Source organism: Sarcophilus harrisii, chromosome 2 (assembly GCF_902635505.1).
Source record: "Sarcophilus harrisii chromosome 2, mSarHar1.11, whole genome shotgun sequence".
NCBI lineage: Eukaryota > Metazoa > Chordata > Mammalia > Dasyuromorphia > Dasyuridae > Sarcophilus > Sarcophilus harrisii.
Genome location: NC_045427.1, coordinates 167705133 through 167993490, shown reverse-complemented (window position 1 = coordinate 167993490; position 288358 = coordinate 167705133). Strand labels below are relative to the sequence as shown.

At 34.4% G+C, this 288358-nt stretch overlaps 1 protein-coding gene and 1 pseudogene across 1 annotated transcript; one reads left to right on the top strand and one right to left on the bottom strand.

Annotated features, from left to right (window-relative positions):
- The first annotated feature begins 124280 nt into the window (after positions 1-124280).
- SHLD1 (shieldin complex subunit 1) lies at positions 124281-250362 on the top strand. Its single transcript, XM_012540151.3, has 4 exons — positions 124281-124340; positions 127141-127384; positions 137752-137931; positions 247669-250362. The coding sequence occupies exons 1-4, from the start codon at positions 124281-124283 to the stop codon at positions 248100-248102; spliced, it is 918 nt and encodes a 305-aa protein (XP_012395605.1). The 3' UTR covers positions 248103-250362.
- On the bottom strand, positions 142610-143792 carry LOC100916605 (annotated as a pseudogene).
- Positions 250363-288358: the final 37996 nt, after the last annotated feature.

The following is a 288358-nucleotide window of genomic DNA, read 5'->3' as shown; positions in this document are numbered from 1 at the left end:
ACCAGCAGAATAGATCCCTTCGTGTGAAAGGATGATAACAATACAAGGAGACTGAGAGGCAATTGCATTCTCTGACCTCTCTCCTCTTCCTCCTTTCCTCCAATTTATTTCATTCCCAATTTACAAGCAACATCTGCTCAATAAAGACTGATTTGCAATTCCTTCAAGTGTGTTATGATTCACAGCTGTGGGGGCTTTCAGAGAATCAATGTTCCCTTTCACACTTAGGCATGGTTCTTAACATACACCATTCTTTAGAGTGAATCAGCAGATGCACACAGTTTAATCAGTTGAGGAAAAAATAGACAACATTTAGGAAAAAACAGTGGTAACTCCAAGGTTTCAAGTGTGGGTTACTATGAAAATAGTGGTAACTTTAACACAAATTAGGAAGACTAGAGACTAAAGAATATGGTTTGATTTTGGATATGTTTAGTTTAGAGTATTCAGTAGGTTCGTCTAGATTGGGGAATGACTGGGTCTCTCAATCAACTTGAATTCCCTGCATCAATAGCATACTAGTAGACTTGCATATAAGACATGACGAAAAGCCCTTTTGGTTCTTCCTCTCCTCCCTCCCCCCCCCCCTCCCCAAAATGACCCATACCCTATACTCTCAAATTGATTAGGGAAACCATAGACTTGATCATGGAATCCCCTGAGCAATATCTTTGCCCTGGAAATGTCTGAGTATTGAAGAAGTGAAGACAGTAAACAATGATTGCTTTTTCAAAAAATGTGGTGGTGAAAGAAAAAAGAGCAATTAAAGGCTTGGGGAGAGATTTTTATATTTGTAGACGAAGATCTAAGGACCTACTAGAGACTGGGAAAGATTAAATATACAAAATACCAAAACAAAACAACCCAACAAAATAGATGGTTATTAGCACAAAATGTCAGGAAAGTCTTAGGAGCAAGGTGGGGAGGAGAAGGGGGGGGGGTGATTAAAACTTAAGAGATTTGTCTTTCCTGGGGTAGGAAAGAAGAAAGGATAAATGAAGAGAAAGAGAAATATTGAAGTATAGTGAAGTCAAGGAAGATCATATTATAAAACTCCATTTCAATCAAGTAAGAGATAAAATGAGAGAGGTAGAAATAGAGTGTGAGACTGAAGAAAAGGAGGAAAGATTTAAAATAGAAATTGGAGATTTGATAGGGAGTCAACATGTAATGAATAGAATGATTGTTAGGAAAATTGAGAACCTAAAATCAGAATGAATTTCTATATATTGTATCAACTGAATTTTGTTATTTCCTCCAATAATGCTTCTCATACCAAGGGTTTGGAGTAAAGAAAATTGTTGATTGGAGGAATCCAGGATAAGAGGGTTAGGAACAGGGATAGGAATCAGATTCATGATTTAATTGATCTGGGAACTGAGAGTAAATTCTCTCCACTAAAACTGGTCAATATCATCTCTAAAACTTAAAGCAAAGAGACATTAAGTTACATGACTAGTCACATGGCCAGGATAACATTTTTAGGAAATTATTCATATGCTCATCAATTTTAATGAGACATCTCCACTTCAAATATTTATATGGACTAATTGTGCCCCATCTATATTAAAGTGTTCCAAATTCATAGTCTTCTGATCAGCTATAGTGGGATACATTGTAACTTTATCCCAACATAGTGATGTCATTTTGGTACTTTTCAAGAATGAGGGACCAACTCATAAAAGAATGAACATTAGAGTCATCTAAACATTTTTTAAAAGAAATATAAAAAACAAGCTTTCTTTCCCTCTTTATCTTCATAGGTTGATAATGATGCGGGTGTGGCCCCTTTAAGATTACTTTCTTTCTGATTCCCAACCCCTATTAGTTGATGTAATTATCAGTCAAGCACCTTTTGATTCACAAATCCTGGTCCCTTTGAATTCCAATAGAAGATCCAGACCTGTTTCAGCCCCACGGGATCTGAGCCAACTTGGGGCTACACCCACAGGCCCCTTTAGCTAAATCTCCCATTATAAAAGGGGCCAAGCTGGTACTCCCTCTTTGCAGAGGTCTCAAACATACCAGCTTTATGTCTGGCATGTCAGGACACTCTGTCCAGTGCCCTTCTCATCTCTACCTTCACCTATTTCCTTAACTATACTTTAACCTTACTTCCAAACCCCATAATAAACCTCTTTTATCAATCTAGCTTTTCCGGCCAATAAATGCTTTTATAGGGGACTTGTGCTTCCACTAGACTTATTTAACTCAATATCCTTGTGCCGAATCCAGTGGGGTTGCAGGGGAGCTCTATTTGACTCCCTGTACCCCGAACCTGCCACTAGACCTCAATTAAATCCTTATTTCATTTAGGTATCTCATATCTATCCCTCATCATGTCTTTGTCTGCTTGGAGTCACAATTATGTTTCCATTGGCTTTTTTTTGACCAAAGTTTAACATATAAATATCCATACTTGTCTTTTATGTCTGTTATCTTAAAAGTTATATATAGGGCACTTTCTTCAATTTCTAATGTGTCTCAAAATAATATAACAAGAGAAACATTTGTTTGGATATATACATATATACATATAATTTTGAAAATTCAATTAAATATAAATTCAATTAATTCAATTAAAAACAAAAATAATGTAGCAAATAATTTTTTACTTCATTTCCTAAATTTACTCAATAAAAATGTTTTTAAATTCTTCCCACCCTTTTACCATTAAGAAAGAAAGAAATGCAAATAAATTCCCAAGTTGTCCATGCTATAAAGTATGCATTTCTTTATCTGAATATTTACCAATCTTTACAGAGCAGGAGACATGTTTTTAGTCTCTAATAATGGATCAGACTCCCAGAGATTCTTTTGATGGATATTTTTCCAGCAAAGTGGACACTGCTTATAGGAAATCCAACCTTGCCAAAATAACAAGTTACTTTGCTTTCAAATACAATTTGCACAATGAGAACTTTCAAGTTTCATGCTAAGTTAAAAAGAGGTGCCCTTCCTATCAGAGTATTAAAAGGATACTGAAGCAGAGAACTTACAAAACAAGAACAAGAACAGAATAACAGAGCACAAACTGACAATAACTACAGGTCTTTGTTGTATTATAGTGGCTTCCTGCTTAGGAATTCAAAGCATTCTTCAAACACCATTAACTCTTTCATCTTCTGAGTGCCCTTCTAAGATGGACAAGTGGCCAACTTTCAGAAAAGAAGAAAATGAAATTTGGATAACTGGTTTAAGATTGCACAAACTGCTTCTCATTCTCTGACTTTTCTACTTCTTCCACTCTGCATCAGGCTAAGGAAGAGCCTCCTTGTCTCTCCCCAGCTCTCTCTGATACTAGCTTCCCCCTCATCAAATACTAAATTCTCCTGTAATTATACACAGGGACTTTCACTTCTTTAGTTGAGGATGAGACTTCAGTGGGAACTAGTCCACAAGAAGATGAACATTGTCAGTGTGCTTGTGGTAATTTCATTGCTAGAAGTTCAAGAAGTTGTCATTTCTCCTAAAAAGCCAACAACTGCACAGAAAGTGAAGCAAATATCAATCTCTTCCCAAGAACTGGAGTCCCTGCCTAGGGATATAAGTAACTATTAAGAAGACTCTAAACTTTAGAAAAAAGCCATTGCAGTAGCTATGATTACACGAATTTGTGAAGATTTTTATCTGAATGGGATTATTTACATGGCTGTCATTTTTGTTTTATGATTTCTAAGATCATAGGATCATAGATTCAAGGCTGCCAAATCTCTTTTGCAAATAAGGAAATAGATGTAGTGATGAGTGATAGGCAGGTTAGTTTTGTTATTTTTTTTAAAAGTGTCATTTATCTTGGCAGAAAAATAGAATTGAACTTCTAATAGAGAGGAAGGTTTTTTAAAATTTAGATATTTTATTTTAATTTCATATTGCCTGGTAGCTTAGGAGATATGATGTGCCAATCATATGATCATTCTTTTTTTTTCTGTCTCATAGGTTCCTGCTTTATGAATACAATGATTATGAATACAAAATCTCTTTTCACCCCAGTTTTCCACCATTTTCTCGACAATCATATTTTTCATCTAGTCAAAACCCACCTTGGCCCCCTAGATTAAGATCTGTTACTGACACTGACAAACTAGATGCTTTGGGATGAATTTTCTCTTGAAGGTTTGCAATTAATTTATGTCTCCAGATATCAGCTAATCACTCAATAAACATGTATGAAGTGCCTACTATGTGTCCTTAATACATAGTAGTTAAGGCTACAAATATAAAAAAAGAAAGATAGTTTCTGTCCTCAAAAAGATTAAAATCTAATGAAGAAAGACAAAATAAAAAGGAAGTTAGAAATGTGGGATGGATAGCAAGGATGATGAAGTTCAAAATAGTGCAGCCAAGCGGGGAGATTAAGTGATGGCTGACCTAGGAGGTCCTCTTTAAATAGAGGTTCTCTATCCTCCAGAGAACCCTAGGAGTACTAGGAGGATAATACCATATGACGTACATTAAATTGTGACTAATAAGGTTGATTTGATCTTGAAGGATAATGAAGTTTCTGTTTGCATGATGAAGTCCAAAGTAGTATAACCAGGGAGGAAGAGATATCTCTCCTGGAGGCCCTTCTTAAATAGTTTTCTGATCTTTATTTAGAAGGGTCCCAGAAGTAGAAGGTGACAGCCAAATGATACAAGGGCAGATAGGTGGTGCAGTGGATAAAGTGCTAGACCTGAAGTTGGGAAGACTTGAATTCAAATTAGACCTTACACTTGTACTAGCTTATGATCCTAGGCAAACAGCCTAACTGTTGACTTCAGTTTCTTCATCTGTAAAATAAACTGGAATAGGAAATAACAAACCACTTTAATATCTTTGCCAAGAAAACCCCAAATGAGGTCATGAATAGTAAGATATTATTGAAAACAATTGAATGTGTGGAAAGTATTGATGAGCTATGAGTACTAAAGCTGATTTGACACAAATGTTACATTACCCCATTAAAAAATAAAAAAGATTGGACAAGTCACTGGAAATATCAAGAATTCAATCCTTGTCTTCTAATTGCTGATAGAACTCAATCTGCACTCATTTTCAATGACTGACATATTTATTTCAAAGGATCCAAGATGATTGGCAATATTAATCTCTCTACCACTATACACTGAAACCTACTCCTATCTTTTCATCCTGTATAATCCTTGCCATTTCTAAATTTTGTTATTTTTTTGTCCTTTGTTCTCAAAAATGACCAATGACATCACTGTAATGTCTTAACTCATTTGTGAATTGGATTTAAATGAGTCAGAGTTGCAAAGTTGTCACACTCTCTCTTTCAAGGTCATTGAAGTCCAGGGGCAAAACAAAAGTCAAGATGACTGGAATTGACCTGCGATACAGTGTTTTTAATGTCTGACCAAGCTCTAAATGTTCCACAGTATCTGCTTCAGCAGCTTTTGGGGCTATTGGAACAAATCATTCTTATATGCCCATTCAGGCAGAGGAAGTCTAAAATGCTTGAGTAGACATCCTTCTAAATCACTGGTGGGTTTGAGGTCTGCTGGTTACCCTCAACCTAGTCTTGCTCATCTGCAGAGACTGTTTATTGGAGTATGGCTGCATGCTACAATTTCTTATAGCCACAGGTAAGAATTGAGTGAAAAGTTGACACCAAAGATGGATGAATTATCCTGAAAAGGGCTCAGCAAGTCCTCACACCAAAGGCACTAATCCTCCTGGAATATCCATACACCACCATTTCTAAATGTAAGTCTCCTTTAAAGAATTGACCCAATATAGTGATTCTGTTTATGTATGGGGGTATTAGGAAACAATTTGGGTCACCTATCTATTATCTTTTAGTTTTCCTATTGGATTACCTCAATTCCTTTTCTAGTTAAACTTAGCTATAACTTGTGACTTAGAACCACAGGTTTGGAACTTGTATCACCAGATTTAATTTGGGGGCTAACAGAATTGATTTGATCTATCCTCCCCTTCATAGTTTCTGCTAAGAACATTGGCATTTGATGCATTTTTTTTTTTTTGTCTAAAAAGAAACGTGCAAGCATTCAGTACAAGTACAACAATACAGGAAAAGTTTTATTTAACCTGAAAAAATGCAAAGGACAAATAGTAAAACCCATAAACTATCAAAACAACTCATCTCTCTGTTATTCCACCTCCTGCATGACTTTGGATGATCGTTTAATCTTCTTGCATGTTAGTTTCCTCACCTACAAAATGAGTGAATTGGACCAGATAATTTCTCCAGTTCTTTCTAGCTCTACATTTTGATCCCTCAGCGACCTACACTATGACTCTGATATATAGTTATACTCTATGCCTGGGTAAAGAAAAACAAATCCCTCAAGGGTACTGAGGAGTCAAGAAGCCTTCCCCTATGATGAGCTATTTTCTTCAGGGAGTTTTTCCAGACTTAAGATGCCATTTTGGTCAATGCCCCTTCTTCTACTCAACACTCTGCTTTAAAAAAAAAAAAAAGGGAAGAGGGTTGCAGAAGACTGCATTAATACCTTCTGTACATCCATCAGTTCCTCCAGCTAGTGATATGGGGGTTCTCTGTCACCTCAGAGTACAAACCCTTTTGGTCCTGAGGTGTACCAAGAAGCTGACCCGTGGGTCCTAAGAAGCAAGGAGGGCAACACTGAGCACAATCTACTTGCTTACTTTTTTAACCTGATTCTTCAACTTTGTTATGCAAGATTAAAAATTCTTACCATTTCCAGGTTTTCAGACTACCTAGACATTTAACTTTATCCTCTAATGGTCATGCCTTTCCACCTCTGCTAGGGTCATCTGTACTATACTCAGAATGATATTTTTCTTTCTATAAATAAAACTGTTAAAAACAGCCTTCATCTTAAAAGAACATTTTAGAAACTCTCCTTATTTGTCTTGTTAAATGACAAATAAGTGAGTTGAGGGAATATGAAGTAGCATGGCATTGAGGAAAGAATTTTGGAATTGGAGTCAAAGGATATGTTTTTGAATCTCAGTTTTTCATTTGTCTATCCATGTGACCTTGGACAAGTCACTTTACCTACCTTGGATGCAATGCCCTCACCAGCAAAATGAGGGAATATGATTAGAGAACCCATGAGTTCCCTTCTGACTTTATCTCTATTGTCTTATGAATTGGTTTATCTTGTGGACAAAAGCAAAGAGAAACATTATTTCATGGAACATTTGGCCATGCCTTCTTATAATATTTATAATAATATAATAATAATATAACAGACCACTATGAAACTCATTTTAATGTTTGTACTAACAACTATTCCAAAGAATGAAGAAATAGATATTAGAAGGAAATTGACAAATCCTCTATCAAATCAACAAATTATGATACATGGCCTAAGCAGGGGTCTTCAAACTATGGCCAGTGGGCCAGATGCAGCAGCTGAGGACATTTATCCCACTCACCCAGGGCTATGAAGGTTCTTTATTTAAAGGCCCACAAAACAAAGTTTTTGTTTTTACTATAGTCCGGCCCTCCAACAGTCTGAGGGACAGTGAACTGGCCCCCTATTTAAAAAGTTTGAGGACCCCTGGAAAGTGGTAGCCCTCCTCAAGGGCTCTGAGTTCACATGGATGAGGTTTGGGTCTGGAAGCTCGCTCTAAAGGATCTGTATCTGTTTATTTGTCTCTGTCTCTATGTCTCTATGTCCATTTGTCTCTCTCTCTCCCTGTCTGCCTGTCTCTCTCATTTTTCCCACATGTAACAAGGTCCCTTATTCCCATACCAGATGCAATATATAACATGAGTACTAGGTATGGGAATGCTTTTATTTCATCCCTCATAAAATGCTTTCATCTCAAAGGACTTTCAAGAGTTTTTGAAAAGATAAACCAAGTATTCAAATAATCCATTAACTTTCTCAAAAGAGAAACCTTTTTTCATTCTGGTGAGTCTCCTTTTCTTAGTTTCAGAAGATCTGCTCAAAATGATCTTTGCTAAGCTCTTTTCAGGACTAAGCTCACTATGAGCTCTCTCTCTCTCTCTCTCTCTCTCTCTCTCTCTCTCTCTCTCTCTCCTGTCTCTGTCTGTCTCTCTCTGTGTCTCTGTCTCTGTCTGTCTGTCTCTGTGTCTCTGTCTCTGTCTGTCTGTCTCTCTCTGTGTCTCTGTCTCTGTCTGTCTGTCTGTCTCTGTGTCTCTGTCTCTGTCTGTCTGTCTGTCTCTGTCTCCCTCGTTTGCTCTCGCTCTCATTCTCTTTTTCTCTCTTTCTTCCCCTCTCCCTCTGTCTCTGTCTTCCTCTGTCTCTCTCTTTCCCTTCTTCTCTCCCCCTCGGCTCTGTGTGTCTCTCTCCTCACAGTGCCTTCCCTTTCTTTAATGCTATCTTTCTTAGATAGCTAACTCTGATTAGTCTGCTAAACTCCTCTGTGGATCTAACCTGTCAATCGATGGCATACCCAAGCTCTTGGTATATTCCTTTTGTGCATTCTTCAAATTCCTTTCCTTGGTCCTTTCCCCAGTAGCCATATATGCTGTTCCAAATCTTTCATATTTGCCACTCCTGGTGCTTATTTTACCTCTTATTTTGTCTGTAACGTCTTATTTACCTTTTGGTAGGTAAATAAACCTGCTTTTTGGCAAAGAGAATAACCATTGTGATTGTTACACATTTATTTCAAACTAGGAATTGCTTCCCATACGTCATCAATGGCATCACTTCCCTGATAGCATGATCCTCTTCCAGAATGAAGGGCAAACAACAACTTTATCAGGAAGTCCACAGAGGAATCAGGATTCATTAACAATTAACTACTCCCCATCCCCCTTCAAACTATGTGCAAACATGCACCTGTCCACCTCAGCAATGTGCTTCTTGTTTTCTTCTTCATTCATTATCTTTATTTAGATTTTTGTTTGTTACTTTGAACTTGAGGAAGATCAACATGAGCATTTCTACATATACAGAAAAACATACAGTACACAAAAACACAAATCTACATAAAGTTCTTTTTCAAACTATTTTGCTTATCTATCTTCTTCTGTACTTCATATTTTCTTCTATGCATTTAAAAAGTTGATGACCATTTTTCCTTATTTAATCACTATTCAGTTCATTTCTCATTATTTAACTGCACTTCTGATTTAAAAAAAAAAACCCAAGAAGCTCATACCAAATAAGCAATCACCCAAAATAAATCCAGCCATTCCCATACCAGAAGTTTCTAAATGAGTCTGGACAAATCTCATTATGTGATAAGCTTCTTTAGGAACTCCATCATTTCCCCAGCTGTTAACATATCTTGAGCAGGGAAAATCTATTCTCATGAACTCTAGTCTCTGACCTATGCTTAGAAAAGGAACCAGAAAGATAGGAATTGGAGGTTTATAAACTCCCCTCTCCGGCCACCAAGACAGAATAGAGAAGGAACTTGTTATGTACATTGGTGCCTACTGCCATTTATCTGCTCTTAGAGAAAACTGCACATAGACATCATCTTTTATCCACTTTCCCACCCTTCTTCCTCCCCAGAGCAGTTTCACTCTGCTATATATAGTTAAATGGAGAAAGAATGTATTAAGCTCTAAGTGCTTCATGCTTTGCTAAGCACTGGGAATTCATTCATAAGCAAAAAAAAAAGAAAAAAAAAAGACAAAAGAAAAAAGAAAGAGAGAGAAAACAAAGAAAAACCAAAAAACCAAAGACAGTCTCCACTCACAAAGAACTAATATTCTAATGGAGGAAAACAACATATAAAAAGAAGATACAGAGTGTGAGAGGGGAGAGATAGAAAAATTTATTGGGAAAGAAGGAGAAAATTCTGAAGAATAAAGAAAGAGTGGAGCTGAGAATGAAGTGAGCATGGCCTAAGCACTGAAATGATGATCCAGGAGATGGACTTCAGATTAGAAAAGGCAACCTCAAGCAGAGGTATCTTGAGGATGAGTAGGATACTGATAAGGAGGTGGAAAAGTCTGCAGAGTAAAATCAACCCAGTCTGGAAGCCCAAGGTAAAGGGAACTCCTAAAAAGTTTCAGTTAATAGGGCCCAATGAGAGGAATTTCCTTTGCCTTTCTAGAAAGGTATCAATGTTTGCCCATGAGAAGATACCTTTACGCAAAACTTCCACATCTTTTTGATCAAGTTTATTGAGAAACTCTCAAACTGACCAAGGGCTCACCTAATCAATACCACTTTACAAGAAAAAGACAGAAAAGAAAAATTGAGGATTGAAATCCAAGAAGACAGTCACTTTGAGTAGATTCTTGTGGGAATTATTTTACTATATTTCCTGTTTTTCTGTGGTCTTGCTTTTTCCTGAGAAAGTTGCATTCCATTTAAAGTTTGGAATATTGAAGTGTTTTCTCACAACTATTTTGAATGTTTTTTTTTTTGTTGTTGTTGTTATCTTTTTTCCCCCTAAGGAAGAAAGTCTCATGAGATTTCAGTAACTGAACCAATAAGCTGTGGTATTTGGTGGATGTGAAAGAGAATTAAGAAGTGTATTTAATCTAATTTCTGCTACATCCATAGTATGAATGATTTCAAATTAGACTCTGCTGCTTTAAGGCTTTAAAGATTCCTGAACCATAAGTAAAGTATTAATAGAAGTGAATGAGAATATATATATATATATATATATATATATATATATATATATGCACTTAAGACGCCATTAAAGTAATGTTCTTTGTTTTCATTATATTTTGGAGGTAACTCTAAGCCCTCAAGAGATATGCTGGTAGATTGCAAAATCTGGAAAATCTTACCAGGTTGGAAAAGCTCCCATTTCTGTTGCATTTCTTTTACAAGTTTTACAGGTTTACAGAATTACTTCCCTCAAAACAACTTCAAAGTATTTAACATATTATGCTCCCATTTCACATATGAGAAAACTGAAGGTCAGAGAAGTTAAATGACTTACCAAATTATCAAGGAGTAAATGAAGAAGGCAGAGTCTGAATTTAGGTCTTCTACCTCAAAATCTCTGGTTGTGGACTATGTTGCTTCAGCACCAGCCAAGTTAAGTTTGGAGGGGTTCATTTGCAAAGTTGGATGCTCAGTGATGAACATCTTTGATCTAGGCAGGTGGATGATGCAGTGGATTGAGTGGCAAACCTGGAGTCAGGAAGATGAGTTCAAATCTAACACAGCATAGATACTAGTCTTGGTAAATCATTTAACTTTGGTAAGTGCCTCAGTTTTCTCATCTATAAAAATCAGCATAATAATAACATCACTTCCCAGAGCTATTGTGAAGATCAAATGCATGAAACATTTGTAAACATTGTAAAGTGCTTAGCACAGTGCCTGTCACATAGTGTGAAATGTTAGCTAATTTTAATTTTTGTTATTAACCACAGCAAATGGACTGTCTTTTAGAGCTTACTGTGTATATGTTAAAAATATTCTACATTGGCAAAATCACATTTTTTAAATATACATCAAAATTTTAAAGCTAATTTTCATTTCTTCAACTTGAATTAAAGAATTATTGAAGTATTATTCAATATACGCTAATATTACAACGACTCACTAAATATTAATATGATATTAAAACTGGAACTCTATACATAATTTGGATGGAAACTATAGAATTTATCTAGTTATTTGAATCATGCTCCATCACTCTGAATAATTTATTTTTATTTTTTCAAATAAACTATTATATACTGGAATATGAGGATTTTGGTATAATTTGACTAAATTAACAGAGGAATTAGTTGTTTTATTAATAAAATTATTAACAAAATAAATCAAATAGACTTTATTATTGGGTTTTAAATCCCTAAATTCTAGGCTTTTAAGGTATCCAGAAAAGCCATATACTCCATTTTACTGCAAAGACAGATAGATATGTGTATATAAATATATAGGCACACATGTATTGATATATAAGATTTATCTATATGTAATTATTTTTGCTTAATTGTTTTAGTCATTTTTTACTTTTCTTGACCCCCATTTGGACTTTTCTTGGCAGAGATGCTGGATTGGATTGCCATTTTCTTCTCTGGCTACTTTTACAGATGAGAAAACTGGAACAAACAGGATTAAATGACTTGTCCAGGGACACACAGCTAGTAAATATCTGAGGTCATATTTGAACTCGTTTCCCAAATCCAAGCCCAATACTCTATTCATTGTTCTGCCTTAAAAAAAATGTGTGTATGTATGTGTGTGTATATGTATATATGTGAGCATATATTTGATTAGTCATTAAAATCTATTCAAAAAGAACCTAGAGTGTTTCTAGATCTTTAAAATTAGTAACAAAATACTAAGCTGGTTCTTAGAATTCTTCAGAGAATAAGCATATTTTGCAAGAAAATAGCATGTACTGATCAATGTTCCTTTGAAAATCAAGTATTATTATTATATTATTCCAAGTAGGGTGATCAGATACCAACTCACATAAAAAATCCCAAGCTGATAAGTCTCTATGGAAATTCTCTCAATAAAATCTGCACTGTGACTTGTTATTTTTGTGAGAAGAAAAGATGATGTCAGCTTTGAAAGGACTTTTTACAGTTGTGATTCTATCTTTTCACTAAAATATCAATTATATTCCAAATATAATTAAATGTGAACATGGCAGAAAATAGCTGGAAGAGAAGCTACATAGGTTCCATTCTTTTTTTTTTTCTGTCAATTGAATTATGAAATGTTGTTGATTAATATAAATGTACTGGTCAGGCAAAACATATAATTCAGAATCAAGTAAATATTCCCCCTGGATGATTATATGGAGTATTGCATGGAGTACCTAATCATCTTCCCTGGCCTACCAGCTTCTTTACAGAAAATTATTTCAGTACTATCTCTTACTCAACTTATGTGTTGACTTCCTGGAAGAAATTTTGAAATGTCGTAACCTAGGAGGACACTAAGCCTTTCATTTGTTGCTTAGAAACAAACCCACATTGGGTGTTTCTGCTTTCTATCTGTGTTTAAGTCTAGTATTATCCATCTATATGAAGTAACTTTAACCATTCTGTCATAAAACCATACAATTCTGGAGTAGGAAGGGAGATAGATATAACAGAATCCAACGCTTTCATTTTACATATGAGAAAATTTTTTGAAATGCAATTGAAGAGAATACAATTCTAAGGCATAGAGCTGGATAGGAGCACAGTAGGGCTTGGGATTAGGACTTGGGTCTCCCCACTTTCATCCAAGGGCCTTTTGGTCTTTTTAAACTAATCCCATTTACTGCCCCTCTTTTATTAAAATGGCTAAGTAATAATTATCCATAAATACAGTGTCTCATTAAAATCTGTTCCAGGCTCCATGCTATGGGATCTCTTTACAAGTAAAAAAGATCCTTTTAAGGGCATTTTAATTATTTTGTTTTAAACCACTTGAATGGGGTCTGACTACAAATCTGCCTTTCACTGACCATAGAAAACTTTGTTACAGCCAAATGTCCATGTGGGGTGTGTGTGAGTGTGTGTGTGTGTGTGTGTGTGTGTGTGTGTTTGTGTATATGTAAAATTATTCTATACATCTATTTATCAGTTCTTTCTCTGGATGCAGATGACATCTTGAATCTTCATGTCTTTTAGTAGTTAATTTGGGTATTTATAATAGTCAAAATAACTTATTCGCTCAAAGTAGTTCTTAAAAATATTACCTTTACTGTATACAATCTTTTCCTGGTTCTGTCAACAATACTGGACAGATTAGTTCACCCCAATAAACCTTACTTTTCCTCTCTTTAAAATGGGGAGGTTCAATTCAGAGATGTCAAACATGCTGCCAGAGGGCCCATCATGCTATTCTCCCAAGTGTCTACTGAGAAATGAGATTAAAATTTAATTGGGAAATATTTAACAACATTAATAAAATACAATAGAACACAGATAATATTAACATATGGTTTTCTAAGTCAATATGTGGCCTTCAAAAATCCTTATATATAGTTCACTGGTCCCTTTGCTAATTAGGTTTGATATCACTTAATCATTAAATGAATTCTGAGTAATCTTTCATTACTGACATTCTAAGAGAGGTCTGTACTATACCAAGAGAGAAAGTATATAGATAGATTTCTGGTCTTGAACCAGACCTGAGTTCAAGTGCTACTTATGACTCATGCTGATTGCATGACCCTAGGAAAGTAACTTAACCTCTCATTGTTCTATCTATATAACTCTGTGTCTAGACAACATTTTACAAAACTAGAAGTTGTAATGAAAATTCTGATGTGCTTTTGTAGAGGAAGTTTCCTCACCAATGAGTTCTTAAATCAGTGAAATCATAGACATAGTCCTTGTTCCTAATATACTATAATCCACTTAGAATGACTGCAAGGATTTTTCAGTAACTACTCCACAGGGAATATAAAAGAGAACTGCCTCCATTTTATAGCATATCAAATGGGGAAATATGCAGCTAATAAAGGGAAATATTTAGGTCAGGTCAATTCCTACTTCATTAGCATAATTAAAGAAGGTAGAAATTATCAGTACCTTCCCTAATCACTACAGTAGATGTTTATAGAAATCCCTTTGTTGAGTTCCTTCCATTCATTCTTAGTTTGATGGACACAAACTAATTTCATAGCATTTATATATGTTTTTAATTTTTAAAATTTATTTTGAACTTAAATACAAAAAGACAAAAAAGACACAACATAAAGAGAAGGTTCAATATTAAAAACATAAATTTCCATTTGACAGTTTACTTTAAAAAAAAAGACTCTGTAATATATTACACAGTGTTTTCAAACTTACTCTTCTTTTCTTTTGCTTCCTTCTAACTTTTCTTTTGTTCTCTGCTGTGTACTTTTTAATTTTTTCTTCCTCCCTTCCCATGCTGTCCTAGAGAATTACAATTAAGCATTTTACACTCCATTAAGCAATTCTACAATTAAATGTAAATATTTATGTGTGTATACATACACACACACAAACACACATATATGAAAAACCATACTAGACAATATTTCTATTTATCACTTTTCTCTCGAGGTGGATAACATCTTCCTTCCTAGGTCCTTTTTAGCTGGTTTGAGTATGATAATCAAGATCAATCAGTCATTCACAGTTGTTCTTAGGACAATATTTCAGTTGCTATATATGATGTTCTTTTGGTACTGCTCATTTCACTTTTCATTATTTCATTCACAGCATTTATTTGAAAATAAAAAGCATCAACTGTTTATCACTATATTTTGTGCCCTACTGCAAACCTTGGATTCATTTCCCAAGAATGATCTCATACTAATATTATTTTAGAGAGGGAGAGGAGTTATTCCTCCCATATGAGGATAAGGATAGGAATATGATTTGTGATTTCATTGGTGTAGAATACTCCCAGGTAAAGAAATACTCCCATTATAGTTTTTTTTAGAAAAGCACAAACTTAATATAACTGCAGATCCAACACAAACTAGTTGGGATCAATGACCTGACTTGACCAAATCATCATTGTACCTGCTTAATAGGCTAATTGAATATTAAACATCGCACTCTGTAGAAGGAATTTTCTACTATGTTGGAACATGGGATGTATGCCAAGGAAGAGAGGACATGCATATACATATTTGGGGGGGGAACATATAGTGGACATATCAGTAAGATTGTGACCCAGAAGGGAACAGACCAATCTGTTCTCTGAAGGGAGGGGTTGTGCCCAGCTAACAAGTATAAAGCTTTTCTTGCTTCTGTGCTCAGGACTCCCTCTTCCCAAAGAGAAGCAGAGCCTACTTCTGGCCAGAAACATTAAGATGATTTTTTAAGATTCTTCTGTAATAAATTTTCCTTGATATTTGATTTTTGGTGTCAGAAGTGTGTTTCTAATAAAATGATTGCCATCCGGAGGAAACCATATCTCAAGGAGAGCCAAAAGACTAAAGAAATGAGAAAGGAAGAAGTTCATGGTAAAAGGGAATTTGTCAGTTATGCAGCAGGCATTCCAGAAAGCTTATTGGAAGGGGACATATGTGCAATCCAACATTGGCAGCATAGAATTAAGCATGAAGTAATTGTGAGTTGGGGAGAGGGAATAGAGTTTGTACATAAGCAGCTGCAGATTCAAAATCAACAGGATGGGGTAAGTATAAAAGAATGAGATTATGCTAACTATGGAATAAAAAGTTAGGGCAAAGTACAAATGATGAGAGAAAAGTCCACTGAAAAAAGCATGTGATTAGATATTCATGTTTTAAACGTATGGTAGATGGTGATACTATAACTCTATCTTGTTAAACACCAGAACACCTACCTCACAGCAGAGAGACACAAAATGGGACATGGAAGTCTAGTCAAGAGGCAGAGAAGGCCCTTGGAAAGAAGGATTTAGGAGAAGTCTTGTTCCCAAGGAAAAGGAGGGATAAGATAAGGCTCCACCTTTACTGAATCCCCTAACCTAACTTAAATTCAATTTTGGCATCTATAAAGAAAAAGGATTGGATTCAGTAATGTCTAAATTCCCTTCCTGACCTAGAATCTCATAAAACCCTTTTAAGGGATGACCAGGAATGCAGAAGTTCCTCATATTTCTTCAGTCTCAGTCTTTGCAATTTATACTCTGTACTGAAGAGTCAGATGAAGTAAAGAAACAATAAGAAGGTCTAGTCACACTATTATTTCCAAAGTTCCTCAAAGTTAATTAAGATCAACACTAGCTCAATCTCATATTGTTCATTCTTTCCTCAATCTCACCTAAGAATCAATTCCCTGGAAGTGAACTCTGGTCCTATACTAATTAGTTTTGTGTTTAAAAACTATAGGCTTTTTCAGTTAGGACCAACCCTTGATAAAATTTAGACCCTCCCAAAAATATCTAGACAAAATTTGAACCTAGAGGAAAGGTTTTGATCATACTATTAAGACCTGGTATCCATCTGGGCTCTAGAGAGATGGAACACATATCTAAGTCTCCTAATTCTAAGCTTCTCTTATTTGTATGCAGTGTTTGCTTATACTTTATCTGCTCCTTTCCTCAGCTAACTAACACCCTGCTTTCCTGACCCTTGCTTTTCTGCCAATCCTATCTCATAGCACTGAAGATAGACCTCTGGACTTCTTATTATACCTGCTTCTAGCTCAAAGGTCACTGTATACTGACTTCTTAAGAGTTTTCCTACAAAACACTGACTTAGGGGCCTGAGTAGCCTTTCAGATAGCACAGGAACTTTAAGTCTTCACTTTTAGTGTTATGAACTGAGATAAGGGGACAGGAGCTTCACACAGAGATGGTTACACCCATGATCTTGAAATCAAGTCTTCCAGTTTCTTGTTTTGTCTTGTTTTGTTTCACTGCAGATGACTTAGGAAAATAGTTTGCAAATACCAAAGCAGAACTTGCTTTAGAACCTACCTTGTGACACTGACAAATTGGATCATCTCTTTAATTACCTGGAAAAGGAGCTAGATAATTTCTTGATTACCTGCATTCCAGGGTTTGGACTATAGAGCCTCTAGCAATGGCACATGGGACCATAATTGCCCACAGCCCCATCCCCACTTCATACCCCTGTTTTTACCAACACTCCTCTCCCACAAAGATTTAAATTCTCATTATACCATTATCCATTAACTCTTGGCTAGGTTAGCCCTGGATTGCAGGCCGTTATACTCCCCTCTTCTTTTTCATTTGTGCAATTAGCCTTGGGAAAATTGAGTTTAAAAAGAAAACTTTAAACCTTGAGACTCGGATTTCCCTTCACATACCATTGTGACAAAATGAAAGATAGGAAAGAAAAACTGTATCCGGTGCTTGCCTCTCTGATTTCATCTCTGTCCATTTTTAGTTTTTCATCCCTGTCCAAAAACTACCCTGGGAATAGAATTATTGTCAAGAACAATCTCATCTCCTGCAGTTATGTACTCGTTATAGTCCCTATCTATACAAGAATGGTTCTCCTCTCCTGTCTGTCAGGGCCTGAGCCACAATCTCCAAGCTGTAAATACCAAGTTAACTCCTTTCTCCCAGCTCTCTCTTTGAAGTAAAGATAACAACAACTGCAAGACTAATGGCACTCTCGCGTCTGTATTTTGCTTGCTCAAAAACCTTATATAAACTCTGGGCCTCAGTTGCTCTGGACCAAATGCATTGGACGTATATTCCCATTTCAGTCAGCTAGCTTAAACTCTCCACATTAAAGATTAAAAACATTTTCTTCTTGCCTCAGTTTCTCGGGTATTATAGCTAGACAGTGTTTTTGTGTCTCTGTGTGTTTCCTTATCTCTTGCTGCATCTGGACCAATCCCACAGAAAGTCAGGAGGCACATAGTCTCACTAAGGAACAGGACACAACCTCTCACTGGCTTTGGGACAGGGAAGGGTGTTGTGGACTCCTTCTCCTGGCTCCATTTGAGTAAATGGATTAGTTTCATTTGGCATCATATGGCAGGGCAGATGATAAGCATCCCAGCCTGGCTAAATGAAGATGCTCAGGAAGTTTAAATACTTTGAGTTATTCTCTCAAAATAAGACCATGAGGAATAGCTGAAAGTCTCTTTCACCCTCTCCCTTGTGGAGCATTTGAATATCACCACCATCCTCTCCCTCAACACACACACACACACACACACACACACACACACACATACACACACACCCCTTGATAACACATAAGTCTCTAAGTCCAGGTTCCCACTTTCCTCCCCTCAATGCCTGATACTGCTTGACCCAGATCAGAATCCTATAAAAATCCATCTTACTTCATCAGTTTTAAGTGCCTCATTCTATCAGGATCCCACAGGACTACCCTGTGTCCACCCTCCCTGACAAATCTTCATAATTTTCTTGTCTCTCCTCAATAAAGCTTTTGCTTGCTTGCCATTCTCCTTGTCCATCCCCACCTTGTCTCGAGGTACTTTTTCTCCCAGTAATAGTGGGATCAATGCAGCTGCTTTCCCAAACACTGGCCTAGGGAATATAGAATGCAATGTTTAGATCAAGAGGTCCAATTTGTAGGTGTACTTCTTTCCTGATAGCAGGGCTGTGGACTAGGGGCCCTCCCCCAAACCCTATGATTTCCTCTGTTGTTTTTTTTTTCCCCAGCCAAATAACTGGCAGATTAAAAAAGATTACTAATTTTTCTTGTAGAACCCTTTGAAATCTCAAGTTTCACAAACTCTATAATGATAGAGGGTCAAATTTTGTCTCCTCACTTAAATCACATAAAGAAAGCAGTGACCCATCCTGGCCTTATGATGGCTAGAACTACAGTGGGTAAGTGGATAGGATATAGGATTATTGCTTTCAGAATATCCTCATGCCTATTAAATGGTAAATCACAGAGGGGAATCATGCATTAGCTCAGCTTCCTATTTTTTTTTTTTTTTGTGGTATTCAAATAGGTTTAAATGTTAAAAACAGAAGTCCTCCTGTGGGTAGTTTGATCACTAAGAAATCAAAAGGGAACCATCAATTTGCATTACCACTTACCTTCTGCATATACTGAATGCCTGAATGTTCCCAGAATAGTAATAGTTTCTATCAATATAATGAAGATTCATTAAATAACCTCCTTCTAATTTAGAAATGGCAACAATTCCAACTAAGCTAAAATGAACCTTGCCATTTGTACCATCTAAGTATTCCTAGTCCATCTTTTTGTTAAAGTTGTCCTAAACAAATTAGGATATACAATAATAGGGTAAATTAGCCTGTAAGAACAAATTAAACCTTAATTTTTCACGTTTCTTCAAGTACCGATTTTTCAAGTTCTTTCCATTTGCATGAGAAACAATTAATATGCTAATTGCAAATTGCTATTTCTAACACTAAAGTCATCTATCTAGAATTTTAAGGCTTGCTTGCTTCAAAGTTAAACATCAAGGAGCCTTGTTTAAACTCCATAGATGTTAGTACTTTCTTCATATTCAAGTTATTTCTATTTATCTATGTTTTTATATGTTTTCTCCTCCAGAAGAATGTAAGACTTTTGAGAGAAAGAATTGATTTGACATTTTTTCTGGTTTTATTTCCCCCAGAGCCAGAAAAGAGTCTTAGATATAGTAGGTGCTCATAATGTTTGTTGATTAAAATGATGTTACATGGCTTTATCCATGATAGGTGTTTATAACATTTGTTGACTAAAATTGTGTGATATTTATCTTAACACTTTGGGTTTAACTAGTTTGTACAATGCTATTACATTCCCTCCCCCCTTTTAAGCTGTCATTAATAAGAAAATTATCAACAAACACCAACATTTCTTTCTTTTTTTCTTTTTTTTTATCATAGTAACTTTTTATTGACAGAATCCATGCCAGGGTAATTTTTTTTTTACAACATTATCCCTTGGACTCACCTCTGTTCCGATTTTTCCCTCCCACCCTCCACCCTCTCCCCTAGATGGCAAGCAGTCCTATATATGTTGAATATGTCCTAGTATATCCTAGACACAATGTATGTGTGCAGATCCAAACAGTTTTCTTGTTGCACAGGGAGAATTGGATTCAGAAGGTAAAAATAACCCGGGAAGAAAAACAAGAATGCAAACAGTTTACATTCATTTCCCAGTGTTTTTTCTTTGGCAACATTTCTGTATAGAGACTGAAGACCAGAAGAATAGGATTTGCATATGAAACCATTAATCTCTTACAGAGAGCTTGTTTTTTTTTTTTTTTTTTTTTAAAGTATGTTGTTAAATTTTAAATGTTAGGGCCAGCAATAGTTCCCTACTTGTCTATATACTCTTCTGAACTTCCTTCTACTCTTATTCTGATTTTCTAATAATTAAAAAAAATGTCATTGGTATTATCTTCTGTTGGGTCTTTTTTTTTGCGTCATTCCTAGTACTTAACTACTCTTTACTCCAATTCCTCCTCTCCACCTCCAAAGTACTTCCTTCTAAAAAATAAGCACCGTCAAGCAAAATAAATTTGGGTTGGATTGTCATCTCTGAAAATGTATATCTTATTCTACATTTAAAAGCCATTCTCTCTCCACCAATGGATTGAAGGCATATTTCCTCATCAGTCTTGTGGAGTTGTGATTGATCATTAGTTGATTAGAATTCATAGTGTCTCAAAATTACTTTCCTTTATGACATCATACTCAAATATAAATGGTTCTCTTGGTTCTGATCACTTCACTCTACAATGGTTCATTCAAGTTCTCCATATTTCTCTCTGAATCTGTCCTTTTTGCCATTTCTTATGACATAACATTACATTACATTCATATATCATTTTTTCATCCATTCCTTAATTGCTGAGTATTTATTTTGTTTCCAGTTCTTTGCATCAAGAAAAAAGATTGGTTATTTCCTAGTATAGTTTCCTATTAATGTCATTCAATCAACAAGTATTCGTCAACCATCTAAATTATTTCAAAAGATCATCTACTTCTATTCTACTTCCTCATCCCCACACCATCCTTCAGACAGCCATAAAAATAACTTTTTAAACTAGTGAGCCCAGTCATGTCTGTCACTCCTCTGCTCAAAATACTTGTTACTGCTTCTTGCTTACTAAATTAAATTCAAATTACTCTGCAGAACATTCAAGGTCTCCCATGGTGTCTGGTGTCATTTTATCTGTCTAATAGTTTCTATTATTTTGCACTACTCCTCTTCATTTCCATATGTTTCAAACTAAATCTCTCTGTGTGTCTCTGTCTCTGTCTTTCTCTGTGTCTCTCTGTCTATTTCTGTCTTTCTTTGTCTTTCTGTCTTTGTCCCTCTCTCTTTCTGTCTCTGTCTCTCCCCTCTTATCACAAACAAGATTGGTACTCTCTAATTGATATTCCTTTATTCAAGCTATTGCTTATATCTACAATGATTTTCTCCCTCGATTGTTGAATTACTATTCATCCTTTAAAAATCAACTCAAATGGCACCTTCTTTGTAAAGTTTTCCCTTTTCTAAAGGGGAAAGAAGAAAGGGGAGGGGAGAAACAGAGAGAGAAAGAGAGAGAGAGAGAGAGAGAGAGAGAGAGAGAGAGAGACAGAGAGACAGACAGAGAGAAACAGAGAGAGACAGAGACAGAGACAGACAGAGACAGACAGAGACAGAGAGACAGAGACAGAGAAAGACAGAGGCACAGAGAGACACAGAGGGACAAGGACAGAGACAGAGACAGACAGAGACACAGAGACAGAGACAGAGAAAGACAGAGGCACAGAGAGACACAGAGAGACAAGGACAGAGACAGACAGAGACACAGAGACAGAGACAGAGAAAGAGAGACAAAGAGAAACAGAGAGACAGAGATTTAGCTTAAAACATGGAAATGAAGAGGAGTAGTGCAAAATAATAGAAACACATTAGAAAGGTAAAATGACACTAGATACCATGGGGGACCTTGAAATGCCCTGCAGAGTAATTTGAATTTTATTTAATAAGCCAAAAAGCAGTAACAAGTATTTTTAGTCAAAGAAAGGAATTTCAGAATAAAGATATTAAAAGCAGGGTCATTTATGAATGCATGACTCTATTGTGCAATGCCTATTGTACATCTGCATCCTAAAGCCAATTAAAAGTGTTTGTTTTTATTTCTATAAAATTGCCTGAAATTGGACAGTCCCTAAATATGTTATCCATACATGAATTTAATATCAAGTACCAGCTATTATTCTTCTTGACCACCTACATGTGCCCATGTTCTCTGAAAGTCAAGGAGAAAGCAAAGAATTCCACATTTTTTACCAAAATAAATTCTGTGGCGGTGCAATTTAAATTGGACCTGGAGTCAGGATTCCATTTCTAACCCCTTCTATCTGTATAATACAAGACAAGTCTAAACTTGTATGAGTCTCAGTTTCTTCCTCTATAAAATAATAACTATAGTAGCTACTCCACAGGGAAGTTGTAAGAATCAAATAAGAAAAATCACTAAAACATTTTATAAATTTTAAAGCAAATTGTGAAGGCTAGCTATTATTTTTAAAATAAATTTTATTGATGCCTTTAAAAAAACTCCATAATTTCTGAATATTACCCTATTTCTACCCTCATCTTGAGCCCTCCTTTGCAAAAAAAAAAAAGTAAAACTAATGGACAAAATGACCACATATGACAATGTATGTGCTATTCCATGTCCATATTTATCTACCTTCCTCTCTAGAGAAGATATATTTGGTAATCTTTGTCACCTATGACAATAATGAATATTGACCATATTCTTACCAGAGAATTTTTCAGTACTGTGATCTGTACAAGTGGAATACAGAGAACTTACATATAATATAAAGGGGAAGCCACAAAAATTTTTTTTAAAAAAAGATTAAAGCTTTGGGAACTAGCTTTTATTAGGTAAAACCTAAAAATAGTTGAAGGCAGGGGGCAATAGATCACTGACAGCAAACCTTCAATTCATGCTGCTTTCTATTTCTATTCTATCATTGAAAAGCTGATCTTTTTAAGAGACAGAGAATAGATAGCCTCACTTAACCTTTTGTTGGATGTTTTCTTTAATCCTCAGAGTGAAATTAAACATAAAGGTCAAAAGAAAGGATTTTGGCCATTTTTTAAATTCTCATTTTAATTTTTTTTCAATTGCTAAGTAATTTGCTACCTCAAAACATCAGCTTGTAGAAACTGCATCCAGTAAACCCTTTAATCATGACAAGTTGTCATGGCAACAGCTGCTAGTGCAGACTTCCTGTACAAGAGCTGAATGTGATCAATTCTGTCTCCAAAAAAATGTAGAAATATATCCACCTCTTTGGTTTTTGTAATTTGTTCTCTAACAAGACATTTTGTGATTCCAAGCAGAATTTGGGAAATTTTTACCTCTTCTCTTTTATTAAGTATTTTTCTGCATCATCTTATACTTTTCTTCTAACAAGGAAGCATGACTATTAGCTGATTTCTTCACACTGACTTAAATTAAATCCACCCTGAGAAGGCAGAAGTCTATAAAAGACAGTAAAATGTTTTTAATAAATCCCTAAAGTAAACCCAATAAGTAAATATTTCCAGGCACTTCCTCTTCTGTCTACTCCTTGTCTACCCTTAACTCCCAATTACATCCCTTTTCTTTTGTTTTATGAAGAAATTCCTTTTTTTTTTCTGTTGGAAACAAAGTGAATCATGTTTGTTTTCAAGAATAACACAAATCTCCCAAGTAACACACCAGCTATTTTTAGAAGAACTTGGGAGAGGGAGGATGGTGGAGTCTACTTCATCTCAGATCTAGCATGGTATATATAATCAGAGATTTCCTCAAAGTGTTTACCATTTTGGGGCTTGAGCAGTTGTTCATGAACTAGGAACAGTGTGCTATGTCTTTAGGTCCATCCACCTTTTCCCTTCTTTTCCTTTGAAGATTAGAATCTGTGGTAGAATATTTCTACTCAGTGTCAATTGAGCACACAACTAACCATGCTATTTTAAGAATTTCCTCATGAGATTAAGTGTTTTGAAAACGGAAGAGTGTGTGTGTGTGTGTGTGTGTGTGTGTGTGTGTGTGTGTAGGTTATTTGAAGGCATTTACTTGAATGATTTTTTTTTTTATTGCAGGTCTCCTTGCAGTGGTGATTTTGTGGAAAGGTCCTTGTTTTAAATACACCAGAGGGGTGTGTGTGTGTGTGTGTGTGTGTGTGTGTGTGTGTGTGCACTGTTTATTTGTAGTTTAGATTAGGGAGAGTAAGATTTTTGTGGGCATGGATGCAATCTGTACCACTTGAAAAAAGTACACTAGGCAAAGAGGGAAGGGATGAGAAATCTCAGAATTACAGACCCCATGTTTGGATAGGGGTTCATTTGGGAAAATCAGAAGGACTACTCTGTCCTTGTGGATTATAAACATAATTTGTAAAATAATAATAATTATAATAATGGAGAAGTTGGAAACTAAAGATGTGGAGTGTAGGATACACCATAAGTTATCCTTTTAATATTATAACGGGGTTATGGGGTTCACTCTTCTCACAAAGAATTATTACCCCTTCAATCTGTTTATTGACTTGTTCCAATATTCATTCTTATCTGAGTTCCAAAGTTATCCAGGGGCATATGTGTACAGTTTATTGTTAATTTAAAAATTGTAACATCTCTCATTAATCACTCAATTAACTTTAATCTCTACCCTACTTTATTAAATATTACATATAGAGAGAAATAGGGCAGCTAGGTGGCACACTGAATGGAGTCTGTATCTGCAGACTGGAAGACTCATCTTCCTGAGTTCAAATCTGGCTGAGGCTATATAGAATTTGGAATTTACAAGCTTAAAAAAATATTAAAAACTATTTCTAGATATAAATGCAAAAAATATAATATTAAATAAAAGATTTCCACAATTTTCTGCTTTCCTTCTAATCCTGGCAGCATTTGGCTTTTTTTTTTATGTAAAAACTTTTAAATTTAATATAATCAAAATCATCCATTTCATATTCTGTAATGTTCTCTACCTCCTCTTTCATCATAAATTCTTTCCTTCTCCATAGACCTTGTAGGTAATATTTTCTATGTTCCCCTAAGTTGCTTATAGTATCATCCTTTATGACTCAATCACATACCCAACCATTTTGACCTTATCTTGGTATACAGTGTGAGATACTGGTCTATACAAACTTTTTGCCAAAATGCTTTCCAATTTTCCTAGTAGTTTCCTGTCAAACATTGAGTTCTTGTTTTAAAAACTGGGACTTTTGCATTTATCAAAGACTGGATTATTATGGTCATTAACTATTGTGTATTGTGTACTAATCTATTCCACTGTTTCCAATCTATCTCTTATCTAGTACCAGATTTTGATGAGTACTGTTTTGTATTACAATTTGTGATATGACTAGCTCACCTTTATTCACATTTTTTTTATTAATTCTCTTGATATTCTTGAGTTTTTGTTCTTTCATATGGATTTTGTTATTTTTTCTAGCTCTATAAAATAATTTTTAATAGTTTGATTGCTTTAGCACTGAATAAATTAATTTAGATAGATTTGTCATATTTATTATATTGCCTCATCTTATCCTTAAGCAATTTTCATTTTTTCCAGTTGTACAGATCTGACTTCATTATTATGAAAAGCACTTCATAATTGTTTTTGGATAGTTCTTTGATTTGTCTTAGCAGATGGATTCCCAAGAATTTTATATTATCTTCAGTTATTTTAAATTGAATTTCTCTACTTCCTGCTGGGTTTTGTTGGCAGTATATAGAAATGCTGATGATCTAAAAGGGTTTATTTTATAACCTGTGATTTGTCTGAAGTTGTTCATTATTTCAATTAGTTTTTATTGGATTCTCTAGGATTCTCCAAGTATGTCACCCATCATCTGCAAACAATGATAGTTTTGTTTCTTCATTGCCTATTCCAATTCCTTTGATTTCTTCTACTTCACTTATTTCTATCTGAGAAGCTTTCTAAAACAATATATTGTATTATAGTGGTGATAATGGGTATCTTTGCTTTACCCTTGATTTTATTTGGGAAGGTGTCTAGCTTATCCCCATTACAAATAATACTTGCTTTTGCTTTTCCTAATATAGAACCAGTCCTACCTTCCTGGTATAAATTATATCTGGTCATATTATATTATCCATGTGACATATTGCTATAATCTTGCTAGTATTTTAGTTAAAATGTTTCCATAAATAGTAATTAAATTGGTCTATAATTTTCTTTCTTTTTGCTTCTGTTGGTTTAGATATCAGAATAATACTTATATCATAAAAGGAATTTGGTAGAAATCCTTCTTCCCCTATTTTTCCAAATAGTTTATATACCACTGGAATTAATTGCTCTTTAAATGTTTGATAGAATTAATTTGTGAATCTAAGCCTTCAGTTTTTTTCTTAGAAAGTTCATTGATGGCTTCTTCAATTTCTTTTTCTAAGAGAGGGTTAAGTACTCAATTTTCTCATTTGTTAATCTGGCCAGTTTGTAGTTTTGTAACTATTCATTCATTTTACTTAACTTAGTCAGATTTATTGGCATATGATTGGGCATAATAGCTTTTAATAATTGCTTTAATTCCTCTTCATTGATGGTGAATTCTAGGTCCACTGATTCTTAAGCTATAATTGATCTTATTGTACTACATTAATTAATGTGTTGGTCAATTTAAGAAGATATCCAGAGATCATTGTGATATAAAAACAAAAATCATCAATAAAATCTAAAAACAAAATGAATAAAAAGGAGCTATGAGAGAGGGACAAAACCTCTGATTTCAATAGTATAAAAGGTGGAGAAAGGGTGAGGAAACTTCCTCTGTCATTGTAGTTCTAAATATTCTCTTTAATTTATGATTTTATAGACTATCTCAGGACACCAAAAAATTAAGTCTGCCCAGGGCACAGAGCTAGCATGTGTCAGAAGAAGGACTTGACCCTAAATCTAACTGGCTCTAAGACAGACTCTGTATCCACTATCCCATGTTACCTATATTATAAACACATGAAAATAAATGTACATAGGACTATTTGTAGGAAGCAGAGAGTTGGAAAAAAAGTTTTCCTCAGTTTTCAAGACAGTATTGTTGGCATTTGGGTGTTGAGATTACCTAAGGAAAACAAAGCATCACTATCAACTCTCTACTTCAGGCCAGGGAGCTGTCAGTTTTTCAGAATTAACCTGCCAAATATCCATTTGATCATTTCTTTTGAAGAAGTTGATGGGTGGGTATCTGCCAAGAAATCACTTTTTCCTTTTAGTGTTAAGTAAACTCTGATTTTAGATAGACTAAGTGGGTCATCAGCCAGGGAAAGCTAGAAAAAAGTAGTTAACCCTCTTCCAAAAATAGGAAGAAACAGATGACCAGAAATTTCTTCAAAGAATAAGAGTATATGAATATATGAGTGTCCTGCTGTTTAAAAAAATGCTGACATATACAATGCAAACCTTAAAAGAAAACTTTATAAAAATAGTATAAGAATTTAGATCACAAGTAGATACAAAGCATTTCCAGTCTGCTTCCTTTAAAACATTAGTTTCCTTAGTACATGAAAAATATTCATTTTAATTTGCACTTAACTTTCCAAAGAGACATTAAATGAAACCATGTGAAGTTAGAGGAAGTTAGAATGCATTTAAAATTATCCACAACATCCACTAGCTAGAACTAAGAGCATAGCAAAAAAAAAAAAAAAAAAAAAACGGAGAGAGAGAGAGAATCAAATTGAAGCAATCATCATTTGTGACTCAGTGAAAGGGTAATAAAAGCTGACCTTATCAAGCAGAACCATAAAGGAAAATTCTTTAAATGGAAAAAAAGTGCTTTTTATTTTCCATTTTTATTTTCATCAGAGATGTGTTCACTCTATGCAGTAGGAAAACCCTATGTGTTTGTTCATTATAGTTCTTACAATTTCAAGAAATGTTTTGCCCTTTTTTTTTTTTAACTCTAACGTAACCTAAAATATTAAAAGTAATGGCTGCAATCTGGGCTACAAAAAGTGCTACATGTCCACCTCTCAGTCATTAAACATATTATTCCCCCTTTCCAGAAGAGGGAAAAGAGAATTCTCTTTTTATTCAAATCCTAGTCATTCTCTAAGTCTCAATAAAAATACCACCTCCTTTGTGAAGCATCCTCATGAAATGCAAACCAGTACACCTCAAGTTTGTCCTGTTCTAAACAAATGCTTTTGTAGAATCTATCTCATGCAACTGAACAACCCATGATATTTGTCTGCAATGTTCTATTGGTTTTTGTGTGTTCACAATCAACAGGTATCTATTAAAAATCCACTTTCTACTTGGAATCACTTAAGGACAACTAGATGTTCTGTTATTAATTTTTTAGTAATCTCAGGCATCAAATCTCTGAAAGGCAATATGGAGCAGTGAAAAATTGGCCTCCAAGCCAAGAAAACCTGGGTTCAAATCCTACCTCTGATCCACACATCTGCATGATTTAAGCTAAGTCACTTAACCTTGTGTGCTGGGCATCTTTCTATATAAATAGAGTTCCTTCATCCAGGAGTTCCTTTTAACAATGAAATCACAAGCACAGCCTATCTCTATCAATTCCTGAAGTGTTCAATCATTTTTAGTTATAGCTAACTCTTTTTGATTCTATCTGGGGTTTTCTTAGCAAAAATACTGGAATGGTTTATCATTTCCATCTCCAGTTCATTTTACAGATGAGGAAACTGAGAGAGTTAAATGATTTTCCTTAAGTTAAATGATTTATACCTGTGTACCCAGGGCCACACAATTAGTGTCTCAAGTCAGATTTGAATTTAGGTTCTCCAGACTCCAGGGCCTAGCTGCCCCCAATTATTGATTAGAAAACAAGAAACATAAGAATTAAGTTCTTCCTTCATTATCTTATTTTTTTCTGAGCAGTGATTTTAAGCCTTTTTGGATTATCATTTTTACCTCAGTACAGAATAAGTTAATTAATTTAAAAAATAAATCCATACTCTATTTGTTGTCTTTTGCATTTGTTCTTAGCTCCTGCTCTTTGTGAGCTTTAAAATTTCTTACACTATTCTTATAGGACCCTGTTCTGTTGTATAGTATCATTTTTATCTTTGTAGGCTCAGTATATAATACAGTGAGTTGATTCACATTGTCATAAATATTTGATTGATTTTGTCCGATTCCTAATAATTCTTTCAATTTGCTGAGTGAAAAAAAAATTACCTCCCTTCCACAACTGAGATAATTTTGTTCTTCTATTTCCATTCTTGTTTTTTTAAAGTTCTTTTTTATGTTTATCACCCAGGTACAATTTATTGAGTTCCATAAGCCAAAATGTCATTATTAAATCCCCTTTCCTGACCAAATTGCCAATTATTCTCCCAAATCCCATTTGTTAATAATGAATAGTTTCCCAAGTTTTTATTTTCTATAGGTTTACCAAACATTAAATCTTTATATATATTTGATGGGATGTTTAATGTATCAGTTCTATTCTATTGCTGTTTTGTTTTGTTTTTTTGCCAAGTAATAGTGTTGTTGATTAATGCTTTGTAATACTTTTTGAATTTGGGAAGTACAAGATCACCATCTTCAGCATTTTTAAGGCATATTCCTTGATATTCTTGCCTATTGATTTTTCCATAAAATTGTCATCATGATTTTATAGTTTCATAAAGAAACTGCATGATAAATTCATCAGCATTTTGTTAATTATATATAATTTAGGGTATTTTTATTTTTACTCTTATAATCCAAAACATCTATAAACACTGATTTAAAGAAGACTTTAATAAAGTCATTATTTATAGACTCATAGATCTAGAATTGGAAAGAATTTTAGGGGTCATCTAATCCAACTCCTTTTACAGGCGAGGAAACAATAGTTCAGAGAGGTCACATGATTTTACCAAGGTTATATATGAAATAAATATCAATCCAAATTTGAATATTAATCCTTTTCCTTGAGATGCAGTGTTCTTTCTAATGCACCAGTGTTGGGTTTTTTTTTTTTTTAATAGTCATCTTTAAAGAGGTTCTTGGTATCCCAGGCAGATATTTGGTTTGTTGTTCTGTTGATTGAATAATATTTTAATACATTTATTAATGTGCTAGGCTCTGACACATTAATTGTTAGGATCATAAATGGAAAAAGTAAGAGTCTCTGTTTCAGAGAAAAAACAAATATATATATATATGTGTGTGTGTGTGTGTGTGTGTGTGTGTATACACATATACCTATACAAACACACACACACACACACACATATATATATATATATATGATGTAGTGGATGAAAAGATCTAGGGATCCTAAATGTTTAGTAGGAAATCACATGGCAAAGCACAAGAGTCCTTTGGTTGCATAAGTAGGTAAAAGATCTGTGTGTGAGAGATCATGAGGGCATCTGATAAGGTCTGGTATTCAACTCAAAGAAATGTCCTCCATCTCACTGAAAGGATCTTCATTTCACAAAAATACAGATTCCACGTGACCCAGAAAAGTAAAGAAAGGCAAGAGATGAAAACTGTAGTTTTCAAGCCTGATATTTCTATCAAATATTTTAAATTCATCAGGAAGTCCCATTCTAAATGGCCCTCTGAGACCCATGATATCTAAGATTTTAATATCAAGTTTTCAGGTAAAAAATACTGACTGACTTAGGATATTGAACAGTTAAAATGTAGCTGTAAGTACTTTCTCTGCCCATACCATTTGGGAGTAGATGTAGTAGCCATTCATGGTAACATACCACGTCTGGAAACTTGAGTTTGCACAGATAGCCTCCACCTATCCAATTATGCATGAGTCCTAACAGTGTTGAATCCTCCCCATTAGCTGCTGATAAAAAAAAAAAAATCTCCTTAATTAAAAGGTTAAGCACCTCCCCCTTAGTATTTCTTTTTCATTTCAGTTTGAAACCTTGAAGAACTGCATTGAGGAGAGTTGAGTAAGGCAATGGTTAACTTGAATATATATATATATATATATATATATATATATATATATATATATCTGTCATCTCCCTTTTTTGTATTTCCTTTCAATGAGATAACTGAGCAGAAATTTTGAGACAGATGAGCTCAAAGATAGATGACCTTGGGAATTTCAGAAGGTGATGAGGAAGGCCTGGAAGACAAATCAAAAAGTGGCCATGGCATCCATTGGAGTGGACTGCACTAGAAGCCCCAGAAGCATTTACACACAAGAGAAAAGCGGGCATCAGAAAGTGGGGAAGGCACTGAAAAGGAAGAGCAGATTTGGATCACCTTTGCTGTTTAATCTGATTATATTCACTAGAAGGGAAATGGCTAATTAGAAGAATTATCAAATTGCATTATGTCTTCTTGAACCTTCTAACAGAAAGTAACCTGGCTATAAACAGGTTGTGAAACCTGTTTAAAACATTTTGTTAATGCATAAAGAATAGAATTTTTAAATGCTTATGATTGCTTTGTGTATAAGAATAAAATGATCTGTCCTGTATCTCATTCAATGATTCATTCCGTACTTTTTAATGACTTTCCCCATTCTCCCATCCATTGTTTTTCTAGGAAAATGCAGGACTAGAGCTATAATTAGAGTTATCCCCTGAGAAGGTAGGTGAAAATGATGAACCTATGAGTGTGAGAATTGGAGAGCCCAAACTCTTGAGAATTGGCCAGGTTTTCCTAGCAATGAATTCCTAATCAGCACTTAATAAATTCTGTCTGTCAAAAGAAAAAATGATAGGAAGGAAGGAAGGAAGAAAGAAGGAAGGAAGGAGGTAGGAAGGAAGGAAAACCTTTGAACAAGAATTCAATTCATTTCCAATATTTCTATTAAATATTATTATGCAAGGCCCCAGGTAGGCAATAAGGAACAGTTCTTGCTATTCAAAGAGATTTGAGGAAGAAGGCAGGGAAGGAAAGGGGAATATATCAAATCAAGAGCCTCCTGAAAGGGATGATTTGCAGTTTCATGTGCAATCATCTTTTTAAAAAAATTATATGATGTTATAGAAATGCTTATTTTATTCCATAAATTAAAATTTTAATAAGCAAAAATTTTTTATAAAAGAGTAAGGAGAGACCATCTATGCAAAGGCAAAGAGGCTGGAGATAGAAGGTCATAGAAAATAGCTAGCAAAACAATTTGATTACAAAGTGGATTGCAAAAGGGGTAGATTAAAAAGTTATAATGGAGTAGGTAGAAATCCCAGTGTGGAGGGCTTTAAATGCCAAGCTAAGAATTTTGTAAGGGAAAGGTAAAGCCTTTGATCTTGAAATTAGGTTCCCTCTTTTCATTAAAAATATCAGCTAATTTATAGCTACACATGGATAGCTGATCATCACATAATCTTGTTATTGCTGTCTACAGTAATGTTCTCTTGGTTCTACTTCCTTTACTTAACATCAATTTATGTAAGTCTCTCCAGGCCTTTCTAAAATCATTCTCCTGATTGTTTCTTATGGAAGAATTATATTCCATAACACTCATATACTATAACTTATTCAGCCATTCTCCAATTGATGGATGTTCACTCAGTTTCCAATTCCTTGCCACTACAAAAAGGGCTGCCACAAACATTTTATCCCATGTGAGTTCTTTTACAATACTTAATTATTAAGCATTTAGTATATGGCAGGTATTGTGCTAAATGTTGGTTATACAAATAAGAAAAAGAAAGTCTCTGCCCTCAAAGATCTTGGAAAACAACATGAAAAGAGGAAACTGAAAGTGGTGGGAGGAGATTTGGGGGGTGATGGTGCTCCATATGGGGCATGCTGATGGTGGAGTCAAAACCATGTTGTGCAGCTGATGAGAAATGAAGAATTTTCTGGGCTTCTGATAATGGGGCTTTGGGGTATAAAACATTCCCTCCAAATAGAAAATCAGAGGAAACTGGGGGATACACATACACATATATACACATAGAAACATAGTATAGTGGATAGAATGCTGGGTCTAAAGTCATGAAGACCTCCATTCTAACCCAGCCTCAGACACTTACTAACTACGGAACTTTGGACAAATCATTTAACCTCCATTTACCTCAGTTTTCTCAACTATAAAATGCATTTGCCTTGCAGGATTACTGTGAGCATAAAATGAGATAATATCTATAAAGTGCTTGGCAGATGGTGGGTGCTATATAAATATTAGACACATATTATCACCATCTGTGGGGGGATGTGTGCATGTATGTGTATATATGTGGGCATAAGTATATGTGTTTGTGTGTATGTGTGTATCTCACCTTCTCTGGGGCCACTCCCTCAACTCCCACTCCCATTCATACATTAAGATCCTACTCACTACTGTTTGTGTCAAACTTTTAGGTCATAAACCTGAGGGTCTGGATTTCCAGCATGATTGCTGAAAAGCCATATACTTTCTATGTATAACTAACTATACTATAGTTACATATATACTATATATACATAGATAACTATGTATAACTAACAATATACTTTCCATCAACAATCAATCAGACTGTTTTAATTAGCTGTTAGAAAAGGTGTTTACTAAAATGGTGTAATAAGAACAAGTGGTCAAAATGCTCTCCAAAGAGGTTTGGGGAATATTCTTCTTCGAGTATACAGTGTCTAAGAAAGTATGGATTCAAATCTAAAGTAAGGTGGTAATCATACCTAGCTAGCTGGCTAGAGAACCAGAGTTGACTCAGATTGTTAAGACATGAGTTTGAATTTTGTACCAGAAATTTACTAGTCATATGACCCAGGTTAAGTCACTTCACGCCTCTGGGTCTTACTTTCTTCACCTACCTTACAGTGTTGTCATAATGATCAAAATGAAATTTGTTTTGTTTTTTTTTTAAAGTAAGATGGTAAAATTTAGCAGGCTATATAAATGCGAATCATTATTATTAGTGAAGTACATTATTATTAGAGAACAAGAGACCAAATGAAAAATTAACAATGCTTGGTGCCTGGAATTCCTTTGCTGTAGAGGGTCACAGATAGTGGGGAACCCTGGGCGAGGTATAAGACCCTTTAGATCAGTGAAATTCTGCTGACCTGTCTGGTTTGGCTCCCCATCACCCCTGAAGGGCCTTCCTTAGAAATCAGGGGGAGTGACAAGCTGTGTTGTAATTAAAGCAGAGTTATACTAAAGTAGCAAAGAGATACCTGCACACAATAATAAGCTGTTTATGTGGTCCTTCATGTGGTGTGCTCTAGTTATGTAAGGGTATTAGGATATAGAAGGCTGAGGGAATTTGGAATAAATGGACTCCATATTTGTCCATCCACGTGGTTCTACCCTTTCACTCCTCATCCATGATCAGGATTCAGGCTGGTACCAAAATCCTCCAGTGAATCTGGACACTTTACTTCTTATATAGAGCCTTCATAAAATCTGTTGCCTGGTATAGTGTTGTGATCAATGCATTCTTTCAAAAAATGAGGAGCTGATGCTGAGATAAACTGATCCATTTATTATGATCATGACTATTCTATCTGCTACTGGGCTGGGCTACTTTTCTGCAGCCCAGAGTGAAAGCCATAGCTGTTTTGCTGCTGCTATTACCCCATCCCCAACTTGTACTTTTGATACAAGGGGAGGAGAAGACATCAGTGGTCACTTTACAATATTTCCTAACTATTCAATAATTACAAGATGACTCCTTGAGTTCTGCTACTGACTCCAAACATTGTTGAGAATTCTAAAGGGACAGCAGGATCTCTTAAACTCACAAAGTCGCCTGAGATTTGGGGAGGGGGAAAGAAATACTTTTCTTTTCTCAAGGGATTCTTTTTAAGGACTTAGCTAAAACTCTTCCACTAATAGCCTGGCCTGCAATTAAAATTCCATGACTCCAAACTTACATGCTATTTTATTCACAAGCTCAGAGATATTTCTGATCCTTTTAGCCTGTCATAAGACATCCCTTGTGTAGCATCATCTGCTTTTTCTACAGTGGTCCAAAATTCTATGGGTATTTTATGTTGCTTAAAGGAATATTCTGATGAGGTTACATAAAAATTCATCAGCACTCAGTTTATTCTTTTGATTGATTTCATTAAGTTGTTCATGTCTTCTTAGGTTAATTGGAATGCACATACAAAGTCAATACAAAGTCATTTGATGGTGGGAAAAGGTTGTAGCAATTGGGAGCTGGGATGGGATCAGGCCAGATCTCATGTAGGAGGCCTTCAGTAGGAGATAGTTTTAGAATTGAGCCTTTAAGGAAAACTACAGATTTCATTTCAGTCATGTGAAACAACCTGGGCAAAGGCATAGAGTTGAAGGATAGAATATTTCTCTTTCATGAATAGCAAGTAGACCAGCTTGACTAAAATACAAAATTATGAAAGAGAATAGTATATAAAAAGCCTGGAAACTGGTAGCAAGATTAGGCCTTTAAGTGCCAAATATAGAAATTTATATCTTATCCTACAATTAAGTAAGAGTCAGTGGAGCTACCTGAGCAGGGATATAACATAAGCTTATGTAATATCCTTTTGGCAGTTGAATTGAAGAGAGGAAAGCCTGTATTTAGAGAGGACAACTAGGAGATTATTGCAATAATATTGAAAGAGTATTGGGAAGCTAGGTGGTGAGGTAGATGGTGCACTGAGCATAGAATCAAGAAGACCCATCTTCAGGAGATCAAATCCTATCTCAGATAGCAGCTATGTGATTTGAGCAAATACTTGTTTGCTTTAGTTCCTCATCTGTAAAATGAGATGAAGGAAATGGCAAATCATTCTCTGGTTTCTCAAACCATCTCTGCCAAGAAAAATCCAAATGGAGTCACAGAGAGTCAAATATGACTAAAAAAATGATTTAACAATAACAAATTAGAAAGAGGTTATGAGGGCTTTAATTAAGGTAGAACTTTAGAGTGTAAGAGAAGGATAAAGATGGGAGATATATTACAGAATTAGAATTGACTTCACAATTGATTGGATATGGAGGGTAACAGAGGGAAGAATTGAAGATAACTCCTACATTGCTAACCTAGGTGATAATACCAACCTAAAAGGACTGGTAGAGCTAGCAACAGTAATAAAGACATTAGGAAGAGAGTGAGATTTGTAGGTGAGATAATGAATTTGTTTTGGATCTGTTGACTTTATTGATGCCTATAAGACATCCATTTAGAGATGTCAGATAATGGGAAGCTGGTGATTCAGAACTGAAGATTAGGGAGAGGAATCGAAAGTTTGCTTCAGTGATTCTGTCCCTCCAGATTATAGAATCATAGATTTAGAGTGAAGGAACCTCAGAAATCATCTAGTTCAACTACCTCATTTTATAATTGAAGAAATAAAGGCTCATATTGCTTCACACAACTTCATAAGATTACACAAGTAATAAGTAGTAGGCAGGATTTAAACTCAGACCCTCAACTCCAAATCTGGAGAGGGAGGGGTTTCTAGTAAAAATCATCTTTGTTAACATTACATATATTTTTAAAAAATGTTCATTCCTCTTTAATTCAGCATAACCTATGTCTTAGATATCTAGGCAACCTCACAAAGTTCAGCTAGCAACAAATATCTCAAAAACAATGGAATTTCTATGTTGAGATAGTTTCCTGGCACTTGTAGAAAAACAGTTAATGGGCCCTATGAGAATTTCATGCATAGGCAAAGTTCCAAATCAACAATTCTACCACAAAGCTCTAGTTAGGATAATGGCAAAGCTACAACTTAGAGACACTGATAATAATTATCCATACCATGGAAATACTGGGGAAATCCAAGAGATGACAAGTGAGATGCTCAAGCTAGATAGAAAGAGGAAAGAGCATAGAGAGAAATATAGAGTTACTCTAGACTCCTTTGCCCTTTTGCCCCCCTCACTTCTGAAATAGGAAAGGCCTTCTATCTATCATTCATATATAGATAGATAGATATAGATAGATATTTCTTTTTACACTCTATCCTACCCCATTTTTAAAAGTTAGTAATTTCCAAATGATAACAATAAGAAGATAGCCATATGTAGGGTTGGTGAGCTGATGCAATTGCCCTAAAATCCTAGGATGGGGAACTCAATATAGTAAAGAACTGGTGCTTTAAAAAATCAACTTCTTAAAAGAATCTGAGGTCCATATACAAGCAATTATCCAGTAAAAACAAAAAACAAAAAAACAAAAAACAAAACAAAAAAAAAACCCCAGATCAGTGAAGTAAACCCCTAAGATATGTCCCATATGTACCTAAAGCACTTCAGTGCTTGATTTTCATTTTAGTCTGGTTTTTGTCTGTTTAAGAATGTTGGAAGTGGGAGAATGAACTGACAACAAAAGTTTTTTAAAAAGTCAAAAAGGGTTAGTTTTCTATCAAGGCACCCAGAGAGAGTGACTTTTCTTCTATATGCTTCAATTTTCCATCTATGAAATAGAAAAAAAAATAACTCAGGTCTATTGTTGCAGGTGAAGAGAATGAATCCATTGAGAATAGTATTTCTACAGACAGAATAATTTATATTACCAAGACAGGGTAATTTAGGGTTGGCTGTCTATTCACTATGGCTTAGATTGGTTAGATTGTATATTTATGTCAGTTACAAGAGTTTCATACTTATGAGTTTTGAAGGTATGCTATCGTATAGCCATTCTGATCCCCCATTGCATGTTAGCATTAGATTTGTGATGGTTTAGGTGAGCCTTTAATTAGCAATCCTTCCCATTGAGGGAGCTTCAAAGACAGTTACATAAGCCAGATTTTGCACAGTGGAGTCAAAAGGGGACCCAGAAAATGAAAGTCTGTCTTCTTTTTTGTCCATACAGGTGTAATCAGAAAAAATCATTTAACTTATCTAGCACTCCCCAGTTTTTGTGTGGCCACCTATTTTAAGTTTAGAATTCCTGCCTCCCTAAATCCCATTCTGTGAGTAGGAACTGGGACATTTATAATCAGATACTGACTTTCTGTGTTACACTTCCTGTTTGGTTAGGATGGTGTAGCTAGGAGAGCCACACTTTAACTTCATTCATTTATTCATTTGCTTGTTTATTTAATATTTTATCTATCTGTCTATCAATTGATTCTACATTAAGGAAGTTTGAACTGGGAAGGAACTGCAATAAATACATTTGTCTGTATCTTTGACATTTATTATGCTTTTATGTATCTAACTAAACTGCATTCTCAGTTCTGATCCTGGGAACTGAGTATTTAAATGCTAATTAAGTCTAGCTAGCCAGTGGGATGAAGGTAATAAGATAATGAATGATGAGTAATTTCAGACAATTATTCAGAGAGTAATAAAGATGGAACAGAAAGGGGTGAAGGACTGGATGCTTGTCAGTCACCTACTTTTCCATGTTTCTAACTACACATATGGTAATCTAATTCACATGAATGTTATGGGAAATAAAAAATTATCATGAAAAAAGTTTGGATGTTTTCCCTTAGTAAGAGAATTAAGATTTGTATAGTTCCTAAAACCAACCCATAATGTTTCTATCTCTCTCAGGTCTTATAATCTATGAATCTTTCACACATGCATTAGAACACCTGATGACATTATTTCAATAGAGGAAAACTTGTTGATTCCTTTTAAAAGTAAGTAACTTATTATAATCTTCTTTTTCTTCACTTTCTGGTCACTTTTGAAGAATCCTGTTGATGTGAAAATCACTTTAATGATGGCATATATGATTGATTGTAGTTTTTCTCCAATAGAAGGCTTGTTTTGATAGAAATGAAATTGGTACTTTTTTTGTAAATCATTTTGGGTCGCATTGTTATTAAGTACTATTATTAAACATAGCCAAACACACAAGAAAAGAGGAGATTTTGTAGTTGTGAAACAGAAAATCATTACTTTCAAATTAATTTTTCACCTTCGTCAGAGAGCGTGATGTGCTATAAAAGATACAAGCTGTTCTTTTAGTTGAAGATTCAGTCATGGTGGTGAGCCAGAATAACACTCTGGAAGAGTAGGCCAGACAGCTGTCAAACTATTACAAAACTGCTGAGAAACATTAGCCCTATCCCCATGTGTTTACTTGAGAGAAGTTGCGAAATTCTCATTTCCACCTTGGGAACAGAAAGCAGGGGAAATGAATTACCCTGACTTTCTGATGTATTAAAGCACTGGATGTTACAAAAATATGGAATATCCCTAAGAATAGATTTAGGCCTCTATTCTTTTCATCTCTAAGTTGAATATACCTTAAGTCAAAAAGTCTCTCCTACTTTACTACATGGGAGAAAAGCTCATTATACTGAGAGAGTAACACAGGCATCAAAGAGGTCCCTTTTCACTGGTTTTATTCCTGTTATAATGTGATGTGGCCATTGGCCACTAAAGAAGTAAAATTTTAGGAATAAGACAGATTTCCAAAGCTAAATCCAGGTCGACCACAAGGCAGCCAAATGGGAATCTGTGACTGTGTTTTTAGTAGTGGTGGTAGCAGAGTTATAGTGTGTGTGTGTGTGTGTGTGTGTGTGTGTGTGTGTAGTTTATATTCAAAAGTACTTCCACTGTCTCATTTGTCATCCTGGCATGAAAGTGATACTGTGCTCGTGAAATCTATGCCAAAAGAACGTAAGGTCTGATATGTTACCAAAACATATCAGTGTGATCCTAGCAGCTGATTAAACACTTGTTTCCTGAAAGCAAGCCTAGGTAAGTATTGACAAGTTCATCATTAGTAGACTGATCAATTGATAAGGAACTATTTGACTATGGCAATCCATGAAATCACAACAAAAATATAGAATGGCCTTATGCCCTGTGCAGTCACTTTGCAGTCATGAGGGCAAAACAGAGGGAAATGGGGGAAAAGAAACTAAGCACTGCTCACTTTTTGGATGCTCTGTAAACATTACTTGCTGCCGGTACTCTAAATGCGAGACCTTTACTATCTTCACTTGTTTGTCTATTGTGATTGCACAATTATTCTGGTTCTGATTTTCACTCTTGGCTTCATTACTTACAAGCATGCATTTTGTTGTAATCTCCTCTACTAGACTGGAAACTCTGTAAGGGCAGGAGTCATAACTTATGTTCACTTATGTGACCCTGGGCAAACCTCTTGGTGCCCCAGGCAATAATTTAAGAGGATAAATTGCAGAGCAGGTGCAAGGCTATTCAATTAGAATGGGTTTTTTTCAGCAGAATTTCCCTAAATGAATAAACTAGTTAAACACACAAACACCTCATTCCTCCAAAACATATGGGTATGAATCTCTATCTATCTATGTGTCTATTTATATATCTATGTATGTATGTTTTATGTACATATGTATGTAAGTATCTCTCTGTCTCTGTCTCTCCAATCTCACTAAATAGAAGGGCACGGAATCATAATTTATATGTTTTAATACATCTTATGTTATCTTATATGAATATATCTTATATGAACTAAGGTTCATAATGATCACCCAGTAATTACTTGTTGGCAAAATGATAATTTCCTTGGACAGAAAACCATTAAGTTATTGAAATCTGCTTTCATCATCAGTCATCATTTTCTTGGCAAAGATAGTAGAGTGGATTGCCATCTCTTTCTCTAGCTCATTTTACAGAAAAGGAAACAAGGCAAACAGGGATAAGTGACTTGCCCCAAATCATGTAACTAGTAAGTGTGTGAGGCTGAATTCGCATTCATGAAGAGGAGTGTTCCAGACTCTACACACAGCACTCTATCCACTGCTCCAGCTAACTGTCCAAAATGGTGGTTCATATTCTCCCTAACCCCATTTCATCATTGTACCTAATAAGATTGTCTTTACCTTATAGAGAGATTATTTATTTCTATCTATAAAAGCAGCTCACAGTTTGAATTCATGTCTGGGCAGCATCCAAGGCTGCTGACTTGGTGGGCGATGATAAACTATTTTTTGTCCTAATTTTCTTGAGTTCTTTTATTAATCAGAGTGAGATCTGAGCAAAGATTGTTCTAACAGTCAGTACATTTAATAAACCTGACTGAGGGAAAAAATAACTACCTATGTTTCATTTTTTCCTCATTAAAACTTTTCTTCTAGCTATTACTGCTCCTTCAGTGATATTTCTCATATGATAGGGAGTTATGCTGGATCTTATTTGACTCAATCCCATTTTTACCTAAAAAGAGGCAGTTCAGATCTTCATTCATTAAAAATTAGTCTCCTTTTAAAAAAACTCAACATGAAGCAATTAATAAAACACTAATCATTATGGCACTGAATTTAATGATCTTGATGAGGGAAAAGAAGAGTTACTATCATTGTATTTGAGTACATAAGCATCATTTTTCCAGTTATCCAGATGATATCCTTGTTATGAATACCTTTATCTGAATAGCTTTATAGATAGGGTTTATTTAAAGCAGTAGTAGCATTAAATAAATGTCTATATTGTATTACTACTTTACTTTATATGAATATCAGTTCATATAAATCCAAGATTTTGTATTCATCATATTCCTTTATTCGTTACTCAGTAATATTCCATTAAGTTCATGTACCACAATTTGTTTACCTATTATCCAAGTGTTGGGCATCTTTTTGATAACACAAAAATTTGTAAATGTTTTGCTATCTATGAAACCTTTTTGTCTCTGACCTCTTTGGGATATATATCTGACAGAGGACTCTCTGGGCCAATAGTCACTTTTTTTTGTCTAATTTCAAATTGTTTTCCAGAATAGTTGGATCACAACTCAACCAATAACATATACTCATTCATGCACAACTTCTCCAGCATGAATTATTTCTATCTTTTAACATCTTTGCCAGTTTGTTGGATGTGAACCAAGACATCTGGATTGTATTGATTGTTTTAATTGTATTTTTTGTTTTGTTAGTGATTTGGAACATTCTTTCATATGGCTTTTAAAAATAAATTTTTGTTGCTAAAATAGATAAATAAATAATTGTTTATTTATTATCCCCCATACTTGTATATTTCAATTTATTCATCAGAGTCCTCATCAATGTGAGTGTTATCTTCACTGGTGCTAATTAAAGTATATCCTTGCCTTTCCATCTGGTGATTCTTTCCTATTGTCCCATAGATCTTTACAGAGAATATTCACTCAATGTGCTAAAGAGCTTGTTCTTGGTCATTTAATATCCATTGCATACAAACTCAACACTCAGAATATATATCTACTATCTCTCCCTTTTGTTACATCAATTCAGGGGTTGGTTCAATAAACGTATAATGAGAGGCCCATTCTCCCTCTGATAATTCATTTCATGGATGACATCAGTACCACTTTTTTTAGACACTGCTGTAATCAAGTTATGTTTATGTTTCTTTTCCTATTAGATCATTTATAATTTTGATTCTTTGAAATGGTACTATTTTATGATTCATAATGCTATAGTATCACTTAGAGAACATTGGTGTTGATAAAGGAGGGAATTTTGTGTCAGGAAACAAAAGGAAAAATTGGAAAGATTTTTGCAAAAAGCCTTTTAAAATAATCATTTGCAAAATATTCCATTCATCAAAAAGGTTGTTGTTAATTATGAGAGACTCCTGTGTTAAAATATAAATGTGGGATTTTAAGAATTTTCAAATTCTCAAAAAAAATTAAATCAATCGCATTAACAAACAAAATCATTAGCTTATTGAATTCCAATCCATTAATAAGGGAAATGTAAATTGAAAAAACTCTGATGGTTTACCTCATACCCACCAAACTGTCAAAGATGACAAAAAAGAGAAATAGTTAACACTGAAAGGGCTAGAGAAAGATTGGCACATTAATATATTGTTGATAACGCTATGAATTAGCCCAACCAATCTGGAAATGAATTTAAAATTATGTTTTCAAAATGACTAAAATGTTTATACACTGTGATCCAGAGAGCCTATACATACTCCTGAAGAGATTGGCAGAAAGGATACATATATCAAAATTTTTATTACCTTTTTTTGTGGTAATAAAGAATTGGAAAAGTAAGTGCTCATTATTTTTTTGGAAATGGCAAAACAAATATTGCCACATGAATGTAATGTGCCATTACAGAAAGAAATTACAAATATGAAGAATCAATTAAAGAAACAATAAGCATTTATTAAATGGCTAGTATGTAGCAATCACTATGCTTTCCCTAGACATTGGGGTTACATAGACAAAAATGTGATAAGCCTTGTTCTAGAGTTTAATATCTTATTTAACATCTTAGAGCTTAACATATCAGCAGAGGTAATATATAAGTAAAAATATGCATGTATAAGTAAAATATGAGCAGTTTATATACAAAATAAATACAATGTATTTGAGAAAGAGGGCACTAACTGATGGGCTATCAGGGAAAACTTCATGTAAGTGGTGGTACTTGAGCTGAATGAAATAAATGAATTCTTACAGACAAGGGGAGCAGAAGCACATTCTAGGAATGAGAAATATCCAGTGCAAAGTCTTATCAAGTCAGATTGCCTTGTTCTGCAGATTAGGAAACAGACCCAGAAAGATGAAGTACTAATGCCCAATTTTTCACAGTGAGTTTATAGCTAACCAGGATCCAGAATCCAGGTTTCCAATTCCAGTGTTTTAATTCCCTTTATTTGTCGATAATAAATCAATCAAATTGATAATAAATCAATCAATAAATATTTATTAAGCACCTATTATGAGCCAGGCATTGTGCTAAGCTCTGAGGTTAGAAAAAGAGGCAAAAGACTGTTCCTGACCTCAAGGAGCTTACATGGGGAAGAAAACATAAAAACACATAAAAGTAAGCTATATACAGGAAAAATAGGAAGTCATTAAAGGAGGGAAAGTACTATAATTAAGAAGAGTTAGGAAAGGGGATATTTAGTTAGTGCTTAAAAGAAACCTGGGAGGTCAGTAGTCAGAAGGGAGGAGGGAGAGCATTGCAGGCAAAGGGAGAAGCTAGACAAAAAAAAAATCCCAGAGCAAGATAAGAAAGAGAAAGATTATAGAGGTTAAGCAGGTAACAATACCCAGGAGAACATTTCTTATATGAAGCCCACAAGATATTGTCCCAACAAGATCTCTTTGCAACATGATTATACATTTTTAGTATAACAGTAGCAATATTATTAATAATGATAACATTTATATAAAACTTTGATTTATTAAACCCTTGACTTTATTTTGTTTCATTCTCATGAACATCCTAAAAACTATGTGCAATTATTATCCCCATTTTTTAAAAGGAAGAAACAGGCTCTGAGGTCAAGTGACTTGCCTGCAATCACATAGCTAATACAGATGAGGAAATGGTTGACACAGGTTAAGTGACTGTTCACATCTATTAAGTGCCTGAAACAGGGTTCAAACTCAATTCATCCTGATCAAAAGCTCATAGTTCTATTTATTACATTACTAAGTGATCATACATTAAAGCCCAAAGCCATAGTAAAGTTGAGAAATTATTGATAGTCAATGACTTTTTTTTTAAACTGTAGCCTTTATCTATAAACTCTAGGGTCCTTATTTCAACTTCTATTCTCGCTGGCAAATAAGGTCCCAAAATTCCAGCCAATTCTCCTGCCTCTTCCTTACTCCCTCCCCTGTATTTCATAAGCATCCTTAAGAGGCAGTGGAGGTCCAAAGCCAAAGTTCAATTGCCCCATTTCGGTGTTTGCTTCCCAATATCAATTGCCAGTTGTAATTACCTCCCTTATATAAATACAGTAATTTATGGCCCAGTATCATTCAACCAATTAACTCCAATTAGTTTTTTCAAAGTGCTATTTTTTGAGGCTATATAACAAGAAAAAAAAGGAGATACAGTAAGTCCTGTGAATCAGGGTACATGTTCCTCTCCACCACCTTGGTCTCTAAGAAGAGTGGACTCAAACTTGAAATGTTACAAAGCATTTGCCCCCATTCATTTCTGAATCTGCATTAGCCAATGGAGAAAATTACTCCAGAAATCAGCCTCTAGATTGTTGGGTCTGATTCAGTTGAGTTGGGTCTTGTAGTGATGAAATGAAGGATGGATTGGAATGTGGCAGACCTACCAATAGCTTATTTCAGATGTGATGTGATGGTCTGCACCTGGTGGCAGTGTCTGGGAGAGAAGGGAGAAAAAGTCAAAAGATGTTGCAAAGGTGAAATTGACTGTCCATGTCAAGAAATTGTATATATGAGAATGAGGGAAAGTTAAGACTCAAGGATGACAACTAGATTGCCATTGTGAAGGACTGAGAGGATAGTGTTGTAGTCCACAGTAAGAAGGAAAGTGGGGAGTGTTTAGGGGGAAGATAATGAGTTCCATTCTGAATGTGAGTTTAAGATGTCTACTGGATAGGCAGTTTAAGATATCTGGAAGGGAGTTGCAATGTAAGATTGTGGGTCAGCAGAGAAGTAGGGACAGAATAGGTAGATTTGAGAATTGCTGGCATGGAGATGGTATTTAAATTCATGAGAGCTGATGAAATTAGCTAGTAAAATAATGTAGAGGGAGAAGAGAAAAGAGTTTAGGATAGAACCAAGGGGACACCTAGGACTAGAAGAATGTGACTGGAATGAGTATCTAGCAAAGGAAAATGAGAAGTAGACAGATAGACAGAAAGAGAACCAGGAGAAAGTGGTGTCCCTAAAACTTAAAGAGATGAGTATCAGTGAGGAAAGGGCAATCAATTGTGTTGAATGCTGCAACCTAAACATTACTACTACTGTTCTTATTTGGAGGTTTAAGAGAATCTTCCTTACATCTGCCTTCCAAAGTGAGGGCAACCAGGAGTAAAAAGACAGCCTTTGACCAATTGTTACCTTTTCAACACAATCCTGAGGCAGCAGCCAATCAAAAATCCATCTTTTCACCAGTTGGTTAATATACCAGAAGTAGTCACACCTACTTTTACTTAATTATATATTCCCAGAAGCAAGCTCACCAAACAATCATCATATCCTCCTAAAACTGAGCCCTTATTGGCTAATGCCCCTGCTCAACAGTATTTACTTAAGGCAAATTAGGAGGAGTTCCAGTGATCTATATCTGCATTCAAAAAAAAAAATTAAAGTCATAGAGAAAGGCCCTAGGCAGATCTTTCTCAATGTATCTTGAATTTATGTGTCATTATTTTGTTTTTTTAAGGAGCAAGAGTTTTTAATCATAGTAATGTTTAAATTATTTTGTAATCTACTTACAGTTTTTTTGAAAACTACTTTTGAGATTTATACTTATTTGGAAAAAGTATTTTAAGTTTGCTGTAAGGTATATTCAATTTCTGACCATCTAAAATGTTCCTAAAATATTTATTGTATTTACTTGGAATATATTATCATATATAGTAAACCAACTAATATCTAAATCATTACAATTTTGAAATAAGTCAAAAACCTGAAAAAAATCCTGGTCATGGTAATGACTGATTACTCAAAACCACCCTAAAAGACTTAATATTACCGTTGCCTCAGGCACAAAGAAAGCCCCTGTTTGGAAATTGCTGGTAAATACCCATGACTATCTAGAAAGAAAAAAATAATCTCATACCAAATTTAGTACTTAGGAATGAATGTTTACTGAAAATCTTGGAACTTTTTTTTTTCTTTAGCAAACTGAAAACTCTCTTTGACCTGCAATGTATTGTGAATCTCCAAATAGGGATATTTCTAAGGGAATTGTAATGATTTGGGTGAAGATAGAAAACTTTCACTGGGCCAAGTACTTGATGAAATATAAAGAGTTGTGGAGGGTGGGAGGTGGGGTGGGTATGAGTGATGAAATGAATGGATTCCAGCCAAAAAAATCATGCTGCTAGTAGTATACCAATATCTGAGTGAGCCCCAGTGAGGAACAAAATGACTCTGTAAAATTGTTTTATACTGGCAGAATTATCTTGTACAAATCGAATTATTCTGTATGGATGCCCACAATTATTTTATACAATCTGGTAGTTAAACTGGAAGCTATCTTCTTATATAAACAGGATAAACATGACCACCAGTTGACTTACTGACTCATACAATTAGCATAATTAGCATACCTTGTTCTGGATCCTTTTCCATAGAAGATTTCTCCCCCCTCCTTTATTAATTGTGAGTTCTGCTAGTGAATTTAACCCTTCTTATGGTGTCATAATAAAGCTTTGTCTTTTGATTTGGAGATAGTTTGAGTCTATTTTTCCAAATGACTTTGTTTTATGACTTACACTTTATCAATAGGGAAGGAGACATATGATTAGAAAGGTAATGTTCCCCTTCCCAGGTTATGAAGAGCTTTGAATGATAGTCCATTTTATATTTGATCCTGGAAGAAACAGGGGACCACTGGATAAAGAGCCACTCAATAAAGAGTAAGGTGTTCACATGGTTAGAGATTGTGCTTTAGGGAAAATCACAAGGATGAGTTGGAGTGAAGAGGAACTTAAGGCAAAACATTCAAACAAAAGGCTAAACAGTAATCCCAGGAAGAGATGAGGAATTGTACCAGGTTGGTTGTAGTATGAAGGAAGAGAAAGGTGTTGCAAAGGGGTAATCTAATAGGTTTTGGCAATGGATTACATATTGTCCATGAGGGTGAGAAATCCAGGATGACACCTAGGTTGTAAGTCTAAGGGATTTGAAGGTAGTAATGCCCTAGCAATAAGAGGGAAATTTGAAAGGGAAAAGTGTTTAAGGACAGAAATGATGAGTTCAGTTTAGATATATTGAGTTTAAGATTTTTTTTAAAAAGATTTAAGAGTTCAAGATGGACTGAATATCCAGTTAGAGATAACTAAAAGACAGTTGGAATTGGGAAGAGCAGAAATTGTAAAAAGTTAAAGAAGACTGTTAGAAAAATAAAAACATATAAGAACAAAAGATGGGAGGGGGTACTTTTGGTAGAGGACAGGAACATCCATGATGGTTAATTTAAAATCTCAGATCTAAACACTGCCTCTAAGAGTCCAATCTAAGAGGGCAGAGCCAAAATGGTGGAGACTGAGGAAGTTGACTGAGCTCTCCCCAGTTTCTCTTGGAAACAACACTAAATCAAGCCTTTAAATAGATTTCAGAGTGACAGAACCCACAAAAAAGACAATTTTCTACCTTAAGATAACTTAGAAGAACTTTAGGAAAGGTTTTACTTGGGTAAAAGGGGAGCACCCAGCACAGATGTGATGTGGGCAATCTAGCGGGAAGCTCTTAGCCACAGCACAGATCAACAGCTGAGACCCTTGGGTCCTAACTCAGCATGCCATTGTAAGGCCTCCAGCTCCAGAATAGAAGGCAAATTGGGAGGCCCTGCATACTATACCCAACTATGTCAGGCCAACACAGAGCAGTGAATAAGCCCCTACCATGTCTCGTCCCAGCATAGAAAGCCAGTAACAAGGTTCCTGGCACCCAGCAAAAAGAAGTGTGGGATAATGTTCCCTATGGCTTTAGAGCAGAGCTCAGCTTTTAAAAATGAGCAAAAAACCAACAAGGGCTGTGATCATACGAAGCTATTATGGCAACTGGGAAAATCAGAACAAATTCAGATAACAATATCAAAATGCCTACATGTGAAACCTCAAAGGGAAATATGAATTGCTCTCAAGCTCAAAAGGTTCTCTTGGAAGAGCTGAAAAAGAATTTTAAAAATCAAGTAGGAAAGGTAAAAAAAAAAATTGGGTAAAAAATGAGAATTATGCAGAATTGTGAAAAAAAAGTTAACAAATGGCTCTTTTCAACAATGAAATGATTCAGGTTAGTCCCAATGGTCTTGTGATGAAGAGAGCCACCTGCATCCAGAGAAAGGACAGTAAGAACTGAATGTGGACCACAACATAGTATTTTCTCTTTTTGTAATTGCTTCTTGCATTATGTCTTCTTTCTCATTTTTTCCTTTTTTGATCTGATTTTTCTTGTGCAGCATGATAATTGTGGAAATATGTATAGAAGAATTGCACATGTTTAACATATATTGGATTACTTGCCATCTAGGAGAAGGGGAGGAATGGAAGAAAAAGAATTGGAACACAAGATTTTGCAAGGGCAAATATTGAAAATTATCTATGCATATGTTTTGAAAATAAAAAAGCTTTAATAAAAAAATTTAACAGTTTAGAACAGGAAGCACAAAATTTTACTGAAGAAAATTTTAAAAATAGATTTGACCAAATGGAAAAAATATATTATAGAAAACAACTCCTTAAAAAACAGAATTGGCCATTTGGAAAAGGAGATAAAAAGATAACCAAATAAAATAATTTATTAAAAATTAAAATTGGACAAGTGGAAGTGATTGACTCACTGAAACATCAACAATCAGTATAACAAAATTAAAAAAATGAAAAGATAGAAGAAAATGTAAAACAGTCATTGAAAAAAATAACTGACCTAGAACATAGATCTAGGAGAGATAATTTAAGAATTATTGGACTACCTGAAAGCTTTGATCAGAAAAAGATCCTGGACAACATCTTCCAAGAAAATATTAACTAAAACTGGCCTGATATCCTAAAACCAAAGACTAAAATAGTCATTGAACAAATCCACCAATCACCTCCCTTGAAAGAGACCCCAAAATGAAAACTCTGAGGAATATTATAGCTAAATTCCAGAATTATCTAGTCAAAGAGAAAATACAATAAGCAACCAGAAAGAAATAATTCAAACAGTGAAGAGCCATAGTCAGGATTATTCAGAAATTAGCAGTTTCCATGTTAAAAGCATCAGAGGGACTGGAATATGGTGTTCTAGAAGGCAAAATATTTTAGAATACAACCAGAAATCTATCTCCCAGCAAAATTGAACATTATCCTTTAGGAGAAAAGATGAATAATCAATGAAATATGGGGCTTTCAATCATTTCTGCTGAAAAAACAAGTACTAAACAGAAAATTCAATCTTCAAATACAAGACTTAAGAAAAGAATAAAAACATAAACAGAAAAGAAAAAATATTATTTAATGGTTTAACCATTTACATCCTTATACAGGAAAATTATATTTATAACACTTGAGAACTGTATCTTTCTTAGAGCAGTTAGAAGGGTTATACACAGAAAGAGGTACAGGTATAAAATGATTTTTATGTAATTATATAAAAAAGAAATTAAGGGGTAGAAAAAGGATTGTACTGGAAAAAGAGGAAGGGGGAGGTAAAATGGGGTAATTTATATCAAATGAAGAGGCACAAAAGACCTAATACAGTAAAGAGAAAGAAGAAAGGGGAATGAGCATTGTTTGAACTTTGATTTCATTGATTTGACTGAAAGAGGGAATAGCATATACAGTTCGATACAGAATTTATCTTACCCTTTAAGGAAATAGGAGGGAAAAAGAAAAAAGAAAAGGGAAGAGGAAAGGCTGATAGGAGGGAAGACAGAAGTAGGAAGGAAAAGGGGAAAGAAAAGGAGAAGCCGATAGAAGGAAGGGCAGATTGTTAGAAGCAAAACACTGGTAAGGAGGAAAAGAGTGAAAGGAGAAAGAAAAGTATAAATGGGAAAAAATAGGAGGGAGAGTAATACAATCATAACTGTGAATGGGAATGTTATGAACCTTCCCATAAAACAGAAGCAGGTAACAGAATGGATTAAAAGCCAGAATCCTACAATATGTTGTTTACAGGAAACACATTTGAAGCAAAGAGATATATGCAGAATGAAGGTAAAAAGCTGGAACAAAATATATTATGCTTCTGCTGAAATAAAAAAAAATAATAATCAGGGGTAGAAATCCTGATCTCAGACAAAACAAAAAGTTCTGGAAGAACAAAAACTAAAAAAAAAAAAAATCAAAGGAATTAATGAAAAAATTGCAAAGGAAGGTGGTCTCATCATACCAGACCTAAAACTGTTTTATAAAGTGGCAGATATCAAAACCATTTGATACTAGTGAAGAAATAGAGGGGTAGATCAGTAGAATAGGTTAGGTACACAAGACACAGTTGTCAATTACTATAGTAATTTACTGTTTGATAAAATCAAAGACTCCAACTTCTGGGATGAGAACTCACTATTTGACAAAAATTGCTGAAAAAACTGGAAATTACATGCAGAAACTAGGCATATACCAATATCTCACATCTTGTATGAAGAAAAGGTCAAAATGGAGTTATGATTTAGACATAAAGGATGATATCATAAGCAAATTAGAAGAGCAAGGGATAGTTTATCTGTCAGATCTTTGAAGAAAGGAGGAATTTATGATAAAATAAGAAATAGAGAATATTAGGAAATGCAAAACAGATCATTTTGATTACATAAAATTACACAAACAAAACCAGTGCAGCTAAGATTAAAAGGAAAACAGAAAACTGGGAAACAACTATTTATAGCCAGTGTTTCTGATAAAGGCCTCATTTCTCATTTCTAAAATATATAGAGAACTGAGTCAAATTTATAAGAATACAAGTCATTCTCTTAATGGTCAAAGGATATGAACAAACAATTTTCAAATGAAGAAATTAAAGCCATCTATAGTCATGTAAAAAAAATGCTCTAAATCACTTAAAATAACTCTTAGGTACCACTTCACACCTATCAGATTGGCTACAATGACAGGAGGAGAAAATGATAAATTTTGGAAAAGGCATGGGAAAACTGGGACACAAATGTACTTTGGTGGAATTGTGAACTGATTACAACCATTCTAGAGAGCATTTTGGAATTATGCCCAAAAAGCTGTAAAATTGTATACTTTTTGATCCAACAGTGTCACTATTGTCTCCCAAAGAGATCATAAAAGAGGAAAAAGGACTCACATGTGCAAAAAATGTTAGTAGCAGCTCTTTTTTTGTGGTGACAAGGAAATGGAAATTGAGTGAATCAGTGCTCATCAATTTGGGAATGGTGAATAAATTGTAGTACATGGGTATAATTAAATACTATTGTTCTATTAAAAGTGGTACGCAGACTGATTTCAGGAAATCCTGGAAAAACTTTTATGAACAGATCCAGGAGAACATTGCCTATTATAATAGCAAGATTATATAATGATCAATTATTAAAGATAGCTTTTTTTAAGTAATACAGAAATCTAAAACAATTCTAAGATTAGGATGGGAAATGAGATCTGCATTCAGAGAAAAATCTATGGAGACTGAATGCAGATCAAAGAATACTATTTTCACCTCCCTTGTTTTGTTGGTTTTGTTTCTTGTGATTTTTCTCTTTTGTTATAATTTTTCTTTCACCACACCAGGTAATAAAGAAATATTTAAAATGATTGTACATATATAACCTATACCAGATTTCTTGCTGTCTTTAAGAGAGAGGAGGCAAAAGAAGGAGGGAGAAAAACATTTGGTACTCAAAATCTTACAAAAATGAAGGCTGAAAGCTATCTTTATATATATACTTGGAAAAAAAATATTAAATGAAAAAAAAAGAGTCCAAAATGAGAAAGATAAAATACTCTAGTGAATGTCATGAGAAAATCAGTCACATTGTTCAGAGAAGTAATTTTACTGACAGTTTTTTTTTATCAGTGGCTTAGATTCTAAATAGAAAAGGATCTTATTCCTCTAGAGGGGAAAGATCAGTATCATTAAAAGGGTTAACTCCCTAATATTTTTAGGTAGGCAGGCAGACCTTCTGAAATACCTCAGTATCCCGATTTGCCTGGAACATCTACATAAACCATCCCTAAAAACCTATCTCATTCAGACAAAATACAACAGGAGTTTCCAATTTGGCATAGAGAAGCTTATCAAGTGGATATAAGGAATATTTGACAAACAGTTACATAATCCCAGTGGAATTAATCTATTTTATTTCTTAAGTGTACATTTATGGCAAATTTTAGAATTCATTCCCTTTCCTATAGATCAGAAGTTTGGGAAGGTTTCCTGAAAGACAAAGAATAAAAGACAAGTAGGTAGCAGGATGGATAAAAAGTCAGGAAGACCTGCCTTCAAATCTGGCCTCAGATACTTAATAGCTGTGTGATTCTGGACCAGTCACTTAGACGTGTTTGCCTCATCTTTAAAATGAGATGAAGAAGGAAATGGCAGACCACTCTAATATTATTGCTAAAAAAATGCCAAATGAGGTCATGAAGAGTCACAAGAATCACAAGAGGAACTCATCAATGAGAGTGGGGCAAGCATGGCATAAGGGTATTTTAGGGTGAGAAAAAGTCTGGATGTACCTGATGTAGAAGAACCATATGAGAATAGTCTGTAGCTGCCCAAATAAAAAAAGGCTCTTCAAGAATAAAACAACAGAACAGGTAATACTAATTGTAAACAGGATTATCTTGCTTGAGGAATGAAAATTGAGTCCTGACTAGTTCAAAATTTAAAATTGTTTTCTGGTTGCCTTCCCAAAAAGCATTGGTGCTAACAGCAGGAGTTTGAAAAGAAATTAGGAAGTTAGAAAATGTAAAAAATGAAATTTAGGAAATGAAACTCATAATAATCTTCAGCATGAAGGTCATTTAGATTAGCAGCAGAATGTTCTTCCTACTGTGTCTCATAAAAAAGAGAGCATGAAAAAGTCAATTTCTCCCCAAAAAATCTGGTTAGAAAAACTGACAGGATCTAAAGGATAAACTCCAAAAATTTTCATGTATTTTTGAGGACATCTTTAAAGGAGCTTAGAATATGGACAAAGATATCAGTGGTTGCAACAAATAGAATTCCTTCAATATAGATTTCCACTTATCTATACCCTCTTATCACAATTTCTTATCCATAAATCCTATATGGGGGTATGTAAAATATTGGGTATCTTCCTATGTTTTATATATATCAGTGGAACATGAAGTCTGTCTAGAAAATATGCCTCTTCTTTAAACACAACTGGCCCATTTTTTCTAGTCATATTTTCTCTGATGACATCCTTTACATTATTCTTCTCATGCAATTTTTGGTTAATAATACAGTTCAACCTATTCACATCTCTATGCTTTTCTCTGGTGTTCTCTGGATAATCCTTATTTATGGTGTAACACTGTTGACTCTTTTCCCACTCTCTCAGGACCAGGTCTCATATCTCCTCAAAGTTCTAGGTCACTCTGAATAGTTTGTTATTGACTCAAACACCCCTTGCCTGACTATACCCTCCTCATATCTGTTAAGGTATCAGAGACTAGCATCCTTAGTTCCATTTAATCACATAACATCAGATTAACTTTTACAAAGGGAAATTTACTTCATGGATACAGCAAGAGTAAAAACAAAATTTTCTCCCAATACTAGGGAGACAAGGGAGATTAGGCTCAAAAATTAGCTCAGTTTTTGTATAGTGACAGTCCTACCAGATGTGTCATGACTGCTGAAGGATCCCACATCTTACCTGCATTGACTGAAAAATGAGAGCACTGGAATAATAGGAGGTTGAGGAGACTTCTAGACTTTTTAAGGCTCCACTCATTAAGTTCCTTCAAAGGCACCAAGGCCAAAGTATTGTAACTGAAGATGGTAGGATTCTTTTGAATGTCTCAATGGCCTATCAAAAGATTCTTCTTCATCACATCCTTAGCCGACAAGAAACAGTTATAGAATGTCTATGTAAATTCCACAGTTTGTATGTCGAAGACACATCTTATATGTCATCCTAATTCTCTCATTAGCATCTTCTTTGTGGAGAGATGTCATCTTAAGGGATGATTGTGGTCTGTACTTGCGCCATCACCCCAACAACCTTCCATTACATTGGACAATGTCTTGGATCTAGGATTCAATGGAAGAGGGAAGAGGTATTGATTGCCTTTGGGAACTTGTAGTGTTTTAAACTATGTCAATTATCTCCCTAAAAAGAAAGGCCATGCTTTTTAAAAAAATTCTTCTCATGTCTTTGAGTCCTAGAATATCAGTCTCTGAACAACAATAATTCTACATGTCTTTGAGTCCTAGAATGCCACAATTTCTGAACAACAACAATTCAGAACCAGATAATTGCCACCCAGAAATTACATAGCTATTTTTCCTTTTTTATGACTGGGTATCCCTCTCTGACTCAGACTGGAAATGCAACATTGAGGCTCAATCCCTCTAATGATTGACAAGGAAATTCTAATTTGCTCCTTTTTCAAAGTGGACTAATTTTCCTTTCCTTAGGTAGTTTAGTGACCTTCTAATGCAAACACTTGATCAGCTTAATCTTCTTCAACTCATCATTCCTAAACTCAAGGAATCTACCCTCCTTTTCCAGAACCAGAGGATACAGGTATGGGCCACTATCCTGATAGAAAAACTTTTTAAAAAAAGAAAAATCTTTTAGGAGCTCATACTTAATGACAAATGTAGATTATTAAAGGAAATAATAGAAACTGTTGAAGGGAAACAGTAGAAACATTGCTTCAGAGTGTAAAAATCTGACAATTATTGAATGCCTAACATAAAAAGTTCTGTGTTATATGACAAACAAGATAGAAGACTACACATTTTCTCTGATTCCTTTGTTCTCTGATGCTTTTTTGAAACAGATATTAGGTATTGAAGATAAAGAAACTTCAGCCATCTCCATCATGAATCATGGGCACTCAGAACCCCAAAATAATGTAAAAAACAAAACAATGACCCCCAAAAAACAATAAACCCATAAACCCATAAAGTGACTTCTATACTGAGCTCAGTGAGAATCCCCCACATTCATACTACCAACAGCCAACTGTACTAGCTGACTCATACTAGCTCACAACAAAACTCAGTCCCACACGTGGTCTCCCTTCACTCTTTCCACTGCAATGGAAATCTTAGCTCTGGTCTACAGAAGTCTGTTCAGGTTGGGTCAGATAGCTGACAAGACTTGAAAGGGTTCCAGATTTGGAAATTCTGGGACCACACAACCAAACCCTGGCTTTGGCCAGGGGAGGCAGTATTCTGTGCTATAAAAGATTGCTACAGAAGAGCCAAGAAAGGACAGGGCATTTGTCTAAGCTAGAAATAGGGCTCAACACCACATTCTACCCTTCCTTCTTCCTAGAATCTGTGAGACCTATACTATAAACATCAACACCATAACAGCAGTATGGTAACTCTCTGAATTGCTGGTTCTAGGCCAAAGAACTGAGGAATAATGGGTAGGACAGGATGTTGAAACAAGAGACAGCACTGCATATAGACACTCCATTAAATCTGAGGGGAAGTACTCAGGATCCAGGCTAAATATCAGTTCTATTTATCCAAAAGTCAGTTGGGACAGGGACCTAAGTTGATGTACTTTGGTAGAAGGAAGATGAGATGTTTTCATCAGAGGAAAGAAAGAGAGTAAGAAAGTGAATAATAGGAAAAATTAAAAAAGAAAACTAAAATTACCAAAGATCTAAGGGAAAAAATTTAAAGACCTTGAACATAAGCAGATAAATCAACAGGAAAAACAGAAAGAAATCTAACTTGGTAAATAAGTTCAGGTATCTTTGAATAAATACTGCAAAACAAAAACAAATCATACAAATCTTGATAAAACTGAATACTGGAATTGGAGAACATGGAACTATGTAAGAACACTATCTCTGAATTGTTTAAAAAAATTAGAATTATGGGAACGGAATTTGTGGTCTGCCCATAAAAAATAATATCATGATAATAGAAAAACTGGAATATGCAACATCAGGTTTTACCAAAGAGCTTGAATTTTAATGTTTATTTAATTATAAAAATGATCATTTTATTCAACTGTGTAATAGTCTAAATATGGTAGATAGTATTCTTCCTAACTAAACTTTATTAAAAAAATAAGAAATAAGGTTTATAGAAGCTAATATTTATATGGACAGCCAGCATTATATAGTGGATAAAGAGCTGGCCTTGGAATAATTAAGATCTGTGTTCAAGTTTTGCTCCTCATATGTACTGAATGTTTGGTTCTAGTTAACTCTCTTAAACCACTTAGTTCTCCATCCACCCCATCCCCATACATAGCCCCATCCCAATTTTTATTTCTATTTTTTATTTTTTTAAATTTTTAATAGCTTTTTATTTATAAGTTATATGGATGGGTGATTTTACAGCATTGACAACTGCCAAGCCTTTTGTTCCAATTTTTCCCCTCTTTCCCCCCCACCTCCTCCCCTAAATGGCAGGATGGCCAGTAGCCCATCCCAATTTTTAAACAATATAAATTGCAGAGGAGGTCTTGATCCTCTTTGAAAGACTATATAATTCTCAAGAAGTTCTTACTTACATGAAATCACAGGTATAATAAAAAAAATTCATGTATGTATGTATATATCTATATTTCTCTAATACATATATAGAAATATACTTACACATTTCTATACTCAGAAATAATATTTCATGGTTACAAAGAAGTTGTATATTACATGATCCCAAATGTATAGGTTCTTGATGATTCAGATGCTTCACTCTGATAGTTCCTACCAAAAATAAATAAATAAATAAACTAGTATGAGGTTAGTATCATCCCAATTAGTTATATATGTGAAGCTCATTACTAGATGATTTTAAAAGTTTTTCTTGTATACTTAATTATACAAAGCATTGTTCTAAACCTATCATTATTCCTATAAGTTTTGAGTTAATCTTTGGCTGTAGCATTTAGAAAATATTTAGAAAAACTCATTTTTAGGTAATGAAAAATGTTGGAGGGGATGTGAGAAAACTGGGACACTAATACATTGTTGGTGGAGTTATGAACTGATCCAACCATTCTGGAGAGCAATTTGGAACTATGCCCAAAGGACTATCAAACTATGCATAACTTTGATTCAGGAGTATCTCATTTGGGTCTGTATCCCAAAGAAATCATAAAAAAGGGGAAAGGACTCATATGTGCAAAAATGTTTGTAGCAGCCCTTTTTGTAATGGCAAGAAACTGGAAACTGAGTGGATACTTATCAATTGGGGGAATAACTGAATAAGTTATGGTATAGGAATGTTATAGAATATTGTTGTCCCATAAGAAATCATCAGCAGGCTAATTTTAGAAATGCCTGGAGAGACTTATATGAACTGACGGTAAGTCAAGTGAGTTAACCCAAGAGAACATTGTGCATAGGAAAAAAAACAAAAAACATTATGCAATGAACAATTCTGATGAATGTAGTTTTCTTCAACAATGAGGTGATTAAGGTCAATTCCAATACACTTGTGATAGCAAAAGCCATCTGCATCCAGAAAGAGGGCTATGGAGACTGAATGTGGATCACAACACAGTATTTTTTCCTTTTTTTGTTGCTGTTTGCTTGCTTTTTGTTTTCTTTCTCATTTTTTCCCCTTTTTGATCTGATTTTTCTTGTGCAGCATGATAATTATGAAAATATATATAGAAGAATTGCACGATGTTAGAATCCTAGTGTTAACTCAACTTGAAACAAGGTGATAACTCAAGGGAGATGTTAGAATCCAAACTGGAGGGGAAAAATCTGGAACACAAGGTTTTGCAGGGGTCAATATTAAAACTATCTTTCCATATATTTTGAAAATAAAAAGCCATTATTAATTAAAAACCTTAATTTTAGTTATTCTTTCCAATTTTACTCTGAATATAGCCATTGCTATTATCTAAATTTCACAAATGAACCAACTGAGATATAGAGAAATATTACAATTTGTCAAAGCAAAGTTTCATTTCTTTCAAAAGAATGTAAATATCTTATGGGCAAGGAATGTTGTCTGTCAGTCTGTCTGTTTGTTTCAATCTTTGTTTTATATCCTCAGAATATTTATTTGAATTGAAATGAATTTAATTATCTCCACACCTAAAGGCAACTTTATCTGTGTAATTTAGATTCACTTAAGCCACCTCTCTGCTTCATCCTGAATTGATGTTGAACCCAGGGGTTGATTTGATATTAGGTAGAACAATTAGGCTGATAACATGAACTATGTAGACAAAAACCAAACAGTGTTTTAATTATAGATTTAGTCCCCAGTGGAAATGTCAGTTCCTTCCTAAATTATCTAAGTAGCAAAATTACATTCTTTTGTATTTTCAATCATGGCTTGATTGAATATCAAGAAAGAGTTCAATGAATAATTTATTGTGGAAAAATTACTTTTGAGAAATCAAGGCTTTCTCTTTTCACATATTAATCTAAACACTAAAAAATAATTTGTGGGAAATCTTGGATTAGAATGATCTCCCAATTTTGTTAACCTTATATTAATTTCTCATATGAAAGAGTCCAGAGTGTTCTTTATATACAAAGTCCCAGTTAAAACCAGAGATTTAACCAGAAGATATTTAAGAAAAGTACCAAAATGAAAAAAATCATTCATCAAAGCCTGGGTAAATTAATAACTCACTTCATTATTTTGTGTTATCACAAAAGATAAGGGGCTAAGGGAGGTTGGGGCTTAATGTTAGAAATTTTAAAGTTTTGGTCCTATTGTATCAAGAAAATTCTACATTTTGGACACAATTCTTTTTATATATAATATTGAAATGCTTTCTATTTAATCACAATATCCAAGAATTCTTAGTTGAAGAAAGAAAATAAGTAATATGTTCTGTAAGAAATGACCAACAGGATGATTTCAGAAAGGCCTGGAGAGACTTACACGAACTGATGCTGAGTGAAATGAGCAGGACCAGGAGATCATTATATACTTCAACAACAATACTATATGATGACCAGTTCTGATGGACCAGGCCATCCTCAGCAACGAGATCAACCAAATCATTTCCAATGGAACAGTAATGAACTGAACCAGCTATGCCCAGAAAAAGAACTCTGGGAGATGACTAAAAACCATTACATTGAATTCCCAATCCCTATATTTATGCACACATGCATTTTTGATTTTCTTCACAAGCTAATTGTACAATATTTCAGAGTCTGATTCTTTTTGTTCAGCAAAATAACATTTTGGTCATGTATAGTTATTGTGTATCTAATTTATATTTTAATGTATTTAACATCTACTGGTCATCCTGTCATCTGGGGGAGGGGGTGGGGGGGTAAGAGGTAAAAAATTGGAACAAGAGGTTTGGCAATTGTTAATGCTGTAAAGTTACCCATGCATATATCCTGTAAATAAAAGGCTATTAAATAAAAAAAAATATAAAAAAAGAAAATAAGTAATAATAGCATTTATATAGTGCTTATTAGGCACTAGGCACTGTGCTATTACTCTTATTTGATCCTCAAAATGATCCTGAGAGGTAGGTGCTTTTATAGATGAGGAAATTGAAGCAGACAGTGGTTACATGACTTACCCAGAGTTACTTAACCAATATGTCTGAGTTTGAATTCAGGTCTTCTTTACTGAAAGTTTAAGTATTCTGTCCACAATACCACTTACTTGCCTACTTTACCTAGAATATGTAAAGCCACTATTGAATTGTTTTCTTCATTATTATTTGTCCCCTACAATCCAGGGCCTCCCAAATACTCTGAGATTACATGAACTGGGTTCAATTATGAAGACTGAATTCTACTCTCCCAAAGTCATATTTTTTCCTTGACTTATTGCCCCCACCTACAGTTACTCCAGAAAAATCTTTCAGTCAGGTTCATATCACAGTTTCCCTAAATATGAGTAAAATTGGTTCCCATCTCCTAAACATGAACATTATTTGTAGTAATGAATCGAAATTCATTATGGGACAGTTCTTATTTCATTCTGCAGGAAATGTAAATGATGAAAAGGGCTACAGGAAGCTATAAACCCTAGAAAAATACACAAGACCCTAAAATGGTCCTTAAGCTCTCCTATCTTATGGAAATTAAATTTCCATTTAGTTTGACATTCTGGTTGGAGCTGACTGGTGGCCCAAGAAAGGTACAAATACTCAACTTCTCTGATCCTCTTGAAGATTATCACTCATGACAGAATCATCCCAAGGTATATCCTGCCTTTCCAGAAGAATGGATTTTGATAGAGCCAAGATGAAATGTAAAATGCCCAGTCAACAGCCCTGAAAACTGCTATAAAATCTGCTGAAATTTAAGAATCAGCTTCTTAGAAGAGTATTGTTATTATTATATGTTAAATTACTGTATGTGTTTTAAATCTTTCTGTGAGTACTATTTTGAACAGAGGAGACAAAATATCTGTCCCATATCTGATACATATTGTTTAATGAGTTTTTTTTTTAATTCCCTTTTTTTGGAGTTAGCCTAGACATGATCCATAATGTAAGCTAGAAGTAATTTCTCCTGAAGCTCAAGAGTGAGAGAATATAAAAAGTTGCAGAATATAAGGAAAGGGAGCAAACTCTCTTTAATTACAGGCCAGGTTCTCTCTAATTGAATCTGATGTGGTCCACATGTTTAAGTCAAAAATAGATGGGTCCTTTAGTGGGAAAAGGAGAGGATGCAAAACCATATACTCTTTGGGTCCAGCAGAAGTTTCTTAGTTTTAGATTTGGAGATCTTGAAGTCAGAAACTCTCAAATTTGAGCTTACTCACAAGGCAACTTCTATCTATGATTGAGGATGTTCTCTCAGAATGAGTGGGAACATACATATCTGCTTCTGCTACATGCTCCTGCATGGAATTGCTCAGCATCTCAGATACTATCATCTCTTAAATTGGAGAAGTCCACTTTTGGGTTTTCATCTCTCAAGTGACTTGCAAATACATGCTAATCAATCATGGCTTGAGTGAATATCACTAGCCAATTTCAATTTCTTAGAATAAGGGGGAAGAAAAGAAGAAAGACATGAGCATAGTTTTCACCATATTTCTCCTCTGCCTCTCCTGCCTCCAGAATACGGACCCACTCTGTTATGTGCCAGCCTGGTTTCTTAACAGGACAATGTGAAACAAATTCCAAAAAAGACAAAACTGGATGGTTAGTTCACTTTACGGGTGAAGGAGAAGAAGCTCCTCTGATAAGTCTCCAAACTTTTGAGACCTAACAAGTAAATCATGTTGGAGGTTGCCTTGTTCTCTAGAAGCCAATGAGTAGTTTCAGGAAGGCACCAGTGGACATGCTAACACTCCATAAAGAGATGCTTCTCAGATGCCTCCAAATTACCCATCAAGTTGATTGGGGAATTCACCAAGTCGGGGACTCAGTTATTCCCCAATAGCTAAGTGGTCAAATGATATGAACAAATAATTCTCAAAAGAAGAATTGCAAGGTATCTCTGATTACATGGGGGAAATTACCCTCCAAATTACTAATAATCAGAGAAATGATTATTGTCCTTAATTCACAAAGAGGACCAAAATGACATCACTAAATTGCAGTCAAGGTACAATGTGTCCAGCTGTAGTTGATCAGACTAATACAAACTTGGAAAGTTCTACCACAGGTTGGGCACAAATAATACACAGGAATATTTGGAGAGAAGCTGTTTCTAAATTTGTGTATCTCATGTTTCTTTTGAGCTACTGCAATTCTACTTCACTCATACAGCACAGCACCTTCTTTGAGGTGGACAAACCATGCTGGGAGATCCTTTGCCAGTGTGTTCCACCTCATGTAGTAGATTCCAAAGTCCTTCAAAGAGACCTCAAGAATGTCACTGTACCTCTTCTGACCTCAGTGCTTGCTTTGTATGAGTTCACCATAAAATAGTCTTTTAGTTAAACATACATTTGGCATTGAAACAAAGTGGTCAGCTCATCAGAACTGCACTCTCTGCAACAGAGTTTGACTGCTTAGCAGTTTATGTTGAGAAAGGACCTCATTGTCCAGTACCTTATCTTGCCAGGTGATCTTTAGAATCTTTATAAGACAATTCAAGTGGAAGTAATTCAGTTTCCTGGCATGGTGTGGGTAGCTAGGTTTCATAGACATACAACAATGAAGTGAACACAATGGCTCTGTAGACCTTTGATGGGAATCTAATACCTCTTCTTGCCTCAACATTCCTTTCAAGCTTTCTAAATCCTGAGCTAGCTCTGGCAATGACTGCATCAACCCCATCATCTATGTGTATCACCCTGGAAAGTATACTGTCAAGGTAAGTGAACTTATCTACAGTATTAAAATTTCTCCATTTGCTGTAATATTTGCTGGTTGCATGTATGGATAACATGGTACTGGCTGGTGGAGAACCTATGTTTTCTTGGTATTAATTGTTAGGCCTAAATTAGTAGAGAATTGTTCCATGTTGAATCTCAGCTTCAGAAGCTACATGGAATGCACAATCATTTGTATACCAGAAAAAAGTCATGTAGCAACTCTCCTTCCACTCTAGATATAGCCTTCTCAAGTCAAATAATTTAACATCATTGTGGTAGCTGACTTAATGTTGCTTTTATATACTTTTTTTTTGTTTTGTTTTGTTTTTGCTGAGGCAATTGGGGTTAAGTGACTTGCCCAGGGTCACACAGTTAGGAAGTATTAAGTGTTTGAGACCAGATTTGAATTCAGGTCCTCCTGACTTTCAGTGCTAGGGCTCTATCCTCTGTGCCACCTAGCAACCCTGCTTTTATATATTTCTTGACAGCATCTTACAACATCACTGAAAACATCATGATAAAAAGCATGGGAGCAAGAGCACAGTCTTACTTTATTCCATTGGTATCTGAAAAAGCTTGAGAGAACCATCCATTATCCAGAACCTGGGCAAGCATGCCATCATGAAATTAATGTATAGTACTGATGAACTTCTCAGGCACTAGAATATTGACAAGATTTTCTATAAACTCTCTTGACTGACAGTATCAGAGGCCTTAATTGGATCAACGAATGTTGTATACACACCTCTATTTTGCTCTTGGCATTTCTCCTAGAGTTGTCAAGCAGTAAACATTATGTCAACTGTTCCTTGACCCTTTCTGAAATCACACTGACTCTCGGGTAGATTATTGTCTTCCAAGTCTATGAAGGAGGACTCCAGCAAGAGTTTTGCCAGCAATGAATAGGAGACGGAGCTCTCCTGTGATTGTCACAACCTACAGCTTCTTGGAGAAAAAGAAAAATCAAATTAACCTTGAAGTTTTATTTCTCACCCTGCAAATTAACAAATATGACAAAAATGGCAATAGTCAATGTTGGAGAAGTCATGGAATAATAGACACAGTAATACACTGTTATTGGAACTATGAAGTTCTATAGTTCTGGAAAGCAATTTGCAATTATACAAATAAAGTGACTAACATGTCCATACCCTTAATATAGTAAAAGTGATAGTTCTACTTAAATATCTACTTGTTCGGTGCCGTGCCAATCAAACTGTCAGGAAATTGCTTTACAAAGCTAGAAAAAGTGGTAATAAAGTTTATCTGGCATAGCAGGGAGTCAAGAATTTCAAGGGAATTAATGAAAAGGAATGCAGATGAGGGTGGTCTAGCAGTAGCAGACCTAAATTATATTATAAAACAGTGGTCATCAAAGCCATTTGGTACTGGCTAAGAAATAGAATAATTGATCAGTGGAATAGGTTAGATTCACAAGACAACAACAGACAATGACTATAGTAATCTAATGTTTAATAAACCTCAAGGACTCCAGTTTCTGGGATAAGAACTCACTATTTGACAAAAATTGCTGAAAAAATTGGAAAATACTGTGGCAGGAAGTAGGCATTGACAAAACTCCCTTTGCCAAGATAGAGTCAAAGTGGGTTCATGATTTAGACATAAAGAGTGATACTATATACAAATTGGAAGAACAGGGAATAATCTACCTCTCAGAGGTGTGGGGAGGGAAAGAATTTGTGGTCAAAGAGGAGCTGGAGTACATTATGAAATGCAAAATGGCTGATTATATGAAGTTTAAAAGTCTTTGAACAAACAAAACTAATGCAGATAAAAATAGAAGGAAAGCAGAAAACTAGAAAGAAAATTTTACATCCAAGGGTTCTGATAAAGCCTCATTTCTAAAATATGTAGAGAATTGACTCAAATTTATAAGATTACAAGCCATTCTCCAATTGATAAATGGTCAAAGGATATGAACAGATAAGTTTTAAAGGGAAATTCATGTTTGTGGCAGTCCTCTTCCCTGTCTGGTCAAGACTGTGAATGAGCTGAGTGGGTTTTGTTTACTCTGTATTGATCTTAATCTCTATGAAGTTGCTTCTGGATCATAGAAGCAACCTTGTTGAAGCAACTACTATTCTATATTTCCCCAAGGAAAAAGTGTGTATTATACAAGTCTCATGTCATGTCAAGGGACCCTTTGGCAACGGCAACTCATTTGTCCTTCAGATACAAAAGTTGTGAAATGCTTCCAATTTTTTTTTGGATGGTCACTCATAAAACATAGCTTTCAGAGAAAGAAGGAATTATTTTTACCTTGGTAGGCATGGGCTTCCTTTCCATTGTGGGCGAGTTGGATTCTCACACAAATCAATTCAAGGACCATCCAACTGTTTCCTATCAAAAATGGATACTTTTGCAGTTGTGATCATCAAGTTTTCTTGTCTTGATTAAATGTAATTTGGGGAAAGGAGAATATTTCCTATAAGACTTGATCATTCTGACTTAGACATTTCTAGGCTTACCAAGTTCTGGATTGCATTACAAGGTGACAGAATCGTAGCTTTCAAACCATAAATTTTCTCAGAAATCATTTTACATATAAAGATATGCTCATTTTACAGATAAACTGAGGTGCAGGGAGTGAGTCACATAGTCAGGATTAGAACCCAGGGCCTCAGACTTCCAAACCTGGTGCCTGTTCCATTGCAATACTTCTGCACATGTGTTGTACACAAATAGAGTGAAATAATAGCTCTTCTCTTTTTAATTCATGTCTGTCATGTCAATGCAAAGCAAGCCATGCAAGTTGGGTAATGCACTAGCAAGCTGGACATGGAAACAGGAAGAACTGAGTTCAAATCCAGATTCAGATTTAGTCACTATGTGATCATGGGCAAGTCACTTAACTACTATTTTCCTTAGTTTTCTCAAGTACCAAATGATCATAACAATACAACCTGCCTTTCAAGGTTATTGTGAATATTAAATGAGATGATATTTGCAGTGTTTCAAAGGCCTTTCCAGTTGTAGGAACTGGAACTTAAATATGAAATGGATTCATGATTTAGACATAAGGGGTATTAGTATAAACAAATTAAGAGAACAAGGGATAATCTATCTCTCAGATCTGTGGCAAGGAAGGAATCTTTGACCAAAGAAGAACTAGAGAATATTATGAAATACAAAATGGATAATTTTGATTATATTAAAGTAAAAAAGTTTTATACAAACAAAACCAATGCAACCAAGATTAAAAGGGAAGTAGATAATTGAGGAAAGTTTTTAAATTCAAGGGGTCTAATAAAGGTTCATTTCTAAAATATATAGAGAATTAACTCAAATTTATAAGAATGCAAGCCATTCTCCAATTGATAAATGGTCAAATGAAATGAACAGACAGTTTTCAGATGAAGAAATTAAAGCCATTTACACACATATTAAAAGTGTTTAAAATCCTTATTGATTAGAGAAATGCAAACTAAGACAATTTTGAGGTACCACTACACATCTCTCAGATTGGCTAAGATGAAAGGAAAGGAAATGATAAATGTTGGAGGGCATGTGGGAAAACTGGGACACTAATACATGGTTGGTGGAGTTGTGAACTGATCCAAACATTCTAGAAAGTAATTTGGAACTATGCCTAAAAGGCTATCAAACTGCATATCCTTTGATCCAGCAGTGACTCTACTGGGTCTGTATCACAAAGAGATAATAAAAAGGGAAAAGAACCCACATGTGCAAATGTTTATAGCAGCCCTTTTTTATAGTGGCAAGGAACTGGAAACTGAGTGAATTAGCCTATCAATTGGGGAATGGTTGAATAAGTTATGGTATAGAAATGTTATGGAATATTATTGTTCTATAAGAAATTATCAGCAGATTGATTTCAGAAAAGCCTGGGTAGACTTACATGAACTGATGCTGACTGAAGTAAGTAGAAACAAGAGAACATTGTACACAGCAACAAGATTATGTGAGGATCAACTCTGATTGATTTGGTTCTTTTTCACAATGAAGCGAGTCAGGCAAGTTCCAATAGATTTGTGAGGAAAAGATCCATCTGTAGCCAGAAAGAGAACTATGAGAACTGAATATGGATCACAACATAGTATTTTTACCTTTTTCATTGTTGTTTGCTTGCTCATTTTTTTCCTTTTTGATCTGATTTTTCTTGTGCAGCATGATAAATATGGAAATATATTTAGAAGAATTGCAGATGTTTAACCTATTTTGGATTACTCGATGTCTAGGGAAAAGGGAAGGAAAAATTTTGGAATACAAGGTTTTGTAAAGATGAATGTTGAAAACTATCTTTGTATGTATTTTGAAAATAAAAAAAAGCTATTACCAAAAAATTTATATTCCTGGAAGGTATGGAACTTGACCTAAGCTTTAAAAGAATTCTGATTTATTTCTTGGTTTTTAGTTATGTGGGCATGAACACATCTTAGAATATTATCATGTTTGGGGAGAAAGTCACAAAAGAACCTCAGTAGTCTTCATACTATGCTGAAATTCCTGCAACATGTTCCATGCTAACAGTTTCCTAATGTTACTTTTTCTTGAGAAGGGAATATGCTTTGATAGAAAGAATATTAGATTTAGAGTCAGAAAATCTGGTCTGAATATCTTATGCTTTAAATATTTGATATTTATGAACTATCTAATCCTTAGCCTCTAAGGACCTCAATTTCCTCATCTTTAAAAATGCGTTAATTGCTTTTTTGGTCTATCCACAGCAAGAATGAAGAGCATTCTCAGCAACCAGTCTGTCAACAACCCAGAAGAGGCTGACATCTTTCTGAAGAGACAAACTATATTATGAAAAGCCCCAGAGGAATCATACAAACATATGTCAAGTTGACAAGTTGTGGGGAAGTCAAAAAGAATCTTGCAACAGTTCTCACAATTTCCAGTTACACACAAAAACAAGATCAAAGGCATTGCCCTGGCTTTTCAGGTGTAACCCTTCATCACAAGTTCTCGTTGAACTCACTTCCTCATTAATGTCATTCAAGAGAATGACTCATTTATTGAAATCAGAAACTTGTTGGATGAAAAGTATATGTGAAAAGTGATCATGAGACTAGGCTGCTTGTTCTTTCTCAAGCCCCCAAATATGAGTTAACATTTGAAGGAAATGATTCTGAATTTGTATAAAATCCAAGAAACCCTGATTCAACAAGTTACAACAGTAAAAACAAATCAACAAACAAAATTTTTAAAAAATGATTTTAAGAAAATTTTGGATGATATCTCCATTTCTCAGAAAGACACAAAAGATTAATAAATAAGTTTGAAAAGTTGTATGGATGCTGCTGACGGCAGTATCCTGAGGATTTAACATAATTTAGATGTTAAAATATATTTGAACATTAGAGACTTATTTGTTTTTAAATTGTTACCACTCTGAGAGATTGTGACAAAATTTAAATTTCAGATGTGTTAAAGTCAGTGGTACAAAGAATTAGGCAGTTGATTCTGGGTCCTTGATTTTGAAAAGTCTTTTCATCAACCTAGAAAGACTTTGAATATAGATTTTTTAATAATATGTTCAGAAAATTTTCCTAATAGTAGGCTTGCTATCTATTTCTGCACTATAACAGCAATAAGAAGAAAAGATTGTTTTTAAAAAGATTAAAAAATAAAATGAAGGGGCTGGACAAGATAATATCCAGGCCAGTGGTTCTTTAACTTTTGTTTTCAGTATCTTTATCCTATTAAAAATTATTGAGGATCTCTCCAAAGAGTTTTTGTTTATCTGGATTATATTTATAGACATTTACCATATTGGAAATAAAAACTATTTTTGAATTTGTAGACCCTCTAAAAGGGTTTCAGAGATCCCCAGGATTCTCTAGACCATACTTTGAGAACCAATGAGCAGTAGTATAGTGCTACTCCTTAGCTATGTAAACCTAGATAAGTCACTGTCCTTAGGCCTTAATATCTTAACCTGTAAAATGATAATAATAATACTTTCTAAGTCTATCTCAGTTATGTATAAATGTGAAATATTATTGTCTAAGTAGGAGAGCCTCTACTGGTCTCATAGAGACTGGAGTATTAATTACAATTTTTCTTCTTTACTAAGAGGCCCCTACATGTTACAGCATGTAAATGCTGTAAACCCAAGCATTCATTCTGACCAGGTTCAAAACTGCAAGAGTTTCATCTCTAATGAAAAGAGAGAAGGGTTCCTTTTCCCCTTTCTCATATTTCAATTCCTTTACTGTGATGCCTTGGGAATAAGTTATTTAAAGCTAAAGTTTTGACTCACTTTAATGAATGAATGAAAAATTATTAAGCGCCTACTATGTTTTAAGCATAATCATCTCAGCATCCTAACCAAGGCATCATTTTTGATGATTCATTGACTCTTCACCTAAACAACCAATCAACTGTCAAGTTTTTTCCTTATAATCCCTCTAATATATGTGTTCTTTCATCTGTCACACAGTCACCATGATGATACACACCCTCTTTACCACATTCCAGGATTATTGGAATAGTTTGCTGGTTGATCTTTCTTCTTCAAATATTTTTACTACAGTTCAGCTTTCATCAAATTGATTTTCCTAAGATTCAATAATGTCAAACCTCTATTCATTCATCTCCAGTGACTCCCAATTATCTTCAGGCTCTGTGCTGTCTGAACAACTCTCACTAGATTCCTGTTGGTGAAATGGTAAGACTCAAGCCAGTCCTTTTGTTGGTGGCTAATCTTCTCCAATTAAAAGCTTCTTCCACTAACTGATTCCACTCGTTGGACCAAGGACCTCCCAGTCTCTCAGATCTACAGGGTCATTTCTATGACTGTATACAAATATCTACTAATATTTGTTTGTTTGCTCAGGAAAGGAAACAAAAGTGGGAAAGTTATTCAGGGTGTCAGGTGTAAATTCACCTAGGTGAGTCAGCATTTCACTATCTGTCATGTTGGACCATACCTTCCCTACCTCCAACTAAAAGTCTTAGAGTTATATGATGTCACCTGTAGGATCAAAGGAAAGGAGAACTGTTCCACTTTTTTCTTCAACTGATACAGCACTTTCCTTGTGTTGGTATCTTAGGATGGCAAATGGATCAAGAGATCATGCAGGATTTTCTGGGTGATGCTAAAATCCGAAATACTTTTAGGATGGGTCAGCACATGGCTAGAAGAAACCAGAAAGTGCATCATTTCTAATATGACCAAATGATCAATGCACATACTCCATAGCATATCCCTCTAGGCCAACTCAATCTATGTTACCTTATATATAATATACAGTAGTCAGAATTTGCCCCAATAGTCAAAGAAGTATTTACTGCATGGTAAACACAGGAATATGAGCGAGGAGAACAAAGGGGATGAGTTTTTTTTCTTCTTTTAGCCTTTATTCTTGCTCAGTATAATTTACATCCCCTATTCTCCACTTCTATGGCTATTTACCTAATTCAGGACATCTTCAACACTCCCCTTAGTCATAGACTAGCCTTCACATATTCCCTCCCCCATTCTCTTGCCCCACCCCACCCAGCTGTGCTAGACTGATCTATTTGCTGTTCCTTGTACAAACATTTTATTTCCCTTATCCCACACTTTCCCTTGTGCCTTGTGTGTCTTCCTATCTCACCTATATCTCTTGGAATCCTTTACTCTCTTCAAGGATCATTTCAAAGGCCACTTCCTACTTCCTTTACAAACAAAAGGTCTTTCCTTATCCTTCTCTACCCCAAATCACTTAGTATTCTCCCACTCTCAAAATCACTTCATATTTATTTTGCATTTAATTACATAGTTGTACATTTTTCCTAAGTAGAGTATAATAAGCTCCTTGGGCTTGTTTTTGTCTTCGTATCCCCAGAGCATTGCATAATTAATTAATTCACTTAATAAATGCTTGTTAGATTGAATTATACAGTCCAACTCTCATTTTATAGATGAAGAAAGCAATTTCAAAAAATATGAGTCTCAGTTAATAAGCGACAGAGCCAGGACTTGTACTCAGATCTCTTGAATACCACTATTCCAGAGCTCTGCATGTTTCCTTAGGGGTAGGACTAACTAACTGGTTGTCAAGATCTTGTTGAAAATTTTGCTATTTACCCATCATCTTTTGGCATTCTACTTGTTTATCTAGTACATTTGTGCTGAGTCCTGTGAATACCAGACACATGATTAGCTATAGTATATTCTTCTTGACTCTTAGTCAGAGAAGCTCTGGGAAATACACAAAAATGGGTATAATAAATTAACATTTTTCAAAACATGATTTCATCTGGCAATATATAGAAACATTTTTCTCTGAAAATTGCTGAGCAAAATTGTTAGAGATCCTACTACCTTTTTAATTTGGCTGGTCAATTAGCATTTATTAAGTGCCTCCTATGTATGTGTCTGAGGGCCAGAGGAGAAAGAGACAACCGGATGGTTTAATGGATAGAATCCCAATCTAGGTTAGGAAGTTACTCCTCTTCCTGAGCTCAAATCTTGCCTCAGCCACTTATTTGCTGTGTGACCTTGGGCAAGTTCCTTAATTTTATTTGCTTCAGTTTTCTCTTCTGTAAAATGAGCTGGAGAAGGAAATATTTGGCAAGAAAAACCCAAATGGGGTCTTGAAGAATCAGATATGACTGAAAAATGACTGAACAAAACTATGTGTGAGGCAGTGTGCTAAGTGCTGGAAATACAAATAATGACAAAGGCACTTAAGTCAAATTTTATGTGTGATTTAAAAAAAATTATAGAAATCTCAAGTAATCTATTAGGATATCAAAGTACACTGAAATTCTAGAAACTGTAAAATCTCACGGACAGAAGACTCTGAGGTTAAACTGGGATAAAATTTTACTCTAAGTAGCATTCATTCATTCAGCACATATTTATTGAATATTTGCCATCTACAAAGATTGTAAGAATAAGACATGTTCCCTGAACTCCAGAATCTAATCTTAGAAACTGACTTGAAAGACTTGCTTATCCAAAGCAATCCCAATAGACTTTGGACAGAAAATGCCATCTGCATCCAGAAAAAGAACTATGGAGACTGAATATAAATCAATACATGTTATGCTTATTTCTTTTTTCTGTTTTTTAAAATCTATCCCATGGTTTTTCTTTATTGATCTGATTTTTCTCTCCCAACATGATTCATAAAACAATGCGTATTAAAAAAAATAATGAATATAAAAGAGAAAGAGTTGCTTATAAGTTTGTGTCTATTAATAATGTCATCCCTTATTTCTCCATTTGGAAAGCTGTACACACAAGCCCATTTACTTCCTTCACCTTTTACTTCATACACTGTTTATAATGAGGAAAAAGAGAAAGAAAAAACTCAATAGCACCTTATAAAGTAAATATCCTCACTTCAAATCCCAAGAATAAACCTAGGAATACACCTCTGTTTTTATAGCTATATCCATCTCATGCATATCAGTTTACTCACTGGAGAATTCTATGGTTAATTATCTCTACATATTGGAACTGATGAAGAAGAAAATGTCACTTCTGCAACAAAGGCATTATTTGAATTGAAATCTAAAGTACTTGGGAACAGTAAGACTAGCTTTTGTGCTATTCCAGGAATCTTATATCACTGGAGCCACAGAAAGTACACTCTGAAAATCCATTATTAAAACCATGGAAATCAGATTATATCGTCTAAATAAGGTTCAGTCTTTTTCTGAACAATTAAGAAGCTGTGCTGTGCCAGAATAAACAGAAGTAAGAAAGCAAGCTTACATTTGTAATCAGTAGAGCTTAAAAGGGTCGATGTCCAGTTTTTATTCCAATGCATTCAAACTAAAAGCAGCAGATGAATTAATTCTACTGTTGTCTTTTTAATAAGAATTGTGCCATCCTGCACAATTTGAGTAACTTATTCAATTTAGAAAACTGAATTCATGTAATTAATGTTAAGTTCTCTTTTAGAGTACTATAGGAAAGGAAATGTCATGTGATATAAACTCATGATTATAGATGGCTTCTTATCTGTGTGCACAAAGGTTCGAGGCTCACAGTGTTGATATAATGTCAACACTTTGAAAAAATAGATAACTTGATTTCACCTGTACAGTAAAATATAACCCCTGACCTCCAAGTTCTGATTCTGGGTTGAGAGAAGCTATAATGCTTCCATAAGTATATGAATGTTTATGAATTTTTTTATTTACCTACTAGCCAATATTTTAACCATGAGCCTTTCTAAACTTAGTAAGACTGAAGATAGATGACAATAGACTGCAACAAGCAATTCTAGTTCCTGGGGTAAGGAACTACAAAAAAAAAAACACCCTCAAATCAGCCTTCAAAACGAATTTCACTTGAGTAGAAAAGATCTCCAGGAAAACCTTATCTCTCACAGCACAAAATCTGAGGGAAGAGGGGCAAAGATTGTAAGACACTGTTCAATGGAAGTGAGCAAACATTGTGAGGAAACTGCTGGGAAAGAAAATGGCCAATGGGGGAAAAAGTGTAAAGATTACCTGGACTTTGGAAGTGTGGTAAGGGTGAGAAAGAAGCTGTCATATGGTTATTTCCAATGTTATTCTTGGTAGTTACTAAACATAATTATTTTTACCTTCTAAATGAGAATTACTATTGTCAGTGCCCTTTAAATCTCAGAGACTGAAATTCCAAAGACCTGGTTGCCCAATCCTAGTTATTACTGTGTGAGTTTATTCCAAGATACCAAGCTAAGGAATTTAGCAGGCCATGCCAGTGTTTCTGCTCTGCTGCGTAGCCTTTAAGAACCCAAGATCATTTTTATGTTTAGGATTAAGTATTAGAGTAAGGCTTTAGAGAAAAAAGCTTCATATACTTAGGTTGTTGTTGTTAACCATATCTGAGTCTTCTTTTTTAGGGGATTTTTTGGGCAAAGATATTGAAGTGGTTTGCCATTTCCTTCTCCAGCTCATATTACAGATGAGGAAACTGAGGCAAACAGGAATAAGAAATTTGCCCAGAACCTACACTGCTAGTAACTCTCCAAGGTTAGATTCATGAAGGTGAGTCTTTCTGACTCTAGGCCTGACAATCTATTTAGCTGTCCACATTTAGGTATAGTCTATATAGTATAGACAGTATAGTATACCATAGGATAGCATAGTATGGTATTGTGTAGTATAGTATAGTATGGTATGGTATAGTATGGTTTGGTATAGTGTGGTATGGTATAGAATATAATATGGTGCAGTATGGTATGTTATGGTATAGTATGGTATATTGTAGTATGGTATAGAATATAGTATGGTACAGTATGGTATGGTATAGTATGGTATGTTATGGTATGGTATTATATAGACCGTACTTATTCCCATTATTGTGGCAAAGCTAGTAGGACTTGCCTCAGTGTTTCTTTGTCACAGTTCTTTTCCTCCGAAGCTACCGCTGTTCCACTTAACCAGATTTCACTTGGATAATATTACATATGCATGGCAAGAAGGGTAAATGCATTGCATAATTTTCCTAGGAATTCAACTCTTGCAAAAAAAAATGGTCCAGGCTATAGAAATAATTCTTATGCACTTATCTTCTTTGCATATATCTTTAAAAAAAAACACTGAAAAAAAGTGGAGTGTTTAAAAAAAAGCACTCAGGAAATTGCATGTCTAAATGAGAATGTTTCAAGATCATATTAAGAATGTTATTAAAACTCCCAGTTCACACCTCATGAAGGATATGATACATGTGAGTACCTAGCTTGCCCTTTTGAGTACTGGATGTCATTTTTTTCTAATCGGGACCATCAGTGACTCATTGTGGAACAAGCCAATTAATCTCCCTTGGTCTCAATTTCCTTAGCAGTGAAACAGGATATTATAGATGTCCTGCCATAATCATCCAGAGAAATTAGTGCACAGTGATAAAGTACAGGAGTTTAGCAAGAGACACTTCCTTGTAGGTGTTAAAGTACCAACAAAGTTGGATCATCTGTTCAATCTTCTAGAAATACAAGGCTTGGGTGATAGACCAATTTCATTCTTTTCTTTTTTTCTCTACTGTGTTGAGGAAAATGTTTTCCTGGTTTCTTTAAGGCTGGTATTGTCATTTGCCTTTGGCTCATAACACAGAGGCTGCATGTATTCGCAGTTACTGATTCATTACAGAGAATATTTCTGATGGAACAGAATTTTAGACTCCTTTCTCCATTCCAAATTGCTCCCTGGAGCTATTCTACTTTAGAATACGGGAAGCTTAGATTCTGCATACTATTTTACTGTAATTGAATAGCAACATGATGTTAGAGACAGTGAAAAACACAGCTATCACCAAAACCAACATCATTCTAGCTGCTTGAGCTATCAGCTTATTTTTAATCATATCAAGAAGAATTTTGTCTTAACATGTTTATATAATTATAATAAATTCAATCACAAGATGTTCAATCACAAGGATTATAATGCCTAATTATGTTCTGTTTTTTTTTTAAATTATTTTGAAATATAACTTTAAATATTTGGGTTTCACCAATTGAATTTGGGGATTAGAACATTTTCTTCTCTGAGGAAACTTAAAACCAACAACAGTGGCAAGGCATGAAACAATAGAAATACTGTTGAATTTTAGATGGAACTTTTCCACAAGAAATTCTATTAAAAATCTTCAGTCTTACATTCAGGCCATGGTATCATCAAATGGAACTGACAATGGGATCACATAGGAGAAGGTAGTATGAGGATATATATCAACAGTGTTTCCAAAAAGGTACTTTTTAAGAGAAAGATGTTGGAAAATAGACCTGTCCTTGATGAGTAGATATCATAAACATTTTGACAAAAGCCCTGAAGTATGAATAAAGGATAAATCTATATGTTTAGAGACGATTCCATTTCCCTTTATGTAAGGGCATGCACTGAAGATAATCTCTTCATTCTAGGGGCCAAGCAAAATCCCCAGTAGGCTGTCAATAAGACTTCAAAAAAGTGTATTGAAATATGAAAAATTCAGTAAGTTATTAATTTTAATATTCTCTCAGATACTTCATATTTTAGGATACAAAGGCACTGCAAAATTTGGTACCAAAATCAATTTCCCAATATAGTAGGGTTCTCTCAACTCACACAAAATCATGTAAGTGTCCATATAGCAAACTATTCTTCCCAGGAAGGGGACAAATTTTAAGCAAATTAATTACCTAATTCCATATTAGAAAAAATTTTTGAGTTGCTTTTTTAAAGTTAACCCAAAATAAACACCACTAAAGTAATCCAAACAGTAGGAAACAAAAGCTCTGGGGAGATTTGTATGAAGAGGGGAAGCGGTGTCTGTATCTCTGGCCAACATCCCAATTAAGACTCCCAGTAATGAACAGGATAAAGACAGGAACTAAATGGTTAGGATGTCTTGTATAAGCACCTTAATATATTCAAGATTTTGTCTTTTCAGATTGAAGCACTTGGTATTCCTTTAAATGAGTTGGAGACCAGTGCTTGATTGCTATCCTAAATGAAATAAACACTTGGAATTCTTTCACAAATAAAGCTCAAGAGCAACTTAAAGATAGTGGGTGATTTTCATGAGACACAAAAAGTTGCTCACTTTAAATAATTTTCAAAGATGCATGAAATCTTAAAATAGTATGTTTGAAAATCAAACTAGAATCATCAGGGGATCCAAATGCTTTTACTAGCCAAGTTTCAAAATTAGTCAAGAATACAAGACAAAATTTTCCACTTACTCAAGCATTAAAGATCATCTTGTTCTTTGAGAGGCAATATGATTGATACAGTAGGAAGGATGCTGGAAGTGACATCAGAAATTCTGGATTCCAATCTTCTATGCCATTTAATAACTGTGTGACCTTGGGTAAATCACTACCTCTCTAAGTCTCATTTTCTCATCTATGAGTTAAATGACTCTGACTTCCCTTCTGACTCTAAATTTAGAACCCTATGTTTATTTTTTTAATTTCCTTTAAGAAGTAGAAGAGTAATAAAGGATACAAGAATCTTAGCAAGATACTAAAAAGATAAAAAGAAATAAATACATCTGATGTATATATGATATATTTACCTAATATAGGAAGTTTTAATTTTTCTCCCTTCATAGAATATCACAATAATAAAGAATCAACAGGAGCAGGGAAGTAATATTCTCTATCCTTACTTTCACTTTTTTTTCAGGGATTTTTAAGATCTAGGAAGGTACATCTATAACTGCAGAGAGTTCTTACATATTAACTTTTCAATGTTATCTGGAGCTTTTAATTACCTATGCATACTTTTCCTGTCTTTCACTATTATAACTAGGTTTATATAATTTCATGCCCTTGACTAGAGTTAGAAGGCCTCAGCTTAAATCATAGGTGTAGTATATACCATCTGTGTGATTCTAGATAAGTTATTGAATTTCTCTTGAGTTTTAATTTCCTCATCTGTAAAATGTAGATAATAATACTTCTATTACAATCTCAAAGATATTTAGGTCAGTAGTAAGATCTACAATCAAAGTAAGTTATCAAATAATTTATATGAATATCAAATGAAATCCTATATACATATTATATATGTATGTATATATACACTATATATGTGTACATCTATTTTTGTGTATATTATATATAAGAGAGAGACAGACAGAGAGAGTACTATCTAGAATTATAAAATGCTATATCAATGTAACATTATTTTTCTATCATTAACTTTTAAGTTAGATCCATGCTTTATATGTCTGTGATGAGAGCCCTAAAGTTAGTTCCTTTGATAAAAATTGGTCTCTTATTCATTGTTAAAATACTGGTCTTAAAATATGGTTATTCTTCAGAAAGTCACAGAAGAGTAAGGTGTATAAATGTAAAGTATAATAGGCCTCCTATTCTTATTTTTATAATCCTCTGCACATCATCATTGCATATCAATAGCTGATTTAAGAATGTAAATACTAATAGGAAGAAATTCATACGGAGAATAAAGCATTGTCTCTGGAATCAGAAGACCTGTATTCTAGTGCCACCTGTGAGATTTGTGAAGTTGAACAAATCATTGAATTGTTATGGACCCAAATATGAGGAATTTTGATTAATTGTCTTCTAAGACCCCTTTGAGTTCTAGCTATATCTAAGCTAGATAAGTATCTAAACCTTTTTTGTGTCATATATCTTGGTAGTCTGGTCAAGACTTCTCAGAATGATGTTTTTAGATGCATAAAGTAAAATACAAAAGATTACAAAGGAAATCAATTACATTGAAATTCAGCATACAATCATCAATGTAATAAAAGAAAATCCTTAGACCCCAAGTTAAAAATCCTTGCTGTAGAACTATGATCTTACACTTCTGATTTGGAGTATTTTACTCTAATGTAAAAGGGAGGTGAGATTTGTGATTTATTTGATTGATTTCACAATCATAAGATTCAAATCACAGACTTAACTGAGCAAATAGGAAATAATAACAACAAAATATTTTAAAGTCTTGAAATAAAAAACAAAAATAATTTTTATTCCTTAAGGAGTTCAATGTAAGGATAGAGACAAACCACTTCACCCCATTCCAATCTTGTACCTTAAGTAGATGAGAAAAATGTCTTAATCAATTCACCAATCAATCCAAAGATGTAAGTGCAAAAAAGTATTTGAAAGTCAACTGATAAAGTGAAATTATAAAGGACAGGAAGCATTTTTCATTTGGCTATGGAATTTCATTATATCCTCTGGGTCCTATAGAAAAGTTTTCAGTTAGCTGGAACAGAAATCTTGTCCATAAATTGGAGTGAGCATGAAATTTCAATTGAAACCCACCTGAAAAGAGACTATCTGGGGCTGGGAATGGTATACAGACCTGAGCTCTCCTTATTTCTGGCTTTTTTTTATTGGAAAAACCTTTTGATCTTCAAAGAATGGAGAATTTTCAACTTCCTAACCTGCCATCAGTGTCCTAGAATTATTCTCCTGGGACACGAGGGTTAGAAACTGCTTTCATCTTTAGAAACCAAAGAAAGATGATGTATGTTCATCATCATTAAAGTTAATTATTGGACATCCCATAAATGACAGCAAAGAACTTATAGTAAATAAAAGTAGTGAATTATTGTTTTGCCACTAGTGCTCTCTAAGTTTGAGCCCACTTTCCCTGATAAGTGTATATTTTGTGGGAGAATATCATGGACTTTTGGAGAAATTTCTTATATCATACATTTTTATTCTACTACCTTAATAAATACCTATTTCTGAAAGTTATTAACTGATGACTTTTCACTTGACTACATTCCCCTGGACTTTATTATGCTCTTTTTAACATCATCATTCTGCAAGATCACATCAATCCTGAGGTTCACATCTCCTCACTATCCTTTGTCAACAAAATTATGTAATAACCCAATGAAAGAATAACAATCCAGGTCTCAAAATGGAGGTGGTCAGGCTAGGTCCAGGCTGGAATTTATTCCCTTCTTGGACTTGTTCCTGTCTTTCAAACTTCTAAACTATATTCTCTAGCTTGGAACTCTAGCTGGAATGTCCACCAACACTTCTACAAACTTCTTTTTTTCCTCATTTAATAGTATTTTTTCGAATTATATGTAAAGATAGTTTTCAACATTTGTTTCTGTAAGATTTTGAGTTCCAAATTTTTTTCTTCCTCTTTCCCTTTCCTCTTGCCTCTCGAAGACAGCAAGCAATATGATATAGGTTACATACTTACAATCATTTTAAATATATTTCTATATTAGTCATGTGGTGAAAGAAAAATCAGAACAAAAGGGAAAATCCATGAGAAAGAAAAAACAAAACAAAACAGTAAAAATAGTATGCCTCGATCTGCATTCAGCTTCCATAATTCTTTCTCTCAATGTAGATGGCATTTTCCATCCCAAGTCTAGTGGAATTGTCTTGTATTACTGTATTGCTGAAAAGAACTAAATATATTACTTGATCATCACACAATCTTGCTGTTAGTGTATACAAGTTCTTCTGGATCTGTTCACTTCACTTAGCATCAGTTCATGTAAAGTCTTTTGATGTTTATCTGAAATCAGATTGCTCATCATTTTTTATAGAACAATAGTATTCCATTACAGATACCACAGCTTATTCAGCCATTCCTCAACTGATGAGCATCCACTCAATTTCCAATTCCTTGCCACCACAAAAAGAGCTACCATAAATATTGTTACATATGTGGGTCCTTTCCCCTCTTTTATGATATCTTTGACACTGCTGGATCAAAAGATATGAATAGTTTAATAGCCCTTTGGGAATAGTTCCAAATTGCTCTCCAGAATGATTAGATCAGTTCACAACTCCAACAGTGCATTAGTATCCCAGTTTTCTTCAATCTCCTCCAATATTGATTATTTTCTTTTCCAGTCATTTTAGCTAATCTGATAGGTGTGAGGTGGTAACTTAAAGTTGTTTTAACTTGCATTTCTCTAATCAATAAAGATTTAGAGCATTTTTTCATATGACTATAGATGGCTTTAATTTCTTCCTCTGAAAACTGAAAACTGTTATATTGTTTGACCAATAATGAAATTCTTATAAAATTGACTTGGTTCTCTAAATGTTTTAGAAATGAAACCTTTATCAGAAACATTGACTGTAAAAATTGTTTCTTAGCTTTCTGTTTGCATTGGTTTTGTTTGTGCAAAACCTTTTTAATTTGATGGAATCAAAAGTATCCTTTCTGCATTTCATAATGTTCTCTATTTCTTGTTTGATTATAAATTCCTTGTTTCTCTAGAGATCTGATAGGCTCTATCCCCTGCTCTCCTAATTTTCTTATGGTCTCACCTTCTGTGTCTAAATCATGCACCCATTTTAACCTCATCTTAGTGTAAGATGTGAGATGTTGGTCAATACCTAGTTTCTTCTGTACTACTTTCCAGTTTTTGTCAAATAGTGAGTTTTTATCTCAAAAACTAGAGTCATTGGGTTCATTAAACAGTATGTTACTGGAGTCGTTGGCTGCAATGTCTTGTGTACCCAACCTATCCCACTGAACCACCACTATATTTCTTAGTCAGTATCAAATAGTTTTTATGGATGCCAATTTATAATACACTTTTAGGTCAGGAATGGCCAGGTCATTTTTCTTTGTTTTTTTTTTTCATTAATTCCCTTGATTCTCTAGGATTCTTTAAGAGTACCATCATATCTGGACATGGCCATCTTGGGCAATGAGAGGATCCAATTTAGTTCCAATTGATCAGTGATGAACAGAATCAGCTACATCCAGCGAAAGAACACTGGGAAACAAGTGTGGACTGCTTGCATTTTTGTTTTTCTTCCCAGGTTATTTTTACTTTTCTAAATCTGATTTTTCTTGTGCAACAAGATAACTGTATAATATGTACACATATATTGTATTTAAGATATACTTTAACATATTTTAAAAAACAAAGCTGTCAGAAAAAAATAAATAAAATAGCCATTTAAAAATTAAAAAAAGAGTACCATATAGCATCTACAAAGAGTGATGGTCTTCTTTCTTCATTGCCTAATATCTAATCCCTTCAATTTCTTTTTCTTCTCTTATTGCTAAAAGCATTTCTAGTAGATTACTAAATAATATTGGTGATAATTGGCATCTTTGTCTTACTTCTGATGTAAATGTCTCAATAAGGAATATCTTTCTGTTAAGCCCCACTTTCTTCTCTCATTGATAAATTCTACTTGTAGCCTCCATTTTTGTGGAGGAAACTGGACTGGTCTTAATTCCACTTCCCGAGCTATTCCTGAATCTCAGACTTTTAAACTGTGCTTCCCTCCACATTTCTGGGTTCTTTCATCCCTCCACATTTTCAGCACTCTTTTCTGTGTTTTCTTCTCCCATTAGTATACAAGCCCCTTGAAGGCAGAGGCTGCCTTTCTTTTTGTTGTGAGTCAGATTTAGGTGGGCAGATTAGAAACAATGGAGCAAAAAGCTAGGAAATTAAGTAAATAGTTTATAATCCAATCCAGGCAGCTAATCGAAAATCTATAAGGTTAAGGAAAAGGCCAAGTTGTTTCTTGCTTTTTGCTTTTCCTCTTTCTATAACAAGAGGAACATGGAAAAGACTATAAAGATACATTCTATGAGAAAAGATTAGGACTAGGAGTAAGGACTGGGGTCCTTCCTTTGAGAACAAATGTACAAATCTTTCAGGTACCTGAATATTCCTCTTTTACATTAGCATTATTAACAAGAATGCAGGAGATATGTTAACTAACTTTAAGGCATGTTGGTCTGAACAAGTCTCATCTTAAAAAGTAGTAATATGTCTCCAGAGCACATTAAGACGTAGTAACGGGGTAGAATTTCTATAGGTGGCAATTGTGGAGACAGAGAGCAGTTAGAGCTGATGGCTACATTGGTAAAGCATAGTAGCAGAGTGGCAAGCTTCCAAGACCTATGGTAGCAGTTGCACTGCAGAATGTCAGCAACAAAGGAGTTTCTGGATAATGACAGAGATATGAGAGGTTAAGTCAAGAAGAGGAGTCAAAGGAAGCTTCCAGGAGATGTTGCTATGAGAACTCAAGAAGTAAATGTTTTCTAACTATAAATGGCATTTAAGCAAAAGACTTCCTCTTTAGAGAATGAATTTTCTGAACTTCTGCCTTGGAATCAGGCCCCAAATCCTGTACCATTAGAGAATTAATCTATGGGAGATAATATTCATTTGGATATAGAGGCTGAAAATAATTCTTTTTTTTTTTTTAACTTTTCCTTGTTTCAGGCAAAAATTCAAAATCTTTTCTGAAATAGTTAGTTATTTGGGGTCTTAAGTATACTAACAAGCAATTCCCTTACTTGAGCAGCAGCACAAAAATACATACTAAGCCTGACTCTCTATGACCTTTTATTGTCTGCAAAGACACACATTTAGTAAGAGTGGATTGAGGGGAGACTAAAGGGAAGTAAAAGTTTATTTAATCAGGTCTGAGGAGCCAAGGAGCCAAGAAAGGAAGTCACTAGATAGTATTGAGAGAGACCCCATGATTACACCTCTATCTACCAGGATTTCTCTTCCCTCTAACACAGGTTCTTAGTTTTTCTGAGGGTTTGTTTGTTTCCTTAAAAAGCGACAAAACTGTCCCCACGACTTGACTAGGGATGGGGAAGAGACAAAAGGAGCAGTCAAGCAGGAGAACCAGGAGAATAGGAGTGACATAAGTAATCAAATACAAGTGCCTCATTTGGAGAAAAATGAGACTTAAGATAATATCAAGTCATACAGGCTGTTAAGATTAAACCTAGGTCCTCTAGATCTTTAAATTGATCTTTATTGGACCCAACAAAGCCCATATTACTCCCAGAGAATCTCTTCTCTAAGTGTTAGCCAGGCCTTAACCTGCTTAGCTTCTAAGTCAGGTGAAATTAGGTAGGTCCAGTATGGAATGGCTATTAACTATCTAACTTCAGTTCCTCATAGAGTATTGAATACTACATCTTGAAGTTTAGAAACCATAGAGAATAACATCTGAAATGGAACTTGGAAGTTATCTAGTCCAACATTTTTACATGATAGATCAAGAGAAATCATAAAAGATTTGCCCTGATTTAAGAGCCTTTAGGACTAGAAAACAGATAATTTCCCTATCCTCACTCCCACCCCTACTCTCCAGTCCAATGTTTTTTTCTTTTAAATGAATGTTTTGTTATGGTCTTTAAAAATTGTTTTTGCTTTTTTATATAACTACCATTTTTAAAAAATACTTGTCCCTACTCTCAATCTACACCTTCAGAATCTTCCCTTATGAAAAAAGAGGAATATTTAAGTAAAACAAGCCAGGATCCCAACTATGTAAAATAGCACATGTACCATTCCTTATCCATAGTTAATTAACCAGGAGAGAATTTTGTTTCTTGTTTGCTCCTCTGAAATCAAAAATTGGTTACTGTCAACCTGAATACTGATGTCTTATTCAAACTGTATTTTCATTGTTTTCTTTCTTTTGCATCATTATATATATTTTACAAGGTTCTTATGTGAGGTTTTAATATTAGTCATTTCTTATATCTTGTATCCTGATAGGTACTTTGTTTTCCAGTGATTTTTCCATTGTAACCCATTGCTTAAAAAATAAAATAACTTCTATGTTGCAGCCTAAACTGAGGAAATAGTGCTAACATTACAATAAATAGATTAGAAAATTAAAAAAAAAATTAGAATGAGAGATTGTAAGATTGAGGGAGGAGTACAGAAGGAATACTGGATTAGAAAATAAGAAACAAACTGTTTCCAAGGAAGTAATTTCTTGGTACTCATTTTGTCTAAGGTTGACTTTTTAAATTTTATAATGCTATTCAGACACAACAGTTATCATTTCTAAGAATCCTGCTTAAACATACAAAGACTATTAGCAACATATCCATGTCAAATTCCCTTATCCTCTAAGAAATTTAGGTAAACATAGGGAACCTGGTTGAATGTGCCTAAGAATTATTTCAGATAGCAAGCTTTCACTTTAACTGAAAAGATAGCTCCAGAAGAAAGGAGTCCATGGAGATAGAAATAGCTTGTTTTCAGTTGCTGTAAAACTTTAAAGAATTGATTTCATGAGAACAGATATTCCTTTTCCTCCTGAAACAGATCTCATCAAACCCTTAGTAAATGATTTTCCCCATCTGCTATGGCCAAAGCAGTCATCAACCTGCACCAACCTGGTGAAGTGCCTCTTTAAACTTGGCTAGCTGGTCTTAAGCAGAAAGACTTACTGTCCAGGACAAGTCTTGTGTTTGAATGCATTGTCAGCTTTATAGAACCTTTAAGACCTTACACTTTGCTGAAAAAGTTTTAGAAAACGCAGTGTCACTTTTGTATCATGATGAGGCATGAGAGTCCAACATTGGGAGAGATGGAAAGAAAGATCTGATGGAATTTATGTAAGTTGATCTATTAAAAATCCTGAGCATGTTCTGTGTCTTATGACAAGTCAGTCAGACACAATCCCTTAAGCAGCTAGGCTGCCAATATCACCCTGTGATACAGTTTAGAAGACTGGCAGATAAAAGCCAGTTGACAGCTTCCCTGGAAAATACAGCACAAACCAGAGTCTGTGCCTACTAGTCACAAACAAATACTTTGCAAGAACAAGTTCATGGAAACAATTGGTTCGGAAGCCTTTGGAGCTAAAGTTAAGGAATAAAAAGGAACAGACTGGAATAAATTGTTCCAACCATGGATTTGTGGGCATATGTTGAATAAGGCACCTGGCACAGTGACCAGATCCACCCACTGCTTGGCTCTCTACAAATCTTGGTTTTTTAAAGTGACCTTTAAGGTCTCATGAATTAGATGCTTTGCATTTAGTAAGAGTTATGCATTTAGTAAATATGATATTTGAAGGATAGAATACTATTTATAATTCCACCTACCTCATAAGGAAAATTGGGACAAACTTGACAAGCTGCTTGAAGATTGAAAGGAGGAAGTACTTTACAAGTTGTAGATTTATTTATGTGGTCTCTTTTTAAAATTTTATTCTGTATCATTGTATTTAAACCAAATATTAAAATACCAATTTTTTAAAAAGAAGGGCAGCACAACTAGCTATAGAATCAGGATCATTTGAGTACTATATCCACAGATAATGGCTGTGGGACTCAGGGCATATCATTTATTAACTTCCTAAAAATATCAGTTAAAAAGTATTTGCTAAACATCACTGGTGATAGAAGTTACTTCACTGGGCATTTCCGGTATCATATTCAGTTTTTTTTTTCTTTAAAGTATAATCAAGGTGGACCCTGGAAATCAATTAATTGTTTTCATCAGTCACAACCACAAGAATTGTTCAATAGATAGTTCACATATACATGTATTTATATGTTACTGTTAGGGCTTCACAACCCTGTGAAAAAGACTATGTAAGTAATGTTGTCTCTGTATCTCAGCCTGTTTCTCTTTCTCTCTGATTCTGTATGTGTGTGTGTGTGTGTGTGTGTGTGTGTGTGCGTGCGTGCGCGCTTATGAGGATGCCTGTCTGTCTGTTCACATCTTTCTTAACGATCTCAGATCTCTCCTAATGGGGAAACCCCACCACAAACCTTTTTTGAACCTACTGAATTCTCAAGCTATCATCTTATATTTCCCCCTTCTTTTCACTGTTAATTTCTACAAAGAACAATACACACTCACTGTTTTGACTTTATCACCACTCGTTTACTCTCTAATCTTTTGTAATCTTCTGTCCCCAGCACTTTGTTGACTGTTACTTTCTAAAAGATTAGGGTTGACCTAATAATTGTCAAATGAAATAATCTTTTCTCAAGCTGAATGCTCCTTCACCTTTCTACAGCATTTGGCATTATCAAGTATTATTTTTTCCCCACTATCATCTTGGAAACTTTAAGTTATTATTACTTCCCTGACTTCTGGGACATTTTTCTCTCTTGATTCCCCTTTTAATTGTCTGGTCATTCATCAGTTTCCTTTACTAAGTTGTCTCCTATTCCCTCATTTAGTAGCAATGTCCTTGGCTAGATGGGGCAGTGAATAGAGCACTAGGCATGGAGGCCGGAAGACCTGAATACAAATAGACCACTGATGCTTACTAGCTGTGCAACTTTAATCTCTTTTTACCTCAGATTTATCATCAGTAAAATGGGAAAAAAATAAAAGCACCTACATCTCAGGATTGTTGTGAGGATCAAATGAAATAATTTTAAAACATTTAGCTCACAATGCCTGGCACATAGTAAGCACTATATTAATGTTTGCTATTATATGATTATTTTTAGCTATTATCTCTCCTTGGCAATAGCACATATTTCCATTCCTTTAATTATCTGTCACTCCCATGCAGATGACTCTCAAGTATATATATCTAACCCAGAATGAGCTCTTTGCACTCTAGTCCCATATCTTTTGCTATCATTTGCTTGTTTCCATCTGGATCTCTTAGTGTGCCACAAATTCTACCTCCCCCTCCATCCAAAATGTAAATATCACTTAATGATCCATACAGTTACTCAGGCTCAACAGAACTCCTCATTTTCTCTCTCTGCCCACATCCTATCACTGACTAAATCCTAGTTTTTACTTCTACTTTATTTACTCTAACAGTATCCTAGCTCCAACCTTCATTCGAACTAGAGTTTCTCACCTAAACCATTTTCTTCCTAAGGCATAGGTCTTATTATTGACAATTTTCAAGTTTTCTCCATTGCCTATCAGATAAAATACAAATTTGCTAGCCTGGTTTGGAGGACTCTCCACAAATTGAGAGCCAACCTACTGCAGAGGAAATCCCCTTTTGGTCAGAGGAGCATGTTCTATATGAAAGAATTCATGAACCCAAAGAGTTTTAGGTGGCAAAAATGGAAGTTTATTGTTGGATGAGAAGTCAGCTTTGCTAAGAGACTGACTTCTTTAGTGGCAAAGTCCTATAAGGGAAATGGAGACTGGCACTGAGAAGAGAATGTCTTCTCAGTGGACAGGGTCCTGGCAGCTATACCAAGGGACAAGGCATAGTTCTGCTTTGGATGTTCTGCAAAGAAATGAGTAAACAGAAACCTGTTATATGAGTAGCTCTTGGGATAGGGCTGGGGCATCCTGAGCTGATTAGACCAGAATCTCCCAAATGAAATTGCTTTGAAGGCTTCCTCAGTCTGAGTTTGAATAGAGATCCAGTTTGCCCTAGAAATGGCTCAGTCAGATGAAGCCTCTTAACTTGTTTGGGGAGATATGCCCCAGGAGGTCCTAAGGCTCGAATCTCCCTTCTTTACAGATCAAAGGGTACACAATTTTAGAGTGTTAATATTACAGATTAAAGGGAACATAATTTCACACCCTCAACCTACTCTTCAAATATTATTTCTTTCTATTTACCTTCACATGAGCTATGATTCAGCTAAAGTGGACTGAACATTGCTCTCTAATCTTGTCCTTTCCTCTTTCACCTCTGTATTTTTAAAAATGTCAAGTCTTACCACAACCACCACTATCCTATCCCTGGAATTTAACAACTTTATCTGTCCCTGGTTAAATCTTTTCTTCCTTGAAGAAAGTGTTCAGGTGCCACTTCCTCCACTTAGCCTTTTCAGATGATGCTAGCTGAAAGTGAACACCCTCTTCACAAATGTCTTAAAGCCCTTTGGACTTTTTTTTTTTGCCTTTTATTACATTCTACTTCATCTCATATTTGTTTGTATACATTACCATTGTTTTACTCCTTATTTTTATTGCACATTCTTTAATATCAAAAGCTATGTATTTTTTAATTTTTAAGCTTAATAATACATAATCACATTTTTTTCCTATCTGTATATCAATCCTTTGGGTTACCTCCCCCAGTTCAGTAGTTGCAGGTTACAGTGACTGCTGGATCAGGTTCAAAGATGGTCACTGAGTCCAAGTTCCCTGTGGATCAGAAATCCCCACTAGTACATTTTGAATTAAGAGTCAGTCAATAAATACAAGTAGCTTAAAGAAAAGACATTAATAAGACATTATAGTAAAACCAGTAGCTTTATAATACCCTCTTCCTTCCCTACCACCTACAAATCTGAGGCATCCTGTCATACAAATACATAATATCTTTGAGGATAGTGGGTAAAAACTATAAGAGTGCAAAGTGGGAAGACCCACAATATTGGGAGTACATGTGGCCAAGACAACTCCCAATAGCCATATTATAGAGACCTTAATGTCCTTTCTTTTCTAGGGGTATCCTCATAAATCTCAATTCTCTCTTACCAAAGCTAGCTCTACCTTTGCTGCTAGAAGTCACAAGTTGCTTTCTTTTGGGAATGATTGCTTCTTTGGATCCCTACCAATCTGGAGTGTATGTCTCTGACCCTTTTACTAAGTCTCAACTTCTCTTGAACTAAGTGATGGATAGAATATAGTTCTACTAGATGCCACTTCAGTGGAGAAGGGAAAAATCTCTCCCTCAAGGAAGTGAATACTAATGCTGGCTTTTTTGACTATTCTAATATTTTCAGTTCTAGAACTTTCAAATTGCTTAACATAGTTTCCAACACTTAGTTATATAAAGCTCCTCAAATTTGTAGCTCCTCTTATTTTTTTTCCAGTGACATTAGCAACTAGGTAGCAAGTGGATATAAGGCTGCTACTAGAATCAGGAAGACTCCTCTTGCTAAATTCAAATCCAGCCTCAGATACTTATTACCTATCTGAATGTAGGCAAGACACTTAATCCTGTTAGCCTTAGTTTCCTCATTATAAAATGAGTTGGAGAAGGAAATGGCAAACCTCTCCAGTATCTTTGCCAAGAAAAACCCAAAATGGGGTCACAAAGAGTCAGATGAAATTTAAACAATTCAAAAACAAAAGACATAATCTCCATTTTGATTCTGGAAGGTAGTCATGCTTCATAAAGAAATAATAAGGTGTTAACATCTAGTCAACAATAATAAAACTTTTTCATTGATCATTACATCCTGTGGCTATGTCAACTGACCTGGTAGGAGAAGGAAAAGAGAAAAAAATCAAATTTCAATCTGTTTCTCTCCCCCATCTCCCTTCTTTTTGTCTCTTACTCTCTTCCTTTTCTCATTGACCTCCTTTCTCCCTCTTATTTCTCTCTCTCCTCTTAATCTTCTCTTCCTCTTTGTTTCCCTCTCTCATCTCTTCCCTTATCTGCCTCTGTCTCTCCTCTTCCTTTCTTCTTTCTCCTCTTTTTTTCTCACCTTCTCTCTTCCCCCTTCTTTCTCTCTCTGTTATCCCTCTGTTAGCTAGCAGAACACCTTCCTTGAGAAATGTTTGTTTCAGTTTATATATTTCAGAAAAAGAATCAGAGGCTCATAGAGCTTGTGCTTTGCACATAATCACAGTTTGTAAGCTGCAAAACTAGAACAAAAAATCAGGCCTTCTCATGCCCAGACTTCTTTATACTACAACTCCTACAATAGCAACAACAAGCATTTATATAGTGCTTTAAATTTTTCAAAGCATTTTTACATAAATTCTCTCATTTGGTATCTTCCACTCAACTATCATTGAGTTATTATTAATGTTTCTTGTGTCTCTTCTTTTGCCTGTTTTGCTTGTTTCCACTGGAATCAGAATAAGTTTATGAAAATAAACTGTAATGCTGGAGAAACTGAGGCAAGATAGAGATTAGAGAGATTTTAATATTTTATTGGAGAGCTTGGCTGAATAGGACTAATGTCTCAAAGTATTTAGCACCGAATGTGAGATTCCAAGAATTCTTATAGGGCTTCAGTGATAAGGGACACAAAGACAGGGGTGGGGGAGAGCACTGGTGAGTGGGAACTTTTAGGAACAGACCATAAATTCGGTTCTGACAGGTTGGGATAAGGATGGATCATAAATCCTGATAAATTGGGAGGATCTAGGAGCCAAGGTGTCTGAAATATGCCTACCTATCTCTAAATAAATCATCTGCATTTTATGGCTCTATGGAGTGCTAATGGTCAGGGCTCTCAGCTCTAATTTATTCAGTCCTAATGGTCAGGAAAGGGGGTTTGCCATAGGTAGAACAATTTAAGGAACTAAAGTAGAACAATTCAAGGAAACTGAGGCAGAACAATTCAGGGAAACTGAGGTAGAACAATGAAAGGAAACTGTGCCATAACAAAACCTTTCCTAATTTGTTAATTATTAGAGCAAAAGTTTTATCAAGGAAGAGATGAAAACTGACTAAAATGTAACTTGAAGAATATCAATGAATTAAAATAATTTAAGCTAAACTTGCTGCCATTACCAATATAATCACAATTATGCTTTCACACCAAACACTAAAAGCTCTGTGTTTTGGCAAGTTATTTGGGTCTGCTTTTTTCATTTGAAAAATGAGGAATCTAGACAAGATAATTTCTAAATTCATTTCCAATTTCTAACACTCTACAATTTTATTTATTTTTTTAATTTAATAGCCTTTTATTTACAGGATATATACATGGGTAACTTTACAGCATTAACAATTGCCAAACCTCTTATTCCAATTTTTCACCTCTTACCCCCCCCACCCCCTCCCCTAGATGGCAGGATGACCAGTAGATGTTAAATATATTAAAATATAAATTAGATACACAATAAGTATACATGACCAAAACGTTATTTTGCTGTGCAAAAAGAATCAGACTCTGAAATATTGTACAATTAGCTTGTGAAGGAAATCAAAAATGCAGGTGTGTATAAATATAGGGATTGGGAATTCAATGTAATGGTTTTTAGTCATCTCCCAGAGTTCTTTTTCTGGGCATAGCTAGTTCAGTTCATTACTGCTCCATTAGAAATGATTTGGTTGATCTCGTTGCTGACTCTACAATTTTATAATTTAATAATTCCACATGAGGCAAAATTGCTTGAATCATTGCCAACACTCATTAATTATACTCCAATTTTGTCATTGTGATAACATAACTCTGATATATTTTTTAAAAGTATTTCCTTTTGCGGTAGAAAATGAAGGGGTAATTCTGGTAGCCATTATTTCATTTGGGTAGAGAAATATTGCAATAGAAGACCTCTCCACTAAGGTAGCTTGCTACTTCTCTGTAATTTTTAACTAATGGATTTACTGAAAATACCAGTTAAATGACTTAACCATTTACTTGTATATTACTTGTCAGAGCAGAACTGAATCCAGTTCTTTTATTTTTATTTTTTAATTATTATTATTTTTATTTTATTTTTATTTATTCATTTTTTTGCTGAGGCAATTGGGGTTAAGTAACTTGCCTAGGTTTAAACAGCCAGGAAGTGTTAAGCATCTGAGGTCACATTTGAACTCAGGTCCTCCTGACTTCAGGCCTGGTGCTTTCCACTGCACCAACTAGCTGCCCTTGTATCCAGTTCTTAATTCTAAGGCTGGTTATATATCTAATCTGTTATGCTCCCCCACATTTCATTAGCTAAGAAATTTTAATAATAACTGAGTGATCTCATTAAATTAATGAATTATTTATTGTAAAGGACACCTTAAAAAGTGTGCTTGAATCAGACAACTAAGCACTTAAGGCTAATTACCTATTGGATAATAACTCTATTAGCATATGTTTGGAATTTCTCTCTTTTTTTTTTTTAATTTAATAGCCTTTTATTTACAGGATATATGCATGGGTAACTTTACAGCATTAACAATTGCCAAACCTCTTGTTCCAATTTTTCACCTCTTACCCCCACCCCTCCCCTAGATGGCAGGATGACCAGTAGATGTTAAATATGTTAAAATATAAATTAGATACACAATAAGTATACATGACAAAACGTTATTTTGCTGTACAAAAAGAATCAGACTCTGAAATATTGTACAATTAGCTTGTGAAGGAAATCAAAAATGCAGGTGTGCATAAATATAGGGATTGGGAATTCAATGTAATGGTTTTTAGTCATCTCCCAGAGTTCTTTTTCTGGGCATAGTTAGGTTCAGTTCATTACTGCTCCATTGGAAATGATTTGGTTGATCTCGTTGCTGAGGATGGCCTGGTCCATCAGAACTGGTCATCATCTAGTATTGTTGTTGAAGTATATAATGATCTCCTGGTCCTGCTCATTTCACTCAGCATCAGTTCGTGTAAGTCTCTCCGGGCCTTTCTGAAATTATCCTGTTGGTCCTTTCTTACAGAACAGTAATATTCCATAATATTCATATACCACAATTTATTCAGCCATTCTCCAACTGATGGACATCCATTCAGTTTCCAGTTTTAGCCACTACAAAAGGGCTGCCACAAACATTCGTGCACATACAGGTTCCTTTCCTTCTTTATAATCTCTTTGGGATGTAATCCCAGTAGTAACACTGCTGGATCAAAGGGTATGTACAGTTTGATAACTTTTGAGCATAGTTCCAAACTACTCTCCAAAATGGTTGGATTCGTTCACAACTCCACCAACAATGCATCAATGTCCCAGTTTTCCCGCATCCTCTCCAACAATCATCATTATTTTTTCCTGTCATCTTAGCCAATCTGACAAGTGTGTAGTGGTATCTTAGAGTTTTCTTAATTTGCATTTCTCTGATTAATAATGACTTGGAGCATCTTTTCATATGACTAGAAATAGTTTCAATTTCTTCATCTGAGAATTGTCTGTTCATATCCTTTGACCATTTTTCAATTGGAGAATGGCTTGATTTTTTATAAATTAGAGTTAATTCTCTATATATTTTGGAAATGAGGCCTTTATCAGAACCTTTAACTGTAAAAATATTTTCCCAGTTTATTGCTTCCCTTCTAATCTTGTCTGCATTAGTTTTGTTTGTACAAAAACTTTTCAGTTTGGTATATCCGAAATTTTCTATTTTGTGATCAGTGATGATCTCTAGTTCTGCTTTGGTCATAAAGACCTTCCCCTTCCACAGGTCTGAGAGGTAAACTATCCTGTGTTCCTCTAATTTATTAATAATTTCATTCATCCTAGGCATACTAGGTCATGAACCCATTTTGACCTTATCTTGGTGTACGGCGTTAAGTATGGATCAATGTCTAGTTTCTGCCATATTAGTTTCCAATTTTCCCAGCAATTTTTATCAAACAGTAAGTTCTTATCCCAAAAGCTGGGATCTTTGGGTTTGTCAAAGACTAGGTTGCTATATATGTTGACTGTTTTATCCCTTGAACCTAATCTATTCCACTGATCAACTAATCTGTTCCTTAGCCAATACCAAATAGTTTTGGTAACTGCTGCTCTATAATATAATTTTAGATCTGGTACAGCTAAGCCACCTTCATTTGATTTTTTTTTCATTAATTCCCTTGAAATTCTTGACCTTTTGTTTTTCCATATGAACTTTGTTGTTATTTTTTCTAGGTCATTAAAATAGTATTTTGGGACTCTGATTGGTATAGTGCTAAATAAATTTCTCCTCTCAGTTAATGCTGGCTCTATGCTTGGGGTTAAGGGAATTATAGGTAAGGATTAGGAGGTAGAGTGAGAGAGGGAGAGAACTTCATTTGGCCTCAGGACTAGGAGGGGAAAAGTGTGGAGATTCTGGACTCTAGAATCAAAGAGGGATCCTTGGCAAAACTCTTGGAAGTTTTGTCCATCTCCTTCACTTATACCCCTAAAGACCAAGGACTTTTGCTCTAGCTGATCCTGAGGCTTCCAGGGAGCTAGCCTGGACTTTACAATTTACCTTATGACTTTTTAAACAATTTTATGAGATAAGCAGGATTAGATACAAAAAAAAAAAACAACAACAACAAAAAAAAAACTGAGTAAATTCTCATGGCTCAAATCTTCCCTTTCTCCTGCAAAGAAAAAAAAATGCAAGTTTTATTCCTATTCCATTGGGTAAATAAATGATTACTCTCTTTTAATCCAAACTTGTTCTTAGAACCCAACAAGAAAATGACAAGAAATCTTAGATCTAGGACAAATCAGAACCAGGAAATTATTAATTATGAGTATAGGAGTATAGCATGTTCCCCAACCCTGCTCTAGATTTGGAAATATGATAGTGAAAGGAAATTGGAGAATCCAAATAAAATGGAAAGACATGGAAAGAACCAATCGTAATGCTGGTCCCAGCTACTCATGTATTTTGATCAGAGGGCTAAGAAATATATTCTATTCCCAATATTTTTCCTAGTGTTCATATGGCCTGGTACCTAAAATTATTATTGTCATAATGATTATTTTCACATAAGATATTGTTTCTAAGTTTTCTGATAAAGTTAAAAAAATGTGAATAGGCATTGATTCAATCACTGATACTAAAATTATCAAATTATTCTCTCGAGAAGCAAGGAGATAAGCTAGAAAAATCATAGAACCATAGAATTTAAAAATAGCAAGGAATATAAAACATCAATCAATGTTATAACTATGTTTTATAGATAAGGAAGTTCAGAATGAGAGAAGCTAAATGACATTCCCAATGTCACAAAGATACTAATCAGATATCTTGATTTCAACATATATTGAAAAATCTAAGGGGAGAAATACTTAATAAGCTATGAGTGGGGAAAAGCAAAGAAAAGATCTAAATTAGTGTTGTCAATTCAAAGAGAAATAGGAGTCATCAATTCATAAATAAGGATCCCTGAAGGCTACATTTTTAAAAAATTACCATTTTAAATTTTAACATTATTTTTTTTAAAAATGTCTCAAATTCTTTCTCTCTTCCCCACTCACTGAGAAGATAAGCAATATGGCAATTAAATACTTGTGAAATCATGTAAAACATAATTTCATAATCACAATATCACAAAAAGCAAGAAAAATAAAGTGCTAAAATATACTTCAATTTGCACTCAGAGTTCATCAGTTCTTTCTCTTTAGGATATTTTTCATTATGAGTTCTTTCAAATTTTCTTGGATCATTGTGCTGATCATTGCTAAATCTTTTACAGATGATCATCATCACAATATTGTTGTTATTCTGTACGATGATCTCTTGGTTCTGGCCACTTCATTTATATCAGTTCATATATATCTTCACATGTCATTTTCTAATAACATTGCTCTTATCATTAAGTGATAGCACGATAGTACTTCATCACAATCATAAGCTACAACTTATTTAGCCCCTCTCTAACTGATGAATATCACCACCATTTCCAATTATTTGTCACAAAAAAGAGATGCTATGCATAGTTTTGTATATATAGGTCTTTTTTCTTTTCATTTGATCTCTTTGGGATACTGAACTAGTAGTAGTATTGCTGGGGCAATGGTATGCACAGCTTTACAATCCTTTGGACATAGTTCCAAATTGTCCTCCAGCCTGGTAGGATCAGTTCACAACTCCACTAACAAGGCATTAATGTCCCAGTTTTCCCCCATCCTCTCCAACATTTGTCAATTTTCTTTATGATCATCTTAGCCAATCTGATAGGTGTGAAATGATAGAGTTGTTTTAATTTCCATTTCTCTAACCAATATTGATTCAGAGCATTTTAAAAATGATTGTAGATAGATTTGATGTCTTTTTCAGAAAACTGCTTGTGCAAATCTTTTGATTATCAATTGGGGAAATGACTCTTATTTTTATAAATTTGATTCATTTCTATACTCAATATATGCTTCAGAAATGAGGTCTTTATCAGAGAAATTTGCTGTAAATTTTTTTATATTATTTTACTGTCTTTGATACCTTTTAGTAAGATATAGATTCCCTGATTATTTCTTTTAATTAGGTATATTTTTGTTTTTTTTTTGTCTGAGATTATGATTGCTACATCTGCCTACATTTTAGCCTTCAGCTCCAGTCCTTTTTAACTCTGCATGAGTATGTTTGGTATCAACTGTATCTCTTGTAAATACCATATTGTTGGATTCTGGTTTCTAATTCATTCAACTACCAGCTTCCTTTTTAGGATTAGCTCATTCCATTCATATTAATAAATATGTCTATTAATTATAAATGTCCTTCTATCCCATTATCTTTTATTTCTTTAATTCTCTTAATCTATCTGTCTCTGTCTCCTCTCTCCTTTTCAAAAGTTTATTTTGCTTCTAACCACTAACTCCTTTGATCCACCCTCCCTTTTATCATCCCTTCTCCCATAGCTCTCATGTCCTTCCCCTCCTCTATCCCTGTGGGATGTTACATTTCTACACAACTGAGTATATCTATATAATGTTCTTCTTTGAACTAATTCTAATGATGAAAGTAAGATTGAAGAATTGCCTCCATTATAAAATCTCTTCCTTGTATGCCTCTTTTATGTGAAAATTTCCCCATTCTATTTTCCTTTTCCTTTTCTCCAAGTACATTTCTTTTTCACCCCTTTACTTTTTAAAAAATAATCTCAACATAAATGATTCACACCCATGCCCTCTGTTTATGTCTAATGCATATGTATTATTCTTTATGTATATGTTTCCATTGTATTTCCAATGTATACACACATAGAACCTGTATAAGAGAATCACATGCATGGAGAGAGCAATTTAGGCCTCCAGACACAAAAAGAGAGAGAGAAAGAAAGAGAGAGACAGAGAGAGGTTATTAAGAGTCCACTATGTTCCAGGAACTATGCTTGATACTTCCCATTGAGTTTAAGGAGCCCATATTCTCTGCTAGACGCATAATTATTCTGGATGTAAATATAATGCAAAAATTGTGGATATATAAACTCTGTGAGAATTAAAAGCTTTACTAGGCATTTCTCCTTATTGATCTGTTTTCTGACTGATTGGAATGTCTCTTCCTCTCCAGGTCAACCTCAACTTTTCACTCTCTCACTTTCCATGTCCAATCTCTCACCAAAAGCTGTTAATTCACCTCTGTAACATTCCTCTAATGTGTCCCCTTCTCTCCACACTGAAATTAATCTAGTAAAGGCCCCTATCACTTCACACTTGGACTATTATAATAGCTTGACAGTAGACCTCCCTGTCATCTCTTCCTACTCCAGTCTAGTTTTCATTTAGCTACTAAAGTAATTTTATTAAAGTGCAGGTCCAACCATATTACCTCCCTACTCAGAAAAATTCAATGAGTCCCTATTGACCTCAAGATAAAATATAATCCTCTGTTTTGGTATTTAAAGCTCTTCCAGAAGAATATTCTTTGACTCAGTTTCAATTTCTTTGGCACAAAGCATAATACTAGCTAATTTGGGCCTTCAGCCTTAATTCTATTTTTTAAACTGTATTTCCTGAACAGGTTTGTATCATTCTCAAACACCATCTCCTTAGCTTAGGGCTAGGAAATCTACACAATTCCCAATTTAATTTCCAATAGACAAATTGACAGACATCTAATTATCATCTACAGGCTACATTTCCAACAAATTACCTACTGTATCAATGTTCAATTACAAATTATTTTTTTCTCCCATTAAGGGACTAGTAAAGGGAAAGGAAGTGGGGGAAAAAAACTAGCTAAATGCTAAGGGAAAAAAAGTCATTGTCTCTCTCCAAGTTCATATGTTTAATTGCTAGCTAAGTCTTTCTAGGCTTTAATACTGGGTCAGTATTGACCCATATGCCATTTTTCTCTATTTAGCTGACTCGTGCAGGTTTGTGATGTATATTTAAAGGCCTTCCAACTAGAATGAACTTGTCATTGCTTGTGGTTTGCAGGAATAGACATGAGGAACTTAGGTTCATTTCCATATGACAATGAGGTATTGGAAAAGGACTTACTGTATAAGAGATCAATATTCATAGCACAAAGGCCATTTCCTGATTATTTAAAGGAAAGTGGATGTCTAGTGGATAGATATTAGAGTGAGGAAAACCTCAGTTTAAATCTAGCCTCAGATACTTACTAGCTGTGTGACTCCTGGGCAAATCACTTAACCCTGTTTGTCTTAGTTTCCTCATCTGTAAAATGGGCTGAAGAAGGAAATGGCAAATCACCCCAATATCTTTACCAAAAAATAAAACGAAATAGGTTTCAAAAATTAAATCCCTTAATACCCTTTTGATGGAGTGCAGCTTTTAGGGGAAATATAGCTGTAATCCTGAGGTCCCCTGATCTTAGAGTACTATTATTCTAATAATATGTCTGTCAATGATTCTAAAGTCTCCTGGCCTTAGGAATACTATATTATAGTCTTACAAACTTTGCTGACTGTCAGATAGACAATTTTTTGGTCAATGATGACCAAATTCCTGAGACAATAATGAACAGACCACTCCTCAAACATACCTGTAAACCATAAAATTAGCAAATAAGTAACATGAAGCTCTAGTCTCTCTAACTTTTCCTATAAATTTGTCTTCTTGATCTGATTCTTTGCTAAATTCTTTTGGAGCTTAGCCCACTTCAATTAATGTTAGAATCATGGTGTCTTTCCCTTACCCCACCCCCACCCCCATATCATGGGTGTCTTCCCTAAATCCACTATACTTCCCAACTCCACTTCTCCTCCTTATGGCTAATTATTTTAGAGTACTAAGTCTCTTTCAGGATTTAGCCTGACAGCTTTCTACTAGAATTGTGAGTTCCATTGGAGAACTTGTTTTTATATACTCTCCCACTCTTTCATATTTACCCTTCCTGGTGTCTATTCTATCCCTCCATTTTATCAGTAACTTTTTACCTAAATAATTCTACCTTTTGCTAAAGAGAATGATCATTGTGAATTCTTCATATGATTAAACCCCACTTTTGGGGCCTGCCATCACTTGGTGCCAAACCTCACATCACAGAGCACATCACTTTGAATCTTAGTTCTAAAGGTAAACATGTTTATTTTTACCCATTAGATTATTAGCCTTTTATAATCATATATTGCTCAAATAAATTTATCTTTCTAGATTTCTCAAGACTTTTATGCTTGGATTTAAATTTTTCTAGTCAGATTTTATCTTTTTATTAGAAATGTTTGAAAATTTTCTATTCTAGTAAGTAAACCATTCTTTATTGGTTATACTGTAGAATTATACTCAGATTTCCAGATTAAGATATATTTGTTTCTAAATCTATATCTTTTGCCCTTTAAAATATTCTTTAAGATATCCTGTCATTTTTGATAGATGTTGTCTTTTGTAATCCTAATAGTGAACCCTTGATACTTGAACTGACTGAGTCCAGAATGTTTTCTTAGAGATAGAAGCCATAGATTTTATCTATGACATTCAAATGATTTTTCTCTTTGAGTTCTTTCAGGAAGTGATCAATGATTCTGCCTTTTCACTCTATTCTCTGGTTCTAAATGATTGAGGGTATTTTTCATTTATAATTTATAATGTCCATACTTTTTAATTGTGGTTTTCAAAGAGTCCACTATTTCTGGAATTATCTCTTTTTGACTTGGAACACCTCCAATGGTTTTGAGTTTTGAAGAGTTTTTTTTTTTTTTAATAAAAAAAATCTTACATTCATACATATAAAAACATTGTGGGTTTTTTTGCAATGTTTCGATTTTTCTTGAATTTTTCTTTCTATCTCATGGAGTCATTTATTTCTGTTTGATCCATTCTAATTTTCATGAAATCCATTACTTGGATAATGTTTATTCATTTCTCTCTTAAATTCTTTATTGTCCTATCAGTTGTTCTCCAGAACTTTTTTCATTTTTCTTAATTCTTCCTACATTTATTCTAGGTATTCACATAGTCCTTGTGAAAATTCCTTTTTACCCCTTTGAGATTCAGTATCTTTGAGTTAGCAACACAAAAGGTTTTGTTTGTCTGTTTGTTTTCTGGAGACAATCTGTGAATTCTTTCAAATGGCACTTTGTTTTCTGTATTCACAAATTCTGGGTCAATTTTCTTGCATATTTCTAAGTATTCTGTTGTTTCAGATTTTTTGACTTATCTTGTTCTTTTGAGAAATCTAAAATCCTTGTGTATCCTGTCTTTGAGGTCAGTATGTTTTCCTTGTATAGAGATAATATTTGCATTTAATATTATTACTTATTTGCTTTTCTTCTTTCAGTTTGTCCCTCATTTCCAAACATTTGCATTCCCAACCAGTTGTTCTCTTTTGTTTCTTTTGTGAGACTTGCCACTGTAGATTTAAAATATTATATGCTGCTTTTTATGTCTATTGGAGAAGGAAATGGCAAACCACTCCAGAACCTTTGCCAAGACAATATTGGTAGTCTAGGGTCCATAGGGTCATAAAGAGTTGGACATGACTAAATGATTAAAAAACAATTTATATTTATTGAAGAGGTCATACATTCTGTTTTTGCAATCAATATCTTTTGTGAACCATTCAGGAACATCTGGCTGTGGCATGCTCTCCTGCAGACTGGAACTCAAAGCTATCTCAGCTTCTTCCCACATTTGCAATTCATGTTTCATCAGCCTCATTCTCTGTTCTAAATGATTTCTGGGAGGATGGAATTGATCCCTACTAAATGTCGGGCTTTTTTCATTAGTCTTAGTGAAGTACCACATGTCCCACTGCCCTTTTCCAATATCTTCTCTTCTCCAATGCTCTGAGTTCTGTTGCAAGCAGTATAAAGTGCTGCTGTGCTGCAGTGCTACAATCTAAGCCTAAATGGGCTTCTGCAGTTTGGATTTAAGTAACACTTAAAGGAGGAAGTGGTAGAGTTATGTTCTGTTGCAAGCTGTTGTTGGTAGGCTTGGAGTGTGATGCAGATAGGGGAAGGAGGTGCTGAGTAAGTGTATTAGGAACAAGGTATTAATTATTCTTCTCTATTGTTAGTTCATTGAATTGTTACCTCCTCTGCTTTTTCTTTTTTCCTTTTAAATATCCTAGACCACAGAGATAGTTGAAATTACTTTATCTCTTACACATATTTGAAATTTGGAGAAAATGTCTACTCTTCCCTCTGATTGGGTTTGTAACCTGAAAATACTTAATTATATGTGATTGTATTATCTAATTCCTATCTCTCCATCTTCAGAAGAGTAGAATATTTAGAAGAGAACCATCTACACCCAAGGAGAGGACAGTGGGAACTGAGTGTGGACCACAACATAGCATTTTCACTCTTTCTGGTGTTGTTTGCTTGCATTTTTGTTTTCATTCTCAAGTTTTTTTTTCCTTTTTAGATCCGATTTTTCTTGTGTAGTAAGATAACTGTATGGATAGGTATACACATATTGGATTTAACATATATTTTAACATGTATTGGAATACCTGCCATCTAAGGGAGGGGGTGGAGGGAAAGAGGGGAAAATTTGGAACAGAAGGTTTTTCAAGGGTCAGTGCTGAAAAATTACCCATGCCTATGTAATATGTAAAATATTGTTAATAAAAAGGTAAAAAAAAAAAGAAAAAGCTATTATTATTTTTTTAAGTCCAGCCTTAGGAGAGGTATGATAAAAAATCCTCAAGTATTTGAAGGCTATCCTATGGAAGAGGATAAGACTTGCTTTACTTATCTCTAGGGAATAGTACTAGGAACAATGAGTCAAAATTACAGAGACAGATTTCTTTTTGTTGTTGTTGTTAATAACTTTTTATTGACAGAACCCATGCCAGGGTAATTTTTTACAACATTATCCCTTGCACTCACTTCTATTCCGATTTTTCCCCTCCTTCCAGATGGCAAGCAGTCCTATACATGTTAAATAGGTCACAGTATATCCTAGATACAATATATGTGTGCATAACCGACCAGTTCTCTTGTTGCACAGAGAGAATTGGATTCAGAAGGTAGAAATAACCCAGGAAGAAAAACAAAAATGCAGTTTACATTCATTTCCCAGTGTTATTTCTTTGGGTGTAGCTGCTTCTGTCCATCCTTGATCAATTGAAACTGAGTTAGATCTTCTCTTTGTAGAAGAAATCCACTTCCACCAGAATACATCCTCATACAGTATCATTGTTGAAGTATATAATGATTTCCTGGTTCTGCTCATTTCACTTAGCATCAATTCATGTAAGTCTCTCCAGGCCTTTCTGTATTTATCCTGCTGGTCATTTTTTACAGAATAATAATATTCCATAACATTCATATACCACAATTTACCCATCCATTCTCCAATTGATGGGCATACATTCATTTTCCAGTTTCTAGCCACTACAAACAGGGCTGCCACAAACATTTTGGCACATACAGGTCCCTTTCCCTTCTTTAGTATCTCCTTGGGGTATAAGCCCAATAGTAGCACTGCTAGATCAAAGGGTATGCACAGTTTGATAATTTTTTGCGCATAATTCCAGATTGCTCTCCAGAATGGTTGGATTCGTTCACAACTCCACCAACAATGCATCAGTGTCCCAGTTTTCCAGCATCCCTCAAACATTCATCATTATTTTTTCCTGTCATCTTAGCCAATCTGACAAGTGTGTAGTGGTATCTCAGAGTTGTCTTAATTTGCATTTCTCTGATCAATGGTGATTTGGAACACTCTTTCATATGAGTGGAAATAGTTTCAATTTCATCATCTGAAAATTGTCTGTTCATATCCTTTGACCATTTATCAATTGGAGAATGGCTTGATTTCTTATAAATTAGAGTAAATTCTCTATATATTTTGGAAATGAGGCCTTTATCAGAACCTTTAACTGTGAAGATATTTTCCCAGTTTGTTGCTTCCCTTCTAATCTTGTTTGCGTTAGTTTTGTTTGTACAAAGGCTTTTTAATTTGATGTAATCCAAATTTTCTATTTTGTGATCAATAATGGACAGAGACAGATTTCAATTAAATATAAGGAAAAACTTCCTAACAGTCAGAACTGTCTAAAAATGCAGCGGACTGCTTTAGGAAATATAACGTTCCTCCTCACTGCAAGTCTTCAAGAAAAAGCTAGATGATTCTTTGTCAAATTAGTTGAAGTGGAGTACTTATTCAGGTATTGATTGGACCAGATGGTTTCTGAGCTAATTAATGAAACTGAATTTCTGTGATTTTATTTGCGATATTTCCTCTAAGTTTTCCATAATTCTGCTTCGGCAGAATTCCTTTCCTGTTGGTCAGAAAAAAGGACTAGAATACAATCTTATTTATCTTCTCCTCCATATTTTCAAGAATGAAATTATCATTAAAGCATGAGAAGAATTTAACAGCAACTTTATTTTTTTTTTTAGCAGAGCAAGAACTCTAACAAATGTCTCCATAATTGAAATCTGAAATAACTTTGATGGCATGCTTCCATGCCAAGTATATGACTTGTATCCTAAATTCTATGCCTGTTCTTTCCTTCTGTTCATATGGTTCTACTGTAAATTCCTATGATAAATTACTTCTGTTTCTCCTCCACTGATCATCACCAAAGTTCTCTCCATAATACAAAGCTCCTCTGAGTCCTGGATTTCCCAATATATTTTCACTATATACAACGACTCCTTTTTTTTCCTATTTTCTTTTCTTTTCAATAATATCTGCTTTTCCATTTTCCATTTTAGTCCTGATTTCCATTCTACTATATTTCAGGGGAACTGACTATAGTAGCCCAGTCCTTCAAGACCATAAAATATACTATGCTTGAATAACAATCCATGTGTAGGAGCAATTTTCCTATTTTAAAAAAAATTTGCTCTGTCCTGATGTGCTTTAATTAATATATGAATGATCTTACCTACTAGCAAACCAAGGAAAGACTATTTAATTTCTCCACAGGAAGAAACAGGAAAACAGGAAAAAAAAAACTTCCTTGAACATACTTTCTAGATGATTCCTAAATCATAGAGAACCTGTCAGTTCACTGCTTGGTGATTAAAAAAAAAATTGCCTTTTAGCTGGCTGCTGATCTGAAATTGGCTAGTTGTTATCCTTCATTCTTAAAAAGGATCAAAATAAATTTGCTATCTTATGGCCAACTTGCAGTGTGTTCCACTGTGGCTGATCAGATCAATATGAGCCCAGAATCCTCTACCACAGGTTTGGCACAAATAGTCCATGTAAACATTTTGGATAGATTCTCTTGGGATGAATATAGGAAATTTGATTTTGTTATCTTCTTCTCATTGTGTATTTTGATCTTCCTTGTCACCATCATAACTTTCTATGGTCAGAATCTTTTTCTGTTGTTTGCTCATTTTCCCAGCCTATTACTTGACATTTTACTTTTTGTTAAAGTAGGACTCTGTTTCCAGGGTGAAGAGTGCAATGTCCCAGGCTTCAGGGCTTTTATTTAAATCCCTGTTTTAAGAAATTTTTCTGGGGACTGTACTGTGAACTAGCACTGCAACTCAGATCTTGAGTATGGGCAAAACAATAGAATCCTGCCTCAATGCTAACAGAGAGATCCTTATAATCTCCTTTAGACTAGCTGCTCAGCCATTGAGACCTTGTGGGCTGAGATCTCTAGAAAATACCACATTGTAGCCACTGCTGCTCCTAGTGCCACTGTTGTTGCTGGTACAATGGCTATTATCACTGCTGTTGATTCAGTGGCTCCCAAAGCCTGCTTCTTGTTTGCTAGGGCTCCTCTTACATCCTTTTCTGACAACCTTTCAAGGTGTTCATGGCATCTCTGAGCTGAAAGATCTGGAAACCACCACTACTGCCACTGATTTAGAGAACAAAGACTGCTCCTGGTTTGCTGGGGCAACTATGTAGGCACAGCAAAACATAGTTGTTTTCAGCTAGAAAATTGTTTTACTTCACCTTGTGGTTTCTGATGCTCTGAAATTTGTTTGGAGTCATTATTTAAAGATATTTGGAGAGGTTTGAGAGAAAGCTATCCCTGCCTTTACTCAGTCATCTTGACTCCATCTCTCTTAGGGAGGATTCTCTAAATTTGCACATCTGATTCTTTTGAGTTACTTCAATTCTCCTTTGCTCATAGATTATAATACCTTCTCTGATAGGGACATACTGGATGATTTTGTAATGGTGTCTCCCATGTCATGTAATTAATGCTAAGCTTTTAAGAAAGAACTTGAGAGTATACTTGTATTGCTTTTTCTGACCACCACATGAGCACTTGTCATGTGTGAGTTCACTATAAAATAGTCTTTTTGGCAAGCCTACATACATTTGCGATTCAAACAATATAGTAGAAAGGAGTATTTTCTTAGTTTAAGAGATTTTTTTTTGTATTCTAGGTATGAATATGTTTATTCTTCCCTTTCTCTTTTTATTTTAAATCCCTATGATTAGATTCACTTCAGGGAAACATTTGTACCATCCCTCATTAATTATATTTCATCCCTGACCAAGAGTCAGTTAATTGTATATTATTAGCTGCAGTACAGAAATCCAAATCAACTTTTCAAGTACTGATTTTTTATTGAAGCTTTTTTATTTCAAAGCACATTCAAGGATAATTTTTCACCACTGCCCCTTGCAAAACCTTATGTTCCAATTTCTCCTTTTCTCCCCACCCCTTTTCCTGAGTGGCAAGTAATCCAATATATGTTAAACATGGTAAAAAATATGTGTAAATACAATATAGGCATATGTATTTATATAATTATCTTGCTGCACAAGAAGAATCAGATCAAAAAGAAAAAAATGAGAAAGAAAATAAAATTCAAGCAAACTACAACTAAAGAAGTGAAAATGCTGTTATGATCCACACTCAGTTCCTACAGTTCTCTCTCTGAGCTTTCTTCATCACAAGATCATAGGAACTAGCCTGAATCATCTCATTGTTGGGAAGAATCATATCCGTCAGAATTGATCAGCATATGATCTTGCTATTGCCGTGTACAATGAAGTCCTGGTTCTGCTCATTTCACTTAGCATCAGTTCCCATAACTCTCTCCAGCCTCTCTAAAATTATCCTGCTGATCGTTTCTTATAGAACAATAGTATTCCAGACATTCATATACCATAACTTATTCAGCCATTCTCCAAATGATGGGCATCCAAGAGGGTTTCCACAAATATTTTGGCATATGTGAGTTCTTTTCCCTCCTTTACTATCTCTTGGGTATATAAACCCAGTAGAAACACTACTGGATCAAAGGGTATGCACAGTTTTATAACCTTTTGAGCATAGTTCCAAATTGCTCTTCAGAATGGTTGAATCTGTTCACAATTCCACCAACAATATATTAGTATACCAGTTTTCCTACATCCCCTCCAACATAATCTTTTCCTGTCATTTTAGCCAAGTTGAGAAGTGTGTAGTGGTATCTCAGAGTTGTCTTAATTTACATTTCTCTGATCAATAGTGATTTAGAGCACCTTTTCATATGACTAGAAATGGTTTCAATTTCTTCACCTGAAAATTATCTATTCATATCCTTTGATCAGGTACTACTTTTAAACCAGATGTTTACTTCCCAAATCTGGAGTTTTCATCTGAAACATCTACTTTTAATATGCTGCAATTAAAAAAAACATAACCTGCATCTCTAACATCTTTAGTCTCTATCCCATGACTTTAATTTATAGCTATGATCCTAAATGCTTTTGGGGCAATGTAACTTATTTCCACATGAATCACTCAAAGGGAAATAGTTGTGGGCATTTGACAAAATTTAGGAGGGTCTCCATCAAACCTTGAAGACATATTCCAGAAAGATAGTAATCCTCTCAAATGTTTATGCCATGGCAAAAAAATAGCTACCTTTGTATCTATCCCAGCAAAGAGCTACTGATCATCACTACTTGTCTATTTTTCTTCTGGCTTTTTGTTGGATGGCTCTTTTCCCTAATGAAATCTGTGGATCCACATCATAATTTCTTGGAAGACAAGAAAACCAGGTCCTCTATCTATAAGAAAAGTCTCATTCCCATAATTTAATTCATATATTCAGTGATCTTTCTTTTTCCATTTTTTCTGTATTACATTCTTCTACCTTCTAGCCTCCTGATGCTGATTAGTATTCCCCTCAGTCTCTTTTTAGTTGTATTCTTTGCTTCTTCAAGTATTTCTTCTTTTCTTTCAAAGAACATCTCATTTTTTTTCCCTGATAACCTAAAGAGTAGAAAGGCATTTTTGAGTTCTTTTACTTTCTTCTCTGGAGGATATGTATAAATACATAATCACTACTTGTCAGTGACAAACACACAGAGACACAGACATACCCTACAAGATTACCTTTGCCCATTACACTTTTCAGAATGTAGCTATCTTGAGAATTTTTTGAGGCTACCTACTTATTTGCCAAACCTATTTTCTGTGCCTCAATTGAGAATATTAAAGAGTGGGGGTAGTAATTAGCTATACAAGAATTGATTTATACAGTTTTCTGTCTTTATTGAAATATGATGCTAGCATTCTCTGATTTGCAATGAGCAAATTGTTACCAAGCCCCAATACAAACAGAAGCTGCCCTCAGCTCACCTGTGTGCCAAGACCTCAAACAAAGAAGCAATTAGCAATAAGGCTAAAAATTCCCACTTCCTTTTTCTCTATTCTCATCCTTATGCCCTGTCTCAAGGCATGATAATGCTAATTGCTTCTCATGCCCTCAATCTGATCATTGCCCTATGGGTGCCCTTGCCAGGTCACAAAAGCTATAAATAATGGTTTTTACTACCTAACAAGTAGAAAAGAGAAATTAACATTCTTGCTGCCTGTGGTTAGTAGAAAAAAAGTGATCTTTGCCTGCCAAATTTGAACTTGAAAGTAGTTTTTCCCCATAGAAATATAGTTACAGAAGAAAATTAGATTCTATAACACTATTAGTACCATTAATGATTACAGGTAAGGTTTGGATTAAATGGGCTTTTCTGTACATTTGTTTCTATGTGAAAACACTCTCAAAGTTTTGAAAAATTAATGTACAAATTAATTCCTAAATGGGATTGTTGATTTTTGAACAAACAATTATTATTCATTCATTCAACAAACATTTATTAAATGGTTATTATTTTTAATGATCTGCGGTGTTATTGGAGGTTGTCAAAATAGTTATTTTTCTTGGACCAATCAGGACACAAGTAATTTGTCTTTCAAGTGACTGCCCTTTAAATACTTTAAGATAAAAATTATCTCCCATAAAGATTTATCGTTTCCTGAATAAAAATTTCCAGTTCAATCAGTCCTTTCAAAGCATAGAACTGAATCATTTTGCTATCTTGGTTGCCATTCTAGATAATCTAGAATCTGTCAGTGGTTCAATGAAGATTACATAGAGTTAAGATTTCAAGCATATGAAAGATATATATGGAGATATATATATATATATCTCCATATATATCCATTTATATGGAAGATCTTGACATCTGGGAAGGAGGACTATAACTGGATAAAAACAAGAAAGTATAGACTGTTCAGGGAATCACAATAATTAAATCTGACTGAAGTATATTACATGCTCAGGGTGATAGAGGAAAAAAGGAATGGAAAGTTATTTGGGAATCAAATTAACAAGGGCCTTGAAAGTCATTTTCATTTGCTTTTAGTAAAATGTTTCTAAAAGAACACTAAAAAACAATCTCTAAAAAACTTGTTTCAAGTTGGAAGAGAACTTATCCTTTATACTCTAAAGCTATGTTTAGTAACATTTGGCTCTGTACTTCTGCAGTAGTTCATGTGCTTTGCTGACCAGAAGATCTGTGATCTTTTCTACCTATGGGTTCTCGACTCTCTTAAGAATTCCATTATATTCCACAGTTCCTCAAAACAAGTTTTTATAATCATTTTATATGGAAAACTATATCACATATTAATTCTTGAATTTGTACTTGTATGGCAAGATAGAAATAATTATATCTATTTTTAAAAATTAAAAACTGAATGCAACCAAGAAAGCTGAAACAACTTCTCTTATTCCTAGAGAATTCCTCCTTTGTTTCTCACAAAACTTTCTGTTATAACTTGCCACAAAGAAGGAAGCCAGCTTCTGAGAGTGGATCTAATAAAAAATGGTATATGAATATTTTTATATTTTACATCAAATAGGACTAAGACATTAGGAATAGGTAAAACTCTTTGATTTCTGCTTCCACACAGGCCCTTTGTCAGACAGTCAACAAGCATTTTTTAAATATTTACTTTGTGCTGAACATTTTGCTAAGTGCGGTGGATACAGAAAAACTTACTCTTCCTCCCAAAAAATAATCTAAATAAAAACAAAAATCTGATCGTGCCTCTTAAGGAACTTGTAATCAAGGAACAAGCAATGAGCAAAAATTGAGTTACAAAGAAGATATAGGCAAGAAAAATTGTATATAATCTTAAAAGGAGGGCACTTGTATTTGTTTTGTCTGTGTTTTATTTATGTTTAAATTCATATGTTTTAATGTTATCTCTACTTTCAAAATACAAATTCTTTGAGGTCAGGGATTGTTTTACTTTCTCTAGTACTCAGAATACTCTCTGGAACAATATTAAGTGTGTAATATATTTTTGTTGATTGATTAAAGATTTAAAACAGCATCATACAAGAAATATGAGAAAGGGGATGAATCATTTTCAGTTTGAAAGATCCAAAAAGATTTTGTGGGAGGGATATCTGAAACAAAACTTGAAAATCTGAAAGCAAAATTCTTGAAGAATAGAATTTCAAAAATATGGAAAATGAATAATCCAGATATAAAGCGTGGCCTGCAACAAGTATATAAATGTGGATGATCTTAGATTGATATTGTATTTATTATATTTGACTGGAAACAATATATATAAAAAGGGATTAAGTTGAAATAAGGTTGCATAGATATATTGGATCCATACTGTAGAGTGCCTTAATGTGAAGTTAGCAAGTTTGTTTTTTTATTCTGTAGCCAATGAGGCATCAATGAAGATTTTTGATGAGACAGAAAGTTGAGAATTTATTAGGGATTCAAATACAAGCAAACAAAATAATCAATCATACCTTTAAAGGCCCTATATTCTTATGGTAAGAAGATAACAAAATAACCTAGTGTTTGATGAACCCAAAGATTCTAGCTCTGGGGATGAGAACTTACTATTTGACAAAAACTGCTGGGAAAACTGGAAAACAATAGGACACAAACTGGAATAAAGCAACATCTCACACCATATACCAGGGCAAGGTTTAGATGGGTGCATGATTTAGATATAAAGTAAATTAGAAGAGCAAAGAATAGTCTATCTATCAGACTCTATGGAAAGGGAAAAAATTCTTGACTAAACAAGAGATAGAAAACATTATGAAATGTAAAATAGATAATCTTGATTACATTAAATTAAAAAAAACTTTTTTATAAACAAAACTAATGCAACCAAGATTAGAAGGAAAGCAGAAAGCTGGGAAATAATTTTTATGGAAAATGTCTCTGATAAAGGCTTACTTTCTCAAATATTAGAGAACTGAGCCAGATTTATAAGAACAAAAGCCATTCCCCAACTGATAAATGGTCAAAGGATATAAACAAGCACTTTTCAGATGAAACAATCAAAGCTATCTATAGACATATAAATGATTTAAATCATTTTACATTAGAGAAATGCAAATTAAAACAACTGTGAGATATCATTTCATATTACCAGATTGGTTAATCTGACAAAAAAGAGAAAGTAATAAATGCTGGAGAAGTTATGGGGAAATTGGGAAACTAATGCACTGCTGGTGTACTGTGAAATGGATCCAACCACTCTGGAGAGCAATTTGGAACCATGGCCAAAGGACAACCAAACTTTGACCCACAATACCAGTACTAAGTCTATATCCTGAAGAGATCATAAAAAAGGAAAAAGAACCTATCTGTACAAAAATATTTATAGTAGTCCTTTTCATGTTAGCAATATATTGGAAATTGAGAGGATGCTCATCAATTGGAGAATGGCTAAGTTGTGATATATAATGGAATATTATTGTTCAGTAAGAAATGATGAACAGGAAGATTTCAGAAAAATCTGGAAAGATTTGTACAAACTGATGCAAAGTGAAATGAGCAGAACCAGAAAATCATTATACACAGTATCAGTAATACTGTGTGATGATGACCTATGATTGACTCAGCCTTTCTCAGCAACATAAGTACAAAGGACTAATGAAGGAAAATGCTTTCCATATCCAGATAAAGAACTGATGGACTCTGAATGCAGATAAAAGTATTTTCTTCACTTACTTTACTTCACTTCTATTTTTTCTCCCTTTGTATCTGTTTCTTCTCTGACAACTGTTACTGATATGGAAATATATTTTACATGATAGCACATATATAAACTAGATCAAGCTGTCTACCTTCTTCAGAAAAGGGGGGAAGAGAAGGAGAGAGAAAGAGAAAACTTTAGATCTCAAAATCTTGTAAAAATGAATGCTAAAAATTTTCTTCTCACGTATCTGGGAGGAAAATAACATATATAAAAAAGAAAAAATATAACATAAGGGGGAGTGAAAGGGGAGGGCAATATCTATACAAGAGATATAAATATAAGGTATAAGGTATAAGGTAGATAGCATGTTTCATCATTAATCCTTACCTTGAGCTAAATTCTTCAATCTTTCCAAGTTACTTTTCTTTATACTGTGGTTGGAGTTATATAAAGACAATTGTTATAGAGCCAATTGTTGCCGCAGGGAACTGGAAAAGATTTATAACATTATCTAATGCTCCAATACGATGTTCCCATAACACAGTTGCTTGAGAACTAGACCCTGAAAGTCTAGAGAACTGTGGCATCTTCCAGGCGTGGGAAGCAATAATGGGAGAATTGCCAAAGAAAAACTATGTAGTATAGACTCCCAACAAGGAGCAGCAACCAGAAAGGAGCTGCCAGTAAAAGAACAGTTATAGAAATTATTGTAAAGATTCCTAGGAGGAAGGGAGTGAGAGGAGGCCATAATGAGGGAAAGTTTCTTGACTGATTTTAGGTCAGCTATGGGTCCTTTACCATATAAATGAAACTATTCTATATTTTGAAACTAAATGAACCTGAATGTCTCTATAAGTAGTTTAGAATCTTCAGGGATTAATAGGTTTTCAAGTTCCCATATTCTACTTGGATAGAAGCAATGGTCAAATAGATGTTTCCTAAATGTCACCACACCCTAGTGTCGTTTCTGATACAAGGATAATGTCTAAATAAGAGAGGGAAGAGATGATGAACAAGAAAACTAACCAACAACTTGGAAAGTCAGCAGGAAAGGTTTGTCAGTAGGGTGAGAGGGCCTTGGGAAACCAGCAAATCAAGAATGGGTATGAGTGAATCCCTCAGCTCATAGGAGATCTCTTTATTAGTACTGAGGAAGGACTCTCACTTTAGCTCGTTAAAACTATAATCACAGTGGAGTGGGGACACTCCTCACAGTTCCAGGACAGGAAAAAATGTTTATGGTCAGGTCCCTAGAAATGTCTCTGAATAACCCCTAAAGCTTGAGACATTGTACCCTTTACCCTGGAAACAGAGTTCTACTTTAACGAAAAATTAAAAGCCAAGTAATGAGCTGGAGAAACAATAATAGGGCTCTGTTTCCAGGGATTTTGAAAATTAAGTAAGAGAAGTAGGAGAAAAATTGGGAAGAGAATTGAGAGTGGTACAAAAGGAAATACAAAATGCTAATAAGGAAAAGAATGTCTTAAAAAGCAAAATTGGTGAAATGGGAAAGGAGGTACAAAAGATCACCAAGGAAAATATTTCCTTAAAAATTACATTTAAACAAATGTAAGCTAATGACTTTATGAAATATCAAGAAATAAAATAATAAAAATGTGAAAGATCTCAATAAAAAAAACTGACCTGGAAAATTGATCCAAGAGAAATAATTTTAAAATTATTGGTTTGCCTGAAAACCATTATTAAAAAGGAGGCTAAACATCATTTTTCAAGGAAAATTGTCATGATATTCTAGGACCAGAATGTAAAATAGAAATTGAAAGAATTCACTGATCACCTCCTGAAAGAGATTCCAAGATGAAAACTCCCAGGTATATTCTAGTCAAATTTTGGAACTCCGAGAGGCAGGAAAAAATATTGTAAGCATCCAGGAAGAAACAATTCAAGTACAGTGGAGCCACAGTCAGGATAACACAAGATTTAGCGGCTTCTATATTAAAGATCAAAAAGCTTGGAATATGATCTTCTGGAGAGCAAAGGATTACAACCAAGAATCACCTACCCAGCAAAACTGAGTATAATTTTTTGCGGAAAAGATAGCCACTCAGCTAAATAGAGGTCTTTCAAGCATTCATGATGAAAAGATCAAAGCTGAATAGGAAATTTGATTTTCAAATGCAGGACTCAGGAAAATTATAAGGAGTTAATCAGGGAAAAGATATCATAAAGGACTTAAAAGTTTATCTGATTACATTTCTACATGGGAGGATGATCCTCGTAATTCATAAGAACTTTATTATTAGTATTGCAATTAGAGGGCATAGGAATGAGTTGAATATAAAAGGATAAATATTTTAAAAACATAAAATTAAGGGATGAGAGGGAAATGTATTGGAGAATGGGAAAAATGGTGGAATGGCATAAATTATCTGCCATAAGAGGCAAGAAAAAGCTCTTACAATGGAGGGGAAGAAGGAAAGGGGACACAGATTGAGTGATCTAAATCTCACCAGAATTGGCTCAAAAAGGAAATAACATGCACACTCAATATGGGTATAAAAAAAAATCTATCTTATATTGTAGGAAAGTAATAGGGAAGGAAGCAGGGGTGGTAGAAGAGAGGGCATTTTGAGGGAATGGGTGGTTAGTAGCAAAGCACTTTTGAAGACAGTCAGGGTGAAAGAAGAGATAGAATAGAATAAATGGGGAAGGGGGAGAGACATAATTTTCTATGGTAATTGGGAAAAGAACCTTGAAGAAATTTTCTCTGACAGAGGCCTCATTTCTCAAATGATTAGAGAATTGAATAAAATTTGAGTTTTTAAAAAGAGCTATTTGATAAATGATCAAAAGATATGAACTATGCCAAAGGGGCTATAAAATGATGTATATCCTTTGACCTAACAATAACACTACTAGGCATGAATCAATAGAGATTTTTAAAAAAAGGAAAAGGATCTATATATACAAGAATATTAATATCAGCTCTCTTTGTAGGCCAAAGTGTTGGAAATTGAGGGGACTCCCATCAGTTGGGAAATAGCTAAATAAACTGTAGTATGTGATTATGATGGAATATTATAATTCTATGGAAAATGATGAGTCGGATGCTTTCAGGAAAACCTGGAAAGTCCTTCATGAATTCAAGCAAAGTGAAATGTACTCTGTACAAAGTAATAGCAATGTTGTGGGATGATCAATTGTGAATGACTTTGCTATTCTCATTAATACAGTGATCCACAACTATTCTGAAGGTTTTAGGATAGAAAATGCTATGAAATTCAGAGAAGGAACTTAGTGTGTTTGAAAACAGACTGGAGCATATTCTTTAAAAAAAAACAAAAAACTTTGTTTTTCTTGAAGATTTTTTTGAGGGAATCGGGTAAAGATCTGTGTTTTCTTTTGCAACTTGACTTCTATAGAAATGTTTTGCAGAATTTTACATATACCTTCTCAATGGGGAGAAGATGGTGAGGAAGGGAGTAATTCTGGAACTAAAAAGTAAATGTAAAATTTTATTTAAATGTGACTAGATAAAATGCAAATATTAAATATAAAAATGAATTATTAAATTACCTGAAATTCATGACTTCTTTTTTTTTTTAACGATAGCATCTTTTTTTGAGGGAGAAGAAAGTGAGATATTGAGGTTAAGTGATTTGCTCAGGGTCACACAGCTAAGAAGTATTGTGTCTGAATCTGAATTTGAACTCAGGCAATCGTGACTCCAACATCAGTGCTCTATTCACTATACTATCTAGATGGTCCCTGGACAACTCTCTTTTAAGAAATTATGAAAAAGAAATTGCCCTGATATTCTAGAAACAGAGGGAAAAATAGTTGTGAAAAGAATCCATCTATCACTTCATGAAAGAGATCACACAAGGAAAATTCCAAGAAATATTGTAGTTAAATTCCAAAATTATAAGATCAAGAAGAAAATACTGCTTTCAGAAAGAAACAATTCAAATACCTAGAAGCTTCAGTCAAGATTACACAGGGTGTAGGACCTTCTCCATTAAAGGACTTGGAGTCCTGCAATACAATATTCCAGAGGTCAAAGAAACTTGAATTACAACGAAGAATCAATTACCCAGAAAAACTGAGTATAATTCTCAGAGGAAGAGATAGATTGACCTTAATGAAATAGGGGTCTTTCAATCATTTCTGACAAAAATACCAGAACCAAACAGAAAATTTGATCTTCAAATATGACTCAAGAGAAGGATGAAAAGGTAAACAGGAAAGAAAAAAAAACAACAATGTTATTTAAAGGTTAAACTGTTTCAATGCTTACATGGGAAGATGATACTTGTAATTCTTGAGAACTATATCTTTATTAGGGCAGTTAGAAGAGTTATGTATAGATTGAGATGTGGGTGTGTTGATTTTGATGTGATGATATTAAAAAAGATCTTAAGGTGTAGAAAAAGGATTGTACTGAGAGAAGAGAAAAGGCGAGGTTAAAAAAAAAAGGGAGGTAAATTAAATCACATGAAGAGGGAAAAAAAAGACCTATTAGAGTAGGGGCAAAGAAGGGAAGGAATGAGCATTATCTGAAGTTCAGTCTCATCAGATCTGACTCAAAAGGGGAATAACATACACACTCAGTTGGCATAGAAATTTATCTTACCCTATAAGAAAGTAGAATGAAAAAGGGGGAAAAGGGGGAAGGGACTGGATAGAAGGGACAACAGATTGAAGGAGAAAGTAATCAGAAACAAAACACTAGTGAGGAGGGACACAGTGAAAAGAGAGAAAAAAAGGCATAAACAGGGGAGAAAAGAGTATGGAGGGAAATATATAGGTGGTAACCATCACTGTGAATTTGAATGGGATGAACTATTCCACAAAATGGAAATAGAAAGCAGAAGGGATCAAAAACCAGAATCCCACAAAGTGCTGTTTACAGGGATACAGAGAGATACACACAAAGTAAAGGTAAAAGACTGGAACAGAATATATTATGCTTAAGAAGAAAAGCAGGGGTAGAAATTCTGATCTCAGACAAATAAAAGCAAAAATAAGTCTAATTAAAAGAAAAAAAGGAAGGAAACTACATTTTAATAAAGGGTATATGAAGTATTATCAATACCAAACATATATGTATCAAGTGGTATATTATTCAAATTCTTAAAGGAGAAGTTAAATTACTTACAAAAAAGAGATAAACAGTAAAACTATGCTACCCCTCTCAGAATTAGATAAACCTAACCACAAAATAAACAAGAAAGAAGTTAAGGAGATAAATAATATCTTAGAAAATTTAGATATGATAAACCTCTGAAGAAAATGGAATGGAGATAAAAAGGAATATGCCTTTTTTCAGTGGTGTATAAAACTTATGCAAAATTGACCCTGTAATTAAAAACCTCACAGTCAAATGCAGAAAGACAGAAAAATATTAAATGCATTTTTAGATTATGATGAAATAAAAATTACATGAAATAAAGTGCCATAAAAAGATAAACTAAAAACTATTTGAAATTAAATCTAATCCTAAAGAATCAGGGGATCAAATAACAAATCATAGAAACAATCAATGATGTTATCCAAAAGAATGACAACAATGAGACAACATGCCAAAATTTATGGAATGCAGCCAGAGAAGTTCTTAGGGGAAATTTTATATCTCTAGATGCTTACATGTATAAAATAGAAAAAGAGAAGATCAATGAATTAGATATGCAACTAAAAAAGCTAGAAAAAGAACAAATTAACTCCCTTTCCCAATTAAATACCAAATTAGAAATTCTGAAAATCAAAGGAGAGATTAATAAAACTGAAAATAAGAAAACTATTGAACTAAGGGTTGGTTTTACAAAGAATAAAACCAGTAATATAGATAAACCTTTGGTTAATTGTATTTGAAAAAAGGAAAGAAGAAAACCAAATTCCGAGTATTGAAAATGAAAAAGGTAAACTTACCACTGATGAAGAGGAAATTAAAGCATAAATTAGGAGCTATTTTCCCCAACTGTATGCCAATAAATCTGACAATGTGATTGAAATGGATATTTACAAAAATGTAAATTGCCCAGATTAACAAAAGAGAAAATAAAATATTTAACCCCATTAAAAAAAAAAAAGAAAAATAGAATAAGCCATCAATGACTTCTCTTAAAAAACAAACAAACAAACAAACAAACAAACAAAAAAAAAAAACTTTAGGACCTGATGGATTTAGAAGTGAATTTTACCAAACAGTTAAAGAATAATTCTTTCCAATACTATATAAAGTATTTGGGAAAATAGTCAAAGAAAAAGTCCTGCTAAGTTGTGAACTGATTTAAATTCTGTAGAGCAATTTGGAACTATGCTAAAGAATTATTAAAGGGCATATCCTTTGATCCAGCAGTGCCACTACTGAGTCTGTATCCTAAAAGAAGGAATCTATATGTGCAAAAATGTTTGTAGCAGCATTTTTTTTTTTCTGTCGTGGCAAGGATTTAGAAATTGAGTGAAGGTTCATCAATTGGGGAATGGCTAAAAAAGTGGTGGCATATGAATGTAATTGAATACTATTGCTCTGTAAGAAATAATGAACAGGCTGATTTCAGAACAGCCTAGAAAGACATACATGAACTTATGCTGACTGAAATAAGCAGAACCAGCTGATTATTGTACACAGTAACAAGATTATGTGATGACCAATTATGATAGATTTAGCTCTTCTCAGCAATCAGTGATTGAAGGCAATTCCAATAGACTTGGAATGGAAATTGCCATCTAATTTCAGAGAAAGAACTATGGAGTATGAACACAGGTCAAAGCATCCTATTTTTACCTTTTTATTTTGTTTTGTTTTTCTTTCTTGTGGTTTCCCCCTTTTGTTCTGATTTTTCTTTCCCAGTATGATTAATGTGGAAATATGTTTAAAATGATTATACAGGTATAATCTATCTCAGAATGATTATTGTCTTGGAGATGGTGAAGGTAAGGGAGAGAGGTAGAAAAAAATTTGGAATTCAAAATCTTACAAAAATAAATGTTGAAAACTATTCTTATATATAATCGGAAAAATAAGATACTATTAAAATGGGGGAGGAGGGAGAATGAAGTTGAGAAAACTGAGGCAAACAGAAAGACTTGTTGGGGATTACATAGCTAGTGTCTGAGACTGAATTTGAACTTGTATCTTCCTGACTCCATATCCAATGTCATTTAACTACCCTGTATTTGTTGAATGAAATAGTCCTTTTGTGTAAGCATACTATAGGCTCTACCATTAGATCTCCTCTTTTTATTCATCCTACTTGGATAATCATTAACTTTTATGAATTTATCTATGATCTCAATGCAGACAACTTTAAAAGTTATAAATCTAGCTTTCGTGTCTCTCTTGGACTCTAGTCTTATATCTTCAGTTATTTGCTTGATGTTTCCATGTGGATATCCCAAAGGAATCTCAACCACCGTAGATCCATAACAGAACCAATTACCTTTCCTTTGCCACTCTGGAGACTGGAGAGCTCCAGGATAGAACAAGAATTTAAAAAAAAAAAAAAAAAAACTGAAACAAAACCTCCATTCATGGCTCTTCTCTTTCTCATCAGTGGCATTCCTTAAAATCCATATGCCTTTGGCTTCATATATTTTCCTCTCTGTCCTGCTCTTTTAACTTCCTTTTGTCTTTTCCTACCCAATAGAATGCAAGCTTCTTAAGAGCAAAGCCTGTCTTTAGCACCAGCATTTAGGACAGTGCCTGACATTTAACATAGTTGGCATTTATCAAATTTTTAAAATTAATTGATTTCAATTAAAAAGCTTTTGTACAAACAAAACTAATGTAGACAAGATTAGAAGGGATACAATAACTGGGAAAACATTTTTACAGTCAAAGGTTCTGATAAAGGCCTCATTTCCAAAATATATAGAGAATTGACTTTAATTTATAAGAAGTCAAGCCATTCTTCAGTTGACAAATGGTCAAAGGATATGAACAATTTTCAGATAAAGAAATTGAAACTATTTCTAGCCATATGTAAAGATACTCCAAGTCATTAGTAATCAGAGAAATGCAAATTAAGACAACTCTGAGGTACTGAAGAGGGGACCCAGAAACTCTGAAAATCTCCTTCAAGTCTGCCTCAGTGAGGGACCCTGCCTCAAGGACAAATAGTTTCATCTTTGTTATCTTGGTGGGATCTGCTCAGTCCTGAAACTCATTGAATTCAGTTCAAATTCTAGCCCTCGGTGAAACCCAGCACTTGGTTCTCCACCCACGGGTCCCTTTTAGCTAAATCTCTCATTATAAAAAGAGCCAAACTAAAATCCTCTCTTTGCAAAGGTTCCAAACATGCCAGCTATACCTGCTTGGCATCCCAAGGAACCTCTGTCCACTGGAATACTCTTTCTAGTACTATCCTCTCTTTACCCTTACCTTTTTTCCCTAACCAGACTTTAACCTTACTTCCAATCCCCATAATAAACCTCTTTTATCAATCTAGGTTTTTGGGTCTGTAAATTCCTTTACAGGGAGCCTCTGTGTCGCCAGAAGGGAGTTCCCCAAAACTTCCTACTCTTGAGCAAAATCCTGGGAGGTTGCAGGGGAGCCAAACCCCTCCATTTGATTCCCTGAACCCTGAACCTGCCACTAGATCTCATTTAACTCCCTGACCACCAAAAACCCTAATTTCATTTGGGTTCCTCAAATCTAAACTTCATCAATACCACTACATACCTCTCCGATTGGCTAGGATGATAGGAAAAGATAATGCTGAATGTTGGAAGGGATGTGGGAAAACTGGAACACTAATACATTGTTGGTGGAATTGTGAATGCATCCAGCCGTTGGAGAATGATTTGGAATTATGCTCAAAATTTATCAAAATATGCATACCCTTTGATCCAGGAGTGTTACTACTGGGCTTATATCCCAAAGAGATCATAAAGAAGGGAAAGGGACCTGTATATGCACGAATGTTTGTGGCAGCCCTTTTTGTAGTGGCTAGAAACTGGAAATTGAATGACTCATCAATTGAATGGCTGAATAAGTTGTGGTATATGAATGTTATGGAATATTATTGTTCTGTAAGAAATGACCAGCAGGATGATTTCAGAAAGGCCTGGAGAGACTTTGTGAAATGAGCAGGACCAGGAGATCATTATATACTTCAACAACAATACTATATGATGATCAATTCTGATGGACATGACTCTCTTCAAAATGAGATGAACCAAATCAGTCCCGTTTGTTCAAAAGAACCAGTTATACCCAACGAAAGAACTCTGGGAAATGAATGTGGATGACAATATACCATTTCCAAACCCTCTGTTTTTGTCCGCTTGCATTTTTTATTTCCTTCTCAGGTTAATTTTACCTTATTTCTAAGTCTGATTTTTCTTGTGCAGCAAAATAACTATATAGATATGTATACATATATTTATTGTATTTAACATATACTTTAACATATTTAACATGTCTATCTGCGATCTGGGGGAAGAGGTGAAGGGAAGGAGGGGAAAAGTTGGAACAGAAGCTTTTGCAAGGGTCAGTGCTGAAAAATTACCCATGCATATATCTTGTAAATAAAAAGCTATAATAATAAAAAAAATAAAATTGATTTCTCCCTAAACCTACCTGTTCTCCTACCATTTCTGTTGAAAGCAGTTATTCTTCTAGTCAATTTCACAGAGTAGAAGTCATTTGCAGTTCTTCAATTTCCTTTATCACCTAAATCTAATCAACTATAAGATCTTGTCAGTTTGCAAATACTCTTCTCTTGCATTTACTTCCTTTTCTTATCTCTTATCACAACTACTCCAGTCTACATGTCTGACCATGTCACTTTTCTACTAAATTTTCTAATAAAATTTCATCAGTGGTTGCTTATTTGGGAGGGAGGGGGCAATTATTCTTTGGGCCAAACCCTTTTCTGTGGTATTTAAAGCCCTTCACCTTTGAACTTCAACCTATCTTTCTACAGTTATTATACAATACTCACTTTCATGCACTTGAAATTCTAATCAAAATGGTTTATTTAATATGTCTCCTCTCTGTGAATTTGTACAGCATACCTGGAATATTCCCATACCTAGAATATTCATTGTGTCTATGTCTTCATCTTACTTTTATCCAAGCTCAGTTCCCTTTTCCTCCTCCCAAATCAATGTATGTTTATTTTTTATTTTACCTGTACTTTTAATTTGTAAATATGCTTTATCTTCCAACTACAAGATAAGCTTTTTAAACACAAGCTTCTCATTTCTGTTTTTATATCCCCAATTTGCATCTTATCTGACATATAGTAGGCTTGATAAAGCTTTTTAAATAATTGATGTTTGTTGATTGATTTATATTCTGTAGTAAGTATTCTTAATTTTTTTCATGTATCATGGGCAGTTTTGGCCATTTCATAAAGTCTATGGACACTTTCTCAGAATAATATTTTAAAATGCATAAAATATATAGGGTTACAAAGGAAGCCAAACATATTGAAATGTGGTTGTCAATTTTTTTTAAATTAAAGCTTTTTCAAAATATATACATGCATAATTTTCAACATTTACCCTTACAAAATTTAGTGTTCTAAATTTTTCCTCTCTTTCTCCCCTACCCCCTTTTCTATGTAGCAAGTAATCCAATGTATGCCAAACATGTATAATTCTTCTATACATATTTCCACAAATATCACCAAAAAAATTTTAAGTTACAAGTTTAAATACCCTAGATAAAGATCCCTGATCTATGAGGTCTCTAATCCCAATTTAATTTGAGGTAAAAGGTGAGAAAAAAAATGAAGAGTCAAAATGAGTAATGTTTTAAATATGAGTGGTGCCATCCACAGAAATAGGGAACTTTGGAGGAGAAAATGATTTGGGGGAAAAAGATAAGAGGAGTTGACAGAATTATCTAGGCAGAGATATTTATCAGACTGTTGGAGATGCAGAATGAGAGCTTATGGTACAGGTGGAGCTAAATATATAGATTTGTTAGTCATCTGCATAACGATATTAATTAAAGCCATGAGAGAGGTTGCCAAGACAGAGAATATATACTTACCTTTAGGGGCAGAAGGTAAAAGAACAATTATTAAAGAAGATTCAAAAGGAACTACAAACAGGTAAGAGGACAAATAGGAAGGAGCAATGTTATAGAAGACAAAGGGGAAAACATCCATATAATGATCAATCAAATAAAAATAAGACTAAAGCTGAGCCTCTTTTACTTTTACCTATTGATTTTACTCTTTTCCCCTGGAGACACAAAGCAAAATGATAGTCCTGCAAGACTATATGATATATGATATATCATATCATATCATATATGACATATCTTCATATATGGTATGAAGACATCATATCAACATTTTGTCTTCCTGAATCTCTTATTCAGGCTAAACAATCTCAGTTTCTTTAACCATTATTCTTTTTCCAACCGAATTTCAAGTCCCTTATCATCCAAATTATCATGGTCTGGGAATATTTCAGTCTGTCAATTTAAATATAATGCTCAAAAGTGAACCTAATACTCTAGGCATGAACTGCCAACATTAAATATAGGAGGATATGATTTCACTTGTTTTGGACATTAAAATTCAGTTGATAGATTTTTAAATTGCTTTGTCACATTGCTGACTAGAAAAAAAGAAAAAGATACCTGGAAATTGAATAAATTACTTGACCTTTATATGTACATTTAGCTATTTTTATTTTTACTCTTGCTTACGGTTATCTAGCACCAGGAAGAGGAATTTGATCATGGGTCAAAATATCAAGGCAGGAGATAAGATATTGTCCTCATTGGGAAAACAAAGGATTCAAGGTCTCTAAAATACTTTGATCTTTAACCTAACATGACTCCTGTAAAAGAAATGTAGCTAAGGTTGCTGATTTTAATGTTCTAAAAATTAAATTAAATAGCAAGATACTAAGATTTTTCAAAATAACATTGTATCTCATTTTGAGATGACATACAATTTTTTATAATTATATCTAATAGAAAGGAACATGAAACCTATATAATTTGAAAGCAAAGAAATCCCAAGTTATTTGCCATGATTTTTTAGGAGGAGAGGAAGAAAGTAGTCAAAACAGCTCTACCTTTCTTTCTATTGTCTGTGTATACACAAAGACACACATATATAATATACATATTTTAATACATACTATATATAATTTTAGGTGCTGATAAAATGGTGAATAGATGTATAATTCATGAAAGCAAAGAAACTGGCAAATCATTTATAATAGACTTTAAAAAAATACTCATTTTCACTTCTGTGGAAGGGAGGAAAAAACAGATTTTCTTCTCTCTTTATCATGTACATATATAATTCACACACACACACACACACACACACACATACACACCCCCCCCCCACACACACACACACACATTTCATTCTCTGAACATAAGCCCAATTAATAGGAGTGTGAGGAGCAACTCTGCATGGCAGAGGAAAGGCTTCTATTAAAGGTTCAGAAATCTTTCATAACAGATAATACATTACAATGAAAGTTTTCAAGGATAATCAAAAGGTGACTCTACATACACAGATTGGTTTTGAGGTAGGTAGTATAAATGGTAAAAGGAGTCAGGATTTATGTCACATGAGTTTGTTCCCCATGAGAATTTGTGTAAGGAATTAGGGATGTTTAGCCTAAAGTAGAGACTTATGGAGGCATAGTAGCTGTATTTAAAGAACTAAATTTGTGAGCTTGACCCCAGAGGGCAGAACTAGGAGCAATGTGTGGTAAACCTAAGCATGTCAAATTTTAACTTACCATCATTACAAACTTCCTAACCACTGAAACTAAACAAAAAAGGGATGTGCTTCCTCAGGAAGTAGTAATTCATTTTCTTTTGCCCCATTGGAGGTCTTTAAGCAAAAACTGATTTTTTAAAGCAAAAGCTGTCCAGCCATGACATCATTTCTCTATCCATCACCTCCTCCTCACCAGTACCTCAGATTCCACCGGTATACAGCTTGGATAAAGCCACCTTTGTCTAATCTAACCAGGACCCTGGCCTCTTTTCCCAGCTTGTAATGTTAGGTATGTTAGGAAAACACTCCTTCGCAAAGCCTATTACTATCAGAAATTCCCATAGTGTATAGCCAGCAACCCTAGTGGAGAGGTTAAAGAGCAGGGAAGGATGGTGTGCTGGTGGCTGGGAAGTACCTAAGGAAGGCAGTCAATAGTGGGGAAGGAAAGGCTTTAACAGCTAGTGCTAAAAAAAAAAAAAAAAAAAAAAAAAAAAAAAAAAAAAAAAAAATTAGAGAGGAAAAAAGATAAAACCTTTGCCCCACTACTTTTTACCCTTTGATAGAAAGAGATGAATAGATTAAAGTTAATATTAATAAGACTTAGAGTCAGAATTTGAATCCTGACTCCTGTAACCTATTATCTATGTGACTTCAGACAAATCATATAATGATTCTGAACTTGAATTTCTCCTCTGAAAAATGAAGAATTACACCAACTACTTCACAGGATTATGATGAGGATTAAATGGGGGGAGAAATTCAGGAAAAACGTTATGTAAACCATAAAAGAATCGTGTCTGGACAGGTAACTTCATTGTTATAAAGAACATGCCAGTGAAGAAGCAACCTAAACCAAAGAAGATTGGAACTTTCTCTGCAATTTAGAGTATTAGAACATTACATGGAGTACTGAGAGGGTAAGTGCCCAAAATTACAATCTGATACATGCAGAACTTGAACCTGATATTTCAGGTTTTAAAGCCAAATCTATCTGCTACACCCTACTACTTCTTAAAAAACAAAACAAAACAAAAAAAAAAAAAAAACAATGTTATATAAATGTGATCTAATATATATGAAGTTATAAAATTTTGGAGATATATTGGTAGGGACATTCCATCTCTAAAAATAATGCCTTTTACCATTCTGAGCCCTGTGTAGGAAATATACTCCCTTATTTTTCTCCCCTAGTTGAGTTCAAAAGGTTATCTTCTCTGTCTGCTTCCTTTGGGGAAATTGGTTACATCTTTAAGATTCTGGCAAATTATGAACTTTATTGAATGTAGTATATAAATATACTAAGTTATGAGAATGAGCATTCTATTGTTCATGATAGAATGATATTTATAGATACATTTATCAAAATAATAGAATGATATTTATATACATTTATCAAAATAAAATAGTTAATTGGCCTATTGAACTTTAATATCAGTTTTATCAGGGTTAGCATCAGGCGGAAAACAAGCTAGATTTTCAGAGTATGATGATGATATTTTGTGAGATAATTAGATATAAATAACATCATCTGTACAATTCACTAATATAAATTACACTGTTCAGCATACTATAAGGTGTTGAGTAGACATTATTTTCTAAAGAATGCATATATTCCAAGGGAGATGTATATATGTATGCTTGTGTATATGTCAAAAAAAACAAGGTCATCCATTGTATACCACGCTATTGACAGGTATCTTGACTTTTGTCCTACCACTGGACTTCAGAGACTCAGGAAGAGAGAGAGAGTGAAGCTGATGACTTTGCCAAACTCTGCATGAACTAAATTCAATTCACAAGCAAGTCAAGACATCACCTGTGATGTCACTGGCCTTATTTAAAAATGAAGGATGAACAATAACAATGACCTACATTAAGTCATTCCCACCTTTCCTTCTACTATATAACCCTGTATTTATTTTGCATATTTTAAATGAGAGTAGTATAATAGTATAGTAAATATTATAGTATAGTATAATAACTATAGTAATAATAACTATAGTATATATTAGTATAGTATTAGTATATATACTATATACTATATATACTATATATAGTATATAGTATATATACTAATACTATACTATATATATATACTATACTAATATATACTATATATATATAGCAATTAATAATATAATATTATACTATAATTATATAATAGTATAATGTAATATAATAATAGTATAATAATAAATAATATACTAAATATACTAAATATTATAATATAATGACTTTCAAAATTCTTGGTCTCAGGATCCCTTTATAAACTTGAAAATTATTGAGCACCCCAAAGAGTTTTTTTTTTAATGTAGGTTATATCTATCACTACTTACTATATTGAAAATTAAAGTGGATACATTTAAAAATATTTATTAATCTGTTTTAAAAGTAATAATAACATCTATTATGTTAATGCTCACGAGTAATATTTTAAATGAAAAATAATTATATTTTCTAAAATAAAAATTAGTGAAAAGAGTAGCAGTTTTTACATATTTTTACAAAGCTAGATTCTCATATTTGCTGAATTCAGTCTGGTGTGATATGTACATATATAATGTGATTTGCTCTATACAAAACCACAGCATTAATATCAGTGTGATTTCTCCATCCTTTTTGAAATACAGGAAGAAAATTCATCCTCATACAGATAAGTAATTAGAAAAAGGAGTAATTTTAATTGGAAATGATTCCTTAGTATTATGAAAATAGTTTTGATCCCAGAGACACTGTGAAAAACTCTCCGACTACACTTTAAGAAACAGAAATACAGTGGACAGCAATCTACAATCCCTAATACAGAGCATGTTATTTAATCTCTCGGTGCTTTAGGTATCTGCCCACAACTATGAATTGCCCAGAAATTGCCAACCCAGATTAATAAAGGGAACTTATACCAACGAAATCCTATCCCTCTTGTACATTAGAAACAGAATCAAAATATAACAAAATCTCCATGTCCTGGTTTTTCCCAAGTCAAAGTGATGGGGTTCCTTTCCATAGATCTGCCTTTTCCTTTTCATAGATCCGCCTTGGGCTGCGTGTTATTCTTCTGAGATCTCTCTTCTTATTTAAAGCTGCTCTTAATATTTATTTTAGTTAAAGTACATCTCATGTGATCGTGCTCTACATAAAACTATGTTATTAATCACTATTTAATTCCTCCACCCACTTTCTTGCTCTCCACTAGCAAAGGCTAATTGTTTCACGAAAGTCATCTATAAATTCCTGATAATTCAATATCATATCATTTCTAGGGGTAGTAACATCGGGAACATACAAAGCACGTTTATTTCTTTTAGACCGAAAGCTCCTATTTTGGCATCACAAAATTTTCTTGGTATCTATGTTTTGTTTCACGGTTTCCGAATGTTTTTTTTTTTTTTTTTTTTTTTTTTTAATCTTAAAGAGAGCTAGTCTTGTAAAAATGAGATCATCTATGTGAAAATGCTTTGAAAGCAATAAAATGACCTAGAAACCTAACGTTGTTTTACACTTTGTTAATTCCTAGCTATTTTTTCTGAATTCTGTCATTTTTAAAAGTTTCGTTTAATTCTGGTTCTCTCACAATTCACCTCAGAACTGCCTTGACCTGCTTTTAGACATCATCTTCAGGGAAACCACCCGCATCCTCCTTGCTTTTTCCTCCACAACCCTTGAGCCGCCAAAGCTTCCTTCCAGCAGTAATTGCCCTTATCCAAAATGGCTACCACGGCCTTTCCCTTCTAACGCTGACTGCCAGGATTCAAGATGGTAGCACGACTTCCTGTTGGAGTCAGTTTGCCCTTAACAAAGATGGTGGCTGCATTTCCTGTTCAGCAGTGTGCTTCCGGCTACCTAAGGCTGGTGAGTATTATTTCAGTGTATAAATGCGAAGGTCTTGTTTCTGTTATCGGGAGGAGGCGGTGGGTGAAAGGACAGGCGCAGGGTCAAGTGGGCTGCCAGGGAAGGATGTCGGGGCTGGGCAGTCAGGCTGTAAAACTGACTCCTCTCCCTTCCCAGCCCGCTTTCCTCCTCCCTCTCCGCCGATGGCAGAGCAGCTTCTCCGCTGCAGAGGCGCAGCTTTCTGTGGCTGCAGTCCTGGGAAACGGACTTTATTTATTATTATTTATTATATATTAATTAACATATTAATTATGTTAATATATTAACATAATTAATATATTAATTATTATTTATTCGGAGTTAACGAGAGAAAGATGGACGAAACCAGAGTCAAATCCCAACTTGGAAATTTCTTATCTATGTGATCTTATACCAGTCAGTTAACCTCTCAGAGGAGACTCAGTTTCCTCATCTGTTAAATGGGAGGGGTTCTGGGGGAATCCCCGGGGTTCTTTTCAGTTTTAAATCCAAGGTTGTATTGAACCCAGTTCTTCCTTCAGAACCCAATTCGGGTCCTGTCTTCTCCACAAAGACGTTCCTTATCCCCTACAGAACAGTATTAAAATAGAATCTTAACTATAGCAAAGTATATTGCATTTACTACATAATGCCTCATATTCTTAATTTTCAAATATGAATTGGAAATTTTATATTGGTATCTTCGGGGAGAATAAAAGGTAAATGAAGCTGATGTCCATATATGACTAATCGATAAAAAGAAAACAAAAAACAGCTCCCCCTTCTCTTGATAAATTGGAATTTATATGGGTAAAGGCTAATTTATATGGGTATAATTTATATGGCTATAATTAATATGGGTATGTGCAGTTATAGCATGTACCTTATTTCCCAACATGAGGAAAAAATAGCCAAGTAAAGCATAAAACATAGTTGTAGTTTATTAAAAAAAAAAAACAACTATCTTCCATTTTTATCACCTTAATTTCCTACTATAACCTTCCCTGTTTTCTTATTAGGGATTTTTTTTTTTTAAAGCAATTTAGCAAAATAAATTACCATATTAACCGATGTAATACCATAAAAGGCATACACTGTTAAGAAAAATGAACACTGCTTGAAAAGGTTCCTTTTCAAAGGTGTGGAGGTAGGTCAAACAGGGTAAAGCCAGTTTAAGCTAACATCTGAACTCATTGCAAATCCAGTTTATTACCAAGATTACTAGAAGGGGCTCACAAGCTCTCCTTGTCCTTTTTTTTTTTTTTTCCCGGTAAGAATGCTGTAGGATGAGTTTTCATTCAACATTCAAGTTATTTTGTAAATACAAATGAGAGTCTTATTTTTAAAAGGAGTTCTGCTTTTCAGCAAGTCTTTCTTTGGTATAGTGCCCAGTTCTAGGACATGTTTAGTTTTTAATATATGATGATGTTTAAGTCTTTTTAAATTTTAATTATTTTTATCATGATGAGCCATTCTTTCTGGGAAAAGAAATCTCATCACTGTTCTGATAAAACAGGAAGGTGGGTATTTGGCTGTTGGCTTCAAACTATTTTGCAATCAAAGGTCACAATTTTAGAACACGATTACAGTTGCTAAACACTGATTATGTTTTATCGACCTATTTTTCAGGCCAGGGGGACATAACAGCAAGAGGAATGCCACAAAGTCCTGAAAGAAACAGCCATAAGCACCCACAATTTGGTGCTTTCTGAAATTTGAGGCTTGATTGGGTATTATGGCAGAAGAAAACAACTAGGATGTTTTTGTTTCTTTGAAAACCTTGAACTTTCAGGTGGCTTCTGGATAAATCAACTAAAACCATAACTCATTCCCATAGTCTACTGCTAGGGTCCTGGATTTTGAATCAGAAAGATCTTGATTTGAACTCTGCCTCAAATACTAATGAATTGTGTGACCCTGGGCAAAGCACTTAACCTTTTTCTAACATAGGTGGGATTTTTCGTTTTTGTTTTTTCATTTTCTTTAAAATGTAGAAAATAGCCTCTGCCTAATTTGTCCTCAAGAAGTGGTTCTCAAAGTGTCCAATTGTTCCTGGGGGAAAGGCATGTTCTGGAGCCACCTCTAGTGTCAACATTTCAGAATATACATGTACATTGAAAATGCTACAGTTCAGGGCTTAATTTATTGTTTTGTTGATTATCTAAATTTAAGAAAGTAGTGGAGAAAATATTGATGCATATTAAACTTAAAAGTATGTCATGTATAAGTTTCACCCTAGGGAAAACTGGCCATTAAACATTTATCAGTGTTTTAAGGTTAGTGAGATCTTTCCAAGTGGATTTCCAAAGTCAAAACAGTTCTCAAAAAAAAAAAAAAGAATGCCAAGATATTTTTTGCTTAGTAAAATAGTCTTTTTTTCCCCTCAGCTTCAAAGTCTTTGTGAGTTAGGATTTTCTTTATATACTCCAACCAAAATAACATCATAACAATTGAATACAGAAGCAACTATGAGAATTCAGTTTTTTTTTTTTGTAAGGCAGAATTAAAGAGATTTACAAAACAAAAGCAAATGCTATACTTGCTGACATTTTTTGGGAAAATATGTATTTCATAAAAATATGTTAACATGTAATAAATTTATTTTTAAATGAATATAATATTTTAAAGTTTATTAATTTTCATATTTAATATGATACATATCAATAGATATAACTCACATAAACAAAAGCTTTTTTTGTCCTCAATGATTTTCAAGAATTACCAGTGGGTCCTGAGAGCAGAAAGTTTGAGAACCTGTACTTTAGAGAGCTATTGTGAGAACTAAATGTGATAGTGTATATACAGTGTTTTGTAAAACTTAAATCATTATATAAAGTCAGTAATTATTATCATCATTGTCATCTAATATTATACTCTGATAGCAAAAATTTCTCTGGTTGATGCTTCTCAAGGGAAAATAAGGAGTCTTTTCCAAGCTAAAGGCAGTAATTTAGACTAAAGCAGGGGTAGCTAGTTGACACAGTGGGATTGGAGTCAGGTCTTTGTGAGTTCCAATTTGACCTCAGAAACTTAGTAGCTGTGTGACCATGAGCCAGTCACTTAACCTAGTTTGCCTCAGTTTCCTCTTCTGTAAAATGAGCTGTAGGAGAAAACAACAAACTACTCTATTATCTTTGCCAGGAAAACCCCAAATAGGGTCACAAAAATCAGATGAGACTGAAAATAACTGAACAACAACAATTTACATTTAAGCATAGATGAGTTGGAAAATATAAAAGGAAATAAACTGTATCATAGTATATCATATATATTATTATATATATTATATTTTTTATTATATATAGTATGTAATAGTAATAAATAGTATATAATAGAGCTTTGGCCCTAGAGTTAAGGATTTAAGTTCAAATCCTATGTTTGATGCTAACTTCTGTATGACTGGGCAAATCACTTAACCTTCCTCAGTTTTTTAACCTGCTTAGTAAAATGAGCGGGTTAAATGGCCTCTTAGATTCATTCCAGATCTACAGCTATGTTTCTATGATCCTTGAAAGCCAATTACTTATAGATTATTAGAACTGGAGGAAACTATTAAGGTCATTTAGCCCAACTCTTGCATTTTATAAATGAAACTGAAGCTTTCCAGTACAGTGTGTTTCCTGCTATATCTAACTGCTTGCTTAAGTATCTTAACCTTATCTGTAAAATAAAGAGAAGTCAGGGGAACCAGCTTTCAATTTCAAATGATTATATGAATTGAGCCAATATTTTTTAGCAATGATCTTTTTAGTAGTGGTACAGAACATGGCAGCTTTCAGCTTAGATTTACTTTTAAACATTTAGAAAGATAACTTGTGTGTTTCTAGTACTGCAGAACAGGAAAGCCTCTTTAAGAAGATGAAGTATATTATGTCAAATACAGTAAACTTTTTGTTCTTTATTAGGTACCTCCATAGTTTGCTTCAAAATTAAAGGGCTGACTTTAAATTCATAACAAATGCTTTCTAATCCCAATTTTCCTTTAAAATCATGTATCTTCTTATGTTTAATGGCATTCTGGACCAGTGCTGTAGTCTATAGGGCCTGGATTTTTATTCCCAGCAGAACTTCCCCATGTGCAGAAATGCCAATTCTTTCTCACTGATTAAATATCTGAGTTAGACTTTCATAAAGCTGGTGAAGATTAGTTGGGGAATTATTTGAGGTTGATCTAATTTGTGTGACATGAGATATTATTAATGGATTCCATTTCATGTTAAAATAGTATTTGGTAAATAACCTTATTCCAGAGTGATCTTGCTTATTGGAAATCCACATTTCAAAGGGGTTGAGAGGCTGAGGGTATAGGCCATATAGCATTGTGCCTGAAAAATAGGTTCTTTAAAGGATGTTGCAGATGATTGAATATGTGATCCTATATCAAAAAGATAGAAAGAAATTTCAGAGGGCACCTAGTCCAACCCTCTTTTTACCTTGGAGAAAATAAGGTCCTAGGAGGTTAAATGCATTCCCCAATGTTGAGAGGTGAGATTTGAACCCAAGTCTCTTGGTCCTCCTATACCATAACTCTGCCCATGTCACATTCCTACTCAGGAAATGCCAATGGTTCTCTATTAGCTCTTGGATCAAATATAAAGGCCTCTATTTGCCATTTAAAACTCTACAACCTGGTCCCTTCCAACCATTCCAGTCTTCTTATACTTTATTCCTTTCCATGCTCACAGGCTATACTAGTGAAATAGCCCAGACAATAAAATTCAAGACGGCCATAGTAATTAATAATTTAGAATTAATTTATTTGTAACTGGCCTAGATGGTCTACATGGCCAGGACAGACCTCCACTCCAGTAGGATTCTGGCATGGTTCTGTGCCCAACTGAAGTAGGGACAGCCTTATAAGCATTCTTGCTCACCCTTGCTGGCACATTTTGACATTAAACAGTGACTGGACTTTACAAGATGAAAGATACAATGGCAGATGTTTAACATAGTTTATAGGTCAGGGTTATTGAACTGATACCCCTCATTGTAGAGTAGGCACTTTGAAGTGCAAAATACCTCCTTTATTAATCTAGCTGAGCAGACCTTTCTCTGCAAGCCCAAGGCCCTTTAACCTAAGACTGAGGGAGGGGAGGGGAGTTCAGTCCTTTGCCCATTTCACTAGTTTATTCCTTGTTCCCCAACCAAGACTCTCCCAGTTCTGTGTTTGGAATGCTCTCCCACTTAACTTCCACCTCAGTGTTCCTGTCAAGACTTGTACCTTCTACAAGAGGCCTATCTAGGTACCCCCCCGCCCCCAACTGCTAGTGCCTTCCCTCTGAAATTAATTTTCATCTACTCTGTATATATCTTGTATGTACTTTTTTTATTTACATGTAACATTAGGGTATAAATTCCATGAAGGCAGGGATTTTTTTTGTCTTTGTAATAAGAACAGTGTTTACCTAACACTTGAATTGTAATGTGCTTTGGAAATATTTTATTCTCACAGTTTTGTGCTATTAGTATTTAGTATTTATACATGAGATAACTAAGGCAGATGAGAGCTCTGTTAAGTCACTCAAAAGAGTCATATAGCTTCTAAGTGTCAAAAAACTAAATGTGAATTAAATCACTGACTTCAAGTCCAGTGTTATATCCATCTTACAACTGTAAGAAATATGGAAAAGTTGGATTTCCACAGAGTTGCAAGCTTTGAGCTAGTGTGGGATAGTGGGTACCATTGACTAAGAGGTTTTGGAACATGAGAAGTTAAGAAAGGTTAAGATTCCACAGAACAATTAAGTGATCAATAGAAGCCTTGTGCAAACAAGGAATTGGGAAGCTGGGGGAGGTACAGGTGGATTCAGCCAATCAGAAAGTCTTGTGATTTTGAGAAAACCACAAACTTAAAATAATAGCAAATCCAGCCCAAACTAGTTGGGGTCAATGATCTGACTTGCCCAAATCATTATTGCCCTTAATAGGCTAACTGAATATTAAACACATTCAATGGGAGGAGTTTTCTGCCATTTTTGAACATGAAGTTCATGATGAGGAATTCTGCGATTTTTGAACGTGAAGTTTATGATGAGGAACACATGTTTATACATATTTAGGGGAAACATGTAGTGGGCGTATCAGAAAGATTGTAACCTGGAAGAAATGGACCAATCCATTCTCTGAAGGGAGGGGAGGGAGGGGCTGTGCTGAGCTAACAAATATAAAGGTTCTCCCACTTCTGTGCTCAGGGTTCCCTCTTCCCAAAGAAGAGTGGGTTGCACTTCGGACCAGAAATGTTAAGATAATTCCTAAGATTCTTCTTGAATAAATTTTCCTTGATACCTGATTTTCATTGTCAAGTGTGTATTTCTAACATTATCTACTTGCTATCCCAAGCATTTAACATAAAGCTTGGCCCATGTGTTGTTCCATCATGTCAGATTCTTCAAGACTTCAGTCAGTTTTCTTGGCAAAAATCCTGGTGGCTTGCCATTTCCTTCTCAAGTAAAATTAAGGCGTTCATAGGTTAAGTGATTTCCCCAGATTTCATAGCTGATGAATCTTTGAAGCTAAATTTGAACTTGGGTCTTCCTGGACTCTAGACCCCATGTTCTATGAACTGAGTCACCTATACATCCATGATAAGCCCTTAATAGTTATTGACTGACTGACTCCAGTGCAGTGCTTTTTTCACTGAACCAACTGCCTCTAAACTGGTTATTTTCCTTCAGTCTTTGAGTCAGTTGAACCTACTGTCAATGCTTAATAAATTCCTGTTTGATTGGTATATCTAAGGCAGTGTACCTAGCATTGTGAGGGATGCCAAAAAGCTATGAGTCACAGATACTGCCCAGGATGGTTTGACAGCTCAGTCAGAAAGGAGAAAGCTGTTAAGCAAAAATACAATCCCATATAAAAGTAAGTGTCAATTTGAGCCCTGTGAATAAGGAACACTTTAGCATTACCAGGCACAATGCCAGGCTCTATGAGAAAGAGAGGGAAATTTCTATGAGTTTCCTGTACCAAATGTAAAACACAAATAAATGCAGCTTATATAGTGAGGCATTGTCCTAGTTGTCAATCCATATGTACTTTTTACATTGAACAGCAAAGGGACAATATGATTGATAATTGATGAAATAATAACATTGTTTTGCACGACTGCACATGTAAAATCTATATCAAATTACTTGCCTTCTTTTTGGGGGTAAGAAGGAGATTATAGAGGGGGGAAGAATTTGGAACTCAATTTTTTTAAAAACAATGTTAAAAATTGTTTTTACATATAAGTAGGGAAAAATAAAATATTAAATAATTTTTTAAAAAAAGAAATACTTTTACATCTAGTTTGTGGTCAGTAGAATAGAGTAGAATGGACGGGATTTGTAATTAGAGGAACTGGATTCCATTCACAACTCTTATCACTTCCTATCCATGGGTTTTCTAGGTCTGCGTTTCCAAATTTATATGATGAATGTGTTGTACTGTATAACACTGAAGGAGTTATCTCTAAATTTGTGGTACTAGTTAATATCTGATTGACTGGAACCAAATCATTTGAGCTCTTTGGATCTCAGTTCCTTCATCTGTAAATTGAAGGACTTAATCTCTAAGGTCCAATCTAGCTATACATTGATAAGCCTTTGGTCATTTTATAAAGTGCTGACCATCAGCCCTTTATTCAGAAATGTAACCCTTTATTGTAAATTTTCTTTCTTTATATATTACAAATTCATTTCTCATTTTAGATTTTTCCTTAGATTTTGATGGGTAAATAGGAATGTGAAAGGGAGAAGGGAACATCATTTTAATTGAATTACCAAGACCAACAAAGCCTTGGAATTGGGAAATGGAGAGGCCAAGACTTAAGATAGAAATCTGAGAGGAAAAAATGAAAACTTATATTTAAAAAAAACTTTATAAATTATAGTAATTTCATCATCATCATCATAGTAACCAATTATATAGCACTTAAAGCTTCATAGAGTTCTTTACAAATATTATCTTATTTGAGCTTCCCAACAATCTTGTTAAATAAGTGCTATTATTATCCCCATTTTATAGATGAAGAAACTGAAATAGGCAAGTTAAGTGCCCAGGGTCCCATAGTTATTCATTGTTTGATGTTTGGATTCTTTCTTCTGTTCCTCATCAGAAATCAGCAATGTTTTCCTGACATTTGTCCCATGATCAAATACAAAATGTTCTGTTTGGCATTCAAAGTCTTGTATAGTTTAGTCACTTCCTACCTTTTCAGTCTTCTTATACCTTTCTCCTCACCTCAGTTTTTGCTTCAGAGACACTGACATCCTTAATGTTGCCCAAACAAGACACCCTGTTTCTAGCCTCTGACTTTTTTCTTCCCACCTGGATTGCTCTTCCTCCTCATTAGCTACTTAGTGACCTTCCTGGCTATCTTTAAGTTCCAATTAAATCCCCTTTTTTACCAGAAGTTTTTTCCATCCCCTTTTTATTTCAGTATCTTCCCTTTGTTATTTCCTCTTTATCTTATGTGTAGCTTGCTTTGTATATATTTATTTGCATGTTGTTTCCCCCATTACATTGTAAGTTTCTTGAGGTTAGATACTGTCTTTTGCTTCTTTTTGCATCCTCACTGTTCAGAACACTGCCTCATTGTTGGTGCTTTATAAATATTTATTTTTTTTAATTAATCCAATCCAGTAAGGATTTATTGAGTGCCTACTGTTGTACAAAACACAGAGTATTAGGCTTTGGTGGGACAAAAACAAAACAAAAAATCTAAAGAAAATTTTAAAAAGATTATAAGGGTAATCTAAGTGATGAGGTGGGAGGTATGTTCAAGGAATCAGGAACAGTACATAGGCTATTTTGGGTAGAAAGTAGAATGTGTTAAGGGAAATATTGTGAAAGAAGCTTAGAAAAACGAAGTTGAAACCAGAGGAAAGGTTTAATAAAAGATTTAAATGTTAAATTTTAAGAGTTGAAACCAGAGGAAAGGTTTAATAAAAGATTTAAATGTTAAACTGAAGCATTTGTATTTTTCCTACAGGGCAGAAGAGGGTATATAAGGTTCTAGAACAGGAGTGTAACTTGTTTGGAATTGTATTTTAGGATGATTACTTTTGTAACTGAGTGGAGGATGGATTGGAGAAAAAAGACCAGAAGAAGAGAATTCATTCTGTTAGATGGCTGTTGAAATTGTCATGGTCAGTAGTTTCTGGATTTTTTAGATTTCATCCCATAGTAAAATTTTTTTTGAGTTTTCAGCCCCCGATATGTGTATGTTTACTTATTTTTAAGTTATGTGTATGTGAATTGATAGATATGTGGTGAGAAATAAGGTGTAAGAGGACTAGAAAGATAAAAAGGAGTAACTGGAGAGATGGTGGCACCCTGACTGTAATGGGGAAGTTTGGAATAGGAAGGAAAGATAATATAATAAGATTGTCAATATAAAACACAACATCTCTATCACTGCTCATCCTATATAACTCATTCTGTTTTATCTTCATGAAAAGGGGAGAGATGGAGCTCTTACCACAGAGTACTTAGCATGGCTCTCCAAGATTACCTGCCCCTGCAACAAAGAGATGATGATATGGATGGGCACCAAAATGTTCCCAAAAGCATCTGTGCAGATGCTTGGTACAAAAGTTAAAGTTCCGGGAAGTTGACACCTGGCTCAAAAGAGGAGAGGGAGAGGGCATAGTGAGGAGAGTGCTAGGGTACAAAGATATGTATCATGTTGGAGACAAGCTCCAGGATCGACTATTATGTAGAATGGGATGCGGCCCCTCTTGCTATTCTTGGATGGGTTGCTCATTCTCCCCCACTTTGGAAACCACTGGTCTAGATTAGCTGTGATGAGGACCTGAACTATGCCAATAGCTATGTTAATGGAGAGAAAAGTTTGGGTGGAGGGTATGTTGTGAAAATGAATGTACAAGTCACTGGATGTAGAGAATGAGGATAGCAAGCAGCATGACTCTGAGGTTGAAAGTTGAATTAGTGGAAGGATTGTAGTACTCTCAGTAGAAATCATGAACTTTGAAGGATAGGTTTATGGGGGTAAAATTTGTTTTATAAGTAGCAACATTGTTCAGTAACATTTTTAGATCAAGATGTGAGACTTTCAAGAAAAACTTCTGAAGGCAGTGACAAATGTAATTCTGAGCAAACCTCTTCTCTATAGTTCTCTTTATAGAAATGTGATGTAATCCTGCAGCATTCTATGTTCTATGTGGGACTATAGCTAAGGCCAATTTCTACTTGCTTGCCTTCCTTCTTAATTATTAATGGTTTCTATCTATGGTGAAATGATAGGTTTTCAAACAGATGTTGTGCCAATCCTTTAACAATGTGAGAAAGATAAACGTTTTTAGGCTTGAATGTGGAGCCATTTTTTTCCCCCATGATTTTGATTAGTTTTGTTTTGTTTGTGGCAGGGAAGGATATGGAAGGCCAGAAAGCCACGCCAGATCCTTGCTCAGAAGACAGCAGCAACTTTCTGGACCTGTCTCCAACCTATGACATAGCACAGCAGCTACAACAGAAGCCCAGGCATGAGGCCAGTAGTGAAACTTCTAGTTCTATAGACATTCCTGCTTCATTTTCACTGAATTCAGGTAAGAAGTAGATATTAAAATAGTAACTACAAACAAACAAACCAGAACACAAATCATGTGGGTACATGGTGGTTTTTGCTCTCTAAACATCAGCAAGAGAATTATTTTTTAAACAAAGTTGAAGGAACAAATTTCAAAGGCAAGCCTCTACTTAGAATTTGGACCAATCAATAAAGTGTCTTAAGAGTACTTGATAAAATTGCTTATCCTTAATAACAATATGATACCTTCTGAACTCAATCTAGAGATTTTAAATATTGAGGCTGCTTGACTCAGCAAATAGAGAATAGAGTTTTTTAAACCTCAGGAAGCAATAACTTAGCTGTCTCTCTGATTTATTTGATGTCAATTTTGAAAAATGATTCCAATGCCCCCCCTTGGAAAATAATTCCTTTGAATTTAAGTAGCACTTTTGCTTAATAGAGTTAAATCTCTTAAGTTTAAGATAGTATCATTTATCCTACATAGGAAGAGAAAAGGCTAACACTTTGTCAGACCTAGAGACATAGACAAAATTATGAAGTGTACAAAGTTTAAATTCATTCTTCCACTATCTCTATTATTCTAGCTAGAATTGTGTGCTTTATCCCCTAATTTGCTTCCTACTTCCCCTCACCTTCCAAAGGTATTTGATTTCCTTATGGTTCTTAATGTAAAAAAACAAACAAACAAACAAAAAAAATACTCATCATTGTGTCTGTGTCTTTGTCTGTGATTGTATGTGTGTGTGATGGAGGTATAAATGGAGAGTTCTTCATGCCCCTGAACACTGTGCTATATGAGTGCTATCTCTTTGTCTTAGAATGAGCTTTAATTTTTTCTCCTAAATCTTCCCCTTTCTAGATCCTATCTATTCTTCAAGATCCAACTCCAAAGCATACTTCTTCCAGGTATCCTCCATCAGTCCTGTGACTATTATGTGATCTTGCTTAGAATCCTTGGTAGCATTTATAGTATTGTGGTTACTCCTCATATGCTACTCATCTTACATTTACCCTTCTTGTAATCTCCCCTGCTAGGTTAGTTTTAAGAACTTAGAAAACATAAACTGGGTTATTTCAAAGGTCTTGGCATGTAACAGGTAATCAAACTCATATTTTGAATGTACTCCACTTAATGGTAATATACTCCACATTATGGTAATTCGTCACTGAACATATGTTAGGATTTTTAAAATAATGAGAAGGAAAGCATTCTGTTTTGTTGTTCAGTTGCTTTTTAGTCTTTTGATTCTGTGATTCTATTTGGGGTTTTCTTGACAAAGATACTGAAATGGTTTGCCATTTCCTTCTCTAGTTCATTTTACAGAGGAGGAAACCAAGACAAATAGAATGAAATGATTTGCCCAGAATCACACATTTAATAAGGGGCCTCGGTCATATTTGAACTCAGGATGAGTCTTCCTTAATCCAGGTCCAATACTCTATCCACTGTACCACCTAGTTACCCCTACAGCTATGCTATACTTTCTCACCAAAATCAAATTGCTATATGACAAAAAGATGGCCTACATGGGCCACTATTGAATCAGATATAATTCCTACAAAAAAAAAATGTTTTGGATTCTTTTTTTTTTTGTTTGTTTGCCTATACTATATTTTTATTCCATACTAAGCCCTGGGTAATACATTTCATGCTGAGAAGATGACCTGAAAAATCACCAAGGCTAACTTTTTACAAATTTGTTTATATGTAAAGAAACTGGTGATGAAAGAAGTGAGTTATCAAAATTTGAAAGTATCAAAGTTCAAGGAAGCCTTGGGATTGAGAATAAGTTTTCAAACTCTATCTCCTAAATTCTCTACTCTATCTTGCTTTCTTTCTCCTTGAGAGATGATCTTTATCCCTCAAAGACATAGCCAAGGAGCACAACAAGATGTAGTGCTACAAAGTAGAAATCATGGGCATTTCCCCCTTGACTAAGGACTACCTTCTCTTTTAAAACTCATCAGGTTGGCCACCAGCTGATGACTTTTGCGGACCCTAATCTTTCAGAAAGTTTGTTCATTATAGTCATACTCCCATTTTTTAAGCTAAGCAGGAAATAGACACAATCTAGAAAGTTTTTAACTAAACTGTTGCATTTTATAAAAGGAATTTTACCGCTGATGGGAAAAAATTACTGGAAGTGGCTTTGATATATCCTTAAAGGGGTATTTATTTTTATTCCAAATATCATTCTTCTGGGTCATAGGAAATACCTGCTGCTACAGAGAGAAAATATTTTACATATGTCTGATTTTAAACGGGTTATTGTTTCCAGTATAGCCCTTACCAGGGAAACAGATTTTCAAGTGATTGTTTTAAACACAAGGCAATACTAATCTATATACTGCCCAAGTTGTCTCTACTGTAATCTGCTTATATTTTCAAATTTATAAAATTGTCCTTTGTTCTGAGATTTTTGTTCTAGAATGTGGACTTAAGTCTTTTACAGGTATTCTTAAAGAGGCACAAACAGTATATAAGAGATCAGGGATTCAAAACTAAGAGGAAATGTAATTATCCTCTTGAATTACAAATCTCAGAAAGCTATTCAGTCTTAAAACTCTTATTGTAATTTTTTTTAGAGAATTGGGTGATAGGACATGAAATTATTTAGGGGAAATCTTGAGTTTAGGATAACTACATCATTTTTTCCTAGTTGTTACCTACTTTTAATTCATGGGCAACTTGGTAAGTTAATTTGTCAGTTACATTCATTGGACTTTCAGTGAGTTCATAGCAGGGTATTTGCTGCTACAGAAAACTGTTACAGACAGTGTTCTTGCATTGATAAAATTACAAGGTTGTTTCAGAGACCTAGCACACAGACATGGAAGGCACATAAAGTTCAAGAGCAGTTATTTAGACAGATGGGTTTTGCTTGGTAAAACTATTTAAGCAGATAGGCTAAATCAGTTGAGGGTAACTGAAGGCCTCAAACTTATTAGGAACTTATGGAGGTGTCTATGCCAAACATGTGGATATCTCCCCTGGTGGTATGGATGAATGAGAACAATTTGTTCCAACACTCATGAAGACAACTGAAGCAGATGCTGTGGAATGCTTAGAGCTTAGTCAGATATCAAAGATGCCAAGGTCATCTACAGCATTCTGGACTATCTCCAGTCATTTTCATTTTTGTCTTACCACTGGAAACTTCAATAACTCAGTAAAAGTGAGGTTGATGACTTTGTACAACTCTATCTTGCTAAAATTGAATTCATGTACAAAGTCAAGACATTACTTTGTGATATCATAAGTCCTTTTCAAAAATGAAGACTAAAAAACAATGACAAAAATAATTTACACAGAAAATAACATGAAAAGCTAACAGGTTTCAGACTCTAATCAAATGACAAATCAAAAGGAATTAGGGAATATTTTAAAAGAATCTATGCAAAGGAAAATAAAATATTCATATCCTTTTGATCTAGAAATCCCATTGCTCAGCATTAAATTCAAGGAGGATGACTAGAGTCCAATGTGTAGCAAAATGTTTATATCAATACTTCTTATAATAGCAAAGAATTGAAAGCAAAGTAGACACCTATTGACTGGGTCAAGGCTGAACAATGTCTAACTCTCTCTTACTGAGAATTTTTTAAATTGATGCTTTTTGCAAAACACTATCACTTCTCCATAATTATACCTATCCCACAATAGAGTCCTCCTTTATAGCACAAAAAACCCAAACTCTCATCAATCATTGTTTGACAACATTCTGTACTGATTAATTTTTAATGGGGCAGCGAGGTGGCTCAGTAGATAGAGTGCCAGTCCTAGAGTCAGGGAGACACAAGTTCAAATCTGGTCTCAGATACTAGTAAGTGTGTGACTATAGACAGATCACTTAACTATGTTTACCTCAGTTCTTCTGTCTGTAAAAGGAGCTGGAGAAGGAAATGGCAAACCACTTCAATATCTTTGCCAAGAAAATCCCAAATGGGGCTTTGGACAGTTGGACACAATGAAAACAACTAAACAACAAAACAACAACAAAGCTGTTAACTCTCTGTCCTGAAAGGAGGAAAGTAGGTTTTATCAGCAGTCTTTTGGAATCAAAACTGGAATCAAGTCCAATTAATTTAAACTTTCATGTTTTTTGATGATGTTTTCTTTTAAATTACTGTAAAAAGTATATGTATATAAGCTTCTCTACTTGCCTTTTTCACAATGAATTTGTGCACATAAGTGTTCCCAAATTTCTCTGAATTCTTCATATTCATTATTTTTTATTTTGCTATAACATGCCTTTGCATTTATATCCTAGACTTTCTTTACTTATTCCCATATCTCAGTAAGTGGGGATGCTCCTTGTCTAAAGGTTCTTTACTACCATAAAAGTGCCACTATTAATATTTTTACAAACTTGTAGAATTTAAACTTGGAAAGGGCCTCAGGGGCCTTTTAATTCTACCTATATATGAAAGTAATCTTCACTATAACATAACCAAAAGTCTAGCCCCTTCCTAAAAGGGGTATCTATCTACTACCTACCTCTATAGTCCACTCCACTTGTGAATAGCTCTAAGTTTTGCCTGACTCCAAATGTAGCTCTAAATGACCTCCTTGACATATTTACCTGTATTGCTTCTCATTCTGACCTCTGGGAACATATCAGCTCTTTACATACTTTAAGACTGCCATCATGTAGCCCCATTCTTCTTTCATTATTTTCTTCTCTGTATTCTCTTCAGTTCATTAATGTTTTTCTTAAATAATGGTGCTCAGAAGTGAACATAGTATCCATGACTGCATTGAAAGCAGAAGCAGCAGCAACAGTATGATTACCCATGTTTTCAATAACATCTAATCTGCCACATACTTTTCTGGTAAATTAGAGTATTCAACAATTTGATCAAGACTGTTTGTTATATATGGTTCCCAAGTACTAGAAGAATAATGCTACTCATCTGGTTTGGGTTTCTTTTGTAGAATAGATTTAACATTTTCTTGATCAAAAAACATGCAATTAAATGGTCCATATATTCCATCATTTACATAGTTCATAAATGTTTTATTATTTGCATTATTTTCATCATTAAAACCTGTCTGTTGTTATAATACATTTTTTTTACATCGATATTAACTGCATGGTTCAACTATGAGTCTTACTCCAGAATCAGCAGGAAAATATTTATCCAGTGCTGGATTAATTATGCCTGAGATCTCTTTAAATTTAATCTTTACATCCTCAGAGTCAGGAAAACCACCATCAATATAAAAAAGATACCTGTTGAAACCAAAGTCCACCCCCATGTCAAAGACATATTGGACATCAGAAATTGCTTGAACAAAGATTTTTGGATCAGTACAACCAGTGTCCACATGGAAACGAATTCAGTAACATCAGTATTCAATTCCTTTGCTATTAAAGGAATAGGTTAGTAGTTTTAAGAGTGGCACCAAATTTAACACTTAGACAATTAACAGGTTTGGATTCATCAGAGGAAAATCTCAAAACCAGGTTTGTCTTTGAATAAGGCCTGGCAACTTTCATTAGCTCTATTTTACTCTGAGAAGCCATCATTTGTTGTTAGTATACTTCATTTGTGGTACTTGTTTGCATGGATTTGCATAGATTAGACTCTGTACTGATTGTATTTCAGTATTCTAGCACATTCAAATGCTTCTTCTATAGCAGCAAATATCTTCCCTATAGCTCTGTTGTCCTTATATTTAATATCATAAAAAGTAGTTCCCGGAGGCAGAGTTTTGTACCATCTCACCTGTTTCTTTAAGATGTCACCAAGGTCAGCAACACAGAAGACATCTTTATTATCATTAGAAGAAACTTTCGGATCCAGAATATCCTTAACAATAAATTCTACATCAAGGAAATTGAGGTTAAGTTCATCAATGATAAAGCTGTTCATGATTTTTTGGTGTTCCTATCAAGTACAACAAAATGGAAAACTAAGAGATGGAATTTAAAGACAAGCTATGTCCAGTTTTATTAAATACAAGGCTATAATTATAGCTTCACTGCAGCCATTGCATTGGAAGTTTTCTTAAAGGGAGTGGACAGAGTAGAAAGACCTCTTTGAGATGAACAAGTTGAACAGAATTCAATGGCTACAACACCTTCTATTCAACTGACTCATATCCAGCTGGAGAAGCCATGAAGGACTTCCAGCCCAAGTTAACACAAGAGTTGGTGATTGAGACTGAAAGGGTATGAATCTGTTCTTGATAAAGCCATTTTGATTTTTTATAATCACTACTTTACTTTCTGGATATTTGACAACCATAACTTTAATGATCTTTTTCATAATTTTCCAAGGAAACAAAGTTAAGCTCATTGGCATATAGTTTATAGATTCTGTTCTTTTCCATATTAAAAAAAAAATTAGGAACATCTGCCCTCTTGTACCTGCTCTGTTTTTCATGATCTTAGAAATACACTGGCTCAGCAGTCAAATTAGCCAATTCTTTTTATTTCTTTTTTGCCGGTGGAATTGGGGTTAAGTGACTTCCCCAAGGTCACATAGCCAGGAATTGTTAAATATCTGAGGCCATATTTTAACTCAGATCCTCCTGATTTCAAGGCTCTATCTAACTGGCTGCCTCCAAATTGGCCAGTTCTTTTAGGACTTGACAACATAGTTCATCTAAGCCTAGGGACTTGAATTTAAAGAGCAGCATGGTACTCTCTTGCTATCTCCTTACTTGTTTTGACTATTCACTCCCTATTAGTTTTGTCATTTCCAGTGCAAAAATTATCTTCATTACTTTGGTTATTCATATTTGCATTTCAGGGTAGAGCTGGAATATCCATGTACAGTGCAAACACTCCAAGAGCTAGCATAGGGCACTGCTCTAAGTTTAAACTATCAATTTGGACCTCCCTCAAGAAATCCCATACATGATGACAGCAGAGTGAAGCCAGGAAATTGCCTGAGCTCTCCCCAGTTTCTCTCAGAAACAATGCTTAAATCAAGTCTCTAAAGGAAGGGTGAAGAACCTTTTTTCTTCCAAGTGCTAGTTAGATATTTATAACATAATTCATAGGCCATAAAAAATTATCAATTTTTAGAACTCAAGCAATGGTAGGTTGTTTTACCTAACTTTCAATTTATCATCACCTACAGGTACATTAGAAAATGATTTTTCCCTCAGCCTACATGTTCCCCACCCTGCTCTAATAGATTCTGGAGTGAAAGAACCCATAAAAATCCAGCGTGAAAAAATTTTCCAGCTTAAGATATCTTAGAACAATTTTAGTAAATATCTGTCTCATTTGGGTCAAAGGGAAGTGCAGTCCAGAGTAGGCACAGAATGGGAGTGGTACAGAGTGGGAGGTTCTTAACTACAGCACCAAACAGCAGCAGAAGTGTAAACCTTCTAATCCAAGTGCCAAAGGCAAATTGGAACCTCCCCTCACCCTCCCACTCCCTCTCCAATCCCCTGGCATAATAGGCAGGATTAAGCCAGACAAACCTAGTACACTGGGAAAGCCAGTAGCACCTCCAGTCCCAGTGCAGAATGCCAGTGAGAAGTCTGTATATCCCTGCAAAAGAAGCTTGGGACAGTTTCTCCTGTGCCCTAGTACTCAAACTGAAATTTTAAAAAGAGCAGAAAAGAACCCTGACCATAGAAAGCTACTGTAATAGCTTTATTACCAGACCAGAACACAAATCCAGAAGAAAAGAGCACTGGCAAAATGTTTACATGTGAAGCTTCAAAGGGAAATATCTATTGATCTCAAGATCAAAAGATTCTCTAGGAAGAGCTCAACAAAGAATTTTAGAATTAAGTAAGAGTGATAGAAGAAAAAATGGGAAAAGAAATGAGAGCTGTGCAGAATTCTGAAAAAAAAAAGGAAACAACTTGGAAAAGGGAAGCAAAAAGATTGACTGAAGAAAACAACTCCATTAAAAAAATAGAATTGGCTAAATGAAAAAGGAGGTAAAAAAGATAATCAAAGAAAATAGCTAATTAAAAATTAGAATTAGACAAGTGGAAGCAAGTGACTCAAGGAGACATCAAAGATCAGTCAAACAAAATTTTTAAAAATAGAAGAAAATGTAAAATATTTCATTGGAAAAACAACGGACCTGGAAAGTAGATCCAATAAAGATAATTTAAGAATTATTGGACTATCTGAAAACTATGATCAACAAAAGACCTTGGAAAACTAGAACCAAAATGCAAAATAATCATTGAAAGAATCCACTGGTCATCTCCTGAAAGAGACTCCAAAATGGAAACTCACAGGAATATTGTAGCTAAATTCCAGAATTATAAGGTCAAAGAGAAATTATTGCAAGTAGGTAGAAATAAACAATTCAAATATCAAGGACCCACAGTCAGGATTATATTGGATTTAGCAGCTTCCTGATTAAAGAATTGAAGGCAAAGGAATCTGGACTACAACCAAGAATCAACTACTTAGCAAAATTGGTTATAATATTTCATGGGAAAAGATGGATCATCTATGAAATAGGGGATTTTTAGTCATTCTTGATTAAAAGACCAGAACTGAACAGAAAATTTGATCTTCAAATATAAGACTCAAGAGATGCATAAAAAGGTAAATGGGAAAGAAAAAATATATATGTTATTTAAAGATTAAATACAGTTTATATCCCTACATGGGAAGATGATACTTATATCTCTTGAAAACTATCTTAGTGCTTTTGGAAGGTATATACATAGACAGAGAGTGTGGGTATAAGTTGACTTTGGTGTGATGATTTAAAAAAAAAGAAAGTAAGGGTTAGAAAAGGATTGTTCTGGGATAAGAGGAAAGGGGAAAGGTAAATTGTATCACATGAGGCACAAGAGTCCTGTTACAACAGAAATAAAGAAGGGAGGGAGGGTGAGCATTGTTTGAACATCAATCTCATCTGATTTGACTCAGAGTATAACATACTCAGCTGGGTATAGAAATTCATCTTACTCTATAGAGAAATAGAAGGGGAAAGGGGAAAGAAAAGGGAAGAGGGAAAGCTAATAGAAGAGAAGGCAGAAGTAGAAAGGGGAAAGGTAAGAAAAATGAGGGTGGGGAGACTTACTCTAGAGTCCAACAAGAAGGGAGGATAGATTGAGGGTAGTGGGGATCAGAAGCAAAACACTAGTGAAGAGGGAAAAGATGAAAGGAGAGAGAAAAGTATAAAAGGTAGAAAATAGAATGGAGGAAAATGCAGAATTAGAAATTATAATGTCTAGGTTAGCTCTGTGGAGGGCTTCAGGATCAGTCAAAGTCCTTGATCTTTAGGAGGAGAAGTGAAGGAGGCAGGCAAGCTGCCACATGGCTTGCCAAAGATGAATCCTGGACTCTGGAGTCTGGAGCCTGAAATCTCTCTCCTTCTCGTCCTTTGGCAGAGCAACTCTGACTCTCTTCTTCAACCCTCCATCCTTCCCTACGATTACCTCACCACCACACATTCAGCAAGCACCAATGATGAGGAGAGCCATCACATTACCATCTCATCTAAATATATGTATATAGAACCATTATCTCACATCAAATAGGTAATTAGCCTTAAGTGTTCTCTTGTCTGATTCAAGCACACCTTTTTCAGAGTTTCAGCCCTTTACCTCTCCCACTTTCTTTTGTTTTAGAACACAGGTGCTCATACCCTCCCTGACTTCTCAGGAAGGTGAGAACCCCAAAAAGGATGTGATCATACTCTGACTTCTCAGGAAAGGGGGTAAAAACACCAAAAAGGAGGTGATCACACCCCCTCAACTTCTCAGGAAGGGAGGTGAAAACACCAAAAAGGAGGTGATCACACCCTCCCTGACTTCTCAGGAAGAGAGATGAAAAATACCAAAGGGAAGTGGGGAGTCAAGCCAGATATTGTTAGCGGGTTTTTGGGCTGAAGGGCTAGAAATATGTATACACAAATCTGTCGGCATGGGAGGTATTACACAAGCACATAGCAATAAAGCACAGGCTAGCAGTGATGACTCTCCCCACAGCCAGTGCAGACTCAGTGTGGTGGAACAAACATGAGTCGTACATGCAAGTAGTGATATAACAAACAATATGAATCAACATGGTATTGTAAAAGATTTCTAGAAGTTTTAGAAAGAGGATTATATAAATAGCAATCACACAACGCCTCCTTTAGCAGCCAAGAGATAGTCCCAAACCAATCTATTATCCATTACTGTACATGTCAGGGAATCCAATGATTCCTGCAAGTTTTTGAGTCCTGCAACAGTCTTATCATGTCTCAGGAAATCCAATGATTCCTGAGGGTTTTGAAGTCTTACATCAGTCTCATTAAAAAATTTTAACAATTTTTGATGTCCATGAATCAATTGTATCTGCCCCATTTTTGCCCTTAACAAAGTTTTCTGCTTGTCTATCTTAATACTTGCCGTATTTCCTGGCCACAGGGACTTCTTCACTGAAATTACAATCGAACTTCATCAGGTCCTTAGTCCACATTGAGTGCCAATATATAATGTCAGGTCTAGCTCTCTAAATTAGGGCCTCAGGATCAGTCAGAGTCAAAATCAGTCATAGTCCTTGATCTTTAGGAGGAGAAGTGAAGGAGGCAGGCAAACTGCCATATGGCTTGCCAAAGATGAATCCTGGACTCTGGAGTTCAGAGCCTGAAATCTCTCCTTCTTGTCCTTTGGCAGAGCAACTTTGATTCTCTTCTTCAGCCCTCCATCCTTCCCTACTGTTACCTCACCACCACATATTCAGCAAGCACCAATGGTGAGGAGAGCCATCACATCACCATCTCATCTAAATATATGTATATAGAACCATTATCTCACATCAGATAAGTAATTAGCCTTAAGTGCACTGCAGAAATTCAAGTACATCTTTTCGGAGTTTCAGCCCTCTACAAGAAATCATAACTGAATGTGAATGGCATGAACTCTCAGAAAATGGATACAGATAGCAGAGTGGACTAAAAGTCAGAATCCTACCATATCTTATTTACAAGACACATTTGAAGCAAAGAGTTATACACTGAATAAAGGTAAAAGACTAGAGCAAAATATATTCTGCTTCATCTGAAGAAGGAAAAAAAAAGCAGGAGAAGCAATCCTAATCTTAGACAAAGCAAAAACAAAATTGAATTTAATTAAAAGGATAAGGAAGGGAACTACATCTTGTTAAAGGGTACCCTAGAAAATGAAGTAATATCAATACTAAACATATATGTACCCAAAGGCATAGCATCCAAACTCCTAGAGAAGAAGTTGAATGAGCTGCAGGAAGAAATAGATAGCAGAACTATATACCATTGGGGGATTTCAACCTCCCTCTCAGAATTAGATAAATCTAACCACAAAGTAAATAGGAAAGAAATTAATGAAGTGAATAGAATTTTAGAAAATTTAGATATTATAGACCTCTGCACAAAATAGAATGGTGATATAATAGAACATACCTTTTTCTCATAGCACAAGGCACCTACACAAAAACTGACTATGTATTAGGCCATAAAAACCTCACAATCAAATGCAGAAGGGCAGAAATATTAAGTGGATCTTTTTCAGATCATGATACAATAAAAATTACATGCAATAAAAGGCCATAGACAAAACAGACAAAAAATTGACAACAAAATAATCTTAATACTAAAAAATAGGTAGGTCATACAAAAACAAATAAATAATCAATAATTCCATTCAAGAGAATGATAATAATAAGACAATATACCAAAACTTATGGAATGTAGACAAAGCAGTTCTCATGGGGAAATTTATATCTCTAGATGCTTACATGAATAAAATAAAGAGACAGAGGAGATCAGTGAATTAGACAGGTAACTAAAAAAGCTAGAAATAGAACAAATTAACTCCCTTTCCCCCATTAAATACCAAATTAGAAATTTTGAAAATCAAAGGAGAAATTAACAAAATTGAAAGAAAACTATTGAATTAATAATAAAACTAAGAGTTGGTCTTATGAAAAAACCAATAAAATAGATAGACTTTCAGTTAATTTGATTAGAAAAATGAGAAAGGAAAACCAAATTACCAGTATCAAAAATGAAAAAAAAAAAAAAAAGAACTTACTAATAGTGAAGGGGAAATTAAAGCAACAATTGGGAGGATTTTTTTATCTAATTGTATGCAATAAATCTAATAATCTAAGTAAAGTAGATGAATATTTACTATATGCTCAAAAGTTATTAAATTGTGCATAATCTTTGATACCTGTGATGCCACTACTATCTCTGTATCACAGAGAAATCATAAAAGAGGAAAAAGAAGTACCCACCTGTGCAAAAATGTTTGTAGCAGCTCTTTTTGTGGTGGAATTGAAATTGGGTGATGCCCATCAGTTGGTGAATGGCTGAATAAGTTATGGTATATGAATATAATGTAATATTATTGTTCTAGAAGAACATTATACAGTAATAGTAAGATTACGTGATGACCAACTATGATAAACTTAGCTTTTATTAGTAATATAACGATCCAAGACATTTCCAATAGACTTGGGATGGAAGATGCCATCTACATCCAGAAATATTTGGAGAATGAATGACAATTAAAGCATACTATTTTCATTTTTTGATGTTGTTGCTGTTTATTTTTTCTTTTTTGTTTTTTCCCTTTTGCTCTGATTTTTCTTTCACAACATGACTAATGTGTAAATATTATATTTAAAATGATTGTAAATGTAGAACCTCTATTAGATTGCTTTCTATCTTTGGAGAAGTGAAATATTATTATGAAAAAAAATCTCATACAAGTAGGAAACAAAGTAGCATGAATTCACTATATCATTCACAATTTCTCATTATCTTTTTCTTATCCTATCATTTCATTTTGTGTAGGATTAAAAATGCAAAGCTTATGATGCAGTGTTCTCATATTCATCAAAAATAATTCCATTTCCCATTCTCATTAGGTTTCCAATCTCTTTCATAATTTCTTGTGATCTAGAGGAATATAAATTTTTATTATAGTTTAGAGTACCTTAATTAAGTGAACTTGATGTGATCTATAATGTGAGGTCTCACCAAATGATGGCAGGCACCAGAGGTTTGGTCATATGAAGAATTCATAATGGCCATTCTTTTTTGGAAAAATGTAGGTTTATTTAGGGGAAAAGGTTACAGACAAAATGAAAGGATACAATAGATACCTGGAAAGGTAAATATGAAGTATAATGGGAGAACATATGAAAGACAAGTTCCTCAGTGGAACTCACAATTACCCAGTAGAAAGGGAGCATCCTATGAAGTTGGGTTACGCCCTTTACCTGGCAGGCTAAATCCTGAAAGGTGCTTAGTACCCTAAAAGAGTTAGCTTTAAGGAGGAGAAGTGTGGAGTTTAGGGGAAATACCACTTGTCATGGGGGAAGGGAAAAGATGCCACAAGGCAGAGTTTTGTGGTGGGTTGACTCAAAGGAAAGTAGCAGCCATGAAACGGCCCACAAATAAGTTTTATAGGGAAAAATTAGCTTCAGTCTTGGCATAACTTGGATTTCTAACTGAATTACCTTTAGAAGGTGGGATCTAGGAACTTAACTGATCTCCATTAAGAGCTTTTTTCTTGCTTGCCTAAGGGATTAATTTTTATCAATAACTTTGCTAACTACACCTAACATTGAAGCAATATTTCTTCTATTACCATAGTTAAAGATTCATGTACTGATTATATTCTGTCTTTTGAAGTCTACATATTGTTAAACTGTTTAAGGAAGTAGAGAAGCATTAAATTGTTGTTCATTTTAAACTTCACATAGTTGCCTTCACATAGAAAGTTCTCTTCTACCCTTAAATCATCAAAATACTTATTATGTAATATGATTTTGTGGTTCCTTGACCTTGGGGGACTTCTGTTCTGGTAATAAATCAGTTATTCTAGATTTTCTGGTCAGGAAATTCCCACAGATCAAACTCCTGAAACAATAGTGAATAAGACCACTCCTCAATTCAGTGCTGACTGATAATCTGGTCAGTAATAATCTGGTCGGTGAGAACCAAATTTCTTCCTACCTATGAGCCATAGTATTAGAATATCAATGATAAAAACTCGATAAATATCTCTCCTTGCTTCTGTTTCTCTGATGAATTCCCTTACAATTCAGCCCACTTTGTAATGGCGTTACTGTTGCAATAAAGCTTTGCCCTTTGGCTTAGAAATGTATTCAAATCTGTAAATTCTTTTAAAACACCACATGACACAAGCCTGGGACCCCAAGATTTTGGGGTCCCCCTTCCCAACCTCAACACTTAGACTATACAGTACTGCTTTTAAAATCATTGAGGGAATATCCCACCAACAAGTTTGGAAGTTATCTTAGTCTCAAACTGAGACCTGGACAAAACTTTAATTTAGAAAGGACTAGGGTACCCACTGCATTTTGGACCATTGGCAGATATCTTGCCTTTTGTCTTGCCACTGAATTTTATGATTCTGGAGGAGAGAATGAAGGTGACTACGTTGTATAATTCTGCCTCATTTAAATTTAATTCATATCCAAGCCAATAATTATCCTCATGATATCGCTGGTCTTCAAGAATGGAAGATGAGTAACTGCAATAGTTTTTGATCACTAAAGTTTTTAGATTTTCAAAAAAGTATTTATTTTTCAGAAAGTTGGGATAGTTTCCTTTTGTCCTATGCAGTTTTAACTTATGATTTCTTGAAATATAGCTTTGAACAAACAGACTTATTAAAAGTCCATTGCATTCTAAGTGGAGCTACTTGAATAGTCTTTGAAACCATATTGCTACTTCATTGAATACCTAATAATATTCCCCATCTAAAACCTCTGTGGCTTGTTGTCAAACATTTGATGGCTTAGAATGAGTGTAAATAATAATTCTTTCCTATTCTGGCCAAAAACTTCTGAGAGTCTTCTTCTCACAGAAAGATGTTTTTGTGATGGTAAATTGAGCCTTTTTTTGTCTCAATCTTTGGTCATTGAGCAAATATGTTTGTTGATTCTCCCTTTTGAGTGTAAGCTCTTTAAGGATAGGCTCTGTCTTTTGTATTTTTTTTTAAATCCTAGTGCTTAGTACAGTGCCTATGACGTAGTATTTAAAAAATGATTGATAGAAATTTCAGGCAGCACTAGGCCTTGGTCTGTATTATTAGGAGTTTTATTGCTGTGTTCCACCTAGTATTGTATACTATATTCTTCTTAGATCAAAGTATTGAGGTTCAAAGGAGACCCCAAAAGGTTGGAGTTTCAGACCAACGAAGTGAGGTATCTCAAAAGAATTTGCAGGCTTGAACCCATCCTCAAGTCAAGGGGCAAAGTTTATTATAATTGTAATGCCAATTCAAGTGGGCTAAGTTCCAAAAGAATTTAGCAAAGAACCAGGAACAAGAAGATAAAGTTATAGGAAATATATTGACCAACAGATTATTATCTGACAGCAGATGTCATTTGTGGAACTATAGCACTCCCAGTGTTGTGGTGTGACTAATGAGGGTAAGAGATACCCAGATAGCAATAGGGTCCCCTGGCCAGTGTCACAGGCTTTGTGAAAGAATTCAAATTGGCAATCTTGCAAAGTGAGGTTTGTGGCAAAAATGGGTTTATTGCATTTGAGAAGAACCAACTTCTCAGTGGGCTAAATCCTATTAGGATTTTTAGCAAAGGTCTGGGGTTTTAGCCTTTGATTATGTTGGGTTTTTGTGACTCAGAGCTAGGAAACAATCTCCAGATGAATTTTAGGGACTAATTTTCAACTCAATAAAGGGTGGTGATTATGCTGCAAGCCAAGATCTCCAATTGAATTGTAGGTAGAGATCACGATGAAAGTTTCTCCTATGAACAGCCCCAACCAGAGGCCAGGAGAGGTTGCGTTCTTAGGGTTTCTCTACCCCCCCCCCCCCAAAGATCAAAGGAACACAGTTTTCATCACCAAGGCTAGGTGGCCTGAAAGTTAAAGCCAGATAGCCTTACAGTTACAATCACATCTTTAGAAGCTGCACCCCATCCAAAGGGGCAGCTCAGTCTGGGGGGCATCAGACTTTTAAACTTAGAGGTCTTAAGCAGGGTTCAGTCTGATAGATCAGTGTCCTCCTGGATTTTAAAGGTTCTAGATTCCAGTTTGAGTTTAGGCAGTTCTACAGCAGACTTAGACTTCAGGTGTGTTTCAGTAGACAGTTACTGTTCTCAGCCTGTGTTATGTAAATAGTAGACTCTGGAAGTTTAGAGTAGTAAAGATTAGACTGAGTCCTAATTCTAAAGCCTGTTCATCGATCACTCATCCTGTTGAATAGTCTCTTTAGGAATAGTCATCCTTAGGAATAAGGATATCAGAGGATCAGAGCTGCTTGGCTACCACAGTTCCTGTCCTGGTTATTTGTCTCAGTAAGAGTTTATTATCTTAGGGTGAAAGAAGAATCCACAGTGGTTTTTCCTTAAATTTTGCCATTACTCCTTGTTCTGGGGATCTTCTTAAACTTTTGTTCCAGTGATTAGAAGAAAGCTGGTCTGTTCTTCCTGCTCTGATATAGTTTCCCTCCCTGGGTTTTCAACAGACCTCTGGCTCCGATGCTCTCCAAAGCATTCAAGATTTGCTCAGTTCTCTACACCTCATGAATTTCGCCCCTCTAGTGACATTCCTTTACCCACTCACAGAAAGAGGACTTTTGTTTACCTTTGAATCCACCTTTTTTCTTGATCTTTTGCTTCTTTTTTTCTACTAGAAATCAGAGGAACTAGAAATAGCTACTTATTCTCTAAAGTGACTAACTTCTTTAAAAGCCTCCTTTAAAGAGGTATTTTTCCTTTACTTTAAAAATCCCTGTAAGCCTTTTCCAGTAAAGCTGTTCCTGGTTATATCTGTATTCAGTGACCTTTATCTAATAACCTATTGCTCCTAAATGTTATGGGCCAAAACTCTGAACTTGAAACAAAGGATTCTTACAAGGTACTAAGTCAGTGGAATTGATAGAGACAATAGTTATCTAATTTAGCATGGTTCAGTATGATTGATTTAATCCTATAAGGAGATGTTAAGAACTTGAAACAAGGTACTAAGTGGAACTGAGGAGACAATGGTTAAATCTAGTTCAGCATTGATTTAATCCTACAACAAACAATGATTTCCTAGTAATATAATGATTGGTTTGTACTCAGCGTACAGCATATAAGCAAGACATATATGCTTATATAAGCCCTCCAGGGCCAAGAGGAACAAGCGCACTTGAAGCTCTTGGAGGCTGAGACAGATTCATTCCATCGTCCACCCTTGTGGTGGCTGGAGGCTAAAGTACAAACCTTTGGAGTCGGAGAGATTCAGAAGCCAGAGAAGGCAGGTGGGAGCTCAAGCCCAGGGAACCAAGGAGAGAAATAGGCCTCCATAAAGCTAACCAGGCCCCAAGAAAGGAGACAAGACTTTGAAAGACATAATAAAGGATTTGGATTTTAACCCCTGGCTACTGGTGTGGTAATTACTGAACTGAAACGAAGGCTGCTCCCAGAGACCCCAAGAAAACCTCAGCAGAGAACATAACATTTTAGAGAGAATATTACACCTAGATATAGCAAATTTAAATATATTTCATTACATTTTCAGCCAATTATTTCCTAAAATGCATATAAAAAGAAGTAGGAAAAGAATGAATTCACATAAAATAGAATGGTAGTGTTTGAGGAAAAAAAAACTAAAAGAATGCTCTGTTTTGGAGTATATAAAAAGCAACTTTAGGAATTCATTTAATATAGCTACATGTCTTTGAACATTACTGTACAATCAAATCTCCAAGCACAAATTTGTATTTATATCTGTTTTCTACTGCCCTCTAGTGATTTCATTTAAGTAATTTTTAATATTTTCTTATTTAAAAGAAATGTACTATGCAGTATTGCTGAAAGTTATTTTGCTGTGATAATGCATATCACAGAATGCATAATATTACATAATGTTTCCTAAACAGTCAAAATTAAAAGATTGTTATTGTTAATTTTACTCAATTAATTTTAGCCAAATTTAGCATGTGATAAAATAATATTAGCTATAATTGTTCTTCTGCATGTTTTGCCCATTTCTTAGCCTATTTTAAAAATCTCCTTAGAAGATTAATTGTAGGATTGGATGCAAACAACAGGACTGATATTTGATATATGTCTTTTACATTTGTAAGAAATATTGCTTATTTGGAAATATTTAAGCATGAGATTTAGAAACATGTACACTGCCTTTTAGCAAATACTATTGTTTCTTCCTTCATAATGATTTTTTGCAGATTCATTTTCTCCTCTTCATGCCTTTTCTGCTGTATACTATAAATTGACTTAGAACAAGACTAGGTCTTATATTTCCTATAGCACGTAGCACAGAGTTTAACAACCAGTCAGTATCTCAATCAATACCTATTAAGTGGTGAGGGGTTTTTATTCTTTTGGTTGTAGAACTAGTACTAGCTATGAATCTTCAGATAACCATTTTGATAGCCATATATTGAATCATAGTCTGAATTAAAGTATTTATATGCAATTTTCCTAAAGTTGTGTGGTAGGAAACAATCTTGGAATCCCTGCTAGTTCTGTGTATAATTTTTAGTAAATTTTACTTGTATAATTTCCATACTTGTAGATGATTATATTCATTAGCAGATTATGTTTACAAAATGATAACATTACCTCATTTAAGCAAATATTTATTAAGTATTCGTTATGCCCTCAGCACTAGGGATACAATTGTTCTGGTTCAGAAGGGACCCCAAAAGGTTGAGGGTTTCAGAACGGTGTCTCAAGGTGTCTCAACAGAATGTGCAGGTTTGAACCCATCTCCAAGTCAAAGGGCAAAGTTTATTGTAATTGTAATATCATTTGAAGCAGGCTAAATTCCAAAAGGATTTAGCAAAGAACAAGGAACCAGTTCTTCCTGTCACTGATATACTAATTTTATGGCCCAGAGTTGGAACTGAGGAATGGTGTATTCTCTATTGGCTCAGGAATTTGATTATCACTGACCAGCAGATTATCTATTTGACAGTCTGCAGTGTTTGTAGAACTATACTAATGCCAGAAGACTTTAGAATCAGACAGATTGTTAGAACAAAAGCATCCTAAATTCAGGCGACCCCATCACTGCTCCCCTAGGAGCTGTACCCCATCACAAAAAAATATATTGTATTATCAAGTAGTTTACCTTCTAGGTGTAGAGATGCACATGTACAGAGATTTGTAACAAGATAGTATATACAATGTAATACAAAATGATTAAAAGAAAAGGGAGGATCTTCTGTCAGGAGGCAGTATCTAAACTGTGCTTTAAAGAAAGCTAGGGACTATAGGTAGTGGGTAATCGCGGTGTGACTAGCTAATTGTGTAACCCTAGGCAATTCAACCTCCACTTGGCTCAGTTCTCTCAATTGTAAAATAGAGATACTAACAGTACTTTCTTCACAGGATTGTTGTGATATTTGAATGAGATAATATTTATAAAGTGCTTAGCACAGTGTCTGACACATAATTGCTACATAAATACTTATTCCTTTCCTTTTCCTTCCCTTCTTCTTCCTCCTATGTGGAGGAGAATAATATGAAATAAGACCAGAAATGTAACTAAAAGCTAAATTATTGAAGAGCTGAGAACTTTGTAGATTAATTTATTTTACTTGGGTAGTTTGTAATATAAGAGTAAGGCCCAGGGAAGAGGTTTGAATTGGAAAATATACACACTTATGAGAAACTCCATAAAAGCTGTATTCAATATACAATACAGATAGATAGATTTCAGAGTCTTTTGCTTGAAGATGATGACTGAAGTGATGGGAGCTTAAAAGATCACCAAGAAAGAAGCTAATACAGAGAGAATAGGGTTCAGGACAGTTCCTTAAGGGATGCCTGTATTTTGGGGGACAATAGAGGGTAATGATGGCATAGAGAAAGTAGAAAAGGAGCAGATTGTAGGAGGGCAACCAAGAGTGTAATATCCCAAAAGCTATGGCTGGAAGTAGTATCTAGCTGATACCTTATTTGCAAGTGTACTGAGTAATTTTATAGTGGATAATTCTGTTTAATCCCAGAAAATTTTAAATAGAATCATTCTGTTAAAAGTAATGAAGCTAAGATTTGGGATTTTTTTATGTTACTGTGTTAAAGTTCAAAGGAATCTCCAAAAAGTTGGGGTTTCAGACTCATGTCTTCAGGTGTCTCAAAAGAATTTACAAGCTCAAACCCATCTCCAAGTCAAGGGGTAAAGTTTATTATAATTGTGACACCAATTGAAGCAATCTAAGTGCCAAAAGAATTTAGCAAAGAGGATAAATTTATAAGAAAAAGACATACCAGGAACTTCATGTTTCTTATTTGCTATTTTAAAGCTTATAAGTAGGTTTGAGGGGTGGTCTATTCACTGTTGTCTCAGGAACTTTGTTATCATTTACCAATAGATTGTTTATCTGACCATCAGCCATGTTTGTAGGACTATACTGTAGCATTCTTAAAACCAGAAGATTTTAAGAATTCTGACAAACATTGTAGAACGATAGCACTCATAGAGTCAGGTGGCCTCAGGATTATTGTGACATTTCCTTTAGAAGCTACACCCCATCAACTATACAACATGTTTTATGTTGAGTGTAATTAGTCATTAAGTATAGGTAAAATGTTTTTTCAAATCTTTAAGTGCTGTATAAATGTCAGCTATTGCTATTTTGAAATAGCTCCTAAATACCAGTTACCATGTAAGTCTCAATGGGAAGAAATATAAATAATGATCCCTGCCCTCAAAGAGTTTATCATCTAGTGACGGGGTACACCAATGGCTAGAGTGTTATACGTAGAGTCAAGAACACCTTAGCCATGTTCTAATTAAGTGACTGGGCAAGTAACTTAACCTTTATTTGCTTGAATTTTTCTCATCTGCATAATGAGGAATAATATAATAGCACCCCTCTAACTGCTATTATTAGGATAAGATGAAATTATGTTTTAAAGTATCTTGCAAACTTTAAAGTACTATATAAATGTTAGTAATTATTATGGTTATCTAGTTCAAAAAATAAGACAAATATCTTTTGGAAAAAAAAAAGGAAATAATACCATGTATTACATGAGAGCACAAAACAGAGGAAATTCATTAACAAAGTGAACATTTGCTATACCAGGAAAGACTAAGCAGTATTGAATTTACCATGATAAAGTTCTTTGTGAAAGACTACTTATCAAGTCCATTCAGTTCTATATTACATGAAAATAAATCACTAAGGAGTAGAAACCAGTACATTGTTCTACATTACTAAGGCAGAAAAGCAATGATGTAAAATTCAATCATATCTTAGCAGAAATTTTTCTTAACTGTACTTATTACTAGACTCTAGTGTTTTTATACTAGGAACATCTCTGAAAATTATATCCATTTTAAAATTACCTACTTAAAAAAAGTTTGATGTAAGGTTTAATGGTAATCAAGAGAGTTTAGAGAAATCTTTACCAGTAGTCAGCACTTGGATTTTAGTGAAGTAGTCCTATTAGAATTTTTATGTCCTTACAGCTCTCCCCTGTTCCACCCTACCTCCAGTGATTGTCAGTTCCCCAAATTTAGATCAAGGTAGTTACTTTGAAGATCAGAACTAAGGTTAATTTTCCAAGTCAAAATCATTTCATGATTTCTTACTTCATAGAACAGGTTGAATGAAGGATATTTTTCTTCACTTCTTGGTGCTTAATTAGGCTGGAAGTAGCTGCTAATCTTTTATGGTCATCTGAAGAAAGTGATGAGGTGCAAATGATGAGGCTAGTAGTAGTGAAGAGGTGTGAGATTGGGGTGGGGAATTTCCTCTAGTTGGCACAAGTCCAATGTGAAAGAATTTGCAAACCCAAAAATCTGTGTGTGGCAAAAAAAAAAAACAAAAAAAAAAAAAACAAAAAAAGGGAATTTTATTGTTCACTAAGAAGGAAGCTTTCTTAGCAGGCAACTCCTCATTAGGACTTTGGCAATGAGTAGTCAGCTTTCCTTGGAAGACAGACTTCTTAATGGCAAGGTCCTGTCAGTATGGCAACAAAGATTAACACTTAGAAGAGACTATCTTCACAGGAGGCAAAAGTCCTGGCAGACAGATTTGCTAAGAGGAGAGCTTCCTTAGCATGCATAATCCTGTTTCAAACTTCTGCACCCCTTTTTTGATTTTTTGTTCTGATTTTTCTTTCCCAACATGACTAATGTAGAAATATGCTTAAGATGTTTGTACTGTATAGCCTGCATCAGATTGCTTGATGTCTTGGAGAAGGTGGAGGTAAGGGAGGGAGGAAGAAAAAAAATTGCAACTCAAGGACTTACAAAAGTAGATTTTGAAAACTATCTTTACATGTAGTTGGAGAAATAAAATATTATTGAAATTTTTTAAAAATGAGTGTATTAGGGTAAAGGGGTGACATGTTTACACTTGTGCTTTAAGAAGATCACTTTGGTATTTGAATGCAGGATGAACTATAGTGGAAAGAGGTTTGTGACAGACAGACCAACCCTCAGACTCTCATAATAGTCCAGGCCTGAGGTGATAAGAGTCTACACTAGGATAGTGGCAGTGTCAGAGGAGAAAATGGAATATAATAAGCAAGCAATGTTTTGAAACTAAAATTGACAGACCTTGTCAACAGATTGGATGTGGGGAATAGTGGGAAGAGAGAGGACCTGGCAGAGTAAAATCATTGATAAGAAAAAAGGAACAACACATTAAAGAAGGCTGCACGAGCTGAACTGACTAAGAGGAAAGAAAGAAAGTATAACTAATATAGTGATAATATCCTGGGGAATAACTAAAACAGTTAAAGAATTGAAGGTAATGGTGGAAATGAAGAAAAATATTTAGGATTAACAAACTAGACGCAGAGGTTAAATGACCACAGATTAATATCAGATAATAAAATTTAAGGATTCATAAACATGGAAGTGGAATATTTGTGGGTAATAGCAAGATCAATGATATAAATATCTTTGTGTATCATATATTTAGAATCAGATTTAGATCTGGAACTCTTAGAGATAATGTAGAATACTCATTTTACAAATGAGAAAAGTATGACTTTTCTTACTTTTATAGACATATATATATATATATATATAGTCACTTGATAGATTTTAATTAGCTCTTTTCCTTGGTTCAATTAAGCAAGATAATGTTCACAAGTACTTGGTGAAGTTGGATGTATTTCTAGGATCTGAGAGGAAGAAACCAAGAGAAAAATATATCCTTGAACTGTACTGCCCTTAAATGTAATGCCAAATTTCTTCCACTGTTATAGTAATATGAATGCAGTAAAAGGGAATTGAAAGCAGCCCCTCCTGACTAATGAAGAATGAAAATATGTTAAACATGACAAAAAAAAATTCTACCCACTATTAGTTGTTGTATCCCTACCTATCCTCTAAAACCCACCCCAGCTCCAATATCACCTCTTCAGAAAACTTCCCTGATCCCATAATGACCTATTTCCTTTGGACTTCATGTAGCACTTGTTTTTCAAAGTGAAATGTATTTCTTATGCAGCATTTTGTAGTAATGTTATTTGTGAATATTTTTTATCCTTTTAGTTAACCATATTTATGAGAACAGGCATCATTTCTTTTCTATCTTACTTAACAGTCTAGTAAATACTTAACAGAAATCAAGCATTTAATAAATATTTATTTAATTTAAATGAATTTCTTTTAACCTATGCCTGTCTCTTTTTAGCAAGAATTTCAATGTCAAAACACTATAATTTCCAAAGCTTTTTCATGCTTAACTGTGTACTGGTATGTATCTAATTCAAAAAGAAGGTTTTTGGTTTTAGGTTCTTTTAAATTAAAGTGCAGGTTTGAACTTAACTTGTAAAATACACTTATGGCTTGATAGAACCTATAGAATCTATCTATGGAATGAAGCTGAATAAAGAGACATATCTATCTTAAAGGATTATCATTTTATGTTTGGATGCATTTTACATGTGGTTATATAATTATATATTGTTTTTTCAAGAGGGCATGATTTTACCCACAGCATGTCCAAATTCTTGTAAAACCAAAATATGTTAATGTGAACTTTGGTTTTATGAGCTGAGATGATATTGATGTATATCATTGATTGTTCTTTGAATGGAGGGCTGCAGAGCATTGCCTAATTGTTACAATGGAATTCTATTACATATGCAGCAAACTTTCTGAGCCCTTGTATGTGATTCTATTCAAATAGTTGGGTTACACTGTGGTATGTAAAATATCTCATGGCATGTGTCCTGTTTCAGAACAAATGTTACCTCTTCCTAAAACTGCTTTCTAAGGATTTTTTTTTTATCTTTTTAAGAGTATAGCCAGTAGGATACTTAAAGTTTGGTATAAACATCAGAAGCAAAACTAAACTTGTGGAAATCAATCATGTACCACCACCAGTGAGGCAATTGTGTTACCGTTTAAACCAGGCTTGCTATTACATAATGAGAGTTTTCCTCCGAGCTGTTAAAGAAGAGGTCTTAGCCTAACGAGTGATTTATGAGGTTTCTGCCTTTGTTCTCATATAAAATGAAAAGTCTATTTTTAAATTCAAAAATTGCTTTTACTTTTGGAAAGGACAGCTGATTCTTACAAAAGCACATTACTTTCTGAAAACTGCTATGCCATTTCACAGCTTTGAGTCTCTGAATGGTTTCAGGGAGCCAAGAAAAAGCTTATAGGAGTTGGAGTTAGGGAAAAAAAAAAACAACAATTTAGGGATAATTTAGTCTAGTATTTAATTTTATAAGTGTTTCCAGTATGTGATAGATTGACATAGGAATATACTGGATAGAGTCATGCAAATTCCTTTTAATGGTGCAATACAGTATTATTTATTTATTTTGTGATTGACAAAATAAAAGGATTGGATTATCATATGTTTTATGTAAGTACTAGGGAAAGAATGGAATTACTGATTATAAAGTGCTGTGTACAAATTCATTACTTTAAAGTGAACAGAGAGAGTAGTGACTGCCTATTCTTAAATGTACTTTTATATTTCTCATCCCAATGGTAAGGTTGGATTTGAGCTTCAACATAATTCCATTGTACTAGGACATTGTGTTGTCAATTTTCTTGGGCCTTAAGTCTTCATTGCTTGGATCTTCTACTTGTAACTAACTCTGAAGGCTTAGTCCAGGGGTCCTCAAATTTTTTAAATAGGGGGCCAGTGCACTGTCCCTCAGACTGTTGGAGGGCCGGACTATAGTAAAAACAAAACTTTGTTTTGTGGGCCTTTAAATAAAGAAACTTCATAGCCCTGGGTGAGGGGGATAAATGTCCTCAGCTGCTGCATTTGGTAGGCGGGCTGTAGGACCCTTGGCAGCCCTAGTCAAAGGCCTTGAATTTGTTTTTAAATTCTCTGCAAATAAGCTAAGATTTTTGGAACAAAGATTACTGATGAAGAATTTGCCTTTATTCCTAGGTATTTTAATATTTATGAAAGATACAGTGAAAGTCATAGGGTACAGAGCTATTTTTCTAATTAGTACAATATATTGAACAGTAAGGCATTAAGACATAAATACTGGCTTAAACCTAAAGATGACATAATTCCTTTCTTAGAACTTATGACAAGTTTAATTCTTGTGTTAGGAATTTACATACCACACATGAGAAACTGAAATTTAGGTAATGCAAAATTTTTTTTCAAATCAAGATATAGGAGAAAAATAGGCCACTTGTTAAAGAGAAATGCATACAGGGCTTGGAGTAGGGAAACCTGATTAATACTTGTGACTTTGCTATTTAATTAGTTGTGTTATCTTGGGCAAATCACTTAACCACTGTTTCTCTTAATTTCCTCAATTGTACTGTGAAGATACTATTATTTACAATGTGTATATTACAGAGTGTTATAAGGAATATTTTAAAATGTCATGTAAATATGCTTCAGCTTTCTTATCATTTCACATTTTACACCTTCTGGGGATGTTCAAGTCAAGACAAATCAGTCAGAATTTGTTAAGCATCTACTGTGTGCCAGCCAATATACTAAGTGCTGAAGATACAAAGAGAGGCAAAAAAAGTCCCTTTTCCCAAGAAGCTCACAGACTATTAGGTTAGATAATATGCAAATAACAATGTATAAACAAAATAAAAGTAGGATAAATTAGAGATAATTTTAGAGCAAAAGAACTAAAATTAAGAAAAACTTGGAAAATTTTCTTACAGAAAATAGAACTTTATCTGATACCTGAAGGAAGTCAAGAAAGCCAGAGAGTTAAAATGAGTTTAAAAAAAAAAAAAAAAAAAAAAAAAAAAAAAAAAAAAAAAAGAGTTTCAGGCATACAAGGCAGTCAGTAGTTCTCAGGAACTTTTAGTGCTAACCCAATAAAAGGTGCTACTAGCAGCTGATATAACCTAGATTACTTAATGTTCCTTATCATCTCTTATCTCTCTTCAGTAGGAAGCTCTACTCTAAAGAAATTAACTATGTTTCTTAGATCCACAGCATTATAGGAAAATAAATTCTTTCTCTGACCCAGCAATAATACTTTTAAAAGTGTTTTTTCTAAGAATATCTCAAAGTAATTTTTTTTCATGGGCAAACCTGGGCAGAAAAGTGAGATAAAGTTAATCTTTGACTCTGTCATTCTTTTCTTACTCTTTACTTGTGTTACATTCTCCACAATTTCTTATTTTTATCTGGCAAAATTTTATCTGGCAAAACTTAATATCACCAAGATATATTAATATAATAGAAGCACTCCTAAGGATTAAAAAGCCCTCAAAATTCAAAAGAATAAAAATGTAATGAATGCAGGTGGTATTGTTAATATTTAAGACTAGGGATGCCTAGGCCCCTCTCAAATCATACCATGTAGGTGACTGGTAAAATCATCCCTGTGTGTAAAGTACTTATTTTCTTTATGATTCTGAAGTGTTATTCTTAAACTACTGTGCCTGGAAGAATAATTACTTCATTGTGGATATGGATACTTTTTATATGACTTGTATTTAGTGTTTTCTTATATATTTTTAATATTTTAAGCAATTGTTAAATATGAAAGTGTCATCTGAGACCTAGGGACAATTCTTTTTATTTATTAGGATATCCCCAGACCCTGTAATCTTTATTTCTCAGCTTAATCTCTCTGTACAAGAAAAGCCCACATATGGCCTTAAATCATTAGTACTTAGTATTTTACTGAAAATGCTTACCTTGTTGTAGAGGGCCAATATTGAATAAGTCTATGTACAAGAAGGGTTCAATCCAGGTATTACTTGAGACCTTCTCTTTCTAAGGACAAACAATTTAAAGCATTGGCTCACCATCTCACTTAATAATAAATGAAAGACATACTTGAGATAAACTTGGAATAATTTTCATAGAGAATGCATGTGACAGGAACAAGGCATAACAACTATGCTATTTACAACTCTGTTTTGACAAATACCTTGTTATTAATAGTTACTGTTATTTACCACCCTGTTACTATTATTGCTAATTAAGGTGGAATTGAAATGTCAAATTATGGTTTATGCATTAACCCTGTAAAATGTATAGTGTCACCTGGAGTTAGTTGGTGTTAATGTAACACTAATTTAAAGACTACATAAACCCTGGCTCTAAAATTAATAAAAGGAGATTGCAAAGCATATCTTCTGCCTGGCCTTGGATATTCATTTCAGATTCACACTCTCAGTTTTCACTGGAGCTGGACTCCAACACATTGTAGTGTAGTTTCTTGTTACCTTTGGGGAGGGCTTAGTGAACTCTTTCATAATGGCTAGGCAAAGAAATAGAATTTTGACCTAAAAACAAAACAAAACTAAAAAATCCTGCATAACTAGTCAACTCTATTTTATTCAATTTTTAACCAAATGTTTTCTCTGAGTTTCAAATACTTGGAATGTTTAAAGACAGAAAATAATATAAAATTGACAGTAATTTTATTTACAGAGGAAAGATGCACTTTCTTTGAGGCTAAGTAAAGCTGTTTGCTGATTGCTAGGTTATTTATTTCACAATATCCTGTGGCTGGTACCTCAGCAACATTCCACTGTGATCATCTGGGGAGAGAAGTTCCTGGCACTGACCTTAGATGTCCTTTCCCTGTTCCAGGAGATACTAAGTTCTTAACCTCAAAAAAGCCTATACTGTCTCTGACTAATAGGCTTCAAAGGCACACTTAATTTTGGGGTAAGGTTCTTGTTTGCCCAAAGCTTGTTACTTTTCATGTATCTGTCATTGTCAGAAATTACTTTTCAGGCATTTTGAATCCACATATTGCTGTGACTTAGACCTTTCTGGAAATGATTTATATCAAAATCTCTTAAATAGGGCAAGAATTAAAAATTATTTGGACAGAGCACAAAAACTAAAAATGTAAATTTTAAACAGCTGTCATGTATTAACTGTCTCATCAGCAAATAGCCTGGATCTTTTTTTTAAAGCATCTATTGGTGATTTAGCCCCTGATTAATGTATAGTTTGTCTTAATTTTGTTAAATCCAAAGGCAGACTATTCAGTATTTTTAGGAAAGACAACACATTCTTAGCCTAGCCAATGTAATGTGCATTCTAGAATGTGTGGATCAAAAAGACTCCAGAGCATTAGACATTTTTCTTGTCTAGACTTAGATATTGCAATGGGAATTACCATGATGTCACTAATTCATAAATAGCAAATGGGGACTTAGCAAGATCTAGAAAGGAAGTAGCAATAAATTTGTAAAAACAAGTTCATATCTAGACTTATAACCTCACTAAGTTCACATGCTTAGTAGTATATATTTATAACCTGTGCATAGGGATTTTTTTTGTCCTTTTTCAATTCTAACTAAAATATATTTGTGTTCTATTAATTGGTTTGCCCAATTCTGTAGAAGAGCAGGGTTTTTTGGCATCAAAAGAATTTTTTTTTTTTAAACAAAAGGGCTTGCAGTTGCTAGTAAAAACCCCAAGGACTCATCTGAACCACCATCAACCCCTGTTTTTAAAGGTTGAAATGCCATAGTGAGAGAAGAATAGAGAAATATGCAAGAAAGAAAAACAGGAAATGAAAATCTAGTCTTCCAAGTTGACTGACATCTAATAGAATTTCCTGTTATTTTGATATATAAAAAGCTACTTCAGTAGAAATGCATGGTAATTAACTATCAAAGTCATCTATTCAAAATATTATATAAAGTCCAAAGAAAAAAACTGATGTCGCTTACTTATATAAAGGTGTTTAAAAAAAAGAATCTTAATGTGTTTCCAGGATTTTGTATTGTTTTTTTTCCTACATTGTGATTAACATCTTGCATGAAAGGTGTACTTAATATCAGTTCAATCTAATTTTTAGGGAATCTGTTTTTATTAGTTTCTCATGACTTTTAGGGGTATTAGTTTTGTCCTTATTTACTAGATTGTAGAAGTAGTTTTCCATGTCCCTATAAAATGGACAAATATCTTCTATCCATCAGTTTTCTAAAAGTAACACAGAAGCACATGCAAATAAAACATCCTTTAGGGTATTTCAGTCAAAGCAGTAGATAAAAATGTGATAAAGTAAGATTGAAATTGAGAATCCTCTTATCAGCAGTTTCATATTCTTGGCTTCTAAATGAGATGCAACAATTTAGGAAGCTCTTAAATGGACATTCTACCCAAGGCTGACTATCCATTTGAGTGACTAAAACAAGCCTAGAATTTTTTTTTTAAATCTATAGCCACATATACAATATTTTAGGAAAAGAGAAAGCAAAAAACTCCCACTCTGAGTTTTCATGCAGTTGTCCTTTTTTTTTACATCCATGAAACTTTTCAGGAAAATGTATTATAGAACTGAAGGAAATCTGACAAGTTTATTTAGTTGAGTTCCTTAACACAAACTAAGGTTGATAGGTCATTATTTCTTATAATCTTTAAGATTTTTCTAAAAAGGCTATCTCATATATACATGAGATATATATTATATATATATATATATACATACATATATAGAGAGAGATGTGTAGATATATATGTATACGAAATATACAAATACATGATAATGAATTTTTTGGGTATGGCAATCCATAATTCAAAAACAAAATGCAAAATGGCCATCAGTCCTAGGGGTTTGCCCCTCATTTCTGCAAGGATAGTAGGAGAGTTGAAAGGATAGAGAATGCTAAGAAGCACATTGTAGTTAAACTGTCTGTAAATGCTAACTTAACTGTTAATGTGCAACATCTGAAGTACTTGTCTAATGAACATACTGCTAGAGGAACTGAATCATATCAATTTCAACATTCACATTATAGATAAAACTAGAGGAGAAGAAAAAGTTGTGACTAAGTGGAAGGACATATCATAGGTTCTCCTTAAAAAAAACAAATAAGGAATTAATGTAGATGGTCTTATTGTGTGTACTCTAATGCCGGAGAAACTGAAGCAAGATAGAGATTAGAGAGTTTTTAATATTTTATTTGGATTTCTTAGAGGGAGAGATTTTCTGGGACCAAAGGATCCATTTTGGTCCCAGGGTGATGTCTTAAAGCATTCAGCATCAGTATCGAATATGAGATTCCAATGATTTATATATACCTCTGAGCCATCAGGGGAGACAAAGGCAGTGAGTGGAGTCTGAACATTGAGAGTGGGAATTTCCAAGAGGGACTTTGGTTCTGGTTCTGATAGGTTGGGGGTAGGACCATAAATTCTGATAAACTAGGAGCGAAGGGAGTAATCAGCTAGAGACAGAAAGTTTGGAACTTAGAGATAGAGGATACCAATTAGTTACCTGGAGTCTTATTTTTTGGAATGCCGGAGTGGCCAGGTCTCTACAGCCTTAATATCTCAGCCCTAATGAACAGAAACAGGGGGTTGAAACCAAGGGGATTGAGGCAGAACAATTCAAGGAACTGAGGTAGAACAATTTAGGGAAACTGAGACAGGACAATTTGGGGAAACTGAGGCAGGGCAATAAAGGGAAACTGTGGTACAACAGTACAAAGGTGACAAAGAATATCATTTCCTGACCAGCAGGATGAATACAGAGAGTCTTGGAGAGACATACATGAACTGGTACTAAGTGAAATGAGCAGAACCAGCCACGAGTCAGAGCTGGCTGGAGGCTGAAGAAAGCAGAGGCAGAAGCCAAGGACAAAGCTGCAAGATCTCTTGGAGCCAGGCAGAGAGATAGGCCTCAACTAACCGGGCTAAATTTGGAAGGAGAAATAAATGTTTGCATTTTTACCAGCTGGCTGAGATTTTGGAATAATTATTTATTTCAACTGAGACCAAGGCTGCCTCCAAGAAAAAAAACCACACATTGATCTGTAATGAACAGAACCAGCTACACCCAGAGAAAGAACACTGGGAAATAAGTATGGGCCACAACATAACATTTCCACTCTTTCTGTTAATGTTTGCTTGCATTTTTATTTTTTTCTTCTCAGGTTATTTTTACCTTCTTTCTAAATCCGATCTTTTCTGTTCAACAAGATAACTGTATAAATATGTATACATATATTGTATTTAACATATACTTTAACATTTTTAACATGTATGACACTACTTGCCATTTAGGGGAGAAGGTGGGGGAAGGAGGGGAAAAGTTGGAACAGAAGGTTTTGCAAGGGTCATTGTTGAAAAATTACCTATGCATATGTTTTGTACATAAAAAGCTATAATAAAAAATAAAATTTAATAATAAAAAAGAATATCATTTCCACAGACATGTGGTCAACTTTGAATTGTAAGTACTCATGGTAAATATTTACCAAAAACATAGTCATAAAAATAATTGCAACTTGGATACTTACAGCAATTGTACAAGATGAAGAGTTAAGAGAAATTATATGACATAAAGGAAGAAGGCAAAGAAAATGTGATGGAAAATATGGTTCAGAAGTAAGAAACAAAAGAGGACAAGAACTACAGATTACACAGAAGGCATATTCATATATTACAAATAGTTTCTTTTTTATTTTTAAAGCTTTTTATTTTCAAAAGATATGTAAAGATGGTTTTCAATATTCACTCTTGTAAAACTTTGTGTTCCAAATATATTTCCCTTCTCCATACCTTCCCCTAGATGGCAAGTAATCCAATATATATTAAATGTGCAATTCTTCTAAATATATTTCCACAATTATGCTGCACAAGAAAAGTCAGATCAAAAAGGAAAAAAATGAGAAATAAAACAAAATGCAAGAAAACAAAAACAAAAAGAATGAAAATACTATGTTGTGATCCACTTAGTCTCCATAGTCCTATCTCCTGGTACAGGTGGCTTTCTTCATCACAAGACTCTTAGAACTGGCCTGAATCATCTTGCTGTTGAAAAGAGCCCCGTCCATCAGAATTGATCATCGTGTCATCTTGTTGTTGCTGTATGTGATATTTTCTTGATTCTGTTCACTTTACTCAGCATCAGTTAGTCTCTGCAGGCCTTTCTGAAATCATCCTGCTGTCATTTCTTCCAGAACAATAATATTCCATAATTCATATACCATAACTTATTCAGCCATTCTCCAACTGATGGGCATCCACTCAGTTTCCAGTTCCTTGCCACTACAAAAAGGGCTACTATAAATATTTTTGCACACAAGGGTCCTTTTCCCTTTTTTAAGATCTCTTTGGTATACAGACCCAGTAGAGTCACTGCTGGATCAAAGAGTATGCACAGTTTGATAGCCCTTTGGGCATGCTTCCATTTTGCTCTCCAGAATGATTGGATCAATTCACAATTCCACCAACAATGTATAGTGTCCCAGTTTTCCTACATCCCCTCCAACATTCATCATTATCTTTTTCTGTCATCTTAGCCAGTCTGAGAGGAGTGTAGTAGTACTTCATAGTTGTCTTAGTTTGCATTTCTTTGATCAATGGTGATTTAGAGCATTTGTTCACATGACCAGAAATGGTTTTAATTTCTTTATCTGAAAATTGTCTATTCATATCCTTTAGCCAATTATCAGTTGGAGAATGGCTTGTATTCTTAGAAATTTGGGTCAATTCTCTACATATTTTAGAAATGATGCCTTTATCAGATGTAAACTTTTCTTCCTATTTTTCTATTTCCCTTCTAATTTTGTCTGCATATATAATAATCATATTTAATATAATATTATAATATCATATATTGTGATCATAATCAATCACCTTGCATTCCATAATGTACTCTAATTCTTCTTTGGCCACAAATTCCTTCCTCTTCCACAGATCTGAAAGGTAGACTATTCTTTGTTCTTCTGATTTGCTTATGATATCACTTTTTATGTCTAAATCATGAACTCATTTCAACTTATCTTGGTGTAGGGTGTTAAGTGTGGGTCAATGCCTAGTTTTTGCCATACTAATTTCCAATTTTACCTGCAATTTTTTTTAGATAGAATGTAGGGTCTTTGGGTTTATCAAACATTAGATTACTATTGCTATTGATGATTGTGTTTTGTGAACCTAATGTATTCACTGATCTACTACTTTATTAGCCAGGACCAAATGATTTTGATGACCACTGCTTTATAATACAGTTTTAGGTCTGGTACAGCAAGATCACCTTCATTTGTATGTTTTTTTCATTCATTCCCTTGAAATTCTTGACCTTTTGTTCTTCCAAATGAACTTTGTTATTATTTTTTCTAGCTCTGTAAAATAATTTCTTGATATTTTGATTGGTATGGCACTGAATAAATACATTAATTTAGGTAAAATTGTCTACAAATTTCTTTGAGAAACAATCAGGGGAGGATACTGAGAAGATGGCAGAGTAGATTGGTAAATTTCAAGCTCTCCAGATTTCTCCCACAAATAGAACAAATTTGCAGCTCAGAGTGAAGATTTGAGGTAGAACAGGGGTTCTTCTGGTACCACCCAACAAGATCTAAAGAAAGATTCCAAGCCAGGATTAAGTCATGTGAACTGAAAACACCTCTGGGCTAGCTCTGTGGAAACTAGTGGGAACCCCTCAGGCTAACTAGATTTGCCTGTAGCTTCAACAGGAACCACCACCACAGATCCGTAATATAGGAACAGGGAAGATCCAGGTTCATCTTTAGAGGAGGAAATTTTAGTTAAAAAAAAAAAAAAAAGCTTCTATCCCAAAGAATAATGTAAAATGGCTCCCTGCCCAGAGAGAATTTATAGAAGAACTCAAAAAAAATTTTAAAAATTAAATGAGAGACATTGAGGAAAAACTAAAAAAAAAAAATTAAAATAAAAACCATATAAGAAAACAAGAAGATTATGAAAAACAAGTTAACCAACTAGAAAAAGAGATACAGAGTCTCAAAGATGAAAATAATTCTTTGAAAATTAGAATTGGGGAAAAGGAAGCCAATGAAGCTATGAGAGACTAAGAAATAACAAAACAGATGATAAATAATGAAAAAATAGAACAGAATGTTAAACTTTGTATAAGAGAAACAACAGATCTGGAGTAAAGATCAAGAAGAGAAAATATAAGAATAATTGGACTGCCTGAAAGTTATGACCAAAAAGAGAAGCCTGACACAGTAATGCAGGAAATAATCCAAGAAAATTGTTCTGGAGTGATATAACATGAGGGGAAAGTAGAAGTAAAAAAAAATCCACCGATCACCACCTCAACAAGATCCTTTGTGGAAAACATCTAAGAATATTATTGTGAAATTTTGAAATCCCCAGATCAAAGAGAAAATTCTGCAAGAAAAAAGTCAAGTAGAAAGAGTAGGCACCTAAGTGTAGATCATTTCTAAAATCTTATAGAGGAAGATATTGGAATCTTTTTGCTTTATAAAATAATAAGATTCAAATGAAGGAAAAATAAATTTAAAGAATGGTTGATAAAAATTCAAACTAAAAGTCATTTCAAGAGCATTTAAAGATGAAATTAGATAGAGGGAAAGAATCCAACAAGAAATAGAGATCTGCAAAGATTTTTATAATAAACTCTTAAAACCATTTGGAACAGTGAAGACATTGCATCACTACCATAGTTCCTGATAATATATTTAAGAAGAAGAAATGGCACTGAGGAAATCAAACATGAGAAAAGTAAGAGAAATTGGCCAATACACATAAGATGTCCATACTGGAGTTTTGAGGGCATTGAGGCATTGAAAGAGAAAAGATATTTGAAAAGCATCTTGGACATTATTATTGCTATTATCCCTCCAAAAATGTCTGAGAATAGCAGTAATGAAGAGAGCATGCTGCAGTGGCAAGTTCACTGACTTTGGAAGCAGAAGATCTTTGTTGAGATCCTACCTCTAATGCCTACTCTCCCTGTGATCTTGTAATAATAATAATAATCTTCTAGTGCTCCTTTATCTTAACTGTAAAATGATGAGTCTGGGATAAGTACCCTGCAAAGTCCCTTCTAGATAAAAGATACTATGATCTATGTTCTATATCTTTATTTTTATCATCTTGGTGGTTATTCAGATGTTTCAATCATACCCACCTCTTTGTAACCCCATTTGGGGTTTTCTTGGCAGAGATACTGGAGTGGTTTGCCTTTTCCTTCTTCAGCTTACTTTACAATTGAGGAAACAGATAAACGGGATTAAGTGGTTTTCCCAGAGTCACACAGCTAGAAAATTCTGAAGCTGGATTTGAATTTAAGAAGATGAGTCTTCCTGACTCCAGGCCTGGTACTCTATCCACCAAATCATCTAGCTGCCTCATATTTTAAAATTAGCCGGAGTCAGGAATTCAGGTTAAAGAAAAATCCTCGATCTTTATTCTTTGCGAAGGTGAAGGGGGATGGTGATAGGAAGTGAGAGCAGTCCTGACGGGAACCCAGACTGCAGTCTCTCTGCCTCTCTCCCTGCCTCTCTCTCTCTCTCTACCCACCAAAGTCATCTCTACCTCATTTCCTATACAACACATCAAAACTTTCAGAGAGTGGGTAGGGCCATTCTTTCTCCAAGCATATATTAATAGAGTATCATCTAATTGCTATTCAGTTTTTTTAAAAGAAAAATATATGCATTTATAGAGTTTGATGAAAACATGAGAAGGAAATGGGTAGACTTTCACAAATTATATTCTACATAAAATCACATCTTTATAGTTGTATAAAATTAAGTGAAAATTGCAGAAAATGCCAAATCCCATTATTGTTATTTTAAAGTTAATTATAATTTATAGTTGATGATCGCATCAAGCCCCAGAATATTGCAGAGCCCCCTAAATGAGATTTGTAATTACTCAAAATAGTTTGGCCTAATTATCCACATAGCTAAAAAAAAAAACAAAAACCCCACAAGCAATGAAGAATACCAAGGAGAATACAGCAATGTATATAGAAAATAATTTATTCTAGCCTGATTAGAATCTTAGTAGGTATGCAAAAATGGTTCATTAGGAAAAACAATTATGATAATATAAAAAACAAAGAACAAAAATCCCACATGATTATTTCAATTAATTCAGAAAAAAGCCTTTGATAAAACATAGTACTTGTGCTTTATAATATAATCAAAACTATGTTTTAAAACAAGAATTATTCTTTGTTTTTAAATTTTTATTTATTTTGAATTTAATAAAACAAGCATTTCCACAACAAAATAAAATCAGTAAAAATGATTGTACATGAAAGTGCAAATCTATTATGTACAACTTGTCATTCCTTATATAACTAATGTTTGAGATGCATTACCTGGTGGGCAGTAATCATTTAGACCCTCATTTAGAGCTCTGGAGGTTATAGTCCCTTTTTCTATTCATGTCCCTTTTCCTTACTTTGGAGAAATGAACTCTAACTGGTCTGGAAGCAGTGAATTACATCAGCAACATTGAACAAAGAATAACAGGCAGTCCTAATGACTATGTCATTCCCACTAGCATTTCAGAGAAAGAGAAAAAGGCAGTCTCTGTGGCAATCAGAAAGATATAGAGAGTATCCCAGAGCTTATCTTTCTGAATATCATGATAAGGATTAAATTAGATAAGCAACTAATAGAAGCAATCAAAAATAAGTAATTCCATAGCTGCAAAACCCAAGACTAAATTTCTGATAGGGGAAAATGCCATTTTTTTTTTTTTTTACAAGAATTGCAGGGGAAAAAAGAAAACAATTTGGCAAATATTGATTTGTACCAACATCTTATGATGTGGCTATATATCTACTTACTACCATATCTTATACAATTATAAACTCAAAATTGATAAATGACCTGAATTGTAATTGGAAAACATCATAAGTAATTGGAAGACAAAATCAAGTTCCTTCCAAAGTGTTACTGGAGGAAAGAGCCCTAATTCCAGTGTCATTGCACCTGATTTCAAATCATGGCCTTGACAGTTACTACCTGTGTGACTTGACTTTCCTTAGCCTCAGTTCCTCATCTATAAAATATTGGACTAGATTGTCTCTGAGATTTACTCTAGCTCTAGATTTGTGAACCTATTTCTCTCTGGAGCTGTTGCAAGGGTACAGCTACCCTTCATCTTTCTTCATATCCCTTCATCTTTTTTCTGCAACAATACTCCTCTCCTATTGTATAATCCTAAAACCGCAAAAAAAAAAAAAATAAATAAATAAAACAAAATAAGAAACCTTTTCTGAATCTAGTTAACTGATAGCTAACTCCAGACAGTGTTCATTTCATTCAGTCTTTTCAATTGTAGCTAACTTTCTATAACCTCATTTAGAATTTTCTTGGCAGAGATATTGAAGTAGTTGACCATTTTCTTCTCTATCTTGTTTTACACTTGAGAAAATTGAGGCAAACGGGGTTAAGTGACCTGTCGAGGGTCACAGAGCTAATAAGTGTCTGAGGCCAGATTTGAACTCAGGAAACATGCATCTTTTTGACTCCAGGCCTAGAACTCTATCCACTGTGGCATCTCATGCCCAATATTCACTGCCCCTTCCTTGTTGTGTCTATTGCTACTGAATATTTTTGCAGTAAGTATTCCTGTCTTTGATAAGCCAAGAAATGAATCTTGCAACTGTCATAGCATCATCATCTCTCAGGTCGACCTATTGTATAACTCTCTGAATGAATAGCTTTTCTTTAACTATAACTTCTTTAACTCTAACTTGAGCATTCTCTCATGATTTCAGGTATTTCTATTACAATTATCACATTATTTTTGAAAGTGTTATTTGCTCAGTATAGGGGTAAAAAAATGCTGTATTTAGAGTTAGAGGGCCTGAGCTATGTGGCCTGGAATGAATCCCATTTCTCTGAAGCTCATTTTCCTCATCTGTAAAATTAGCACCCAGAATTAGAATGACCTGTAAGGTTTCCTGCATTTCTAAATTCTATATATTGTCTACCTCTTTTCTTATAATAAAGACTAAATACAACCTTATTGCTTTTAGGTTAGCAATCTGGCATAATACAAAAAAAAGAGAGAGAGAGAAATTGCTAGACTTGGAGATAGTAAATCTGGGTATGAATCCCATGTCAGATATTTTAATAGCTATGTGACTATGGGAAAGTCTTTCAGAGTCTCAGTCTCTTTATCTGTAAAGTGGAAAAAATAATAAATGCACTGTCTGCCTCACAGGGTTGTTTTAAGGAAAGTATATTGTAAATATCAAAACGTTACCTGTTAGTATTAAGTTTTTTTTATACTCGTGTAGAAAGACTTTTCATTTTGTCACATCAATAACAATCATTACTATTTGTGAGTCTTTGTGAATCCATTAATAGCCCATAAAACACCACAAAGGGGAAAACATTCTTCAAAGTTGAAATATTCTAAATCCTTAAATAATTATTTATATTAAAAAGCTTACAAATTTTTATTCTTTTATACATTAAATAGTGGTGATCTTATGTGAGGTTTTACATAAAAAAATAGAAAACAACAAAAAAAGGAATATTGATCATCTGACAGTCTTTAAAAATCACACAATCACTATTTTTTCAATTAAATATCATATTGACACAAATTTGATATATTAATTTAGCAATCATGAAATCTTAAAGGCAGATGGAGACTTTTGAGATTGAATTTAGTCATCATTTTATAGGTAAGGAAATTAAAGCTCAGAAAGGTCAAGAAACATTTCATAATAATAATAATATTTTTTTTAAAAAACAGGACTACATCTCAAATATCTTGATTACTAATGCCTTCTAGTGTCATGTCATTACCTCTGTCACCTCTTTCTTATTCCAAAAAGTATTTTATATTATTTTCTAGATGATACACATGAATAAATCATTTCTGATTTTGATTTTTCCAGATTTAATCTAATTAGTGTTAAGACTATCTAGTGGCTATAGTAATGGCTCAGAGTCAGAAGATCAAGGCTCAAATCTATCTTCTAACATTTAAGGATTGTAGAACACTGATAAATCACTTCATCTGTCTCTGGCAACTCTATGGAATTTATCTCTTAAAGTTCTATAAAATTTTTCCCCTGTCCATCTTTTAGAAGATGAACTTTTTTTAGATGAACTTTTTTAGAAGATCTTTTAGGGAAAAAAAAAGATAAGAAAATAGGCCAGTATTAGGAACTTAATCCAAGAATGTATAGGGCATGTCATGCAGTATATACATTCCTTCCCATCTCTAAAACATCATCTAGCACTATAATATGTGCAGAGATATTTGATGTTAAAAATGATGACCTTGACATAGGAAAAGATCTTCAGTTTGGAAGTTAACTGGAAAATTCAGCTTATACCTTATTCCTTTGCCATTTTAAGTAATTCTAACATTTGTTATTTGGAGTTTTGTTAATCAATTTAAATATCAGTGATAAAATAGATTTTTTTAAAATTATATTAAACACTTTCATAAAAAGTATTTGTTGTGAATGCTAAGCTTTTTTTCAATGATGTGGAAAAAATTTTTTGGTGTTAAAAGCATTTTCAGAGTTAATTTAGTTAGATCCATTGTATAACTTTGTACCTGACAATTCTTGCTACTGGGCATAATTTGGAGTATTGGTCAAATTAAAACATGAAGAGAAACCTAAGTAGCAGAATTTTTTCAAGGTGCTGTGTAAATGGAATAAAGTCATTATATTTAAGTCAGTAGAATACATTTTCTAGACATGGATATGAAGAACATTTTTTTATAATTTAAAGATTGGAGCAGATTTTTTTCTTTCTAAACCTATATTCAGGAGTGATGAGGATAATAGCTTTAAAAATATCTAGATGGCTGTTCTTATACAACAAACATTTATTAAACCCCTACTGAGTAAATAGAGCAGCTAAGTGACATGATGATAGAACAGTGGGCTTGGAATCAGAAAGTCTTATCTTCCTGAATTCAAATCTAGCTTTAGATATCTATATGACCTTGGACAAGTCATTTAATTTTACTTACCTCAGTTACTTCTTCTGCAAAATGAGCTGGAGAAGAAAATGGCAAGCTAATATCTTTGCCATGAAAATCCTAAATAAGGACATGAAGATTTAGACATGACTGGAATGACTGAACAACAACAGCAATGTACATAGACAACCCTAAGCTAGGACCCTGTGAGGCAAAGACAAAGGGAAAATAGTCTCTGCCACCCCCATCCCACTATGGGACTTGTCTTCTACTGAGCATCCTAACTGGTAGGAAGCATTCAGGAGTCATTTTTAAAGGAAGGGTATCTGCAAGTCTTTTGATTCCATGAAGAAATTTTCCAGTATTATTTTAAGTCAGTTGTGTGAACATGATGGAAAAAGTTAGAAAGACTTGAATTTGAATCTTGCCTGAGACATTTAATATCTGTGGGATCCTGGACCATTTACTTAAACATTTTTGAGCCTCAATTTCCACATCTGTAAAATGTGGCTAATAAAATAGCATGTACTTCACAGGGTTCTTGTGAGGATCAAATAAGATAATATATAAAATGATTTGCAAACCTTAAAGTTCTATATAAATGTCATTTATTAGTGTTGTTGTTTGTGGCAAATCTCGGAGATCTACTCAGTTTCTTCTGAAATAGAAATTCCTAAGATTATATTTATTTTCTTACCATAGTCATTTTTAAGCCTATAACTAAAAAGTACATTCTTTTGATCATAGAGTTAATTATTTCCCCTTTAATTGGGGGTGCAACATCCATCATTAGTGCTTTCAATTTTTGTCCAACAGGACTCCAAAGTATCCACAATTCAATTCGTTCTTCACATGGTTACTCATTCAATTTCCCAGGCTGTTCCATGGCTGACAGTGACTGAATATATCTGTAAGCTTAATGTATCTCATTAGAAAGGTCCCTAATTTTAGAGTTACAGGGCCTGAGTTTGAATCACTGCTTTGAATCACTTATGAGTTGTATTAATAGTACAACAGTCAATCTCTGAGGTTCAGTTTCCTCATTTGTAAAATGAAGTAGTAACATTAATTTCCTCTAATGTCCTTCTAGCTCTGAAATCTATGATTTTATAATGGCTTTCTTTACGAGAGCTTTTATCTTTCATCTGTTGTCTAAATGAATTTCCCTTTACCAGTGTAACTCAAGAATTAACTATACCCTCGTGCCTCACTATTATTTCAGTTAGCTGACATGATTAGCCTGGTACATAAAATAAAGTATTATTGTGACCTTTTTATGGATGAATAGGATTAGACAGTGTGAGTAGGCAGAAAGGATACTTCAATGATGTTTTCTTAGGCAAGTTATTTATATCTTGTGAATATGTTTCTTCATATCAAAAAATGAATTCTTTTCAAAGTCCCTTTTAGTTCCATGATGCCTTTCCTAATTTTTATACTACCTTTGTTTTAGAATTCTTTACCAGAAAAATCAATGTTTCTGATTCTAGCAGACTACATGAATATACTAATGTTATTGTTAATTTTTCTCCTATGTATTTTTATAACACTTTATAATTTATAATGCACTTTCTTCACATGCATTATTGTACTTGATCTTCACAACTATCCTGAAAGTTAGAGAGATATTCAAAATTTGACTCCAACAACTAGTCCTCCTTGTTGATGAAGATAGAATTAAAAACAGAATTTCAAGATATTCTTCCTTCCCTTTTAAAGATGAAATTCTCATCAAGACATGTAAAAGAATTATTGGTTCTCCACAGACAGATTGATTATTACAGATGCAACAGATGTCTGGATTAGTGAAATCTCCCATGCAAGAAAGTGGTATTTTATATTTAGTGATGAAACAGGTTCTATAAACTGATATTTCCATATTGAAAAATGTAGGGCTATTTCCTAAAACTGTCATTACCATCAGTCTGAATTTGTGCCAGTGCTTTCAGGTAAAAGGAATTAACCCTAAATTGTATTTTTGGCCAGTACGTTTTGCTTATTTGCTTAGGTGGTGGTTGTTATTGATATTGTTGTTTTTAATAACTAATGCTTAGAGTTGCATAGGTTCAGGTGTTTTTGAACATAAGACTAAATATACGGTTGTTATTTGTTCCCTTTGATGAGAAGCAATTGTCAAAGAATCATAAAAATTTTAGAAGTGCAAAGTCGCTATGCAGTCTATCCTATACCTGATCAAGAATACTGTCTATGACATCCCCAGTTAGTGGAGAATAATCAGTTTCTCTCAGCTTGCCATTATTTCCACTCCAAAAACAATTCTATTTATTGGTGAATATAATATCCAAAACAGAATTTCAAAAGACAAGTTTCTTCACCTTTTGAAAGATGAAATTACCATTAAGTCAGGTTTAAAAAAACAAACTAGTTCTTGTAGTTCTTGGCACAGAAAGAGAGACAAAGAGAGACAGACAGACACAGACAGAGAGAAAAAGAGACAAAGACAGAGACAGAGACAGTCGTAGAAGAGAAGAGAAAGGGAAGGAGGGAGGGAGACAAAGCTGCAGTAGATGTATAGATTAGTGAAGTCTCTCATATTTGCTACATTATAGCTCTGTACAATACTGCGATCCTTTGGAATAGCTAGATTGCTAGATACAGTGGAGCACTGAGCCAATAGTCAGAAAGATCGGAGTTCAAATGTGACTTCAGATTCTAGCTGTGGGACCCTGGACAAGTCACTTAACCTCTGCCTCAATTTCCTCCACTATAATATGGGGATGATAATAGCAGCTACCTCACAGAGTTGTAAGTATCAAGTGAGATATAATATGTGTAAAATGCTTAGCATAGTACCTGGAACATAGTAAGTAGTTAATAAATGCTTCTTTCCTTCCTTCCTTTTCAAATTCCTCATCTACTTCTTCTGTCTTATGTAGTCTAAAATAAGTTCTGTCAACAATATGCCTTCTGCTTCTGCATCTTGATTTCCCTCATTTTCTCTATCATTTCTCCTTCTTCTGGTTCCTGTATTTAGGACATAGAACTATTCCTTTCTATTCTTTACCTGTCCTATTTCTTTTAAATGTAAAATCTTTGTAAGAGTCTTTCTCAGTGAGACCTATCATTTGTCTGGTTTCCTAAGATGGAAAGATTTTGATTAGATTTTGTGAGATTTATTATGAAATGCACACAAAAATTTTTCTTTTCTGCTTTACTGGCATCTAAATCAATTAGGTCCTTATAGTCCAACTCTTTAAACAAAATGTACATGTTCTAGTTCAGACCCTCTAGCATATATATATTAATTTCATCAAGTTTTATGACTTGTCAGTCTATATTCTTCATGTGAGCTGGAATTTGGTCCCTTCTGCTTTTCTCATTGACAGTAGGATTATTAATCTGAGTCCAAATTTTTGGAGACTTTAAAATTTGATGGATGCTGGGTAACTTTAGATGAATGGAGCAACTTAATGAGGTTTTTCTTCTTTTTTCTTCTTAGAGAAAGCAATTCCATAATTAGCTAAATCTTTTATACTTTCTTGTGGACTGACAGAAATGTTTGATGGAGATGCCTACATTAATATTTGTTGTTCCTTATTATTACCCTGCCAATTTATCCCTACTCATCTCTTTTTGAATTCCTTCTTGTTCTCCCCATCTTGTCATTCCCCAAGTAAAGGTGTCTCCTTGTGAATACCTAAAGCAGTCTGTAGTTCTCTTATTGCATTTTCATGGTATACTTTGTGTTACAGTTTGTGACTAACTGCCTGATTGGTTGAAAAGCTCTTCTGGGGTGTTTTGCTTTGTTGTGTTTTACTGAAAACTTTTGACTTAGCACTCAAAACAAATTTAAAACAAACTATTCACTCTGGGAATTCTCTGAAAACATTAAAACAAAAAAACTGTTTTTCTTCATTATTCTCAAAGTACTTGACAGGTAACTTGCACAGAGTAGGTGCACATGTTGAATAAATATCACCAACAATTAGGCAAGTAAAAAAAGGAGTTAAGTTTTTATTTTGAATTTTACTTACCTCTGACAACTAAAAGACTGTTAAGGATGAATTCTTTAGCTTTCTTTTTGTTTTTTTGTTTAAATAATGAACTAGACAAATAATTAAAAAATGTTAATATTTCCACATATGAAGAAGAATAGAAAAAGAGTATTTTATATGCAACTATGAATTACCATTAGGTATAATTTGGTTTTTAAAAATATATACATTAAATTTAACACAGTCCCAAAGTGACCCTGCTTTGTGTATGTCTCCTTCTGAATTTCCTTCTCTCTTCTTTGTATTTTTAAGATGATTCATTGATGCCCTTTTCTGTTTCATCACTTTCACTACTCCCCTTCCCTATAGTCTTCCTCTGTAGAGGGCTGAAACTCTGAATAGGTGCACTGGAATCAGACAACTGAGCATTTAATGCTAATTACCCAATGGACAATAACTCTATTAGCATAAGCTTGGAAAAATGGCCCTCCTCACTATTCTGTGCTGGCTCAATCTTTTGGTGTATACAGATAATTGTAGGAGGAATTAGGGGGTGGAATAAGACAAGATAGAGTCACTTTGAAGGACCAGGAGAAGGGAGGTTGGTTGGTGGAGATCATGTGGCAGTTTGTCAATCCCCTTCACTTCTCCCCCTAAAGACCAAGGACTTTTGCTTATTCTGACTCCCGCTGATTCTGAGGCCTCCGGGGAGCTAACCCAAACGTCACATTCCTCTTTGTAACAAATACATGTACACATCACGTCACACATGGCATATCTAAAAACATATGTCATTAAACTCGTCCAGTCCATTACTTCTCTGTTAAGAGGCAGGAAGCATGATTTCTCATCAATCTTGAGAATTGAGACTGTTCATGACATTGATCTTACCTTTTAAGTTTTCCAAGTTGTTTTCTTTTTGCTATGTTTTAGTTAAGTAAATTATTCTGGTAATGCTCATTTTATTCACTATCTGGTGGTACAAATCTTTGAGGTTTCTCCAAATTTGTTCCTTTTATCTTTTTACAATGGTATCTCATTAATTCCTATGCCATAATTTATTCACTCATTTGATTGGTACTCATGCTCAGTTTATCAAATAACTAATAAAAAGTATTATTATAAATATTTTTATTGATATAGATCCTTTCCTTCTATGTTTGATATTGTTTGAGAATAGTAATATTTTGGGGTCAATCCAGATTACTTTCCAGAATGGAAAGCTCTGACAACAAGGCATTAGTTTTCCTGCTCTCCCACAGCTTCTCCTAATTTATTTTTTAACAGCTTCAGCATTGAGTTATTCCAGGAACTATCTCTAATAGTCTTAGGTATTTATTAACATTTGATGTGGGGAAATATCCCTTTGGGGGATCTTATCTATGTATAGAGGTGTTCAGCAACTTTGTAGAACTTTGTGGAGTAACTTAGTGGTTTGAGAGTCAGAATATCTGCCTTTGATTCTAGTTTTGGCTTTGCTACAAACTTGTGTGGCCTTGAGTACATATTTTGGGGCTTCTAATCATGTGCAATGAGGGATTTAAATTAGTCTTTCTAAAGTTATCCCTTCAGGCTATAAACCTTTTGAGTCCATAATCTAACAGCCATACAGTACTAGTTAGATCATAAATGGTAAAGAATTTCCCAAGTAAATCTGTGGAAAATATTGTATGAAAGTGCAGAGATAGGTTTTTAGTACTAACAGAAAATTGAATAGGTTGGGAAAAAGGAAGGGAATTTTGTGTATAGTCTAGGATTAAGATGGTCCTTGTATCATTTCTTTTCCATGTAAGAGTTTGAAGTATTTTTAGCATTATTTTCTGGAAAAAGTTTTATATATTCCATTGTATAAGCTGAGACTTAGATATTACTGAGTTAATTAAAATTGAATGTTCTCTGTGAAGCTGACCTTGTGGTTTGATTTGATCCAATTTTAACTAAGACTGTGTTTTTCAAACTACTTTTACCTTTCCTCCCACACCAAAGAGAAAAGAAAGATCAGAAACTACCCTAAAGTTGTTTTCCTTCACTAGTATATCATATCTATATCTGGTGCTCTGGAAATCACTAGTAGGCTTAGTGGAGCATTGCACTAATTCTCCTTCCAAGAATGAAGCAACTAGTGAGTGGTCTAGACCCACTAATGAGGTCCCTGGAGACCAGAAGTAAAACCAGCCCAGAAAAATTATAATGCATATCTCAAAGACAAATGTTCTATATTCTTGGTCTACCCCTTTTCTTCTTCTTCTTCATCTTCTTTTTTCTTCTTTTTCTTCTTTTTTGTTTTTATTATTTTTATTTATTTATTTTAAAGAACCTAAAGCAATAATATAAATATCAGTTTGGGGTTTTTTCAAATGTTTTCTTCATAACGTTTCTATGACACAGATAGTGATGACTACTATTGTCCTTATTGTTTAGGAAGTTTGTTTCTTGAAATCTCATACTGTTCAGAAAGGTTCACACTAAACTCTGGATCTTCTTGTCCCATTGGACCAGGGTCAGCATTCTCTTTAATCCTGAGGGCCATTGATGAAGCCAATTAGTACGCATTATGACTGGAAGAATTCCCTGACAATGGAAAGTAGGGGAGAAGAGATCCTGAACTAGATAGTATGGGGAGAAGAAATTCAAATCAACAGAACATCTATTAATTGGAACCTCCTGGAGCACTCATTTGTTTTTATGCTTTTAATTGCCTCTTCTTCTGATTTCTTGCATGAATATTTCTCCCTGGAAACTTTGTTTCTTCTTTCAGTTGTTTCTCATTTACCAAATATAGTAAGTATCCAATGATTACTTGTTTATTAAGTAATAAGATAATAAATAGAACATTCAAAGCACATTTTTGAATCATGTGAAATCTATATATTAAGGATGTTAATGTGTTGAGGGTAGAAACTGCTGGGCATCAGTAAATAAAGATACACTAATTTTTGGCAAATAAGTTTTTTAAAGCTTTTTTAGGACAGGAACCTTGCACTTTATTTTATTTATAACCCAAGAAGAGCATGGTAAAATGGAAAGAGCACAAAGAGTTTGGAGTCAGAGGACCTAAATTTAGATACTCTCCCAGTTACTTAAAAATTGTAATATTAGACAAGTCACTTCACAAGTAATATCAAGGCAGCATGAAAAAAGAAGTCTAAAATGACATGAGTCTAACTGTCTAACTGGACTTCTCTTGGCCTCATGGTTCCAATCTGTAAAATGAGGGTGTTGGACCAGAGAACAACTAAGATTCCTTCCAATTTTAAATCTGGGATCCCATGTTTCTATCCTCAACACCTGGGGCAGTGCTAAACATATAGGTATTCAATAAATACTTAGAATTGATCAGTGATCCATGCAAGGTTAAGAATTAATTGAACCTGTAAAAACTTTGAATAGTCTAGAGAAAAAAATTCTGATATAAAATCTTTCCTTTCATAATTTCAAAGTTCTTTATTATAGACAGACTTTCAGAAATAAAACCGTTACAGAAAAAGGAATAAAGAAGAGTTCTTAAAATCAGGAAGATTAAAAGTGTTACCTCAAGAGTATGACTGTTTGCTGATTGCTAGACTGTCTCAGAGGGAAAAGTTTAATTTATATCTCTTTGGATTTTTCTTTTTTAAATCTCCTGCCTTGATATGTGGCTATTAGCCTGGGCATTTGATTTATATTGTTTTGCAGAAAGAAACTAAAGGCAGTAAAGTCAGTTGGGGCATCACTAACTGAATATTTTATTGTCCCAAGGCCCAGCCCTTTTATATAGTTATACAAAGCAGTCCAGTGAACTAGTCAGTAATAGTTAACAAGTATCTCCTTTAAAGTCCCAAAGAGCCACCTTAATCTTTATTTGAAATACTGTTTAGATATTAAAAGTCATGATAACACTTTGTGTTTCCCTGAAAAATCTTCTGACATTTATAGTCAACCAGATAGAAGAATGAAAAGCTATAGAGCCACATGTCAGGGTATCAGATACAAGTATTTTTGATATAAAACTGGCAAGCCACTATTTTATTTGCCCTTTAAAATAGGTTTCAGAAATGTTTTTTGGCATTTTGGTAGCACAAAGAATACTGTTTGATTAAAAGAAAATTCCATTTAATTAATAGTTAATCCATATAGGTCATGTGGCCTTCCTCTTACTGCTGCCTTTTATTCTTCTTTCATCTAAGATGTGGCAATATGGATCAGAGCTTCGGTTGTATGTATGTGGGCCAATCCCTTTAGTTGCATGACAAAAAGAATATGCAGTTTTGAATTCTGAGAAACAGTTATCTTCTGATATCCCTCCAGTCTGAAGCATGATCACTATAGATGAATATTTGAAGTTTGGATAGAGGAGAAAAATTGCACAGTAACATAAGTGAGTCTACTTCTTTAGAATTGCTCTCAAAAATGTTATATAAATTATTATGTAAATACCAAAAAAGAAGAAAAGTTGTCATCAGTCATCAAGAGAAAATTAAGAACAAAAACAACAAACAAATGGACAAAATGGGGGAAGATGTGGATTAAAGAACATAACATTACCATCATTGTCAGAAACAAATCAGTAAGTCCCTCAACACACACACACACACAAATGGGTAATAAATACTGAAATAATTAAAATTAGCAAAAAAAAAATTTAAAGGAAATGAAACTCTGAATGCAGCTAAAGAGCTTTAGGATAAGATTTTGGAATTTGGGTAGATCAAAAGTTTATAAATTTTATATCTAGAAGTATTATAGTAATCCCTTTATATAGCTAAAATCAGATAAAACTGAGAGTAGAGAAAATAAAGAAAATGTTCCTTCTCTCATTATTCTCATTTTCAGTCTGCAAATGTCCACAATTTGTACGGTGTGTATATGTAACACCTACTAAATCAAAAGTGGTAGAAAGGCATCCTGGATGAGAGAATTGAGCAGAAGGTTTATAATCTGGGGAAAATCTTATCTTATCTTTTTCATTTTTACACAGCTTCTCTCTTTAATTCTTTTGAATGACCATGCTGGCCTATTATTTACTACCTTTGTATTTTTTAAGAAGATGAAAAGTTACAAAACCTCGAAAGTTAGGAATTTGTAAATTTGGCTTTCCAACATCAGTTTTGATAGGGCTCTGAACTGGACCAATCCAAAGCACTTTGCCTCAGGATTCACAATCAGAAATTCTCAAGTATTTCTTTGAGAATGAAGGATAAACAATAACCTCTGTGTGTAAGAGTAGGAGCTGCCCCACTGGGAACCCAATTGAAACTCCCCAGTTGGCCAACACAGCTCTTTTTTTTTTTTTTTTTTTTGCTTTTTTAAAAATAGTATTTTATTTTTATGTCATGTACATGTCAAGAGAATTTTTAGCATTCATTTTTTAAAAAAGATTTTGAGTTCCAATTTTTCCTACCTTCCCTACCTTCTTCTGAAGATACAGGCATTTTGATATAGTTTATACATGTACTATCATGTAAAATACATTTCCCTATTAATCATAGTTATGAAAGAAGAAACAGATCAAAAAAGGGAAAAACACAAGAAAGAATAAAGTAAGTGGTAAAAATATGCTTTAATCTGTATTCAGATTCATCAGTTCTTTGTCTGGTTGCAGATAGCATTTTCCTTCTTGAATCCTTTGTACCTGATTTTAGAACATTGTGTTGCTGAAAAGAGCTGACTCAGTCATAGGTGATTATCACACAATATTGCTGATTCTGTGTACAATATTTTACTGATTTTTCTCATTTTACTTTGCATCAGTTTGTATGTGTCTTTCCAGATTTTCTGGAAATCTGTCTGTACATCATTTCTTATTGCACAAATAGTATTCCATTATATATACTTCCCCAATTGATGGGTATCCCCTCATTTTCCAATATTTTGCCACTATGAAAAGGGCTGTTATGGTATTACTAGACCAAAGGAAAGACCATTTGATTGCTCTTTGGACATAATTCCAAAATGCTCTCCAGAATGGCAAGATCAGTTCATAACTCTACCTACAGGGCATTAGTGTTGCAATTTCTCCACAATCTCTCCAACATTTATCACTTTTCTTTTTTGTCATATTGGCCAATCTGATAAGTGTAAGGTGGCATGTCAGAGTTATTTCAGTTTACATTTCTCTATTCAAAACTAATTTAGAATACAACCATAGAACACAACCCAGTAACCTGATATTTAAATTGTTTCTTTCTATCCACTTCACATGCCTCTAGATAACTTTTATTTCATCTGAAAACTGCCTTCTCATATCCTTTGATCACTTATTAATTGGGGAATGGCTTATATTCTTATATATTTGACTCAGTTCTCTATATATTTGATAAATGAGGCCTTTATGAAAGACACTCGCTATAAAAATTGTTCCCCAGTTTTCTGCTTTTCTTTTAATCTTGGTTGCATTGGGTTTGTTTGTACAAATCTTTTAAATTTAACATAATCAAAATTACCTATGTTTCATTTTTTAATGCTCTCTATTGTCTGGTCATGAATTTTTCCTCTTCCCATAGATCTAATAAGAAAACTATTTTTTGCTCTTCTAATTTGCTTATGGTGTCTAATAGTATATTTGCCTCCTTAGTTTATTTTTTTGATTGGATTTATCAAGTTTTGAGAAGGGATAGTTGAGATCCTCCACTAGTTTAGTCTTGCTGTCTATTTCTTACAATAACTCACCTAACTTCTCCTTTAAGAATTTGGATGCTATACTACTTGGTGCTTCATTGTCTATGATACTTTTTGACAAAAGTAGTTTTGTTCCTTTTTTAATTAGATCTATTTTTGATTTTACTTTGTCTGATTGCTATCTCTGCTTTTTTAAATTTCAGCTAAAGCATAATAGAGTCTGCTCCAGTCCCTTACCCTTATTCTGTGTGTGTGTGTGTCTGTTTCAAGTGCATTTCTTGTAAACAACATATTGTAGCATTCTAGTTTTTGATCCACTCTACTATCCACTTCCATTTATGCTTTTGGTTATAATTACTTACTGGGTATTTCCCTCTATTCTATTTTTCCTCCTCTTTGTTCTCTCCCTCATTTCACTCTTTCCCTGCTCAGCAGTGTTTTGCTTCTGTCTACCACTTTCCCTGATCTGCCCTTTCTTCTGTTAGTCCCCACTTTTACTTACTCTCTTCCTCTCCTGTTTCCATGTTGAATAAGATAGATTTCTATATTCAACTGACTGTGTATACTATTTCCTTTTTGAGCCAATACTGATGAGAGTAAGGTGCTCATTGCCCATCCTCCCATCTTCTCTTCCAAAAGATCTTCCATCGGTCTTTTATGACTCTTCATGTAAAATAATTTACACCATTCTATCTCTTCCTTCCTTCTGCACCCAAAGTACTCTTTCCCATCCTTTATTTTTTTTATGTCATTCCATCAATATCCTTTGTCTATAAAACTTCCTTCTAGCTATACTATTAATGATATTTTTTTTTCATGAATCATTCTCTTATGGATAAATGTAAACATTTTAACTCTTTGGAGCCCCTTATGTTTTTTTTTTCCCTTTTACCTATTTATGCTTCTATTGGATCTTGATTTTGGAGGTAAAATTTTTGATTTAGTTCTGATCTTTTTTTGAAAGCTTGAAATACTATTCTGTTGAATGACCTTTTATCCCCTTGATGTATTATGCTTAATTTTGCTGAGTTAGTGACTTATAGTTTTAGTTCTAGCTTCTGGGAATAGTTCTAGGAATATCCTTTTCTGTGACCTTTAATTCTTTAATGTTGCAGCTTCCAACTCATGTATAATACTAATTGTGACTGATATTTTAATTATTTCTTTTTGGCCACTTGTAATTTTCCTTAACCTGATAGTTCTGAAATTTGGCTATAATGTTCCTTGGAGTTTTTTTTTTATTTTGGGACTGGTGGATTCTTTCAATGCCTAGTTGTCCCTCTGATTCTTGGACATCAGGACAGGTTTTCTTTATAATTTCTTGAAAGATACTATTTAGGTCTTCTTTTGATTATAGCTTTTGTGTAGTCCAATAATTCTAATATTGTCTCTCCTGGATCTATTTTCCGAGTCACTTTTTTTCTCATGAATTATTTTATTGTTTTCCCCATTTTTTCATTGTTTTTAATTTGTCTAATTGACTCTTGAGATGCCATAGAATCACTAGTTTCTATTTGCCCAATTCAACTTTTAAGGTGTTGTTTTCCTCAATTGGCTTTTGGATTTTTTTCATTTGGCAAATTATACTCTTTAAAGAGCTGTTTTTTCCAATGGATTTTTGTATCTCTTTTTCCATTTGGTCAGTTCTACTTTTTAAACAGTTTTCCAGCTGTTGATTCTTTTTTCATAATTGTCTTATATCACTTTCATTCCTTTTCTCAATTTTTCTTCTTCCTCTTTTATATCATTTTTAATCTCCTTTTTAAAAGCTCTTCCATGAGTTCTTTCTGGGCTTAAAGCTATTTCCTATTTTTCCTTGGTGTTTTGCCCATAAGTGTTTTGATATTGCTATTCTCTTTTGAGTTTGTGTCATGACATTCCCTGTCACCATAATAACTCTTTAGTGATGTTCTTTTTCCCCTTGTTTTTTGCTCATGTTCTTGTCCTTTTTCCTTTTTCCTAGAGTTTTGTTCCCAGGGTGGAGGGAATACTATCTCAGGCTTCTTGTGCCAGTGACTAGAGGCCCTGGTTGTTTGTTGCACTTGTTGCTGCAAAGATGTTGCCCTGAGGCTCATGGAGGAGCCTTGTGTCTGCTGTGCTGAGGGAGTGGGGCAAGGTAGATGGTGCCACTGAAAGCCGTAGTGGATCTGGCAGCTTATTTGGTGTTGAGGTAGGACCCTAGTGTTGGTAACTGGCATGTGCTGAGAGCCAGTGGGGTGTTTCTGGATTTCCCTGGGTCTACCCTGAAGCACATGATGATCTGGCAGCTGAAGACCATCTGCCCAGCTTGAATTGTGCTAGTGAACATGATGTTTGGGCCTGAGGAGCAAACCTGCTTATCTGAGTAGAGGCAAGCAGAGGTCCTGCTGTTGGAGGATGCCTGCCCACCCTGGGACTATACCAAAGCACATGTAATACCCAGAATGGAGTCCACCAGCTCTCCTGGCTATGTCAAGGCTTATTGGGAGAGGGGAGATCTTGGTGTTTGCCTATTCTATCACACTGGGGTTCAGGATTTCCTGATGGTTTACTGAGGTGACCCATACTGCCAGCTGGGAAGCTTCCTCTCCTGAACTGTGCCCCAACTTATCCGAGTGAGCTAGACCCTTCCTGCTAATCTTCCATGTTTCTTGTTTTCTGCGAACATTGTTTTACTCTCTTTGCTGGTCCCACTGCTCCAGGAACTGTCTTGTGATGCTATTTTATGGTTCCTCAGAGGTAAACATGGCAGACTTACAGAAATTCACTGTTTACTCTGCCATCTTGGCTTCCCCCCTCCCTATTTTTTTTTTCCTTTTCTTTCCTTCCCCTCCCAGATTGACATTTTTTTTGACTAGGTAAAAGAGGCTATTCTTGGCCTCATTCCCTACCTAGCCTTGATCACTGACTAGGTGTTACCGCAGTCACACTGAAATCTGTTGAATTTGGCTTAAAAAGGCCAGTATCTCTCATTTCCCCCAGGATCATAAACCAGTGTTCTGATCTTTATCTTGTCGTTGGACCCAGAAACTCTGGAGGGGAAAGTGAAGCCGGTGATTTTACACAGCTCTCCCTCATTTAAATCCAATTTGCTTTCATGACATGGTATCACCTCCCTGGTATCATGATCCTCTTCAAGAATGAAGGACAAACAACAATAGTATACATATACATATATAACTTGTTATATATTGTATATTATTCTGTATTATAAAAACTACATTACCATATGGATGGATTCATATATTCTGTAAATATTGTTTTGTAGCATTTTTTCATAGTTATCCTTTTGAAGAATGAATTCTCTTATCTTAATATGCCAGTTTTGTTCAGTCATAATCATTGGCATTTTTTATTCTGCCCACCAAATGGTTTGGAGTAGATTAAAATTTCAGTTTTGTTGGACTTAAACTAAGGGGCAAACCATTTCCATTTCCTTGTTGAGTAGGAAAGGATAAGACCACCTCCTGTCCTGCTCTTTCTCCCCATCTAGTACTAGGAATGAGCAAGGCCCACGCCTCTGACCTTTGCCCAGCAACACCACCTAGTGGAGAAACTCAGCTTTCCTTTCCAATTCATATGTCACAACCCATTGCTATTCCTGCGGGCTAGCAAACTTGTACCCTTGTTCTTTCTATCCTTATTTTACTTGGATACTAAACTACCTCAGAATAAACTATCCTCATTCCCCATCTCCTTTTCTCTTATTCCTATCCTCTTCAACCCTATCCCAACCATGCTCACTCCAACTCTGCTCCTTTCACTGTCCTCTGGAATTCTCACTCCTTAGAAAAACAAGCTTCCCTTCATTTCAGCCTTTTTCCTTTCATACCTTTTCTATCTACCTGCAGGCACTAACTGATTCCCACTTCAATGATATTTCATCCCTGTCTGGCATTGGCTGTACTTTCTCACAAAACCTATGTACATACAATGATCCTAGAGGGAAGGTTGTAATACTCCTAGTTACCAAGAGACACTTACAGACATTCATTGCTGCCATCATTCAGTAATCACCTCTCTTAAAAATTAACTTTACTAAAACTTTTTAACCTTTTACAAATCATGGTGGCTATTATTTACTGATCTTGAGGCTATTCTCATTTTTCAAGGAGTTGAGTATCTGGCTGTCTTCCTTTCCTCCTCAATTTCTGTTTTTATACTAGAGGAACTTCCATATTCTTGTTAATATCTTAGCCCCTCAGTTACTCAATATCCCCAGAATGAATGAACTAAGTCTTTATTCTACATCAGCTATGTGCAGGGATTGCCACACCCAGTATGTCCCCATTATCTATGTATTCTCCTTCCTCAATAGAAACCTGTGGCATTACTTTATCTGACCATAACCACCTATCATTCACTGTACTTATGTCCCATTCCTCCTAAACATATTATATGCCCTATAGTAAGCTTCCATTCTATCCTTCAGTACTTTAATTTGCTTTGGTTTTCCTTTCTTCAGATTTTTGATCCCATAGTTAACTAGTTCAATTTTATACTGTCTTCTACTCTCAAATCCTTTATCCTTTGCTTTTTTTATCCTCACATCTTGCTTTATCCAAATTTTGAATTACTACCATCATATATCTTCTAATCCCACCTAAATATACCTCAGCATTCTTCCCTAAGCTGTCTTTTCCCTCTTTTCCTTCTCTTTTGATAGCCTAATTGCCTATTTTTTTGGCTGAAGGGGTTTGAAGAACAAAAAACAAAAACAAAACGCCTTAGGAATTTCTTCCCTATTTGGTAATAACTGCTAGAAAACCAGAAAGCTATTCAGCAGAAATTGTTTCAACAATATTTTGTGCTATCAGTCACAGCATGCCCTTCAAATCACACTGTTACCCTTACATTTGCCTCAAAAAAAAAAAAAAAAAACCCAGAATGAAGCAGATGTTTTATGCATAGATATGCATATGTATATCTCTATGTCTGTCTATCTATTTATCTACATGAGATAATCTGAGGAAGGAGAGAACACTAAGGGAATCAGGAGATGAGACTAGACTTCCCCTTGAAAAAGACAGATTAGCTGATCTCTGAATGAAGTTGGAGATTCTAAAAAATAGTGATGAGAAAGACGTTCATTCCAGAGAAAGGAAGACCAAGGAGAAAGCCCATATGATGGCACAAAGATAGAGTATTGAGTTTGGGGAACAGTTCTTCAGGGTAATTTAATATATTATTCAAAATATTGTTTCAGTTTATTCATTAAATGTTTAAAATAACTGCAGTGATAAACTATAATTCTTCAAACATGACATGTTTGATGTCACAGAAGAAAAACATTTGTAACATAATTGAGCAACTTAGTACTTAAGGTACCATTAAAAAACTTTTAACATGAATCCCTGGGACCATTATGCTGAATCCCAGTTTACAAACTACTAAATGGTAACCACTGGAATTGGGAGTTATTTCCCAGGTAATTCATACTCATGGGTCTATCAAACATTGTTGATCCCACTCCTTTCATCAAACAACCCTCATTTCCCGTGTGGGATTCTCTCTCCAACTAGGTGGCTTACTGATACAATGAAAATTTTGCTTTATTCTAGGATGATAATAGTTGATGCTGGTTCAATGTGTTATCTTTCCAAAATAATATTTCCAAGCTAATGGGGCAATCATTCCCATTAGCCAAACAAAATTTGAGAGTTTCAGGCACTATGGCAGATTCATTAAGGGATGGGGAACCTTTCTTGGGTGAGGTGGAGAAGATAGTTAGTCCCTTTCTAATTATCAACCCCAAACTAAATAGGCAATTTCTTGCTTCATCAAATAAAGCTATCCCATTTTTCTCTTCTTTATCCTTGAAGAATATGGACAGGTTGGAAGAATTATTCTAGCCCTTGTATCACTCCCTTGATTCTTTTCATTTGTAGTCCCCTAATTTGATTTTAGAAAGTTAATTCTAACTAAAGTATATTTGATTAGCATATTAAATAGAATCAATAATTTGAATTATTTTGTGAATGATTTTAAGTGAATGTAGGCATAGGTAGGTCTTAGGCATTAAGATACATTAGTTACTATCTAACCAAATTTTAGATTTAACAAATGGTTTTAATGAATTAATTTTCAATGAAATACAACTTGAAAATGATTATTTTATGTAAATAGGAAAGCCCACATAATGGCAAAACATTAATATATATAAAAGTCCTTTTTTCAGACCTTTTTCATCTTATTTCTCTTGAAATTAAATATTTTGAGGAGCAAAAAGTTCTAGAAAGGAAATTAAATTTGGGACTTTCAGATAGTAGAGCTTTTTGTGTGGCTTAGTTCAGTTTTCTGCCCCCAAAAAAGATACTGATCAGAAAAAAGCAATTAGATTTAGTTTTCTGCCTGAGCAGAATTGTCAGGAAAAACTAAAAACCTAAGGGCATGAGGGAAATTGTGCAGATGGTCTTCATAAAACTAGGGAAGATTAAATCTGGAGCCATGTTATAACGTTGCTTTGCCTGACACATCTGTTGCAAGCTAATTGCTTCATTTCTGCCTGATAACCTAAGTATAGTTTGGAGTTCTGTACTGCAGACATTTAAAAACTCAACACTGTCATATTTTTTCATAAGTTTACAAATGGGCACTTGTCTTCATATGGATAATTTGATTTGTTTTGAACTTTATTGTAGTCATAAGTGCCTTTTGCTAGATATCTTGTTTTTTATAATATGATTTCCCTTTAACTAAAATGCAATTCCTTTTAATCATCTTAATTTACTCCACAACATTTACTTGAAAAATTCAATAGCTAGCTCTTCCTTGGGAAAAGATAAATAGCCTGTGTTTGTGAAAAGATTATTTTTACAAGTACCTAAAACTTAGACTTGTTTGTAGAAGATGAAAGAAAATATATTGAATTTGCCATAGGCCTTGAGTTTGAAGTTATTAGAGAAGTCTAAAGCAAACAAGGGTAAAATTGGATCTTAGTTTTCAGATAAATATAAGCTAGATTTTGTTAAAATGGTACTTATTTGAAAAAATTGTTATATAATGCAATGTAACTCTTTATATTGATTAAAACCTATATCCATAAATTTGATCTGCAGATAAGTATTTTAACAAATGACCTGGGAATACCATTGAAATTGAGAGAGAAACATTTATGCCAATATATTTTTACATCGGCTGGAAGTAATATAAATGTCAAACTGACTAAAGGTATACACAACAGTGAATCTATTGGAAGGTTCTCTTGAAGTTTTTCAGAATTAAAAATTTTTGTTTAATTTTAAAGTTTCCAAAACATATTCTTACATTATTTTACTTCATCATCACAGACATCCAGAAGGGAGTTGGGCAATTTATAGATGAAGAAACTAAAATTCAGAGATATGAAGTAATTTGTCCTAAGTCACAATGCAAATAAAGAGGGTAGTCAGGACCAGAATTGCAGTGCTAGAAACAATCCACTAAATGATGACTCAGTACAGAACTCTTAACACTACATCTCATTGCTTTGATCAATCAATCAATAAACATTTGTTAAATGCCTTGTGTACCAGTTGCTATACCAGGCACTAGGGATAGAAAAAGAGGCAAATAGTCTTCAAGGTGCTTGCAATCTAATGGGAAGACAACATGCCAATGAATATATACAAAGCAATATAAACACACATACGATAAATAGAAAATAATTAATAGAGGGAAGGCACTAGAATTAAGAGGGGATGCTTTACTTCCTATGGAAAGTGGAATTTTAGTTGAGATTTAAAGAAATCAGTTCAGTAATCAGAGTGGAGCAGGATATACTTGGGGTGGGGGGAGACAGCCAAAGAACAAAACCTGGAGCCAAAAGATGGAGTATTTTATTCCTGGGCCAATCAGGTCAGTGTCACTGGATCAAAAGCTATGTGTTATGGAGTAAGGTATAAGAAAACTGGAAAGGTAGGAGGGGCTTAGGCTATGAAAGGTTTTGAATGACAAACCAAGAATTTTGTATCTGCTCAAGACAATAGGAAGCCATTGGAGTTTATTGAGTAAAAGGGTTATGTGATTAAACCTTCACTTTAGGAAAATCATTTTCGTGGCTAATTTGTAGTGGGGAGAAAGTTGGGGGCAGGCCAACTCACCAGGAGGCTATTGCCTACTCAAAGTATAGGGTGATGAGGGCCTATAGCAGGGTGGCAGTGTCACAGGAAAAAAAAAAAGGGCATATTTGAGAGTGATGATCTTCAGAGCTTCTTGGATAAAGTTCAACATTCCACTTTACCTCTCTGTGCATAACTATCTATGAATAGCCAAATGAATCTATTGCAATCGTAAGCACTGTTGGAGGCCCAACTAGTCGCATTTCTGAAGTTCTGTCATCATGTTTTTATTCATCCCACCTTACTTTAGTTAGAAAACTGAGGCAAACAGTGTTTGCTTCAAAACAGGGATTGTATAGGGTATTCAAAGAGAACTAATACCTCCAGTGTAAGGGCTTGCTGAGCCCTTTTCAGGGCTGCCCACCTGTAACGCAACACATACTTGTAGCTTCAACAAGCTGTAGCATGCTCAGTGGTCAAGTAACACTCTCTCAGCAGATGGGCTAAATTAGATTGAGGGTAACTGACAAGCCTCAAATCCTTCAGTGAGTTAGGAACATATCTACCTCAAGCAGGTGAAAACTTCCTCTGGCAGAAAGGCAAATGAGAACAATTTGTTCCAATAGCCACAAAGGCAGCTGAAGCTGTGGAGCAGCTAGAGCTTGATCAGACATTGAAAATGTCAAGGTCATCTACTACATCCTGGGTTATCACCAGTCAACTTGATTTTTGTCTTGTCGTTGGAATGACTAGAAGAGAAAGGCTGATGACTGAACAACTCTGGCTCACTTAAATCCAATTACTTGCAAATCAAGAAATTACCTTATCATGTCATTAGTCTTCTTTGAAAGGAAGGACAAACAATTCATCCCAGAGTGATTACCACCATCTGCCTTCTCTATTTCTATTCTAAACCACTAAATACTGGGTCCTCAACAAATTCCATTATCTAATTACCTAATCCAGAATTCTATTATCAATTGATTCCATAATGGCTATACCATACTTTTCTCCTCTCTTCTTAATTAATCTACTCCATACTCTTTCTCAGAAGATCTCAGAGATCTGACTTTCTATTTTATTAAGAACATTAAAGACAACCATTGTTAGCTCCCTCATTTCTTTTCCTTCAGATTTAAAAAGTTTTCTCTATCTCCACCTGTCCTTGACTCCTTCACTCAGTTTCAGAAGATACAATGTCTAACCCATTTGCAGGTATTCTTAATTCATCTTCTCCCCTCTGTATCAGGCACTTATCCCATTAATCATTCTCTTTTTTTTCCTGTCTTATTTTTTTAGAGTTGTCTAAGTGGTACAGTAGATTTAATCAAGGGGCCTAGATTAAGAAGACCTGAGTTAAAATTTAGCCCCAGATACTTACGAGCTGTGTGACTAAAAGCTTCTACCTTATAAGGTTGTTGTAAGAATTAAATGAGATATTTGTAAAGCATTTAACATAGTGCCTGATGCATAGTAGTCACTTAAGAAATATTTGTTTTGGAGATGGAGTCAAAGTCAAAGTAAAGGCAGTAACTTACCCAACCTCTCCCTCCAAACTGCACCAAATTCTTTGAAATCATAATTCTAAAAAAAATTTAGTGTTTCAGAATACCCAAAAAGACAGTGTGGATCATTTTCCAGCCAAAGACAACTTAAAAGGCTAGCAGAAAAGGTCTATGGAACCAGGGTGGGAGCCCAGTGTGCAGTTCCAATGTAGAAAGCCCCAGTGCAGCCCCCGTCTGATATTGCCCCAGCCTGAGCATCATACTAATATAGTAGGAATGGGTCAAGGGATCTCTAAATCAATGTCAATACTGGTGATTTCTAGACCTCTCAGTCCAGAAACACCAAAGACAACTTGGAAGAAATATTTGTTTTCTTCCTTCCTCACTACCTACAAATGGGCATAGCTCTCTTCTATATTTAAATTTTTAAAAATAAAAGCAAAAACTACCTTCTCCTTAATATTTATAATAGCTCAATTGCAGAGTGGTTGAATAAATTGTAGTATCTGAATATGATGGAATATTCTTGTACTTTAAGAAATAATGAAGGGAATGATTTGAGAGAAACCTGAACTGATTTGTATGAAGTGATAAAGAATGAAATGAGCAGAACTAGAACAATTTCTATAATAATATTTTAAAGACAGATAACTTTGAAAGATTTAAGAATTCAGATCAATGAAATATCTATCTATGATTCTAGAGGACTCATAATGAAGAATATTATTTTCTGGTTGACAAAGAGGTGACAGACTTAAAGGGATACTTTTTTTAAATGGCCAATTCGGAATTTGTTTTGCTTGACTATGCATATTTGTTACAAGGTTTTGTTTTGTTTTCCTTTCAGTGGTGGGAACCAGGGAGGTAGAAAGAAAAGAAAATATATTTTTATTTAAAAAATTAAGTTTATTTTAAAAATTAAGTTAAGACTAGATGGGGAAAAACAAACTAGAAAAAATATTTGTAACAAGTCTATAAATAAAAAGTCTCATAATGATGATAGCTGATATTTGTTTAGTACTTATTATTTTATTAGCACTATGTATACATATAGTAATATATATTAATACTATGCTAAACACTTTATAATTATTATCTCATTTTATCCTCATAGCAACCTTAGGAGATGGATACTATTATTATCTCCATTTTATAGATGAGGAAACCAAAACATGTAGATTAAGTGACTTGCCCAGTCACATATAGGTTATATGACTTGTCACATAGTAAGTGTATAAGGCTGAATTTGAACTCAGTGTTTCCTAACTCCAGGCCCAATTTTCATAGTCTCAAATTTATAAGAACAGGAGCCCTTTTCCAATTACTAAATGGATAAAATGTAATAATAGACAGTTTTCAAAGGATGCAATCTAAGCTATCAAAAAACATCTGAAAAGGTATTCCAAATCACTAATAATTAGAGAAGTCCAAATCAAATATTTTATTTTTCTTTATTTTTAAGAGAGGAAATCGGAGGGAGAGAAGGTAGATTTTTGTTAATTAAAAAAACCCACCTTACTTTCACTTTATCAGTTCCTCCAGTTAAGATCCAAGATTACCCTTCTTATACTTGCTGGTTCCATTTCCTTCTCCATTCATTTAATCTCCTACCATTTTGGCTCATAATCCCACCTTTCCCCTAAAACTGTTGTCCTTTCATTGTTAAATTCAGTGGCCATTTCTCAGTCTACATCCCTTGTAATCTTTTTGTGTCATCTGACACTGCTACCTATTCCTTCCATTCTTTTCTGGACATTATGACCCTCTTTGAATAAGTCTTCTCCTCCCTGGCTTTCCTTGATCAACTGAATGGGTTGGAAGAGATTCATTCTTGATCAAACACAAGTTGAATTATATTACAATAAACTCTTCTCAGTTCTGAGTTTCTATGATTTTTTATTGGATGATTTCCAAGCTCTCTTTTAGTATATCAGTATAAATGTGTTTCTGTAATGGGCTGAGGTTTGAGCTGATGCACTGAGGTACCAAGTACATGAGGCTAGATAGTAATTGGGCTATACTCTATTAATATACATGATTGGATTAAGAATGGTCCCTGCCCACTCTCCTTGCAAGTCCTGATGTGTTGTATAGGAAATGACGATTTTGGTGGGTGGAGGCAGAGAGGGAAGAAGACAAGCTGGAAGAGATTGGGCTGGGTTCGAGACTCCGAGCTGCTGGTTGTGTGGCTGCTGGTCGAGCTAGCTTCTTGACTCAGCTGCACACATTGCTATCGCCGATTCTCTTCCACCTCCAATCCTTCTTCACTGAGAATAAAGACTGACAATTTTCCCCTAACCTGAATTCCTGTCTCGTGCTGATCTTAAAATACACGATCTTAACATGTTTCATCTAAATTTATCCTGATCTCTGCAAACTAAGCTTTTTTCCTGGTTACTGAGTCCTTCCCTTTCTGATAGAAATTGATATCTGTTGCTCCTTTCTCCTGGGAATAGCAGTGTGGTATGAGTGTCGTACTCAGAACCAGAATAAAATATAATTGGGAAATGGATGGCAAAATGAATAAAAATACAACAATATAGATAATATTCACATAGTGTTAACTATAATATTTATTATTATTCTTGATTTTCTAAGTCAATAAGCAATCTATAGAGATTCATTTCTATTTGAATTGACCTCTCTGGGTCTCCAACTATAAAGTGAGAGGTCTTTTCTAACTCTAAATCCTGTGATTTTATATTTCATCATAGATGAGGTATCATAGGTCTAATCCAGAAAAATAATATTAGTGTTAATAACAAGTCATTTGAATGAACAAATCCTTCTCAATATTTTTTTTTGCTGATTCATTGACCCCTTTCTACTTCCTAAATGTGGACAGCATCTCATGAGAATCTGTTCTGCAGCCTTTTCTGCTTCTACATTTTTTCCCTTTCGCAGTCCTAGTTTCATAGCAAGAAATGACCTCAGAAGGCCAGTCTATTTTACAGATGAGGAAACTAAGGCCCAGTGAAGTGATGTGATTTGCCCTACACCATAAATAGTTCATGGCAGAGATAGTAAATACAGCTTCTCTGACTCCAAATAGCAACTCTTTTTACCATATCACAATGTCTCCAAACTCATGTCTTCCCAAGGGTTCTTAAAGATAATTCTTAAATCCATAGAATCAAGTTTAGCTTCTGCCCTCACCTTTAATCCAAAATGTCCAGCCTTTCATATTTTTTCAGTAACTTTACACTTTGTTCCTCTCCTTACATTGTAAGATACAGTGACACTGACCTTGTTACTCCTTACATAACATATTCTGTTTCTTAACTATGATTGGCTGCCTCCCATACCTGGAATGCTCTTTCCATCTCTCTCCTAGCTTCCCTGGCTTACTTCAAGACTCAGGTCAAATTTCAATGTCTGCAAGAAGTCTTTCTTAATTCTCTTCCACTGCCAGCAGACATTCCCTCCTCAGTTTTTCTTAGAACACTTTCTCTGGGTATTTTGTTTCCAAACAACCTTGTACTATATCTTTTCTGTTGTTATGTACTGTAACCTGTGACACCATATAAATGTTTTCAACTGAGTCATGACCTCATCTTGGGGTTTTGTTGGCAAAGATATTGGGATGGTTTGCCACTTCCTTTTATAGCTCATTTTATAGATAAAGAAATTGAGGCCTCCAAAAAAGCAAATAACTTACCCAGAATCACTTAGGTAGTAATTATCTAAGGCTAGATTTGAACTCAGAAAGATGAGTCTTCCTGACTTCAGGCCCAACACTCTTTCCACTATGACATTTAACATATAAATGCTGGCTATTATTAATTTTTCTTTTTTATTAACCTAACCAATAAATATCAACAAAGATAACTTTTTCTTTGTACAAAGAATTAAAAAATGTAAATATATACAGATATGTATGTATGTATATACACACATATGTGTAAAATTTTAACATGGTAGTTCTAATAATACTTTGCCTATCTGTTCCTTTTGTTCTCTTCTGTGTACACAAGGAAAAGCGACTCCTCCTCCCTCCAAAAAAAAAAAAAAAAAAGCTTATAACCGATAAGTATAGTCAGGCAAAACAAATCTACACATTGACTACATTTAAAAAATGTCTCATTCTACTCATCTAGTCCATCATCTCTCTGCCAAGAAGTAGGAAGGGTGATTCACCAACAGGCTTTTGAAGCCATGATTGAAAAGAGATAGAGAGTTTTTTCAGTTTTTAAAATTCAATTTTTTCCCCACTTATAAAAATGATAAAGTTGTACTAAATGATCTTCAACTCCAAAATTTTATGAAGTGCTATGCTATTTTGTACATCTCAGTAATATTCTTGACTTCTAATAAAAGGCAATATAACCAATATATATGTTTAGTTTATCCCAGAATTCCAGAATTTCAGAGCTGGAGGAAACTTGAAAGACCAACTAATAGGCCAAACTATACCTGAATGCCATCCCGTCTATATCACAGTAAGCAAATGGTCATCCAGTCTTTGTTTAGAGACCTCACATAAAGGGGAGCCAACTTTCTCCCCAAAATAGCTTAGCCCATTTGGAACAGCTCTAGTTATTAGGAAATTTTTCCTTACCGCATGCCTACTTGCTTCTCTATAGATCATAATTTTCAGACCTATAGCCACATAGAATAAGTCCAACTTTTTTTTTTCCATGACATTCCTTCACTTACTTAAATGTCATGAACCCAAGACCCTTCACTCTAATGTCCGGGCTAGCTCCCTGGAAGGCCTCAGGATCAGTCAGAGTCAGGATCAGTCAAAGTCCTTGGTCTTTAAGGATGAGAAGTGAAGGAGGCAGGCAAGCTGCCATGTGGCTTGCCAAAGATGTATCCTGGATTTTGGAGTACAGAATCTCCAGCTTCTCTCCTCCTCAGCCTGCAGCCAAATGACCCTGACCTCCCTTCCTCAGCTTTCCAATCCTTGATTGTGATTATGATTATGATTATGATTATGAATCCTTATCCTATGATTATCTTACCACCAAACATTCAGCAAGCACTAATCATGAGGAGAGCCATCACATTACCATATCATTTAAGTATTTGCTGATAGAGCCATTATCTCACATCAAATAGATAATTAGCCTTAAGTGTTCTGCTGTCTGATTCAAGCACACCTTTTCAGAGTTTCAGTCCTCTACACTTCACCATTTTAGTTGCTCTCCTCTGAATGCCTTCTAGCTTATCAGTCCCCTTTCTAAAACATGGTATACAGAAATGAACATGTTTTCCCTTATGGTCCAGCAGATAGTAGAACTCTATTCTCCCTAGTTTTAGACACTATGCCTCTTTTAATCATCCTAAATTACATTAATTTTTTTGACTGATATGGCACTGTTAACAAATATTGAGTTTATTGTTGTTTAGTCGATTTTCAGTTGTATCTGATTCTTTGTGACCCATCTGAGGTTTTCTTGGCAAGGATGCTGGAGTGGTTTGCTATTTTCTTCTCCAACTCATTGTTACAGATGAGGAAATTAATAGGATTAAATGACTTGCTCAGGGTCTTACAGCTAGTAATATTGTTTGAGGTTGGATTTGAACCCAGGAAGATGAATCTTCTTGATTCCAGGCCTAGCACTCTATTCACTATACCACCTACCTGTCCCAATTATGGAATTTATAATATATCAAAATCAAAATATATCAAAAAAGGAGAACATTTTTGTCTTCTATGTTTTGTGTATCAACATTATATTATATAGAATTTATAGTAATTTTTTCTCCCAAAATAGAATAATGTTCATACCTTCCTGATTGATATCATCTTCTTAGAGCATGTTTCCAAATGGTTTTTGAGAACAGGTTCTATATTATCTCTTTTGTTTTATTTAACATTTAGCATCTTTTTATTTCTTAGTAAAGTCAATCATAATGATATCATATTCCCATTTGTCTAAAATGCCACTGTTATCTGCTGTGTCATAACTCAAAACATCATTCTTCTTCATTTAATCTTTACACTGAACATATTGTACCTGAAATATTCTACTTTAAGTAGAATTCTACTTTAAGATATCTACATAAGAGCAATCTAATTTGTATTAAAGATATTTGTGATCCCATGAGTTAGTGGGAATGTATAGACTTAAAAACAAAATAAAATTTAAAAACTTGTTTATGAGCAACAATTTATACCTGTGCCTTCTCTTTCCAGATAATAAACAACTGAAAGCAGTACACCCTCCAGAGCAGAAAGGTTTATAGTAGATTCTTATTTCAGGGAAAGTAAGTCTCATTTTTGTGGGATTTGTTTTCCATTGTATCTGTCTTGAGTATTCTTTTATACAAAGGAGCACAAAAAATAAGCATTCTGTATCTTAAATTGAGGAAATCATCAACTCTTAGAGTCATAAAATCATTATATTGTGTAGTTATAATACTAAAACTATTATGCAATGCCCCCATGTAATGCTTACTGATATTTAAATTCTTAAAGTAAGTGCTATATTTTCTTATGTAAAGCATCCTTTTTGCTTTTAATCACTTGAAAAAATAATATGATAGAAATTCATTATTTTTAATGTTCATTTAAACCTCCTGGAGTCCTTACTATTTAAATATACATATCTCTGTAAGCTATGCAAAGATTATTATACTTGTTCTATTTATAAGCATGGGTTTCAGTGACTCACCGGCAGAATGAGTGTTGTTAGTCACAAAAATGATGTTTTGTGCCCCTCAAGTAATATTCGCTGCCAAAATTTTGATTGTCAATTTTGTAATCTTATGAAAAACACATAAGGGATCGCCTCCTTCTCTCATCCTACCTCCAGTAGTCTAGAGCAGGAGGCATAAGGTATAAATGCTTTCTTAATAGTTTATCATTTTTATTTATCAAGTTAACAGATTTTTAAAATTATCCTGTCCCTCCTACTTCCCTTACCCCCACCACTTAGAAATTAAAAACAGTAGAAAAACAAAGTATTCAATACATAGCTATATAGTCCTGCAAAACCAATTCCCACATTATCCAGGTCTGAAAATATGCTTCCCTCTGCATTTTAAAAGTTCATTACCCCTGTCAGAAAGTATATGGAGTGTTTCATCTTCATTCTTTTGAATTTGTGATATATCATTTTATTGCTCAGAGTTCTAAAGTGTTTCACAATTATTTTTCTTTATAATGTTATTTTATAAATTGTTCTCTTATTTTTTGTTGCTTCCTTCTGCATAAGTTCATAAAAGTATTTCTAGTTTATTCTGGAATTGTCCATTTTATCATTTCTGTTGCAATTATAGAGAATAACCAATATTTTACATTTCAGTATATACTCTGAGGCAAAACTAATATACTGGGCTTCAGTGCATGTGTTCTTAGTGTTTGAAAATAATATTGAAAATGACATGTCTATGTAAGTTATCACAGTAAGCAAACATTTATTAAATACCTGCTAGGTGGAGAATGTTCTCTGGTCTAGTCTTTTCATGCAACTGTGTTCACATCTGATTTCTTGACTGCTTATATTATACTGTTAACTAATGCTAAGCAAAGAGGAAGGGAGAAACATATGGGAAGATGACAGGGATAGCAGGCATTTGGGGTTTTCAATGCAATTTCCTTATGATATCCCTGTGAGACAGTCAATATTATTAATTCCATTTTATGGAGGAGAAGCTCAGAGAGGTTGTGGTTTGCCAAAAGTCATACAGCTGGTAAGTGTGATGACCCTGTATTTTAAAATCAGCTGGAGTCAGGAAGTCAGGATAAAGGAAAATCCTTGATCTTTATTCTTTGCAGAGGTGAAGGGGAATGGCCATAGGAAGTAAGACAGGACAGGAATCCAGCCAGCAGTGCCTCTGGCTCTCACACTCCACCCACCAAATCCTTTACACAATCTCCTATACAACACATCAAACTTGCATAGAGAGTGGGCAGGGCCATTCTTTCTCCAAGCATATATTAATAGAGTATTGTCCAATTGCTAATTAGCCTCAAGTGCTTGGGACCTCAGTGCAATGAGAGCTTCAGCTCATTACAGGTGAGAGTCTGAGCTAGTTAGTATCTGAGAGTCTATTCTAATTCTATCTATTTCTCTTTCTGTCACACTACACTATCTGCTTGTTGTGCCACAGTTTCCTTAAATTGTTTTACTTCAGTTCCTTGAATTGTTCTGCCTCAGTCCCCCTAGTTGCAACCCCCCTTTTCTGACCATTAGGATGAGATAATTAGGGCTGGGAACCCTGACCATTAGCATTCCATAAGAGCCATAAAAATATAGCTGGATCATTTCAGATCTGGGAAATATTTCTTATTCCAGACTTCCTGTCTCTAGTTTGACTACCCCCTTCACTGCCAATGTGTCACAATTTATGGTCCTACCCCCAACCTATTAGAACTAGATTGATGGTCTGTTCCTAGAAATTCCTGCTCACCAATGTTTAGACTCCACACCTTGCCTTTGCCTCTCCTGATTACTAGAGCCCTTTAAAAACCCTTGGAATCTCACATTCGATTGAGGTGAATGTCCAGTTCGGTCCTGGGGGCAAAATGGATTCTGCTCTGCCTCCAGATGATCTCCCACTCTCAGAAATTCAAATAAAATATTAAAAATTCTCTGATCTCTATCTTGCCTCAGTTTCTCCAGCATTATATTTTCTAAAAGATTATTCATAGGTGAATACATTGAAGGATGCCAAGTGATTTGTGTAATTTAACATATTTTTTGCAATATATTTAAAAGTTCTTTGCAAACCTATCATGAAACTTTTTTTAGACTTCTGTTAAAAAAAAAACTGTTCTTGAAGAAGACCATGATATCAAGGAGGTGATACAAGTGAATTGGATTTAAGTGAGGGAGGATCATGCAAGGTCACCTGCCTCACTTTCCCCTCCAGAGCCATCTGGGTCCAGTGGCCAGATATAAATCAAGAGGACTGGAGATGGCCTTGGAGAAATGGGAGACCTTGGCCTTTTTAAGCTAAGGTTTTCAACAAGTTTTACTGAGGCAATATCTATTCAGTGATTAAGGCTAGGTAGCAATTGAGGCAAAGAATCTCCTCTTTTACCTAGTCCCCCCCCCCAAAAAAAAAGTTTATTCCCATTACATGTGATGATTGCTTATGGTTTTAAATAGATGCTACTGTTATAAAATCTCAAGTCACAATTAAAGTATAGTTTAAGGCCATATTCCCTTGAGAGTTTCTTCACTCAGTTAATTCCACACAGTAGAAAGGCAGGAACACAAGAAGGAAGAAGGCAGGGAGGGAGGGAGGAAAGGGGGGAGGGAGAAAGGGAAGGAGGAAGGATGGAAGGAAGGAAGGATGGAAGGAAGGAAGGACGGATGATCATGACACAAAATAATATGTCTTGTAACATACTAAATTGAAGGTTTCCCAGAAGTGTCTGTGTTCAGTAGAACCGCAGAGAATAGTCAGGAACTCAAATGGCAATGAATATGGAAGGATAATCTTCAAGGCCCAGAGGAGCATGAGCAAAGATTGGCAGCCAGGAAAGCACAAAGTATGCTTAAGATCAGGCATAGTCTCAGGGGCCATCAGTCCACAAAATACTTAAATAAGAGTTCCGTCTGTCAAATAGTTATCCTACCTATCTAATAACCTAACTAGTAGTTATCCCACCTATCTAGGGCAATAATAATTGTTTCCTTGTTCGCAAGAATAAAATTTCTCTCTATTGGTTCTTTTATATTTTTAAAGATAAAATTATCATTAAGGCAAATCTGATAGATGTCTGTATAATTGAAATCTTCCAGTTTGTCTCTTTCATGCCTCTCTGTTAGTCTTGTGCTTTCTTTCTTCCACTCTTTTTATTTCTTCTTTCTGACCAGATCTGTAAAATACTGCCATTATAAGAAAATAATTTTCACAACTTTGGTAAAGGGAAGAATCTTGATAACATAATTAATTTTTTTTTGCATAAGTAAAACCATCTTTTCAGTAAATCTCTGCTACAAATCTCATATCTAAAAATGTAAGAAACTAATTCAAATAAAGAGGAATATGTCATTTCCCTAAAAACAACTGAAAAAAGTATATGAAAAATTATTTTTGAAAAGAAGAAATCTAAGCCATGAAAAAATTCTCCAAAAAACTAATAATATGGAAATATAAATTAAAGCAACTCTGAGGTTTGATTTCACACCATAATGTTGACAAAGATGACAAAAAAGAAAATGAAAGTTGTTAGAATAACACAACTAGCAACAAGTCCATATAGCTTTAAGATTGCAAAAGAAGTCTGTGAGCTAAAATATTGTCTAATAAAATTAACAATTGGTCAAAGATAATTCTATATGAATCAATCATCTGGCCTTGTGTAACTCCTTGTTTTTTCCATTTGTTATCAATATTCCCATTTTTCTTTGTTTACTGTTTTTTGGGGAAGGGGTGGTTAACCCTGTGACGTGAATAATGTCAGTTTCAGATATATAGAAACATTTATTTGGCATAATATAAAAATCTTTCCTGTTTATTTTTGCCAGGAACATTTTCAGTTAGTATAGTCCTTTTTATGATTATTGTAATGGTTTTATTTCTCTTTGTGTATGATTTGCTCGTTTTGGAATCTCTTACAAGATATTATTTTGTTACACTGGGGAAAAAAAAGCTGTTTCAATAGTTCAAGTGGGGAGTTAATTCAAGTTTGCATGAGATAGCAGTTTATCTGAAAAAGATCTGTGAAATTTAGTGGGCTACAAGCTGACTATGACTCAATATTGGTTTGGAAGCTGAAAAAACTAATGCAATCTTTGACTGGATTAGTAAAGACATTATGTCCAGAGCTAGAGAGTGGGATCATATTGCTGCACCAAACCACATCTGGAGTATTGAGTTCATCTCTTAGTACCATATTTTAGGAAAGACATTGATTAAACTAAAGAATGTCCTCAGAAGGTCAGCTAGAATGTTGGAGGGCTGCCCACTCTTAGCCCTATAGATCATATGAAGGAAACTGAGAGATGTCTTAACCTGAAAAGGATGAGGCCTAAAAGAGTATGATTGCTATTTTTCAAAATAATAATAGCAATAACATCTGATTTTACTTAGACCTTTGTTTAGGACTAAAGAAAAGGATTGCTATAGTATGATGTTCTTATAAATAAGCAATACATATAAAGCCAAAGTTTAACAGTTTTCATATCTTAATTATATAAATAGAAAAACATTAAAACATGAATGGGCTCCAGACAAATAGATATAAAAGAAAAAGTCTTAGTAAAAACTTTCATTTCAAATGAATAATAATATCTAAAAGACACAGACAGACCAGTTAGTATTTTAAATACTATAAATATATACCTTCCAAGGATATAAATGAGTAATTACATTTTTTATTACTATTCTTAGAGGCTATCTAAGTACAGAAACACAATATGTGCAAAGAAAAAATAAGTTGTCATTTTATATGATAAAAACAATCATGAAGGTCATTTAAGGTCATTTGACACATTGCATTTCCCCATACACTCTCTCCCCTTTGGAGTTAAGGTGTTTCCCTCTTTGTTAGATAACCAGTACTTCTTTCTCATTTTTCTATTAAAAAAATCTGAAGAAGTAATCTGTTAAAATGATCTGAAGATCATTTTAAGAAAAATAGCAAAGTTATGAGACCTCTTTAAGATCTGTAAAGTTGTTTTTTTTTTGTTTTTTTTTTTGTTTTTTTAGATTTGTAAAGTTCTAATTAACTCCAATACTATATAAACTATTTGAAAAATTAGGGAATGAAGGACTCCTAACAAATTTTTTTTATGACACAGACATGATACTGATACTTAGGTACCAGGTAGGAAGAAAACAGAGAAAGAAAATTATAGACCAATGTCCCTAATGAATATTGATGCAAAAATCTTAAATAAAATATTAGCAAAGAGATTACAAAAAAATATCCCCAGGATAATACACCATGACCCAAATAGGATTTATACCAGGAATGCAGGGCTGGTTCAATATTAGGAAAACTATTAACATAATTGACTATATCAATAACCAAATTAACAAAAACCATATGATTATTTCAATAGATGCAGAAAAAGCATTTGATAAAATCCAACACCCATTTCTATTAAAATAGGGAGCATAGGAATAAATGGAGTTTTCCTTAAAACAGAGAGTAGCATCTATTTAAAACCATCAGCAAGCATCATATGTAATGGGGATAAACTGGAAACGTTCCCAATAAGATCAGGAGTGAAACAAGGTTGCCCACTATGACCATTACTATTCAATATTAGGTAATGAGGAAACCAATTTATCACTCTTTGCAGATGATATGATGGTATACTTAGAGAACCCTAGAGAATTAACTAAAAAACTATTAGAAGTAATCTACAACTTTAGCAGAGTTGTAGGATACAAAATAAATCTACATAAATCCTCACCATTTTTATACATCACTAACAAAATCCAACAGCAAGAGATACAAAGAGAAATTCCATTTAAAATAACTGTCAATAGGATAAAATATTTGGTAACCTATCTGCCAAGGGAGGGTTTAGATTAAAGCTACATAAATTTATGAACTTGATTATAGTTTAAACTTATCTATTTATTTAGTCCTATACCAATCAAACTCCCAAGAAACTATTTTACTGATCTAGAAAAAAATAACAAAATTTATCTGGAAGAACAAATGGTCAAGAATTTCAAGGGAATTTATATATATATATATATAAGACTAGTTAATCAGTGGAATAGGTTAGGTTTACAGGACAAAATAGTCAACAACTACAGAAATCTAGTGTTTGACAAACCTAAAGACCCCAGCTTTTGGGTTAAGAATTCACTATTTGACAAAAACTTCTGGGAAAATTGGTAACTAATATGGCAGAAACTAGGCATGACCCACACCTAATACCATATACCAAGATAAGGTAGAAATGGGTTCATGATCTAGACATAAAGAATGATATTATAAACAAATTAGAGGAACACAGGATAGGTTTACCTCTCTGATCTTTGGAGGAGGAAGGAATTTGTGACCAAAGAAGAACTAGAGATAATTATTAATCACAAAATAGATAATTTTGATTATATTAAGTTACAAAGTTTTTATACAAATAAAACTAATACAGACAAGATTAGAAGGGAAGGAATAAACTGGGAAAACATTTTATATTCAAAGGTTCTGATAAAGGCTTCATTTCTAAACTATATAGAGAATTGACTCAAATTTATAATAGGTCAAGCCATTCTCCAATTGATAAATAGTCAAAGGATATGAACAGACAATTTTCAGATAAAGAAATTAAAACTATTTATAGTCATATGAAAAGGTGCTCTAAATCACTATTGATCAGAGAAATGAAAATTAAAACAACTCTGAGATACCATTACACAGATTGGCCTATCTTGATGACAGGAAATGATTATGACCAATGTTGGTAGGGATTTGGGAAAACTGGGACACTGGTGGAACTGTGAATGGATCCAACCATTCTGGAGAACAATTTGGAACTATGCTCAAAAAGTTATCAAACTGTGCATATCCTTTGATCCAGCAGTGTTTCTACTGGGATATCCCCCAAAAATTTTAAAGACGGGAAAGGGATCCATTGTGCAAAAATGTTTGTGGCAGCCCTTTTTGTAGTGGCAAGAAACTGAAAACTGAGTAGATGTCCATCAATTGGAGAATGGTTAAATAAACTGTGGTATATGAATGTGATGAAATATTATTGTTCTATAAGAAATAATCAGCAGGATGATTTCAAAGAGGCCTGGAGAGACTTACATGAACTGATGCTAAGTGAAATGAACAGAACCAGGAGATTATTATACATGGCAACAAGACTATATGATTATCAATTCTGATGGTCATGGCTGTCTTCAACAATGAGATGATTCAAACCAGTTCCATTTGTTCAGTGATGAAGAGAGCCATCTACACCCAGAGAGAGAACTGTAGGAACTGAGTGTGGACCACAACATAGCATTCTCACTCTCTGTTGTTGTTTGCTTACATTTTGTTTTCTTTCTCAGTTTTTTTCTTCTTTCTTGATCTGATTTTTCTTGTGCAACAAGATAACTATGTACATATGTATACATATATTGGATTTAACATGTATTTTAATATATTTAACATATATTGGACTACCTGCTGGCTAGGGGAGAGGGTGGGAAAAAGGAGGGGGAAATTTGGAACAAAAGATTCTTCAAGGGTCAATGTTGAAAAATTACATATGCATATAGTTTGTAAATTAAAAAAACTTTAATAAAAAAAAGATTTGTAAAGTTCTTTATATATATTAATCCCTCTCAGGGATATTTGCATTTTAACACACTGGCAAAACTTCAAGATAAAAAAAAAAACCAATTTCTGGCATTAACTAGCAAAATATAAGCATACAATTTAGACATCTAGGTTTTCTTCTGAAAACCAGCTATATGGTTCATATTTTTAGGTTTTTCATCCTGATGGAATAAATCACTTCTACCACTAAGAACTGTGTGATCTTGAGTAAGGTATTTATTTCTAGACCTCAGTTTCCTCCTCTGTTAAAGGAAAAGACTCAGTTTTTAAAATATTTTCCAACTCAATCTGCAGGTCTTTGAGCTTTGAAATTCAACTGCACCATATATGAAGAAATATAATTTCTTCTCAGAAGCTCCCTGTTTCAGATGTTCACCTAAGCCAGAACGATAGATGACAGTGGCAAATGATTGACACCATCCTTACGGTTTTTAAATTCAGTAGGTCTATTTGTTTCTTTAATTAATGTGGAAAAGTCACCAATGTAATATATGTTGACTTGCTGAAATACACTGAAAGCCCTATTAGCAGGAATTTATTTGTTGATAGTGTGATACACTAAAGAATTCTTCATTATAAGAAATGAGCATAATCTTTCAGTATCAGTGTAAAGGCTTTATGAAAGGCATTTTGGATCTCACTTAAGCTGGTGGTTTCATTTCTCCAAACAATATTCACATTGGTTACAGAGTCAGGGAAGTCATAGCCTATTGCCAACTTTGTCATTGTGTCATATAATTAAGAGATGTTTTGCATGGTGATCTTACTGTGTGGAAGCATATGGTTGGCAAACTGTGACCCTGTGTGCTTAGTATTTCTAAATTTAGTTGCAGTTGAATGGTTAGAAAATTTGTTAGAAAATTCTACTAGTCATTGAAAATGAACAGATGAGTCCTGACCCTCTCAATCTAAAATATTATGTTATGAGCCTCTTGGGAAGAATACAGCACTTCTCTTAAATTAGTGTAGATAGTAATAGCACTTGAACATGATCAAGAAGTAAGGATATTTAATAGTTAAGAATCATTTGTCTAATTGCTCAGGTATTTTTACAAACTTCATATGTATAATCCACAACAAAATCCCAGTATGTTTGGTTTATTTCTCATATATATGAGGTATGTATTTGACTACATGTGTGAAATATAAGTCTTTGATTATCTTCATAATATCACATTCTTGTATTTAGGTGATTTTAGTTTTTAGAAACAACCTAAACTTATATAGAGACAAGTCTCACAAATTTGGTGGGCAATGAACCTGAACTGGGTCTCTTTTTTGTTAAAAACATAGCTTGATTATTAAATATGAGGTAGAGTTGTACATATGACCTGTAAACACTTTCAAAATAATTCCTAAAAAAAGTTCCAAAAATGTTTTGCTCAATAAACCAATCAAATCAAAAACAAATATTTATTTAGCATTTTAATATGCGCTAGGAAGGCAGCTAGTGGCAAAGTATATATATAGAGTACCAGATCTGAAGTCAAGAAGACAAGAAGACACTTCTTTGTGAGTTCAAATCCAGTCTCAACAACTTACTAGCTATGTAATCTGGGTAAAGCACTTGATCTTGTTTGCCTCAGTTCCTAATTTGTAAAAATGAGCTGGAGAAGAAAATGGTAAACCATTCTACTCTCCTCATTAAGAAAATCTCACAAGGAAAAAACTTTTGCACTAAGTATCTTTAATAAAGACCTTGCTTCTCATTTGGAGAATAACTAAACAAACTGTTGTATATGATTATAATGGACTATTATTGTGCTACAAGAAATGATAAGTAGCAGGATAATTTCATAAATATCTGGAAAGACTTATGTGAACTGATGCATAGTGAAATGAACAGAATCAGGAGAACATTATACATAGTAACATCAACATTGTGTGATGATCAGCTATGATTTTATTAGCTTTACACTGATCTAAAACAATCCCAAAGAACTAATGATGAAGCATATTATTCCATTGTTAGAGAAAGAACTAATATTGACTGAATATAGACTGAAATATGCTATTTTTCACTTTCATTCTTTAATTTTTTCTTCATCTTTTACAAAGTGATTACATTTCATATTAATCACTTTTACAGGTATTAACTATATCTGATTACTTACCATCTCATAGAAATGGTATATTAGTTTTAAATAAAAATGTTTAAAAATTTAAAAAGAAAAACAAAACTCCACAAGAAATCATGAAGAGTTGGACACAACCTAAAAATTGACTCAGCAACAAAATATGCTAGGAGCTAGAAACACAAATGCAATAAAAATAGATTTATCTCTACTTATGAGGAATTCATATTCCAGTGTTTCAGACAAAAAGTGCAGATGTAAATATATTCAGAATAAATAAAAAAGGATTAAGTACTTACTCCCCAAATACAATAATTAAGTAGATTACCACATCAGCATCTTTGGCTAGATGTTCTAATTATGTTTATGTGAAAAATAAAACCAAAAAATGCAACAAAACCTTAAATATTTATCATTATTTAAAGTTGTAATGCAATATATCAAAAAGAAAGTGTATATCAGCCTTGTTTATAGATTATCTTGCTTTGTTTGTTTCTTCCTTCTCTTCTTTTTAGAGTTAGAAAATGACTGTTTCTTTGTTTTTTACTTTCTTCAAATAAAATGAGGGGGAGCTTTTTTGGAGTATTTATCTTTCTCCTAAAATTGTTAACTATTTTCTTGTTGTGCCTCCTAGCATTAGCTTCAGGGATTCACAGATGCACAGCAGATTCCTAGTTTTCACAGTTCCCTGACCATTTCTTTGTTTCCACAAAATCAAGCTTTATAAAGACAGAGCCAAAATGATTTAGACAGAAATTAAGAACTCAAACAAATGAAGGGATAAGTCCTGCTCATGGTTAAGCCAATCACATGTAGTAAAAAGATGAGTATTTCCCAAAGTAATTTACATAATGCCAATCAAAATGGCAATAAGAGAGTGTTGGAAAATTTGGATAAAGCAAAAGAAAAGTGTTCTTCATTCCTTAACTCATACCATACATTACAATAAAAGCTAACTAGATCCTTGACAAATATTTTTAAATCTTGTATTAAAAGAAAAATAATTTTTCTTTAGATCCTTGACAAATATTTTTAAATCTTGTGTTAAAAGAAAAATAATTTTTCTTTACTCTGAAAAGAAAGAATATTTAAATTGATGAGTTCAACTTGATAAAATTTTAGATTTTTCATAAATATAAAAAACCCTCAAGCTGTAAGAAAAGGAACTGAGGGGGACAACTAGGTGGCACAGTAGGCAGAGCACCAGCCCTGAAATCAGGAGGACCTAAGTTCAAATCTGGTCTCAGATAATAAACACTTCCCAGCTGTGTGACCCTGGGCAAGTCACTTAACCCCAATTTCCTCAGCAAAAAGAAGAAGAAAAGAAAAGAAAAGGAGCTGAGGGAGAAAACTTATCAAATAAAGACCAGTCATCCAGAATCTTATTGATGGTTGGAATTCTAGGGTATAAAAACTTGAAAAATTATATGGCAGTATGCAAAAACATGTACAAAATTAATCGTATGACTTCTGATCCAATAGTTTTATTTTCCTAAAAATATAAAAAAAGACCTTTTAAAGGGGTTGGACTCAATAACTTCTAAAGTCCCAAATCTATGATCCTATGATTTAAGCAAAAATACTCCTAGTTGCAGTTTGCAATAATAATAATATTGAATGATGGGAAAGTCATTAAATAAATATTGAGATAGTAATCCGTCATTTGAGTTCCACTTGGATTTGCCAACTATTATGATTAAAAAAGTAAACTGAAGCAATAAAATCTAAATATGATCAATTTATTATCAAGTTAAATTTACTAATAAATTGAATATGTGGCTCCTCAGTAATCAAAGACAAACTAAGGAGTTTACAAAGAACAATTTTTTAGTCAATAAAGAGGAACTGTATTCATGATATAATACATATTCATAATACTAATGCATATTAATGAGTCTCCAAGAATAGGAAAGTATAATAGGAATAAGGAAATACATTGTTTGTAAAATTGCCTTGAGAGCAGATCTGACCCAATGCGACTTATAATAAACCAATGATTAATGGTTCATTATTATAAGACTTACCTAATTGGGAAATCCTTTCTGCAATGACCAGAAATTTCAGCCTTGAGAAATGTACAAAATATTCTGTGATTACTTTCTTCGTCTCATTTCATGAACCTGTTTATCACTCAAATTATGGGGAACTTAGCAATTAGCAAATATCTTGCTCATCTCCACAGGGTCATATACACACTTCTATTTCCAAGAATTGAAGTAACTTAACTATAATATTATCATATGATTTAAGAGCAAAAATTCAAAGTTAATTGAGGTTTGATTTATAGAATCTGATTTAGAATTCTCAGTTAATATTCTGTAATACAATATCATGGCATCTGGTATAGTGAATAGAGAGCTAGCCTAAAATGAGGAAGATCTTGATTCAAGACCCACTCGTGGTATGTATTGGCTCTTTAACCTTGGACAATATAGTTAACTTCCCAGTGCCCCACAGCAAATCTATACCTTGAAGAATAGTTGCTGATCTACATTGGTAAATTGAGTTTCCTTCCTGAAACTTGCCTTTCAAATGAACAGAATGAGGCAGAGAAAGACAGAGACAGAGAAAGGGAAGAAGAGAAAAAGCAAGAAATTATGGTACCATTGAAAGATAAATAATGAAGAAACCAAGGAAATGTGGCAAGAAAATCAGATGAACCAAGATATTAAATATGTTATCTTCCACTGTGTTCATTTTTTTTTTCAAAGAAAACTAAAAAATGCCAGACTTTCACAGGGGACAGAAAGCAAATGCACTTTTTTCTTATTTTAATGTATATCAGTAATTCACATCATTAAAAATTTCAGGGTAATATGTTGATATTTATGTATTATTTCATTCCTTATTTTACATGTTTGTTTAGTTATTGGTTTTGTAGTTTTTGTAGTCTAATCACTGCATTTTATAGATGAGGCCGATAGGTATTTTAACTTGCCTCTATGTCCCCACCTGTTGCAGAGTTTGGACTTTAACTTCTGTTTCCATATTCTGTGCCCAGTTCTCTTCCTATTGCCAGGCTGTCAAATTAATTCTCATTTTTTTTCTTCTTCAATCCCCCTAAAGACCACTACCAAAAATTCAGTCTGTGATTCCCCTTAATCTACCCCATTCTTCATAGTGATGAGGGGTTTATGCATTCCTTTTGAAATAGGAGTACTAATGCTGGGTACCATTAAAGCGGGTTGAGGAAGAGTAGCTCTTTAAGATGACAATCTTTAATTGCTGAGAGTAACTCTGAGCAAACTTTATTTTAAATATTACTACAACTTGAAATTAGAAGAAACAAAAAGGTACCAAAAAGTCTCAACCATTACACCAGGACTCTTCCTAATACCCATAATAATACTCTAATTTGTTTTTCTTGTTTTTATTTTTTATTAAAGATTTTTAATTTTCAACAGATATTTATAGATAATTTTTCAACATTAACCCTTGCAAAAATCTTGTGTTCCAATTTCCCCCCCTCTCTATCCCCTCCCCTAGACAGCAAGTAATCCAATGTATGTTAAATATGGTAAAAATATATGTTAAATCCAATATATTCATGCATATTTATACAATTGCACAAGAGATATCAAATCAAACAGGAAAAAAATGAGAAAGAAAATAAAATGCAAGCAAACAACATCCAAAGGAATGAGAGTGCTATGTTGTGATCCACACTCAGTCCCACAGCCCTCTCTCTGAGTGTAGATGGCTCTCTTCATCATAAGATCATTGGAACTAGTTTAAATTGTCTCATTGTGGAGAAGTGCTTAGTCCATCAGAATTAATCATCGTATAATTGTGCTCTTGCCAAGTACAGTGAAATCCTGGTTCTGCGCATTTCACTTAGCATCAGTTCATGAAAGTCTCTCCAGGCCTTTCTGAAATCATCCTGCTGATCATTTCTTATAGAACAATAATATTCCATAATATTAATATACCACAACTTATTCAGCCATTCTCCAATTGATGGGCATCCACTCAGTTTCCAGTTTCATGCCACTACAAAGAGACCTGCCACAAACATTTTTGCACATGTGGGTCCTTTTCCCTCCTTTAAAGTCTCTTTGGGATATAAGCCCAGTAAGCTAGATCAAGGTTTGATAGCCTTTTGCACATAATTCCAAATTGCTCTCCAGAATGGTTGGATCAGTACACAACAATGCATCAGTGTCCCAGTTTTCCCACATCCCTTCTAACATTCATTGTCGTCTTTTCCTATCATCTTAGCCAATCTGAGAAGTGTGTGGTGGTACCTCAGAGGTGTCTTATCTAATTTTTTTTTTTAACAGAATAGCATCACCTGACATGACTTTTGGCATCTTTGTCTCTCAGGTATTACATGAGGTATTGTTTTGAGCAGTTCTTTCAACCTGATATTGATGACTGTAGCTTTTTGATTACCTGGTTTCTCAGTACCCATGGGGTCTAACTGATATAAAAAGAAAGCACATGGGAAATTAAACATCATCTTGAGTGAAAGTTATTAAATAATAGGCATTTTAAAATAGTTTAAAAATATTTTCCATTTCTAATCTCAATGTCAATCTAAATTAAAGTTTTCCTTCATTATCTGTTAAGACTCTATCTCTTCAATTCCCAAAGGCTATAAAACTATTCATATCCTTTGATCCAGCAATATTGCTACTAGATCTGTATCTCAAAGAAATCATTAAAAAGGGTAAAAGGATCTATATGTGCAAATATATTTATGGCAACTCTTTTTGTGGTGGCAAATAATTAGACATTGAGGAGATACCCATAAATTGGGGAATGTCTGAATAAGATGCCATATAGGAATGTAATAGAATACTATTGTGCTATAAGAAAGGATTGCTGGAAACAAGCTGACTCTGAAAGTACGGTAGGAAAGAAATTTAACTGAGAGAGAAAGTCCAAAGGAATTGGACGTTTCTGGCTAGAGTGAGCTCTGTCTTTCTGATGGGAAAATGGGAGGAGCACTAGGTACAGAAGCAGAAAAGCTTTTTGCTGTTAGTTGATTGCAGTTCCCTCCCCACAAAGAGTGGATTGGTTAGTTCCCCTTAGGGTTACATCATTTTTTACATTCTACTCCTAAACTTGTTCCCTCTCCCTCATCAGAATATCATTACATGTTCTATTGGTGAGGTTCTAATTCTATTCAAGGTATGCCAGCTTATATACATGAGGCTTATTAAGCAAATGGCACTGAGAGCATTGAGAATTGTCTAGAATCACACATGTGTCAGAGTCAAAACTTGAGCTCAATTCTTCCTGATCAACAACAAATTGTCCTATTTCCTATTTTACACAGTCTTTCTAGAGCCAAGAAAGGCCTTAAACTAACTGCTTCTTATTAGAGATGAATAAATTAAGGTCTAAAGTGAAGCAACATATCCATGGTCATACAACTTCTTAGGGTCAGGGTTCTCAGGGTCAGGAACTCAGATCAATTGTTTTCTATTCTGGGCCTTGTTCCTTATTCTGCAAACTAATATAATCATATAATAAAGGAGCAAAATAACTACTCCAGAACTCTCTATCTTATAATATGGTTTTGAGTGTTCATTGCCAAAGATTGGAACTGTATATTATTTCTCCTCATTTTTTCTTGTCTCCTTGGCAACTGGTTGATTTTATTTGAATTTTACCTTTCCATGATAACAAAACATTCTTCCTGTGACTCAGTTCATGCTTATCTGCACAAATTTATATCTTGCTATTATCCACAGAAGGCCTCTGGTTTTTTTGTTGGTAGTTTTTTTTTTTAAAGGGTGGGGGATGGAGTTATGGATTTTTATTTAGGAAAACCTTCCTATGGGGAAACAAAGTGAGATGCTGAATATAATGGTTAGCCTGAGCAGAAGAAAACTGGTTAAAATTGATTTTCTTTGTCTGATTTCAAATACTTTAAAACTGATATTTTGTCACTCAAGTATGGAAAGGCAAACTTTCTTAATGGCTCTTACAGGTAAGAAATAGAGTATCCCTATCTAGCTGGGATTGAGTAATTTTTACAGGTGATTATTTGACTCATTACATAAGTAATATATTTAAACAAACTTGGGTTTTAATCCTGTAAAACAGGTATAAAAATAAAAATGTTGTCAAAAGGACAGTTAGCATGAGAATTGATAAGAGTCATTTAATGGGGTTATTTAGTGATATGGAGAAGCAAGTTCAATAGGCTTGAAGGTAGAGAATAAGGGGAGAGGCGCATAAGGGAGATGAATAAGAGTTATATCCCAAGTAAAGAAAGAAGCTAAATTGGGCAATGCTTCTGTGCAAGAGAACACTGATTGGTATTTCTTTGTTGAGGTAGTAATGAATGGGAACCTTTTTGAATTGGAACTAAAATATGGGGCTAGAGCTCAGCAAGAAACAATTTTACTCCCTCAGTGATATAATGATATTGGCCTCTTTGTTATTCCTTAAAAGAGACACTCCATCTCCTGACTAGGACCTTTCCTTGGTTCTCTCTCATATATTGAATGTTCTCTCTCCTCACCTCCACCTTCTGGCTTCTTTGGCTTTCTTCAAGTCCCATATTAAAATTCCAATTACAACCTTCCCCAATTCCTCTTAATTCTAGTACCTTCACTTTGTTGATTAATTTGGATATCTCCTATGTCTTTAGTTACCCTATTTATCTTGTTTGTACATAATTGTATGTGTTCACCCCAATTAGATGGTGGGCCTTTATTTTGCCTTTCTTTCCTTGGCATAATTCTTGGCATATAGTAGGCACAGTAAAATGTTACTAACTAATCAAAAGAGAGTTCTAAATTAGACTCGAGATAGATATAAAAGAAATTGCCAGTACAGTATAGTGGAAAGAATGATGGACTTGAAGTCAGAAGACCTATGTTCAAATCCTGTCTGAGATCATATACTAGAGCTGTGTGGGGAAAGTGACTTAATCTCTCAACCCTTCAGTTTCCTTATCTTTAGGATGGAGATAATAAAACACCTCCCAGGATTACTATAAGGAAAATTCTTTGTAAATTTTAAATCATGAAAGTGACTGAGTTATTCTCATCAGCTAGATAGGACCAAGATATGAAAATTCAAAAAAAGGAGATGGTCAAATGGAGAAACAACAGATCTACTTCATTACCTTGAACTAGTTTATTGTAGCGTCTCTTAACGCTATCCCAATCTTGTAGCTCCTCTTTGAGCTACTCTTAACGCTCATCTGTTGATGGCACAGCTAGGCCACACTTACCCGTCTTTGGGAACCAACTCGGATAACATAGAGACAGACCACCAGGAGGTAGGGGTGAAGCGAAAGAGAACTTTATTCTTAGATAGCTCGTACTTATACCCCACTGAGGATCTGGGGGAAGGGGTAGGTTCTTTAGGAACCTGGCATAATGGGATTGACCCGAGAAGAGGGAGGGAGGTGTGCTAGGCTTTGAGAGCGCTAAGGAGGGAGACGTGGTATCTGGGGTTAGACACTGCCTCTTGGAGTCCACATAGGACTCAACTACGCCGGGGGTACCTCTCATTCCTCAGGTCCTCCCACATGCCTTGAACTGCATTTCTTGCTCCTAATCTTTTTAACCCTTACAGTTTATTTTGCTACATTTATTTAACTGTGTCTTTTGACAGGTAATTGTCTAATGTTGACTTTTGCTGGACAAATTATCAGTGTCCTTTAATGACAAGATCATTTTGTTGCTCAAAATACTTGATTATAGAACTCAAACCATTTTCCTTTGTGCACTAGATAATTAACCCAGACTATCCTTATCATAATCATTTCTAAGACCACTATTATGGAGAAAGACATGATTATGGCTCATTGTTATTACAGCTCCATAACTAGCATGAATAGAGGAGATGGAAGCTTTGTTAAATAGGATCTTTTAATTCAGTTTTAATCACATATCAATTTTGCCATAAGTCTATAGCCAGTATTTGTTATTACAGATTTTCACATTATAAGTTCTCAAAAAAGAGAATATTTCCTCCTGTCCAGGTAGGATCCCAATCATAAAGAGTACTTTTAGAAGGTTAACAATTCTCCTTTGTTCAAGGTGATGAAAAAAAACACCTTCCACTATTACTCACAAAATTTTTTTCTCTTTGTCCTCTTTAACTAGATATTCACACATAAAATATGTTTATCATGTGCTTAATGTCCTCAATTTATGCCTTTGTTCGATGCTTTTATTCTAGTCTATTTTATATAATACATATTATATATCTATATGTGCATCTATGAATAGATATGTGCATTGTACACATACATTTGTGTATATATATGTATACACACATATACATGCAACTTATTGTCTGAGACACCACATAGACATTAAGGGGTTAAGTGACTTGACCATGGTTACTCAGTGACCATGTGTCATTGGCCTTGAATTAAGTTCTTCCTGATTCTGAGGCCTGCTCTCTCTTTAAAGTAATATGATCCTCCCTCTATCCCAATTGACATATGGTATTCAATAGAATTGGGGTGTAAGAAAAAAAGTTTTAATTTATCAGAAATTTAAAGTAATACATCCTTACCACATATGCCATAATTTAGATGACCAGCATATATCATTAACCTTATACTTTCATAGTAATTAATTTTTGTTAGATGACTCAGAAAGTTTTAGTTAGAAGAGTGCAGCAATTAAGGATAAACATAGATTGTCTTTATATTAAGAATGTGGAAATGTTTGTCCATGGAAATCTCTTGTTTACTGACTGACTCTCCTAAAAACCATAGAGTTAGAGCTCAAAGGGCTCATCAAATTCTTTTAGTCTAACCTTCTCATTTTTCAATTGTAGAAACTAAGACCCAGAGGGGTTGGGTTAAGACACTTGCCCAATGTCACACAAGTTGCAAGTGGTGAGGCCAGGATATGAATCTAGGATCCAGCCCTCTTTCTACTGTACCACATGATCTCTTATGATTTAGTGTAATTCAAAAAATAATTACCAAGCATCTACTATGTATATGTAAAATACTATACAAGTACTAGTCAATTTGTTGGAAAAGAACCTTACAGGTTCCCCCCATTGTTAAATGTTCTTTCATAATCAATATGCATAATAGGATTTTATATTCTCTATACCTTTTAGTCAATTGTGAAATTATAAAGATATAATACATTTTTGAATACTTCCAAAAGCCTGTTAGTTCCATAATACCCTTATTTAGAATGCTTTCAATTATACATTAGTGGCTCTCATAAAGAGTTGTATAGATGGGCAAGTAGGCAGTAGTTGCTGATGTTTTCTTGGTCATCTCTTTTTGAAATCACAAAGATCCACAATTTTTTCCATACCTTTGATATCTTCTATACCTTTAGATATTTTGTAAATTGGCCTTTCAATGTTTGTACAATTATGTTGACTCTAGCACAGACCTCTTCTAAATATACTTAAACAAATTTGGTTATTTTTTCCACATTTTGTGCCATTTCTACTTCCTCTGTAATCAAAATGCTAGGGTCTACTTCATTCTGTGATGAACTTTTGGGAGGACCAAGTCACAGAGGATGGACAGGCATGGATAAATTATATGATCTGCATCTTTGAAGGAAAATCCTTAGTCAACAAGATTACAAATTTATTTACATTTTGGAGATAACATCTTTTATACTGTTTCTTCTACACAATTCCTTGTTCACAGTATGTTGAACCCTCTAAAGAGTGACCTCTCCATTGCCCTTTGGATGAATCCCAACTTCAGTTCAAAGACTGTAGCATTCCATGACTTGTAGCCATATAATGTCACTAGAAGAATGCTGATGCTGAAAAAGCAGGTTTTATTTCAGAGACACTTAAGGACACTAAAGGAGCTGTAAAGTTTCCCAAAGGCAACCTTGCTTTCTCTTTTCTTGTTTAGCTCTGTACTTAGCACATTCTGTATTTGCCATCTGTCCAAGATACATATGTAGTGATAAGTGAGCCATATATATTGTTTCTCCAATTACATATTATAGTCTGAATAATAGATATTATTCATAGCAGGCTCTCTGGCTCATAAATGGTGCTTAACAAATACTTTTTGGTTGTTTGGTTCATTCACTTGTTCTTTTTTCTTTGTTCATAATTAATTTGAATATGCTTTGAGTGATTATGGATTTCATTTAGGGGGCTCTGCAGTAGTCTAGAGTAATATTTAGCCCAGCAAGATGTCTATGAAATCTATGAGAATAAATTTGTTTGACTCTTTGATAATTAATATCAAGTGGGACATAAAACAAAGAGATTTTCGATATTTGCCACTATCAATCAGAAAATAAATCTCAGAGTCCAGAGTGAAGAAGGATTCTGGAGAATTGATGAGGTCTTTCAGATGCTTCTTCTTACAGGTGAAATTGAAAATATTGAAAATTCTTATTAAGAGTTAACTTGAGGATGTTACAATCAAAAATGAAAATCAGTATTTAAAAGTGGAAAAAGTATTAAAATATGGTCAAAAAAGAATTATTTTGATGGTTAAATGAAGGTATGAATTAGTGAAATTCTAGAGCTTTCCTACTCCAACTTAATGATCCCTTCTTCATTTCAACTCCCACTTATTTTCCTTTTTTTTCCTCAAATACACATATTTTTTCCAAATGCACATATAGTTTGCAACATTCATTTTTGTAAGATTTTGTGTTCCACAAATTTTTCTCCCTCCCTCCCTTACTGTCTCTTCCCTAAGACAGCAAGCAATGTGATATAGATTAAACATATTTCCATATTTGTCATGTTATACAAGAAAAATAAAACCAAAGGGAGAAAAACATAAGAAAGAAAAAACAAACAAAGGTAAAAATACTATGTATGTTTCAATACACATTCAGTCTCTATAGTTCTATCTCTGGATGTGGATGGCATTTTCCATTACAAGTCTATTGGAACTGTCCATATTGCTGAAATTGGACACCACCATATTGCTGAGAAGAGCCAATTCAATCACAACTGATCATCACATAATCTTGCTGTTATGATGTATGATGTTCTCTTGTTTTTGTTCACTTCAGATTCTGATCTTTTTCAGCATCAGTTCATGTAAATCTTTTCAGGCTTTTATGAAATCAGCCTGCTTATGATTTCTTATAGAATAATAACATTCCATTGCATTCATATACCATAGTTGATTTAGCCATTTCCCAACTGACAGGCATCCATCCAATTTCCAGTTCTTTGCTGCCTCAAAAAGAGCTGCTACAAATAATTTTGCACATGTGGTTCCTTTTCCCTCTGTAAGGAGACTTATGAAAAATGCTTGTTCTAACTATAGTTCTCTTCTCCATTTGAAAGTTTGCCTCCATGACATCTCACAAGCCTCAATACCTGCTATAGTGCTGTTTGCATTTCCTAGCATGTGAACTCAGATGTCTTAGCATGTGGACTTAGATAACAGGCAATGCATAAACTTACTGACCATGCTGTGGGGGAAAAATAATCACAGTCTCATAAAACAAAAGAGAGGGAATTGTTAAGGACCATGCCTAGGTGAAGGGACTGGTCAGTTCTCCAAAAGCCTCCACAGCTGTGAATCATAACATTGGAAGGAGTTGCAGGGCAGCCTTTGCTGACACAGATTTTCCTTGTGGACTGAGAACGTGACTACCTCTCAGTCTTCTTGTATCTTCCTCATCCTCTCACATGGAAGAGATCCATTCTACAGGTCTGAGTTAGACCTTCAGCAGCCACTGGCAGGTGGCTCCCATATCATACGATTCACTTGGCACTTACTTTTATTTTAGTTTTATTTTGATAATGATATGATCCTTTTCCCCAAGTAGATTTTTTTTAAAAATGAAAACACCATGTCTTAGAGTTCTTCATATCGCTCACTTTACTATATCAAATATCTTCTGTATAGAATACGTCTTTTGCCAATTCACATCACAAGCCTTTTGAGTAAGCCATCGTGGAACATTTGCATGAGTGATTGTGACTGAAAAAAAAAGTCACCTAATAACCAACTAAATCTGCTGTGAAGATCTTCTCTACAATTCATATAGGTTGGTCCTTGTGCAATACACATACAAACTATTGTCAGACTTGGATTGAAAGCCTTTTTGGCTTGGTAGATCTATCAGTTTGCACCTCCTTAATATAGTCTTTGAGAAGCTAAGTTTACTACCACATCATAAAATATCATTCCTCATTAAACTCAAGAAACATCTATTAAATTCTTGTTATATGTAAGTGCTATATTAGTTTCCAGGGGAATAAAGATAAAATTAAACTTGATGATGATGATGATGTTTTTGAAAGAGGGTCTTCTTATCTCATCTAGTCTGGAAGTGCAATAGCCTTTCATAGGTTGGATCCCATTAAAGTTTTGATCTACTCTTTTTTCCAATGCTAGTTTACTCTTTCTTAGGCAGCCTGGTGGCTGTCTATTCCCAAAGGCTCTCACCATATTGCTTATGAACTTAATATAGACTTAATATGAACATCAGATTGGCTTAAAACTCCTGAGAACAAATGAATCACTAGCCTCAGACTTCCAATATCACATTATCCCATGCTCAGTTCAGATTAAATTTTACTAGAGAGATAACTTTACAGAATAGTAAATACAAGAAACCTTGAAAATGAGAATACTAACCAAGTAGATCAAGGAAGGTTTCAAAGAGGAAACAGTACTTGCTATGGGCTCTGGAGGAAAGAAAAGATTCTGAGAGTTAAGATAAAGAGGACAACTTGAGCAATTCCATGAGGTAGAAAATGAGATATCAAATTAAGAAACACATAGGTAGTCCATTTTTGCAGGAAGATGGCATTAATGTAGGTCAGTAATGGGAAATAAAGCTGCAAAGGTAGGTTGGATCTAAATTGTGGAGGGTCTTAAATGTCAGACTAGGGAGTATTTTTTTTCTGGATCAATAAAGAGCAACTGAAGGTTGTTTTTTTTTTTTTTTTTTTTTTTTTTTTTTTTTTAGCAAGAAAATGCTCAAACACATGTTTTAGGAGATTGTTTTGTCAGTTATATAGAGGATGGCTTATACAGTGCCTTGCTTGAAAAGGACACTTAATACATGGTTTTTAGTTATTTAAAAATAGACATGTTTATATATATATATTTTAAATCCAGAGCTAGCTTTAGGTTGGTATTTTTCTAATAGCATTCTTTTTCTTAAGTCCATTTTAGAAATTGAAGTCTTGTCTGAAAGTTGTAGATGAATGAACATTAGTATTCTATAATGTACAAGCTGTGCTGTATGTTTTATTTGTAGATTTTCTCTTGTGAGGGTGAGTTTTCTGGCTAAAATAGTTGAGGACACAAGGTACCATACATTAAAAACTGCATGCAGCAGTATTCCTACATTAATTTCTCTTTTAATGTTTATTCTTTATGATTGAAGGAGTTAAAAAGTTTTCTATAATGTGTATAGAATTTATATTAACATTTATGAAAGAAAAAGAGATGTCTCTGAAAAATATTCTGATAGTTCTTTAAAGGAATAAGGTTACAGATTGTTCTGAATAATGTAATAGAAAGAATCTAAACTTCTTAAGGGAAGGAATGATATCATTTTGGTCTTTGTGATCTCAGAGTTTAACACAGTGGTAAATGCTTAGTAAATGTTTTATTGAAAGGAGACTCGGGGCTTCCTCCAGTATTGTCTTCCATTTTTGAGCTGTATGAACTTAGGAAAAACATGTGACCTCTGAGCTTATTTTCACATCTATACATACCTTAATGCTAGGATTTTTTGGTCTGAAAAATGATGATGATGAAAGCTTTATTTATTGCCTCACTTTACACAGTATCTCTAGTGAACAAATCAGAACATCTTTATGATTCAAAACTTTGAGCTGCCGATCGTCCCCAAAAATCAACCTGGTCTGTTTATGTTCAGGTTTCTAGTATGGAGCCTTCCAGAATTTAGGCATATTAATCTTGGAACAAAAGAAGCATACACATGCATGCACAGGCACATGCACATACACACACATTCACACACAGTCCTATCCTGGACCCGTAATCAAAGGCTTTCCAACTTGTCTCTTGGCTTTCCAGGCCACAATGAAACATCAGATGGAAAGAAATAATACCCATCTTGCTTCCCTCACAAGGTTGTTTTGAGAATACAATGGAAGCAAAAATATGAAGGGCTATACTAATGAAGATATTCTATCATTATTATTGCCTCGTTTTTTTTTTTTTTTACCATAGAGTTCTACTATGTTAATTCTTTTTACATTTACAAGATGTATTTTACCAACAAACACAATTTTCATTATTCCACATTCATCATCTCTCCAGAAGATGCATATACTCATTCAAGGAGAATAACCTTCCTTGACAAAGGAATATTATTCTCTAATATTCTATTCTCTAATAGGTATGTAACTGAATTTCCATTTATATGGAGGGAGTTCCAAAACTGTATTCCATTATTTATTCTTTTTAATATCTTTCTTTGTAAGAAATTCTATCTAAAAATTTTTCCCTCACATCAGATATTTAACTCCTAAGTGGACTTGAATAAGAACAGGTTCCAAATATAATAACTTGAGTATTATTTAGTCACCTTTCAGCTTTCAGTTTTTAGTTTATATAATCCCTATTTATTTAAATTTTATAAATTCTATGGTCAACTTTGTGATTTCCTCAGACTCTTCAATGTCCCCATGAGTTGTACCCCATAGAGTACTATACATGTTTATTTAGATCAGGTCTGAGGAAAATGGAAAGATTGTGGGTTACCTCCTATAATTGTTTGTAAATGATAGCTAGATATCATGGGGATAGAGTGCCAGACTTGGAATCAGGAAAAACTGAATTTACATCAACCTTCAGACAATAATCCTAAGCAAATCATTTAATCTATGTTTGCCTCAGTTTCATCACCTATAAAACAGAAATAGTATTCAAAGTGTTACTGATAGGATCAAATGAGATAATATATTTAAAGTACTTTGCAAACTTTAATGCATTCTACAAATGCTAATTGTTACATTGATGTTTCTTTTTCTTTTGGGATTTGTTTTATTAATGTCTTTGGTTTTTCACATCATCCTAGTTTCCCCCAGTTCCCTTTCCCCTCTTCTCAAAGCATTATCCCACATTTTTTGTTGTTATTTTTCACTTATTTTGGTCATGTCCAATTCTGTATGACTGTATTTGGGGTTTTCTTGGCAAAGATACTGATGGTTATATATCAAATAGCAGCAAAATGTGCTACTATAAATATTTTGGTATATATGAGGGCTTTCTTTTTATCAATGGCTTCCTTGGGATATAAGTCCAATGATGCAATCTCAATCAAAGAGTATGGGCATTTGAGCCACTTTATTTGCATAATTCCAAATTGCTTTCCAAAATATTTATGCTAAAATGTATCAGTGTGTCTATATTCTCTTTTGTCATCTTTGCCAACTTTTAGAGTGTGAGGTTAAATCTCAAAGTTGTTTTGATTTGTAAGCCTCTTATTTTTAGTGATTTGGAGCATTCTTTCATGTGGTTTTTAATACTTTTTCCCATTCTTTTAGAGAACTTTTTGTTCATATCCATTGCCCCCACATGTTTTTAACAGGTCTGCCTTACTGACTAATATTGAACTGGTCATTCACTGGATCATCTAGATTTTTTTCCCAGACTATTTTTCCTCCTAAATGTGCTAACCTGTACTTGTCCCCAAGAAGATTTTTTTTTAATTTATAGAATTAATTAGATTTACAAAAGGAACCAAAAAAAAATCCAGAATCTGTGAATGTTGAGTCACTTGAGTTACACCCACACTATGAAAAATAACAAACTTAGGCTACTTGCCCATTGGAGAATATTCTGGGTGACATCTGGAGGACTCTGCCAGCCCTGTGTTTCTGAGTTTTAAACTCCTACTCTCAAGGAACATTTTGCTTCTATCCATGATATAATTATGTTAGCTTTGTGTACATAACACCTGGATTCTCTGTGTAATTTGTGACATAAATGCTTAGTGCATTCCTAATATTTATTATGATCTCTGTTACCATCCTATCATAACATTGGCTGTGTATAAAGGTGGGGACCCTCCTTTTATGATTCAAAGTTCATGCTAACCTAGACTTCTCTGACAGCATAGAATAATCAGTAAATAATATATCAAATTACAGATCTGTATCAATATACATTTTAGTAATAACAATTTAAAAAATTAGATGGCAAATGTTTTTATGGCTTAGGTCAGACCATGGTTTTCTGTTTACCTCTTCCATAATTTTGCTCAGCAAAGAACTTGTTTCAAGAGAAATTGTAATCACAACAGAAATCACAACAGAAATATGAAGACCTATGAGGTATGACTTTAAAGTAGTGAAACTTATACTTCTAAATGAATAACATCCTCTCAAGGTAGTCCCCTTAAGAGCTCATATTTCAGTCTAGTTGCCATCATTCATATAATTTTTGGAGGACTATCTGTTTAAAAATTGAGGAATCCCTTTTTGAAGGAGTTCAGAAACTTTATAAGTTTAAGATGAGACAGTCTCATTTTTATAGTGAAGTTGTATGGATATATGTGTGTGCTTTTGTCAGAAATGGTGTCATCAGTTTTCACCAATGATTGATTCACCAGAATCAAATCTAAATGACTTTGGGCTGATTCCTATATCTATCCTTACAAAATGAGCCATTTCCTTTTATTGTATTGTTGAACTAGGAGTCTCAGTTTTGACGGGTACAATAATCACTTGAATAGATGAGTCCTGGAATATTTGTGAGATTGGTTATCTGCAAAAAAGCTCTTTATTGAACACCCTTCCATTATGGACAAACACCTTATTGAAAGTTCTATTTGGTTGTTTCATTATAACAGAGAAGAAACTTTGAGTTTTTGAAGATTATTTTCATTGAGCACAGACTCTGGACAATCCCAAGAAATTGGAAGAGAACTTGTGTTAGAACTTAGCAATGCACTGGCTTCTGTCTTCTGTCAAAGGCTCAGATTAACTGAATTTTCAGAGGCTAGATTGGATCTATTAGGTTAGACACAGCACCTTTTAAAAAATTATTCAATCTATTTATTTTTTAAAATCTGATTTAATATTTTATTTTCCACAATTACATGTGAAAACAAATTTAACATTCCTTTTTTCAGATTTTGAGTTACAAATTCTCTTCTTCCCTCCCACCCCCTTTACTAAAAAGGCAAGCAATTTGACATTGGTTATTTATATGTAGTCATGATATAGCACCTTTTGAAGACGTACAAATCATAGAGAGCTTGCAGTCTACATTAGTAGAAGGGGGTATCTAAGTCACCACCATATTAGGTTCTGGTTATATAAAGATGGAGAGAAAAAAAGAATCTTCAAAGACTTTACAATTTAATTAAAAGAGAGTAGGCAGGCTATTTCCTTCCTTACATTGATTGATTTAGGGCAATCAATAGAGTTGGGTAAAGTCTATATCCAAGAGAATTTGAGCTATATATGGGAAAAAGCAGTCTTCAGCCCATCTAACATAGGCATAAAGCATAAATATAGTTCATTTTGAAAAGTCCTCCTCATCCTTTTCATATGGATTTCTTCACTAGAACTTACACTGTCTTGATGGGAATGTTATTCCATCATATTCTTGATCTTATAGCTGCTAAAACGTTACTTGTTGATTTTGAGTATATTTGAATTGAGTATATTGAGCATATTAATATTGAGTATTTTATATATATATTGAGTATATTGAGGAAATGTAGTCCAATGGAAGGAAAATAAATCAGGCTTCTCACATGGAAAATGGAAATTACTCCATACTGAATGAGGTCTTGCTAAAAATGCAGCTAACCTGACTAAATAATTCTTAGCATTGTTTTTACACTCTAAGCTCCAAGTATTATCTTAATTAACTGTTCCTGGTAAACTTAATTCTGCTAAAATAAGCTGTGTTCATCAAAATGCCATGTTGCCATGGCAGCCAGTAATCCAAATCATGCATTAAATATTTTTCCCTCTATTAACAAGTCTTTCTCATTACTATATAAGATATGAAACATCTCTACCGAAATCCAGCCTGAACAATTAATCTGAAATGTTATTCATTAAGTGTCACCAGTGTCTGAGTAATATCCCCTACTTCCAAATGGTATTTCAAGAAAACCATTGTTTTGGGCCTCCACTTTTAATACTTAATCTTGCTCCTCATTTTTTTAAACTATCATTTAGTCATCAACTTGGAAAGTTGAATTGAAATCTTCCTGATTCAAAATTCAGTATTATTATAGTCTATGATAATGATTCTTAATTTTATATTTCCCTATATTCACAAAAAAGAAGAGGAAACCAACCCCAAATCCCCCATTTCCTCTATATATAGGTTGAGTCTAAGTTGACACATTATGTTCCATGGCATTGTAAATACAGCCAGCCACTTGGAGATATTTGAAATTATTAAGGGGCTAAACTATGGCTTAGCTTTAGACTAACCCTTAAGGACTTTATTATTAGCACATCACTACTTTATTATGTGAATCTTGACCAGTCATCTGTGTGTTTTTTCATCTGTGAAATGAAAATGAGAGAATCTTGTGTTTTTTCAAAACATTTTTTGTACTTCATGTAGATATTTAGATAATGATTTTATAACTTTCTTAGGGTTGACACAGTGTTTAATGGTAGTGAGAAATTGATGCTATTAGAATTGGTTTTTCTAAGAAGTTCTTTAACCAGTGAATAAGAATTGTTATTGTTGTTGTCAATTATATGTGGGAAATGATTTATAAGTTTTTACCAGTGATGTACTGGCAAATGATCTTTTGAAATTTTAAAAAGCTCAAACTATTGTTTTTCAAAATACAATAATCTAGTTATGATTTTATTTTTTAAAAAAGACTAAGAAGAACAATTTAAAAACATGGAGATCTAGTACAATGAATCAATATTTCTCTAAATGGCAGACAATAATTGGATCATGACCTAGAAAGAAACATTTAGAAATGGGGTAGTTATTGAAATAGGGAAAAAATGAAATGGGAGTTGCCAATAAAAAAGAATGTGTTTACAAGTGTCAGTGTCAAGACCAATGTGATCCTCAGTTGAAATCCCACCTGTGTCATTGTGGTAAAGTCATTTAATGTCTAGAACTCAGGTCTTGAATCTATAAAATAAGAAGCTTGGACTATCCAATTCCTTCCAAATCAAAATCTATGATCCTCTGGTCATTTTGGTTATAAAATATAAATTGCTATTTTATATTTTTCTTTTCATGTTCCCTCCCTTCTTTAGCCTATTGGCTAAATATTAATTATTTAAATTAAATTAAAATTAAATATTTTTAATATTATATAGATATAGATATAGATATGAAGTTCTGCTCATTGTAATCAAAAATCTGCACTGCATTTGTTATTAAGTGTTTTGCCTGTAGTATTTAATAAATATTTATTGAATTCAAGGGAATTGTCCCCCTATTACCAGTGTTAAAATGTTATTTTCATCATATGTTTTTACTTGAAGAAGATGGTTCTCAAAAATATCCATCTGACTCTTTAACTCTGGCAATGTAGATGGCCTTCCAAAACCTATTCCCATTTTAATCTCCCAGTATTATCGAGGGTATAGTCACTATTTAATCAAACTGGTATGCTCAAATTTTGTGCTTTTCTGCCTCTGCTTATTAGCTCACAGCATTTCCCTAGCCTGAAATGCCTCATTCCTCTTCCTGTTTTTCTAAAGTCTATCTCTTCTTCAAGACTCAACTGAATCCTGTACTATCTATCGGGATAATAATAACCAATACTCCTCATTTATTTACTTATTTATTTTATTGGGTCTTTATCATTATTTATATTTATTACTTTAATTATTTATTCATTAATGTATTTGTTAATATAGTATATTATTAATTTATACATTTTTATTTAAATGTTTTAAGGTATGCAGATTTCTTTAAATATAGTAGCTCATTTGATTTGAGGTATACAATGACCCTGCAGAGTAGGTATTAATATCTCCATTTTATACATGAGGAAACTGAAGCTGAAAAAAGTTACATAACTCACTCAGAGTGACAAAGTTACTATGTGTCTGAGGTAGGAGTAAAGCTTTCATCTTTCTGATTCCCAAGTTCAGCTCTGTTCTCCATGATCATTTAATTTTTAAATCTTCTCTTCTTTCTTGAATAAAAATTATTTGGTACTTATATTGCTTATTTGGAATATGTGATTTAATGCTTTATGTTTTGAGTTTCCTCATTATTCAGTTCAACTTGGAAAATCTTTGTTGGCCTGTATTTTAAACATCATGTATATTATATCTTTAAAAGTTTATATCTTTGCTATAGGTCTGTGCAGCAGACAGTTGTCTGCCTAAAACTAAAAAGTTTAAATTTTTTTTTTAATTATTGAAACTTTAATGATGCCCTCTTTTATTTTTTTGAATCATGTTTTTCCCAGTATACCCACTTTAACCCACCAAATCCTACCTTTTCATCTACTGAGTCTTCCCACAGAAAAAGAACCACCACACCTTCCTTCAAAGAAGGAGGAAGATGTTTTAAATAATCTCTTCTGTGGAGCCAAGATTAAAGTTAATCCAATTATATATTATTAAATTTCATTTTCATGTTTTTTCATTTACTGTATTGTAAGTGTGCATGTTGTTTTCTGGTATAGCTTACTTCATTTTGTGTCAGTTAATAAAAATCTTCTCGTGTTTATCTGAACTTCTCATATCTGTAATTTCTTATCTTAACTGTGATATCCCATGACTTTATACAGCACTTTATTCAACCTTTTCCCAAACATTGGCACTAACTTTGTTTTTTTTTTGTTTTGTTTTGTTTTGTTTTTTGGGGGGTTTTTTGCTACAAAAAAAGTGCCGCAATGAATATTTGATATATGGGAACTTTCTGTCTTTGACTTCTTTGACCACTAAGTCTCTGGATCAAATTGTATAGGCAATTTAAGTGACTTTCTTGAATAATTCAAAATTTTTTACTAGACTAGTTGGACCAATTCATAGTTCTACCAACAGTGTATTAATATTTTTGTTTTTCCACAATCTATTTAATCATAGAAATTAAACTCTCTAACCAGTAGTCTAACACTGACTGTTTCTGTTTTTTTTTTTTCATCTTTGTCCATTCATTGTGAAATCTCAGAGTTGTTTTAACTTATATTTCTCTTATCATGAGTGATTTGAAGCTTTTTTCTTTATAATTTTGTCTTTCTTCCTTTGATAAATGACTATATCCTTTGACCATTTTTTCATTAGTGAATGGCCCTTGGTTTTATACATTTGTTTGATATCCACATGTATCTTCAACATGAGATTATTTTGTCAAATATTTGATGAAAAAGGTTTTTCCTCCAAAATTGAAGCCCTCTTTCTTAAACTAGCTACACATTCTTTTTGTTCATATAGAAATTTTTAAATTTTATGCAATTTATCTCCTTTAAGATCTTATCTCCCTCTTGTTTGACAGAAAATTCTTCCTTAAGCTATATTTATGAATCGTATCTCCTTCCATTGTCTTCTAATTGTTGAATGATACAGCTTTTTATATTTAGATGGCATTTCAATTTTGAATTTATTGCATTATGAGGTATAAGTTCCTGGTCTAAAATTTTATTTTTCTAAACTGCTGTCTGATTTCTAATTCCAATGCTTATCAAATATGTAACAGGGAATTAATATACATACACACCTAAAGCACCACCATTCTGATTTTTAGTTCTCTCAAACTATGCAACAGGAGTCAGATATAACTTTATGTAAACTAAATAAATGGTTTCATGTATAATATGCATTACTCTTTCCTATTGCATATAGATGCCATAGTGATTAATAAAATATAAATTTATTTAAAATTCCACATACATCAAAAATAAAATATACTTAACTCACTGTTCTATGTTAAGGAAAGCTATAATGATATGATGCATTCCCTGAAGGAACATAGTTTAGTAGAAGTGATAGTATATGTCTTATCCTCACTTCAACCCTAACCCCAACTGGAGTGTTAGCTCTTTAAGAATAGTAAAAGTGGGGGGCAGCTAGATGGCACAGTATCCACTCTGTCCAGAGTACTGGCCCTGAAGTCAGGAGGACCTGAGTTCAAATCTGACCTCAGACACTTAATACTTCCTAGCTGCGTGACCCTGAGCAAGTCACTTAACTCCAATTCCCTCAGGAAAAAAAAGAAAAGAAAAGAAAAGAAAAAAAGAATAGTAAAAATGTTTCATAATTCTTTGTTTCCCTAGTTTGTCTAAGTATAGAGGGAGTGTTTTCATTTTTTTAAACCTGTATCACCTTTGTGTCCTACAGAAGCTCAGAAATGGATTGATTGATACATTAATTCTGAAAAGTATAAAGAGCCATGGAAATATTTTAAAATTACCATCACCTCGTTTCTTTATGTGAATGATGATCTGCACCTGTTAATTGGTGCATGAATTGGCAGCAAATTTTTGTGATATATTTTATTACTACCTTATATGTGACATCTTGTAATTATGTGATGTGACATATCTTTATAACTATCAGTGCTATAAGATTCATTTGGAATAAAGGTGACTAAAAGTTATGCTTTTTCCACTGCATTATAATAATAGCGCTTCCCCATATCAGGTGCAGGCTATATCTATGGTTGTTTCCAAAATGTTATTTGATTCTTATGAATGTCAGGAATTATCAAATCCCAGATATAATGCTCAAATTAAAAAATATGACTTTCACAAAAATGGGATTTTTATTATCAGAATAACAAACAAAGCCTAAAGATTATTTGTGTTTCTAATTTATCATACTTAATCCCTGTTCTGCAATTTTTGTGTAAACCTCAAGCAACCTTTCCAACATTGTTTCAATATTTGTACTATATTTCTGTGACTAGGATATGTTGGGAAACAATATGGATTAAATATTCCTCATTTTCTTACTTGTGGGGATATCTGGAAAACCATTTAAGTGTATTATTTTTAAGAACCTTACCTAGGACATTTCTAGGACTATTCCATGAAACTTAGTTATTTAGTGAATATGAGTTCTGTGAGAGTTGATGTTAGTAATATCTTTTTCTTCAATAAATTTAATATAGAATTATGTACCCAAAGTACTTATAATGTACAACATTTTTTGGTTTGAAAATGCCTTTTTTCTGTTTTTCTCTAAATCTTATTTTATCTCAAGAGAATTTTCTATAACAAGATTCTTTCGGCCATGTATGATTCTTTTAATTTATTTCAGTTATCAAAGTGTTCTGTTGACCAAATAAGTACTGGGAAACATTAAGCTAAACTTTCCCCAAACACATAAAATGGTACTAATACTTTTGAGCTGTCAAGATAAAAAAACATTTACTGCTATCAATAGCCATGGTGAAGCTATCAGTTTTTGTCCTGGCCTTAGATAATCCATACACAGAAGATACATGCAAAGAGAGCCAGAACTTACAAGTTTATGTATATTATATTCTAGAATATTAGTATGATTGCAGAACTGATTATCTTTTTTTCTAAATATTATTTTTTCCAATTTACATGTAAAGATAATTTTCAACATTTATTTTTATAAGATTTTGAGTTACAATTTTTTTTACTTATCTTCCTTGCCTCTCCTATCCCTAGGACAGCAAGCAATCTAATATGGGTGATATATGTGCAATCATGTTAAAAACATTTATACATTAGACATATTAGAAAAGAAGAATCAAGATAAAATAAAGAAAATAAAAAAAACAAAAAACAAAATGAAAATAGTAGATTTTGGCCTGCATTCAGAACTTATGGTTCTTTCTCTGTTGGGGATAATATTATCCATCATAAGTCTTTTGGAATTATGTTGGATCATTCATTGCATTGTTGAGAAGAGCTAAGTTTTTCGTAGCTAATTGTCATACAGTGTGGCTGTTACTATGTACAGTGTTCTGATACTGCTCACTTTACTCAGCTTCAGTTCATACAAGTCCAGTTTTTTTTTGAAATCTGCCTACTCATCATTTTTTTAAAGCACAATAGTATTCCATCACATTCATGTACAACTTGTTCACCCATTTCCTAATGATGCACTACTCTGTTTCTTTATCAGTACCAAATATTTATTGTATTACCACTTTATATTATAGTTTTGGTTCAAGTACAGCTAAGCCACCTTTATTTGAATTTTTTACATTAATTCCCTTAATATCCTTGGCATTTTGTTCTTTCAGATAAAATTTGTTATTATTTTCTCTAGTTATATAAAATAAATTTGTTAGTTTTATTGACAACACTACATAAGAATTTAATTTAAGTAGAATTGTTATTTTTATTAGATTACTTTTGCCTACCTATGACCAACTGGATATTTTTCCAGTTGTTTAGATCTGACTTAATTTGTGTGAAAAGTATTTTGTAATTGTGTTCACATATTTCCTAGGTTTATTTTGGTAGGCAGACTCCCAGATATTTTAAGCTGTCTGCAGTTTTTTAAAAATAAATTTTCTCTTTCTATCTCTTGCTGATGGGCTTTGCTAGTAATTTATAGAAATGTTGATGATTTTTTGTGGGTTTATTTTATATCTGCAATGTTGTTAATGTTGTTAATTATGTAGGTTTTTAACTGATTCTCTAGGATTCTCTAATATCATCTGCATCATATCATCTGTAAAGAGTAATCATTTTATTTCCTCATTGCTTATCCTAATCCCTTTAATTCCTTTTTCTTCTCTTATTGCTTTCTAGTACTGTTGAATAATAGTGGGTATAATGGGCATCCTTGTTTTTCCCCTGATCTTATTGGCAAGCCTTCTAGCTTATCCCCATTTCAGATGTTTGCTAATGGTTTTTAGATAGATGCTACTTAACATTTTAAGGAAAGTTCCATTTATTCCTTTGCTTTCATGTGCTTTTAATAATAATGGGTGTTATAGTTTATTAAAATCTTTTTCTGCATCTGTTGATATAATCATATGATTTCTGTTAGTTTTGTTATTGATGTGATCAATCATGCTGATACATTTCCCAAAACTGAACCAGCTCTATATTTCTGGTATAAATCCCACATGGTCATATTATTCTGATGATAAATTACTCTCATATTTTTTAAAATGTTTACATTGGGGCAGCTAGGTGGAGCAGTGAATAGAGCACCAGCCCTGAAGTCAGGAGGACCTGAGTTCAAATCTGGGCTTAGACACTTAACACTTCCTAGCTGTGTGATTGTGGGCAAGTCATTTAACCCCGATTGCCTCAGCAAAAAAAAAAAAGTTTACATCAATATTCATTGGGAAAATTGATCAATAATTTCCCTTCTCTGTTTTGACTCTTCTTGGTTTAATTATCAGCACCATATCTGTGTCATAAAAAGAATTTGCTAGAACTCCTTCTCCTATTTTTCCAAATAATTTGTATAATATTGGAATTGTTCTTTAAATCTTTGATAAAATTCACTTGTAAATACAACTTGACCTGGAGATTTCTTTTTCTTAGAGAGTTCATTGATGGCTTATTCAATACTTTTTCTAAAATGGGGTTAAGTATTTTATTTCTTTTTCAGCTAATCTGGCCAACTTATATTTTTATTAATATTCATCCATTTCACTTAGATTGTAAGATTTATTGGACATACAGTTGGGCAAAATAGCTCCTATTTATTGTTTTAATTTCCTCTTCAATGTGGTAAATTTATTTGGTTTTCTTCTTTTAGGGTTTATTTCATAATATTTTTTCTAAAATCAGCTCTTAATTTTATTCATTAATTTAAGTTTTCTTTCAATTTTATTAATTTCTCCCTTGATTTTCAGAATTTCTAATTTGATACTTCATTGGAGATTTTAAATTTATTCTTTTCTAGCCTTATTTAGTTGCATGCCCAATTCATTGATCTACTCTTTCTCTACTTCATTCTCAGGGGTCCTCAAACTTTTTAAATAGGGGGCCAGTTCACTGTCCCTCAGACTGTTGGAGGGCCAGACTATAGTAAAAACAAAAACTTTGTTTTGTGAGCCTTTAAATAAAGAAACTTCATAGCCCTTGGTGAGGGGGATAAGCATCCTTAAGTGCCGAATCTGGCCCCGCAGGCCATAGTTTGAGGACCCCTGAAAACATTTAGTAACATAAATATCCCCTATGTACTGCTTTGGCTGTGTCCAGAAGTTTTGTATGCTGCCTCATTATTGTCATTATCTTTGATGAAATTTTTTATTATTTCTATAATTTGTTTGGTTCACTCATTCTTTAGGATTATATTTTTAGTTCCAATTTTTTCCAATTAATTTTTAATCAATTTTCCATGGTTCTTTATTACATGTAAGTTTTATTTCATCATTATCTGATATGGATGAATTTAATATTTCTGTCTTTCTTCATTTGATTGTGAAGTTTTTATTTCCTAATAAATGGTTAGTTTTTGTGTAGATGCAATGTATCACTGAGAAAAAGGTATATTTCTTTTTATTTCCATTCAGACTTCTTCAGAGGTCCATCATATCTAATTTTTCTAAAATTCTAATCACCTCTCATTTTTTTATTATTTATTTTGTGTTTAGATTGATCTAATTCTGATAGGAGAAGATTGAAGTTCCCCACCAGAAAGAAACAATTCAAATATTGAGGAGTCATAATCGGGATTATCCAGGATTTAGAATTTCCAAATTAAAGGACTGCAGGGTTCAGAATATAATATTCCAGAAGGCAAAGGAACTTGGATTACAACCAAGGATTATGGCTCCTCAATATCTGAATTTTTTCTTTCTGGCTATTTGCCATATATTCTCCTTAACCTGCTAATTCTGACATTTGGCTACAATATTCCTTGGTATTTTCATTTGGGGAATGTTTTTCTTTTTTTTTTTTTTTTTTTTTTTGTTTTTGTTTTTTGTTTTATTTAATAGCCTTTTATTTACAGGTTATATGCATGGGTAACTTTACAGCATTAACAATTGCCAAACCTCTTGTTCCAATTTTTCACCTCTTACCCCACCCCACCCCCTCCCCTAGATGGCAGGATGACCAGTAGATGTTTAATATATTAAAATATAAATTAGATACACAATAAGTATACATGACCAAAACGTTATTTTGCTGTACAAAAAGAATCAGACTCTGAAATATTGTACAATTAGCTTGTGAAGGAAATCAAAAATGCAGGTGTGCATAAATATAGGGATTGGGAATTCAATGTAATGGTTTTTAGTCATCTCCCAGAGTTCTTTCTCTGGGCATAGCTGGTTCAGTTCATTACTGCTCCATTGGAAATGATTTGGTTAATCTCGTTGCTAAGGACGACTAGGTCCATCAGAACTGGTCATCATATAATATTGTTGTTGAAGTATATAATGATCTCCTGGTCCTGCTCATTTCACTCAGCATCAGTTTGTATAAGTCTCTCCAGGTCTTTCTGAAATCATCCTGTTGGTCATTTCTTACAGAACACTAATATTCCATAATATTCATATACCACAATTTATTCAGCCATTCTCCAACTGATGGACATCCATTCAGTTTCCAGTTTCTAGCCACTACAAAGAGGGCTGCCACAAATATTCGTGCACATACAGGTCCCCTTCCCTTCTTTATAATCTCTTTGGGATATAAGCCCAGCAGCAACACTGCTGGACCAAAGGGCATGCACAGCTCGACAGCCTTTTGAGCATAGTTCCAAACTACTCTCCAAAATGGTTGGATTCGTTCACAACTCCACCAACAATGCATCAATGTCCCAGTTTTCCCACATCCCCTCCAACAATCATCATTATTTTTTCCTGTCATCTTAGCCAATCTGACAAGTGTGTAGTGGTATCTTAGAGTTGTCTTAATTTGCCTTTCTCTGATTAATAATGACTTGGAGCATCTTTTCATATGACTAGAAATAGTTTCAATTTCTTCATCTGAGAATTGTCTGTTCATATCCTTTGACCATTTTTCAATTGGAGAATGGCTTGATTTTTTATAAATTAGAGTTAATTCTCTATATATTTTGGAAATGAGGCCTTTATCAGAACCTTTGACTGTAAAAATATTTTCCCAGTTTATTGCTTCCCTTCTAATCTTGTCTACATTAGTTTTGTTTGTACAAAAACTTTTCAGTTTGGTATAATCGAAATTTTCTATTTTGTGATCAGTAATGATCTCTAGTTCTGCTTTGGTCATAAAGTCCTTCTTGGGGAATGTTTTTCAGGAGGTGATTGGTGGATTCTTTCAAGACTAGTGAAAAAATCCACCAATCACCTCCTGAAAAAGATTCAATGACCATTTTACACTTTGAGTTCTAGGATATCAGGCCAGTTTCTTTGATAATTTCTTGAAAGATGCTGTCCAGGTTCTTTTTTGTCATTTTATCATGGCCTAGTCCAAAAATTCCTAAATTATCTCTCCTGGATCTGTTTTCCAGGTCAGTTGTTTTTCCAGGGAACCCAGCCTTTTTCTCTCTAGTTTTATGATGCTGGGGGTCATACTGATGACAAGTAGTACACCTCATTCTAAACTTCATCTTGCTTATTTACCTCCTTTTTATGACTAAGGCCAAGGGGAGCATGATAGAGATGGGGAAAGGAATTGGAGGATATAATCTAAGTCGCAGGGTGGGTTTAGATGACAGTATCTCTAGCAATTAGCCACATTGTTCTAAGCATGTGGAATAAAATTTAGTCCTTGGGAGGATTCATTCCTTCACTGGATTCTTCTATGAATGAGCATATAATATGGAGCTCTATCAATAATTTTTTTTAGGGCATGAATCCTGGACCTACCAAAACTAGAAGATGACTGTTTTCATAAGTATTGATTAAAACTTAATACTTTTATTAATCATTGAAGGATGTAATTGTCATTAATTCCTTCTTATCCTTTAGTTACATGTGTTATTTATTCTCGCATTACATGAAACCTTATTACTTGTCTGCTTCATTCTGCTTTTCTATCATTATTCTATTCTTCCTATAGGACTATACAGTGGAAGTCATACTTAAGTGGATTTGTGCTTATACAAGGTGTATAACATAATATATAGTGAAAAAGATGTCAAATTTCCATTCACACAACACTTCATAATCCTTAAACTGAAAGATAGGGGAAAAGACTTGCCTTATATGCAATTTAAAGGGGAAAAAAATCTTAGCCATACAACTTTTTAAATCTGATCTGTAATTGTCATTCTATACCATCAAATAGAAAATGGAGCTTCAGCATTATTCCACTACTACTGGATTATTTTTTGATTAAGGAAACTTGTCAAAGTTTTTCATGTTATTTATGTTAACATGTAATTAGCATGTTAACATTTCCTTAAAATGAAGACTAGCATAAAGGGAGAGAGAGACATAAGAAAAAGAGAGGGGAAGAGAATGAAGTGAGTAGATTTAAATAATGAGGTGATGAAAGGGAATAAAGATAGCCTTTCTACCAAGGAGAATAATAACAATCTTGCCTACTTACCCATCTGGGCATCTTTTAGGATCACATCCTGACATCCTTTTAAGATCACATCACAATAAAGATTGCTTTATTGTAACTTCAGGACTGATAACAGAAAATAAACAAGTGAAACTATATGGTCAATAGAAAAAAATTTCCTATAGTACAAACTGAAATTTCTCAACAGACAAATTTCTGCCTTCCTCCTTCCCCCCTCCTCAAAACAGCAAGCAATCTAATACAGGTTAAATTTGTTCAATCATTTTTTACACATATTTCCATATTTATCATGTTGTATAGGAAAAATAGGACCAAAATAGAGAAAAACATGAGAAAGGAAAAAACAAACAAAAGGATGAAAACACTATGCTTCAATCCACAATCGGTCTGCATAGTTCTCTTTCTGGATGTGATTAGCATTTTCCATCCCAGGTCTGTTGGAATTGCCTTGAATCATCAAAAGAGTCAAATCTATCACAGTTGATCATACATAATCTTGTTGATATATACAATGTTCTCTTATTTCTGTTCATTTCATTCAGCATCAGTTCATGCAAGTCTTTCCAGGCTTTTCTAAAATCATATTATTCGTCATTTTTATAGTAATATTACTTTAATATACCATAACTTATTCAGCCACCCTCTAATTGATAGACATTTACCCATTTTCCAATTTTTGCCCCCATGACAAGAGCTGCTAAAAACATTTTTGCACATGTGGGTCCTTTTCCCTCTTTTAGTATTTCTTTAAGATACAGAGCTAGTAGTTGCACTGCTGGATCAAAAGGTATGCACATATTTATAGCTCTTTCCTCTCCATATTAGTTGGATCATTTCACAGTTGTGCCAACAATATGTGTTCCAGTTTTTCCACATCCTCTCCAACATTTATCATTATTTTTTCCTGTCATCTTCACCAATCTGACAGATATGAGGTGATATCTCAGAGTTGTTTTAAAGCATTTTTCTGTAACTAGAAATGGCTTTAATTTCTTCATTTGAAAATTGTCTATTCATCTTCTTTAACATTTGTCAATTGAAGAATGATTGTATTTTTATAAATTTGAATTAGTGAGGATGGAGCCAAGATGGCGGAAAGCAGACACGACTTTCTGTGACCTCTTTTGACCTTCTCTCAAACCAACAATAGATTAGCCTTTAAACTGGTTTTGGAGTCAAAGAGCCCACAAATATTTAGAGTCCAATACATTTCCAAAAGAAGATAGAACAGGACTGCTTCAAATGGGCAAGGGAACAGTCTGCCAAGCCTAGTCTGCAGCACAGGAAGACTGGGGCAAGGAGCTGGGCAGGGAGTCAGAACGTTGCAATAACCTAGGAATCTTCTGTGAGCTTCTTAGTCTACTCTGTCCTGCTTGCAAGTTGATGCTTTGGCAGATTTGCTACAAAAGGAAAATTTTAAACCACTGAGCCACAGAAGGACAAAGGACCTAGCCATGATTACCCAGCACTGGAAATCAATCAGCAGAACTGTCCCAGGGCAAGAGCAGACCTCAAGCCTTTAAAACATGAGCAAAAAAACAAAAAAGAACTTTCACCATAGACAGCTTTTATGGAGAGAGAAAAAAACAGACCTCAAATCCTGAGGTTTCTGAAGGCAAATAAATTCCAGATAAAGCCCCAAAGGGAGATATGAGCTGGTCCCCATTTCACAAGGCTTTCTTGGAAGATTTCATAAATGACCTTAAAAGAAAGTTAGAAGGAAAAACGGGGAAAGGAAATGAGATCTTTTCAAGAAGGGGTGGGAAAAGCATATAACTCCCTACAAAGTAGATTTGATGAAATGGAAAAAGCATATAACTCCTTACAAAATAGATATGAAAAAGATACCAACTCATTGAAAAACAAAATTTGTAAAATGGAAAAAATTGCAATGAACAAAATAATTCAATTGGCTAAATACAAAAGGAGCTAAAAAAAAAGATAACTGAAGAAGATAATACACTAAAATTTAGATTTGAACAAATGGAAGTGAATGACTTAATAAGACTTCAAGAATCAAACAAAAAAAAAAAAGAGAAAAAGAAAAAAATTGAAGAAAATATGAAATGCCTCTTAGGAAGAGCAACTGTCCTGGAAAATAGACCTAGGAGAGATGATCTAAAGATTATTGGACTTCCTGAAAGCCATTATGAAAAAAAAGAACCTAGACATCTTATAGGAAATTATAAAGAAACATTGCCCTGATGTCTTAGATTCAGAAGGTAAAATAGCCATTGAAAGAAGCCACTGATCATTTCCTGAGACCCCAAATTAATATCCCAAGGAATATTGTGGCTAAATTTCAGAACTATCACTCCAAGGAAAAGATATTGCAAGCATCCAGAAAGAAACAATTTAAATACCGAGGAGCCACAATTAGGATTACCCAGGACCTAGCAGCTTTCATTTTAAAGGATCGAAGGGCCTGGAATCTGATATTCTTAAAGGCAAAGAACTTGGATTACAGCCAAGAATAAGCTAATCAGCTAAAATGAGCATCATAAATCTGAATCCGCTCTCTCTATATATTTTAGAAAAGAGGTTTTTATCAGAAACACTGACTGTAAAAAAAATTTTTTACCAGATTTTTGCTTTCCTTCTAATTTTGTCTTTTGCATTTCATAATGCTCTCTAGTTCTTCTTTGACCATAAATTTCTCTCTTCTCCAAAGATCTGACAGGTAGACTCTCACTTGCTCTCCTAATTTGCTTATAGTATCACCCTTTTCTGTCTAAACCATAAACCCATTTTGACCTTATCTTAGTCTAGGGTGTGAGATATTGATCAGTGCCTAGTTTCTGCCACACTGTTTTCCAGGAAATTTTTGTCAACTAGTGAGTTCTTATCCCAAAATCTGGAGTCTTTGGGTTTATCAAACAATAGATTATTTACTGTGTTTGACTACTGTGTCTTGTGAACCTAACCTATTTCACTGATTGATTATTCTCTTTCTTAGGCAGTACCAAGTGGTTTTGATAATTGCTGCTTTATAATATAGTTTTAGGTCTGGTATAATTAGGCCACCTTTTTTTTTTGCATTTTTTTAAAATTACCAATAAAAATGTATGCAATGAGGAAATGGAGTGTTTTGTGAGAGAGAGCAAGGAAAGCCAATGTTACTTTATCTCTTGTGTGAGTGGGTTGGGGAATAAAGTGTAAAACAGGGTCAAATCTGAAAAATTATGAATGCCGGGGAATTGTATGTTTAATCTTACTAGGGAGTCACTGGAGTTTATTTAATTAAGAGGATAAGATGATCAGACTGTAATTCCTACACTACATTGTAGGAAGATCAGTAAGATGCTTGATTTGAGTTGAATGGAGTGTGAATTGAGAGGAGGAGAAATAAAGCAGAGAAACCAACTGGCTATGCTTATGGCAGTGTCACCTTTGCTGTCTTTATTATCTAACAATGAATACTCCAACAACAGTAATCCCTATAACTATACCCACTATTATCAAAGTATCAGCCCTCATTATTACCATTATATGATTTCTTATTGCTACTTAAGTTAATTCTCTCACAGATAAATAAACAATACTACCCCAAATCCATATGCACAATCTCAAATATGTTAGGGTACTTTGCTCACCTTTTCAATTCCAATAAGTCTAGATGTGAGGCGATGAGGATGTGCACTAGGGAGAAAGCAGTGTCAGATGAAAGAAGGGAGCATATTTGAGAAATTGTATGAGAGTAGAAATGTCAGAATTTGAAAACTGATTGGATATGAGTGACAGAGAGAGTGAGGAGTCAATAATAAAAATTATGTTGTGAGCCTTATTCCCTGGGAGAATGGTTGGACTTTAAACAATAATTAGAAAGTTAGGAGAGGAGAAGGAATGAGGAGAAAGATAAATTAAGTGTTAGACATAATGGGTTTAAGTTTTCTGCAGGATATCTTTACCATCTTACCCTGGCAATTCAAAAAGTGATCATGATATCAATCTAGGAATGCAAAGGGAGAGCATTTAAGAATCAGTTACTAGATCATATCAGCAATGTGATATAATGAGGCAAAGAAGGACATGAAAAAGTTTGTAATCAAATAGCATAATATGATTTTTATTTGCTCTCTAATATTTTTTAAATGTGAAATCAATTATTGAAATTTATTTTTCATTTTTTATTTTTTAGAAACCAGCAACTTAAATTTAGGACAGAATGATCCTGGGACCAGTGAGAATTTTTGGCTTGATCACTCCATGGCAAATCAGCCAGAGATCATGGAAGATGATGGACTTAGGAAATCACTGGATCATTTCTATGAAGTATATGGTCAAACCCTACCCTCTCCAAAAGATGCACTCTCAGTGGCAGCGTCTCATCGCCTTTCTCAGAAAATCATAGAACTGACCAACCAAGAAAGTCAAAAGTATGCACTCCGTAGTTTTCAGATGGCTCAGGTGATTTTAAACCGAGATGGATATTCAATCATACAAAGTCATTCTAAAGATGTTCACTTCTATCCACTGGAAGAAGGAAATGCATCTCTGGATAAAGAAAAGCCAACCCCAGGACTTTCAAAAGATGTAATTAGTTTTCTCTTACATGAGAATAAAATGAAATAAATATAATTCATGTAGCTAAAGGAGCTGGACTGGACATATAATTCGTTGTTGATATCTGATAATTTAAATGCCTTTACATAAGACATGAAAGCAGATGTATATATGTAAATTAATCTGTTCATATTAAAGTGTGATATGTCATCTACTGAAATAAAGATGAGATATAATAATTATGAACTAAAATAATACAAATAAAATAATACAAAAATACAATAAAACAAAAGAACTAGATTAAAACTTCAACATATTTCAATTATGTGTACTCTCAAGAGTCAGAGGTAGAAAGTTCAAAGTAGAAAGAATATGTGGGATTTTATCAATTAACAATTAAAATTTTATTTTCTTTCTTCTGTCACATCACAAATTTAAGGAGAAAGAAAAAAGTAAATCCAATTTTTATAATATATTTGTATATGTATATATATATGTATATGCTGACATGATATATTAGTCTCCAGTGTTATCAGCTTGTTAATTTCTAGTTGAAAGGAAAGAGAAACTTTAGTGCTGAAATAGTAGCATTCTCTCCTTTATTTTTGTTTGTATTTGTTTATTGCTAGAAGCTGTATTTTAGATCTAAGCTGATCATTTTGTAAACAATTAGAGAATTATCCAATAATCTCATTGACTCTCCTGAGCTAGCTAGTTTATCTTTTCTCAAGCTGCCATACGCTCTGTATACAAATGGCTGCCCAGTGGGATGTTCCTGTAACCTTTGCAGAGACCAGGTGCTCCTTGTCCATGGTGCCCCTCTCCAGCAGAGCCTTTTTAAACAGATGATCCTTATTTGTGCTTGGCAAGTGCTTCAAGGTGTATCATGAGCTTTAACAAATAAAATACTATTTCAGTAAGCCTTGATATATTTACAGAACATGCCATACAGGTATTTAGAAACTTTTTTTTTTGTTAATATTGAACTTTATGCTCCTCACAAGAAATTATGTTGACAGAAAGTATTATATCACTTATGAGCAGAAAGTCTGTTACTCCTATGTAGTTAGGAAACTAGAGTATGAATTTTAGAAGATCTAGGTCAAAATTAATTGGCCTCATACCAATTTTACTAACCCAAAAGCTCTACAAAAGGCTCATTATGTAAGAATCCAAGAATGATATAAGTGTAGTTCTAAAAGAAGACAGAAAACTAATCAAAGAATTTAAAAAATACCTGCATTGAATGGAATCTCAGAAGACACTTATTCTAGTCCTTGTCCCAAGAAGAATCTCTGCCACAATCTATCTATATAAAATGTCATCCAGCCTTTGTTTGAAGACCTTCAATGAAAGGGAACTTACTAAAGTAACCCATTCACCTTGGGGGTAACTCTATTTGTTAGGAAACTTTATTTTTGCCATCATTCTGTTTCCCTTTTTTCAAATTCCACTCTTTATTCATAGTTCTTACCTTTGGGGAGATAAAACAACACAAATCTAATTCTTTTATCACTTGGCAGCCCTTTACAACTTTGAAAATAACTATCATGTCCATTCAAGTCTGCTCTTTCTATTTAAAATGCCACCAGATCTTTCAGATAATTTTCATATTAGAGAGAATCATTACCATCTTCTCAATATTGTCTAGCCTATCAATATCATTTCCTAAGCAGTGATAATAAGAATTGATTATTAATATTCCAAATATGATTTGATGACAGCAGAGTACATCAGAACCAAAGCCTTAATAATGCCCATTCTTAATGCAACCAAAGATCATATTACATTTTTTGGAGGGTAGCATTGCTATGGTACTTTATTGTTTGCAAAATGTTTAACATATATTTTGATTTGATTCTCCCATTGACCCCAAGCAGTTATGTTCATTTTACAGAAGGGGAAATTGATGCTAAGAGAATCCAAATGATATACATAATATCATACAGTTAAGTGTCTGAAGTAGTATCCAAACTCATGTTTTCCTGCCCCCAGATATAGCACCCTATCTACTCTAGTACCTGCTATTATTGATTGATGGTAAACTTGCAATCCACCAAAAACCCCAGATCATTTTTAGTTAAATGTCTATAAAAGATATCATGATGCTACAGATAAAGAGCAGGACTTGAAGTCAGGAAGCCCAGATTCAGATACTGCTCTCTACCTCTTAATAGTTATGTGACCCTTGATATAACTTACATGAGACTCAGTTTTAGCACTTGTAGATTTTAGATTTCAGAGAAGTTAAGTGGTGCAGTGGATAAAGCACTGGGCCTGAATTCAAATCTGGTCTCAGATATTTACTAGCTCTGTGACCTTGGGCAAATCACTTAATCCTATTTACCTCAGTTTTCTCAACTATAACATGAGCTGGAGGATGGCAAACCACTCAAGTATCTTTGCCAAGAAAACCCCAAAAGGAGATCTCAAAAAGTTGGTCACAACTGAAATTACTGAACAATAAAAATTTTAGATTATGCCTGTAATACCTGTTTTACATAATTGTAAAATCAAATGAACCTAGGTATGGAAGGTATTCTGCAAACTTTAATATACTATGTAAATGTCAGCTTTTGTCATTATTAATGATGTCACCTCTATCTTATTCTTGTGAGATTGATTTTTTGAACCCAAGAATAAGACTTCATTCCTTTTTTAAAATAGTATTTTATTTTTTCCAAATACATGAAAAGACAATTTTCAACATTCACCTAGAATCCTATGTAACCTCTTATCTCTGTATAACCTGCTCTCCCCAAGTATAGGGTGAATATCATAACATGCTATTAATAGGTTACTCAACATTTATTAATCACTTAATATATGCCAGTTTACCTTTCTTCTATCACAAAAGAATAGAACAGATAAGATCCCCATCATTTACAGCCCAAGAGCTATTTCCTCTTGGATGATGACAAACTGATCCAGGATTAAACTTCTCCTTATTGGTTCTTTGACCTTTTGAAGGAGGAAATAATCATTGGGGCAAATGAAGAAATTATCAGTAGTCCTTTGGGCAGAGGGAGTGGGTTCCAGCATATACTGGATAGTTGAACTCTACTCCTCTAAGCAGAAAAGATTACCCAATTGGTATTACTTGGATCAGACAGAGGACTGATTTAAAAGTAGGGAATTATAAATTACAAATTCTCAATTTTGAAATGATAGATGGAAGAACTTCCAAACAATTCAGTTCAACACAACTCAACATTTCTTTCTCATTGCCTGTTGTGAACAAGGTACTGTGCTAACTGCTGAGGTTACATGGGCAAAAATGAGACAAAACTGTTTTCAAAGATCTTACATTCCTCTGATGGCAAGAAAGATGTGACATGTATATAGATAAATCTAAATAGAAAAGAATTTCAAGAGGGAAAGAGCAGAGTTTCAGACAACACTATAGATCTAAATGGGAGAAATTAATATCTTACATGCAAAAGAATAGGGTTAGAAGAGATCAGCCCTGAACCTTTAGTGAGGTACACTTTTAAGCATGTTTGCCACATCCTGGTACAGCCTTGTAGTTACAGATTTCAGAAAGTACTGACACAGTTTCTCGTTTACAATGGGGATATGTCTGGATGGGAGTGAAAACACAAAGGAACCTGTCAACATGTTTTGTAATGTTGTCTAGGGTCTCATGAACCATGGGTTGGGGCCCAGTTTGAACATAAAACTTCCCTTAATTTAGTTTGAGCAACGTCTGCCTATATATAAGCCTGAGGCCCCTTGACCCAGGGATGAGGGGGCCAGTCTTTTGTCCATTTCAATATGAAGAGTGTATTTTTCAGTGGAGCAGTTCGGTTGCTCGATATTTAGAGCACGGGGCTTGAAATCAAGAAGACCAATCTTCATGAATTGAAATTTGGCCTCAGAGATTTAATAACTGTGTGATCCTGGGCAAGTCATTTAACCCTATTAACCTCAGTTTTCTCATCTATAAAATGAACTAAAGAAGGAAATGACAAACCACTTTATTTTTGCCAAGAAAACTCTCAGTGGGATCATTGAGAATCAGACATGACTGAAATGACTAAACAACTTTCCAGTGACTGATTTTTATTTTCTTGTTTTGTAATGAGTAAAACCAATTTGAAGACTTTTAAAATATGATTGTCCTAGGTATTTTAAAAGTGTACAAACTGAATCTATCTAGTGGGCATCTGTTCTCCTGTGAGATTTCATTATTAGTCATGATTTAACCATTATTAATCATGGAGGTGTGAGTGCCTGGTACCTGGTAAAATGTCTTAATGGCCTTAAATCCTGTCCAGATAATTTGGAAATCTAAAAAGCCAAAGTTGCCTCAGGTTAAAGAACTAGTGGAATATGTTTACTTGTGTCTGTGTGCTAGTGATAGGTCAGTAGGAGAGATCTGGCCCTTTGCAATCTTTCTCTTTAATTTAAATTGTAGTGAGGACTGAAGAACACTACCCATTTATCTAAAAAAAGCTTTAATAATAACTTCTGTTATTATTAAGGTCTTGTTCTCCTGGCTTTGGGCACTGTTGCCTGATTCAGCTTTACAGATAGGTTGACCAAGATCTTATCAGCCTACAAAGATTATTACCAATCTGTATTTATTGCTGCCCTAAAGATAATGGCATTGATGGTAGGAGGGGATGTTCTAGCACAAAGAGGAAATTAGGGATTATCTACTCTGACAATTTAATAAGAAACCAAGACATTGAGATGTGACGTGATGGGACAAACACTCCACAGATGATTAGTAACAGAAGCAGGATTCAAATTTAGATCTTCTGATTCTAAGTTGAGTTGAGCTTTCTAATGCACCATGTTCTCTGTTGTCCAACTCTTCATGCGAGTGACACCATTTGGAGTTTTCTTGGCAAAGATACTGGAGTACTTTGCCCTTTCCTTCTCCAGCTCATTTTACAGATGAGGAAACTAAGGTAAACAGGGTAATGTGACTTGTCCAAGGTCATAGAGCTAGTAAGTCTCTGAGGCTGGATTTGATCTCACAAAGTTGAGTCTTCCTGACTTCAAACCCTGCATTTTATCCATTGCCCCACCTAGCTGCCCTGAACCAAATTGGATACTGCCTTACAGATTTCATGACACAGTACAAATCTCTTACCCTTGATCAACCTCAATTTTCTCATCTGCAAAATAGATATGATAGTGAAGGAGCATAGCTTCTAGGGGAAACAGCAATAATTTTAAGGTCCACTGACTTTAGAGTACTTCTGTTCTAACAATCTGTCAATTAAAGTCTTCTGGCTTTAATGATCCCGAGATTCCCCCCCCACAACCTTAGAGTGCTATTGTTCTAACAATCCATCCCTCAATGACTGTGAAATTCTTCTGGCCAAGGAATATAATTAGAATTCTTCCCTTAAACTTTAGGGAAGATATATTACTGATCCTAAGACTTTCTAACCTATTGTTCTGACAATCTGTCTGTGTATGATTCTAAAGTCTTCTGGCTTTAGGATAGCCCTAGATCTACTGGTCAGTGATAACCAAATTCCTGAAAACACTTTTCAGTGCTACCTCTAGGTCACAAAATTATCATACTAATGCCATGATGAACTGGATAAATGTGTCTTCTTACTTCTGGTTCTTTGCTAAATTCTTTTGGAACTTAGCCCATTTCAATTGGCATTATAATTACAATAAACTTTGCCCCTTGACTTGGAGATGGGTTCAAGCCTGCAAATTCTTTTGAAACACTGGTAGGACCCAACCTTTTGGTTCTGAGCCTCAACATTAGCACCTTCTTCACAAGAATCAAATGAGATAACAATAAAACTCTCTGCAAACCTTAAAGTATTCTGTTTATTAGCATTAATATTACAGCCAAAGCTGAAGGATGATTTGTTCCAGGATTTCAATTATAGTCAGATTTGACTTCCTTCCAATTCTGGGATTCTTTGATTTTGCTCTGTAAACAACTTGTCACTATTTTTAGTTTTTTATTAAACAGTTTAATTTCTTAGGGGTCTGATTTCTCTTAGATCTAGTATAATTTCTTTTAGGCTTTGAACTTCTAAACCCCTTCTTTAAGTGGCTTATCAAAAAGTGTTCATTTTAAATTTTATACTCTCCAGAGATAAGTATAAGTCTTAATAAAACAACAATGATATCCTACATTTAAATCTTTTCATCTGGAGATCTCTGTGATGTAGGGGAGACAGCAGTGACTCTGAAGCCCTTTTGAACTAAGAGTGCTCTAGTCAGTCAATAATTGTAAAAGTCCTCTAGCCTTGGAATGGTCCTGCAAACATTGCTGACTATCAGATGGATAATCTGTTGGTCAGTAATAATCAAGTTCCTGAAACAATAGTGAATAAGACCACCCCTCAAATTTATCTGAAAGCCGTATAATTAGCAAATAAATAACATGAAGCTCAGATCGATTCTGTATAAATCTATCCCCTTCTCTCAGGTACCTAGCTAAATACTCTTGGAATTCAGTCCTCCTGTAATGGCATTACTATTACAAATAAACTTTGCCCCTTGACTTGGAAATGGATTCAAGCCTGCAAATTCCCTTGAGACACTCACAACACCAGTCTGGGACTCCAAACTTTGGGAGTCCCCTCTTCCCAACCTCAACATCTGGAGAGCAGAACCATTTGTATAGACATTCCCATTCTGTGGTTGCATTTCATTTGCATGACAATTTTCATAGCTCATTATGTTTTGAGCCTATTGACATCCTTGACATTTCTTTTTCAATCTTTTTCAATTCTTTCCCAACTTTTACTCACTCCCAAAACAATATTCTCTTATCTTCAGTTCTCTTTCTGGTGGTTGGTGTTGCTAACACTACTTCCTCTTTGGGGAAATCTCATTGCTAAAATTGGGCCCTGGAACAACAACTTTAAATTCAAAGCATAATTTAAACTTAGACCTAGCTAAAAAACAGGGTACCTTTGGGAAAGGATATCTACAATATTCAATTCATAGATGTGGTGGCCAAATCACTTTATTTTCTGAAACATTCATCTTAGAGCACTGGATTGAGATTCAGATTATATTCTACTTCCATATCTGGTATCTGAGAATTTATGTTTAAGGAAGACACGGGAAATGGGCTCCTTTGTCTTTTAATTTTTATCTCCTGGAGTTTCTTGTCCTCTAGAGGAGTTTGCTCAGTATTGATTGCTATAACTTTGTTTTGAGTTCTAGCTTATGAAAAAATTCTTTTGAACTGCCTCTTTTTTTAGGCAAGTGACTTGCAAAGGATCACACAACTAGTAAATATCGAGAGCCTGCATTTGAACTCAGCTCCTCCTGCATCCAGAGTCAATGTTCGATCCACAGTACCACCTTCTTTTGATATAGTGAAGAGTTCTTTCCAAAATCTTAAAGGATACTTACCATCTGTGTTTCCTTTCTGAAGGAACTGTGATGTAGGACCTAGACAAATGCTCTATATAGGATTCTTGTTGATAAGAATAGAATTAGAACCCAATCTTTACTTTCTGTTTTTCCCCTTGTTGCTTATCCTCAGCCTTCAAATTTGGACAGTTCATTCAGATGATAAAAACAGCCAAAATAAACAAACAAAAAACTCACTTCTTAGGGCCCAGTTACTTTCATCTACTATGATTCTGTTTCCTTTATCTCATTAGATAGCTTCCTTAAGATGATACTATTCCCATTGTACTTTGCTTTCATCAGGATAAAGCATCCCAAGGATGTTAGGGGTCCCCAGGTCGGTGTCACAGGTATGGCAAAAGAATTCACAAACCCAGTTTGTCTTCAAGTTAAGAGGTGAAGATTTATTATGCTGACAACAGCAGGCTAAATTCCAAAAAGGATTAGCAAAGAACCAAGAGATAGAAAATAAATTTATAGGACAAAGAGAGACCAGAGCTTCATGTTATTTATTTGCTAATTTTATGGCCTACAGGTAGGTCTGAGGGGTGGTTTATTCACTATTGTCTCAGGAACACTGACCAATAGATTATCTGACAGCTAGTAATGTTTGTAGGACTATTCTAAGGCCAGAAGACTAGAATCATTGATAGACAGGTTGTTAGAATGATAGCACTCTAAAGTCAGAGTGATGGGGTTCTAGTGGCAGTCAGAGAGTTGTAGGAATCCCCTTTCGGTCGGTGCAAGTCCTTTGTGAAAGTATTCACACACTCCAAGAGTTTTAGGTGGCAAAAAGGGAAGTTTTTTGTTGAATGAGAAATCAGCTTTGCTAGAAAAATTGACTTCTTAGTGGCAAAGTCCTATTAGGAAAATGGAACCTGGCACTGAGAAGAGAATGTCTTCACAGCAGGTAGGGTCCTGGCAGCTATACCAAACAGTCAAATCCTACTACTTTAGACATTCTGCAAAGAAGTGAGTTTAGAAATATCCTTTATAGAAAATATGAGGCTCAAGTTTCAGGTTAAAAAGAAAGCCAATGTCCCCAGGCCCAGATCTCCAATTGAATGGAAATCACTTCTAAGGCTTCCTGAATGAGGATCCAGCTACCAATGGGGGGGGGGGCAGAGAATAATTTGTCTTAGAAAAAGTCCAGTCAGATGATGCCACTTAACTTGTCTGAGGAGATATGCTTTCCAGGAAGGCCTGAGACTCCAATCTCCCTTCTTTAGACATGAAAGGGTACACAATTTTAGAATGTTAATTTTACAGAGTAAAAGGGAACAGTTTCACACCCCTGTCAACAGGACCTCAGGATCACTGCTATATCTTCCCTGAAATCTAAGGGAAGAAATTTTATTATATTCCTAAAGCCAGAAGACTTTTAGAATCATGACAAACAGATTGTTAAATTACTAATACTCCACAGGGGTTCTCAAACTAGGGCCCTTGGGCCAGATGTAGCAGCTGAGGACATTTATCCCCCTCACCCAGGGCTATGAAGTTTCTTTATTTAAAGGTCCTCAAAACAAAGTTTTTGTTTTTACTATAGTCTGGCCCTCCAACAGTCTGAGGGACAGTGAATTGGCCCCCTATTTAAAAAGTTTGAGGACCCCTGAAAGGTCAGAGGACCTCGGAATCACTGATCCTAAGGCCAGAAGACTTTAGAATCATTGACAAACAGATTGTTAGAACAATAGTGTTGAAGTTCAGAAAGGCATCCCAAAGGTTGGGGGTTGCAGACCAATGTCTTGAGGTATCTCAAAAGAATTTACAGGATCAAATCCATCTCCAAGTCAAGGGGCAAGGTTTATTGTAATTGTAACTCCAATTGAAGCCAGCTAAATTCCAAAAGAATTTAGTAAAGAACCAGAGCAAGGAGACAAATTTATCCAGTTCTTCGAGTCACTGATATGCTAATTTGATGGCCTAGAAGTAGAACTGAGGAGTGATCTATTCACTGTTGCCTCAGTAATTTGGTTATCACTGACCAGCATATTGTCTACTTGACAGTCAGCAATGTTTGTAACTATCCTAAGGCCAGAGGACTTTAGAATCAGACAGTTAAAACAAAAGCACCCTAAATTCAGGGAATCCCATCACTGCTATGTTTCCCCTAGGAACTGTACTCAAGATCATTTCTGGAGTTTTATGTCCAGTTCTGGGTGCCAGAGTTTAGAAACAGATTGATAAATTAGAGAGTGTCAGGAAGGGAAAGATCCCCAATGGGGACTCTAACTAACTCTAAACATCAATTGAAGGAATGGAAGTGTTTTTCCTAGAGTCCTTTCCTTCTCTAGAGTCCTACGGAAGACTCAGAGAGAGAAACAATAACAAATTTCCTGTATTTGAAGAGCTGCAAATGGTAAAAGAGATTAGTATTAATCTGTTTGATTTCAGTCCATAAGAACCAGAAGCAAGGCTGGAAAATGCAGTTACAAACTGAGAAATTTAGGCTTGATGTCAGGAAAAACTTCTAATAAATGAAGCTATACAAAGTTGAATGGACAGCCTTGGGAAGTAATAGGTTCCCCTATACTGAAGGTCTTTGAGCAAAGACATCATAACTTGGCCTTCTGGTTGGATACAATAACTGTGGGGTCTTGGTGATTTTTGTCAGTGCAAGGAATTTAACTAGAAAGTACAAGATAAATCCTGTCAGCTTGCCTAAGGGAGTAGCTATGGGAATTAAACAAGACTGGGGCACCACAACAAAGGCCCACTTAAATTCAAGAAAAGCCTTCTCCTGTCAATGTCCCTCTCTTTGGCCCACTTAGACACTGGGTGGCTAGCAGAAACATGGCCTTTTGCTGGTGTCTTATTCACTCCATCAGAAAAACCATGGGTCTTTTGACAGAAAAAGGGAAGCACATAGGAAAAATAGGCTTGGGAAGGAAACATAATTTTACAGTTGGGAGGGATTTCAGAAGCCAATTAGTTCAAACCTATAGTTCTTTCTTCTCCCTCCCCAAACCCTAGAATAACACTCATTAAGTAGTCCATGTTATGATATCAACTCCCACACCCTAATCCAGGTTATTTTTCTCCCATAAAAGAACCACTTCCTTACTTTAGCTGGCTTACTAAGCATCACAAGGGCTAGTTCGTTAGGAATTTAGCCTGCCTTAATGTAATGTTTGCCCTGATTAATTGTGAGTTCTTTTAGGAAACAGTGCATTTCAAGTCTTTCCCTTTGTTAATTGCTAAACTCCATTTAAATTAGCCACACCCAGAGCATAATAAACATCTTTGCCTCTTGATTTGGAAATGGTCTAAGCCTACACATTCTTTTGAGGCACCTTGCAACACTGACCAAAACCCCAATATATTTGGAGGGTTCAAACCCTGCTCCCCAACATTTGATGGAATGTACAGGGAGAGTTCTGTATCCCATTTTATTTAGTTTTTTTGGGGGGGCCGGGGGTTCACTAGGTGAATGAGGAGATTTACTTCAATTGTTGCCCAGCCTTAATCACTGAATGACAGAAGGAAAGAAAGAAGGAAGGAAGAAAAAAAAGATGAATTGGAGATGGCTGATTGACTCAAATTAAATGTAAATAGCAATCATTTCTGCTTTGGCCAGAAACCCTAAGGGTCTTCCCCTGCTATATTTATTAGTTAGTTTTTTTTCCTTGAGGAAAAAAACTCCAACACATTGTCAATTCACTCAATGAGACCAATGAGAAACATAAATTCAATGGGAAAAAAATGGGAATTTCTAGGTGAAAATGGAGAGTTGAAGAAAGAAATCAAATGTATTCTAAAGAATCTGGAAATTGGTCAGAAGAGGAACCAAGATGGCAGAGTTAAGCCAGGAAGTTCCTCAAACCCTCCCAGTTTTCCTCAAAAACCATATGAAATCAAGCCTAAACAGAATCTGGAACAACAGAGCCTCTGAAGAAATGGAATGAAACAATTTTCCAGCTCATGATAGGTTGAAAGTACTTCATTCAGTCTCACAGAGCCCAGCTCAGACAGTTTCCAGTCAATGGAGGGTCTTAATAACAGCAGATCAGCAATCAAGACCCTCCATCTTGGCTTAATAAAACAGTAGCAAAGCAGACAAATAGTCAACCTTGAGTCCCAGCACAGAAAGCAGATTTGCAGCCAAGAAAACGAAATAATAACAGGTAGAACTAGGTTGGGCTACCCCAGTTCTGTGAGCAAAACACCAAACAAAATGGGCCCCTTTACTCAAAACTACACAAGAAGCTTGGGACAGCACCCCTTATACCCCAAGAACAGAATCAGTCAAAAAAAAAAAAAACTATAAAGAAATGAAAAAGTGTAAGAAATGTAAAATACCTCATGGGAAAAACAGCTGACCTGGAAAATAGATCCAGGAGAGAACTACATTTTGACAAAAAAAACAAAACAAAAACAAAACCCAGCCAAGAGAACATCCAGGAAAACTTCCTTGATACCCTGATACTGGTTCTAGTGAGCCAGAGGACAAAAGTCTTTAAAAGAATCCATTGAGCATGTTCAGAAAGAGATTCCACAAGGAAAACTCCAAGAAACATTGTTGCAAAATTCCAGGACTATAATCTCAGGAAAAAAAGTCAAGAGGACCTGAGTTCAAATCCAGTTTCAGACACACTTTCTAACTGTGTGACCTTCTAAATCACTTAACCCTAATAAGAAAGAGAGAAAGAATGAATCTTCAGGGCTGGAGAGGTTTACAAATGAATTCTACCAACATTTAAAGAAAAGTTAATTCCAATATTATATAAACTATTTGGGAAAATAGACAAAGATGGAGTTTTGCAAATTCCTTTTATGACATAAATATGGTGCTACTACCTAAATCAAAAAGAGCCAAAACAGAAAGAAAATTATAGAACAATCTTCCTAATGAATATTGATGCAAAAATTTTAAATAGAATTTTAGCAAAAAGATTGCAATAACTTAGCAGCAGGATAATAAACTATGACCAAGTAGGATTTATACCAGTAATGCAGGACTGGTTCAATATAAGGAAAATGATTGGCATAACTGACCATATCAATAACAAAACTAATAGAAATCACACAATAATCTCAATAGATGCAGGAAAAGTTTTTTTTTTTCTAATTTACTGTTTGTTTGTTGTTGTTTTTTTAAGAATAGAAAAAGAAAGATTGAAAAGAAAAGAAAACAGAACAATTTATTTGCCCAGTGGAATATCAGGGAGGAATGAAAATGTGTAAAACAATAAATTTCTAGTTCAAGAAAGGATATATCATAGTAGAAGAAATTCTATTTATGAGTATCCATCTTTTCTTTACTTCCTTGAAGGAAGTTCCTTTGTGCTCTGCTGTGTGCTTTTTAAATTTATTCTTTTTTTCATCTTGTATTTCCCCCCACCTCACTTAAGCTGGCTATAGTTAAGTATAGATATATTTAATAAAATATACATATATACTATACACCCATACCCACACATATACATACACACACACACATACATATATACAAAAACATTCAAACACAGGCCCACATCCATATACAAATACATATATCTGCATATACATACATAGAACAATATGCATACATCTACATATACTCATACATATAAGTATGATATATATGTAAACATACATCTAAAACAATATTAGTAACATAATGTAGATTTCTCTCTTGATTCAATCAACTTTGTCTAAGATTAGTGATTACTAGCTGTGTTTTTTTCCCTAAAAATTCAACTCCTGCTCCTTGTTGTAGTGTTTGTGTATATCTCTTCTTACTTATGAGTAGGCTGAGCTAATATAATAAAAATGATAATTCTACCTAAATTAGTCTACTTAAATGCCATATCAATCAAATTGCCAACAAGAAAAAAAGTAGCAAAATTCATCTGGAAAAAGAAAAGGTCAAGCATATCAAGGAAATTAATGGAAAAAAATGCAAAGGATGGTAATATAAAACTATTTTAAAGGAGCAGTCATCAGAACCATCTGATAGTGCTCAATGGAATAGTTAGCTACACAAGACACAGTAAAAATTGACTATAATAATCTAGTATTTGATAAACTCAAATATTTCAGCTTCTAGGATAAAAACTCACTATTTGACAAAAATTGCTAGGAACACTGGATAATAGTATGTCACAAATTCAGCATAGACCTATATCTCATACCCCATACCAAAATAAAGTCATAATGGGTACATGATTTAGGTGCAAAAGGAGATCAAAAGATAGTTTACTTATCAGATCTTGGGAGAAGGGAGGAATTTGTGGCCCAAGAAGAATTAAAGAACATTATAAAATGCAAAACGGATCATTTTGATTAAATTAAATTTAAAAGTTTTTGGACCAGATTAGAAGAGAAGCAAAATGGTGGGGAAAATTTTTGTAGTCAGTGTTTCTAATAAAGACCTCATTTCTAAAATATATAGGGAACTGACTCAAATTTATAAGAATATTCATTCCCCAATTGATAAATGGTCAAAGGATATGAATAGATAATTTTCAAATGAAAAGATTAAAGCCATTTCTAGTCATAGGAGAAAATGCTCTAAATCATTATTGATTTGAGAAATACAACTTAAAACAACTCTGGGGTATCAATTTCTATCTATCAGATTGGCTAAGCTGACAGGAAAAGATCATTATAAATGATGAAGGGGATGTAGGAAAACTGGAACACAAATGCATTGTTGATGGAGTTGTAAACTGATCCAATCATTCTGGAGAGTAATTTGGAGCTATGCTCAAAAGGTTATAAAACTACATATTCTTTGATCTAATAGTGCTATTACTGGGTCTGTATCTCAAAGAAATCATAAAAGAGATAAAAGGATCCACTTGTACAAAAATGTTTATAGCAACTCTTTTTTTTTGTAGTGGCAAAAAATTGGATGAGTATATGTCCATGAATTATGGAATAGCTGAATAAGTTATGATATAAGAAAATAATAGAATATCATTTTTCTATAAAAAAATGATGAATAGACTGATTTTTTACAAAAGCCTGGAAAGATTTACATGAATTGATGCTAACAGAACCAGGAAAACATTGTACCCAGGAACAAGAAGATTGTGTATTGATCAGCTATGATAAACTTGGTTCTTCTCAGCTGTTCAGTGATCTGAGGCAATCTCAATAAACTTTGGATGGAAAATGTCATCTGCAGCCAGAAAGAGACCTATGGAGACTGAATGTGAATCAATGTACACTACTTTCATCTTTTTTTTCCTCATGGTTTTTCCCTTTTGTTCTGATTTTTCTCTCCCAACATGACCTATATGAAAACATATAAAAATGAATGTACATGTATTGCCTAAATAAAATAAAATTAAAAGTACCTTATAAAAATAGAATGTGGAGATTATATGATAAATAGCACTAAGGTTAATATATAGAAAAAACAATGAGAAAAAGACCTGATATTTTACTTTATATATCCTTCCAGGCAGCAAAGAACAGCAGAATCTAGATCCTGCCTGACATCCTCATGGTGATTCAGAACATTAAAGTGAGCTTTTTGCTACTCACAGATTCTCATCCTTTGATAATTACAGTGTTAGCTCCTGCACAGTATTATTCAGTGCACAAAATCTCCCCCATAGAATTTAAAAGCAAGGAGAAAAAGCTCCCATGAGCTGTCTCAAGAGCTCGAGGCTTTTGTCCCACTTTGACACACAATTGCACCAGACAACTGTGAATCACATCAGCAGTATAACTAGAAGTAAGAAACCTCAGGGCAGAGTTTCCATTGGTCTTAGAGACCAGGATGCTTACTTTGGAGTTCAAAGGCATCTTATTCTCATTTGTCATCTACAATGTGGCCAAAGTGGTCCTTCTGAGCAGCAGAGGCCTGAGAACAAGTCCTGTGATAGATACCTGTTCTGACAAAGTTTGTTTTCGGGCCTTGCAGATCTTGAGTTTAGAACAACACTACAATGCTGGGAATGATTTCTACTGACCAGTGAATGTGTAGAAGGGGTCAGGGTACATAGGGAAAACAATAAAGGGCTGAAAATTAGCATGATCTTAGAATTTATTGAGGTTACATTAGGAAAGCCGAAGATGGCATAATGAGTGACAGACTTGGAGTTCACTAGCTTGCTTTCTAAGTCTGACACTGCCACGAAATAGCTGTGATACTTTGGCCAAATCAACTTATCTCTGTGAACTCTTTATTTTTCCCCCTTCTGTAAAGTAAAAGATTGAACTACATGATCCCTAAAGTTCTTTAAGGGAGGGATGACACTGGCCTCCTTGCATTCTTAGCACAAGAAATCCATCTTCTGACCCTTGAGGTCCCCTTCCCTCTTCATCATTTAACTTTTTAGCTTTCCCACCTTTCTTCAAGCTTCAGCTAAAATCATTTTGTTCAAACATGATATCAGAAGACAGAGGAAAGAAAGCATTTATTTATTTATTTTGTTTATTTATCATTTATTATGAGAAAGATATTCTGGGAGACACAAAAAAGTATAAAACACTTGCTGGTCCTCAAGGAATTTAAGTTGGGTAAAAAAGATGCAGCCAAGCAAACATTTAAGTAACAATATCAAATTCAAACACAAGTTTAAGATAAAAATTCTCTTTAAAGATTCAAGCCAATGCTTCATATAATGAGCATTTATTAAACATATAGTATGTGCCCTGTGATAAGTGCTTTAGAAGTATCTCATTCCATCCTTACAACAACCTTGGGGCATACAAAGGGCTATAAAACTATGCATACCCTTTGACCTAGCAATATTATTACTGGGTCTGTATCTCAAGGAAATCATAAAGGAGGGGAAACGACCAACATATGCAAAAATATTTGTAGCAAGTTTTTGTGGTAGCAAAGAAATGGGAAATGAGTAGATGCCCATCAATTTGGGAATGGCTGGATAAGTTGTGGTATATGAAGGTAATGTAATATTATTGTTCTATAAAAAATGATGAACAAGCTGATTTTAGAAAAGCCTGGAAAGATTTACATGAACTAATATTGAGTGAAACAAGCAGAACTAGGAATACAATGTACACAATAGCAACAAGATTGCGCGATGATGAACTATGAAAGACTTGATTCTTCTCAGTGCTTCAATGATCCAGGGCAATCCCAATAAACTTTGGATAGAAACACCATCTGCATCCAGAAAAAGAACTTATGCAGATTGAATGTAAATCAACACTATGCAATGATCATTTTTTTTCTGTTTTTTTCCTCTTGTAGTTTTTTCCTTTTGTTCTGATTTTTCTCTCCCAACATGATTCATAAAGAAATGTATATTTTAAAAAGTTAATATACATGAATATACAGAAAAAAAAAACTTTGGGACATAGGTGATAGTATTACCTTATTTTAGAGTTGAAGAAGCTGAGGCAGAGAAGTTAAGGGACTTATAGAAGTATTTGAGACTGTATTTAACCTCAGATCTTGATTCCAGGATGAGCAGTCTATCTGTTGTGCCACTTTTACGTATTTTTGGAAATTAATAAATAAATGTATTTGGGAAATGTTGGAGTAGATATCTATTTCTTATTTTCTAAGCATTGTTGTCATTTGCCCCTTGAGATCAGAATTCTCGTGTCTTCTTTGACTTAGCCTTCCAATCCTAAAAGAACAAGCTTTTGATGATTACCAAAGAAGATACATTTCCTCCTTCTTAATTTACCAAACTTTTTGGTGAATAAATCAGAAAAGATGATTTTCTTAAGTAATTAGTCAGCATTCCTTTTCACTGTACAATGTATGAGTTTGGGGAGACAGTTTCAACAATCCCATCAGTTAGATTTGGCGATATGTTAAGAAAGGAGAACAACAAATATAAATGCTTTATTGTTAAAGTGTCTTTTGTTATAGTTATCAAATCTCTTCTGGCTATTCTATTTATCTCTTGACATTTCAATTCTAAACATGATCAAAGTGAAACCAATGGCAAGGTGAAGCAACAACCAGTTGACATTTGACAGACTGCATAACCATACACAAGCAATGCTTAGCCATAAAAGATTGCCCTCTGTTCTTGGCCAGAATATAAAAGCATGTCTATTTGCAAATGGGCAATTAGATGGAGCAGTGGATATTGAGTCAGGAAAATATGGGTTCAAATTTTACTTCACTCACTTATTTGTGTGAGCCTGTTTTAGTTTCTTAGTCTCTTAAGTAGGATGAAATAGAATCTTCCTCCCAATGTTATTGTGGAAAAGAAAGTAATAGCTATAAAACATTTTATAAACCCTACAGAATTATATAAATGGTAACTATCATTGTTATTATTATCTAACAAGAAAACCAAAGCGGGGTCACATGGCAAGTTTATGACAAGTCAAGATTAGACCTCATTTGGGGAACTTGAGTTTATTAAGTAACTCTGCATCTCATTCAGAGGTTTCTTTTGGACTATAGGGCCTTATAACTTTATCTTACACTCTCAATCTCCCCCCATCTCTGGAAAAAAAACCAAAACAAACCCAAAGCACCAACATGTAAGGAGAAGGCAGATATGATTTGTCTTGTACAAAAATTATGGCAAGAAAGATTATAAACTCCTAGAAGATAAGGGTAAGGTTTTTATTGGTCTTTTAAAAAAAATTATTGATGCCTTTTTTTACATCAACTATATTTTCCATTGTGTATTTTACGCTTTTTTGATATTGTATTCATCATTTATTACAACACAGCATTCCTTTTTCTGATGTGATTTTGATTTCTATTTTCTCTTATTAGTGATTAGGAACCTTCTTATAGTTGCCAGTAGTTGATCCTCTCTAAAGAATTCTTTGTTCATATCTTTTGACCATGTATGATAGGTATCTTTTAATAGAACCTTTCACATCATGGTGACATGAAACAAGCAAAGGCTGTTTCTGAAACTCCTTTTTTTTTGTAGCATTAGTTATATCCACCATCAGTGGTGTGAGTAGTAGAAGCAATATATAAGATATGTCCAACCCATACAGTTCTTTAAAGACAGTTTCAACACTGTTTGAGATTTAATTGGTTTAGGGGACTAAGGTTCAGGCTGTTAACATAGTTTTTGGATCACCTGAATAGAAAAACATCCAGGACACATGGAGTTCCACTGACCTCAAACCAGTGGGATTATCAATATAAGCAGAAAAAAAATGTTCTGATGAATCAAAGTGGTATCATTGAGCATCCTTCCCCTGCTCTGAATGTCCCTTCTATGTTATAGCTAAATAAACCTATTTGACTATTGTGAAGCGTTTCACCAATAACTCATTTTGTTCCATTCTTGAACCTAACCTACCAAGGCACTGATTTGTAGCCAGCCTTAGCTATAACATGTGGCATTAGTCATGCAGTATTAGTTCAGGATGATCTCATTGAAGTATGGAAAAGCTGTTGTGTAAGGGAGTTAAATGGTGGTGAAGTTTGACTTTCCATTTTTGATGATGCTTTTGGTAATACATGTGGTGATAGAGGCTATTAATGTGACACTTCCTATGATGCAATCAAGAAGTCATTGCTTATCTTTGAGAGAAAATTTTCAATAAAATAATGAATGAATAAAAAAAGTTTATTAAGTTATTTTCTATATGAGAAGCACTGTAATAAATGCTGAAGATGCAAATTGAAAAAAACCAGACAATCCTTGTTATCAAGGAATTAGTACTCTAGGGAAAGTAACACATTTTCATAAAAGGAGTTCAGATGCACAGCAGATAAAAAGACCAGAAGCCCAAGTGCAATGTTCTTCTCTAAAATATAATGTTTTCTGGGAGTATATTTCTTGCTGGCTTCTGGAGGCAGCCTTCATTTCAGTTCAGAGTAATAATCACTTCAAATGCAGCTAGGAGTTAAAGTCCAGATCCTTTATTGTTTCCTTCAAAATCTATCTCTTTCACTTGGGGCTTGGTTAGTTTTCTGGAGACCTTCCGGATCTTGGTTTCAGTGTTCTCTACAGAACAGCCTGCCACCTCTTCCCTGTCTTCCTTTGTTCTGTGCAACTTGAGAATCTGCTCAACTGAATCCTGGCTCTAAATCTCTGGAAGTGCATCCTGGTTGAGGCTCCTAGGTATATATGCTCTCTTAAAGTTGTGGATCTTGTGGAATTGTAGTAAGTACTAAGTACATCTAGAGAACTGTTAAGCACTCTGCTAAACAACCATTGTCTCTATCAATTCCACTGACTTAGCACCTTGTAAGAATTCTAACACCCTGGGACAGATAGCATTGCCTAGGGATCCTTAGGGTGAACCAGTAGGTAGGATGACTACCCAGAGGTTTAAAAACATGGGTGCTGGAGCCAGTTCCAAATTCACAAGAACCAATTGTTAAAATTTCATGGTTAGCATTTTCATGTAGGAAACACTACAAATAGGGCTTGCTTTATTGGTTTGTTGTCTAAACTTAGTGGATAAGATATCAATACTGTAGATTAAACTTTAAAATGTGTCATTAGGTATATTTTCCCCCAGAGAAATGGTTGTTTAATGCTTATAAGCAATGTCTCTCTGTGGAGAGCATAGCAGTAAGGTAGCCGGTAAGCCCAGTCTAACTTTAGAATACAATGTCAAGGAAGGTGATAAGACCTGGTATTCCTCCAAGTTAGTGGAATATTTGTAGTTAATGACTTCCAGCTTATTCAAGTACTGTGAATCAATGTGCTGCTCTTCTTACCTGGCCTCCTCATGAAGTTTAAGCAGCCCAGGATTAAGAGAGTGGTGCACTCTTGGGGAAAGGAAAAAGAGAAAGGCATCCCCAAAGAGAATTCTTCATATCAGGCTGCCCAACAAGGATCACAAGTTCAAATCAGATTGCCAAGGTATTGATTGAAAAGGGTTAAGGAGTGATGACAGGGAAGTGGAAGCAGTATACTTTTTCAAGAATTTCATCAGTGTAGGAGAGAAGAGAAATTAAATAATGGCAGCTAATTTGGGTAGAAAAATCCAGAAAAAGCTTCCCCTAGCCCAAGATTGAGAAGACAAAAGTATTTGTGCAAAAACAAATTAATGTTATGCAGTTCATTTAATTTTTTGGGGTCAAAGTTGCTCTTTTTCAGGATGTGTCCATAGATTCAGAACCAAAATAGTAAAGTACAGCTTGTGCTAAAAACCTGGAATAATGTTATTTCATTTTTAGTTAAATGTAATTGATATCATATTATATTAGGCTCTCATATTTATACTTTGTCTTAAAGTTTTATAAAGTGCTTTATTCACAATTCCCCAAGTTAGTGATTCAACTATTATTCTGCTTGTTTTACAAATGAAGAAATAAGGATTTGAAAGATTAAGTAATTTACCTAGGATTTTAAATATATATATAAAATAAATATATATATAAAAATATATATATTAAATATATATATAAACATATATGTGTGTATACACACATACTTTATTGGCAAAATTAGGACTAAAATCCAGGTTTTTCTTGATGAAAGATAATTATTCTATGTTAGTAATGTTAGCATACAAGTACTCATAAATATGAATGTTAATATTGAATAGTTTCATTCATGTAATTTGGTTCAGAAAGTCTAGAGAGTTAAATTATCATAGATTCTTCTAGGGAGAATCATCATTATTCCTCCTAATTTCTCCCTTTCCCCCATTGTAATAATAATAATAATAAAAAAAAACAACCCTCCAACAATACTCTATTTTAAGATGGATATTCTTATTATTTAAAGTCTTCCTATGAACAGAAACAATAACAAAAATGTCACACAGAACGCAGGTTGCTTTACATAACAGATTCCATCATACATTATAATATTGCATTAATAATGCATTATAACATGATAAAAACAGTAATTCACTTTTTTTACAAGAATTGATGATTACAAAGCATTTAATAGATTTAAATTTTGTGCTTAAAATGTCTTTGTGAGGTAGGCAATGAAAGTCATGTTCCCATTTTACAGATGAAAAAACTAAGACTAAAATGAAGCTTGAGATCACATTGTTATTAAGTAGCAGGACTAAGACTAAGACTCAAAGACTTGCTATATTTAAGATGATGGTTAAAATAACTACCTTTTTAAAAACAAAATGCCACCATTTGCTACATATTATTTTTTGTTCTGATTTGAGGTAGTTGGGCTTTTTTTCCCCTGAAATATTAATGGGATTACCCAATATTCTAAGCCTACATTAAGTATTGAGAAGATATTTATTTTTGTGTTGACTGTTTCACAGAGTAGGGACAAGAATTGTCATTGTTCTCATCTTTGTATAAGTAAACTTTCCTTACAAAGAAAAATAGCCTTTTAAGCTTAAGAAAAGGCACTGATAGCAAAGTGTTAAGACAGGAAAACAATTTGTACTATATCAAAAACAGGAAAAATGAACAATTTTGAAAGACTTAAGAACTCTTACTGATGCAATAGCCAGGCATGTTTTCAAAGGACCAAGATGATGATGATGATTGCAACTCAACTGTCAGAAAAATGATGGACTCAGGGGGTATAATGAGACATTTTTTGGACATGGCTAATATGGATTTTATTTTTGCTTTACTGTGCATATTCATTACAATAGTTCATTTTTCTTTTTTTTTTTCCCAATGGTTTGGGAGAGGAAAATGCTTGGTAATTTTTTTTAAGCTTTTAAAAAAGAAAAAAACAATTAAAATTGTAGCATTCTCCCAATCCCTATATTTTTGCCTGCCAGCATTTTGGATTTCCTTCAGAGGCTGATTGTACAATATTTCAGAGTCCGATTCTTTTTGTACAGCAAAATAACAGTTTGGTCATGTATATTTATTGTGTATCTAATTTATACTTTAATATATTTAACATCTATTGGTCATCCCGCCATCTAGGGGAGGGGGTGTGGGGAAGGAGGGGAAAAATTGGAACAAAAGGTTTGGCAATTGTCAATGCTGTAAAATTACCCATACATATAATTTGTAAATAAAAGACTATTAAAATAAAATAAAATGAAGTTGTGAATGTCAAAAAAAAATTGTAGCATTCACTAGGTAAACTTTTCATGAGGGAGAAACAAGTCTCTTAAGGGAATTAGAAAGGAAGTAACATCATAGGGATGAAGATTTTGGGGCTTCCATTCTCCCAGATGGCCCTTAAAAGTCAGTTTTAGTGGCTCTAGAAAGAGAGATTCAAAGATTTTAGCTCCTAATGAGGTACATGAAGCTTAAGAAGAGAGACTTTAGAGACCCTGAGAGAGCAAGAACATGGGCAGAACTGCTATCAGGAACAATAACAAGATCTGGGAATTAGGCTGTATCATCACTTAGGTCTAAGTAGTATTGAGGCAGACACTGTGTCACTATCAAAAAGCTTGCAGCCTAGTTGTGGAAATAAGATATAGCTAAATAAAATGGACTAATGAAACAATACCTGTAATTGGTAATAACTGGTAAAAACAACAAGAACTTTCATTGAGAATTACTAAGAGGATTTTTCTGGGCTCCTGAAGATCAAGAAAAGCTTCATGGGAAAAATGAGACTTGAACCTGGCCTTGAAGAAGTAGGATTAAAATATACAAAGTAAAATAAAAATGTTATTTTATTAATGATATTGAGTTGACCCATTTACATTCCCTTTCCTCCTTTGATCAACTGTTTAGTGTTATTTAAGATAGCTGACCAATTTTATTCAGCTCAACATTTACTATCTACCATTTATCATCTACTAATAAACATCCACCATGTTCAAGGCTCTAGGTACTAGATACACAAAAATATTACATTCATATTATAATGTATTGTAGCTTACATTTTTTAAAGATTTATTTAATTTTTAATTTATGGAATAAAACGAGCATTTCTATTACATCGTATAATAAAAAAAAAGATGATTGCACATGAAACTGCAAATCTATAATGTACAATTTACTATTCCTTTTAAATATATGTTATCATGTAAATTTCTTCTTTTTCCTTTTTTTCTTCCCTCCTTCCTGCCCAACCCTAGAAAATGATTAGCATTAAACACAAATAGGCATATATATAATAGAATTCTATACATAATTATGTCACATAATTATTCTATATATATATAACATAAACATTCTATATATAATCTATTTTGAGGGGCCAAATTTCACTACTTTAGGCAATTCCCTCTAAGGAACTTTCCCCTATTATGCAAGTAGGCACTTTCTCCATAATTTATAATCTTAAAGAATTGGCTAGGGACACTAAGAGATTGAGTGACTTTCTCAATATCACACAATAAATGTCAAAAAGTGAGGTTTAGATCCAGTTCTTTCTTATTTTAGTCAGAGCCACATACCTGGTCTACATTAGAGACCTTGAACTGAGTCTTGAACTGAGGTCTTCTGGACTCCAGGTCCTGGTCTCTAAAGTTGGGGCGTGTTGCCCCTGCTGTATACCTTATTATCTTTATTTCACAGATGATAAAACTGAAGTTCAGATACAACAAGTTACTGAATGTTCACACATTATCAGAGTGAACATCTATGCTCACAGCTGGAAGACTATGTCCAGAGTTGATATGCAGTGACACAGTTAATGCCCTGAAGTAGTTTACAATTAGTAAGCAGATAAGATAGGTTGGACAGGGACAAACCATATAGTCTTGGAATTAATCTGTGTCCTCTTTATTGGATTTATTTATCAAGACCAGATATTTTAGTTTTTGGTTTTGTTTTTCTTTCCTTTAGCTCAAAGTATGTCTCTCATATTTATCATACATATGAAAAATATGGGAGATGGAAAGATCAGCTATCAAGTGAGATGATGGGTAAACTCAGACTATATCTCCCAAAGAGTAAAGGACATCCTTTGTTAGCCAGCTTCACAGAACACGATGGCCCTACTCCCAAGAACAGCTGTGTTTCATCGACCTGATAAACTTATGGTAGGTCTCCAGAAAAGACTTCCATTTAGCATTAAATTAAGTGAGAAAATAAGCAGGTGTCCAATCAATTACCTTTAAGCACTGATTCTGCTTGTCAGGCTCTGACTCCAAGAAAGCACCTGGCACGGGCAAGTGACTCTAATGCAGTAATGAAGAATGATTTCCCCCTGGACTAGTAGTTGTGAGTGTTTGAGGACGTGATATGAGCTGAGTACATGCTGTACTACCTGAATTAACTAGCATCAGAGAACCATGTTCACCTCAGAATAATAAACAAAATCTTTATTGTTTTGCTCTGTCCTTGTTTGCTCCTCAAGATATGAAAAGATACTAGGCTCCTGGTCTCAAAAAGTTGATGGGTTCAGCTAATTTAAGGGGGGGGGGAGGGTTGAGAGGGATTATGGGGAGGAAGTGCCTTGGTATAAAAGTAAGAGTAGGGCTTTGGATGTCCGAAGACCTGGCTTCAAATTCTACTTCTGTTACTTATCCATCTAATCTTAGGTAAATTACTTAACAACCTCTTTAGGCCTCAGTTTCCCACTCATAAAATGCCAATGGAATGAATGGCCTTCAAGATCCCTCCCATAATCTGAGATCCTGTGAGTTTATAAAAGTAACTTGTAAAGTTAGAATTGATGAGGTCCTCATTCACTAGGTAGGATTGGCAAAAAAGACTGAAGTTATTAATGAAATTACTCTCTGAGGCAAACAGGGAAGGATACTGATGGGGATCAGTTTAACCTTATAGTCCCATTCTCTGTGGAAGTCTTCAACCAAAAATCTAAGTTATATTAACCCCCTGAGGTTAAGTTTCCCTATAAATCTGTCCATGGCTATGCCATCTTTGCTGAATCCCTTTTGGGTGCCATGGCACCCTGCCTCATGGTATCTTTCCCCTCATGCCTCCCCCATCCCACGCAGTGTCTCACCTCTCATCCCCACCCCAACCATGCCTTATAGTGTCTTTTTGTCAATTAAGGGCAACTCCAAACTCATGGGGTGTTCCCTTCTGGTTAATTGTGAGTTCCACTAGGAAACTTGTCTTTTCCATTATTGATTGTTAAAACCCCTTTTCTTGCTAACTATATGCTCTCCCAGCTCTATTTCATATTTACTCTTCTTGATGTCTATGGTATCTTCATTTTTTCTGTGACCTCTTCTAAACAAACCCACCTTTTGTCAAAGAGAAAGTCCATTGTGAATTCTTCATATGACCAAACCCCAACATTTGGTACCTACCTCAATCTCATCATTCAGTGCTAAACCCCAAACACATCATTTGGAACCTGAAATTGCTCTCTTGAATCAGACCGTAATTCAGTTTTTTTCCGCTTCATTCAGTGTGTTGATATTCTCCCATTAGATTATAAATCCTCAAAGGGCAGTCTTTCCTCATTTATATGCCCAGTGCCTTTCTTTATTTATATCCCCAGGAGGGTACATATAACTTGGGTTAGGAAGAAGTTGAATCAGCAAGAGATCCAGGCAGGAAAAAGTATCTGAGCTGGACCTCAATAGAAGAAAAAGATTTCATCAAGCAGAAGTATGAGGGAGATTATGCCTATAATACCAGAGAACCTGAGGCAAGGCAGAAATTGGTTTTAATCCTTTAATGTGGAGAATTTAGGCTAACTGATCAGATGGGACTCATGTCCAAATCATTCTGGTCCCGAGGAACTGAGGCAGGGAATTATATAGGGTTTTAGCTAACTAGCGTTTGCCAGCAGGATACAGAAGCTGAGAAGGCAATTAATTTTTATTATCTTTACTTCCCAGAGAGAGCAGGGAAAAAGGAGTTAACTTAGTATTAACAGCTTTGGGGATTGTGGCTCAGACCTTGTCAGACAAGTGAGGAGTTCCATTCTTGGACAGAAAGGGACTTTAACAGGGGCATAACTTAAGTTTTTAGGCAGGAGACAAGATAACATGATTCTATTCCCAGGGTAGTTTTGGACAAGGATGAAGTCAGAGTGGTAGGCAGTCTGAATATTGTTTTTCTTTTCTATCCTTCATTGTGTCACAATGGTATGTGAAGATAGAGCTTCAAGATTTTTCCTGACTCAATTCTCCCAGTCCTAATTGCATTGGGGAGGGGGGGGGGTGACTGTAATAATTTTTTAAAATTCGGGGCATAACATGCCAATCAAGTGAAATGACACTTTCAAAAGTATATTAAGATGAATAGAACAGGATGAAATCAGAGAAGAATGAGTCATTTGCATTGCCTGAAGATAGAATAACTGGAGGAAAATAGTGTGGATAGGCTAGAAATGTAGGTTTCACCTTCCTTATAGTTGCCATAAATCTTTCAACATTATTAGAAACCATACTTTTAACTCATTTCATGTTCTTTCTATTGGGTTGAGATGACCTCTATAATGGATAAGGTACAGAACTCTGAGGAGGTTGGCTTTAAACAACAACAGAATCCTCAATTCCCTGATTCCCTCTCCTAGATATTTATGATTTTAATATCCCTTCATAACCTGCTCCAGGCATTTTAAACATTTGAAATGTGGTTTGTCCAGTTCTCTGGAGAAATATGACTCCATCCTATATGATTGCTGTAGCCAGACTGTTCTCACCACCCCCAGCATTCTTATTTCATGCTGTTCCCCTTGCCAAGGTGACGACTCTCCCATCCACATCCTATCCATCAGCTGTTTTCTTCAAATCAAGTCCCCCTCTCTTCCACTGAACCTTTCTTAACTTCAGTCCCTCTCTCTTTTAAACCCTCCTCTTATCACTTTTATTATTCAATTGACATTCATTATTGCCTTTCATTTTTAGTTAACTTTTTTATTTATATGTTTATCTCCCAAGAGCTTAAGTTTCTAAGAGTAGGGACTGAACTTTATACTTTTTTTATCCCCAGAGTGCCTAGCATATAAACATTCATGTGCTTAGTAGCCAGGCAGCAGATTGGTTTCTCTCATCCTTGCCTCATCATTGCTAATATCAATTGAGGCATCCCTTTTGACAGTGATCACAAGCAAAGGAGACAGTTGCTTTGACTGTATGACTTTGAAAGAACTAGCATGACTCCCTTGCAGCAAAATATTTTTCTTACTCCTCCATCAAAGCATCTGAAAAGCTTTCCCTCTGATCCTCTTTTAAAATGCAAATCTCACAGTGCTATCTATCATTGTGTCCCTTGAGATTCTGCCAGAGAGGAAAAAGGAAGAACTAGGAAATCTAATTTGTGAACCACATCAACATAATTGGGACAGGGCCTTCAGACATCATGTTAATTGTAGCTATTTCTGTGTCTGTTCTTCATATGTACAACACACACGCACACACAAGATGATGATGATGATGATTGATAATAACTAGCATTTATATAAAAGTTTAAGGTTGGCAAAGAACTTTACAAAAATTATTTGTCAAGTAGGTGTTATTATTTTCCCATTTTACAGATGAGAAAATTGAGGCATAGAGAGATTAAGTTGCCTAGGATCGTATAACCAATTATTAACTGGGATAATATTTGAATGCAGGGTCTTCTGACTTCAGGAAGTTCTGGAAATTTATTTATCACAGCTGTTTCTAAATATATTTGAATTTCTTTATAGGAAAAAAAGGTGGGGAGTGGGATAGGGAAGGGAGGCAAGAGCCTGCCATTTATCTTCTTTCTCCAAAACGATTTATATAGGTGGGTTTAGGTGCTTGGGATATATTGATGAAATGTGAGAGTTGAGGGTAAGAGATTCCCTAATAATAATGGGATCCCCTTGACCGGTGGTGAAAGACTTTGCAAACCCCAATAAATACAGGCATGGGGTTTGTGGCAAAGAATGGGTTTATTTACGCTAAGAAAACAGTACCCTAAGAAGACAGCTTTCTTAATGGGCAAGCTCCTGATTAGGAATTTAGCAAAGAAGGGTTTACACTGAGAAGAGAATATCTTCATCAGTGGGCTAATTCCAGAAGGGCATTTAGCAAGATTCAGGATGTAGAGTCCTCTTTTATTAGCCTACTGAGGTTTGAGGCTGAGGAGATTAAGGACTAATATTTCAATTCAGTATAGAGCAGTGATTGTGCCCTAGGTCAAGATCTCCAACTGAATGAGATTATTTATCTTGGGAGTATTCTGGGAAGGGTGTGCCCCTATAGGAGGGTTTGAGTCAGGAATATCCTTCCCCCCAAAGGGGACACAGGTTACAGCAGCTCCCCCCCACAAAGATTAAAGGGGACCCAATTTACATCAATATGGTTGTCTTTAAAGTTCGGGATCTTTGAGAAAACTTTCTACATGTTGAACTCCTATTTGGACCATAGGAAATAAAATCAACCAACCAAGATACTTTCATGGGGTCTTAATTCCTACCATTTCCTATGACATGTCATGTTGTACATTCCATCCTGGCTACAACTTTCCATTCCCTGTCTCTTCCTGTCGTGTGATTTCCACCTGCTTTATTCTGCTGTCTGTAGCATAGGTCCTCTCAAGAGTTTTACATGATTCTGAGCATCGTTGATACTTCTTAAATTCTATATGTTATTTGCGTTAGCATCTGTACCACCCATTCCAAGGAATCTCTATGCCAGATCATACCAAATTACATTAATTCAAAGCAAAATACATTTAATTAAAACATAACATAACAGGGAAAAATTGCCCATATAAAAGGGGGCACAATTTCCCAGACTCATATGTTACTTAAGGAAAGGGAGACATTCAGTCAATCAAAAAACATTTATTAATTATTGCCTACTAGATGCCAGGAACTAGGCCAGGTTCTGGGTGTACACATACAAAGAATGAAACACTACTCTTGTCCTTGGATGCCTAGGAGGTAACAGAGTGCATAGAACACTGGATTTAGAATGAAAAAGACTTTGGCTCAGTTCCTGTCTCAAACCCTTCTTTATGACCCTAGTTAAGTCACTAATCTCATTGGATTTCAGTATCCTCATTTATAAAATGAGTGGTTTAGACTTAACAGCCTCAAAGATCCCTTCCAGCATAACTGAATTTATGACCTCAAGCCCTGAGGGTTTCATCCTTGCTGGAATATTTCTTGTGGTTCTCTTCCTCAGATGACTGTGCCTCATTGCTGCCACACACCATCTCCAGAAGTGTTGCTCAGTGAAGTTCTGGACAGATTCTATTAATAAGGTGTTACTAGGCTTCTTTGCTAAGATATTATTGCCATTTGGGGTGGCTTCTTTCTAAGCTGAGATATTGCCACCTACTGGGGATATCCTTACCTGCTGGAGGGTTAATTTTTTTTTTCCCTCCAAGGGAGGGTTATGGTTTTTTTATGCTTTTCCAGCAAAAACAAAACAAAACAAAACCCTTAGGTTAATCAGCACATTTTCAGCTCTTTTGTTAATCAGTCCCATAGTCACACCCAGCCAGCACAGTCAAGGGCCGTTAAAGTCAGTCTTTTAAAAATTTTTAAAAAATAATGTCATTACTCTCTGCATGAATTTCCTTTCCCTTGTCCCTTCCCCATATATTTTATAATATACTCAATTCTTTTCAAGCCTCCTTCTAAATAGTATTATTCTGGAACTACACTTAAAAAATATTGGCTGGTCAGGGGCAAACAGATAACACTTACCCTATGTTCTTGCTATATTACTTTTCCTAAAACAATAAAACATCTCTAAACCATAAAACTAGTAGTTTTTTCATCCTGTTGCTGCAGTCAATAGAGATTAAGCCATGTCTCTTTCCTTCCCCTTCCTCCATTTCTTTCTCTTTCTCTTCCTCTCTATTTCCTTCCCTCTCCCTCTTTTACTTTTTTGCTTTTTTGTCTTTGTCAGTGTCTGTCTCTCTATTCTACCTGGATGCTCTCATGCATGAATGATTCAAAGTCAGTTTATGGTGATATTGTTTGTTGTTGTTCAGAGGCAGAGGAGGATTTGATAATTATGTTCCAGCAATGAGATGAACCAAATCAGTTCCAACTGAGCAGTAATGAACTGAACCAGCTACACCCAACAAAAGAACTCTGGGAGATGACTAAGAACCATTACATTGAATTCCCAATCCCTATATTTTTGCCTGCCTGCATTTTTTTTTTTATTTCCTTCACAGGCTAATTGTATAATATTTCAGAGTCCGATTCTTTTTGTACAGCAAAATAATGGTTTGGACATGTATACTTATTTTGTATTTAATTTATACTTTGATATATTTAACATGTATTGGTCATCCTGCCATCTAGGGGAGGGAGTGGGGGGAAAGAAGGGAAAAATTGGAACAAAAGGTTTGGCAATTGTCAATGCTGTAAAGTTACCCATACATATAACTTGTAAATAAAAAGCTATTTTAAAAAAAGATAATTATGTTCCAACACTAAAATGAAAGGAATAATAATAATTATTATTAATATTAATAAGTATCAGCTTTTGTTGTTTGATAGTTCATTAGTATCGGACTTTTTGTGACTCCCTTTGAGGTTTTCTTGGCAATGATACTGGAATGCATTACCATTTATTTTTCATCTCATTTTATAGATGAGCCAAAACTGAGTCAAACAGGGTGAGATGACTTGACCAGGATTACGGCAGCTAGAAGGTGCTGAACTGGATTTGAACTCAGGTCTTCCCAACTCCAGACTTAGCATTCTTTCCACAGCACCATGATTAACATTTTAAAAATTATTTTATTCCAGTTAAATTTTCAGTTAATAGATGATGAATCAGAGTCTGGTTGGAGCAACTAAGTGACACTGTAAAGACTATATGGTATGGATTGTCAGTCATAGAGATAACTTTTTATTTTCTAGTTCATGAGGCACAGTAGATAGGCCACTAGACATGGATTCAGGAAGACATGAATACAAATAGGACCTCAGATATTTGTTAGCTGTGATAGAGAAGTAATTTAATATTTTTTTACCTCAATATCCAAAGATATACAATGGGAATAATAGCAGCACCTACCTTGTAGTATTGTGGTAAGGATAAATGAAATAATATCTATTAAAGCACTTAACACAGTACCCAGTACATAAATTTTATTCAGTTGTGCTTGACTATTTGTGATCTTATTTGGGGTTTTCTTGGCAACAATACTGGAATAATTAGCCATTTCCTTCTTCACCTCATTAGATGAAGAAACAGGGCAAACAAGATTAAATGACTTACCCAAAGTCATACAGCAAATAAGTATCTGAAACCAGATTTGAACTCAGGAAGACAAGTCTTCCAGAATCCAAGCACTCTATCCATTGCCATCTAGCAGTCCCTACTGCATAATAGGCACCATACAAATACTTATTCCCTTTCTTCTCACTAGTTCGCTGATTGTGAATTGGCATAAGAACATTTTATTACCAAATCTTATAATCTCTTTCTCTACACTCTCTCTCAAAATGTTTCTTTCTCTTTGCCTGTACATCCACTCTCCTAACTCAGTCTCTTATCACCTCTCCTTGAAACACTGAAATAATTCTAATTTCTAATAACTTTCTAATTTTTTTTCTTTGCCTCAATTTTCTTCTTAATGTAATTTATCTTCTAGATACTAAAGTGACTTTCTAAAGCATTGGTCTGACAATGTCATTCTCCTGTACAATATTTTAGTATTCTAATAAATATTAAATACTTTTTTCTTTTTTTTCTTCTCAATTCCCTCTCTACCCCCCAATAAAGCCCTCTTAACTTACGTACCCTTCCAATTTTCTTGCATTCTATTGCCCAGGCCACAATGGCCTGGACTACTTACTGTTCCTCACACATGACACTACTATAGTCCATATTATACCTTTGTGTTTTGTCCCCCCAATACCCCAACCCTCTACTCTTAGAATCCCTGACTTCTTTTAAGATTCAGCTTAATCATCACCTTCCCAAGAAGCATTTCCTGATTTTCCTAGCTTCTTATATTCTTTCCTCCAATGTTACCTATGTTGATCTTCTATGTACTTATTTGTATATGTTGTATCTGCCAGTAGAATATAAATTCCTTGAGAGGTAGGCATTGTTTTTGTATTTTTCCTCTAACCCCCAAAATAGCATTTCATATGTGCTTGCATATTGATTAATTCAGAAGAATCAAAGAACTAGGGGAGAGGCAAAGACTCAAAATAATAATAGAAAAAAGGCCAATAACACTAAAAATAAATTGTACATAAGATTGTCTTAACATTTTCACAGTAGTCATTTTAACTTAATGAAAGAAAGAGCAGTTTTTTCATTTCCATTTCACAGCTGAGGAAACGGGTTCAGAAATATTAAATAACTTTAGCAAAATCACTAAGCCACAGTAGTAGATCCAGGACTTACAGTGTGAGACTTTCCTCTATTCCATTTGCTATAAGATAAATAAGCATTCTTGAATTGACCATGCTAGCTACTATGGGACGTGTGCTTTAGATATATTGGATTGCTTAAGTAAGCTGTTAGTAATGCAATTGTGTGGCTCCACAAAGAGGTATATCCTTTGTCAAGTGTATGTGTTTCATAGAAGGGAGTAGTAGGCTCTATGTACCTAACAAAAGGGTCCTTCCTCCAGTATAACCAAAACTGAAGCTAATTTGAGGAAGTTAAACAAAGGTTCATGCCATAGACATGTCCTGAGAGCCACCAAGGACTCATTTCCTGACAGCTTTGTTTTATTTTTAAAGCCCAGCTAAATAGCAGCTTCTAGTAATTTGGGCTAAGAATAAGAGAAAGATTTAAAGTCTCTTGGAACAATTTCAAGAAAATGGTCAGTTTTTTGTTATATAGTGGAGAATAAAAAAGCACATGTGGGGCATCTGTATAGGCTAATCACTGAAAAAACTATTATGAAAAAAGTTTTATCTGCCAGAAGCAATACTTTGGAGAATGTTTATTTTTAGTCTGCCCTGCTCTGGCATCATATCCCATCACAGCACAGCTTTCAGTTTTAAGAATTAGGTCTACTGCAATATATAATAAAAATATGGAAGTAAGAGTGCTTATATTTCTGAAGACATGTTCATCCTTATGTATTTTATGAACCTTGATCTATATAGATCTCCTCAAGACACAGCAAGAACCACTATTTTAAAAAATAATAATAACTTGTGTTTTTATTGAGAATCTTAACAAGTTATCCCTTAACAGTACATTTCCAAAGATGATAAAAGTATTCCTTCCTCTACTATTTTTTGGTCTTTAGAGGATTTTCATGATTAAGACTATAGTGCAGGCTAGGGGCTTGTATTTTTGCCCTTGTAGAATTTACAAGGTTTCTTTCTGAGATTTTCTTTCTGAATCTTTTTAATAATAGGACTCAAAAAATGAATGTGTGGACAACTCAGATTTTAAACAGCTTGAATTAAGCTCCAGCTACACAAGAGTGCTTAGCCATTTCATGCTGGGAATAGTCCATCTTCAAATTATCTGACTGTTTAAGCTTCGTCTTTTTTTTCCTACAAAGATCTTGGGTTTTGATCTTTGCCATGATTTACAATTCTACCCAAGTGGCTCTGAAAACTACCATAAAGATAAATAGTGCTATGACAGAGACTACCGAAAAGTCAGCATGTCAGTGCTGAAAGTCCCCTGAGTTCCACTGACCAACTTGCCTCTTCTAAATAAATAATAATAACAACTATATGGAGATTTATAAAGTTCAACTGTTAAGTGACTCACCTAGGATCACTCAGCTAGTACGTATCTGTGCTTGGATGTGAACTCAGTTCTTGATTTAAGGATCAGTGCTCTATTCACTGCACCATATAGTTGCTGAATATTAAATTGGTTCCCACTTTATATAATTCTTTTACATCAAGGAATATCATTATGAGAATGAAATTATAGGTTTAGTATCTATGTAAATGCATACGCTGATTACAGTAAGAAATAGTCCTATTGTCCTATCCTTTCTAGAGTAACATAAATGAGTGTTGTATTTTGTCAAGGTCTTTACATCCCTTTTATTGCTTATATTTAATTTTGTGAAATATTTTCTTAACACTGAATCATCTTTGCATACCCAATATAAATACAAAGTAGTCACACTAAGCAAATTTTAAATACTGATATCGTATTTAATATTTTATTTATGTCAGTGTTCTTTTGCACTTTTGGCATATTATTCCTTTTTTAAGCTTTTTATTTTCAAAATATATGCATAGATAATTTTCAATATTCTGCCTTGTAGAACCTTGTGCTCTAAATTTTTTTTCCTTCCAATTCCCTCATCCCCCCCAGATACCAAGTAATCCAGTATTAAACATGTGCAATTCTTTTATATATTTCTACAATTATCATGGTGCACAAGAAAAATCAGATCAAAATTCCCTTTTTTCCCTAAAAGAAAGAAAACATGATGCAAGCAAACATAACAAAAAATTGAAAATACTGTGTTGTGATTCACATTCAGTCCCACAGTTCTCTCTCTGGGTGCAGATAGCTCTCTCCATCACAAAACCTTTGGAAATAGCCTGAATCGTCTCATTGTTGAAAAGAGCTACATCCATCAGAATTAATCATCATATTATCTTGCTGTTGCTGTGTACAATGTTCTCCTGGTTCTACTCATTTCACTTAAGTCTCTCCAGGACCCTCTGAAATCATCCTATTAATCATTTCTTATAGAACTTATAGAACAGTTCTTATAGAACATTTCTATATAGAAATTTCATATACCATAACTTATTCAGCCATTCTCCAACTAATGGGCATCCACTCAGCTTCCAGTTCCTTCACACTGAAAAAAGGCCTGCCAGAAACATTTTTGTATCCTTTTCTCCTTTTGTCCTCCTTGTGTCCTTTTCTCCTTTTTATGATCTCTTTGGGATACAGGCTCAGTTAGAGATACTGTTGGGACAAGGGGTATTCACATTTTGATAACTTTTTGAGCATATTTCAAAATTGCTCTCCAGAATGGATGAAATCAGTTCACAATTCCATTAACAATTCATCAGTGTCCCAGTTTTCCCACATTCCCTCCAACATTCATCATTATCTTTTCCTGTCATCTTAACCAATCTGAAAGGTGTGTAATGGTATCTCAGAGTTGTCTTAATTTGCATTTCTCTGATCAATATTGATTTAGAGCATTTTTTCATATGACTATATCTGGTTTGAATTTCTCCAGCTGAAAATTGTCTGTTCATATCCTTTGACCATTTATTAATTGGAGTAGTATGTTGTTCTTAGGGTCATGCATTTAGTGTTCAAAAAGACATCAGCGATCATCTATCTCAATCGCTTTATTACTTTTCATAAAAACAATTCAGAAGTGGTAAAATAATTTGCCCAATGCTACATGGATAATGCAGCAGCAAAGGTCAGTTTTGATACCAGGTTCTCTGACTCTCAATCCAGAATGCTTTCCATTATACTACAATGACTTTGTTTTATATTTTCCTAGCTTGGATATAAAAATAATATTTGTCTCACTCAAGGAGTCTGGCAGGTAATTTAATAAATATTTGTTGAATGAATGATGCTAAAAAGATAAGATTTCTTTCTGATGCAATGGCATAGGCAGCACAAAATGCTGATAAGTTGTGCTGAAGGTAAAATGGAAGACAGGAAAAGAGTAGAAAAAGAAGAGGTAAGTATAACTAATCACAGACTTCACCTGTTTCAAAATCTTGCCTGGGGTTGTGCCCCTGTCAGAGCATTGTATGACTCAATACAACTAACACAGTTTAGACCAGGGTGTCTTAAACTTTTTCTACTCACAACCCTTTTTAGTAGAGAAATTTTTATGCAACTCCATCTCGAATCTGAGCCACAGTGTTGCTGGTAGCATTTGTTCATGGACAGTGCAAAGTGCACCTCTTGTGTGTTTAGAACCAAGTCTGCAGAGAAACAGCTTGATGCAACTTGGGGCAAGTGCTGCTAGATAGACCTAAGATTCATTATGCATTTGATTTTGAATTAATTTTTGCTCATTGCATTCAGAAATGTTTTACTATTGCCAAATTTTTCATGACCCCTTACATTCAGTTACCCAACTCCATATGGGGTTACCACCCACAGTTTAAGAAGTATTGATATACATACCAATAGCACAAGAAGCAGAAAGCAGCACTCTCTAAGAGTTCTATTGTGAGGTTCTATCATGATGGATAAGAACTTTACCTGTGCTCTCTCTGTTCCTGCTCAAGCCCACATCATGGCCATGTGAAGTTGGTATGTTAAAAAGAAATGAATTTAAGTTCTTTATATACAAGGCAATGAGCTAACTTGCAGAAATATATTTTTAGTTCTAGAGAGATCCAATCCAAATCTAAATTATTCATAACTTGAAGAAACCTTGAGTGATGACTGTTATTAATAGGACATGACTTATATATGCCCTACATAAGGTGTGAAAATCGTAGTCATTACACCCTTGAGGCTTTTAGCTTTCATATGATTTAACATGTCACAGATTAGAAACCTACGTTTTAGAGAAAATAGAATTATCTGGCATTAAGAATATGTACATTTATAAAAAGTAATATTAAAAAGTATTCCTTGAATGTAATCCCTTATCTTACCTATCCTTTCTCCGCTGATTGGGTTTTCAGGTTTAGGATGGCTGGATCTAGAGTCTAGGTGTTCTCTTTACTGCTAGGGGTTTTTGGGACAGAGTTCTGGGACAGAACCCAGAATAGGAGTTCTGGGAATACTCCTATCTCCCTTTCAAGTCTGGCTATGAATTTTACTTCCACTCTGTTTCTAAAAATCAAATGTACATAACAATGAGAGAAAAACAAAGAGCCAGTTCTATCAGTAAGAATTCCATTGAAAAGGTAAAAAGTATTTATAGAAACACAGTAGTCAAGTTTTATTTTGAAAATGGTGTATCCATTAGAATTTGAATTTTCAGATAGCATAATATTTATGTGGCAGTATAATTGAGAAATTTGGAGAACTAATTTTTCTGTGCTTTATCAGTGAATGTAATATAAAATAGAGAACAATGAGTCTGAGGAGATTAAGAAATAGAGGATTAGAAATCTTAATAGTTAAAGATTAGGAGAGCTAATATGCTAAAAGAGCATTTTTTATTAGACAGAATGGAAATAGTTATAATTGCATATTGAGTTGATTTTAATTATACATGTTTACCCAATTGTATTGGTTTCTTTAGGACCATTACAATATACTGGAGTAATAAGTATTCTTTAATGACAGAACCCAATTAGCTTACATAAAGTTTTCCTTTACTTAGCAACACAGAGCAATTTTTCATTGATTTGAAGTCTAGCTAGGTATTGAAAGTACTCTGTGTTTAACATAAATAATTGAAAACAACAAAGTAACTGCATACTGCTTCATCTCACGGTGATTAGAGGGTCTATAAAATCAACCACATTTCACACAATCACAGATCTTTTTTTAGATCCTGTGGTGATTCTCTGATACATCAGAGAAACTGAGAAATTCTCCAGCTGATATGAGAGGGAAATATAATTCAAAACATTAATTATTTAGTGGCAGACCATTGGATATTAATTTTCCATATAGTTGGATTTACAAGTAAGTAGAGTAGTTTGCTCTCTGAATAGAATGATTTCAGGTTGAGAAAGTTCTCCCATTTCATTTTCTTTAATGCTTGTTGGGACACAGAATCCTAGATCTAGAGAAGGAAGGAATTTTATAGGGCACCTAGTCCAATCTTTCATTGGAAAGATGAGAAAGCTAAAATCAAATTGACTTGCCCTCTTTATAAGCTCCTTGAGGGCTATGACTATTTTGCTTTTATCTTTGTATACCAAGAATCCAAGATATTGCCTAGTAATTAATAAATTGTTGATTGAGTCATTAATTGCCCAAGATCACATAGATAATTGAAGAGCCAAATGAGAACAAAAGCCTTTTGGCTTGGAAAAGTTTAGCAGTCTTTCCACTGTATCAACAAAACCTGTGATAGTCTGAGAGAGGTACCTCCTCAAACCATGTTATTCTTTGATAATTTAATTAGAATGAGTTTATCTTGTTTTCCAAAAAGGAGCTTTTGATGAAAGCTTTCAGAAGAGAAGGAACAAGAATATGCTCCTATGAGGCAGGCTTCTGAGGTAAATTAGAGAAGAGATATCATTGTTGATCAGTCTTCACGATTCCATGGACAACAGAATGCCAGGACCTTTTATCCTCTCAAAGTTTGTCCAAGTTCATATTCTTTGTTTCTATGATATTATCTATCCATTTAATCCTTTGCTATCCTGTTTTCTTTGTGCTTTCAGTTTTTCCCATCATCAAGTCTTTTCCAATGAGTCTTATCTTATTATGTGGCCAAAACATTTAAAATTCAGTTACAGTATTTGACCTTCCAATGAATAGCCCAATTAATTTCTTTAAGTATTAAAATCTAAATTCCTTGCTGTCCAAGGAACTCTTAAAAAATCTTCTCCAGTACCACAATTCATGACCTTTCCTTATAGTCCAACTTTCCTAGACACACATTGCTACTGAAAAAAACCATAGTTTTGACTATATGGATCTTTGACCGCAAGGTGATATCTCTACTTTTTAATATGTTGTCCAGATTTTCATAGCTTTCCTTCCAAGGAACAAATAAATGGCTGCAGTGATCTTTAAGCCCAAGAATATAAAATCTTACACTGCTTCCATGTCTTCTTCCTCTATTTGCCAGGTGAAAAACCATTTGCTAAACCTTAGTTGTTGTTGGGGTTTGTTTGATTTGGGTTTTTTTTGTTTATTTGTTTGTTTTTCTATAAAATTCAAGCCAGCTTTTAGTCTCTTCTTTTATCCATAAAGAGGCTTCTTAATTCCTTTTCATTTTGTTCTATCAGAATGGTATCATCTGTATATCTGAAATAGTTGTTATTTCTCCAAGAAAGCATAATCCCAGCTTTTGATTCATCCAGTCTGGCATTTTGCATGATGTATTCTATATAAATTTAAAAATTGACAAGAAGATTCTGAGAAGATGGTGGAGTAGGTCAGAAAATTCCAAGTTCTCCAGATTTCTCCCACAAACAGAACAAAATTGCATCTCAGGGCTAAGTAGAGCAGTTAAAAACAAATGAGAGTTGGGATAAACATTGGACCTTCAGGGATAATCTGAAAAGATCCAAAGAAAGCTACCAGGACAGAGGTTTGACTTCTGTGAGGGAACCTCTGCTGATAAGGAACACGAGGCTCAGCTGTGCTTCTAAGATTCAGTCCTGAGTAAGAAGGAATCCCTTCTGGTGAGTGCAAAAGTGGTGGGGCAGAACACTACTGTCTGTGGGCACTTAGAGGAGGGAAGAGTTCTTGGTTTAGGATTCCAGGTCAGAAGGGATAATTGAAGGAGTTCCTGAGACCAGAAGCACCATCCTTTATCCCACAGGACTAGAGGTGATTACATCAACAATCTGCTACAAAATGAGAAGGCAAAGGAGAAAGAACCCAATCATAGAAAGTTACTATGGCAATAGGAAAGACCAACATTCAGTTTCAGAGAGGAGGATATTGAAATAAAAAAAGTCTCTCCTATCCTAAAGAGTAATATCAAATGGTCACTTGTCCAAAAAGAATTTAACTTAAAGAAAAAGAACTTGAAAGAAGACTTTAAAGAAAAACTTAAAGAAGACTTTAAAAATCAAATGAAAGAGATTGAGGGAAATTTTTTTTAAAAAAGAATAATCTAAGAAAAACAAGATGATTATGTAAAGAAAATCAAAAAACAAGATGATTATGTAAAGAAAATCAATCAACTAGAAAAAGAAATCCAAAATATTAAGGAAGAAAATGTCTCCCTGAAAGCTAGAAATAGATGAGGGAAAGCCAGTGAAATTATCAGAGACCAAGAAATAATAAAACAAAATATAAAGAATTTAAAAAGAAGAAAATGTGAGACATCCCATAAGAAAAACAACAGATCTGGAGAACAAATTAAGAAAAGAAAACATAATAAATGGACTACCTGAGAGCTATGACCAAAAAAAAGTGATATAAGAATAAAAGAAATAATTAAAGAAAATTGTCTTAAAGTGTTAGAACAAAAGGGGGAAGTAGAAATAGAAAAAAAAAATCCATCAATCACTAGTAAGGATCATATCTAAATGAAGGGGCAGGTCAATTCTCTGAGAGCCTCCACAGCTGTGGATGATAACACTTGAAGGAGTTGCAAAGCAGCCTTTACTTACACAGATGTTCCTTATGGACTGGAAATGAAATAAACTGGAGGCAAGAGGAAAGAGGTCAGACAACACAAATGCTTCTCAGTAGAGAGGTCAGAGAAAAGCATCTGCCTCTCAGTCTCCTTGTATCATCATCTTCTGTTCAGATAAAGAGATCCATTCTACAGGTCTGAGATCCTACAAGGAAATCCTACAGGAACATCAAAGCTAAAT

What these genes read in the sequence shown, in the direction of transcription:
- SHLD1 (XM_012540151.3), top strand. Translation starts at nt 124,281, where the DNA reads ATGGGGGGAGAAATTCAGGAAAAACGTTATGTAAACCATAAAAGAATC. An exon ending in CTTCCGGCTACCTAAGGCTG is followed by an intron (nt 127,385 to 137,751) that starts GTGAGTATTATT and finishes TGTTTGTGGCAG; the next exon opens with GGAAGGATATGGAAGGCCAG. An exon ending in TTCATTTTCACTGAATTCAG is followed by an intron (nt 137,932 to 247,668) that starts GTAAGAAGTAGA and finishes TTTATTTTTTAG; the next exon opens with AAACCAGCAACTTAAATTTA.